At 52.6% G+C, this 266,997-nt stretch overlaps 97 protein-coding genes across 97 annotated transcripts in view; 55 read left to right on the top strand and 42 right to left on the bottom strand.

The window, feature by feature from the left end:
- J4E83_002282 (uncharacterized protein) overlaps positions 1-78 on the top strand; it is a gene marked incomplete at both ends in the record, with an annotated part of 645 nt that extends 567 nt beyond the window's left edge. The window contains one exon of the mRNA XM_049329232.1: positions 1-78. This exon is cut by the window's left edge and continues 285 nt beyond it. Coding sequence (XP_049192204.1) covers positions 1-78 — 78 coding nt within the window.
- A 104-nt stretch (positions 79-182) lies between these two features.
- J4E83_002281 (uncharacterized protein) lies at positions 183-839 on the top strand (the record flags this gene model as incomplete). Its single annotated transcript, XM_049329231.1, has 1 exon — positions 183-839. The coding sequence occupies one exon, from the start codon at positions 183-185 to the stop codon at positions 837-839; it is 657 nt and encodes a 218-aa protein (XP_049192203.1).
- Positions 840-1,271: 432 nt separating this feature from the next.
- On the bottom strand, positions 1,272-2,046 carry J4E83_002280 (uncharacterized protein; the record flags this gene model as incomplete). Its single annotated transcript, XM_049329230.1, has 2 exons — positions 1,272-1,882; positions 1,935-2,046. 2 exons carry the CDS (start codon positions 2,044-2,046, stop codon positions 1,272-1,274), a joined length of 723 nt encoding a protein of 240 aa, XP_049192202.1.
- Positions 2,047-2,276: 230 nt separating this feature from the next.
- On the top strand, positions 2,277-3,689 carry INT6 (eukaryotic translation initiation factor 3 subunit E; the record flags this gene model as incomplete). Its single annotated transcript, XM_049329229.1, has 3 exons — positions 2,277-2,777; positions 2,826-3,421; positions 3,476-3,689. 3 exons carry the CDS (start codon positions 2,277-2,279, stop codon positions 3,687-3,689), a joined length of 1,311 nt encoding a protein of 436 aa, XP_049192201.1.
- A 419-nt stretch (positions 3,690-4,108) lies between these two features.
- J4E83_002278 (uncharacterized protein) lies at positions 4,109-7,547 on the bottom strand (the record flags this gene model as incomplete). The annotated part of the gene is made up of 12 exons (XM_049329228.1): positions 4,109-4,264; positions 4,322-6,138; positions 6,189-6,234; positions 6,283-6,367; positions 6,417-6,452; positions 6,540-6,666; positions 6,714-7,046; positions 7,094-7,190; positions 7,243-7,282; positions 7,332-7,362; positions 7,413-7,458; positions 7,512-7,547. 12 exons carry the CDS (start codon positions 7,545-7,547, stop codon positions 4,109-4,111), a joined length of 2,850 nt encoding a protein of 949 aa, XP_049192200.1.
- A 260-nt stretch (positions 7,548-7,807) lies between these two features.
- Positions 7,808-9,198, top strand: J4E83_002277 (uncharacterized protein; the record flags this gene model as incomplete). The annotated part of the gene is made up of 2 exons (XM_049329227.1): positions 7,808-7,897; positions 7,948-9,198. The coding sequence occupies 2 exons, from the start codon at positions 7,808-7,810 to the stop codon at positions 9,196-9,198; spliced, it is 1,341 nt and encodes a 446-aa protein (XP_049192199.1).
- Positions 9,199-9,410: 212 nt separating this feature from the next.
- Positions 9,411-10,098, bottom strand: J4E83_002276 (uncharacterized protein; the record flags this gene model as incomplete). Its single annotated transcript, XM_049329226.1, has 3 exons — positions 9,411-9,498; positions 9,557-9,712; positions 9,872-10,098. The coding sequence occupies 3 exons, from the start codon at positions 10,096-10,098 to the stop codon at positions 9,411-9,413; spliced, it is 471 nt and encodes a 156-aa protein (XP_049192198.1).
- Positions 10,099-10,591: 493 nt separating this feature from the next.
- Positions 10,592-13,148, top strand: J4E83_002275 (uncharacterized protein; the record flags this gene model as incomplete). Its single annotated transcript, XM_049329225.1, has 5 exons — positions 10,592-11,606; positions 11,656-11,835; positions 11,886-12,309; positions 12,361-12,581; positions 12,631-13,148. 5 exons carry the CDS (start codon positions 10,592-10,594, stop codon positions 13,146-13,148), a joined length of 2,358 nt encoding a protein of 785 aa, XP_049192197.1.
- Positions 13,149-14,445: 1,297 nt separating this feature from the next.
- Positions 14,446-15,426, top strand: J4E83_002274 (uncharacterized protein; the record flags this gene model as incomplete). Its single annotated transcript, XM_049329224.1, has 1 exon — positions 14,446-15,426. The coding sequence occupies one exon, from the start codon at positions 14,446-14,448 to the stop codon at positions 15,424-15,426; it is 981 nt and encodes a 326-aa protein (XP_049192196.1).
- A 2,229-nt stretch (positions 15,427-17,655) lies between these two features.
- J4E83_002273 (uncharacterized protein) lies at positions 17,656-19,316 on the top strand (the record flags this gene model as incomplete). Its single annotated transcript, XM_049329223.1, has 2 exons — positions 17,656-18,854; positions 18,980-19,316. The coding sequence occupies 2 exons, from the start codon at positions 17,656-17,658 to the stop codon at positions 19,314-19,316; spliced, it is 1,536 nt and encodes a 511-aa protein (XP_049192195.1).
- Positions 19,317-20,587: 1,271 nt separating this feature from the next.
- Positions 20,588-21,183, top strand: J4E83_002272 (uncharacterized protein; the record flags this gene model as incomplete). The annotated part of the gene is made up of 2 exons (XM_049329222.1): positions 20,588-20,684; positions 20,765-21,183. 2 exons carry the CDS (start codon positions 20,588-20,590, stop codon positions 21,181-21,183), a joined length of 516 nt encoding a protein of 171 aa, XP_049192194.1.
- Positions 21,184-25,955: 4,772 nt separating this feature from the next.
- J4E83_002271 (uncharacterized protein) lies at positions 25,956-27,683 on the top strand (the record flags this gene model as incomplete). Its single annotated transcript, XM_049329221.1, has 3 exons — positions 25,956-26,490; positions 26,539-26,888; positions 26,937-27,683. The coding sequence occupies 3 exons, from the start codon at positions 25,956-25,958 to the stop codon at positions 27,681-27,683; spliced, it is 1,632 nt and encodes a 543-aa protein (XP_049192193.1).
- Positions 27,684-30,760: 3,077 nt separating this feature from the next.
- Positions 30,761-32,348, bottom strand: J4E83_002270 (uncharacterized protein; the record flags this gene model as incomplete). The annotated part of the gene is made up of 6 exons (XM_049329220.1): positions 30,761-31,483; positions 31,532-31,632; positions 31,696-31,924; positions 31,985-32,103; positions 32,150-32,242; positions 32,297-32,348. The coding sequence occupies 6 exons, from the start codon at positions 32,346-32,348 to the stop codon at positions 30,761-30,763; spliced, it is 1,317 nt and encodes a 438-aa protein (XP_049192192.1).
- A 967-nt stretch (positions 32,349-33,315) lies between these two features.
- J4E83_002269 (uncharacterized protein) lies at positions 33,316-37,484 on the bottom strand (the record flags this gene model as incomplete). The annotated part of the gene is made up of 4 exons (XM_049329219.1): positions 33,316-34,243; positions 34,300-36,093; positions 36,141-37,180; positions 37,254-37,484. 4 exons carry the CDS (start codon positions 37,482-37,484, stop codon positions 33,316-33,318), a joined length of 3,993 nt encoding a protein of 1,330 aa, XP_049192191.1.
- A 239-nt stretch (positions 37,485-37,723) lies between these two features.
- On the top strand, positions 37,724-39,109 carry J4E83_002268 (uncharacterized protein; the record flags this gene model as incomplete). The annotated part of the gene is made up of 1 exon (XM_049329218.1): positions 37,724-39,109. The coding sequence occupies one exon, from the start codon at positions 37,724-37,726 to the stop codon at positions 39,107-39,109; it is 1,386 nt and encodes a 461-aa protein (XP_049192190.1).
- Positions 39,110-39,302: 193 nt separating this feature from the next.
- Positions 39,303-40,617, bottom strand: NUO40 (NADH-ubiquinone oxidoreductase 40 kDa subunit; the record flags this gene model as incomplete). The annotated part of the gene is made up of 4 exons (XM_049329217.1): positions 39,303-40,225; positions 40,279-40,341; positions 40,392-40,441; positions 40,493-40,617. The coding sequence occupies 4 exons, from the start codon at positions 40,615-40,617 to the stop codon at positions 39,303-39,305; spliced, it is 1,161 nt and encodes a 386-aa protein (XP_049192189.1).
- A 242-nt stretch (positions 40,618-40,859) lies between these two features.
- Positions 40,860-42,060, top strand: J4E83_002266 (uncharacterized protein; the record flags this gene model as incomplete). The annotated part of the gene is made up of 2 exons (XM_049329216.1): positions 40,860-41,133; positions 41,183-42,060. The coding sequence occupies 2 exons, from the start codon at positions 40,860-40,862 to the stop codon at positions 42,058-42,060; spliced, it is 1,152 nt and encodes a 383-aa protein (XP_049192188.1).
- A 214-nt stretch (positions 42,061-42,274) lies between these two features.
- On the bottom strand, positions 42,275-44,313 carry J4E83_002265 (uncharacterized protein; the record flags this gene model as incomplete). Its single annotated transcript, XM_049329215.1, has 3 exons — positions 42,275-43,952; positions 44,001-44,250; positions 44,301-44,313. The coding sequence occupies 3 exons, from the start codon at positions 44,311-44,313 to the stop codon at positions 42,275-42,277; spliced, it is 1,941 nt and encodes a 646-aa protein (XP_049192187.1).
- Positions 44,314-44,559: 246 nt separating this feature from the next.
- J4E83_002264 (uncharacterized protein) lies at positions 44,560-45,703 on the top strand (the record flags this gene model as incomplete). The annotated part of the gene is made up of 5 exons (XM_049329214.1): positions 44,560-44,740; positions 44,944-45,081; positions 45,134-45,215; positions 45,267-45,332; positions 45,382-45,703. The coding sequence occupies 5 exons, from the start codon at positions 44,560-44,562 to the stop codon at positions 45,701-45,703; spliced, it is 789 nt and encodes a 262-aa protein (XP_049192186.1).
- Positions 45,704-49,390: 3,687 nt separating this feature from the next.
- Positions 49,391-50,803, top strand: J4E83_002263 (uncharacterized protein; the record flags this gene model as incomplete). Its single annotated transcript, XM_049329213.1, has 4 exons — positions 49,391-49,638; positions 49,691-49,846; positions 49,908-50,005; positions 50,067-50,803. The coding sequence occupies 4 exons, from the start codon at positions 49,391-49,393 to the stop codon at positions 50,801-50,803; spliced, it is 1,239 nt and encodes a 412-aa protein (XP_049192185.1).
- A 1,761-nt stretch (positions 50,804-52,564) lies between these two features.
- Positions 52,565-53,658, top strand: J4E83_002262 (uncharacterized protein; the record flags this gene model as incomplete). The annotated part of the gene is made up of 2 exons (XM_049329212.1): positions 52,565-53,511; positions 53,565-53,658. The coding sequence occupies 2 exons, from the start codon at positions 52,565-52,567 to the stop codon at positions 53,656-53,658; spliced, it is 1,041 nt and encodes a 346-aa protein (XP_049192184.1).
- A 660-nt stretch (positions 53,659-54,318) lies between these two features.
- J4E83_002261 (uncharacterized protein) lies at positions 54,319-55,543 on the bottom strand (the record flags this gene model as incomplete). Its single annotated transcript, XM_049329211.1, has 2 exons — positions 54,319-54,754; positions 54,846-55,543. 2 exons carry the CDS (start codon positions 55,541-55,543, stop codon positions 54,319-54,321), a joined length of 1,134 nt encoding a protein of 377 aa, XP_049192183.1.
- Positions 55,544-56,642: 1,099 nt separating this feature from the next.
- On the top strand, positions 56,643-57,274 carry J4E83_002260 (uncharacterized protein; the record flags this gene model as incomplete). Its single annotated transcript, XM_049329210.1, has 2 exons — positions 56,643-56,873; positions 56,966-57,274. 2 exons carry the CDS (start codon positions 56,643-56,645, stop codon positions 57,272-57,274), a joined length of 540 nt encoding a protein of 179 aa, XP_049192182.1.
- A 623-nt stretch (positions 57,275-57,897) lies between these two features.
- J4E83_002259 (uncharacterized protein) lies at positions 57,898-59,504 on the bottom strand (the record flags this gene model as incomplete). The annotated part of the gene is made up of 4 exons (XM_049329209.1): positions 57,898-58,342; positions 58,395-58,912; positions 58,969-59,176; positions 59,488-59,504. The coding sequence occupies 4 exons, from the start codon at positions 59,502-59,504 to the stop codon at positions 57,898-57,900; spliced, it is 1,188 nt and encodes a 395-aa protein (XP_049192181.1).
- A 2,114-nt stretch (positions 59,505-61,618) lies between these two features.
- J4E83_002258 (uncharacterized protein) lies at positions 61,619-63,325 on the bottom strand (the record flags this gene model as incomplete). The annotated part of the gene is made up of 2 exons (XM_049329208.1): positions 61,619-63,167; positions 63,216-63,325. The coding sequence occupies 2 exons, from the start codon at positions 63,323-63,325 to the stop codon at positions 61,619-61,621; spliced, it is 1,659 nt and encodes a 552-aa protein (XP_049192180.1).
- An 832-nt stretch (positions 63,326-64,157) lies between these two features.
- Positions 64,158-65,668, top strand: J4E83_002257 (uncharacterized protein; the record flags this gene model as incomplete). The annotated part of the gene is made up of 3 exons (XM_049329207.1): positions 64,158-65,124; positions 65,181-65,477; positions 65,526-65,668. The coding sequence occupies 3 exons, from the start codon at positions 64,158-64,160 to the stop codon at positions 65,666-65,668; spliced, it is 1,407 nt and encodes a 468-aa protein (XP_049192179.1).
- A 552-nt stretch (positions 65,669-66,220) lies between these two features.
- On the bottom strand, positions 66,221-67,412 carry J4E83_002256 (uncharacterized protein; the record flags this gene model as incomplete). The annotated part of the gene is made up of 3 exons (XM_049329206.1): positions 66,221-66,820; positions 66,873-67,298; positions 67,389-67,412. 3 exons carry the CDS (start codon positions 67,410-67,412, stop codon positions 66,221-66,223), a joined length of 1,050 nt encoding a protein of 349 aa, XP_049192178.1.
- Positions 67,413-67,743: 331 nt separating this feature from the next.
- On the top strand, positions 67,744-68,208 carry J4E83_002255 (uncharacterized protein; the record flags this gene model as incomplete). The annotated part of the gene is made up of 2 exons (XM_049329205.1): positions 67,744-67,755; positions 67,804-68,208. The coding sequence occupies 2 exons, from the start codon at positions 67,744-67,746 to the stop codon at positions 68,206-68,208; spliced, it is 417 nt and encodes a 138-aa protein (XP_049192177.1).
- A 528-nt stretch (positions 68,209-68,736) lies between these two features.
- Positions 68,737-69,249, top strand: J4E83_002254 (uncharacterized protein; the record flags this gene model as incomplete). Its single annotated transcript, XM_049329204.1, has 1 exon — positions 68,737-69,249. One exon carries the CDS (start codon positions 68,737-68,739, stop codon positions 69,247-69,249), a length of 513 nt encoding a protein of 170 aa, XP_049192176.1.
- Positions 69,250-70,954: 1,705 nt separating this feature from the next.
- On the bottom strand, positions 70,955-73,078 carry J4E83_002253 (uncharacterized protein; the record flags this gene model as incomplete). Its single annotated transcript, XM_049329203.1, has 1 exon — positions 70,955-73,078. One exon carries the CDS (start codon positions 73,076-73,078, stop codon positions 70,955-70,957), a length of 2,124 nt encoding a protein of 707 aa, XP_049192175.1.
- A 368-nt stretch (positions 73,079-73,446) lies between these two features.
- Positions 73,447-75,873, top strand: J4E83_002252 (uncharacterized protein; the record flags this gene model as incomplete). The annotated part of the gene is made up of 1 exon (XM_049329202.1): positions 73,447-75,873. The coding sequence occupies one exon, from the start codon at positions 73,447-73,449 to the stop codon at positions 75,871-75,873; it is 2,427 nt and encodes an 808-aa protein (XP_049192174.1).
- A 97-nt stretch (positions 75,874-75,970) lies between these two features.
- J4E83_002251 (uncharacterized protein) lies at positions 75,971-78,019 on the bottom strand (the record flags this gene model as incomplete). The annotated part of the gene is made up of 1 exon (XM_049329201.1): positions 75,971-78,019. One exon carries the CDS (start codon positions 78,017-78,019, stop codon positions 75,971-75,973), a length of 2,049 nt encoding a protein of 682 aa, XP_049192173.1.
- A 353-nt stretch (positions 78,020-78,372) lies between these two features.
- J4E83_002250 (uncharacterized protein) lies at positions 78,373-79,934 on the top strand (the record flags this gene model as incomplete). Its single annotated transcript, XM_049329200.1, has 3 exons — positions 78,373-78,421; positions 78,476-78,523; positions 78,643-79,934. 3 exons carry the CDS (start codon positions 78,373-78,375, stop codon positions 79,932-79,934), a joined length of 1,389 nt encoding a protein of 462 aa, XP_049192172.1.
- A 66-nt stretch (positions 79,935-80,000) lies between these two features.
- On the bottom strand, positions 80,001-81,345 carry J4E83_002249 (uncharacterized protein; the record flags this gene model as incomplete). The annotated part of the gene is made up of 2 exons (XM_049329199.1): positions 80,001-80,527; positions 80,574-81,345. 2 exons carry the CDS (start codon positions 81,343-81,345, stop codon positions 80,001-80,003), a joined length of 1,299 nt encoding a protein of 432 aa, XP_049192171.1.
- Positions 81,346-82,190: 845 nt separating this feature from the next.
- On the top strand, positions 82,191-83,211 carry J4E83_002248 (uncharacterized protein; the record flags this gene model as incomplete). Its single annotated transcript, XM_049329198.1, has 2 exons — positions 82,191-82,274; positions 82,456-83,211. The coding sequence occupies 2 exons, from the start codon at positions 82,191-82,193 to the stop codon at positions 83,209-83,211; spliced, it is 840 nt and encodes a 279-aa protein (XP_049192170.1).
- A 2,028-nt stretch (positions 83,212-85,239) lies between these two features.
- On the bottom strand, positions 85,240-86,588 carry J4E83_002247 (uncharacterized protein; the record flags this gene model as incomplete). The annotated part of the gene is made up of 4 exons (XM_049329197.1): positions 85,240-85,813; positions 85,863-86,193; positions 86,244-86,334; positions 86,385-86,588. 4 exons carry the CDS (start codon positions 86,586-86,588, stop codon positions 85,240-85,242), a joined length of 1,200 nt encoding a protein of 399 aa, XP_049192169.1.
- Positions 86,589-87,338: 750 nt separating this feature from the next.
- On the bottom strand, positions 87,339-88,999 carry J4E83_002246 (uncharacterized protein; the record flags this gene model as incomplete). Its single annotated transcript, XM_049329196.1, has 3 exons — positions 87,339-87,549; positions 87,599-88,181; positions 88,231-88,999. 3 exons carry the CDS (start codon positions 88,997-88,999, stop codon positions 87,339-87,341), a joined length of 1,563 nt encoding a protein of 520 aa, XP_049192168.1.
- A 455-nt stretch (positions 89,000-89,454) lies between these two features.
- J4E83_002245 (uncharacterized protein) lies at positions 89,455-90,014 on the top strand (the record flags this gene model as incomplete). The annotated part of the gene is made up of 2 exons (XM_049329195.1): positions 89,455-89,908; positions 89,956-90,014. The coding sequence occupies 2 exons, from the start codon at positions 89,455-89,457 to the stop codon at positions 90,012-90,014; spliced, it is 513 nt and encodes a 170-aa protein (XP_049192167.1).
- A 630-nt stretch (positions 90,015-90,644) lies between these two features.
- Positions 90,645-91,197, top strand: J4E83_002244 (uncharacterized protein; the record flags this gene model as incomplete). Its single annotated transcript, XM_049329194.1, has 2 exons — positions 90,645-90,704; positions 90,763-91,197. The coding sequence occupies 2 exons, from the start codon at positions 90,645-90,647 to the stop codon at positions 91,195-91,197; spliced, it is 495 nt and encodes a 164-aa protein (XP_049192166.1).
- Positions 91,198-91,369: 172 nt separating this feature from the next.
- J4E83_002243 (uncharacterized protein) lies at positions 91,370-93,220 on the bottom strand (the record flags this gene model as incomplete). Its single annotated transcript, XM_049329193.1, has 4 exons — positions 91,370-91,788; positions 91,836-92,448; positions 92,501-92,778; positions 92,827-93,220. 4 exons carry the CDS (start codon positions 93,218-93,220, stop codon positions 91,370-91,372), a joined length of 1,704 nt encoding a protein of 567 aa, XP_049192165.1.
- A 1,272-nt stretch (positions 93,221-94,492) lies between these two features.
- J4E83_002242 (uncharacterized protein) lies at positions 94,493-96,430 on the top strand (the record flags this gene model as incomplete). The annotated part of the gene is made up of 2 exons (XM_049329192.1): positions 94,493-96,282; positions 96,331-96,430. The coding sequence occupies 2 exons, from the start codon at positions 94,493-94,495 to the stop codon at positions 96,428-96,430; spliced, it is 1,890 nt and encodes a 629-aa protein (XP_049192164.1).
- An 866-nt stretch (positions 96,431-97,296) lies between these two features.
- J4E83_002241 (uncharacterized protein) lies at positions 97,297-98,617 on the top strand (the record flags this gene model as incomplete). Its single annotated transcript, XM_049329191.1, has 5 exons — positions 97,297-97,477; positions 97,530-97,535; positions 97,590-97,750; positions 97,890-97,966; positions 98,017-98,617. The coding sequence occupies 5 exons, from the start codon at positions 97,297-97,299 to the stop codon at positions 98,615-98,617; spliced, it is 1,026 nt and encodes a 341-aa protein (XP_049192163.1).
- An 859-nt stretch (positions 98,618-99,476) lies between these two features.
- On the top strand, positions 99,477-100,360 carry J4E83_002240 (uncharacterized protein; the record flags this gene model as incomplete). The annotated part of the gene is made up of 2 exons (XM_049329190.1): positions 99,477-99,998; positions 100,352-100,360. 2 exons carry the CDS (start codon positions 99,477-99,479, stop codon positions 100,358-100,360), a joined length of 531 nt encoding a protein of 176 aa, XP_049192162.1.
- Positions 100,361-100,623: 263 nt separating this feature from the next.
- On the bottom strand, positions 100,624-101,882 carry J4E83_002239 (uncharacterized protein; the record flags this gene model as incomplete). Its single annotated transcript, XM_049329189.1, has 3 exons — positions 100,624-101,144; positions 101,190-101,687; positions 101,750-101,882. 3 exons carry the CDS (start codon positions 101,880-101,882, stop codon positions 100,624-100,626), a joined length of 1,152 nt encoding a protein of 383 aa, XP_049192161.1.
- Positions 101,883-102,770: 888 nt separating this feature from the next.
- J4E83_002238 (uncharacterized protein) lies at positions 102,771-103,179 on the top strand (the record flags this gene model as incomplete). Its single annotated transcript, XM_049329188.1, has 2 exons — positions 102,771-102,836; positions 102,889-103,179. 2 exons carry the CDS (start codon positions 102,771-102,773, stop codon positions 103,177-103,179), a joined length of 357 nt encoding a protein of 118 aa, XP_049192160.1.
- Positions 103,180-103,885: 706 nt separating this feature from the next.
- On the top strand, positions 103,886-104,283 carry J4E83_002237 (uncharacterized protein; the record flags this gene model as incomplete). Its single annotated transcript, XM_049329187.1, has 3 exons — positions 103,886-104,021; positions 104,129-104,196; positions 104,245-104,283. The coding sequence occupies 3 exons, from the start codon at positions 103,886-103,888 to the stop codon at positions 104,281-104,283; spliced, it is 243 nt and encodes an 80-aa protein (XP_049192159.1).
- A 1,073-nt stretch (positions 104,284-105,356) lies between these two features.
- J4E83_002236 (uncharacterized protein) lies at positions 105,357-106,484 on the top strand (the record flags this gene model as incomplete). Its single annotated transcript, XM_049329186.1, has 3 exons — positions 105,357-105,605; positions 105,671-106,155; positions 106,211-106,484. 3 exons carry the CDS (start codon positions 105,357-105,359, stop codon positions 106,482-106,484), a joined length of 1,008 nt encoding a protein of 335 aa, XP_049192158.1.
- A 221-nt stretch (positions 106,485-106,705) lies between these two features.
- Positions 106,706-108,456, bottom strand: J4E83_002235 (uncharacterized protein; the record flags this gene model as incomplete). Its single annotated transcript, XM_049329185.1, has 2 exons — positions 106,706-108,352; positions 108,451-108,456. 2 exons carry the CDS (start codon positions 108,454-108,456, stop codon positions 106,706-106,708), a joined length of 1,653 nt encoding a protein of 550 aa, XP_049192157.1.
- Positions 108,457-110,017: 1,561 nt separating this feature from the next.
- Positions 110,018-110,646, top strand: J4E83_002234 (uncharacterized protein; the record flags this gene model as incomplete). The annotated part of the gene is made up of 3 exons (XM_049329184.1): positions 110,018-110,027; positions 110,081-110,120; positions 110,172-110,646. The coding sequence occupies 3 exons, from the start codon at positions 110,018-110,020 to the stop codon at positions 110,644-110,646; spliced, it is 525 nt and encodes a 174-aa protein (XP_049192156.1).
- A 1,024-nt stretch (positions 110,647-111,670) lies between these two features.
- On the top strand, positions 111,671-112,403 carry J4E83_002233 (uncharacterized protein; the record flags this gene model as incomplete). The annotated part of the gene is made up of 2 exons (XM_049329183.1): positions 111,671-112,305; positions 112,367-112,403. The coding sequence occupies 2 exons, from the start codon at positions 111,671-111,673 to the stop codon at positions 112,401-112,403; spliced, it is 672 nt and encodes a 223-aa protein (XP_049192155.1).
- Positions 112,404-113,196: 793 nt separating this feature from the next.
- Positions 113,197-115,732, bottom strand: J4E83_002232 (uncharacterized protein; the record flags this gene model as incomplete). The annotated part of the gene is made up of 2 exons (XM_049329182.1): positions 113,197-115,027; positions 115,080-115,732. 2 exons carry the CDS (start codon positions 115,730-115,732, stop codon positions 113,197-113,199), a joined length of 2,484 nt encoding a protein of 827 aa, XP_049192154.1.
- A 7,251-nt stretch (positions 115,733-122,983) lies between these two features.
- J4E83_002231 (uncharacterized protein) lies at positions 122,984-125,476 on the top strand (the record flags this gene model as incomplete). Its single annotated transcript, XM_049329181.1, has 7 exons — positions 122,984-123,026; positions 123,079-123,205; positions 123,905-124,166; positions 124,217-124,477; positions 124,526-125,011; positions 125,060-125,172; positions 125,224-125,476. The coding sequence occupies 7 exons, from the start codon at positions 122,984-122,986 to the stop codon at positions 125,474-125,476; spliced, it is 1,545 nt and encodes a 514-aa protein (XP_049192153.1).
- A 6,555-nt stretch (positions 125,477-132,031) lies between these two features.
- J4E83_002230 (uncharacterized protein) lies at positions 132,032-133,219 on the bottom strand (the record flags this gene model as incomplete). Its single annotated transcript, XM_049329180.1, has 2 exons — positions 132,032-132,721; positions 132,770-133,219. 2 exons carry the CDS (start codon positions 133,217-133,219, stop codon positions 132,032-132,034), a joined length of 1,140 nt encoding a protein of 379 aa, XP_049192152.1.
- Positions 133,220-138,241: 5,022 nt separating this feature from the next.
- J4E83_002229 (uncharacterized protein) lies at positions 138,242-140,960 on the top strand (the record flags this gene model as incomplete). The annotated part of the gene is made up of 2 exons (XM_049329179.1): positions 138,242-138,407; positions 138,457-140,960. The coding sequence occupies 2 exons, from the start codon at positions 138,242-138,244 to the stop codon at positions 140,958-140,960; spliced, it is 2,670 nt and encodes an 889-aa protein (XP_049192151.1).
- Positions 140,961-141,259: 299 nt separating this feature from the next.
- Positions 141,260-143,765, top strand: J4E83_002228 (uncharacterized protein; the record flags this gene model as incomplete). The annotated part of the gene is made up of 3 exons (XM_049329178.1): positions 141,260-143,149; positions 143,258-143,355; positions 143,414-143,765. 3 exons carry the CDS (start codon positions 141,260-141,262, stop codon positions 143,763-143,765), a joined length of 2,340 nt encoding a protein of 779 aa, XP_049192150.1.
- A 2,644-nt stretch (positions 143,766-146,409) lies between these two features.
- On the bottom strand, positions 146,410-147,471 carry J4E83_002227 (uncharacterized protein; the record flags this gene model as incomplete). The annotated part of the gene is made up of 1 exon (XM_049329177.1): positions 146,410-147,471. One exon carries the CDS (start codon positions 147,469-147,471, stop codon positions 146,410-146,412), a length of 1,062 nt encoding a protein of 353 aa, XP_049192149.1.
- Positions 147,472-148,538: 1,067 nt separating this feature from the next.
- Positions 148,539-150,639, top strand: J4E83_002226 (uncharacterized protein; the record flags this gene model as incomplete). The annotated part of the gene is made up of 3 exons (XM_049329176.1): positions 148,539-148,568; positions 148,620-148,824; positions 148,877-150,639. 3 exons carry the CDS (start codon positions 148,539-148,541, stop codon positions 150,637-150,639), a joined length of 1,998 nt encoding a protein of 665 aa, XP_049192148.1.
- Positions 150,640-151,205: 566 nt separating this feature from the next.
- J4E83_002225 (uncharacterized protein) lies at positions 151,206-151,964 on the top strand (the record flags this gene model as incomplete). The annotated part of the gene is made up of 2 exons (XM_049329175.1): positions 151,206-151,761; positions 151,825-151,964. The coding sequence occupies 2 exons, from the start codon at positions 151,206-151,208 to the stop codon at positions 151,962-151,964; spliced, it is 696 nt and encodes a 231-aa protein (XP_049192147.1).
- A 1,492-nt stretch (positions 151,965-153,456) lies between these two features.
- Positions 153,457-156,387, bottom strand: J4E83_002224 (uncharacterized protein; the record flags this gene model as incomplete). Its single annotated transcript, XM_049329174.1, has 7 exons — positions 153,457-153,618; positions 153,666-153,812; positions 153,862-154,407; positions 154,457-154,931; positions 154,981-155,518; positions 155,565-156,199; positions 156,254-156,387. The coding sequence occupies 7 exons, from the start codon at positions 156,385-156,387 to the stop codon at positions 153,457-153,459; spliced, it is 2,637 nt and encodes an 878-aa protein (XP_049192146.1).
- A 434-nt stretch (positions 156,388-156,821) lies between these two features.
- On the top strand, positions 156,822-157,140 carry J4E83_002223 (uncharacterized protein; the record flags this gene model as incomplete). The annotated part of the gene is made up of 2 exons (XM_049329173.1): positions 156,822-156,827; positions 156,850-157,140. 2 exons carry the CDS (start codon positions 156,822-156,824, stop codon positions 157,138-157,140), a joined length of 297 nt encoding a protein of 98 aa, XP_049192145.1.
- Positions 157,141-157,765: 625 nt separating this feature from the next.
- On the bottom strand, positions 157,766-158,301 carry J4E83_002222 (uncharacterized protein; the record flags this gene model as incomplete). The annotated part of the gene is made up of 2 exons (XM_049329172.1): positions 157,766-158,205; positions 158,259-158,301. The coding sequence occupies 2 exons, from the start codon at positions 158,299-158,301 to the stop codon at positions 157,766-157,768; spliced, it is 483 nt and encodes a 160-aa protein (XP_049192144.1).
- Positions 158,302-160,101: 1,800 nt separating this feature from the next.
- J4E83_002221 (uncharacterized protein) lies at positions 160,102-161,454 on the bottom strand (the record flags this gene model as incomplete). The annotated part of the gene is made up of 5 exons (XM_049329171.1): positions 160,102-160,294; positions 160,350-160,677; positions 160,731-160,909; positions 160,993-161,246; positions 161,449-161,454. 5 exons carry the CDS (start codon positions 161,452-161,454, stop codon positions 160,102-160,104), a joined length of 960 nt encoding a protein of 319 aa, XP_049192143.1.
- Positions 161,455-162,242: 788 nt separating this feature from the next.
- J4E83_002220 (uncharacterized protein) lies at positions 162,243-162,658 on the bottom strand (the record flags this gene model as incomplete). The annotated part of the gene is made up of 2 exons (XM_049329170.1): positions 162,243-162,315; positions 162,399-162,658. The coding sequence occupies 2 exons, from the start codon at positions 162,656-162,658 to the stop codon at positions 162,243-162,245; spliced, it is 333 nt and encodes a 110-aa protein (XP_049192142.1).
- A 3,830-nt stretch (positions 162,659-166,488) lies between these two features.
- J4E83_002219 (uncharacterized protein) lies at positions 166,489-169,275 on the bottom strand (the record flags this gene model as incomplete). Its single annotated transcript, XM_049329169.1, has 3 exons — positions 166,489-166,668; positions 166,724-168,437; positions 168,488-169,275. 3 exons carry the CDS (start codon positions 169,273-169,275, stop codon positions 166,489-166,491), a joined length of 2,682 nt encoding a protein of 893 aa, XP_049192141.1.
- Positions 169,276-169,700: 425 nt separating this feature from the next.
- J4E83_002218 (uncharacterized protein) lies at positions 169,701-170,676 on the bottom strand (the record flags this gene model as incomplete). Its single annotated transcript, XM_049329168.1, has 3 exons — positions 169,701-170,001; positions 170,053-170,455; positions 170,505-170,676. The coding sequence occupies 3 exons, from the start codon at positions 170,674-170,676 to the stop codon at positions 169,701-169,703; spliced, it is 876 nt and encodes a 291-aa protein (XP_049192140.1).
- Positions 170,677-170,963: 287 nt separating this feature from the next.
- Positions 170,964-172,802, bottom strand: J4E83_002217 (uncharacterized protein; the record flags this gene model as incomplete). Its single annotated transcript, XM_049329167.1, has 4 exons — positions 170,964-171,771; positions 171,860-171,953; positions 172,192-172,417; positions 172,500-172,802. The coding sequence occupies 4 exons, from the start codon at positions 172,800-172,802 to the stop codon at positions 170,964-170,966; spliced, it is 1,431 nt and encodes a 476-aa protein (XP_049192139.1).
- Positions 172,803-173,766: 964 nt separating this feature from the next.
- Positions 173,767-175,471, bottom strand: J4E83_002216 (uncharacterized protein; the record flags this gene model as incomplete). Its single annotated transcript, XM_049329166.1, has 5 exons — positions 173,767-174,023; positions 174,076-174,443; positions 174,492-174,752; positions 174,806-175,172; positions 175,225-175,471. The coding sequence occupies 5 exons, from the start codon at positions 175,469-175,471 to the stop codon at positions 173,767-173,769; spliced, it is 1,500 nt and encodes a 499-aa protein (XP_049192138.1).
- Positions 175,472-176,378: 907 nt separating this feature from the next.
- J4E83_002215 (uncharacterized protein) lies at positions 176,379-177,867 on the top strand (the record flags this gene model as incomplete). Its single annotated transcript, XM_049329165.1, has 4 exons — positions 176,379-176,660; positions 176,720-177,142; positions 177,190-177,605; positions 177,663-177,867. 4 exons carry the CDS (start codon positions 176,379-176,381, stop codon positions 177,865-177,867), a joined length of 1,326 nt encoding a protein of 441 aa, XP_049192137.1.
- A 1,436-nt stretch (positions 177,868-179,303) lies between these two features.
- On the bottom strand, positions 179,304-180,699 carry J4E83_002214 (uncharacterized protein; the record flags this gene model as incomplete). Its single annotated transcript, XM_049329164.1, has 3 exons — positions 179,304-179,387; positions 179,438-180,566; positions 180,620-180,699. 3 exons carry the CDS (start codon positions 180,697-180,699, stop codon positions 179,304-179,306), a joined length of 1,293 nt encoding a protein of 430 aa, XP_049192136.1.
- Positions 180,700-181,197: 498 nt separating this feature from the next.
- J4E83_002213 (uncharacterized protein) lies at positions 181,198-182,574 on the top strand (the record flags this gene model as incomplete). The annotated part of the gene is made up of 3 exons (XM_049329163.1): positions 181,198-181,432; positions 181,525-181,986; positions 182,036-182,574. The coding sequence occupies 3 exons, from the start codon at positions 181,198-181,200 to the stop codon at positions 182,572-182,574; spliced, it is 1,236 nt and encodes a 411-aa protein (XP_049192135.1).
- A 227-nt stretch (positions 182,575-182,801) lies between these two features.
- J4E83_002212 (uncharacterized protein) lies at positions 182,802-183,295 on the bottom strand (the record flags this gene model as incomplete). Its single annotated transcript, XM_049329162.1, has 2 exons — positions 182,802-182,830; positions 183,058-183,295. 2 exons carry the CDS (start codon positions 183,293-183,295, stop codon positions 182,802-182,804), a joined length of 267 nt encoding a protein of 88 aa, XP_049192134.1.
- A 4,371-nt stretch (positions 183,296-187,666) lies between these two features.
- On the top strand, positions 187,667-188,669 carry RPS18 (ribosomal 40S subunit protein S18B; the record flags this gene model as incomplete). The annotated part of the gene is made up of 4 exons (XM_049329161.1): positions 187,667-187,670; positions 187,819-187,843; positions 188,180-188,385; positions 188,437-188,669. The coding sequence occupies 4 exons, from the start codon at positions 187,667-187,669 to the stop codon at positions 188,667-188,669; spliced, it is 468 nt and encodes a 155-aa protein (XP_049192133.1).
- Positions 188,670-191,343: 2,674 nt separating this feature from the next.
- J4E83_002210 (uncharacterized protein) lies at positions 191,344-192,293 on the bottom strand (the record flags this gene model as incomplete). The annotated part of the gene is made up of 2 exons (XM_049329160.1): positions 191,344-192,170; positions 192,221-192,293. 2 exons carry the CDS (start codon positions 192,291-192,293, stop codon positions 191,344-191,346), a joined length of 900 nt encoding a protein of 299 aa, XP_049192132.1.
- Positions 192,294-192,905: 612 nt separating this feature from the next.
- On the top strand, positions 192,906-194,594 carry J4E83_002209 (uncharacterized protein; the record flags this gene model as incomplete). The annotated part of the gene is made up of 2 exons (XM_049329159.1): positions 192,906-193,383; positions 193,435-194,594. 2 exons carry the CDS (start codon positions 192,906-192,908, stop codon positions 194,592-194,594), a joined length of 1,638 nt encoding a protein of 545 aa, XP_049192131.1.
- A 662-nt stretch (positions 194,595-195,256) lies between these two features.
- On the top strand, positions 195,257-197,179 carry J4E83_002208 (uncharacterized protein; the record flags this gene model as incomplete). The annotated part of the gene is made up of 1 exon (XM_049329158.1): positions 195,257-197,179. One exon carries the CDS (start codon positions 195,257-195,259, stop codon positions 197,177-197,179), a length of 1,923 nt encoding a protein of 640 aa, XP_049192130.1.
- Positions 197,180-197,398: 219 nt separating this feature from the next.
- Positions 197,399-199,236, bottom strand: J4E83_002207 (uncharacterized protein; the record flags this gene model as incomplete). The annotated part of the gene is made up of 5 exons (XM_049329157.1): positions 197,399-197,935; positions 197,990-198,095; positions 198,150-198,666; positions 198,729-199,137; positions 199,189-199,236. The coding sequence occupies 5 exons, from the start codon at positions 199,234-199,236 to the stop codon at positions 197,399-197,401; spliced, it is 1,617 nt and encodes a 538-aa protein (XP_049192129.1).
- A 2,086-nt stretch (positions 199,237-201,322) lies between these two features.
- J4E83_002206 (uncharacterized protein) lies at positions 201,323-202,379 on the bottom strand (the record flags this gene model as incomplete). The annotated part of the gene is made up of 3 exons (XM_049329156.1): positions 201,323-201,350; positions 201,451-201,743; positions 201,786-202,379. The coding sequence occupies 3 exons, from the start codon at positions 202,377-202,379 to the stop codon at positions 201,323-201,325; spliced, it is 915 nt and encodes a 304-aa protein (XP_049192128.1).
- Positions 202,380-202,856: 477 nt separating this feature from the next.
- On the bottom strand, positions 202,857-203,987 carry J4E83_002205 (uncharacterized protein; the record flags this gene model as incomplete). Its single annotated transcript, XM_049329155.1, has 1 exon — positions 202,857-203,987. One exon carries the CDS (start codon positions 203,985-203,987, stop codon positions 202,857-202,859), a length of 1,131 nt encoding a protein of 376 aa, XP_049192127.1.
- Positions 203,988-206,653: 2,666 nt separating this feature from the next.
- On the top strand, positions 206,654-208,813 carry J4E83_002204 (uncharacterized protein; the record flags this gene model as incomplete). Its single annotated transcript, XM_049329154.1, has 1 exon — positions 206,654-208,813. One exon carries the CDS (start codon positions 206,654-206,656, stop codon positions 208,811-208,813), a length of 2,160 nt encoding a protein of 719 aa, XP_049192126.1.
- An 867-nt stretch (positions 208,814-209,680) lies between these two features.
- Positions 209,681-212,513, bottom strand: J4E83_002203 (uncharacterized protein; the record flags this gene model as incomplete). Its single annotated transcript, XM_049329153.1, has 4 exons — positions 209,681-210,336; positions 210,385-210,938; positions 210,991-212,233; positions 212,405-212,513. 4 exons carry the CDS (start codon positions 212,511-212,513, stop codon positions 209,681-209,683), a joined length of 2,562 nt encoding a protein of 853 aa, XP_049192125.1.
- Positions 212,514-213,450: 937 nt separating this feature from the next.
- Positions 213,451-214,597, top strand: J4E83_002202 (uncharacterized protein; the record flags this gene model as incomplete). Its single annotated transcript, XM_049329152.1, has 2 exons — positions 213,451-213,577; positions 213,627-214,597. 2 exons carry the CDS (start codon positions 213,451-213,453, stop codon positions 214,595-214,597), a joined length of 1,098 nt encoding a protein of 365 aa, XP_049192124.1.
- A 440-nt stretch (positions 214,598-215,037) lies between these two features.
- J4E83_002201 (uncharacterized protein) lies at positions 215,038-219,052 on the top strand (the record flags this gene model as incomplete). Its single annotated transcript, XM_049329151.1, has 5 exons — positions 215,038-215,045; positions 215,136-216,733; positions 216,782-217,791; positions 217,839-218,192; positions 218,240-219,052. 5 exons carry the CDS (start codon positions 215,038-215,040, stop codon positions 219,050-219,052), a joined length of 3,783 nt encoding a protein of 1,260 aa, XP_049192123.1.
- Positions 219,053-219,229: 177 nt separating this feature from the next.
- J4E83_002200 (uncharacterized protein) lies at positions 219,230-222,283 on the bottom strand (the record flags this gene model as incomplete). Its single annotated transcript, XM_049329150.1, has 1 exon — positions 219,230-222,283. One exon carries the CDS (start codon positions 222,281-222,283, stop codon positions 219,230-219,232), a length of 3,054 nt encoding a protein of 1,017 aa, XP_049192122.1.
- Positions 222,284-222,757: 474 nt separating this feature from the next.
- On the top strand, positions 222,758-228,109 carry J4E83_002199 (uncharacterized protein; the record flags this gene model as incomplete). The annotated part of the gene is made up of 2 exons (XM_049329149.1): positions 222,758-227,500; positions 227,552-228,109. 2 exons carry the CDS (start codon positions 222,758-222,760, stop codon positions 228,107-228,109), a joined length of 5,301 nt encoding a protein of 1,766 aa, XP_049192121.1.
- A 393-nt stretch (positions 228,110-228,502) lies between these two features.
- J4E83_002198 (uncharacterized protein) lies at positions 228,503-231,010 on the top strand (the record flags this gene model as incomplete). Its single annotated transcript, XM_049329148.1, has 1 exon — positions 228,503-231,010. The coding sequence occupies one exon, from the start codon at positions 228,503-228,505 to the stop codon at positions 231,008-231,010; it is 2,508 nt and encodes an 835-aa protein (XP_049192120.1).
- A 451-nt stretch (positions 231,011-231,461) lies between these two features.
- J4E83_002197 (uncharacterized protein) lies at positions 231,462-232,464 on the top strand (the record flags this gene model as incomplete). The annotated part of the gene is made up of 3 exons (XM_049329147.1): positions 231,462-231,727; positions 231,779-231,938; positions 232,012-232,464. 3 exons carry the CDS (start codon positions 231,462-231,464, stop codon positions 232,462-232,464), a joined length of 879 nt encoding a protein of 292 aa, XP_049192119.1.
- Positions 232,465-233,434: 970 nt separating this feature from the next.
- Positions 233,435-234,994, bottom strand: GLD1_1 (mitochondrial glycerol dehydrogenase Gld1; the record flags this gene model as incomplete). The annotated part of the gene is made up of 5 exons (XM_049329146.1): positions 233,435-234,281; positions 234,494-234,507; positions 234,603-234,690; positions 234,745-234,792; positions 234,975-234,994. 5 exons carry the CDS (start codon positions 234,992-234,994, stop codon positions 233,435-233,437), a joined length of 1,017 nt encoding a protein of 338 aa, XP_049192118.1.
- Positions 234,995-236,392: 1,398 nt separating this feature from the next.
- On the top strand, positions 236,393-237,378 carry J4E83_002195 (uncharacterized protein; the record flags this gene model as incomplete). The annotated part of the gene is made up of 2 exons (XM_049329145.1): positions 236,393-237,055; positions 237,109-237,378. 2 exons carry the CDS (start codon positions 236,393-236,395, stop codon positions 237,376-237,378), a joined length of 933 nt encoding a protein of 310 aa, XP_049192117.1.
- A 1,434-nt stretch (positions 237,379-238,812) lies between these two features.
- On the top strand, positions 238,813-239,664 carry J4E83_002194 (uncharacterized protein; the record flags this gene model as incomplete). Its single annotated transcript, XM_049329144.1, has 1 exon — positions 238,813-239,664. The coding sequence occupies one exon, from the start codon at positions 238,813-238,815 to the stop codon at positions 239,662-239,664; it is 852 nt and encodes a 283-aa protein (XP_049192116.1).
- A 2,469-nt stretch (positions 239,665-242,133) lies between these two features.
- Positions 242,134-243,393, bottom strand: J4E83_002193 (uncharacterized protein; the record flags this gene model as incomplete). The annotated part of the gene is made up of 2 exons (XM_049329143.1): positions 242,134-242,653; positions 242,927-243,393. 2 exons carry the CDS (start codon positions 243,391-243,393, stop codon positions 242,134-242,136), a joined length of 987 nt encoding a protein of 328 aa, XP_049192115.1.
- A 3,097-nt stretch (positions 243,394-246,490) lies between these two features.
- Positions 246,491-248,249, top strand: J4E83_002192 (uncharacterized protein; the record flags this gene model as incomplete). Its single annotated transcript, XM_049329142.1, has 3 exons — positions 246,491-246,594; positions 246,657-247,252; positions 247,300-248,249. 3 exons carry the CDS (start codon positions 246,491-246,493, stop codon positions 248,247-248,249), a joined length of 1,650 nt encoding a protein of 549 aa, XP_049192114.1.
- Positions 248,250-248,929: 680 nt separating this feature from the next.
- On the top strand, positions 248,930-250,949 carry J4E83_002191 (uncharacterized protein; the record flags this gene model as incomplete). The annotated part of the gene is made up of 3 exons (XM_049329141.1): positions 248,930-249,082; positions 249,139-250,716; positions 250,767-250,949. 3 exons carry the CDS (start codon positions 248,930-248,932, stop codon positions 250,947-250,949), a joined length of 1,914 nt encoding a protein of 637 aa, XP_049192113.1.
- A 496-nt stretch (positions 250,950-251,445) lies between these two features.
- On the top strand, positions 251,446-252,541 carry J4E83_002190 (uncharacterized protein; the record flags this gene model as incomplete). Its single annotated transcript, XM_049329140.1, has 2 exons — positions 251,446-251,956; positions 252,081-252,541. 2 exons carry the CDS (start codon positions 251,446-251,448, stop codon positions 252,539-252,541), a joined length of 972 nt encoding a protein of 323 aa, XP_049192112.1.
- A 13-nt stretch (positions 252,542-252,554) lies between these two features.
- Positions 252,555-253,521, bottom strand: J4E83_002189 (uncharacterized protein; the record flags this gene model as incomplete). Its single annotated transcript, XM_049329139.1, has 3 exons — positions 252,555-252,972; positions 253,025-253,342; positions 253,403-253,521. 3 exons carry the CDS (start codon positions 253,519-253,521, stop codon positions 252,555-252,557), a joined length of 855 nt encoding a protein of 284 aa, XP_049192111.1.
- A 3,892-nt stretch (positions 253,522-257,413) lies between these two features.
- J4E83_002188 (uncharacterized protein) lies at positions 257,414-260,170 on the top strand (the record flags this gene model as incomplete). The annotated part of the gene is made up of 4 exons (XM_049329138.1): positions 257,414-257,758; positions 258,025-258,122; positions 258,175-258,954; positions 259,009-260,170. 4 exons carry the CDS (start codon positions 257,414-257,416, stop codon positions 260,168-260,170), a joined length of 2,385 nt encoding a protein of 794 aa, XP_049192110.1.
- A 1,537-nt stretch (positions 260,171-261,707) lies between these two features.
- J4E83_002187 (uncharacterized protein) lies at positions 261,708-263,792 on the top strand (the record flags this gene model as incomplete). The annotated part of the gene is made up of 10 exons (XM_049329137.1): positions 261,708-261,887; positions 261,938-261,960; positions 262,052-262,133; positions 262,185-262,210; positions 262,263-262,327; positions 262,382-262,479; positions 262,533-262,643; positions 262,709-262,823; positions 262,871-263,420; positions 263,468-263,792. 10 exons carry the CDS (start codon positions 261,708-261,710, stop codon positions 263,790-263,792), a joined length of 1,575 nt encoding a protein of 524 aa, XP_049192109.1.
- Positions 263,793-264,479: 687 nt separating this feature from the next.
- J4E83_002186 (uncharacterized protein) lies at positions 264,480-266,350 on the bottom strand (the record flags this gene model as incomplete). Its single annotated transcript, XM_049329136.1, has 6 exons — positions 264,480-264,780; positions 264,837-265,258; positions 265,321-265,706; positions 265,764-266,038; positions 266,090-266,209; positions 266,256-266,350. 6 exons carry the CDS (start codon positions 266,348-266,350, stop codon positions 264,480-264,482), a joined length of 1,599 nt encoding a protein of 532 aa, XP_049192108.1.
- Between the last annotated feature and the right edge of the window lie 647 nt (positions 266,351-266,997).

Raw genomic sequence — 266,997 nt, 5'->3', positions numbered from 1 at the left:
CCCATACGGTGCAATGATCCCGACGTAAGTCTCTATTCCGGTGCGCTATCTTCTGGATGGCGCGCCAACCTCTCATAGCCGTCTTGATTACGAGAGAAGATAGACTGACAGCCTCATAGTGCAACGTCTGCAGCCGTAGTTGCCACAAGACTCAGCAGGTCGATGCATCAGACCCCGCCACCATGGAGGGTGTCGTTGCCGACATCTCTGCTACTTCCGTGGCTCCAGCGACTAAGCGCGAAGAAGCTGCACAGAAATGCGTCTGGATCTGCTTCCATGTGACGTGCACGCGCCAGTGTACCGACGTCGCTGGGGTAGCTGCCTATGCAGCCAGCGGCGCGATTGTCATCGACGAGACCGAGCTCCATGCCGACACGTCCGTCTCCGTCACTGCAAACCATACACAGCTGGAAAACAACGAGCATGTTGAGAATGCTTTCCTCTACCATTGCGACTTGACCTCTGGCAATTGCTGGACTGAGACCGTTCTTGAGCCAGTAGCTGGGACCGAAACCGCCATCGAGAACATTCCCGACATTCCACACAAGGTCTGCCGCGAGATTTGCAACACGGACAAGTCGCTCTGCGGACTGGTCTGTGACGAAGAAGCGAATAACCAGACTGCGATCAACGACCCCGTTTCAAAGGCTAAGATCAAGTGCCACTGGGAGTGCTATTTCGGTCAGTGCTGGGCGGTCTGCATGCCCGACATGGGCGGCGCCGCTGGCGACTCCAGCGACTCCAGCGACGTATCATCCGCCAACGTAGCAACAAACTTCAAGCCATGCCGCTGGGAGTGCTACTTTGGTCAGTGCTGGACTTGCTGCCCTCCTCCTTGATCGCCTGTCCAGGTTCACTAATCGCGCCGCGCGATTTCCGTGGTAAGATACAAGTCTACCTCCACTTTACAGGATACAACTGACCTCTACTAGAAGCTTGTTCTACACGGTACTTGAGACATGGAATGAATTGCAGGGAAATTACGGAAGCCTTTTGTCTGTATGCTTGGGGTATAGATTAGATCTCGTCCATAGTAGCAATGGAACTCAGGCTTCACACCTCTGACTCGAAAATACAACATGATGGTGATGGGCAAGTCAGCTGGTTTCTGCCTCTTGACGCCGCTGATGCAACGAGATCGTTCATTATACTGACTGAACAAACATAGCCAACGTTACTCGTCTACCCTCTTTCCCATATGGTATAAGTTGTACTACAACAAGATATATACATTCGTTTTTCACGCGACACAATCCCTCTCTTGCCCATGTTTACATGCCCCGCGCCTTCAGGAATGTAGCAATCTCGGCAGTGTGATGTCCCTTGACAATGACATGTTGTGTCACGCTGTTGATCTTGACATCCTCGTTCTTCTTGTTCAAGAAGACTCTCAGCTCGTCCCTCAAAGCAGATAGGTCGCCGGTGACCTTCCGTACCGTCGTCAGATGCAAGTTGCCTCCTCGCTTGTAGTCGGTGTAGATGGGCAGGTTCTTGTTCGCAGATCTCGAGACGGCGTACTTGGGCGGCGGTAGAGATAATTTGGGGGCGCGCGGCGTCTTTGGCTTCTTAGCGACCTTCTTCTGGAGCGTCGATGTTGCGTCGGCTGTGTCTGAGGGCGCGGTCGCGGGCTTGGGCGCGACGTCATCGGCCTTTGCGGGCTTCGCTTGCGAGGGTGTCTGTTCTGGCTTGTTGTCGGACCGGGGGTGCTTGGAGGGCAGTGTCGGCTTCTGCTCGGGCGGTTGCGCGCTGTCGCCTTCGGTGAGAGACTCTGCTGCGGCAAGGTCGGCGGCGCGTTGAGCTTCTTGGGGAGATGTCGGGTGTTGAGAAGAAGCGTTGGGTGGGAGGGATGGCTGAACGATGGGCTTGGAGTCTGGCGGGGGTTCTATGGAGGGTCAATTGGTGTACCTGTTGTACTATCAGAATGCATAGCTTACGCTCAGCCTGCCATCTTGTCGCTGTAGAGAAGCGGAAGTGCTGCCGGCATGCGATGGCTCTTGGGGCGGCCAATGGGCGCAGGAGCGGGACGAGAGACTGCAAGCGAGGCATTGTGATGCAGCGGTGCCGGTGAAAGTATTCTACCACGTGTCGAAGGGTCGAGAGATGTGTCGCGAGGACCGTGGGGTGAATGCTGCGGCCATGGTTTGCGGCTCAACTCCAGAAGTAGCGCCTGGGGTCCCTCGCGCGCACAGTCCGGCTGCTTTTTTCGTTTCCGAGCCCACCCCACCACGCTCGACATCGCCAGAACTCCTCCCATCACAACCAACCAACCACCCACCATGGCGGACTCAGCGGCAACCGGCGCAAATGTCGCCGAGCAGTACTCGCTGCTCCCCAAGCTCATGCCCAACCTCGACCGCCATCTCGTCTACCCGCTCCTCAACTTCTCCAGCGATGAAGACGCCGACCAGACCGTCGAGCAGAAGAAGCTGCTGCTCGAACTGCTCAAGCCCACCAACATGACGGATTTCGTCGGCCAGCTGCACCAGGAGGTCCACGGCCTCGACGACATGTCCGATGAGTTCAAGACCAAGCGCGACGAGGTCCTAAAGAAGCGCGACCAGCTCGAGGAGGCCACCAGCAAGATCAGCGGCCTGCTCGACGACGAGAACGTCGTCACCAACCTGCGCAGCGACAAGCAGCAGAACTTGGCATACCTGAAGGAGAGCCACGGCGTCGACTTGGACATGATCAACCAGCTGCTCGAGTTTGGCCAGTTCCAGTACTCGTGCGGTGTCTACCCACATGCCGCTGAGCTGCTCTACCGCTTCCGCGTTCTGGTACGTTTATATGCAGCCCCACGGCATACTGGTTACTAACGTTAGCAGACCACCGACGGCGACAAGGAGCGCGAGGCCACCTGGGGAAAGCTCGCCTGCGAGATCCTCTCCGTCAACTGGGACTCGGCCATGGAGGAGATCAACAAGCTCAAGGAGATCATCGACACACGCCTCTTCAACAACCCCCTCGCACAGCTCCAGCACCGCACCTGGTTGATCCACTGGTCGCTCTTCCCCCTCTTCAACCACGAATCCTCGCGCGAAACCCTCACCGACATGTTCTTCTCCCCCGCCTACATCAACACCATCCAGACCAACTGCCCGTGGATCCTGCGCTACCTGGCCGCTGCCGTCATCACCGGCCGCAACCGTGGCAGGAACTCGAACCAGTACCAGAAGCAGCTCAAGGATCTCATCAGGATCGTGCGACAAGAAGGCTACGAGTACAACGACCCCGTCACCGACTTCATCAAGGCTCTGTACATCGACTTTGACTTTGAGGAGGCGCAGAAGAAGCTCAGCGAGACGGAGGAGATCTTGAAGAACGACTTCTTCTTGTTGGGCGCCGCAGACTTGTTTGTCGACTCAGCGAGACATCTCATCTCGGAGAGCTACTGCAAGATCCACCAGAGAATCGACATCAAGTGAGTCATTCTACATTTCTCGTCGCTTCCAAAACCGTACTAATTCACGACTAGGGATCTCTCGACCCGCCTCGGCCTTTCACAAGACGAGGGTGAGAAGTGGATCGTCAACCTCATCCGCGACACTCGCGTAGACGCAAAGATCGATTACCAAGCCGGCACAGTCGTCATGAACCACCCACCACAGTCCGTCTACCAACAAGTCATCGAGAGGACAAAGGGAGGCTTCTTCAGGACACAGGTCCTGAGCGCCGCTGTTGCGAAATGAGCGCGACACATTACAATCGGTCGACTCGTTCGTTTCATAATGCGGGGGGAAGCTAACAGCTTCTGGGGAGGCGGGGAGACTATGATGGGGGACACGATGACGATCATGAAAGGGATGAAGGAATGATCGAAAAGTCTGGGTTCGGCATTTGGCGCTTTACGAATCAGGCGTGGGCAAGGCTCGCGCACTGCATGCATGGGTATTGGCGTCCTACCATGGCTCTAAAAAGGGCCGTCTGTGTTCCTGGGCAACAGCGCATAAACGCTGTGCAAGTAGTGAATGCGAAATGAGTAGTATCCAAGAATCAACATCAGCAATGAAACAACACTATATTCACTTTTTCCTCAACCTATCATACACTTTCAGTCTACTCAATAGACTTGCTTCCACTCATGCTCTCCCCTGTCCATCCTCACAGATCAAGCATAGTATCTAGGCTCGTTAAAGACATGATACCTATGCCCCCTGACACCTTGGCCCTTGAACAGCTCCGGGAACCTCAACCCAGCAGGAACCTGCGACTCATGCAGAAGCTCGTTTCCGTTCTCCGGCTCGCCAACGACAAATTTACCGACCTGCATCGCATGATTAGCACACTGGTCTGACGCTAGGAAACCAGAAGGAAAACTTACCTGGAGTTCGGTATCCGTGATGGTATGTCTGGAAACACGGGCATATCCACTCCTCTTCAGGCCCTTGTAGAGAATGTACTCGCACCATCTGTCCCAGTCTGACGCGTCGATATCCTTCATGCCGCTCTTCTCACCCACGTACGTGTTGTAGTTGCCCTCACCGGGTTTGATGACAAGGTACGAGAGGAGGATGGCGGGACGCGGCGTGGCTTTCATGCGTTCAGCCAGGTATTCTGATTGTAAGCGGCGATCCTCGGGGTCCTCTTCCTGGCCCGAGTGGAAGACGAAGATGTCAATCATCTCACCGTAGGCGTCGATAGTAGCTTCGATGGCCGGGGCAAGCTCGCCGACGGGTGAGGGGAGAAGATGATGGGTTGAGTTTACGATGGGGAATTTGGAGAGCAGTGCTGAGCCCCATGTGTGCTTGTTGGGGCCTGGGCCGAAGTCGACGTACATGCCTAGATCTTCGGCGAGGAATTGCGTCGTGTCGCGGTTGCCCATGATGATGCGCTGCAGATCGCTTTCGAGGAGTCCGATGACGTCGACTTCCATTTCCTTGATGAGGTCGCGCATGCGGTACTCTGAAGACCACATGTCGTTGTCAAGGGAGAAGTGGATGGTCCAGATGCCAGCTGTGATGGATTTGGTCTCCGGGTGGTAAGGCTTGTAGTCATAGGACGGGAAGCGTAGGTAGGCGGTGGCAATGGCGATCAACTCTAGAGCACCTAGAACGTAGAGGTAGTAGGATCGTTGCCTAGTGGCAGCTGCCGTGATGACCGCCTTGCCCTTGTAGCTCTTGAGTGCAGGCGGCTGAGCGGAGACACTGAAGATACCGGCACCAATCTGAAGCATCATGGCTGTCATAACCCAGTCTGTGTGCTCGCGAACAAGCGGTCCGCCGGGAACGAACGCGTACGCTACTACCCAGACGTGGAACAGAACCATGAAGTTGTACACCAAGAATCCGAGACCGAATGTGCGGCCTGGTGAGTGGCGCGCCGCATGGGCAATGAGAACAGGTGCTGCTGCCATGGTGTACATGGCGAGGACCAAGGCTCCATAGAAACCAGTCCAGTGGCTGGTGGTTGTCAAAACGGCAGCACCGATAGAGCCTATGCCGTAAAAGGCCCATGACCTTGAGAGGTTGGGCGCAAATAGTCCAATCATGAGACCAAGGCCCATGGCTAGGAGAGTCAGGGTGCCGTGGGGTACAGCCAGTGGACCCCGAACAGGGTAGCCTTCCCATACCCAAGAGATCATCGTGCTCGAATCGGAGAGGAGCGAGTGCATGGCGAACATAACACCCGCGAGGCCAAAGCTCGCAAAGACAGAAGACCCTTTGGTAGGGCCTTGAGCTGGGACATCTGCGCCAGAACTGGCGGTAGATCTGGTCGATATGAGCATCGAGATGAGAGCTACTACGAATCCAGTCCTGTTCCATCCGCCGTTTGCCTCGTGCATGATTGGCCAAATCGGGTTGTTGGTCCAAAAGGCAAACTTCGCAATGCTAGAGGCGATCAGACCAATAGCAAAAGCGGAAATGCGTGCTTCAAGGCGGTGGGGTTGAGACCGTTCGGCATAGAAGGTGGCAGACCATGCGATACATGACATTGACAGACCGAAGCCAACGGCAAAGAGTCGGTTGACGGGTGTCTTGGCAAGAAATGCGAGAAGTCCGGAGAGCGACAGCAGGTGGAAGAACCAGACGTAGCGAGTAGCCAGATAGCGGAGGGGCTTGATGCCGAGGAAGAAGGGAGTGACGGTGCACATGACCAAGGCCTCGTAGCCAGAGATACCCATGTGCCAGAGAGGGAAGTCTAAATATAATCAGCAGATATCACGATTGCACGGGATTATTCCTACATACACCAGACGCAGACACCGAGTGAAGTCAGCATGGACCAGAAGACAAACTGTACAGTATTTAGTCACGTCCAATGACACCGCGCAATGCCACTTACGCCGTTGTACACGTCTGCAGCAGCATAGATGAGTCCGAACCAAGAAAAGGCACCTGAAAAGGTCGCGCTCATTTCCTTGTTTTTTCTGCTCCTGTCAGTGACGCGCAGAGCCTCGGGAAGCAGTAGTGACTTACTCCTGGATACTGTCGGATGTCGACTTGGAGCCCGCACTACAAGACATGTCTTATCAGAAAGTGTCCATAAGAAGTATAGATTCGTGATGCGTGTCTATCTATATTGGAAGACGAGGAACGTACAGGCGAGATACACCTCGAACATCCTTTATGACAACCTCCAAGTGCTGGAACTCGATCATGGTGACGGCATCGAAGCCTACATCGAGCAAGACCAGTGCCCATTCGAAGAAAGCGTAGATGGTATATGCTGTGAAGACGTTAGCGATGGCAAAACAGTGGAATTGTCAAACGTACCTCCAGCCACTCGGTGCACCTTGTGCTGGATGAAGAAGTAGATCAACGGCACCAGAGTTCCGAAGAAGCTGCCAGCAAGGACCTTTCGGTACTTGAGGGCAGTGGGGTTCTTAGGGCTCAGAGCAACACAGCCCAGGGTCCACGGTAGCGTCGCAACAAGGTATGAAATCATGAAAATGTCGTGCCAGTCGTGGTCGTCGGTAGAAGTCACATATGTCCATCCTCCACAGGTCAAGGTCCGAAAGATGCCAACGCCAGCGATGAACTTGGGGAGGGACGAGTTGGGTCGGCGGGTCAAGATGTACCAAAGGCCGACGAGGGCGAATCTTGGGCCTGTAAAGCTTAGCATATGCCTTTGTGCGCTGTGTCTCGTTCCATACCAGAGGTCAGAGCGATGAAGAGCATGAAGACCGAACGCTCCGGGTAGCGGTCGCCGATGGTCGCGGACACGGATGGAAACCATTCATCTGGGTAACCCTGGGCACGTCAATGGTTGGCTCTGGGCCTGGTGTGGTCCTCGGGGACTAACATAAAACTCATTTTGCACAATCTTGTGGTAGTGTAGCCATCTGTGGGTGTTCAGCCGCGTCGTGGGGTAGTAGAGAGTGAGAAGCGTACATTCCGACTATGAGGGCTCCGACAAAGGCACCTTGGGGATTTGTTAGTCCGTTGATATCCGTCAAGCACATAGGAACGTACAGTAGGCCATGGCGGTATGCGAATATGATATCCATTTCCCATTGAACTACATCTGGTGAGCATGCGGAGCTCTCGGGGGTGAGGCCGGACTGCGCGTACCGTAGCGACAGTGTCGCCGTCCTTGTCCTTGACCATGGTAGAGAATTCAGGTAGGTTTTCAGCAGCGCTGGACCATTGAACGAGAAAAAAGCGGCAAAAGAGCGTCGAGAATTGATGATGCGCAGTCCAACACGCGCGTCTCCTGAAGTCCACAGGTTGCAATGGCCAGGGTTCGCGCTTCCGAGGTCCGTAGGCCAAGGCGCTACCCGCGGGAGCAACTTTAGCCTAACTTTTTTCTAGAGAAGTCAACTTTTCTATCCCAACTCTGCCAGCAGCAACACCTCGGACGCGCAAACATGGCCGGACCCAGTGACAAGGCGCGTTTCTACCTCGAGCAGTCGGCGACCGAGCTGAATGAGCTTGAGCGCAAGAAAATCTTCACACGGGTATGCTAGGCCGCCATGCGCGCAACGCCAGCTTCGCTAACATGCCATAGGAAGAAATCAGCTCCATAGCGAAGAAGCGCTCGGATTTCGAGCACATTATCAATGCACGCGGCTCGCACCCCGAAGACTACATGCGATACATTGAGTTCGAGAAGAACGTCGACGCCCTCCGCCGCAAACGAATAAAGCGCCTGGGTGTACGGTACAAGGGCTCTGGTCAGCGCACCATCTACTTCCTCTACAACCGGGCGACGCGCAAGTTCTCTGGCGACCTGGTGCTATGGATGCAGTACATCGACTTTGCGCGCAAGGACAAGGCATACAAGCGGCTAAACGACATCTTCACATCTGTCGCTCGACTCCACCCCACCAAGCCCGACATATGGATCCTCGCGGCCAACTACTTCATGGATACGCAGGCGGACATTACGAATGCACGAAGCTACATGCAGCGAGGACTACGCTTCTGCAAGAACTCCGAGGTTATGTGGCTGGAATACGCAAAGCTGGAGACCATCTACGTTGGCAAGATCGCTGGTCGGCGCAAGATTCTCGGCCTGGACATTGATCGTACAAAGAAGCCAGGCACAGACGAGGACGGCGACGAGGACATGATTGCGCTTCCCGAAGTGACGGCAGAGGATGTAAATCCCAGCCTGAAGCAGGACGATAGTGTGGACGAGGTGGCGCTGCAGAACCTGGCGTCTGCGCCAGTGCTCACTGGTGCTATCCCACTGGCAGTCTTTGACTCCGCCATGAAGCAGTTCCAGGGCAAGCCCAAACTCGCGGAGAAGTTCTTCGACATGTTTGCCGAGTTTAGTCAGCTAGCCTGCATACCACGCATCTTGCAGCACGTGCTAGATTACCTGCAAGAGAACTCTCCCCATGCCGTTGAAACTGCCATCTGCAGGTTCCGCATGCTGCTATTTGGCTGCGACCCAAGCGACCCGGAGATTGCCCTTGCATTGAGCAAGGCCCTGGACTTGATAAGCTCTACCGTTCAGCAACATCCCAAGGAGATTGCCTCCATCTCCGAAGTCGCTGTTCGACAATTGTTATCTCTGCATCGGTTACTCGCGGATGGCGATTCGTCCTTGCAGAAGGCGTCGCGTGCAGCACTGCGCAAGTATGTGCGAGCGATGGAAGACGGTCAAGGATCCGGCGATCAGGTTGCTAGATTGGGCGAATTGCTGCGGAAGCAAGGGAAGAAAGACGAAGCAAAGTTGCTATCTCAGACAGGCATCAAGTACTGGGCTGCGAATGAAACGCTCCAGAAACTTTCTGCCGTCACGGAAACGTGAAGGATCAAGGGACTTGGTCAGCAGACTAATCGTACCGAGCACTCGTGCATCAAGTATTCTTCCTATCTCTTATCGGGGGGCACGCCACACTACACCGCTACAGTCATGCTCGCACTATCGTGAGATGCACTACGATTCAACGGTAGAACCACGTCACCTGCACGTTGCGCTGAGCTATGGTGCTGTGGCAGGCCGCTTCCCCGCAGACCGCTTCACTCGTCACCCCGGCTTCGTCGCGACGTCTTCTTAGCGCTCTGCTGCTTCTTGCTCTTGAGGCGGCGCTCGTTATCTGCCTTCTGTCTGGCGTCTTATCAGCTTTCGGGCCGTCGCCTGGGCTATCGGAAGTGCGACGACATACAGTTGTTTGACACGCTGCACCTGTGCTGCCGACGTCTCGGCGGGCACAGCATCTTGTCCGGCTCGGGCAATGGCCTCGTATATGCGCCTGTAGCAGCTCTGAGCATTGTCGCTCTGCTTTCGACTGTCGTCGGCCTGGACTATTATAGCATTGGATCTAGCAGCAACGTAGCGAGAACGTCTAATTTCGCCATGTAGGGCTGCAGGAATGTGGTGCAGCAACGCGTCGAGAGGCACCTTCAACGTAGCTTTAGAATTGACTCTTGGTGCCTGCTTAGTATAGCGCCGTGTTAAAAAGTGGTGTAGTGTGTCATACTTGTTTACATTTTGGCCGCCCGGTCCTGATGATCTGCTGAAGCTCAATTCGCCAATGCTCTTGAAAGGGATCGTCTCTGCATGGAGCTCCGCGAGCCAGGCGCGTGCAGCCTGGACCTCGTCGCCAGTGGCACTGCCGCTATGCCCTCGACAGTGAATTATCCGGCGCACCGCTGGCAACGGCGCAGGAGGGAAGACTAGCGTGTGAAAAATGAAGCGTCGCAGCATCACGGTTGCGCAAATTGCTCACGTTGGCCTTTGTCAAGATGAGATCATGTCGCAACCGCAATAGCTCGAGCTAGGATCAACATGACCATTTTAACCATAAAACGGACGCTAGAAGCAGACTAAAACGCATCACGTGGACGAAGCTTAGCCAGGCAAGTTCTCGATTCCAGGCTCCTCGGAGTCGATGCGGCGCCGAATCCCAACATCTGCTGCACTACATCTCTCTTCCTGATATTTCCTGACAGCACCACCGTCTCTTGCCACTTTTACGGGGCCCGCTCTCGCTTCTGTGCCTGTGGCTGTCGCGTCTGCCTCATCCATCACATATACCTAGGTAGCATCTAGCCAGCCCCGCCATCCGCTCGTCTTCTCCTAGTGCTCCACCTGCAGCTCTCCAGCCCTTGTCGCGACGGTGCGTTTTCGTAGATGCTTTGAGTTGACTCCCTTCACCACGCCTTGTCTGCCAGCTCTGCGCTCTGGCTCCGCAGTCTACATGAGACCCAACTCGAGTCCGCCGCAACAAGCTGAGCACATACGGCACCAGTCGCTGACGCCCGAGAGCCCGCGCCCGCAAAACGTCCCGTCGCCCGCCAACATCCCCATCCTCGTAGAGCACATGGATGCGAACTATAGTCATGTCTCCCACAGCAACGACTCTGCCGCGCCCGCCCACAGCTCCCACGCGAACGCGAACACGTCGACGCCGTACTTCGCCGACCCATCTTCGACCGCCAGCTTCCAGAGTATAGGCGCACAAGGGGCAGGGCACGATGCGCCGGGGGCGTTCGCGCAGTCGGCTGCGTTTGGCGGCGGCATGGGTACGCAGCCGCATGATACCTCTTCAATGCAGAATTTCACCGCACAGCTCCAGTCGCGCGCTGCGTCGGCCACTGACGCGCCGCCGCCGGCTGCTCAAGGTCTTTCTTCTGCGTACCCATACCCCCATGACCATGCCTATGCTGCTCAGCAAGCGCCCGCCCAGTCTGCCCAAGGCGCTCACTACCAGACTGACGCGCACACTGGCTCCAATGTTGACGTACAAGCCCTCTTGGACTCTCTGACACCTGCTGCCAACAATGCGCCTGCAGCCCAATATGCCTCTGCACAAATGTCCTCCCAGTCGCCGCAGACACAGCACCATGCCTCGTCGTTGCCCTCGGCCACCAATCTCCCTGCTCGACCACCCACCCAAGAACAGCCCGCTACGCACCCCAACTATAACCCCAGCGATGACATCAGATCCTATCATCCACAGAGTCAGCAAGCTCCCATTGCCCAGCAGAGAGGCAATGGCTCCCTTCAGCCCTTGAACGTGCAGAGTCAGGACTTTTCGACGCCCAGTCAGGCTCAGCAGCAGCCGGGTGATCGTAGCGAAACGCCCGACGATGAGGATCAGCGGTGGCCGCCCGAGGTCAACAGGAGATACGAGGAGTTTTTGGATCAGGAGAGGAAGTTTGTGACGGAGGGGCAATGGGACCAGTTTCCGATGGGTTCCCGTCTCTTCATTGGTGAGCTGAGACTGTTTTTGCACCAAGGATGCGCCTAACCGATTCCTAGGAAACCTCCCCACCGAAAAAGTCACCAAGCGAGACATCTTCCATCGTTTCTACCGCCACGGCAGGCTTGCGCAGATATCAATTAAACAGGCATATGGCTTTGTCCAGTTCTTGGACTCGGAATCATGTCGCAGAGCTCTGGATGCCGAGCAAGGCCAGGCAGTGCGCGGCAGGAAGATGCGTATGTCATGTCAATCACTTTGCTGCTGGACAGTGGACTAATTATGACAGACCTTGAGATCTCCAAGCCACAGCGCAACACGAAGAAGATCGAGCCGCCGAACCCAACACCGCGTCGACGTTCACGTTCGCCAGATTACAATCGGGGCGGTACAGGACCAGCACCTAGAGACAATCGTTATGTAGGGCATCCAAACTCCATGTCCCCTAGAGATCGACGTTTCCGTGATCGGGACGATTATCGGCCCATGCGATCGCCATCGCCGCGAGCCCCGTCTCGGGGTGTACGATCACGGGACAGAAGCCGAGACAGGTTTGATACGCGATACCGTAGCCGGTCCAGAACACCACCGCGCAGGCACAGAAGCCCGTCCCCGCGTCGCGACTATACAGAGGATGGATTGGACCTGCGGCGCCGATTGCCCCACGAGGTGCCTGACATCCAGATTCTTGTGCTCAACGAAGGTCTCCCTCGGTAAGTTCGGAACCAACAGCTATTATATCAAGGTCGCTAATTCAGTGGTAGTGACTTCATCCGCTACGTCGAGGATACTTTCCGCTCGCAAAATCTCCGTAGTAATGTCCTGATATTGAGTGGTCGGTTCCCTGAACCAGCTGTAGTTCGAAGACAGATCCTTGAGGGAGTTTTGGCCATTGTGAGGCTTGATACTACTGGCCTTACCAAGGGCAAAGTTAGCGTCCAGATATTCGACCGACGTGGCGGTGCAAACAACGTCCAGTTCAACGGTACGATTGCTTATGATATACATGAGCGATTACTGACTCATGTGCCCAGAATATGCCGATCTTGACCCCACGACCGCTGGCCTCCTCGTCAACAATGCCAAACAAAGCCAATCTCGCCCGGTCCTGCCACCATCATCCTCGTACGGCTTCGCTCAGACCCTACCCCCGCACTTTCCCCAGCCAAACAACCCCTTCCCATCCCTGCCGACCAGTCAGCCGAACATCTCTAACCTCATTGCATCTCTCGACGGTGCGAGCTTGTCTCAGCTCCTCGGCGCAATGTCCGGCAATAATATGCCTCAGAATACGCAACCCGCGCCGAACCAGGGATTGAACGCTGATCTTGCACGCCTGCTAGCTCAAGTGCCTAGCCCGGCGCAAACACCTGGCTTCAGTGCTCAGTCCCAGCCGCATCTCGCACAGCTGGGCAACCAGTTCCCCGCGCTTGCTTCTCTTTTCGCCAACCAGAGCCAGGCTGTCGCTCCACCAGTGCAGACACCTACTCAGGCTGGCCCCGCGCCGGATATGTCTGAGATCATGGCCCAACTCGCTCAATATCAACGCTAAAAGTTCCATTCCATACATCCAGAAGCCTAGACATCAAGCACGGCTGTCTCGAACCTTTCCAACAGATAAACTCGACATTACTACAATAGCCCAAATCCTGTATACCGCTCCCTCCGCACATGTATCGACATGGTGTATATCCAACCGACCAAACCCGACTGCGCCCTTTACCCAGCCCTTGCAAATAGCCATGTATCTTCCACGAGCCAGCTCATCGAACAGACAGTAACCCATTCTGGACCCGTGCTATCTGCTTTGGCCATAACTGGTGAAGCTTCAAGGCCCTCGCATCCTCATTCCACGCAACAACACTATGGAGTACCCTTGCGACAATTCCCTGGCGACTTGATCATTACCCACGTACCCACGCGACTCACACGATTCTAGCGGCTTACCCCCTGGTTGACGTGCGAATTCAAACCTGGATGAGGCCCCGGTCCGATTCTTAACTGCTTTTCATGTTTTTTCCCCTTTTCGTTTTCATTTCTCTGGCCTGCCAATGCCCGGCTCCTGTATCTTCTACGAGTTTCCTTGGTCCTAACGTATGGCGTTTCCTTTCCTTATCTGATCCGATTTAGCGTTCTGCGAGGTGTTATTTGGCGCACAAGATGGATGCTACGCATATGTGCAAGGGGTTTTCATAGGTCATCGAGGGCTGGTTGGCGCTTTGAAACTTTTTTACGTTATTGTAGATATGGGTACAATCAGGCGCAGCCAGTGGTGGAATTGACGAAGGAATGCGGCGTCCATTACGGCATAGACAGGACATTTCAAATCATTCAGACTTCGCTGCATTGCTCAACATCATAGCGACGATTTTAAATGTACATCATGCAATCACGACAGTCATTAGTCTACCAAGTCGAGTTAGTGCAAACACGAGGTGTGATGACATCGTGTCGCGTGGGCGGAGGCGCGCGGACAGGGATCAGCTTGACCCAGTTTTTTCTTTCCCTACGAATGAGAAACGTCACCACTAGAGCCCGCCCTCGCTCAGCGGCTACATGTACTTCAGCATTCGCAGAGTCACGTCCCTAACCACCCGATCAGGAAACCACTGCTGATGTTTTCTACCTTGGTCGTACCGGCGCGATTGAATGGTGTCGTCGCAAACCTACAATGCCGCCGCGGTGTACACATGCGTGCCATTGCGCCGGCATTAGGAAGTCAGACGTGGCATGATGGATCGAGGAATACCACACAGAGGAGGCTTCTTGCAAAACGATGGGAGACACAAAGGAGGGCGTATGCCTCATCCACAGCGGCGCCGGTGAAAACCACAGGATATGGCGGGGCCATGCCACCTTCTCCCGCCAAAGCAACCAAGATGACTACACCCACGAAGACAACTTCTCTCAGAAAGCCTCAGTCCCCCCCTCTCGTTCCCGCGCAAACACCCACCTCGAAAGCCACAACCGTCCCCACACTGCGAGCGAAAGAGAAACTGAACCCACCACCGTTCACATACGCCCCCGATATATCTGTTCCCGCACGAACACCAGACCAGAACGTCGTCAAGTGGCTATATCGCGCCGGTCGCGCATACCTTACTTTCTACAAAACGGGCATATCGCATGTCCGGCAAACATCCAAACTTGCAAAGACGCTGCGCCAAAAGGCCGCTCAAACACCCAACAAAGATATAACCGAGGTTTTGTCAAGGGCGGAATGGCAGATTGTGCAAAGGAGTAGGCTAGACACTTTGAGATTGCCAGCGTTCGGCTTCTTGGTCTTGTTACTTGGAGAGTGGTTACCACTCGTTGTTATGTACATCACGCCCGTCATTCCAGAGGCATGCCGGATACCCCAGCAGGTCCAGCGCGCGTTACGCAAGCGCGAAGACAAGCGACAAGACCGGCTAAGAAGGATTGCTCTAGACGCCATGCGACTGATGAGCAGGGATCGACCACCTATTGGCAGCACATCTTCTGACACGCCTTCTGTAACCCTGCCAAAGAGTGGACAAGTCATGCCAGTCACCACGAAGAACTGGAACGAGATGACACTCTTTGAACTCTCGCTTACCGCCGCACAACTCGACTGCTATCCGGCGCTGTTCGACTGGCTTCCTGTCACAGCCCCCAAGTTCCTGTTGCAGCGCAATGTCAGGAAGAAGTTGGAGTATTTGAAGACGGACGACAAGTTGATTGAACGCGATGGCGGATGGGCAGCTCTCGGGAAGCAAGAGCTCGAGAGAGCTTGTGTAGATAGAGGTCTGCCTGTGCTTGGGAAGAGGGAGGATGAACTGAGGAAGGCGCTGGCGAAACTCAAGGGCTGAGACGGCGCATGAGGGCGACAGCCAATTCGCTTACGACTATAGATTACTATCAAGGCAGTTAGACGATGTTCAGGAGCTGCTATAGACGTGTAGATATATTTGTTTGTCGGCGGTATGAACACGAGAGATACCCAAATATTATGATTCTCATGACCAAGTCGATAAATGCACTTGCCCTTTAAACATGTTTGAAGCATAATCTAGGCACAGGCATACGTGAGAGAAGACTCGCAAAGTACAGAGCTGGCTTCCTCAGTTGTTGCGTACTCTGCTCGGTTTGAAATTGTCTATGCAAATGCATGAATCGAAACAAACTTAAGAGATGCGTTGGCGCGGGATCGCACAACGGCTATCGCGATTTCGACACGCGACAGCTTCCAGTCAAGGCAATCTCAAGGACATTAAATCTGCGACGAAAGCAAAGTGACGGGACGTATGTGCGAAGCAGAAATGGCAAGAAAGCGCCCTTCACTCGCGCAGCGTCGGGAGCGACAGTGTGACGTTACCAGATCGGGCAAGTTGAGCAAAGCGTTGTCGATTACGGCACTATTGGAGGGGCAGAGGGCAGAAGGGCAAACGAGGAAGCAAACGAGGGGCATGGCGGGGTGTCTTGAGGTGGGATGTTGAAGGAGGGGTGGAGGGGCAAACATTTTTTTCTGTTGAGATGGGTGAGGAGTGAGGGGCACGACGCGGATGAGTTTGCTTTCACCAACACTAATTTTCTAAGGACGACGATCTGCTGGGTAAACAACACGAATTGGTATGGTAAGAGGAGGATGGAGATGCGTGGGACTTGCGGAGTTTGTCAACAGGGGGATAGGTAAGACGGGTTTGTGGTATCTGCTACTAACTTTTCTCTGGGTTCTGATAGCAAGCTTTAACGTTATCCGTCAAGACATTCATCATTGCCTTATGCAACTGGTTCGGATCTATAAGACGCTCTGCGTACTTTGGAGCTCATGGTACAATCCAGTGCAAGAGACCAGGCTATTTGCGTTAAATGTCCCCGAAGAGAAATCATTGGATACATGTGCTTCGCATGTCCTATCGCAAACGACCTCACTGTTGGCACCTCTGCGAGTTATGCCAAAACAGCAGTGATCAGGACGGTGTGTTGACCTTACTGACAATACAGTCTTTACAATACTCCATTTCACCTCTTCTGCAACCGGAGATCTGGTGGCATGCCATCATGCTTCGGAGCAACGCGGCTACGCCTCAATATTATTTCCTCCCTCCGAAGATATGATCTCGTCAGTATGAAGCGGGGCTGGAGGTAATGCAAACGTTTGATAGGGATACGGGAATGTAATGGAGGCCCTCCATCGAGGCGCGATCTCCGACGTCCATGATCATCTTTGCATCCGACTCGTAAATCCAAATACATTGGTCGGAGGATTCCACAGAAGTTTTCGCAGTACGCAAAATGAACTGTGAAGTCGTCGTGTAAATAGTGTTTCGTTGCGAAGAAGAAAATGTGATACCGATTCTGCCAGTACCAGATCGCAAAAATGTTCAAGATGAAAGTACGTACAGAGACCCACGGATCGCGTCTCGGAAGATGGCACGATGGCCGATCTAGTGGCAGTGATCAATTGACTAACAGGTTCCAGAGGCGACTAGTATTTGCACAGCCATGTCAAGCTCATCGAGGTCTCGACGTTTACTGTACATTTGTAATCGGAGAATCACTTAACAACTCGGCTAGAAAGAGGTACTTGGGTAACGATACAGTGTTCCTTGGTGCGTTGCATAATGTCGAGAGATGGATGCGTGTGAAGCCTGTGCTGGACAATCGAGCTTCTGGATACGTGACCACAATTTTGGCTGTGATTAGCTGGAGTTGAAAGCACAGTCGGTGGCGTGTCGCATGGACGGAAACTAAGAAACAAAGGTGCAGTTAGAGAGAACAGAGGAAGTGTGGTTGCCGCTGGACTGCCGCGAGAATTCTACAACCAATGGGCGGTGTTGGAGAGGCGATTACATTATGCCTCGGCATCTTCCCCAGACGTTGTCTGCAGGCAGGCGCTCTTGCTCCACACAAAGACGGAGCGCTGCGCGGAGAGGGCTAGCTCATCTCGTAGACCGAGGCCAAACGTCTAGAGACCCATAATGTAGTCGCGTCTGCTGTTCGCTCTCCTTTCGTCCTACGGTCCCTTAAACGTCCTCTTGCCACGCATCAGGTCGTACCTTCCTCCACCCGTCGCCTCCTTCCCACACACCGTCGACATGCCTCACGCCTCCCTCACCCGCGATTCGGTCGCCTCGCACAACACGCCCGAAGACCTCTGGTGCATCATCGACCACAAAGTCTACGACCTCAGCGAGTTCGTCGATGCCCACCCTGGCGGCTCCGTCGTGCTCGAGCAAGTAGCCGGCCAAGATGCGACGACGGCGTTCTACAACCTACACCGACAGGAGGTCCTTGACAAGTATCAGGAGCTATGCATCGGCACCATCGAGGGCGAGAAGTCCGAAGTGATTGTCGGAAAGCCTGGCGACCTGAGCCCAGTGCCATACGCGGAGCCATTGTGGTTGCGACCGCAGTTCAAGAGTCCCTACTTCAAGGAGAGCCATCGCGCGCTGCAGAAGGAGGTCCGCAAGTTCGTCGACACACACGTCACGCCCGAGGCGCAACAAAAGGAGAAGGATGGTACATACATCAGCCAGGAGTTGATCGACAAGATGGCCGCGAACGACATGCTAGCTATGCGCCTAGGACCTGGAAAGCATCTCCACGGCAAGAACCTGATGGGTGTTGTCAAGGGCGAAGAGTTTGACTACCTCCATGACCTTATCCAGGCGCAGGAAGGTGTACGCGCAAACGCGCGTGGCTTCCAAGACGGTAACATGGCAGGCATGACCATCAGCTTGACAGCCGTCTTGCAGTGGATGCCTGAATCTGAGCTGAAGACGCGTGTGGTCAACGAGGTGCTGAGCGGCAAGAAGAAGATGTGCCTAGCCATTACCGAGGCTTTTGCGGGATCAGATGTCGCCGGAATCAGGACCACTGCGACTTTGACGCCAGACGGCAAGCACTACATCGTACGAGGCACAAAGAAGTGGATCACCAACGGAATGTTCAGCGACTACTTCGTCACAGGCTGCAAGACCGACAAGGGCTTCTCTGTCCTGCTCATCGAGCGCGACGAGGCCGTCGAGACCAAGCTGATCAAGACGAGCTACTCCACCACCGCCGGCACCGCATACGTAGAGTTCAATGATGTGAAGGTACCAGTAGACCACCTGTTGGGCAAAGAGCATCAGGGCTTCGTCGTTATCATGTCCAACTTCAATCACGAGAGGTTTATGATGGCATGCGCCGTCATCCGACAATCGCGAACCGTTGTCGAGGAGTGTCTCAAGTGGTGCAACCAGCGGATTGTCTTTGGGAAGAAGCTGATAGAGCAACCCACCATCCGTCAGAAGTGAGTATTGCCTCCAAAGATAGCTTCTTGTCCCACCAGTGCATCCGTCGGATGAGACCTCACTACCTTACCTTGCTTGCACCGCTGAAGCTAAATCCGATTGAACGCTACTGACAATACTCCAGGCTTGCAAAGATGATCTCACATGTCGAGGCCAACCAAGCATGGCTAGAATCTATTGCCTACCAGATGACGCACATGTCGTACGCTCAGCAATCGAAGCTGCTTGGTGGACCTATTGGCCTACTCAAGTCGTTCGCCACTCGCTCTGCACACGAGATTGCAGATGAAGCCGTCAACATCTTCGGAGGTCGCGGAATTACGCAAGGTGGTATGGGCCGGGTGATTGAGCAGTTCCACCGCACGTACAAGTTTGATGCTATTCTTGGAGGTACCGAGGAGATTCTCAGTGACTTGGGCGTACGGCAGGCGATGAAGGACTTCCCCAAGAGCATGTTGTAGGCGGGTGTTGGAAGCGGTGTATACTAGTAGCGTATTGATATTTAGTGTAAGGCGGTAGTTGCCACGCCGAACAAGCCAAGATGCACAAGTACAAACTCTAAAGCGGTGCAGAAGATTGTGAAACGCTTCTAGAAGCAACGGCGATGCTGTGACATGACGGAAATAACGTATGCGCGGGGAAAGCCCATGTTTGGACGTGTTTGACCATGCAGGCGTACAAATCGATGGACGTGTCTCCAGTACCAAGGTTCCGACCGCGCACCGATCCAAGCGGTAGTGGCACAGACGATAGATGATGGGCGGATGATTGCATGACTCCAGATGATCAACGGCAGGGCCGCAGCGAGTCGGAGCATTAGGCCTTGTGCATATGTCGTAACGAAGCATGTCCAATCGACGCAAGGCGGCGATACTCAACACCAAGGATGCGTGTCGTTGTTTTATGACGATAGTCGTGCAGCCTCACACAGCGCATAGCCGTCATGCACGCGCCACGACGAGGGCCAATCGTAAACACTGGCGCAGGCCGGGCTCAGCGCCTCATCCGGCACAGCAGAATGCCAGGCGCTGTCGTCCACGTGTTACACGTCTGAAAGCGGCAACAAGCGAGGGTATGCATGAGACGCGATCTAGATTGCATTTCACAAGTGGCAGACAGACCGGACGCGCGATACGTGTCACATGCAAAAGGCAACTCGGGCGAGGGATGGGGTGCGAGTATATGCACGACCGCATCGGACACGTGAGACGTCGTTGTTCTGGCAAAGGCAAGACTGGCGACAAAAGCAGCGGGTTGATGGGCGAGACTGTGAGAGGTTGGTGATGGTGATGGATATGGAATACCATGGAAGAAGTTCGGCTAGTCGCCGCCGCCCTGCATCGGGGAGGCAAAGACGCGCTGCGAACGCATATCGGCTCGAGTCGTGTGCAGTTTAGCAGTGCCATCGGTCGGACCAAGCTGTGGAGGCACCAGTGACAGCATGGGGCTCCATCTGCCTTTCTTTAAGAAGCGGTCTGCGTCACCTTCACCTGCTTGATCTCCATCTATCACCCACACCTGCTGCTGCTGAACCATTCACTCTTAGTCATACCACGCACCTTGTCGCCTCTCGTACACACTGTTCTCTACCCCGTCGACTATCGCCGTTATCTAGCCGCGCCGCAGCGTCATCACTACTCGCCGAGCACCCCAGCCTCACCCAGGGCTTCCTCACGACTCTCCCTGACCACTCCCTCCACCACCGTCTCTCAACCGTCTCTACACCGTCACCATGCGCCGCTCGTCCAGCATCAGCAGCATCAGCTCGTCCAGCTCGGAAGCCGAGGAGACGATGCAGATCTTCGTCAAGACCGTGTCCGGCAGCAACAGTAAGTCGTCGCCGCCACCGTTCCGAGGCTCGGAACCAGGCGCATCATGAAGTCACGGCAAGGGCTAACACTGTGCACAGCAATTCCCCTCACAATCCCTTCAAATACATCCATAAGCACGCTGCGCTCCCTCCTCGCCCTCCGCACCAACCTCTCCGCTCCCTCGGACCTGCGCATCGTCCACGCCGGCAAGCACCTCTCGTCACCCGACACCACCCTGGCTGATTACGCCATCGGGCCCAATTCCACCCTCCACCTCGCCCTCCCTCTGCGCGGCGGAATGCCCCCCAAGAAGGTCCGCTGCTCCTTCAAGGACTGCAAGGACCGCGCCCAGCCCATCGTCGGCGACTGCGGCTTCTGCGAAGGCCGACACTGCAGCCGTCATCGCATGCTCGAGGACCACAAGTGCGTCGGACTCGAGGATTGCAAGAAGGAGAGCCACGACCGGAATGCGGATAAGCTGAACAGCGAGCGCACCGTTGCGATCAAGGGCGTTTGAGTCGCGGCGCTTGGGACACCCACGGCGTACGCCTGGTCATGACTCTACCTCGAGCGATTTGGTCATCGGCCATCTGCAGCTCTGCCTCCACGCGCCGAACCAATGGCACTGGGGGCTTTGTCTTTTTATTCTTGCTCTTCTTGATTGCAAACATGGCATAGTAATCTTTGATCCCCGGAGCATGGCGTTTTGAGGGTAGCGTCTAGCGAACTGTATTTATAGCTAGAGCAATGACAGCCGTTCTATATGAATACTTCCACTGGCGACGTGATGTCATGTCTTCTAATCTATTGATAAGTATCATATGCTTCTTACGACGGCATCCTGGCTGGTGAAGTGAATGCAACATGGTCTCGCGAATTCTCACTCTACAACCTGATCGTGAAATTCATCTGAAGTATCTCGAATGTAGCAACGTAATGATGAGATAATGACCAAACGTGAAGATAGATACGTCGTTGTAATTGACTGCGTGGCAGGATGGGATTACGCACCTAACCTACATATCCACCAAAGCTCACTCTGTCTTCAGAGCGCACTCTTGGTCGAATCGCGGCTTTTCTGGCCGTTTTGTCAGCGTCTTGTTTTCCTCAAGTAATCATACGCGCGTCGGTCGGCGATGTTTCGGGTCCCCTCAACACCTTTCATTCGACTGCGTGCTTGCACAAAGGCAACTCCGAATGATTCGCGAGGTAGGTGCTGTCCATGTCCACGTGGAACATTCGATAAGACGATAGATGTGGATATCGTGAAGAAGCAGATGGACTCCGATAGTCTCTAGCCTTGTTAGCGGTTTCGCCCGGAGAGAACGGCGACATTGTGAGTTGGCTCGGATTTGCCCGAAGGTGGCGTGAGTGTGTCTGAGTGTGCGAAAACATGACTGCAGGTCGCTATGAGACGAGAAAAACGGACTCGGCGAAGACGTAGGAAAAGACTATTGATTTGAAGGAAAGAGAACACTAGTAACGGATTTGCGACTTCTGATTGCCCTTAAAGGAGCCTCTCTTACCTGGGGTATATTACGATAGACCTCCCAGCAGACATTGCCTGCCTTAGCTGACTTCTAATATAGTCTACGGTGGGATTTTGTTGTTGTCAAATCTGGTGCTGAATGCCGACTAGGTGTTGGTTTTCTGTTGCTGGTCTCGTAGCGACACCATGCTTACCCCCGGGACGTTTGATTGCGCCGCGGACTCACCCACCTGAGGGTACCTGTGATGAACCCAAGATTGAGTTTATTGTGCCCGTATGGATCTCTCGGTATTCTCGGGGACTGCGCTCTGACAGCATAGCCGTGAACGTGCCTGACGCTCCTTGCTTGTTGCCCGCTGCATTGAGCTGCCTTAGGTACCAAGTCTTGGAAGAAAAGCACGACAGCGCCCAACCCAAGGCCTCTGCACACTGCTCAGACATCTTCTGCGCTGACATGTGCGCCCGAGTATTACATGTTTGCGAGTCGTGGATTCGTGCCGCATGAAACCCCTTTTCGCGCGACTCGAAACTCAACGCCACGAGCGGCGCTGGGATTTCCGCTCCGCCTCAACGCCCGCTATGTGTGGCGACTCGACTTGAACTGGTGTTCGACATGGAATGCGGCGGCTGTCGGCCTTGGGTGCCGTCTTGTCGTTTCCAAGACGGAGCAGCTGTCGGAGCTCTAACAACGTGGCGATTCGGCCCTGCCCAGTTGTGCCCAGCAGATGACAAGAATGATCTGAGGCAGGTATCGCAACATCATCTCTTCTTCATTATATCACGTTCCGCTCTCCGCTCCGCCCTGATGGACCTCGCTTCGAATCTGCGACTTTGTGGGTGCGGGATCGCGTCTCGGACTTGGTTCTCCAAGTGGCCTGACGTTGACACACGGAAACTGCATGCCGCCACAAGGATTCGTTCCCTTCGTTCGCCGTGGCGTTCCGCTCGTATTTGCTTGTTTTTTCCACAGCGCTATCGCTGAGCATCCAAAACAGACTTTCAGGGGCTGGATTGTGGGTGGCTCGGAATAATGGAGTGGACAGGAATATTTTCTGGGTGAGTTTTCGTTTCAGTGGAGGGCTTGGCGTCACTATGCACAGTGGAAGTACCGGGAGCCTGACTGCTGGCCCGCACCGAACGAAACATGGACTAATGGATTCCAGATAATAGATTCTGTCGGATTAGAGTATGGACACGAGATTGTCGAGAGCTGATCCCAGCTTATTGAACTGTCGATTGTTGAATGAGGCTCCGGATGGGCGCGCTTCCGCAAAACCATCACCGTGCGGTACCTGGTTAGCGACCCAGCATGTTCGGCCGTCGCTGACAGCACCAGGCGAAGACTGTCGGCAGTCAGAACCTGTTGGAACCCCCGAGTATCTACCCGTGAAGCTGCGATCGAAGCCTAACGCCGCAGCCGCTGTCAAAGCTGCTTATCGGACGAGACGCGGATGCCTTATCCAACCAACCCAGAATGTCAACCAACCCTCAACAGCTGAATCATGACATGGGGACGCTGTGCGGAGAGACTGCGGCACCATGTGGTGACACGGCAGAGTACTACGCATGACGATATCCACTGCTCAACGTCCGGCTCCGGAAGAACTTCGTGAGAACGTTAAAGAAGTCCCCGGTTTTCGAAAGGTCCGCGTCCCCATGGGCCTTTTGTGGAACGCGCCTGACGTAGTTGATGGAGTCCGCGGGAACCCAGCATGGACCTCGCCATCATTACAAGAAACTAGCCGTCACAGCGGAGTGAAGCTACCAATTGACCGCTCCCGTGGCAAAATGCAAATCAGACGTTTAGCAAACCACACGACTAAGAAGTCTGAGACAAGATAACATTGTCTTTTGTCGTTGTTGTTTGCGTAACGTGCAGCACAGCTCTGCGCGGGATGCTTCTTTGATTCTTCTCGGCTCTTGGGCACCTCCCGACAGGGGAGATCTGCACAGACCTAGGAAGATGTCGGGCTTGGATTTGTTTCCAGATCTGATTAGAAATAGTGCCTGGGGCTCGTCTCGACGCTGGATCGGGTCGATGCTGGGCGAGGGTTGCCAGAACGCGTAATTGCCACGGCCGACACCTGGCTTGGCAGAGCAAACTCTCTGGAGGTAGCGTCGCTGATCCCCAGTCCTGACTCCTCCTCCACTTCCTTACCCCAACTCCGTCTATGCTCTTTCCGAACGTTCGAATCCACCCTCCGCGCGTCGCCTGTCAACAAAAAATGCACCCCAGCGGCCATTCGCGCCGACAGTTGCGCGTGGCTGAAACATGTCATCGCAAGGCAGGGTGACGAGTTCGCTGCAGCCACACCCGCACTGTCTGATAACCCTCTCAATATGATACGGCTTCATCGCGGCGGCGGGAAGAAGCAAGCATCGAAGCCAGCGTGGGTGTTGATACTTGGCAAAACGCCCTAGCCGTCGATCTCTAGGCATGCCTCTGAAGCGGTTGTGGCTGTGTTGAAACTCAAGATAACGAAGCAACGAACCGCACCGGCCCGCTGATCTTGTTACACTGCCAACTTTAGCGCGACTTGTCTGTCATGTACTCGACATGTTGCGCCTAACACTCAACCCTCGTCGGCGGTGTCGCCGAGCTTGCAACGCCGATATTCTGCACTGGCTTACGCGCTTTCACTCAGGCCGTCGGCCGTTGCATCCGCTTTCCTGGAGAGACTGCCAGAGTCGCAGCATTCTCGGCGGTGTCACCGCGAGAGTACTCATTCTTGACCCTTGCAATATAACTGGGCCGGCCAAGGCGGAATTCGTACATCACTACTCGAGCACATTCTTGGCATGCCGACCCAATCGAGCCTCATCACTCATCACATCTCGCCCGCTGATACTACGCCAAGGGTCGGGGGCCCGCTCCGCTATTTCACCCAACCTTGTCAGGCGCCTCAACCCCTATAATCGCCTACCAGATGTCTATGCCCACCGGCAACTTCGTTTTGGTGGAACAAGCCAAGAGCGCACAGCCTATGAGCAATCTCGACATCCGCACACGCGGTTGTGGGATAGGGCATGCGGCGTCTACGTACCGTGGTAGTCTTGCCCAGTGCGTTCCAATCCCGTTTGTTGTTACGCACGTTGAGGAAGAAGGGGTGGCGATGCCCAGCTTTGTAACAAATGAGGTCACTAGAGACAAAGCATGCCTCCCTTGGAGCCGGCATGGTTGGCATGTTTTCACGACAACGAGTAAGCGTGGGGAAGTCCAAACGCGAGATGCTCCGGAGAATCCACGACCGCCGATCGCTCTCACACCGGATTAACGCGGCGCACTAAACCTTTGGGCCGCCGGGCATTTGAACCATCTAAAAGAGTAATGAAGTATACCCTGCTGCCGGCGGAGTTCAGACGCCCGTATTGCCTTGGCTTCTCTTGGGCTTGCACCCTTGCGTTGCTTGTGCGTTGCTACTGCCATTGCCCCATTACACGACCCGTTTGACTACCACGTCACTATGGGAGGAGCCAGCCACATTCTACATGGGGGTTACGCGCGTGCTTAACGAAGTGGAGCCGTAAAAGAACCCTCTATCAATCTAAGCCTTGGGCTCGTTCCCCATATCCCATGCCTGCTTCCACATGAGTACCGTACTTATACCCTCATCTCCGCCGCTTTGACAGCTGATCGTTTCCGTACCTTTTCACCAGTGCGTCCATTTGAGCGCTTCCCCTCCAACACGTGCTATCCGTGTTGAGCATCTTATCGCGTCATCGTCAAACACCTTTTCAGATAACTGATTGCTCCTTCCACCTTTACCTCACGGCCCGCACCTTCAGTAAACACCGCCAACATGCCACCTACCAAATCTTCATACAAAGAGAGTCGGCAGTACAGCGAAGGAACGCTGCCACTCTCCGAAGCACCAACTGCGACCAATTCGATGCGAGACGAATCCCGACATGCCAGTGTCGACACACTTGACGAACCCAACTGGCCGCAGTCATGGCGTGCCTACGCCTGTCTGCTGGGCTGCTTCTTTCTCATGTTCAACTCGTGGGGTCTTGTCAACGCCTACGGCACGTGGTCTTCGTACTATGTGGGCCACTCACTGCGAGGTGTTGACCAGCTTGAACTGAACCTGATCGGATCGACTCAGTCCTTCATTGTGCTCCTGCTTTCCAACGTAGTTGGACGCCTCTTGGATGCGGGGCACTCGCGCAAAGTCATCGGCTGTGGCACTTTCCTTGTGCCCTTTGGGCTTTTCATGCTCTCTGTCGCACACCCCAGCGATATTGAGGCCATTGGAAGCTTCGGTCCAATTTGGGCAACTCAAGGCCTAGTGGTAGGCTTGGGCATGGGAACCTTCTTTGTCTCCAGCTCTCAAGGTGAGTGGTAATTGATACCGTGAATTGCCTGTACTGACTCTCTCCCAGTTGCTTCAACATGGTTTCCCAAGCGCAGAGGTCTTGCCGTAGGCTATGTCGCCTGCGGTGCCAGTGTAGCAGGTGTGATCTACCCTAGCATGCTCCGCTTCCTGATTCAATCGGTCGGTTTCAACAATGCAGTACGCTATGTCGCGACTCTCACCTCAGTGACCTGCATCTACTCTTTCATCTTCTGCACCCCAGACCCCGCCCACGAGCACCACGAGCCGAAGAGCTGGGGCAAGCTCAGGACTTGGTTCGACACTGAGGCCTTCAAGAACAAGGCTTGGTGCTGGTTCACTGCAGCCGTCGCCTTTATGTTTTTTGGTTTCTACCCAGTCTTCTTCAATCTCGAAGAGGTCAGTATTCCTACACTGTTCCTCATGCTTGTAGCTAACAATGTCTAGTGGGCATCAGTGCGTGGCTTTGGCACCCGCGACCGTACCGGCTCATCAGTAAGCCCTGCCGACACTACCGACAAACCCCTTCAAACCTTCTGGCTCCTAGTCATCATGAACGGAGCTTCGACTGTCGGACGGATGCTCCTCGCTCACTTCTCGGACAAGGTCGGCGCCCTCAACATGCACATCGGCTCTCAGTTCACCGCATCCATGCTCACACTGGTTCTCTGGACACTAGCTGGATCAGAGACTGATGCGATTGCCTTCTGCGTCGTCTTCGGTATCTTCTCTGGCATGGTCATCGGCCTTCCTCCTGCGTCCATCGGCAACATTCTCAATTGCTCCTACACTGCGCCTGGCACTACTCACTTCGCAAAGAAGAAGCTTGGTCACTGGACGGGTATGATGTACACATTTGCTGCCATCCCAGCTCTCGCCGGTCCCGTCATTGCTGGTCATCTCATCACACAATACAACACCTACATCACCGTCCAGATGTGGTCCGGTGCCAACCTGATGCTCTCATGTATCTGTATGGCCGTATCCCGGTGGTATCTACCATGCGATAACGGCGAACATGCGAAGGAGGCAATCGCGCGCAGACTTAGCAAAGCTGAGACAACCGAGAAGCGCAGGGCCAGTGACCCCAACTCACCTGACCCTCTATCACAGGCCCCTACCCGGGTGCCCAGCAACGCAGGCTCATTGCGTACTTCTTCTGACACCCAAAATGATGCTGGTAGGATGGTTTAGCAGTCTTCCCTATACTCGGTGGCTTGATATCCGTTTTCATTCCTTGTTTGTGTTTTCTGCAAGGCGTCTGGAGCATCACTTAACGAGGTTATGACCGCTTCACATTCGTCTTAGCACGGAGGGGTTCTTGATTTCTTGCTTTGGGCTCTATACATGTTCAGCCGCTTTCGCTACTATTTTCTGCTAGACTTTTTCCACGGAGGACATCGAGGGTTCCCACCGACCAAAACTTTCCGTTTTGAATTACGATTCAAGACAAACGTAGGCGCAGGGAGCTCCCTCGATCAGGGTTGAGCATCAGTTTACGGGCTACAACGCATAGAATCAAAACCATGATCTTCTACTTTGACTCTCATCCTCGATCGTGATACATCGTCTGGACATGTTGCTCTAGAGGAAGCGCGCCCGCCTGCTTCCGAGAACCCAGATGTCGCGCGCGGTTCTTCACCGCTCCACTTGCTCAGGTTTCCACACCATTCCATACCGACACATTTGGGCTGCCACGCTGTAAGCGCCCCACGGACAAGAAAAACCCCTCAAATTACGTGCACACATCACGAGTTCATCACAAACTCCCGTCGCAATGGTTCAAATTGATCACTGTTCCGGCTCGGCAGTTTGAACTTCCGCAAAAGCACGTCCTGTAGATCCCGGTTCTGTGAAGATCGCAATCTGGAACTTGATCGATGTGCAGAAGCTGCGTTTCGCATTTTCGAAGGAGTAAGTTCCGAGGTGCGAAGGTTTAGAAGCGCTCATGTACGACTTCGTTAGTGTTGCTTTGAGGGCAGTGTTAGCGTACAGTGTCTTCTTCCGAAAGGCAGCTGGACCGGTGCCTAATTCTCCTTGATGACATACATGGACGTGTCGCATTCTCGTTGGCGTGGTGTGTCGTGAATGTACTCAGCCACCTTTGGTCTACCACTGCATCGGAATGGCAGCGATCGATCGACAAAGCCCGCGATGCGCTGTAGTAACTTTCAGCATCTATGCGCAAATTCTGGCCAGGCGATCTTGTGTTTCGAGGACAATGGCCGGTTCCTGACGTTTCTGTGGTACCGAACGTTGAGGTGGTGACACATAGCCAAACATCGAACCTTTTCGTTGGCAGCGCTCGAGTTCCGTGGTCGAGACCGGGTCTTGGGACGACGCAAGGCCGCACTTCTTCGTCCTGTTAAGGAATGTGTAGTATCTCAGGTACTCAAAAGACTGGAGACGGTATATTGGCAATGTACACATGCTTACACCCGTGATCGTAGACCACTGATCTCTTGTCTCGGAACAGAACGGAGAGGAATACCGAAGTCGTCAGCCCAAGAATTGAATGCACGCAAGCCCACCCAGAGTGCCAACGCCCAGGTTCAAGGCATTGCTTCGTTGCAGCAAGGGGCAGATGCCTGTGGGGTGCCGGTAAAACCTTGCGCATATGCGCAATATTTACCCATAGCAGTATTCTTCCATCACTTGCATTCCATCTCGCATCAAGGAAGCACTAGTCAGATGCCAGGTGGGAGGCTGAAGACCAGCCTCAATATCTTGGGATGATTAAGACCATCCCTGCATTACCGCACTTATCGCATCCACCTTTGATCTTGCGGTCGAAACGCATGGGCCGAGATTCCGGTATCTTGGCGCTTGGGAACCACGATATTGGATGATTTGGTTCGTAATGGGTATGTTGGGAGGTGTGGTCATCTGTACGCTGCTGCGCTGGTTCCACAGTTGTTTGTGAATCTGGTACGTTCCGCGGACGCGTGCAATGTTACCTGAACAGATAGCCGGAAAACACAGAATTAGTAGAGTCCCAAACGGGATGAGAGAGTTTTTGCTGTGGAACACAAGATGCGTGCCATGGCGGGCGATGTAACGGGGGAAAATTGGGGTAGTTACATGGCTGTGGCGCTTTGAGCGGAAGTCACACTGACCACCAACGCATCTGGAGAAGAGATGAGAGTCATGTTAGCATCTCTGGGGTAGTCTAGTATGCTGCTGATCAACGTCGATGCCATTCCGATGCGGTCGTCTACTTCCAAGGTTCCTTGGCATTTCGGTAGAATGGAAAGCGAACCAGATTCCCAAAGTCATAACAAGTCTAGCACAACTTCCAAGACTTGTCCCAGAAGAGCGGCTCTGAGGGAAATCCACAATGATACACCTGCTGAGCCACCACCGGAGTGCCCAAGCCGAGAAGTACATGCCCCCCCTCGAGGATAAACAACAAGCAAGCCTTAGCCCAAACAAGCGATGCAAAATTCCCTCGTTCCGTCTTGACCTTCCTTCACAGTCTTGGCATTGCACTTGCAGCGGCTGTGGCTCATCTATATAGCGGGAAGCCAAGCAATCCGCTCGTCTTGTCGCGGCAGCTCATCCTGCGGTGAGAGCGGGGCCCAGGGTCTCCATGGTACATGATTAGATTGGCATCGGCGCGAAATCTGTATCCGGTAGGCACTACGCCGTGCGTGGTCGTCGCACCAGAGATATTGGTGCGTGAAGGTGGTTGGTGGCATTTGATGTCTCCTGTTTCGGGAGCAGGTACATGATGTCGATGTACATATACCAAGTAGCGCGGCAAGCTTGGCTGCATTGCGCAATGCTGATCAGTATAGTGAGGACAGATTTATAGTCTAGATCGGATTCGCATTTGGGCTAGAAACAGTCATATGACGGTGAAGCGTCTGGATGCGCATGTACAGTTGAATCGTAAAATCGCTGCTTGGCTATACGGAATCTGTGGCTCAGGACTCCCGACCAAGACTTCAATCTGCTTGTGCAAGCGCTGTGTCAATCACGTAGATGGAGATGACAGCAGTTTGATGACATACATTAGAGACAAGCAAGATCGAAGATAGCGACGCGTCACCCGACGACATCGATGTGATCGCAAAGTGAAACCAGATACATGATCAGTGACAGAACGCTAAACATGCCCAGACTCCGTCCATGCAAGTATGCAAAGGCCCCCACTGATGTGTGGATATCTGTAATCGCTGATAAGGACATTTCCAGACTCCACGTAACCAGTAATGATGACTGCAAGACGCCTGTCGCTTAACAAAGCTCCCGAACATTCTAATGTGTTACTACGCCAACTTCGACATACTCGGCGTTTGTACACCAGGTTGCGCAGTGTGCCCTGCAATCTCCAAGACACTCGTAGAACTTTCGCTGCTACCTTGCACGGTCATGCCCAGCGCTCGTCGCGCGTACTCTTTCTGACCACTCGCCACATGGTCAACTGGAGACTGTGTGGTACTATGACCGTTGGCCGTGCCGTCCCCCGCGGCAGCAGCTGGAGGCTGTAACCAGTGCACACTGGTGCATCGGTTCACAAGTCGCACGGTAGTCTCGTCAACGGGTGCAAAATGGTTGCCGCTGGTGACAAGTAGATGAAGGAGCCGCAGTAGCTCGTCACGCTTATAGTGAGGTGGCTTGCTGATCTGGCTGTGCATAAGAATGGGGTGCAGAACTCGGAGGTAGGTATGTCGTAATGCGTTTGCCGCGGCTGAGTCGTGGGGTAGGTCTATGAGGTTCCGGAGAATGACGTCGACCAAGACATGAAGATCGTTGGTATAAAAGTATTCGGCAGTAGAAGGGTTGCCGAACAGAAGATAAAGCACTTTGAGAATTAGAAGCTGAAGGGACGTCTCCGACTCCCTGTTCAGAAGGAGAATCAGATTGCACCCGAAAGTCTTGTATGTCAAGCCATGCGTCGAGATAGCTTTGATGACCCTGTTCGTTATGCCAGGCCGGCCGTCGGTATGACGGCTAGTGGAGGCCACAAGGTACTGCTCGTTCAAAACCAGCTGTCTCAGTGTTAGCTAATAGTCGATGGTATGTGTATGCAGACGTACCAAAACGCGTATCACAGGATAGTGGTACGGGTCGTCAGCGTCATCAGAGGCACCTTCTATGATCTCCAACAGATAGAGGATGAAAGCGTCATTCACCGCCGCTACACATCTAGGGTCAGCAGTCGCTCTGGTTGAGAGGAAAACCAGTCATGTTGAAGCCATACCGAAGTCGTCCCACGTCAACCGTTGAACTCGTGAAGATTCGTAAAGCAATTGGAGGAGTAGTTGATGCACGGTAGTCTCTTCTTGCACGCTCTGCGTTTGTACCAACTCAACAAGCCTAGCAAATGTGCCCTCCGAGTGCATCATGTCAAAGATGTCGTCGTCTTTGCTATTGCGGCCATCATATAGGAGGAACGCGGCGACTATGTGGAGGGTAGGGTTATCGTCTTCCTATCATGCTCGTCAGCCTCGCTCGACCAGCGGCCATAGACAAGGCATCCGCCAACGTACCTGCAAGAGGCAATATATTATCTGCCGCCGCACATATTCCTTGTTGGAGGCGAAGAGTTCGCCCTCGAGCATGCGAAATATGCATTTGGCAACGCTGAAATCGGTTTGGAGGTATTCGGCTAGTCGTGGTCAACGCTGGTCATGGCAGAGGTCGGAGATGCGTACATCTATAGTTGGTGGTGACATTAAGAAAGGATCGGAGCGAGTTGTCGATGATGTCGTGCTGGTGACAGCGCGTCGAGACTATATCGTCGAGTTCTGTGTAGCGTGTTAGTCGAGGCTGCTGTTGGTGGGGTTGCGAGGCGCGCTCACCATCCCAGAATTGTTGCTCATTCTCGAGATCATACGACACCTCAAATGCCATGTCGTAGTCGCGGGTCTCTTGCCAAAATCATCCTCTCCAGCGATGAAGGCTGCGGAGGGCTGTGCAGAGAGGCGCAAACTGGAGGTTGTTGGAGTGTTGATGCGAACAACTGACCATCCGGAGATTCACCGGCGTTAGCTAGTGCGTCACCGATACTCTTTTGGGTATAGGGTAGTCTGTTGTTACACATGCGCTGGCAGTAACAACCCCAAGTCGTGAGCGCGATGGAGTGCTTCTTCACAATCGATCTCGGGTGATCGTTGCAGCATTTGTGTGAAGTTGAAGACAGAAAAAAATGCGATGCTGAGCTTCACCCTGCATCTGATAGGCTCAACCCTGCTTATCGTGCTGGCATGCCATCGTCCGTACTCTACCAAGTTGACCACTCACGTGCCACTATGTGTGTGAGTATCTTCAACCTATGTGGAGCTACATATCCACGGATTTACAGTTCAGATAGATTGTCTATCACGTGAATTTGGTAATACTATTAGGATGTCAAGTGCGCGCCCTTCCATACCCCTCACCCTCATGCGTGTCACTGCGCCCTTCTCGCCGTCTTCAACAGCTTTTTCCAACATTCCTTTTCAGGAAACATCGTCGAGTAGGATTATGAGACATCTGGCTAGCGTTGTGCTCTTCCACGCCCTTTGCCCATGGTAGCGCAGCCATCGATCCATGTGCCGAAACTTCCCAAGAGGACGAACAAAAATGACTGATAGCAGCAGAGCAGGCAGAATTACATTGTCGAAACCCAGTTTGATTGGACGCTGATTCAACATTCCCATACATACGTAGCCGTGTGAGTGGCTTCCGACGCCTTCAATGCAATGCTCCGCTCGTAAGCCTATCACTTGTCATATAATGTTACAGTATGTGGTTCACCCCAGTACACATCCGTACTGTCCAAATACCCAAATATCTCTGATATATACACCGCCTCGAACAATCCAATCATCTATCATCTTCATTCTTCACTGACTACTTCCTTCTCGCGACATACTACACACCCCCGGCCAACTGCACTCTTGATGACATGAGCATGCGCTACTTTTGCGCCGACACTCCTTGTCCACCTACCACCGATATCCTCGGCATCGGTGGCCAGCTGCTGTTGTAGACCAGCCGCAACACTGGCACTAGCACTTGTCTTGGGTAGTAGGCAAGTGAGGTGGAAGACGTGACCACATGCAAAGCCCACGAGCGTGTCGCGAGACAAGGGCATAGGGCCACCCTCAACAGTGGCGGTCTCTTCTTCGGCAGTAGGAAGCGTGAAAGGACGGTGGCAACCTACACAATGGCCAGGCGGTGCCTCGCCTTGAGGAGCTTCCGCAGGGGCGGGGTCGATGTTCGGTGCGTTAGTTGTGGAAGATGCCGCCGTTGTCTTCTTGTCTGCCTTGGCCGTAGCCTTTGCCGCGGAGACGGGGTCGATGCCTTTAGACTCAATGTCGATCTGTCCTTTTGCATGGCGATGCTTTTTGTGGCCTTCGCCGTCACATGGTATGACTTCGAACTTGACACCCCGTTTCTGACCGGCACGCAACGTGTCCATACCGGCTGCTACCTCGCCCCGGAGGACTCTTGCGACACCTTCTGATATAGAGTGTTGGATTTCATACTCACGCACCATGCGACCAATGCCATCCCTTAGCCCTTCGATTTCCAGGCCTTCAGGGATACGGCGGACGAGCTTGATTGGATCGATTGCTGTTCCGACCTCTTCAAGCAGACCGCGGATGAAGTGAGGCTTATCCATAGAAAAATCCAGCAAGTCGTTCCAAAGATCGGGATCATCTTGCTCTTTAGCGAACGAAATAGCGAAGCTAACGTCGGAGAGCTTCTCAATGATCAGATAAAGAGCACGTTTGGTTTGACCGGTCTTGGAGAGGATGTGCCTACAGTAGGTTAGCAAACGTGGAAAGTGATGTAGCGCGAACAGCCAATGACTTACACAAGTTCTGGAGTGTACTCTCTTCTCTCGCACTCCGCGGTAGCTTTGCTCAAATCAAAACTTTGAGATCTGCGCAGGTACTCCATCAATAGCGGTCGATCGTACTCTGCGAACAATTCCACCATGAGATCCGCGAATTCTTCTGCAACGAGCTTTCCGTCGGCTGCTAGACGATCCTCAGCCACTCTCTCTTTAGCTGTCTTGGCTGTTCGCTCATGCGTTTCTGGCTTCCAGAGTTTTCGTAGGTAGAAGTGTAGGAATGGTCTGAACGACGGGCCTTTCGCTTGCAGTTGGCTTTCGACGTCACTTGCGGGAATGGTGCCCCGGCAGCCCTCCTCTACGAGAACGTCGATGGCTTCCGCTGACGCTTCTTCTAGCTCCTCTAATTTCGTGGACGCAGACTTCATCTGTTCTTTCGAGACGCCCATCATGATGAAGCCCGGGATATCGTCGCGTACGGCTTCTACAAGGTGAAAGTCTCGTATTAGAGTCATTGCTGCTTCCGCATTTTGCAAGCGGATGTAGCAGCGTAGCGCCTCTCTTTGCCTACCACTGGCAAGGAACAATTTCGCAAGACCGTCTTGCAATATCCGCCAGTCTCGACCTTGTATGTCGCCCTCGATAGAATCCTCCGTGACGTCGCCGGCAGAGAGTTTGCTCTTGATTGCCTCAATAACACTGTTGATGTCGAACAGGTCAGGATCCCAATCTTCGAGCAAATGCTTGAAGCGTATGCGATCATGTATGATGTAGTGGCCCAGTATCACTTCGTATACCATTGAAGGTAGTGGAGGTTGTATGGGCTTCTTTGGAACATAAGGTGAGATTTCGTTGAAGTGGTTCGTTTGTGCAAACTTCCACACCCAATGTTCCCATCGTGTGGAGGTGCCGAGTACGCGACCAGCAACTTTGCCTGCCTGTTTCCATTCGCCAGCGCTAACAAGCTGTTGTACCCAGAGGTCCCCAATACGACGCTTCTCTTTTTCGACTGCAGAATTTTGGTTCGCCTTTGTAGCAGACAGCGTCGTTTGAGATTCGCTGTCATCGGCAAAGAACTCGTGTAAGCTTCCCTGCTGCTTTGTTGGGGTACCTGCATCTGAGCCGTCTGACGATGGCTGAGAGACGGACGCGATGATCTCGGGATGGTCCTCCAGAAGCTCCCACGCATCTTTGTAGTTTTCATGCTCGAGTTCCCATTGGAAGTGATCAGACAGCTCTCGTTTTATGGCCAGTACACAGTCATAGGGGCTCTGTATGAAGACCTTCAAACCCGCGGTTGCAGCGTTTGGGTGTGCCTGTTGTTGGCGCTTGCCCGATATTGAGCCAGCAGCATTTCCAGCGCTTGCTGATGACATGGAAGGCGCTCTCGACGGCGGCTTATCAGAACCGATGGGAAGGTTCATCACACTTGCCCCAGAGCTGAATATGCGAGCGGTAGCAGCGCCAACATCCCATATCCCGCCACCAATGGCTTCCAGTGCACTTCTTTGTGCAGGTGTCATCGTCTTGGGGTGTGGCACATACAACGTGCCCAAATGATAGTCCGCAGCAGATAAGCTTTCGAATCGGCTGACGGTCAGAGAGTCAACTTCAACCTCGTCCGAGGTCGCGGCATCAATGAGTTTGAGCTCAGGAGAAAGACCGTTTGTGCGACGGTGTCGCCCCCCTCTGGGAGTTGTGTCGGGCCCAGAGACTGGATTGTCATCGTCGTCGCGTGTCCGGTATGCAAGAACAAGAAGCAAAGAAGGGGTATAGAGCGAAATGCCAGAAACAATACAGTCGTCGAAACGAAGGCTAGATCTAGTTAGCAAGACGTAGGTAGTAGGAGAAAAGGGACGCACAAATGGACCACCTCGGCGCTTCCGACCGATCTCTCACCGACGTTGCGGCCGACGCCAGCTCCACCTGGCTGTATGTGAACGACCCATGCGGCATCCCCCCATCCTATGATGAGCTTTTCGAACTTCTTCGGAGGCTTCGCGTCCTTGGTGGCCTGTGGTGAGCGGTTGTGTGGTAAGGTGGCCTCGGGTTTATCAGCAAGGTGATGTCCGTTCATGCTCAATATCGCATCGTCGTCAGACTCAAGCGATCGATCGTCAATCCACTCTATGCGCGCCTTCCACACACCAGCCATCTCTTGCCATATTCGACGGTTCGGCTTTTCGATGAAACCAATCCTTTTCCAGGCGTATTCGGACTCAGCGCTATCGAGGTGAAGATCGGTGCGCATGATGCGAATGCCGTGCTCATTGGACCAGGCTACAAATTTGCCAGAAAGAGACCATTTGATGGCGGTTATAGTACCTTCTCCTGCATGCAGAACGGTATCTTTTCCACTGTGCCCGCCTAGTCCTATTGCTCCAAGCCATCCTTGAGCTGTCTGCGATGCTGAGCTGGTGTTGGCATTGGAACGCACACCCGTTGGACCTCCGACTGTGTGGATAAGCTCGCCAGCCAAGCCTCCCGATAGGTATGAGCGGTCGTTCTTGTAGTCAGGCGACAGCGCCACCGCCTGTACAGGGCGACCAAAGCTGCGTAGCGTGACATCCTTGGGGTCGATGAGTGAAGACACACATACGTGCCCATCGATAGATGACGAAGCTATGTAGATCTGATTGGAAGGTGTCGATGGCACTTGGGCCTGACGCGGCGTCCGAGGGGAGGATGCATTGCCTGCTGGAGAATCGGTTCGTCTGGTCGATGCATTGGTCTGGTCTGCTGAGCGGAGGTCTGAAGCTGTGGGCACGAAGGGCTGGGAAGCTAGTAGAGGCGATACGGAGAGTGCGGTGACGGAAGCAGCAGGATGCGCGTTGTAGGTTCGCAGGACTTGGAACGAGGGTATGCTCAGCGCATGTATGTTGCCATTGTGGGTTCCTACTATCTACATACAATCTTAGCATTCACTCGGCAGCGTGCGCCTGTCGTGGGCATGAAGCATGGAGCTATGACCGTACCATCTTGTCCCCCGCGACCATGAAGGTAGCTGTCGCGTCGCCATTGCGGTAGACGGGCCCCAAGTCCCTTGTCAGGCGGCTGTACTTGAGCTTGGGCTCTTCCTCGACCTCGTCGTCCTCATCGTCGGAGTCGTGCTCGGCGCTGGCTTTCGCTTCGCTGGCTACCTGGTCGACGGGGTGAGGGTCGCGCGCAGGCGTACGCGGTTCGTCGGGGGTGTTTTCCGCAGCCATGCTGGCGGCATGAGCTGCGGCGGGCGTGGTAGAGACCTGGGGAAGCTCCGGCGCGTGGAGATGGAGGTGTTGTTGCAGTCGATGCCCGCGTCGATCTAGGCCTATGATGCTGGCCAAGCCATTCCCGCGGACTTGCAAGGGTCTAGCTTTCCTCCGCACTGCTCCACCACCTCAAGATCCATCGCCCTGCCTCGCCGCCCGTTGCTGCGAACTATGTCCGAGCCACACTTGCGCCGGTGATGACAGCTATTCAAAAACACGCATTCAATGGCTTGACACGGTGTCTTGCTGCGCGCCGCCCGCTGAATCTTCCCCACGCCCGGTCGTTGTTGCGCACCCCCGCAAACCCACTATTCTCGACGACAAGCAGACGTGAGAAAAAGATAGACTTCACTCAGAAGCAGGACGAGGCGGCCCTGAAGGAAGAGGTCGCAAATGAGACGCAGCAAAAGCCAGATCGCAAGGGCGCGCGGAAAAATGCTGGCAAGACGTCTTTGCGCAGCATCGCAGTCGAGGCGCAGAGATCCCGGGCGTTTGTCAAGTCAAGAGGAAGAACCCGCTTCATAGATCCAGACGCCGAAACCAAGACGGTAACCGCATACTGCGCTGCCGAGACGTACGATACTGCCACCGCCGCTCGACTTGTCAAAGCCCAGGGTTACGAGCTCGATCCCTTCCAGACTGGCCTATACCCACAAGTTATACACGTCCAGACTTCCGATCGGCCGTCAGAGGTCAAGGACTTTCAACAGGGCGACATCTTCATCTTTCCGTCTGGCACCGTGGTGACATGGAATGTCCGAGAGAGAGAAGCGTTGAAGCTGGTTAACCAAGTGCTACCAGCGGCTGCTGAAGGCTCACATCTGGACTTGCTCGAAACAGAAGACTTGGACTATCTCGAAGATCCAAGTAAAGAGACCAGTGAAGTAGTCGGCGACACCATCGTCCTTGGCACAAAAGCAGAGCCAGTATCCGATAGCCCGCCATCGTCTCCTCTGGACGAGCCTCTCAACACGACCGACCAACGGCACGAAGTAGACACTGTTCTAGCAAAGATTGCTTTCTCATCTGGTCTTGCCCGTAGCACCAAGCTGGCCGTCCTGGAAACCCTCTTATCCGCTTACCAGCATTCGACGCGCGAGATCCCCAATATGCTAGCCTCCTCCAAAACCTTCTCCCCTCGGCGCAGCGCTCCATTCACGCGATCCTTCATATTGCGCAAAACGGGCGAACTACTCTCTCTTCGCGCTCAGCTGAATCTCTACTCGGAGCTCACCGACAGCATGCCCGACATCTTCTGGGACTCGCGGCACGAGTTAGGGCTCGGCGAGTACTACGATCAAGTTGGGCGGGCTTTGGATGTCGGAGTACGTATCAAAGTGCTCAACGAGAAGATTGGATTTGCACAAGAGATTGCTAGTGTGCTGAGAGAGCAGTTGAGTGAAAAACATGGATTGAGGCTTGAGTGGGCTATCATCGCACTTATCGCTGTCGAGGTTGTGCTCGAATTCTACCGGCATTGGGACGAGCGCAGGGATAGGGATGATCCGGAGAGTACCGAAGCTTTGCTGAGGCGGTACCTGGAGAGATTGGCGGAAAAGAAGGATGAACCGCGGACTGCATGAACGAGAGTTCTTATGATAGCATTTAGCGCACCTGCATTTGATACCCCACTCTGAAAATACGATCTTCTTTCCACAGGATTGAAGTAACAGGCACAAACGAAAACATGTTGATTCTAACGACCATGTCCGCCCAGCATAGGGGCACAGATATTTACAAGATTTTCCATAACCCTTAAACTATGCTAATACCCGTCTATTGGTCGTCAAGGACGTGCAGGTACTTCTTCTCTTCCCTCTTCTCCTTCTCGCTCATGGGGGGTAGATCATAGTAATTTGAGCTTCGGTAACCCTTGAGGTACTCAAAGGTCAAGCTCTTCAGCTCAACGGGGTCAATGTCCAGGTCCTTGAATGTCTTCGCATCCTTGTCAATAATCTGGTCAATGAATTCGCGCTCAACCTCATCGGCCGAGTGGATAGGCCACCAGAGAAGCTTGTTGGCGTAGTGTGCAATAGGCTTCATGAGGCGCTTGGGAATGTTGACATGGCGGCGCGGCTTCATGGCTTCCTTCTCGACGAGTTCGTTGATCTCGGCCATGGAGTACTCAGTGGGGCCGTACAGCTCGTACGTCTGGGCGGCGGTGGTGTCGTCGTGGAGCATGCGCTCGAGAGCCATGCCAACATCGATGACATGGACGGGGCGGATGCGCTCCTCTAGGTTGTTAGAGGTGACAATGTTTGACGGGTAGGCTAGGCGGTGGAGAAGACGGTCCTCGAAACCGAACATGGGCGCAGGTCGAACAATGGTGGTCTCGGGGTAGATGGAGCGTGCTACTTGCTCTCCCTGAGCCTTGGTGCGGTAGAACTCGGAGGGTGAGTCTAGGCGTGCGCTGTGCGAGGAGACCTGAACAAAGCGGTCAATGTCGTACTTGGCGACGGCATCCACAATGCGCTCTGTTCCATGGACATGTACGTCCTCCAGGTCGAAGTTCTTGGTGGGGTAGTCGCGACCAATGAGGTTGTAGACAATGTCAGAGTGTCGTACGCTCTCTTCAATCGATGCAGTGTTTCGGAGATCCATCTCGATGAAGACAACCCTGCCCAGATCTCCGGCGACCTTGAGGTGACGCTTTGCCATGTCCTCCCGGAAGGGGACCACCACTGTACATCCTGATCGGGCTATTGTCGTCGTTAGCGCAATGTCCCTCCGCTGCCCAATCGCTTCCACGCACCCAGTCGGTTCACAATGTATCGTCCCAAGAATCCAGTGGCTCCGAAGACGGTCGCGGTGTATCCTGTGATGTGTGAGCGTTGGTATAGCACGCCGGCGCGGGTCGCAGCGTACCTCCGAGCGAGGAACGTCCGCCGGAGACAGTCAAGATGGGCTTTCCAGTCCTGTGCTATGGTCAGCGTGTATTTGGCGGCGCGGGGACGAGACTGGCGAACCTAGTTATCCTGACGTCCGAGTTGAGTTGTTGTCGGCGGACGAACGTAGAGAAGTTGGCGACACGCTTCAAGGGCATTTGCGCCGACAGCGCCACTGGCGACCGAGCGCAGCGGAGTGGCAGCATGTTGGCGGCGTTCAATGGCGGCGGATATGTCGAAGAGAGCTGCTGGAGATGCCGCTGGGACGCATCAACGTCCGTGGTTGCTGGTCTTGGCGCTATGCGCTAATCGTAGCTTCCGCCGCAACGCCATCAGAGCAACACGTCCCGCACTCGCCAACAACAGCCCAGCTCCGTGATCACCTCCACCAACTCTACACCCGATACCCGCTCCCTCACCTACCATCGAAACTTCATAATCGGCAATCATGGCCATGGACACGGACACGATCCCGAACCTTCTAGGCGATGCGCGGGACGAGGCACCCGAGGAACTCCAGGAATACTTCATCGCCTTTGAGGACTTTTGGGAGCGAAAGCTATGGCACGAGCTTACCGACAAGCTCATCGAGTTCTTCGACCACCCAGAGAGCGCCAAGCAGCGGATACCCTTCTTCGAGACCTTCATCAAGAGCTTCGCAAACAAGATCAACCAGCTGAAGCTCGTCACCTTGGGACTCAACACAGCCTCACAGTACAAGGGTAGGATGCGCCATGTGGGGTGAAAATACACAGCAGCTGACTCTCACAGACGACAAGGAACGCCTCACCTTTGTCAATGACCTCGCAAAGAGCGTCAACAAGCCCGCCTCACAAGACGCCTACGTATACGCCACAGTCGCCGCCGCCAGCATACAGCTACAATTAAAAGACGAGGAGGGTGCCAAGAAGAAGCTCGACGAGTGCGAGCAGATACTGGACACGTTCGATTCGGTCGAGACCGTCGTGCATGCCTCATTCTACCGCGCAAGCGCAGAGTACTACAAGTCCAAGCACGAGTTCGCCGCATACTACAAGAACGCCCTGCTGTTCCTCGCCTGCGTCGACCTTAACGACCTGGAGCTGCGCGAACGCCAGTCTCGCGCCTACGACCTCAGTATTGCCGCCCTCGTTTCAGATTCCATCTACAACTTCGGAGAGTTGCTGCTGCACCCTATCCTCGACTCGCTCGTCAACACCCCACATGCGTGGCTCCGCGATCTCCTCTTCGCCTTCAACCGCGGCGATTTGATGGCATACGACGTCCTTTCCAACAACATCACCAAGGTTCCGCTCCTCAAAGAGCACCAGACCTTCCTCTACCAGAAGATCTCGCTATCCGCCCTTACAGAGACCGTGTTCCGTCGCCCACCCCACGACCGCGCCATGACCTTCTCCGAAATCTCCCAAGAGACCAAGGTACAACCGAACGAGATTGAGCACCTGATTATGAAGGCGCTGAGCTTGGGACTGCTGAAAGGACAAATTGACCAGGTTGCGGAGATTGCACGCATCAACTGGGTACAGCCCAAGGTTCTAGACATGAAGCAGATTGAGGGCATGAGGTCGAGGTTGAAAGAGTGGGACGCCAGTGTCAACCAATTGGGCAACTGGATCGAGGGTGTCGGCAAGGATGTTTGGGCTGCTTGAACAAGGTGCACGTTCGACTAGACGATGAGGACTCGCCTTCCAGAGGAAGCCATGTCAATGCTTGACGGGTGACATGTATCAGTTGATGCAACACGCGTGCATACGATGTAATCATAGATAGTGGCCATAGATGGTCAACGAACGAAAAGACTCATGACACCCCGTACAACTCTCTTGCTTATACATGACATACGCTACAACCCATTTTTGACCATTATTGCCAGAACCCAGTGGAAACTACCAAAGCTCCCACCAACCACGCAGGGAACCAGACTAACCAAACAACAACCTGCGTCCACATGCCCCAAATGTGCCATCCAATGGCACTCTGCGTGAGCACGTCCATAAGACCCACTCCTAGCAGCTTGGTTGCAGTCTGCACAACAAGGAGGGGATTCGTCATGGCCAAAACCAACATCTGCAGCCCTGTGATGCTATTGTTACCACTCCTGCGTACATAACTCAACGGTACACACAGCACACCGACCAAAATACTCAAACTAAAGTTCAGCGTCGCCAGTGCCGCAAGGAACATGCCTAGTAGCAGCAACGAGAAACACTGGAATAGGCAGAGAGCTTGTGGGGTGAGGACATCGGGAGCAGACCACCAGAAGAGGAAGGTTATGATGAGCGGGGCGAGCGTGGTAACATTGCAGGCTGTGAGGAAGAGGTTGGGAAGGTGGTCGGCGTCCCAGTTACTGAAGAGGTAGAGGGGAATCAGACCGGAGGCGTGGGCGGCGAGGACGAGTATGAGGGGGAAGAGGAGGTGGCGTTCTGTTATCGCTGTGCTGGCTATGGGCACAATGGCCAAGGAGCCGTCTTTTTCGACGAGTTCTGTTGCTGGTTGTTCGGGTTCAGGCTTCTTTTCACCTTCAGATTTCTCCTTGACTTCTGGATCCTTTGCCTTGGTGTCTGCGGGAGATGGCTTCTCGACGGGGGCCTTCTTGGGGTTTGTGGCTGCGGGGTTACCAATGGGCTTCGTAGTACGTCCGCTCTTTACCCACAATGCCATGGCTGCGATGCTGAAGTTGAACGCAATTAGCATGGCAGAGGGAAGGTATGTGCCGATGCTGACGAAACGCTTGTCTTGCAACAACAGGTAGAAGAAGAAACTCTGGTGCAGATGTTCAAGGAGGTTGTTCAAGCTTCGGAAAAGCGACTCAATCGTCTTGCCCAGTGACATCTCGTCGTGCCAGCCATTTCCGACTGTCACCAGTGTAATCGCGTCGACGTGGTATGGAATGAAGGATGAATGGGGTCCGGTTGCATGACCAATGCCTTGCGAGAGCATGCCTCGGAGCATAGTCTGAAGACGCTCCTTGTATGAGTCCTTGTGGTCCCACATCCGTTGAATCACACAGCCGATGCCCATTTGGCTGGAGGCGATCTGGACCGCGGTGTTGAAAAGATCCAGGTTGGGAAGTTGACCGTTTATGCCATCATACACCACATGCAGTTTATCGTATCGGTGACCCCATGGACCAGCAGGATAGTCGACTGCGACCGCTCCTTGTAGTGCCCCGCTCTTGATCTTCAAGCTCTCGACGTAACGTGTATCGTGGGCCTCGTGGTACGCATCGACCCAAGCTTGGGATCCGATTGTGCTGTCGCCGGGAATGAGCAAGATGATGTCCTTGCTCCATAGACTCCAGCGCTTGAAGTAGCGCGCCAGTGTGAGAACCAATGCGACACCAGAGTTGTTGACCTCGTCTGCCATGTTCTTCCAAGCTCCAATTAGCACAATTGCTTCGGTGGCATCCGCGCGAGGTCCCTGGAGGATAGCGTAGACATTTTCGTTTGCGATTGTTTGGTTCGAGACGGTGTAGTTGTAGTGCTGGGTCGCGACTTTGAGGTTCTGTTCGCGGAAGATGGCTTCGAGTCGCTGTGAGCGCCTGTTATCTGGTTAGTCTCTCTTCGTAAATTATGTAGTATATACGCACTCGGCGACAGGCTTTTCTATCAATCCATGGACCTCATGGCGATAGGCGCGGAACACGTTGTGCTCGCTTCCGGTGAAGTAGGTGTGTACCTGTCCAGGCAAGAGCGCGTTCTCAGAGACATATGTCCTGCGCGAGTAGTCGTTTAGCGGAAGAACCAGCAGCCACCCTATTCCAATGATGATGCAGAGCGCGGAGAGGTAAGGCGGTAGCTTGAGCAGGCGTTTGTCTTGCCGGAGCGCCAGTATCGAGGCTTCCCATGTCAGCTGTTCGTCCGTCGCATATCGCCAGAGCAGAACTCACACAAGAGAGCCATGTTGGAACGTCAATGGCACGTCATGTAAGAGGACAGAAAGCGAAAACCGGGTCGTGACCTGCCCTCTGCCCAGCATCCCACATATCCGTCTGGGAAGGTGCTAAGTCGACTCCAGCGGGAGGATCGTCACTAGCGCGGCTCTGGACCCTAGTCCCATCCATGGATAGTAATCTTCGTGTCTGTTCTCTTAGCAACACACGCGCCTGCATAACAACTCTGCCAACGCCCGGCGTGCTCGCTCCGACCATGCCTATGACCTCGATTCCCCAGATCAGCCCTGCCCGTATACGGTCGTATATCCTGCGCCTGCCGTTCTGCACCAAAGTGCTAGTCGCCGCCATTGTAGGACTATGGGTTGCAACAATTCCCTTCCCGTGGATTAGGGACTTTGGCGCCCTGGAGCCGGCCAAGATGGATTTGACGCAGAGTATGTTTGTTTTGTTACTACTAGGGGAACGTGGTCGGCCACAGTGCTTGTGTTCTGGTCTTGCATCGCGGCGTGGGCGCATCATGGGGCGCGGAACCCACGGAGCTGGCATTGAAGACGGAGGAGAACGTAGCAGGGGACATGCTGCACTTGACTTTCGTCTGATCCAATATGAACATAATGCTAATACAATACACTCGTAGTGCACCGACTCAATCTGTTTCCCGTCCTACATTGGAACTTTATCCACATGATCTTCAACCTCGTCGCCGTGACGCCACTCATCGAGCGATTCGAGTCCGAATACGGAACACTCGTTACATTGGCGCTTTTCACTGGGCGTAAGATATCAACTGGGTGATATGTATAGATAATGAGCTGACCAGACGGCAGCTTTTGGAACGATACCCGGGGGCGTGTACACATTATTGGAAAAGTATGTACTGAGGAGTAACACCTCAGTCATGGGCGCGAGGTATGCCAGATGGGTTTCCAGGGCCGTATGAGGTCGTGCTAATAGCAACAGTGTATGGGTGTTCCTCCTTCTGTCTGCAGAAGTAATGAAGACGCACAAGGCGAACCCGTACTTCAGGTACCACCACGCAACCCCTCTTCTCAATCCAACAACTAACTCTCCGCAGCGTCGGACCATACAAAATCCCCACCTGGACGACGCCCCTGATCCTCATTGTCCTGACCAGCATCCTCGTCCCCTACGTCAGTCTAGTCGGCCATCTTTGCGGCGCAGGTCTCGGCTACCTCTGGGCTTCCGGATACATCAAGTTCCTCGTACCGCACGAGAAGATACTGAGATGGGTTGAGACCAAGCTGAACTTGCTTGGAAGATTACCGCACTACGTCAGTGTCGACCAAAAGACGTACGGCCGATACGGTGTACTGCCAACAACGAGCGTGCCGCTGAGTAATAGAACTCCGGATGGAGGGCAACGACTTGGGCCATAGTCTTTGATCGAATGAAGTAATATGGTGTGGGCGGTCGACTTGCTAACGGCGTTTTGGTATTGCTCGGTTCCTACGTCACGACGAGGCGTCACGGTCACGGTGTGTTGTGCTACTCATAATACGGAAGATAGAGTATCCTGTACCGATATGTAGATTTGACGCGATACGGCATAATTCTAATGTTCTCCAAGGTATAGATGATTATGGCTTACCACGGTTCGCCAACCCCGCATTGGATTCTACCCACTCACACTAGTCTGCAGACCTCTGATGCCAACAAATGTTCTCTCTAGCCCCACCAACGAAGTCATCGACCTTTACCCACCTTTGAACACTGGCTATTCCGTGAGTAACGTCAATCTATTTTGTTCGATTTTGAAAATTGCCATCAAATAAGTTATCAGCTTAATAAGCTTCCTTGGGTAAGTCGCAACTCAGCACCGTTCTTAGCAATCAACGCTAATACCCCACAAGTGTAGTCGGTTATCACGTCGGTCTCATATCATAGAGTATGACTATTCTTAGCAATAGAAATCCGAAGGCCACCAGTTGTAAGTATTCACTGCGATGTCCGGGGTTCGAATCAGAGTACTAACTTTCCGGTTTTCAGCGAATCTGGTAGGGAGCAGATTCTTTTTGCTGAGCTCTAGTTATAGGGAAGGTTGTGTTGTGTGTATGTGCAGAAGTGACACTGTTTTTTTTATACATCTTCGCATCAAGGTACAGCAACAATAACCAGCCCAAACCAAGACCAGGCCCTACTCTGAGTTAAGGACGCATTCTTTCTTATTAATACACTACATAGGATAATGATGTTATATTCTCTGCATGTCTGCTGCATCGCATTCCTGAATTTCAAGGTCGCTTACACATCCACATTAAACACGTCTGCTCTTAGCATTTTAATTTGCAGCGCATCTCAGAGCTACTTACACAAATCAACATCTTATTCGCATACAAAATCTGTGTTTGCTGTTTCGCATTGCGTTTACGTACATTGCTGCCGCGCGATGCCCACGCGTTGTCTTTTGAGAGTTCGCGACATACCCAAGACACTTCAGTGCGGATTGATGCTACCAGAAACGGCAATTCCAACAAAGCGTAGATTGTGGCACTATCAGAGGGGCAAAACAATGAGGGGCGAAAGGCGCGAGGGGCACAGCGGGGTGGTCGTGGAGGGGCAACCTGGACTGTGTTAAGAGAGGGGCACACCGGACATCTCGTGGTGTTGCTCACACTTCAGCTAGCACAATAGTTGGAAAGAGGCGACATTACTGTTGTTCTTCTCAATGATCAAGTGGCGCATCTTCACGCCTTGTTATGACTTTTCGTGAGTACTCCGGGGTACTTACGAATGTTCAGCAAGTCTCCATCTCTTTATTTGAACGATACCCCGTCAGGCAGTGCGAAGACCTCGTCCACAAGAGCAGGCAACTTAGGCTTGAACTCGCTGTCAGTTTAAGAAACCACTGCGACAAGCTCGTGATACCGTCCTTGATCCGGGAAATGTCAAAGTTATCAACTGTATATATACATCATGTAGAGCTCATATGTAACCTGGGTCTAACCCCAAGAAGCTGCATCCTTCAGGAAATGAAGTGCGCATTTGATTCACACTGCGGTATAGTCCTGATCCGGGCTAAAGTTGTCCAAAAGAGCGGTTAAGGCTTTGGACACTTGTTAAACAGTTAGACTGTATGCTTGATGCTTTGTCTATAATAACAGGCCGGGAGCTGATAGAAAAACAAATTCTACCATGTAAGATCTGAATCAGAAAACTTTAATGTGCGTGATCTTCACAATGCATCTATTCGCAGGCACCCCAACCTGAGAAGACACTGAACAGGTCTACAGCCTACATCAACATAGAAACATGCATTGTAGGTAACGTAACGTCGACGTAGGCTCTAGACCTATTTAGTCTTTTCTTGTGTGAGGTGCAGGTAAGATGCTGTCCTCATTCGCAGCTGTACAATCCACCCTTCTCATGTGCGCCCTCTATGCGAAAACACCTTCACGATGTTCCCTCCCGGGCCCTCTATCCATGCGCGTGCTATTCTTGGTCGCATTACGATCTCTCACTGTATATGAGTCTGTCATACTGCGCCCCGCGTGCCAGATATAATGCGAGACTTGAGAGCATAATAGCCCTGTAGTCAGGTTTCGTAAATCGTACCAGTAGCTTCATATCAGAGAGCTGGCAGTTTCGAAAAAGCTAGCGGCTACAGATTTCCGCAGGCATAGATAGGCTGCAATGAATGTAACGTTTGTCTCGATCGTGGATAATAACAGTTGTAGGGAATCTTGAGGACGAACGATGAAGTCAGACAGTTGCTGCTGCTAGATACAGTACCACACTCTTTGAACTAATTATTGTCTTTGTCCTAGATAAATGAGCATGCTGTCCAGAGTATCTTCCAACTCAGGCAAAAAGCCTCGGTTCAAGTCTAGGTTGAATGGTTTCAGTCTCATCCTCTAGGCAAGCAGTAGTTAGTTCCGCACAGAAGTTATCTTGCACGCGCATCTGTCAGATTCTAGATACCAGATATTGGTGGCGTCTGGGGGCGAGAACAATTGAGGATGGAGGTTTAGCCACGCGAGGGTAACGTGCGAAGTTTGGGACGCCTAAATCCGATCTTTGGATGGTGGTATTCGCGTAAAAGCCAATTTCGACCACAACAGCCGGCAAGTTCTCACTCTGGTCTTGAACGCCTCAATTCATGGTTGTTCCATTTTTGAATTGCGATCGAATCGTCTCGTGCCAGTCGCGAAACGACCTCGGGACAGCCTGCCCATGCGCTGTTATGTGTCGATCATCTTGTATTTCCCTCAACACGCGGAAGCTATGCACGACTCTGCTCATCGCGTAATACAGCCGTTGTAATCTTGCCTATGCATATTACATGCTTCCGAGGCGCCACAGCTGAGTTTGTGATGGGCGCGCGCCGCCCCTGCTAGTTTTAGCTACCTAGCGCACAACAGGCTGGGAAGACGCGATATTTCCACGGCTCTCGGTCTGTCGTACAAAGTATTCGGAGACATAACGCCGCGACTATTCACTGTTTTTAGATGTTGAAGAAGGTATGGAGGCTAGGTGAAGGTCCGCGGAACTTTAATTGGCAGCGCATGAGAGCACTTGACGTATGTGACGGACCTTGGCGTCAGGCCCTCTGTACTACGGGAATGCGCGAATAGTAGCGAGACACACAACATCCATAGTGCGTGCCGATCGGATCTGTTGCCGATCGAATCAGCCGCTCCTAGTACCAGGTAGTTGGCAGTGGCTGTAACGCCGTCTATACACGGAGTTTGAAAAGTATGAGAGACCTTCCCCAGTTGGACATGCCGGCCTGTTCGGATTCTTCTGGAATGCGAATATCTACTACGCAGAGTAGTAGGCCACCTCGCACACTCACATGTATCCTTGACATGCAGAACCTCGGTGCCCGAGCTCCTCGCCTTCGAGATTTTTACGGGTCCTTGCATGTCGTGTGAATACCTATAAGAAGTGGTCCGAGACGTGCACTTGGCATAGTTAGTAGGCCCGTTGTCCTTCATACGTCTTTTACCGTAGTTGAGCCTCATTTCAAAAGATCGGCGTTAAGTCCTCCAGTCTTGTCATACTTCAACATCGCTTGCTCCCACAGATTGAGCTTGACATAACCTCTCCTTCCCAAGCCACACATCATGCGGGGTGTTCTTCAAGTCGCCCTACTTCTGCCTTTGGCCGTGGGGAATGCGCTTCCCCACGACCGAGCGCAGTTTAAAAAGAGACCCTTCGACCATGTTGACGACATTCTCGCAGGCTTGGGTAGCATCAAGCAGGACCTGATGGCTGGTGGCGCTGCAATCAACCAGCAGCTCTATCAAGCCACTCAAAAGCCCGCGCAGTACGAAAAGTGCAACCCCAGCAACGTCCAAGTGCGGCAGGAATGGTAAGTCTCCGGAACCTAATGCTCCTCGATAACCATGCTGATCGTCTTGAAGGTCTACCTTCTCCAAGGCTGAGAAGAAGGCATACATTAGTGCGGTTCAGTGTCTAACTGAGCTGCCGTCAAAGACACCGAAGGAGATGTGCCCCGGTTGTAGAAATCGCTATGACGATTTCGTGGCCACCCACATGCAGCAGACCTTCAACATCCAGTAGGTCTCCCTTTGGAACACGAATGTGATATACGTACTGACTTTGTCCACCAACGTCTAGCGTTACGGGTAATTTCCTTACATGGCACCGATACTTTACCTGGGCGTATGAGCAGACTTTGCGCAATGAATGCGGCTACAAGGGCACGCAACCTTACTGTAGGTGTCTCTGTACGAACTGCATGTGATGCATACGCTGATTTCGTACACCAATATCTAGACAGCTACTCCAGATGGCACAAAGATCCTACAAAGTCGCCTCTGCTCGACGGCTCTGCGACGTCGATTTCTGGACAGGGCGCTAAAGGATGCAGCAATCAGACATGGACTGGAGTCCCGTCGAACGATCAACCAGTCATCAAGATTCCGCATGGCCAAGGTGGTGGCTGCGTGACCTCAGGACCGTTCACGAACTTCACTGTCAATCTCGGACCGTTGGTTCCTGCATCCAAATGTGTCCGACCGAATCCCGATCCGTCCGGCCTAGGATACAACCCCCGTTGTCTCATGCGCGATATCAACGGCTTCACAGGAGAGGGATGGCTGAAGGACGACGACGTGGTTTCTCTGCTCCAGAGTGACGACTACCAAACGTTTTGGGAGGTTTTGCAAGGTGGGCCAATGGGGAACAGCTTCGCGAACGGTTTCATGGGCGTGCACACGGCCGGTCACTTTATCATTGGCGGCGATCCGGCGGGTGATTTCACGGCATCTCCTGGAGATCCCTACTTCTTCTTCCACCACTCGTCGATTGACAGGCTTTACTGGACTTGGCAGAACCTGAAGCCGAGTGAGCGTACAACTGCCTTGTATGGACCTACCTTCATCGGAACCCCGACCTCGCCCAATGCAACACTCAACGACACCCTGAGCATGGGGGCAGCATATCCTGGGCCCATCACCATAGAAGATGCGTCGAGCACCATGGGCGGACCATTCTGCTACATCTACATTTAGCCTGTAGTGTTTTGGCTTCGTCGTTTTTGGAACAATTTATCCTTTGGATTGGTATTGCACTGTTCCGTTCGTGATACGTGCGCCGAGTTTCGATACTGATCGTCGTTGACACATTGTCGGAAGAGCCGAAGTCGGACCTAGAGTTGCGATGCTAGACATTAGGTGGTACCTGGTTCCGATCAAGCTCTTCTGATCAGCTGTGGTACAAGCTGTTCGGCCTTCCATGTGATTTTAGCATGTGACATCGCGATAGCGATGGTTGTTGGAGGCGATACCCAAGAGCATCGATGCAGGCAATGACCGTGAGAGGCGGTGCGGCACCGATCCACGAACTCTGCCTTCCCCAGCAAGGTTGCGTAGTTGACCGTCGCGTCGCCCGACGGCGCGCAGATTGACGCCCTGGGCGGGTGTTGCCCTTGACACAGCTATGGACAATGGTTTTGTAACGACGAGCCAAGAGCGACAAGTAAGTGCGGGCTAGTGTCATTGTTTGGGTCGTTGTGATGCGTCTGTGATGGAATGGTAGTGACGACTTGTGGCGGCGCTTGGGCAGCCGGAGATAACTGCCCAAGTTCACTATGTCCGGCACTACAAGATTGACCGATTACTGTCACCTCAGTCTCCCAACAAGCAAACCCATGATGTCGACCACTTGAACGCAATCGCACCTATTGATTCTGGAGTTTGGTGTGTCATATCCAATTTCTACACGAGTGCGAAATCTTCACCCAGGAAGTGCTGTCCTGTCGTCTATCATACCTAGGTAGATTTTGATCAAAGTTGATTGGGAATCAGCATCTGGGAGAGGCAGACTCGAGCATGCAGACACTCGAACGGCATCGCTGCAATATGTGATTGTAGTGTCACCCGATCGCTAGTGCATCCCAGCTAGTCTTGTAGATACGAGCTTGATCTAGGGCACTCTCGAGCTGTTATTGAACTCATTTAGCGCAAGTACCAATAGGTGGCACAGTCGAACTGTCGCAATTCTATAAGACTATCCATACTAGAAGAGATAGAGATAGTCTACGGCTAACTTCAGGCCATGAGATATCAGGATAAGTATAATCCGCAACGCTCAAGAGATAGCGAAGACCTAAGAGAACACGCCCCGAAAACCACCAGTCCAAATAATCTACCTGCTCATCGTCTGTGCGATACGTACTCAAAAGGATGCAGGGGGTCAACAACCTAGTCCAGCTGCCGAGATAAGTCCCTGCACCAAGAGGTGGGAAGCCAACCGTGGGGTAATTATAGTCAGGCCAATACTCCTCGTAGGTAGTTTACACTACAATTGTTAGGTCTCAGTCAACAGAAGCTCCAAAGCGCTATTCCGCAGTCAACGGCAGCCTAAGTTGTTTAGGTATTCAGTGATGTACAAAATACTGCACCTGCAACACGAGACTCGAAGAGCGATACCAAGTGATCTTAAACTCAGTACATACTCGCATCTAAATTATCGGCTTTTTGCAAACGTCTTTACATTATGCAAAAGCTGATACAAAAGTAAGACAAGACCGAAAGCATCAGGTAATGATTTGGCGATGCATCTGTGAAGTTCGTCCGCCTCAGTACTGCGGAGTTCCGCAGGACGGGAAGTGGATGAGTCGCGACCCCCCTGAACCCCATAGTCGTGACTGCTGCGTGTTGTACAAAATGAAATCTGCCCCAAAATCGACTAAGGGCCTTCGTGATCTTCTTACCTCTTTCCTCCAAATCTACATTTCCTTCTTTCCATCTCATCTGTAAATAAAACCCAACATGGCGACCGATGTCAATGTCCAATCACTTATCGGTCCCGACCCACCTGCTTCTGTGAAAGGGCAGATGGCAGCGATGCGATGGGCTAAGCAAAACCCGCCTAAAGACCCAAAATCGTCCTTTGTGGGAAAGACAGTGATCATCACTGGATCGAATACTGGGATCGGCTTGCCTGCCGCCACGAAGTTCGCTACCAACGGTGCCTCCAAAGTCATCCTCGCAGTACGCAATCTCTCAAAGGGGGAAGAAGCTAAGCGCGCTATCATCGCAGAGACGGGCTGTAAAGCCGAAGTCATTGATATCCTCGAGCTCGACATGAGTAACTGGACATCTGTCAAAACCTTCGCCAACGATGTCACCAGCAGATACGACGAGATTAATATCGTCGTCTTGAACGCGGGGGTCGCGCCTCCGAGCTATGTCGAGAACGAGAGAACAGGCTACGAGACAGCCCTGCAAGTCAATATCCTATCAACGGCCTATCTCGCCATGCTACTGCTTCCCAGCCTCAAGAGTAACGCGTCCAAGGGTACTCCAGGCCAGCTCACCATAACTGGCAGCTTCGCTAGCAAGTATGTCACGCCTGCAGACGCTGAAGTCAAGAGTGGTCAGACATTGATCGACAAGCTGAATGACCCCACTGCTTTCAACGCCGCGAAGACGTATGGATTGATCAAGCTGGTCACGCAGTACATACGACAAGGCCTCGTCGACGACTTCTCCAAGGACGCCCAAGGAAATATCGACGTCTTCATCAATGTTGCATGCCCGGGCTATTGCACCACAGATCTGGGGAGAGATTTCCCATGGTATCTCGCGATGCCAACAAAATTGATGCAAATGTTTGTGGGACGCACAGCTGAACAAGGAGCGCGCGAGTTGGTCAGTGCCACGCTTCTGGGAAAGATCGGTCACAACCAATTCTGGTCTAATGACATACTGGATGAGTGAGTCCTCTGGACAAGTGTTGCACGCCATAGAAAATACTGACCTCCAGCAGTCCAGGTGAGCTGGTCATTGGGTACCAAGGGAATAAGCTGCAGTCACAGACATGGAATGAGATCCGCCGCATCTGCGAGAAGCAGGGACTGTAAGGTGACAGGGGCGGGCATCGAGCGGACAGGATGTGGGCGTTCACATGGCTTCTGTCTAATTGTTTCCAACAATATTATAGGTTTACGTCGCTCGTTAGGCTTCCCGTCCGCTCAGCCATATACAAGCATTGTACCGGCAGATTAGTACTCGGGGTCGTCTCTGGGTCAACTCTCGGTCATCGCAGCGTCAAACGCTGGAGGAGGATAAACTACATGCTCGCTCCGGAAAATGTAGGGATAAAGCGTGCATTAGCTTATTAACACACATCGCGCAATATCTCCGCATAGCGACATCCTTTATTAGTCTCTCTATCCTTTACTAGGCTATCTATCCTTTACTAAGCCCTCTATCCTTTACTAAGCCCTCTATCCTTTACTAAGCCCTCTATCCTTTACTAGGCCCTCTATCTTCTACTAGGCCCTCTATCCTTCATCAGACTCTCTATCCTTTATCAGGCTCTCCTACGTCATCAGGCTCTCTATTCGTCATTAGGCTCCCCATCCGTCATTAGGCTCTCCATCCTTCATCTGGCTCTCCATCCTGCACTTTAATGACGAAGCCTGGGAAAATGTAAATTGTATTCTCTTCTCAATTACAGGGCAAGGCCGCCATTGCTCTTCAGTTCGCCAATCAAGACTACCGCGCGCGTCTTCCACGTCCTAGTCCTCGTCTTCAGACTCCACAAGCGGTCTCTTACGTCTTGCTCTCTTGCTCGCAGTTCCCATTGCGCTCTCCTCGTTTTCCTGAAGGTTGGCCTTCTCCGCACGAAGAAGATTGTTCTTTGCCTCAGTAAAGACTACCCGGGCAATACGCGGAGTTTTTCCCTTCTTCATCGGCCAATCTTTCAGTATCAAATCACAGGCCGTGTCCAGTTCTGCTCTTGTCGCATCAGCGCTACTAAAGTGTTTGTTCTTGTTCAAAAATACGGCTGCGTAGCTGTTCAACAAAGACTTCTCTCTGTCGGTAAAGTCGATAGGGTAGGTGATTGAGCTCGCAGGTGGCATCGGAAATGTAGACGCCCATCGATGGGAGGCACGGATGGCTTCGTTCCAGACGACACCCCGCTGTTGTATGTTTTTGCCAAAAAGACCGTCTCTTTTGCGTCGACATGCTGTGGGCGCATACTCGTCGATTGCTGTAAACAATGAGCATAGCTGGGAGGAGACCTCAGTCCCTGCGTCGGCACAGTCCTGATCGTAGGGATGAAGGCGCTGCTTTTTGCACGTGGGGTTCGGCGTTCGCGCTGTTCTTTTCAGCTCTCTTGGCAACCTTCCGAGCTGTCCTGTCTGCAGTAGTACTACTACTTGAGCGTCTCCCTGTTGCCATCGCTTGAACTATGCTCTCTATTCTTTTGGGTCTTCCGGCCTTTGTACCTGTCTCTACCTTGAGCAGCGCTGTGTATCGATCGCCCTTGTTCATGCTTTCCCATTGAGCTTCCGCAGCAGGTACCTGAGCAAGCGCAATCTTGAGGTCTTCAGGCACTACGATCGTAGCAGACCCTGCGTACGCACGATCCCATCGCCCGTCTGCTTTCGCAGCATCAACGGCAGCCAGGCCAGCAGGACGCATTCGGCCGGTCTCAATAAGACGTGCCACCGTCCCGACGTTCTTCTGAGACCACATACTGTTCGCTCTCCGTGGTGTGTAGCGTACCGTCCACCAGGTCTCATCGCAGGCGTTGGCGCGACCATCTATCCAGCCATAACATAGCGCTACTTCGACGGCTTCCGCTGCCGTTATTGAGGGTGTGCCAGAATTCTTTTTGGCGAGCTTCACGTAGAGGCCGGGAGCCGTGGCATGTTCGCGCTCGAGAAAGGTTTCGAAATCTGTACACGTAGGAAACGCCTGTACGGGGAATTCGGGCGGTGTTGCCTTGGGCGGCATAGTAGCTAGTGTGGGGTTGCGGAGCAGCGGGAAACGCGATGCGGGTCTTTGCAACTGGACAGTGTCTAGTGAAGAGAGGGACATGCGGTCCTGAAGTTTGGCAGCATGCGCGTACCTATTCACCGTCATTAGAGATGGCGTGTAGTCGTGGAGTCGATGCATGTCCGTCGCAAAGATCGGAGAGGAGGCGCAGCACGTCAGGCGCGCAATCACGTGTGCACGTGTGCACGCGCCAAACCACTCTATCAAGTTGATGAGCAGAGCCGCCACTACACTTTCATCCATCGTTTGTGTCTAGCACTACGTTCGCACTTCAGCAGGCGATTGATATACGCTGTCTGCTCCCATTGCCACGTCTTCCACTGCTCTGCCTCTTCTCTCCTGCAACCCGACTGTGCCTTCCAAAGTTTAGCGAGATCCCGAGATGAGGGGTCCGGGGTAACGACTGTGGGCGCTGGGCGCGTCATCTTCAGGCAACGACCTGACACGCACGTGAAATCCTTGCAATACAAGCGCTACTAGTGCAGTTCAGTCTCAAGTTACGATTTGTCCGCTCTCACATTCGTTGCTACCCAATTGAACGCGCCTTCCATTGCTACAAGTCGCCATCTAGAGCTCAAGTCATTGGGTCTGTTCAACTCTGTTGACTATCAACACGAATGTCCAATACTCCCATCGCAAGAGCCGCTGCCCTGACGCGAGTAATTGGGCAGTCGGGTCGCCGTTACGTTGTCGAACGACTACTTCAAGACCGGCCGGGCAACCATGGACGTGTGTATCTTGCCACGTTAGTTGACACTATCCGAAACAAACAACATGGTATTCGTCTGACGTCTTTTGCAGCTCGGAGGATCGGAAATACGTACTGAAGACAGTCCCTGAGAAAACTTACAAACATTGCAAGACCATGTTTGACACTCTTCGCGGTACGCCTCACGTACGTGTTGCCGAAGACACCGACTCAGAACATTGCACTTTCATACATCCATACCGACGTGACCACCTACTGTCTTTCGTTCAGAAAGACGTTCCGCTTTCCACAACAAAACTCGTCCTTCGAGACGCTCTGCGTGGGCTCGTAGCGCTACACGCCAAAGGGATGGTGCACACCGACATAAAGCCAAACAATATATTGCTGGATTGGAACGATCAAGGAGGGGAGCTAGAAGTCAAAGAAGTGCAGATTGCTGACATGGAAGATATGGTTCGCCTCCCGGATAACCATTACATCAGTGGCAGGCAGTGGGGAAACTGGATGTGGCGCAGTCCAGAGGCGCACGCAGCGGCAGCGATACAAAAGCCGACAGACATGTTCTCCTTCGGTCTGGTTGTAAGTGGCCTACCACTTGCATCGTGCTTCAATGCGTAACTCAATTTCGCAGTGCATATACGCCGTGACAAAGGAAGCAGTTCTCGCTGTAGATCCAAAAAAAGGCTACAGAAGACAATCCAATCGAGGCCATCGTCGTTCGACGTCAGGTCTCATATTTCAGCGACCTAGAAGATATGGAAGGGTTGATCACCTACTTGGAAGATAGCCCCTGGATTGGCTACCTGAACTTCGTGATGGCGAATTTCAGCGAAGACTATCCGCGACGTCCACTCTGCCTGTGGAGCGATCTCGACGAAGATCTGAAGGATCTTTTGATGAAGATGATGAGTATGGACCCGAAACGACGCATCACAGCTTCTGAGGCTTTGGCGCACAAGTGGTTTGCGGACGTTCCTTAATGTATTTTGCAAAGCTCAGCGCTGTCGACTGTCTTTTGGCCCTTTGTACTATTACCCTCATGTAGAACGACCTCACCTCTCTCTATATACTTACCCGCTCAATCAAAATCTCTGCTCTAGGATCTTATCAACTTACAGCGTGCGTGTGTTTATGCATAATTAGGCACACTAGCCTGAGCCGCAAACGAGCGTGCGCCAAACTGCAAGATATAGTGGTAAAGATCAGGGTATAGGTCAAACATGCTGTCCGATCAGCTGCCCAGGTGTGCACCAGAGATCATTCAGGTTCAGTCTAGCCCGTGAAGTAGGATTTGCAGTCAAGACAAATCCTCGTTATAGTCGCAGCTGGGCGTCAAGCGTCAACGTTTAGTACAAGGGTAAATGTGCATGTGAGTGCGGGTTAATGGACCTATATTACTCGCTTGAATCCTATGATGCAGGACAAAGGCGGTCGAAGCCATCTAAAACACGACTGAAAAGGACAAAGCTCCGCCTCAAGTGACTACTGTAAACGTAGATAATAATGCGTGTCTATTGGAACGCTTGAACGCGGGTATCGTAAGCATAAAACCAAGTACTCCAAATGCTCATGCAACGCCTATCCTAACACTTCTTATTCCCGCTCACGGAATAGCTGCAGGATCCTTGGGCCAATTGGCCGCAAAGGCAGTCCATGGTGTACCTCGCATGACCAGATTGCCGTCCTTGTCAGGTACGTACAACTGTGGCTCATATCCCTGTACACTCGCCCATGACCAAAACAGCCGTCTCCAGTAGCAAGTCACTGCCGCTGGTGTCAGATACCTTCTGGTGAAGGTCTCGTAACTGTTCTTTGCAATCTCCTCAGCTTCGTTGTCATGCGCACGGTAGTACTCCATAGCCGATTCGAGGTTTCCAAAGTTCTCGGACGCTTCAATGTAGTTCACGTCGGGACCAGCAAGCCTCATTAGGTGAGTGTGGAACTCTTGCCATTCGAGAGGGTGTGTAACGAGGGCTGAGCGGCAAAGCTGGAGGTACTTAAGGCGGCCGGAGTACGAGGTACCTTCGGTTTGGACGGTGAACTTGTATCTAGAAGACGGTCAGTACGGTTTCATACCCATGTCGCAGCTTTGTCTCTTACCCGCAGAATTGCCTCAGATTCATAACGTCCTTGGTATGCGGGTCGCTGGCGTTGTTGATGACCACAGGCTTGATGTCGCTCCATTCCTTGCCTTCGCTGACTCGGACCAGCTCCTTCCTCAGCTTAGCCATCTTGACCTTGCCCCGCCATACGATCCTAGGGTCCTTCTTCGCCCATGGCAATTCGGTCTCCTTCTGCTCAATTTCTTTCCTGATGCTGTTCCAGCTTGGAGCATGGGTATAGTTCCACGCCCAGTACGCGTAGTTTGGCATCATCCAAATGTCCTTGTACTCCGGACCCTCCTTCCGGGTGTACCCAAAGAATGTTCCCTGTTTCCTGGATCGCCGCGGCAGATCGTCGAGCGAGAGGGAGAATTCGACGTTTGGGATCGAGGGGTCGGATGTTGAGGTGGTGGAGACGGCGCGGTCGATTTGTGCTAGGGTTCCTAGAATGCGTTCTCTCTCGTTTCCGTTCGTGACGTAGCATTCCTCTGGCTTTCCGGCATCGACGACAAACAGCTAGGAGTGGCAGGTTAGTTGTAGCCCGGAAATTGACCAGACGCGTATAGACGTACCTCGCCCTCGTATACCATAACCCGTAGCATGCATCTTCCCTGATCGATTTCGATATCCTGAATATGCACCTTTCTGCCTTGCCTTAGGCTAACCGACTGATCTAAGCTGTGATACAGCTTTGGAAAGGCGGAATCGCATTGGTCATGGCTGAGTGTGTGCACATTGGCATGCAGGTCGGCGTTGAAGTCCCAGTCTCGCTGAAGATTCCTATGGTGTGAAAAAGGAATATAGTTGTGTTTCGATTGCCCCCATATGGACCATAACTGGGTTGCGATCACAAAGGTCGAGATGTAAAAGACGAGGTGCGAAAAAGATAGACGGTACGCCTTTGGCATCATGATTGCATAACGAGTGAACAACGCGCGACTGTATTAACGAATGACTGAGGGTAAGTTGTGAGGTCGAGAGGCGAAGTTGGAGAGAGACAAGAATCCCAAGAAATGGACAAGACTCGAGAGAAAAGCCGCCTTCAGATAGTGCCCCATTTGATACGAGCGTCCATTCTGACAAGCGTCGACTGAGCACAGCTAACCATTAGTAGCGGAGGGTGTCCATGCGAACCCCTGGGCTATCCCCACACCATGACAGACTGGGCAAGTACGAGCTGACAGTTCGATCAAGGCCCTATCAGAGAGCCGCTAGAGCCGGACACGATAAGTGCATGGCCTGGAATACGATCAAAAGGATCTGAAGGTGTCAGGAAAGAGTGGATAGGAGTTGTTCGCCTGGATCGTTCAGGGGTAGAAGCTTCCGTCAGACCCTGGCGCTAAGACGCATCAGCCTCGGCTAGTCGTGTCTTTGGCTAGCTGGCGAGAGCACGCGCACGCAAGCGACTCTGACCGCAAACGCTAACGGGCATCAACAATCACGCCGGCCGCGAACCGCCATATTGGAGTCCAACCCAGTACCATAGAACCAAAAGTGCGCGAAGGAAACGTCTTGGAGCAGTCCCCGATGCATTGACGTCAAGCAACGCCATGCAATGGGAGAACTCTTGTTCGAGGGCCCACGCTGCTTAGCGCGGGAGCTTAACACTCCAGGTGGACTTATCCCCTGGCATCTGCAGCTCTATACCCTCAGCTAACTGTACATGGAGGTGATGGGACGTCGCAAGGCGAGCATCACAATCAGGAAGGTGGGATCCGCAACATCCGACGAGGATCAATGCGCCCCAACCCGTTCGACCCTGCGCCGCATAGAGACCCGAATGCCCCTCTATCTTACTATCAGTGACCTTTTTGGTGTTCGGAGCCATGTCAAGGAGAAACCCAGACCCTGCCACCTATCAACAATCGTCACTCTTGCTCCTGAAACATTGCATACTCGCCGACATAGGAACACAATCGTTCATTTGCCGATACGACACGGGCTGGTGGAACAACGGCTGAGTGCGGCACAGGACATTGACAGAATGCCTGACTGTGAAATGGAATGGCCTAATCCCGGTGGTTGATCATTTATCTGCTCTCACGCATTCGCTCGCATGCTCGACCCGGCACACGGCAATGCCATCAGAACCTTGAGGCATGATTATCTGATGTTCGAGAACCCACACGCCAGAAAAAGGAACTCCTCAACCGTTGGAGACGCTAGTCTTGCCTTGCACGCCTTCTGGTAGCCTTGAATCAAAAGCAACGCGAACATGACTACACAAGTGGCAATGCGAGAGTTCCGTCAGGCGACTACCCGAGATATAATGTGTATAGCGATAGCACTTGCAGGGGCGTAGTGGGGTGTGGAAACGCATATGCACTAACTCCACGGAAGAACTTCCACTTCGCGAACGCACCCATGGCTTGCCAAAGCTTATCGAGCGCTCGGACGCGCTCATACAGACTCTCCTCACGGTATTCTCAACATATGCATCATTTGGGGCATTTTCAAGCAACGAAAACAACTGTTTGTACCAACACGTCGTCGGGCGAAGAGGTCACAGTGCTCGCTACTCTCAACTGTTGTTCTTTTGTCTCTTTGCGCATTTCACTCCTGAAGACCAAAGAACAGCATACTGTCGTAAGCCGACACTCTCGTTGTCCATGTGCTGTTTGACGTCCCACCACACCAACGGCACATTTTTCAGCACTTCTTGTGTAGCCTCGATACCCAACTCATTGGCTTTCCCGCCGATATCGTTGAGTGTGAGTAGACGCTGATATCGTACAAGCTCCTGATCCTGCGACATGACGGGCAGCGTGCGGATGGTTGTTGGCAATTCCCGTGAGAATCGGTCGTGGAAATCAAGAACTTTGAAACACATGTAGCCGTTACTGTGGGTCGTGTGTCTATGTTTGTTTGGGTATGATTGCGCGTCAAACAAAGAGAATGCTCGAGTGAAATCCAGCAGGTTTCCGGGTCTCATCCTGAGGTGGTTTGTAGTAATTAAACCTCCAGGAACATGAACCTAGATATGAGAGGATATGGAATATTTTACTGATGGCAAGTGGTGAATGTATATCAGCGACAGCTTCTGTTCTGAACGTGACTTCTGCGACAGCATATCCAAAGACGCCTTGAAAATGCGAGCGACAACCGCTCAATGCAAGTCTAACAAATCATCTAGCCTCCAGCAAACACCTGCGCTATGCCAAAGCAAACCATACATGAATATCATGTCTCTCATACAAATCGTAATTCGTGCCATCATTTTTACTACCGCTTCTTGTTCTTCTTCCCACCACCCGGTTGCGCGACAGATTTCAGCGCCGCATGTTCGGGATGCTTCTTCAAGTGCTGATGCAGTTGAGTCTTGGACGAGAAACCAGCGCTGCAGCCATTACACTTGTTTTTGATATCGGGCTCTTCGCTCTCAGCCTGTTTTGCAGCCTTCTTCATGCGCTTCAACGCAGCCTTGCCGAGCTTGGGTTCCGGTGGGGCGGTGACTTCTGGTTCTGTGGGATCTTCAGGTTTAAAGTCGAGATCTTCGGTGGGTGCTGTGGAGGGTTCTGTGCTGGCGCCAGCAAGTCGTGCTTCTATTTCGGAGCGCGAACCATATTCGTCGTCAACGTCTGAGCTTGTTTCTGAGTCGACGGGCGATGCAGAAATTGTATTACTAGGTGCCATTCGGTCCACATGGCCTTCTTCCTCGTCTGTAGTGTGGTCGTCTATGTCAAGCTCATTCGTCTTTGTCGCGAGGTTTTTCACGGATGCATCGGAGTCTCCACCACCAGAAACTTCGGGTTCCATCGCAAGCTCATCCTCTACCGGTAGAATCTCATCGCTTTTGAGGGCATCTTCGTCCAAATCCAGATGGGCGTTGTCCTTTTGCATCTTTTTCTTGAGAGCCTGGATTGCTTTCTGATGCTTCTTGCTCTTCTCATGGGCATCGTATTGCCGCTCGCTCTTGAATGTCTTGTTACACGCAACGCATTCGTAGACGTCCTCCTCGACTTCACCTTCGCTTTCCTCTTCAAGTTCATCCGCCGGACGTGCGGTAGCCCAACTTGGCACCGCCTGCTCCTCCTGCTCCATCTTGGCGATCTGCGCAGCTCTTGCTCGTGCAGCCTGCGCTTTCCTAGCATCCCGCTGTGCTTTGGCCTTGTCCTCTGCCGTCTGTGTATTCGGAGTATACCGTGGGTCTCGCTTGCGTACGAACGCAACCAGCGTTCTGACCGCATCATTAAACGCCCTTCTGCCTTCGTCGCGGATCTTTTGGTTCTCCTTCTCAGCTGCCCTTCGATAGCGGCGATCAGGTTGAAGAGAGGGATTGTATTCGTCCAGCCATGCAAAACTTTTCACCGTCGCGAAGCCGTTCCATGCGGAATAAAAGTCGCGCACAACACCTTCGTACTCATCGTCCTTGTGACCAAAGCTAGGGTAATCCGGTACATCGAGGTCGTCATAGTCTGCGGCATACTCCTCTTCGCGCGCAAGTTGCTCAAACGTCTCTCGTACGAAGCCAAAGAAGCCGTTGGGCGAGTCTGAGAAGTCCACATTTCCCCTGAACTTGCCCATCATCTGCGTTATGTCGTCGGCTGTCGTAACCTTCATGTCACCCTGGTAATGGTCGCCGGTCTCCTCGCCAGTGGTACCCCGCAGTATATCCCTCTCGTGTGCATCGTACCATGCGCGCTCCTGGTCATCTGAGAGAACTTCATATGCGGATCGGACTTCGGCGAAGAGGGCAGTGGTACGTTCGACATCGCCGTAGTTTCGGTCGGGGTGCAGCTCAAGCGCTTTCTTGCGGTATGCCTTCTTGAGTCTTGTAGATGTTAGTATTGAATGTCTTATGTTTTTTTTTGTCACGTACTCATCTTGAGTGGCATTGCGCTCCACACCCAGTAGTTCGTAGTAACTTGTCTTGACCTCGCCGGCATTACTGGGCGCGTCGCCGCCACCGGTGGACTGTGATGCACCCATAGTAGCTTTGGCTCGATGCAGCTAGGTGTACGGTTCGGACGAATTCGAGATTTTCGGGTCTCGGACTACCTGCAGTGGCAGTGGCTGGATGCTGCAGTTCAGTTGTGTGGGCGTGTATGGGAGAGTGACAGCATATAAGTTTGTAGTGCAGCTTTCACAGCTTCTCGGTGCGCGTGCTGACAGCCTGCTGTACACCGAGACTACCCCGGCTTTCACATCGTGTTAGTTGGGTGAGTCGCGAAGAGCCATGTTGCGTCACTGCAAGCAAATCGCCTATGACTGTGCGCTTGGCGTTGATTGGTCGCGGACTGCGAAGGCGAAAAGTTTGAGCAGACAGTGATTGAAGAAGAGCGCTATTGGAGCCACCGCAGTCTAGACAGCGCCGAAAGCCGGCACACGCCATGCTTTGATTTGCTTCATAAGAGAGGCGCATCCCCATGTCTTCGTGATGGCCTAAGACGAATCTCCATCGAATTCTGGGGTCTCCATTTAGCGGCATCCTTTCCAGGCACACAGGCGCATGACCCGCGGCGCAAATCGCCCTTGTTGACAAGTCGTAATTCTCTCACCCAACACCATTTCTTCCCCACCACCACACATCTGGGACTCTTTGACACTTCGTTCCCAATAATCCTTCTCTACTACACAGCCGCATCTGCATATTCCAGGGCGGTGATCGCTGGAACGCTTCGTTAGCCCGACCCGGAACTGTGGCCGAACAAGCGTGGAAGGTACCCCGCTAAGGGTCGCAACCACTCAGCTCCCCACGTGCCTCCTCTGCGCCTTCTGATCGGCCAGCCCTACCACGGTACCTCGTCAACCCTGCCCAAACATGAAGTTCGGCCATCTCTTTAAGCAGACTCTCCGGGATGAGGGCTTCCCGCCAGAGTGGGTCGACTCGGCTATCTCATACTCGCAGCTCAAGAAATGCATCAAGAGGCTTACCGACGAGCTGCGGCAAGTGGGCCTTGACCCTGCCACCTTGTCCAAACTACTCAAACATGTCGAAGACTACAATGCTTCTACCAAAGAAGACGATGATCAGGAACGACCTTTCGAGTACATTCTCAACCCCGACAATGCCAAGGATAATGCATCGCCCTCGCGCAAGGCATTCCATCCAAAGCTCCTCTTCTACGTCAACGAGTCGAGCGGAGAGGTACTGAGTGCCCAGCTCGATGATGACACCAGACGCAAGCTTCAGATGCTGGCTGTTGAGACGGGCATGTCTGACATGCGCGTCTTGGACGACTCAAAATCGTCACTCCAATCCATCGACTCCATAGATCCATCCAATTCTATAACTACCACCCCGACCAATGCTTCTCGCAACCGACCAGGGTACCGTACAGTCGAGGTTCCCATCACCTCGGATACGGAGTTCTTCACCAGGCTTACCAGTGAAGTTACAGGACTGGAGAAATTGCAGGAGCGGGAGCAGAAGCGAATGAATGTCCAAATCGAAGCATTAGGGAAGCAAGTTGCAAAATTGACGGATCCAGACCGGAGAGCCAACAGGAAAATGCTCACTGCTTGGCGTCAAATCTTTCAGATATACGTGGAAGAAGGCATCTTCTTTGGAACAACAGAGATGGACCACAAATCGCACGACTCGGAAAAGGCCATGGCGAGACTGGCAGGATTCTCAAATAAGATTGCCAAGGCTGGCTTGGTGGAACAACTGAAGAAGAAGGAGAATCTACAAGCACTGAACACCTTCATGCACATCAACCGGGAGATCCTCCAGGGCCTGCGATTCGGTGAGATCAACCATAATGCCATGATCAAGATCCTTAAGAGTAGGTCCCTCTATTTCTCCAACAAACATGCGAATGGTGAACTAACTTGTTACTAGAATTCGACAAACGCACAGCTCTAGGTGTAAAGTCCACATTCCCGCGCCAGGTAGAATACCCAGAGTTCTCGGAACACCTCGCCAAAGCCGTCTGCGCAGAGGTTAATACACAGATTCTATCTCACGTCCCGCAGATAGACGACTATTCTTGCCCTATGTGCATGGAGATCCAATGGCGGCCCGTCAAGCTTAGCTGCAACCATACCTTCTGCATTCGGTGCTTAATTGTGATGCAAAACAATAAGCAATACAACTGTCCGTTCTGCCGCGAGAAGACAGTCTTCGATGCAAACTCAGGTAAGTTTTCATATGGTGTATGAAAGTCAAACACTAACCACATGATAGACAATCTCGATACCGAACAAGCCGCCTTCCTTAAGAAATGGTTTCCAGAGGAAGTCAAGAACAAGCAGCGGTACAACGAGATGATGGCAGGTGTGGACCAGTACGGAGAAGTGTATGCGACTGAAAAGTGCGTTGTAATGTAACGATCGCAACTTTCACGGGTCGCATGCTAAATCTGTGCCAAAGATTCATGCGCGGCGGTTCCTTGTGGTAAGTCATGTCTGCGATTCATCTCAAGAGATGCTTGCTAACGTGTCATCAGGCACATGATTTGATTTCATCTACGAGACATGAGCGCTTTGTCAAGAGCTGTTTTGAGATTTTTACCCCAAAGATACCCAGCACATGTTGTGCATGTACAATAGCCGATAGACTAATTCAACATATCTCTACCACCGCCATGTGTGATTTCAGCTGAGCATTTGATGACGCTAGAGAATGAACTGCATCAGGACAGGGGAAGTAGCTGAGTGGTGACGGACTTCGTGTGGAAGAAACTCCGGAAGGGGATTTGGATAATAAAGTAATAGATAGGTGTATAAGGAAAATCGTGCGGTAATGTGCTGCTACAACAGCGAAGCGCGTGTCTTTCGATCTGTCTTTAGCCAATAGTAAACGCCGTCCCTAGATGCAACCAAGTAATACGCTATGAAAGGAGAGAAAAGAAGATGCCAGTCTGAGGCTCGTTGAAGAAATTATACACTGCGCTCCGGGCTTTCACCCTCGGCGACAACCGCCACACCCAGCCCCCGGTCGGGAGACTGGAGAACGAGTTGCTCATGCCGCCTCGCACGGATGAAGTCCGATACACTTTTGATCAAGATGAACCAGCCAACAATCATCAGACCGTACGCTATCCAGTCACTGCCTGTAATGGCACTCGCTGCGGGTGTCATATCACTGCCCCCTGTGTTTCCACTGCCGACCTTGTCCGGGTCAAAGTCGTGCGCATTCGGGTCGTTTGGAACGCCACCGTCGAATCCTTGTCCGGGGTTATCGTTGCTACCGTTGTTCGGGGAGAGTACGGCGGAGCGGAATCCGAAACCGAACTGCACGAGCGTGATACCGAGACCAGCGCGGGATCCGTTCTTTGCGGCGTGGGTCGTGTGGAGGAGGTAGGTGAGGAGGAATCCGACGAGTTGGAAGGACATGGAGATCATGGCGTTCCAGAGGAAGCTGAAGAGGGAGCCGACGGGGAGGCCTTCGACAAAGACTTCGTCGCCAAAAGTGCCGGGAGCGAGGATGGTGGTTTCCCAGTAGGGTGGTGTCGCGTCTGCGGCAGCCTGTTCGTATGTCTGATGCATGTTAGCGGTGATTCACGCGACTTATCGATAGTCTGATACGTACTGGAGGCTTCTCCTCGGCATCTTCCCCTCTGGTAGGCTTTGCGCTGAGATTTGCCCACACACCACCGTTTCCTCCACCGTACACCCGTCCTGGAGTGGGCGCTTGTGTGTTGAATACTGGCAGTTCAGTCACTCTCCTTTGGATGCCCGGTGGCGCCGCTTCCTCTTCTGTCCTCGGATTTCCCCGCATCAGCCGCTGCCGATCGTCGCGCCCATCGTTATCGTCGTCGTCATCCGAATCCGAGTCGAAGGTATCGGCGAGTGTGCGGTCTTCTTCGTTCGTTATCGGATCCTCGGATAGGAGATGCCGTGATGTGCCGTTTGGTGATGATGCGCGCGAGTGGAAGGAGGGTGGTGGCGAGGCCGGGGGCCACTGCTGGCCGGGTTGCAGCGTCTGGGGAGAGTCTTCTTCGTCTTGGGCGGCTACCTGGATTAACGCATTAGTGCTGTCGTTGCGAAAGCAATATAGGGGTTTCGCGCAGTCGCATGGTGGTCGGGATGGACCGGGGCAACGCACCCTCTCGTAGCCCTGGCTAGGCATGTTGCGCGGATAACCGGATGCGTGACGTGAAGGGGGCGATGGGATATCTGCTATCGGGTGTCGTCAAGGCGGGAGTCGTAGGAATAGGTAAGGCAGCGAGCGTGGACGAGAGAGACGGCGGTTGTAGGAGGGAGGTGCAGGTGGGTGGAGCGTGTCAGGCGGCAGGTGCAGTGGAGGAGGCGTTTCAAATGCAAGTTGCTCGCTTTTGGGCCATGCGACACGGCTGCTGCGCCACGATCCAATAGCGCCTGGACCCTGGTTACCGAAGCATCATCGACTTTGAGACCCGACAAGGTGAAGAACTTCACTTTTTCTCAATTCACACACAACCATGGCGAATACTGTGAGTACACAGCAGTGCATTGCAAAATAGTCAGCTGACATGGTCCAGATAACAAAGCAATACACCCGTCTCCTCGCTCTCTGGCCAAAAGACGCTCTGCGCCCAAATTTACCCTTCACACGCGCAATCGAGCATCATGGCAAACCATTCGGCGTCCAACCCATAACACCTACCCCCGAAGAGGGCGCAAAGCCCCAAGCGCCCGCACCTACAACACCGGCCGCATCTTCGCCGCCTGCGAATCCCAAGCTCGAGCAAGCCCAAGTGAACGCACTATTCTCGTTACTAGAGAACCGATATAGCACAAAGTATGCGCTATCACCGGGTGTACTGAAGCCAACATCTGCGCCGGAGCACTATACCAGACTGATGGAGGAGATCGAGCGGGCGCCTCAGAAGACATGGTGGGAGGCCAAGCTGGATCAGTGGAAGATGAAGATTCGATGGTCTTGAGGAACGAAGTTACGACCCTGTATTATACTGTGAAGAATGTAAATAAGGATAACATGCCATGGACACCCTAACATGCCCTAACTCGCTCTGTCCCGATACGGCAAGGGCGCTTGTCTTTTTATGGTTCACTTTGTTTGCTGCGCGACACTGCGTTCTCACGACCCATCTTCACCTTCACCGAGCCTAGAGACGCTATGAAAATCTGCTCGAGCCATCCTTATTTATCCTGATCTTCGCTCGACTCCCCCTCCAAGACACTGCGACAAAATTGACCACAGCCTCCGATCGACTATCTTCTGCGGCGATGTCGGGACAGATTGAGGAACCGGCGGTCGATTTCAAGTCAGAATATGGGCGAATCCTGCAGACAGACGCCTTCGAGTGACTTCTCCACTTCTCAGAAAGGATGAAATATTAATAGTGCTTAGCCTTTTGGACCTCATCACAGTGGACGTTGGCAAGGAAGGAAGCAAGTTTCCGGTCCATAAAGCTGTGATCAGGAGAAGCTCAAAGTTCTTCGACAACGCCATGAAGAAAGAGTGGGCAGCATCTCGTCTTGATGCGCGCACCGTCACTCTTGTCGACGAAGACCCCGCTATCTTCAAGATCTACCTCCACTGGCTGTACTTCAAGACATTCCCTACTGCCGCTACAAAGAGTACAGGGAGGTTCGACCGTGAGATCTGCATGCTTAGCAACAGCCTCGTCATGGGAGAAATACTCATGGATACAGCCTTCAAGAACGCCGTCTTGATTGTCTTCCGTGACGCCATGCTCAACCAGCCTTTCTACAAGCGACTACGTCCAGGCCCCAGTATAATCAAGACTATATACGATGGAACTCCGGAGGGGTCCCCTGGCAGGCGTTTCATGGTTGATGTGTGGGTTAGAGAAGCGGACGAGAAATGGGCTATTCACATTGACGACATGCCGCTCGCCTTCACGCTGGACTTGTCAAAAGCGTTTATGGCATGTGCGAGGACACCCAATTCAAAGATGACCTCGTGGACAACAAGCATGAAGGACTTCATGGAGACATAGCTCTAGTCATGGTTGGCGGTCTGTGAGAGGGACTTACAAGCGTGGCGTATCGCACACATCGTCACCGCAAAGGTGAATTGTGGAGTCGGAGCAGCTGATGAAGGGATTGGAGATTGCAGAAGTAGTATGCTTCAGGGTGTTCTAGCATTTGCCCCCAAGTAGATGTAATGACATGCAAGCCCGGCTCGCCTGATCTCGGGGGTCTGTCTAACCAGATCTGCGCTAGCCTGTGTTGAGACAAATCCACCTTCCAAGCAACGTCACCCAACTGACCCTCCTGTCTTCTAATTCACTTCGATCGCATCATGGACATAACCCCTGGACGGCTAATTGAGCATCGAGCCTTACCCGCTTTACCCACCGAACTATGGCTCACCATATTCGAGCATGTGGTCACTTACGACACCCACATTTTCAACCAGTCTCTCAAGTATAGAAGAGAACGAACATGTGATCTACAGAGACTGCAATATGTGTGCAAGTCGTGGAAGGTACAACCAATCCCGAATTAACCCACGTTCTTCTTATCTGACCTCTCGCAGGACTTGGTAGAGCCACTTGTCTACCGCCATCTGTCGATCGACGGCAACAACTATCTAGCATCCAACCGCGTCACAGCTTTGGCCCATCTTCTTGACCATCCTATCGACTCCGATGCGCCGAAAGCTTCTTGGGTGCGCTCATTCTGGATCCAAAGAGATGAGGGCGTAAGCCCTACTGAGCCAGCCTTGATGGCGTTGCAAGCTGCATTGCCCACTCTGCTCTCCCGCATGACGAACTTAAGCGAATTGTTTTGTCGTTTTGATCTCCAGCGTCCGCAAATCGCAGCTATTGTACACTCTCACGGCCCACAACTTACAAAGCTGTATATAATCATTGGACGTCGCCTCATCCGTATTCAGGAAGCGCTTTCTCTTTTAAAACATTGCACAGCCCTCAGAGACCTCCACCTGGGGGTTAGAGGCCGGACGCGCGGCTTGGACGATGTTGAATCATCTGAGTTCCCTCATCTGCGCTTGGTCGAGCTGGATGCAGAGTACGCCACTAATGAGCTAATAGGCTGGCTCACACACTCGGCTATGCCCAAGCTTTCAGCTTTTGCAATCCGGAAGCCGCACGATAGCTGGAGGAAATTGAGTAATCTGCCTGCTTTCATGGCAAAGTACGGTGCCGGCTTGAGAATGCTGCAATTTGACGATAGCCAACTGGCCAACATGTCCGAGGTCTTTGATCACACATCCTCTCTGGAAGTATTTGATACTTTCGATGCCACAGGGCCTCTCTGTGATGTCCCTGTATCAGTCACTCAGATTGTGCTTCGTCGGTTTCCAGAGAATATTGGTTACGGAGTTCAAACTCTAGAGTCATTGCTTCAGGTCGTCGGGTCGTTGCCGCCGGACAGGAAGTTACATGCCATTCGCATGTGTTCAATCAACGACGATCTCGAAAGAAAGCCATTTCTCTGGCGAGAGAAGATGAAAGTGGCGGACACGAGAAGGATGGAAACCTGGAAGAGGTTTAGGTATAATGTGAAGAAAATGCTAGACCTGGGCGTTTCACTTCTAGATCAACAGGGTGTTGCTCTCGCAAACGTCCTCATAGAGATGGGGGAGTTTCCAGAAGCGGATAGTGAAGAGGAAAGGGATGAAGAGAACGACGTTTAGGAATACTCGCGGTGTATGAATGATATGTTTCAGCAATCACCCTACATGGCCCGCGTAAAACCCTCACACTCTACATCCCAGTGCGACGGCCATACTGGCCCTTTATACCCATCCCAGCCACCACACATCATCCCCACCGCAAGCAGTAAGCCCGCTGAGCTCGGAAAATACGGCGTAGGCACTCTTGTTCCCCCCTCTGGCATTCCTACTTCATCAAAAGCATTGTTCACGTCAAGCAACTGACTAACAGCGCGTTCCGCATCTCCTCTCCTAGCTTCAGTGATTGCCAGCAACGGGAAATCCCAGCCGTAAGAAAAGGGAAAGTTCCAGGTCTCATGTACTTTGGTGATGGTGTTGTTGAAGATTGTCATGTTCACGCGAGTGTCTGGGGGCAACCAGCCATATATACCCAGAAGTCCTGGATGATCTTCCGTATATTCGGGGGTAGTCCACATATTTGGTATACCCTCATACGTCACATACGCGTTCTCTTCAATGGGGAAAGGCGCTAGGTTGTCTCGTACGTGTACCCAGGACTCCGGAGTAGATTTGTTTTGCCGCGCTTGCCACTTCGACGCTACGTCGAGACCAAAGCGCCAGTACGCTAGCTCGAACGTCGGATTAATCGTCTCGTTGGGATTAGTATTCTCAGAGACTGGATACATGGGCGGCCCAAGATCGTATTGATTCGTTGTGGAATTCCAGAAGGCATAACTGGCCATGAAGTCCGCCACGCCTGTCAGAACCTCATCCCATTTCTCGAGAGTCTTTTCGGTCGGGAAAGATCGGTATTCCATCTCGGCGAAGTACATGGGATGCGGTTGTTGCCAGATGAGTAGGCTGTTGATCTCGCCTGGCGCAGATCGACCGCTTGGGTCACTCATCTTGCCGAGGCGCGCGCCTTCGTATCCTTGCTTTTCAGCCCGTTCGAAGCTGCTGGGTAGAAAGCGCTCATAGACGCCGATACTGCGATCATAGAGGTCCCATTTCTCCCAGAACATCCAATGGGCTAGATGCCAGAAGACCATTTCCAGGTGAAATTTGCCGTACCATCCATTGTTCACCAAGCCAGACTCTTGTGGGGGATCTTTACCAGCCCCGTTGACCGCGAGAAGATACTGAGAAAGGATTGTGCGACGCTGTAGCTCATTCGCAGAGGCATTGTTGGCCGATGGAAGTGACACGAATGCACCAGTCGACCAGTAGTCTGCCCACCAGCTTTGTGACTTTTGCTTGACTGACTCTGCAGTGTAAGAGACATTGGCCACCCAAGGAGCGTATGTAACAGTGAAAGAGAGCGTCTCAGATCTCTGACTGGCGGCTAGGATGTATTTGTGCTCGTTTCTGTGCAGGCGCGAGAGGCGGGCATAACCTTCCCAAGCGATATCGGCCGTATATGTTGTTGCATCTAGTACATGCGTGATTGTCGCACCTTTGTTCCTGTATTCATCCGTCGTGGAATGGTTGGAAGTAGCGTTGAAGAGACCAACAAATGGTGCGTCGAACTTATTTTTCCCAGTCGCATACGGGAAATCGAAGAAAGCGCCCAGTCCTGCAGTCCTCACTAGGCTGGACGATATGTCTACAGCGATAGTGTCCGTTTCCGGACTTGCAACAGTTGTCACCACAACCTTTTCTCCGTTGATAAAGAAAGTGGATTTGATGACACCTTCCCAGAGCTCCAGCACCTGCTCTTTACCAGCAAGTAGGTCTTCGGTGACGTTCCCTCCTGCGATGCCGCCGAACCACAGTCCAACTCTTCCCAAATTAATACGATGTGGGTTCGCAATCATCCATTGACTGATGTCCTTCTGTTCTGGGTTGGGCTGCGCATAGTTGACGAGGCGATCGTGGGTCCACCAGTCAACACCGGTGTAGTCTGATGGAAGCGTTTGATTTGGTGTCGTTGGCAGAGATTGGTTGTGCCATCCCCAGGATGAAAGAGTATTGTGCGGCAGAAAGGTCTGGAGTCCGGTAATGTCTACACCGAACGCGAAGTTTCCGTTGCCAACCTGAACCGGGCTGTATGGGTTCGATTGGCTGAGCTTGATATTATACTGCTGGACAATCGACTTGCGATCGATTTTGCTCTCCACGACAGGCGATGTGAGAGAGAGTAAATATAGAACTTTGGCCCACTTCCCCAGTCGCAGTGGAAACATCATGGCTTCGTGATTCGTTAGCAACGCTTCTACCCGCTCGTCTTTATATAGCTTATGACGGCATCCTCTCCCGCCCTACTTTGATTAAGTCCCCGGTTGATCGTCCCCAGCGGCGGGGTCAACCTTTGATTGCATAGCGTCGGGATAAATACCACCGAACACGATGAGAAACAATCACGTCCTGCTACACATCAGCAATGCGATGAGTGATCAACCGGTGATGTGCGCAACCGAGAATGTGCCCAGGTGGGGCTGTGGACCACCGGCACGTGCACGCGCGTAGCACGCTAGTAGGCTTATCGATAACGATCTTGGGAAGAGCGGAAAAGTTTTGGCAACGTGAAACGCGGGTTCCAATCGCAACAACGAAGATGTCCAACGGAAAGAGCAGCGAACCAAAAGTTGACAGCGCGAAGGACCTCCCCGTGGAACTGAAGAAAGGCAAGAAGAGAAAGAGAGTTCAGCCAGCGAAAGATGGCTGGAGTGGCAAGAAGGGAGCCGGCGTGTTGATCAAGTTCGACCATTCCGATGATGACACCCCCAGTTCTACTGCAGAGCACCCTAAGCCCGTCGCCGAGCCCAAACGAACGGAAAGTGTTGTCGAAACTCCAGTTGCGCGGCAAGCAGAGGCCCACAAGCGCACGAAATTAGATGCACCTCAACCTATCAAACCTCAACCAAACCCCGGACAACAAGCTCGACCAAAGAACCAACAGGCCGACAGACCTCGTACCTCTCAACAAGACTTAAGAGTGCCGTCGCATGTCATTCAGAAGCGTGATGAGTTGCGGCTTGTCCGCAAGTCTCTTCCAATATGGCCTCAAGCGGACATCATCAGAGCAGCTCTGCAAAGAAACAACGTCCTCGTGCTGACCGGAGAGACTGGTTCCGGAAAATCGACACAAGTGCCGCAATTTTTGGCCAATGAGTCCTGGTGTACCGGGTGTATAGCGATCACGCAACCTCGAAGAGTGGCGGCGATCTCCCTGGCACGACGCGTCGCGGATGAGATGGGTAGCTTACTTGGCGACAAAGGCCCTACTGCCAAGGTTGGATACAGCGTTCGTTTCGACACTGCGGCTGGAAAGCACACCAAAGTCAAGTTTCTGACGGAGGGTATGCTGCTTCAAGAGATGCTCAGAGATCCCAACATGTTGCAGTACAGCGCGGTTGTAGTAGATGAGGTCCACGAAAGAAGTGTAAATGTCGACTTGATTCTTGGGTTCTTACGCAACCTGTTATCCGCTAAAGAAGGTAGCGTGGCGAGGAAGCATCCGCTCAAAGTCGTAGTAATGAGTGCTACGGCAGACGTGGAAAGTCTTGTCAAGTTCTTCGGAGACAGTCAGCCTGTGTCGAACACCGAGAAGGCGATCGCGAAACCTACTACGGAAAGTAAAGGAAACGTTTCGACATGCTTTGTAGAGGGGCGACAATACCCCGTCAAAACAGTATACTTGCCGCAACCAACACAGGACTGGGTCGAAGCAGCTCTCAAGCTCGTCTTCCAAATACATTACAAGGAGCCTCTGCCAGGCGACATACTGGTCTTTCTTACAGGTCAAGATACTATCGAGGGACTCGAAAAGCTCATCAACGACTATGCTGAAAATATGGACGACGACATCCCTAAACTTCTTGCGCTACCTCTTTTCGCCGCCCTTCCACAACACGCCCAACAGCGCATCTTCCAGCCAACGCCCTATCGCACGCGCCGCGTCATCCTCGCAACAAACATCGCCGAAACATCAGTCACTGTCCCTGGCGTCCGCTTTGTGATTGACTGCGGAAAATCGAAGATAAAGCAATTTCGCAGTCGCCTAGGTCTCGAATCGCTGCTTGTGAAGCCAATCTCCAAGTCTGCAGCTATCCAACGCAAAGGTCGAGCTGGTCGTGAAGCACCTGGCCAGTGTTATCGGTTGTATACTGAAAACGGTTACGAAACTATGGAAGAACGTACCACGCCCGAGATTCTGCGTTGCGACCTCAGTCAGGCTATTCTGACAATGAAGGCGCGAGGTGTCGATGACGTACTCGGCTTTCCATTCCTTGATCGGCCACCACGAGAAGCTCTAGAGAAGGCTCTTCTGCAACTACTGCACTTGCAAGCGTTGACAGACACCGGTGAAATCAGCGACATTGGTCTCAAGATTGCCAAGTTCCCGCTCACGCCCACGCTAGGCCGAGTGCTAGTCGAAGCAGCAAAGCCAGAGCGCGACTGCCTACTCGACGTGATCGATATCATATCCGCACTCAGCGTCGAAGAGGTCTTCCTGAATCTTGTCACCGAAGAGCGCAAGGAAGAGGCAGAGGAAGTCCGGCGTGAGCTATATCGTCGAGAAGGCGATCACCTCACACTTCTCATTACTGTTCAGAGATACGCCGCCGAACTGAAGTCACAGCGTCGCGCTTGGTGTGACAAGCACTACGTATCCCACCGCGCAATGGAGAATGTAATGAACATCAGGAAACAACTGAGGGAACAGTGTAGACAGCAGAAGCTGCTTTCGGCTGACGACGAAGAGTCCGATAATGCACCTTCGGAAGCTAGGAGTCAAGCCATATTGGCATGCATGCTGCGCGGCTTCATCTCCAATACAGCGAGATTGATGCCAGATGGTAGCTACAAGACGATGATCGGTAACCAAACGGTAGCGATTCATCCCAGCTCAGTGCTGTTTGGAAAGAAGTTGGAGGCTATCGTGTTTAACGAGTTTGTATTTACTGGCAAGGCGTGGGCGAAGCGTGTCAGTTCAGTCCAGCTAGACTGGGTGTCTGAAGTAGTTGAAGCCATCATGTAAATTAGGCGATAGCGTTTTTATTTCTTCAACTAGACTTTTGTTCTTGAGCAATATATGTACATGCCAAGCTTCAACTTCCGCAAGCTCGTCTCTGGTACTATCTTCTCCTCCCCACTCCAGCGCCTTCCTTATCCGCCAGACTAACGACCTCACCGATGCCCGCTGCCTCCTGTTCATCTTCAAGCGCACGAATCTCCTCCCTGCAATCCCACCACTTCTCCTCTGCCCTCTCGAATGCCATCTTCTTGACTTCTTTCGGACTCTTCTCTGCGGTCTTTCCCTTCCTATCCAACTCTTCCAGGATGATGTTCTGCCACTGCTCTGAAGTGCGCGCGTAAAAGTCGCGCAAGGATTCGAAGGGACGGGGATGTGGAAGCGTGTCGGTGAGCGCGGATATCTCTTCCTGAGGACCAAGGTCTTCGGAGTGAATGGGTGCAACGGCAGGGGATTCTGTGACACTCGTGGGTGCTGTCGATACAGACTTGTCGTCATCCTCACCTTCTTCATCGTCCTCAGAGTCTTCCTCGTCTTCTTCGTCCGAGTCGGCTTCATCCTCACTGCCTTGCCAGTCTTCGAGCTCGCGCTTGAAGATTTCGGTGACACCATCCAGATGGTTGAGATTGACAGACCAGAGTTCGTCAAAGGTAAACTCGCGGTCGCCTTTCTCGTAGGTACCACCGTAGATATAGAGTGTATCAGCTTGAACCGTAAGTGCGGCGTTGAAACGTGGATGTGGGAACTCGAATATCTTCGGCTTCTCTGGACGTGCCTCTTCCTCTTCTTCCTCTTCCTTCGCTTTCTTCGCTTCGTCGTCAGAATCCGCATCTGTAACTACACCGGCTTTCATTTCGAGAACCTTGAGATTAGCTAACAGCTCTTCTTCTGCGGCCTTGCCACGATCCCGTCGGCTGATGTTCGCTTGCTGTGCAGCCTTTTTGTTTGCGTTCAGCTTCGGCCGACGTAGAGTGAGTGGCATATATCGGTTGCGCTCGACATTCCAGATGAACAGCTGATTGAAGAACTCAGAGTCAATGCCCTCTTCACTCTCTTCTACATCATGCACACCACCGAAAAGAACACCGCGACCCTTGTGGTAAGCCATTGTCGCACCTGCACGTGGTGGGTTTGGCGCATTCGCGGGCTTCTTACGCTTCTCCCAAGACACAGTTGGAAGGGTAGTGGATGGTTGATCAGCAGGTGGTGGTGTGATACGTATGAACCAGGTGTCGTCGTGAACCTTAGGCTTTAGCACCATGCGCGATGCCGGACCGCCACTGCTGCTCTTCTTGCCCTTGCCTTGTTGCTGTTGCTTGCCACCAGCTTGCGTCTTGACACGAGAGTAACCGCCATAGATGACTGCGCCTTGCTCGTGCGGCAACAAACTGAAACTCGATCGTGCATCTGGTACTGCGCGAGCTGCTTGCAGTTTTGGCGTGTGCCATGAGAAGTTGACGCAGTCGTAGATCCAAAGATCATTCAAGTATTTGGTAGTCGCAGACGTATCCTGGAAACCTCCAAATAAGATGATGTACTGTTTGAAGCCAACCATGCGATGTCCACTCCGTGCTGGTGGGGCAGCGGTCTTGCTCTTTCCCTCCATGCGCGTCCATTCTCGAGAGACCGGATCGAGCTTCCAGAAGTCGTTGTAGTGATAGAAGGTCCCTTGCTTCGGAGAGCTGAACTCTCCACCAAACAGGTAGATTTCTTTCGTGTTGGCAGCGCGACACCAAGCGTGTCCAGATCGAGGAAGTGGTGAGTTCGGACTTGTGACCTGCTTCCAAGAATCCTGCTTGACGTTGTAAATCATGAGATCGTTGAAGAACTTGGCGGTGGCTCCGTTGAAGTATTCGCCTCCGAACAAGAAGATCTCATTCTCGTTCGCTGGATTGGCGAGGAGGGTGCTCGAAGTTCGGGCAGACGGCGGCTCAGCGGGTATTTCGGTGATAGCATGGTGTTGTTCCTGCTCTTTTGCATATTGGGCTAAGATATCATCCAGGTCAACATCTTCCGCATCAGAGTCGACTTCCTGTGTTTTGGATGCAACCTTTTTGTCTTTCTTGCCTGCCTTCTTCTCTTGCTTAGCAGCCTTTGCAGCCTTAGCTGCTGCTTTGCCTCCCGCTGCCGCCTTCTTCTTATCTTTAGCCATGTTTCAGATTCGAAAACGAGACGACGCAGTTGTGTAGAGGCAGTGTGGTGACTACTCGGTCTGCGGTGGAAAGTTCTCCGCGTTTGCCCCTCAGTTGTAAATTTTCCCAGCGCCGACGTTGATGATACACCACCTTGTTCCTAGTGATGCGAATGACGGGTCGACCAAGGCTAGAGTGTTTGAATCTTAATTATTGTAACGATTAAGCGCAAACTTACGGTTGCGGGTTGTCGCGCGCAGCGCCTTCAATATCGCCAATCCTTCGGAGCAGGCACTACGGAGTTGGGGCCTTATCGATAAGACCGTATACATTCACTCCCCACCTTGCACCCGACACTTGTTCAACTACAAACATGATACAAGCAGCAAAGATCCTCGAGCAGAGAAGTCACTTGGTGCCTGGTAATTACGTTGTTTCTGTTTCATCTACAACGACTCATGGCTAATTACAGATAGGCAAGCTCCGGATAACGGAGCACTTCTTCCAGGTACCCAGAGATTACTGTATGCAGTCCTCTCATTCATTAGACAACAGATGAATCTGAAACTTATGGCCTTGAATAAGGCAACTGATCCGAAAATTGAGCGATGACAAAGATTGTGCTGACAGTTCCATCTCGAAGCGAACCCTTCAGCAGGAACAATCCAACTCTTCGCTCGCTCGGCTCTGAAAGCCGAGAAGCCTGCAGACTACACACCCACTTCACACCTCGATCGCGCGAAAACTCAACTCCCATGGCTCGTCTACTTACAGGGCGGCCCGGGCTTCGAATGTCGTAGTCCCGAGAAGGTATCCTGGACTCAGACCATTCTCGAAAAAGGCTACCAAGTGCTCATGCTGGATCAACGTGGCACTGGACTCTCAACTGCCATCAGCCAGTCAAGTCTACAATTGAGAGGCGATGAGAAGGTACAAGCAGAGTATATGAAGAGTTTCAGGGCTGATAGTATCGTCAAAGACTGTGAGGCTGTAAGGAAAGCCCTGACAGAAGACTATCCTGAAGAGAAGAAGAAATGGAGTATCATGGGTCAGAGCTTCGGCGGCTTCTGCTGCTTGAACTATCTGTCTTTCTTCCCTGAAGGAGTCAAAGAGGCGTTCCTGTTCGGCGGCCTGCCACCTCTCAGAGACGGGCCTGATGAAGTTTACGAGCGGCTTTATGCGCGTGTCAAGAGCAGAAATGAGGGATACTACGCGAAGTATCCTGAAGATGTCGACCGCGTCAAACGCATTGTCAAGCTTCTCTCACGTTTCGGAGATACTACGGTGCGCGTACAAGGCGGCGAAGGCCATCTCTCTGCACGTCGCTTTCTACAACTGGGAATCTACTTTGGCAAGCACGGAGGCTTCGATGACGTCCACGAGTTTGTGCTTCGCGCCGATACCGATTTGACCCAGTTCGGACATCTTACACGACCTACTGTACTCGCATTGGAGGCTGCGCAGAGCTGGGACTCTAACGTCATCTATGCTCTCCTCCATGAACCCATCTACTGTCAAGGCCAGGCCTCGAATTGGTCGGCGGAGCGCCTACTCCCGAAATATCCTGAGTTCTCACTCTCGCGCGTAGATGGAGATGAGCCTGTCTACTTCACAGGCGAGATGATCTACCCTTTCATGTTCGATGTTTACCCGGAGCTCGCTAAGCTCAAGACTGTTGGTAACCTCTTAGCTGAAGAGAAAGATTGGCCGCAACTGTACGACAAAGAGCAGTTGAGAAAGAACGAGATACCGGCCTATGCTGCAGTCTACATGGACGACATGTACGTTGACCTCGACCTGAGTATGGAGACGGCGAATACCATCAAAGGCTGCAAGACTTTCATCACGAACACAATGTATCACAACGGGATTGGTGCCAAGACAGACGAAGTGCTGAAGCAGATCTTTGCTCTGAGAGATGATGTCATCGATTAGACACGAGGCTTTGTCGAGCATCGAGACTTGTCGACGGGAGTATAACCTGGGGAACATGTCTCAATTTCATTGTTTCATAATCTGCTGCGCTTGCTCCAATTGCGCCTCTAAGTCAATGTCCCAGATCCATCGCATTCTATGCTTATAGCTTTCCTCAATTTTGTCAAGGTCGTCCCCGAACAGTTCGAATTCATACATTTGACCAGCTTCGTGGCTTGTTTTCACGATCTTCTGCGTCCTCTCTCGTCTGACTTGATCGAAGGCGCTGAATGCTCGCTGCAAACCATTGACGTCGTTCGCATCCTTGACCAGATTGGCGAGGATGTAAGAGTCTTCTATACACTGGCCGGCACCAGCCCCTTGGTGAGGCGTGGTCGCGTGCGCTGCATCTCCAAGCAAGCAAACGCGGCCCTTGGTGTATGTGTCGCAGGGTGGATGCTCGAACAGCGCCCAGATGTCTGGCTTCTGCATTGCCTTGACAATCTTCGTGACATGTGGGCCCCAGCCTTGGAAGTCGTCTTCCATATCCTGTTTCGATGTGGCCACAACCCACTTCTCGTCTTCCCAGGTATCGCGAGAACTAAATGCAACCACTGTGGCTGTTAGCATGACATCACTTTAGACGATGACTAGTCTTACCGTTCATCGTTTTGCCATGCGCAATTGGAAAGGTGAGCAAGTGGCCATGGTATCCAAGATACATCTGGCTGTTCCGCGCTGCATCATCACCCAGCAGGTCCACAGCTTCATCCATAGGTATCAGCCCTCGATAGGCGTACTTTCCAGAGAATACAGCCTTAGAAGCAGGATTATCTCTCCCAACTAGCCACTTTCGCGTTAAAGACTTGATGCCATCGCATCCAATTATAGCGCTGTGTTGTGCGGTGGAACCGTCAGCGAACGTGAGCACCACATCTCCAGAGCCATCTTGAGCCTCGCCCAGCTCTACAAGTCTCTTATCGAATTTGGCAACACCGTCAGGTACCTCTTTGACAAGTTCGTCAAGGAAGTGAGCTCTGTACACGCCGCCGCGCCCTCCGCCCGAGTGCATAGGCACATCGAACAGGGCATCGCCGACCTTCTTGCCTTCCCTCACATAGCCTTCCTTGTCCTCTTTCCTAGCATCACCCACCCGTATCGTGAACCATGAGTCGGACTTGGAATTGTCCGCATTGCCCGTCTTGCATTTCAAGAAAGCCTGATATATCTTGGGAGACAGGAGCTCCATGGCACGGCCAGCATTAGGTCCGAACGCGACCCCAGCACCAATTTCGCCAAAGTGTGGTGCGGCTTCGTAAATCGTAAGCGGGATATCGTACTGGAGGAGGCCTATTGCGAGGCAGAGGCCGGATATCCCACCGCCTACTACGGCGATCGAGTAAGATTTCGAAGAGGAGCCCGTGGAAGCCATTGCGATGTCCCGAGTGTATAGGCGTGCAGTTGAGGGAACTATCTTTCAGTGTGCTGTTAGCTTGATATCAACGACGCGACTGCATCGTGCAATGGAAAGAGAACTTGACGCTTGCCAATCACCGCTATGCGCACTTACCTTGGTTCTGATCCGAAAGTCACACCGACCTCGGGACGATGAGAGACGACAGCTCACTCAACGTCATTGACTGCGGACTTATGCAATAGCCCTGCAGCACCCAAATAACAAATCATCCACTTGCTAACACGCGACGGCATACGCGTCATATTAGCAAGTGCACTACCCGATACCGAGCGCGTTGCAGAACACCCCATCCGAGAGAGCAAGCCTCTGGTGGCGATAGGCGACGCGCTGCTATGTGGGGTCTGGAAGGTAAACATGTGGGGTAAGCATTCGGGAACAAAGTCGGCGGTTGAGGCATCGCGCGACGGCCTCAGGGATTCTGGCTGGCGCTAGACCATTTGGAAGACCAAGATGCCGCTTCGACCTAACCGAGTGCCGAACACGACCTGGCCACGATGCCTTCTGAAAGCGCGATCTGCAATGGGCGTGCATCCCTGACCCATCTGGAATTTCCGATAATCGTAAGTTGCTGTTCGCGTGTGTGTGAAGCCCTTCCTAGGCAGGTGTAAACGTGACCTTCGTCCTAGCCTCTATGCCGTCATCAGGTCGCTCTTTTGTACATCATCATTACAGGCAATACCCTTCTCGACCCACTGACACAAAAACACCCGCTGCAGGTACTAACGTCGTAATAGTTCATCCTCAACACTGCCTGGTTTATTGCGTTTAGTACCTCTAATTCCCGCTAAGTCCGATCATCGATGCCGCCCACATCCTACGCTGCTCCACAGCCTCCGAGTGAAGAGGGGGAGAAGCCAGTCACAGTCTTAGTTACGGGTTTTGGAGTAAGTTTTAATCTCTTTCCTGTGCCGATAATCAATTCAAGGCCCCCCAATCATGTCTAAGTGAGACCTGGATCAACTTTCTCACATTCCGGTGTTCCAGAGCATGCCTTGATCTGCCTCATCGACATGTTTCCAGCCAGACGGTTGGGTGGATTCAAGAAAATGACTAACGTAAACCTAGCCCTTTCTAGAGAAGTTCCCAAAGAACTCTTCTTGGGAGATTGCGTCTACACTTCCGGCCCTGATACCAAAGTCACCCAAGAACCAAACGCCGATAAACATACACGTTCACTACGAGCCTATACGCGTGGCATACAATAATGTCGTCAATCTCGTTCCCGAGCTCCTTCCACCAGCCAACCCTCTCTACCCTCCTCCAGATGTCGTGCTGCACATCGGCCTAGCAGCTGGACGGAAATACTTCGCCATCGAGCAAGGGTCTCAAGGGCGTGGATATGGGAAGATTCCTGACGTAGATGGCCAACGGTTCGACGATTCTGAAATGGAAAAGCACTTTCCATCTTCAAAGTATCCGCCCAAGCTGAACACTAGCTTTGATACATCCGAGGTCCTTGCACACTGGAAAGCCAATCTGGGGTACACATCTGTTGATGGCACTACGACCGACGAAGGATGCCCCGACGTACGGATTAGTAACGATGCTGGAAACTTCTTGTGTGGCTTCATCTACTACAACAGCCTAGCGCACTACTTCGGTATCAAGCAAGACGAGAGGCCTGTCGTGTTCCTCCACGTACCCGATCTAAGTGATAGTGCGGACAAGCTGAGAGAAGGATGGGAAGCTACAGTCGCACTAATTAAGGCATTGGTCCAAAGTAGACGGAAAGCGGGTGGCAGGGTCGTTGACGGAGATAAGAAGAATGAAAAACGGGAGAATGGCACCGAAGGAACGCACACGGATAACAACTTTGCATAGAAGGATCAGAGAAAGGCGCAAGGAGTGGTGGTTCTCATGCAAGCATGCCACTGCCAACCCGGATTGGTTAGAGCAGAACGCCCTTTTGAGCCCCGCAATATTCTTGGCCGTAAGCATGGGGATTCATCAATTGGTTAGACATCATCTATATCTCGCTTCTAATCGACTGTTACGCCCGTAAGGGGTTCCTCGGGTGGATGGCTATGTGAGTCACAGGAAACTGAGTAATGTTTCCGATAAGCCTTGTCTTGACCAACGCGTGTTGAAGTGATATATACGATACTGAGGATGTTGCAAACATGCTTCCATACCTACACCGACAGCGCTCTCCACAATCTGCCCATCAATACTCCAAAAGACAGCTGTAATCTTAGTTAGCTCACCATGAGACCTGTCAACAATATGTCTTCCGCAACACCATTTACCCAGCCAGCTACACACATCCTGTCCCTTGCAAACTACACAAACCACCATCTCGTTCCCCTCGCTCCCAAACCCCTTACCCCACTTCCGCCCTCCTCTCTCCGCCTCCGTACCAAAATCCTCAGCCTTACAACAAACAACCTCTCCTACGCACGCATAGGTCACCTAATGGGTTGGTACGACACATATCCGCTTCCTTCTACAATACCACCACCGTACAAAGACCCTACCAAATACGGTCGCGTGGCCGCATGGGGCTACGCTGAGATACTAGAAAGCACGGTCGAAGGAATCAGCAAAGGGATGAGCGTATACGGGTATCTACCGAGCAGTACCGAGTGGGAGGACGTGACTGTAGAAAGAGCTAGAGATGCACGAGATGGAAGTGTGATTCAGGATCAGATTGTTGTAGTAGATGCGCATAGACAGCATTTGTGGAAGCTGTATAACCGGTATCGTGTTTGCGGTCCACTTCCACAATCCGCTGGCGAGATGGAGGAAAGAGATCAATTGGGTTGGGTAGCGTTGATGATGGGCCCGTTTACTGTTGGCCACAACCTTTGCCACTATATCTTTGCCTGGCAGGGAGACGAAGAGGAAAGCCAAAAGAGGAGAATGCATCCCACGGGAAACGGGGAGTGGAGCGCTGATGACGCCGATCTGGGAGGTGCTACGGTTGTCTTGTTGAATGCGAGTGGAAAAACAGCTTCTTGCTTTGCGTATGCGCTCCGAAACTGTCGGCCCGTTGATCATCAACCTAATCGCATCATCGGAGTTGGTTCGAAAGCCTCTATCGACGCGATCAAGAAAACGGGGTGGTACGACACCGTCGTTCTCTACGACGACTTCGACGACACGGTCAATCAAATCAAGATTTCTGGTACATCACGTACCCTACTCTTCGACTTCGGCGCTCGCCCCGGAGCAAACGGAAATTGGCGGTCTGCGCTGTCTTCTTTAGCACCCAATATTCCTTTCACGCTGGTGACAGTCGGTGGTGAAGTCGCGCCTCAAGACCCAGAAAAAGCAGCGCAACGCCTCGCCGACAGAGCTTCGTTGAACATAGTCAATGCAAGCTTGTTGCAAGAAAAGGGCATTGAGGTGGCTGTAGAACAATACTTCAAGGATTTGTATACGACTTTTGAGGCATTCTGGGCGCGGGCCAGAGACTTGGGAATGCTAAAGTTGAAGTGGGGTGAGGGGCTGGACGACTGGGATCGAGGCTGGGAGTTGTTGTGTAAGGACGAGGTCAGAGCTGACGTAGGTCTGGTATACAGCATCTAGGTACTCTCCGTCTGTCAACCGAAGGTTTGTTCAAGAGAAAGGCGTAACAGATCATGGCTTTGGGGATCGAAAGTTCGGACGCGAATGCATGCTGTATGTATGTAGACCACGTCGTTGAAGAGTTTGCGTGCTGTTGAATCGGTACCATTGTTTATAATGAGCTGCTCAAAACCAATTCGCAGAGAGAAGGGCTTCAGCGCCAGCCTTCGCTAATGTGAACATGAAATGTGATCGAAAGGAGATTCCGCTGAGGGCCAAATACATCCACTCTAAAACGTGTGCTGAGAAAAGAATTGACGTTGAGATGGTAGATGACGCTCATCATCGCTTACCCCATAGGCCTTGCTGAGTCTCTCTAATCCTCCGCTCTTGCTCCTGTATCATCTCTTCAGTCTGGCCGTGGCCGTTTCCTCTGCTGTCGATCTCCATAGGGTCATCAGGCTCCTCCGCGGGTTGAGGAATGTTGGCATGAGGGGCTCCTCTCCGTGGTTCAGCGGATCGCTGGCCATCCATCATGCCAGCAGCACCACCTGCTCTCAGCTGGTTGATGGCGCGAATCGTGTCGATAGCTGCGTGTAGTGTGCGGCGCGCATTGAAGTTCTTCTTGACAGTGGGCAGTAGATCCTCCTCTCCATCGGCGTTGTTCTTGCCCAGCTCGGTGATCCAAGGATGTGAGAGCGCTTCGTGGGCTGTCATGCGGGCGGCGGGGTCGACGGTCAAGCAACGGCGGATGAACTCGCGGGCAGTAAGGGAGACACCTCTCCAGTATTCCAAGGGTGTGAAGGAGTAGTCTGCGACTAAGATGGCCTGCATCTCTTCGAGGTTGGAGTCGCGGTCGAACGGAGTGTAACCGCAGAGGAGAAAGTAGGTAATAACTCCAATCGCCCAGATGTCACTACCAGCAGAGTCAGCAATGGATCGCAAAGTTGCGCAGTATATCTTACACTGGTTTTCCATGCCCGGTCTTTCTGAAGATCTCAGGTGCCATGTATCCTGGTGTTCCGCAGGTCGTCGTCAGGACATGGAATTGCTCTTCATCCATAATGCGAGACAGTCCGAAGTCGGCAATCAACAAATCAGCGTTGTCTTCTGGAGTTCGGAACAATAGGTTCTCGGGTTTCAAGTCTCGATGTACGATGCCGTGGTCATGGAGGTATGCGACAGCAGAAAGAGTCGCACGGATCAGATCGCCAGCATCGGATTCGTAGTAGTTGCCCTTTCGGCAGATACGGTCGAACAGTTCGCCTCCAAGCGCAAGGTCGGTAACGAGGTACACTATGGTAGAGGTCAGCTGGAGATTCAGCCCAGGCAAGCCTAACACGTACGGTTGTTCATAGTCTCGAAGTAGTCGACAAGCGTCAAAATGTTCCTGTGGCCCATGGATACTCTTTTCAAGACAGCGATTTCGTTCCTGACCTGGTACCTGTCAGTCTCATTGTTCATCAGTTGCTTCAGGCTGAGCTGACCATGTGCTCTCGGCCTGCCATGAGCCGCTTGTTGATGACCTTGGCCGCATAGTATCTTCCCGTGTCGATATGCACGCACTCCTTGACTACAGAGTAGCTGCCTGCGCCCAATGTCTTGCCGGTCTTGTATCTGCAAGGCTGCACTTGCGCCGCAGTCTGCGCGCCCTGCGCTCCAGACGCACCGTTGGAAGTTCTAGTTGCCATTGTTGAGCTCGAGTCGCTTTTCAGAGAGCTGACGTGATGGGGAGTGTTTGCAGTAGGCGTGCCGTGCGCGTGTCGCGATTACGAGGCCTGGGGAGGGCGTGGTCGGGCACCGATGCCTCAGGTTGGGTTTCGAAAACAATGGAACCGACAGGTGAGGTTGTCGGGGAAGCGCGATGTGACTTTATGACAACATGTGTCACAGCGTAGATATCGCGTAGTGATAGCGAAAGTTAATAGCGAGTTGAGGGTAGTCGATGGGCTTATGATCGACGTTGGTGGTCGTGCGTAGAGCTGCTTGATGGCACGCGACGGGATAGTGTTGGCGATGATCAAGATTGGGGCCAGTCTGCCTGTTGAACGGTACAATGAACTGTGTCGCGAACGGTGTGAATATAGAGGATTCAGCTACAAAGCCATGGGAGTGTCGAAAAGAAGGCTATCGCGCCCTGGAGTACGTAAGGAGGGGTCCACACGATTCCCCGCCGGTGACTTTACCCCTGTTGCCAAGCGCATAGCCGCTCAGCCGGGATCAATCATCCTAGCATTGATCGCAACATCCATAAATCCACAGCTGGAAAAAGGGTCTCTGAAAAGCAATGGCTATACGTGTCGCTGCTTATTGAAATTGTTCTATGCATGGTTCTATACATCATAGCTCGTGTCGTCTATATGTGTATGAATCTAACGAGGCAGAATCTCGGGACAAGGCTTCTCAAACCTTCGTCTCACATCTTAATTACAAATGACACTCTATGACTTGACAAGCAAGCTGTGACCGTCCATATCTTCAGGCTGCTGAAGACCCATGGTCGCAAGTAGGGTAGGCGCGACGTCACCGAGTACGCCGTCAGTCTTCTTCAGGCTCCAGCCTTCTGGGGCGTTGGCCATGACGAAAGGCACCTTGTTAGTTGTGTGGGAGGTCTTGGGTGTGCCCTCCTCTGTAAGCATCTCTTCCGCGTTACTTGTAACCTGTTAGCACTGTCTCGGAAGGTGCAGCGATGCGGACTTACCCGTGATCGGCAGTGACAAACATAACGTATCCGCTCTCCTTGCACTGATCGTACACCTTCTTGATAGCCTTGTCGGTCTCTGTGCAGGCCTCGATGGCTGCTTTGTAAACACCTGTGTGGCCTACCATGTCTGGTGGCGCGAAGTTGTTCATGAGGAACTCGAATTTGCCTGTTTGGATGCGCTCGCACAGCTTCTCTGCGACAGCCATGGCACTCATCTTCGGCTCTAGGTCGTACGTGGCTACCCTGGGCGAGGGAACCATCTCGCGTTCCTCGTTCTCGAACTGCTTCTCGACACCACCGTTGAAGAAGAAGGTTACGTGAGCATACTTCTCGGTCTCCGCAACGTGACACTGCTTGACGCCCTGCTTTCCTAGTGTCTCGGCAAGAACATCCGTCATCCTCTGGGGCTCGAAAGCAACGTTGAAAGTGTATTTGGGGTTGTACGAGGTCATGGTGGTGAGGTGGATGTTCTGCGGGTACGGGAAGTCGGGCTTGGGCGAGCGGTCGACATCACCCAACAGCTGAGTGATTTCTCGAACACGGTCGGAACGGTAGTTGAAGAAGAAGACGGTGTCGTTGTCTGGACGAATCAGCAAGAAGACATGCAGGTGCTCAGCGTAGTGTTATACCTTGAATTCTTCGCTCCTTTCCTCCGACAATGATGGGCTTCAGGAACTCGTCGTTCTCGTCTTTTGCGTATCGCTCCTTGATAGTTGCGACGGGGTCGCTGCTCTCCTCGCCCTCTCCAGTAACCAAACCCTTCATACCGAGCTCGACACGGTCCCACCTCTTGTCGCGGTCCATGATGTAGTACCGTCCGACCACTGTCGCGATGTCGCCCAGGCCAATCTCCTTGGTCGCTTTCAGCAAAGTCTCCATGTATCCAACCGCGGACTTGGGGTCGGTATCTCGGCCGTCACCGAAGAAGTGAATGTAGGCCTCCTTGACGCCCTGGTCCTTTGCGACCTTGAGGAGCGCAATGAGATGGTCCATGTGCGAGTGGACACCACCATCGGAAACCAGACCGCAGAAGTGGAGCCTTCCATTACCGTCAATGGCGCGCTGGAATGACTTCTTGATGTTGTCTACATCCTTCAACTTTCCATTCTTAATGGTCTGTCCGATGCGGACGGAGTCCTGCCATACAACGCGTCCGGCGCCGATGTTCAGGTGGCCGACTTCGCTGTTGCCCATCAGGCCTTCGGGCAGGCCGACCGCGAGAGAGGAGGCCTCGAGTTCAGTGTAACCCTGGGCAGTCTTGGAGCCCTCCTTTGCGAATTCGTCCATGGTGGGCGTGTCGGCAGCAAGGATAGCATCGCCATCTTTGCGCGAGTTCTCAGTCGCGACGCCCCAGCCGTCGATGACAATGAGGACCGTCTTCTGGTCGACTTTGGCCATGATTGCGGGCTGATGAGGTCGGTCCAGAGAGAAGGAACGATAGTGCCCAAGAAGTTATCAAGGCAACGAGGTTTGGAGGTTGGTGAGGAAGGAGCAGTGAATGGCTTGTTGACGGAGGGGCAGGGTTGGCGGGGCTAAAACAGTCGACTTCAAAAAAGCATCGCCGGTCAACGTCACAGTCTTTCCGCGAAAAGGCCCACATTCCCCCCACAACCCACGGCCAGAACTTATCTCGAGTGACACCAGCAGCGCGCTATTTGGCGATCGCTTTGACATCTGGAAACGCGTATCAGACAGCCAAAGCGATTATCGCCCACGGAGTAGCCATCCAATCACCACCCTTGCAGCCAGCCTTACCCGTGGAAGGAGCGTCATCCCGTCCACGCGTCGTCGCGACCACAGCTGCAACACCACGCTAGACATTGTTGCGCGCCGACTTGCAAGACGTCGCGACCATGTCCGGAGCCGCAACGCCATATGCGCCTGCCTCAGCGCGAGCCTCAGTTGCGCCCACGGGCTCTGCGACACCCGCGCTGCCCCCACCCCCGACCGCGAGCACCCCGGCCCTCCCTCCGCCCTCGACGTTTGACATCCTGCCGGACCTCCACAAGCTGCTCAAGCGCATACTCGAGGCGCCTGCTCAGCCACCCGCGGCAACACCCACACCCGCACAGCTTGCCGCCGAAGGGCCTCTTGAGATCCAACATGTTGCGACCGCCGCCAACGACATCCGTCTCAAGATACAGAAGGCACGACGCGCAGTAACGGCCTTGCCTGACATGGAACGCACGTGCGAGGACCAGGAAGATGAGATCGACTATCTCGAGGCGCGTATTGCGCGGCTGAAGACTTCCTTGGCGGAGCTCGGTCGGCCAGTCGCGCAGGCAGAGGATGCAGACGGAGACCAGAGTATGACCGGCTGAGACGCCGTCCGGACTACGATTGATCCATTATAGGACGCATGTCTGTCGACTGCATGGACGCACTCGACCTGGCTCTTGCCCAGGGCTCGTGATGCTTCGTCGGTGTACGCCAGCCCTTCACAGGTAGATGAACAGGCGCTGATATTGTAGACAGGCATACAAAGCCCGACCGACGAAGCTTCGACGATGATACATGCCTTCTATAGTTCTTCCAGGAAAGACACAGCATCGGCTCAGATCCCTTCGTATCGCACCACGCGCATACCCAGTAGCGTCATGCAGGTACTCTCTTGGCCTCACATGACCACGCGACAACGCGTCGAACGCGTATGAGAAGAAGGATAGGCGTGTTCGCGTAGGCTCGTATACATCAGTGATCAAGGCTTCATTCATCGGCATTCAGGTGGGCTACTACTCTGGGTTGGTTTCGAGCATATCTAGCGCATACCATAGCACCGCAGCTGTACCAAGCGTCGCTTGACATATTGAGCACATAACAGAATACTACTTGTATTTCACCACTAGCATTATACACCACCTCAGGCCCCGTCAAACTGTCCTTCTATCCAGCCTTTGTACCATCATGTTCCGGTGATCATCTCAGGCCTTGTATGAATGACATCATCGTGAAGCCGTGCCGTCATCAAGCATATATCGTATAACAGCTACTCCATAACCCCTCCGCGTCACCATCGTCACACAGTAAGCCGGGAAACATCACAATGTCAGACACAAAGTATCCGCCCGTCAAGCAGAGCACACCTCAAACCGAGGAGGAGCAGGTAGGTCTTCGTCAAAGCTACCTCTACGTATGAACATGTCATTGACACCTCCCAACAGAAGAATGTCGACACAGTAAAAGAATACATGCGCCTCGCCTACTCACCCAAGGAGAACAAAGGTGCCGAAACCGTTACACATCTCTGCCATGAAAACGCCTACTTCATCGCCCCAACCACCTTCCCCGGCGTCAACTCGCCCCAAGAATACGCCGAGTCGCATTCCAAAGTCATGGCCGCGGTATCCGATCTACACATCGACTCTTACGACGTCATCTTCGCAAAAGGTGGGCATGTGTGCCTGAGGTACAGTGCTAGTGGAAGTCACTGCGGCGAGGCACACAATGGGATCAAGGCGAGTGGGAACAAGGCAGCGTGGCATGCAGCAGCTATGTTCGAGGTGGAAGATGGCAAGATCAAAGGCTGGATCAAAGAATGGGATAAGCTGCATATGTGGAAGCAGCTGGGCTGGATGAAGGGAGACGACTATATGTGAGTGGCTCATAGGGGCAGACCAGGAGTACATGGGGAATTCGATGATGATTTTGGATTGGCATTACTAGTCATCTAATAGCTGTATACTTCATCTAGAAGCAGTGACAATCATAAGGTTACATGGGTTGTGGAACTCCATCGTTCAACGATGAGCTCCCAGTCGTCTCTCATATCTAAGCGCGGAAGGTGGTCCTCTTCGAGCGGCGTCCGATGCCGAGGCTGCTCAAGTCGAGGCCTGCGATGCCACCAGCCTTCTGTTGGCCGGCTCCAGCACCAGCTCCGGCAGCGGCTCCAGCGCCGGCACCTCCAGCACCGCCACCGAGGAGGCTGCTGAGGAGGCCCTCGATACCGCCGGCTCCACCCTGCTGTTGACCCTGCTGTCCACCAGCCTGGAGAGCGGCTTCGGCTTCCTGGAGGAGCTGTCCAACGCCATTGTTGCCGTTGTTCTTGCCGTTGGCCTTGCCCTCTCCCTTTCCTTTGCCCTTGCCGTTGTTCTTGCCCTTGCCCTTGCCCTTGCCGTTGTCGTTGTTCGCCTCGGTACCATTGGCGGCGGCTCCGGCGGCGGCTCCAGCGTCAACGACTCCAGTAGCGTCTGAGATTGTTAGTAGATGAATGGTTTATGGAGAGGATGTCACTTACTTCCAGCTTGAGCGGCTTGGTCAGCGGCAGCTTGATCAGCCGCAGCTTGTTCCATTCCGTTGGCGCCGTTGGCGGCATCTTGTTGCATCTGAGCCTGGTCTGCTGCCATCTGGGCCTGGTCCTTCTCCTTCTGCTGCTGGTCGGCTTGCTGCTGAGCGGCCATCTGCTCGGCGGCGGCCTGCTCGAGCTCCTGCTGTTGCTGCTGTGCCTTGTCCTGCTCGGCGGCTCCCATGGCGCCATCTTGCTGCTGTGCGGCTTGCTCATCGGCTGCGGCTTGCTGATCAGCTGCGGCTTGGTTCATGCCTCCCTTTTGCTGTGCAGCATTCTGGTCGGCTCCCATGGCGCCGTCTTGCTGTTGAGCGGCTTGTTCATCAGCTGCGGCTTGGTCCATGGCGCCCTCCTGTTGAGCGGCCTGCTGGTCGGCTCCCATAGCACCCTCCTGCTGTTGAGCGGCTTGCTGGTCGGCTGCGGCTTGGTCCATGGCATCCTGTTGCTGTTGCTGCTTTCCGTTGCCTTGCTCCGCGGCAGCCTGATCAGCTCCCATGGCAGCCTCTTGCTGGCCAGCTGCGGCTTGATCCATAGCACCCTGGTTCTGCTTGGCATCCTGAGCAGCCTGGTAGAGTCAATAAGTCATTCTGATATGAGATCTGGGTGTTGAAACATACCTGTTGGTCGGCCGCGGCTTGGTCCATACCGTTGGCGGCGCCCTGCTCGGCCTGCTGGTCAGCAGCCGCTTGGTCCGCTGCCTGCTGGTCGTTCGCATTCTCTGCTTGGTCTTGGTTCATGCCCGCAGCAGCATCCTGTTGAGCCTGTTGATCGGCGGCAGCTTGGTCTGCTGCTCCCATCTGCTCGGTTGCATTCTGCGCCTGGCCCTGGTTCATCATCTCGGCCGCGGCAGCATCCTGCTGTGCCTGAGCATCAGCAGCAGCTTGTTGCTCTTTGGCTATCGAGGGTCAGTGAAGTCTTTGGAAAGGATTGTGACAAGACGTACCTGCTTGAGCGGCTTGCTTATCGGCATTCTTGCCCTTGCCCTTGCCATTGCCCTGAGCGGCCTCCTCAGCATCGGCAGCATCCTGTGCAGCCTGGTCCTGAGCGCCATTGTTGCCAGCCGCCGCAGCATCCTCAGCATTGGCACCTTCGGCGTCGGCATTAGCATTATCTTTGCCCATGCCACCGCGTGCTGCCAAGAGCGCACCGCGGAGCTTGAGGGCTTTCTCGCCAAACTTCTGCACAACGTCTTCCTCGCGGCGACCGAAGTTTGTAGAGGGCATGACTACATTCTCGGTGCCAGCGGCGACTACAGGTCCCTGGCCCACGAAAGGCGCTGGAGCTGCTGCCACGAAGGAGGCTGAGAGGAGAGTGAGAAGGGAGATGGAAGTCTTCATTGTGATGGTATGGGGTTGATCTTGAAGGATTGAAACGAGGTGTGTCGAAACTTAAAATGAGCACAGCTCTTGAGAATAGAAATAAACAGATAGTGCTCTGCACGAAAGAATGGTTTGAAGATTGAAGCTGAGCGTGCCGTGATATCCGCCTGAGGAGACTGGTTTATATAAGAGTGTTTTCTTATTTGAGCTCCACGAATGCTTGACTGAGACTCTGTCCAAAATAGACAAGGCCGCGATTGTTGGGACGATCATTTGCTGCTTGCCGTGCATGTCATACATGCGCCGTTGGAGGATGCCTTGAAAAGGCCAGGCTCAAGTGAAGACCGTCGGTCCTCCCCACAATTCTCTCACAGGCACGAAAGCCTTGTCTCGCATGACAGCGGGAGATCGAGTGTGACATGGGATCGGGTCCCTGGCTTGGCTGGAAACGGTCGAATCAAACGCATGAAGCAGAGCGTACGATTACGGAAGAAAGAGGTGACGCAAGCTCCATGCCGGTAGAGTCGTCGTCATGGCGAAGATCCAGGATGGGGGTCGAACGTGTGTAGTTTGAGAACATGTTGCAGACGGGGCAGGGGCGATCTATGCGGAGAGATGCCTTCCTAAACGCATAAGTTTAGTGTACGACTGAGGTTTGCAGGCATACAAGGGCCTGACTCTCTCCCGGTTTCAGGCACGCCGACGCGCTCGGAGGAAAAGCTAAGCGACTGCTTGAATATGAGAAACTGCAGGAGGCTGCTGCCCAAACTTCTGTGATGATTCCAAATTGTCTTCGCAGTTTGCTGGCTCAGCCTTCTTGGTAGGCATGACAGTACTTTGCTCTTCGCGAGTACCCTGATGTTGCTATACCCTCACCACGGCGTCATGTCGAGACATTTGTCAAAGAGACCGAGCCGCGCACTACTGCGCGTGAACATGTTGACATGAGAGTGATTGCACAGAGAGGATGTTCGGATGTGGTGACTTTGACATGTGCGGAGAGAAGGAATGAAGGTGGGCTGAGCCAATGGGGTGCTCGGTATTGCAATCCCGCACTTAGCCTTGTAGCCTCGGCTGCGACTTTTGGATATCGTCATGTCGAGGTTTTGGCGTTGGCTAAGAGCGTACATGTCCAATGCTGCAATTCTGTCGCATCCCGCAGTATTGAGCACTGTCGCTTCTAGTCTGTAGTGCGCCGCCGGTCGGACTCGTAGGAAGCGCAAAAATTTCGTCAACTTGCTTACTTTCGCATACAATACATTTGTTTGCCTCTCCAACACGTCCTGCATCATGGCCACCAGATCAGTCCCCGCATCGGCGAAGCGACAGTTGCTCGCAGCCTCGCGATCCGCGCGCATAGCATCAAGACCACTTGCATGTGCATCACTACCGCGACGAAACGTATCCAGCCTGTACCGTCCCGCAGTACGGATTGCTGGTCAAAGAAGAGCTCTTTCCACAACGCCACGCACACGACTCGCCGCCGTAGACGACACATTCGATCCCAAGTCGATAGAGCGCGAATCGGACGAGGTCGATGTTCTCATCGTGGGTGGTGGACCCGCAGGTCTGTCCGCCGCCATCAAGCTGAAGCAGCTTGCGACAGCGGCCGGCAATGAAGACTTCAGGGTTCTGGTGTTGGAGAAGGCAGGCGAGCTGGGCGATCACATCGTGTCTGGGAACGTCATAGAACCCTCTGCCCTGGACGAGCTCCTGCCTGACTGGAGGTCAGAGGACAACCTGAACCGCTTCGCCGACATCACCCCCGCCAAAGAAGACCATATGTTCTTCATGACCAAGAACAGCGCCATCCCTCTACCCAAGCCTCCGCAGATGAACAACCACGGCAATTACATAATAAGCTTGAACCAGATGGTCAAGTGGCTGGGCGAGCGCGCAGAGGAAGTTGGTGTCGAGGTTTACCCCGGCTTCGCTGCGTCGGAGGTACTGTACAACCACGAGGGTGTCGTACAAGGCGTAGCTACCAACGACCTCGGCATATCGCGTGAAGGCAAGGCCAAAGACTCATTCGAGCGAGGAATGGAGTTCCATGCACGCGTCACATTGCTTGGTGAGGGTTGCCATGGCAGCTTGTCGAAGCAAATCATCAAGAAGTACGATCTGAGGCGAGATAGCCAACATCAGACCTACGGACTTGGCATCAAGGAAGTCTGGGAGGTGCAGCCCGAGAAATTCAAGTCTGGACTGGTGGTTCACTCGATGGGCTACCCGCTGCCGAAGGATACCTATGGCGGTGGCTGGATGTATCACTTTGGCGACAACCTCGTCAGCATTGGTCTCGTTGTTGGGCTCGACTACCCGAACCCCTGGTTGGCTCCCTATGGCGAGTTCCAGAAGATGAAGCACCACCCTTACTACAAGGACGTACTGGAAGGCGGCAAGTGTATATCATATGGCGCGAGAACGCTGATTGAGGGCGGCTTCCAGTCCATACCAAAACTGGCCTTCCCTGGTGGCGCACTGCTTGGAGACGCCGCAGGCTTGCTCAACCTGCCCAAGATCAAGGGCACGCACAATGCAATGAGGTCCGGTATGTTAGCTGCTGAGGCGACTTGGGACGCCCTACAAGCCAATGCAGACGGCGGTACCGTGTTTCTATATGACTACGAGGACAAGATGCGCAAGTCGTCAATTTGGTCGGAACTAAAGACTGTGCGCAACATGCGCCCGTCTTTCCACACACCACTAGGTATTTACGGAGGTATCATGTACTCTGGTCTGGAGGCCTACGTTCTTCGAGGCAAGGCACCGTGGACATTGAAGCATGGCAAGCCCGATCACGCAGCGACCAAGACGGCAGACGAGTGCCCCAAGATAGAATACCCCAAGCCGGACGGTAAGATCAGCTTCGACATATTGACGAGCGTCAGCCGAAGTGGCACGAATCACGAGGAGGACCAGCCCTGCCATCTCCAGGTCAAAGACTACGATGCGCATGCCCAGAAAGAATGGCCCAGGTACAAGGGTGTAGAAAACCGGTTCTGCCCCGCCGGCGTCTACGAGTATGTGGAGGACGACAGCAAAGAGCTGGGCGTCAGGTTCCAAATCAACGCCCAAAAGTAGGTCTAGATATCGCGATTACTCAGAAGACCGCTAACTGTATACAGCTGCGTCCACTGCAAGACTTGCGATATCAAAGTGCCGGACCAGGACATCAACTGGCAAACACCCCAAGGTGGCGAGGGACCAAAGTACGTACTTACTTAATACGGACGCCGAGATAGAGATCATGGCTTAGCTGCCGTCCACGCAATGAGAGGACCTGTATATTAGGGCAAACCGTGTGTGTACATATCAGATTTCAACGTCAGCCCGAGTATGGTTGCTGCCCAAGTGACCTTCCGAGGTTTGTAGGGATCGAGTGATCAGTCGCCTTGTTCGGCGCGCGGTCGAAGCCTGGGAGGGCTTCAACTGCGTTCCCACGATCCTATGAGCAAACAGCATTGAAATATCTGCTTGAAAGAAGTGGCATTTCACTGGGCGCCTTGAAAGGTCGTGCGGTCCCGTACATGGCTCCCGAGGTCGAGGCAAGGCACACGTGATGTCCGTGCCCGAAGCTTGGAACGCTAGGGCGAGTGAGGCGTTGGGCGAACTTCCTTCTCCACCCTTCGTCACCGTCCACCCATCAACCTCGCCGGGGCCTCTTACATCGATAGCTGCTCGGCCCTCATCTGCACTTGCAATTCGTGGTCGCGATACTGGGCTTACTAATTCCGGTGCCCCAGATTCAAGGACGCGCCTTCTGCACTCACCCGGCTTCTTCCTGGTCCTCAAGCTCTCAGGTTCTTCACGGCCACCCTGCTTCCAGCGCCCGACTCTATCTCCAAGGTACGACTAGCCGCCTGTATTGCATGCACTGGAAATTCCTTGCGCGTCTTCCTGGTTCCTGTAGTTGCGCACGCCGCTGGACACTGGCTTTCTGGCGTCGCGTCTTTGATACCGAGTCACCCCGTCACTGGCAGGCACCATGCGCGCTTCCTCGATGGCTTCCCGCTTGCTCATGGATATTTGCTCACGATTCTCTCCAGACTAGGTTATCTTTAGGATAAAGCTCTACCGCAACAGCCGCTACCATGACCGAGGTATCGTCCACGCGCCTCTACCTAGGCAACCTCCCGCGCAATGCCACCAAGGCCGATGTCGAAGGCCACTTCGCGTCGCACGGCACTGGCGAGATCACTGAGATCAAGCTCATGAACGGATTCGGCTTCATCGAGTACAAGGACGCAATGGATGCTCGTGATGTCGTCCCTGGTAAGCTTCAACTACGCGCCGATCGGCTGAACACGTGCTAACTCGTATGCAGCATTCCGTATGTAACTCTTATGTGTATGTGTCCGGACATGCATCTCTAACTGATTCAAAGATGGTACCGATTTCATGGGCGAGCGCCTCATCGTCCAGTTCGCTCGCGGCTCGCGTGCCCGTAACGAGAACTTCACTCCCCATGAGCGCGTTCCCCCGCGTCCTAGGCGCACACCATACCGGATGAGAATAGCAAATCTTCCTGTGGAGACCAGCTGGCAGGTCAGACTCCCCGATTATTGGATTTCCTCAGTTCCCTGTTAGCGCCAGCGCACCGTTCCTGGACCAGAAATGGCTTTGTTCTCGCTTGCTTCCCGTTATACATTCTGGATTTGGGCCTCGCTTAACTTCGAACTTATAGGACCTCAAAGATTTCGCCCGCCAGTCTGGATTGGACGTCGTCTACTCCGAAGTTGGCCGCGAACGGGATGGCTCTGGGTGAGTGGACACGTACTGCAGCTAGGCACACGTACTAAACCATCGCGCAGATTCGTAGAGTACGAGACGGCCGCCGATCTGAAGACCGCAGTGGAGAAGCTGGACCGCCGTGAGTTCAAGGGGCAGGAAGTTACCTGTATCCAGGACGTCTCCGATCCTCCCCCACCTCCACCTTTCAAGCCTCGCGCTCCTTACGGAGGCCCTGGTGGTCCTGATGACCGGGGCCGTGATAGATACCGATCCCGCTCTCCCATGGGCCGTCGCGGTGGCGGATACCCACCCGCGCCATACGACGACTACTACGACCGTCGCGGTCCTCCTCGTGGCTACAGCCCCCGCCGCGATGACTATCGCCGACGCACACCTCCCCGCGAGTTTTATGACAGGCGTGATGGTGGTTATGGACGTTCGCCGCCTCGTGGTCGCATGCCTGATGAGTATGGCCCACCGCGCGCGCGTTACCCTGACGATCCTTATGATGCTAGGGCCCGACCTCCTCCCCGTGGTTACGATGACCCATACATGAACGGTCATGGACGCCCTTACGAAGGCGGACGACCACCGTCCCCACGTGGTGCTCGTCCCCGTAGCCCCGGAGGCCGCCCACCTTACGAAGGTGCAGCGGCTGATTACCCACCCCGCCGCTACTAGGCGCACGAGGTAAGTTGAGTCCATCGCGTATCTGGTTCAAAGCACTTGCTGATGTCGATCAAGTGAGCGTCAACATTCCTGAAGACTGCTCATCTCCTGGAACACGAACCTCCGAGACCATCATGCCCACGGATATGGATTATGCAGTGACGGAGCCGAAAGACGAACGGAGGATTGAGTGTGCGGCATGAACCCACGAGACTGATTATGTGTTTCCTGCTTCCCGGTTTCATTTGGATGTTCCATGTAATTGCTGTTTCTGATGCGATCCCTTCCCGGTCCACTGGCCATTACGAGAGGGCGGTTTCCTTTATGCTGGATTCCTTATTGCCATCTCAAATGCATAAGGTGGCCTAATTTTCCTGTAACATCAAAAAAGTCCTTCCCGTACATATGGACTTCGTATATCTGATTATTTGTGGCTATGGTTTGTCATGTACTCTATGGGCGGCTCTGTTCGCAGACTAGCTGCAGCGAACATGAATCAACGTACCCGAAATCTGCCCCATCCGCTCCAGGTCTCTGTGAAGCCATGAGGAGTCCTGTCATCCATAATCCGATGCACGTCATTTGCAGGACACTTTGGCCATGGTCGTTGGCTTTTTCTGGTTCCATAGTGAAACTATGACCACTAACACGCTACCTATAGAAATGCAAGCCAGATATAAGGACCCGCCATGTGCCCAATAGATCGTTCCGAGATAATAACATGCCAAAGTTTTGCCCTTGACTCATTTTTCGCCTCGCATGAATACTCTGCAATTTCTCATCTCCTTTTCCAAAGTCTTCCAACTTTTCCATCCTCCCATCACAAACCAACGCCACATTAAGACAAGAGCAACTCTACCCTATCGAAGACATGGGTTCTTCAGCCAGCAAGAGCATCGAATCAAGCTCGTCCAGCAGTATCCCACGCTACTCCTCCAAAATCTGCCAACTCTACCTCATCAGCGCAAGCCCAGGCTCCAACACCGCACACTGGAGACTCTTCCTTGACGATGGCACAAACCAGCTGACTGGTACGACATGGGAAGTAAACTACATAAACGAGCGACCAAACCGCGGCGCCTTACTTCTTGACCAAACCTTCCCAAGAAGCGCTTCGCACCAGAACGCCTTCGAGTGCAACCGGAAGAGTTTTGTCAAGATCGGTGATTTGATGGACAAGGGATCAGACGCCACGATAATTCACGGCGCACAATCTTCGTTCAGAAAGATTGAAGCGGCAAAAGAGAGGGTTCTACGAGAGTTCACGTACAAAGTGGCCACTGCCAACTGCCAAAGTTTCGTCATTGACGTCTTGAGCATGCTCCGGCAATGGGATCCAGACCTCGTTAATAAGAAAGCCATCGAAACCGTTCAGCGCTTGTGCTTCCCCACGGTGCGTCTCACAACAAAAAGCAGACAGAAAAAAATCCAGCGCCAGGATGCGAAGCATGGTCAGGCGCAACGACCAAATTTTACCTCGAGCTGTGGAGCTTTTTCTGGTATCGATATCGATGCGCCGAGGAAACATCACGACGCGCAAGGAAGAGCTGTACAGCGGAATGCGATGTCAGAGATGGTGCCGTATTCGAGATGGGAGGCCAGGCCGCAACGGGCTTCTCAGGCAGTGGTGTCGGAGGATAGAGGGAATTACACTACGATCCCTGGGGCATGGTAAAGACTGTGGATTCAGAGACACAACATCATAATATGGAATAAAATGAAACAGATACTACTGCTGTGTCCTAGTACATCTAGTACAAGATTTTTTAATGTTTGGATGCAAAACAATATATTTAATGATTCCTCAAAAGCAGACTCTTGCGCTTATGCGACTTTTCCCTTGCGTGATTCCGTACACGTGAAACGCCAATTCCTAAGCAATTTAAACCCAGCTTGAAACACCATAATGCCAAATCAAATCCAAGATCCATGACTTTGTGAGATACCTATATCCCATCAATAACGCCGTATGCCATCATGACCAGAGCGCCCTCTAGCCACGGGGCGTATCGGCCCTCTTAGATCTGTGTCCACTCTTCATCGCTAGAGTAGTCGGTCCCGGTAGCGGATAGTAGATCAACTACGGGAGTGGGGATCAACTCGGGGCTGGACATCGGTTCGTCGTCGCTGGAGTAGTCGGTGCCAGTCGCGGCTAGTATGTCGACCACCGGACGAGAAGTCAACTCAGGGCTAGACATCGGGTCGTCGAACGTAGTCAGGCTCTGGACTTTGGGTCGGGACACCAACGTGAATCCCTGATCGTCTTCAAGACACTCCTCGTCGGACTCTTGGATCGTAGCTGGCTGTGCAACCTTGGGGCGACGAACAAATGTAAGGATTCCGGAATCGACCATGTTGTCCTGATCGGTCTCTACAGCTGTAAAGTTCTCGCCAGATGGGTAGCATGAAGGGCTGGGTGTTTCCGGAAGAGTATCGCACATCATCTCATCTGGTAGGTCCCTTGACGCAAGGAGAGTCGGACGATCGCAAGGTTGAACCTGGAGAGTGTCGAGACATAACCGCACAATGTCGAATGCACCTATGATAGTTAGCGTAGGATGTGAATCTACTTGTAGTGTCTTACACTCATCCTGGAAATTGCGTTCCATGTTCGTGCGACATAGGTCCTGGCGGAAGTCCGGGATTTCAGCAGCGATCTTGAGAAACTCAACATCCTCTCCTAGCTTGTGGTAGAGGAAATTTGAGATGCAGTAGTTGAGAAGTGACGGAACGAGGTCGTGCTCCCGACGAGCCTGCTGACTGGCATAGTGACGATATACAAAACGAATAGTCTCGACCAAGTCATGGGGCGCGGCGGGTACACAGCAGGCGAATTCGAGCTGGCACGAGAAGTTGCCGTGCGCGAGAAGTTGCAATTCCGGAACATCGAAATCCTCGGCTATCTTGTACGTCTCGGCATGTGGAAGAAACGACACTGGATCATAGTCTGCTCGAGGCGGAAGATAGCTACCAGTGTAGCAGAACCGAAGAAGCGAGACGACAGCATGCTCGGATAGGGCCTCAATACTCGCTTGTAGGCGACTCTGGAAACCGTACTCAAAGGCGTGGTACAGGAGCGGACCTAGTATGTGGGTGTACGAAGTCAGTAGATGTTGGCATGCAACCGTATGGGACATTACTGACATCTGTCCAAGAACTTGAACGGGCAGATGCGATCAGAGATCTGACGGACCTCTCCGCTGGGGAGGACTATCTTCAGCGTCGCATTGCTCTGGCCTCGCTCCATGTGCTCGTCTAGGAAGGAGAGACCGTCCATGTTGAATTTGAACGGGAATGCACAAAGAAGCGAGTTGGAAGTCCCTGCGCTACCCTCAGGAGTGCTATGCGGCTTGATGGTTAATGTGAGGCCTCCGGGTGTAGCAGCAAGGCTGCTGGTGAGGCGTCGCAATCAAATCAAGCTGCCGATGTAAGCGACTGAGAAGTTGTGCGAAGTGTTGGGTAGTTCGGAAGGTATGCCAAAAGTTCAAAGCCTTTGACTCAATGGAGAGATTTCGTGGTTAGTCTGACAAGGCTCAGAAGTTGGGGTGGGTAGGGCCAGGCAACCGTGGGCACGCGGGCAGAGCCAAGCACCCGCCTTTGGAGAGCCTGCTGGTCAGCGTCAGGTACGTCAGGGTAAGCCAGCAGTTTTCAGAAGTGAGTGCAATCCAGCGTGCTAGAATGTGTATGAATAGAGAGTTGTATAACAACAGAGGTGCTTGGGGCTGCCTCCATGGAGGGGTGCCGGTATGGCTGTCATGTCTTATTGGCTTCGCAAAATCGACGCCAAATGGGCATCCAATCAGTGGAAGAACCATTGTACAGCCTCACATATAGGGCTGAGATGTCAGCTGCATCTGATGTTTAGTGGTTGGTGTTGAGGGGGTCTGGTCGGTGATGTGCCGGTGCCGAGCTGGGGAAAGCGGCCGACAGCGCGATCCACTTCGCGGCGGCCGCTGGAGGCGGCTTCATGGCGGCCAATCTCTCCACTAAACTTGAACATCGCACATCTTCGTCACCCGCATTCTGTGTTCTCGGCGACTGAGTGTCATCAGTTAATTGAGACCACTCTGTGCCTCTTTGCCTCTTCGTACCTCTGCGCCTCCAATTGAAGCCCCCTTATCCCTATCTTTGTGCCGTTGGTCTACAGTCTCCGCGACGCCCCGCCATGGGATTCCTTTCTATTCTACCTGCGAACTTGGCTGTGGTCGAGACCTGGATCACGCGCATATTCGTAAGTAATGTTCGGCATTACCAATTGGGGGCTGCCTTCTAATACCGAATAGCTCTTTCTCGGCCTTGTAGCCATCGGCCCATGGGCAGCGCTGCTCGTCTACGACCTTATCCTATACTGCTGTCGCGCTGGCGCATACGAGATACCAGTCATCGGCGGACGCGCTCGCGGAAAAGCGAGACCACGCGCTCCTAGCCTCACAGAGCGCCCGAGTGGCCACCGCCGGAAGTTTAGTATTGCCTCTCGAGGCATCGAAAGGCCGGTTCTGATCACAGGGGGCACCGACCCTCAGGATGCTCGGCATCGTCGTATAACGGAAGAGAAGACGGCAGATGTTTCTTGAGAGCGTAGTTGGAGACAGCCCTACAATTGAATCTCGTTCGGCGGAATGCTGCCACGCTGTTTTCAAGAGCTGGACCTCTGTGCATGCCTTCGGATACCGGTGATCAACATGGCTTTCGGTATCTCAGATGCCGGGACCCCGAATTGGAAGTCCCTCTGCAGAGTGTTAGACTTCTCGGGAGATCGACCACAGTGCGACGTATTTGAGCACCGAGGAAGCCATTGCGCCTTCATAGCACAAGATTGAACTGCGTCGTAGAAGATCCGCATAGTCTTGCGAGCGGTTGACTCCGAACGAAAGTGAGACTATAAAGGCGACAATTTCGCTCATGCCAGCTCATGACTTGCGCAAAGGCAATGTCTCTTTCCGGAGACACAATCATGCGTTCCATGCCGCATACCTTGCTTCTGAAAGAGAGTTGGGGGCGCATATTGCTACATGTTTCAAGTGAACAGCTGCGCCAATCACGCGAGACTATGTTTCTAACGTCGCGCAAATACCCAGGCAGGCTATCGAATCCATGAAGTAGGGTGGTAGGCCAAGTGTAGCTTAGCGCGGTCTGGGTCGCGCCTTCTGTCAATAAACCTACAGTTCACGCTCACCTCTCATCAACACCACAACGACAGCTCTACCTCTGCGACTTACTTCCACCAACTTTCTCCGCTCATAAACTAATACTACCTTCAATCAGTATCTGCTATTCGTCATGGCTGCTACCACTACCAAGACTGCGACACCGAAGCCGGCCAGCACCGCGGGTGTCAAGAAGGCTGGTCCTAAGGGCGGTCGCATCGCCAAGAAGGGCAACGCGAGAAACGCGATGATCAAGATGCAAGCATACTGTAAGTCTGCATCGTTTGACGCGTTTTGACGCGTTATTCGGACGCGTTCCTCCAGGCGCAAGAACAACACCTCATGGGACGACCGATCCGCTAACGAACGATAACAGTCAAGGCCCACCGCGATGAGTACAAGGATCTCTCTTTCAAGGAGCAACAGCAAGAGCTTGGCAAGAAGGTACGTCATCTCCATATAATGATGAGTAACCATGCTAACACTTAACAGTGGAAGGCTTCACCAGAGAACCCCAAGAACAACGTCTAATCTCACATGGAGTTGTTCAGCCGCTTTCACTTTCCTCTATCTACTGTGAGAGCACAGTCGATAAGGATTACTCTTCACTTTCATCAGTTATGCTCTCTTTCCTGGTCTTATCATGGATTGACGGTACGCAGCCGGCGTTTGGGTTGATGGGCGGGAACAATCACGGCGCATAGGTTACTGTCACGATCCGCTTTACAGCAATATGGAAGAAATTGATCCAGCTCGTTCTTAGCATATGCACGTGTATTAACTGTGTTGTTCCTGCACCTTGAGCGACACAAATCCTTTAGGCTAATTGCGAAGCAGTTGTACAGATCGAGACGAATCTCGGTGCCGTGTTCCGGAAGATGACCAGGCCGGTGTCGACGTGATAGCTATTCGAGAACTAGCTGTCGATGAACCTCGGGGCATAGTGAGTGGCACACGAGTGCAGCTAGTAGCTGCTATCATATGAAGAAGCCAAAACTATCATGGCATAACTGGTGTATAGTGAGCCAACAGGCCGCATGTTCAGTCGTTAAAAGCAGATCAATGAGTGAAGAAAGATAGTTGGGGAGCGGAACTGTAGACATGTCAAGCATTTTCATGATGAGGATATGGACTGGCAAAGGAAGGATATTCGTCCGGTAACGCCCGCCACTGCTTGTAAGCTCTTGGTAAGCTGGCGCTGGAAGCTGCCCCGCCCCGCATCCAGGTACCGAGAGCCCCTCCGACATCATCACCTCCACCTCTTGAACTCTTTGCCGGCGCCTGCAACCCTGTCCATCGCAGTTGCGCGACCTATGAGCTTTGCGCTATCGTCAGCGGACGTCTTTTGAGATGGGGCCCGATTCGGCGGCTTTCGCGTCGAGCTTCGCGGTTGCTTTCGTTCGTCAATGTCGCAGCTAGCTTCAAGTGCACTCCTTCCCTTGTTCTAATAGCTTCGCAAGCCTGTTGTGTCCTTTCCTTTGGAAGCCGTGAAGTCATCTTCATCTTCGTGTGCTTGGTTCTACGACCGTGACATCTTTCGTCTGAAGCTTGCCCAATCTCGACTCCAAACCCTCTGCAACGTCCACGTCTCATCAGACGGCACAATGGCATCTAGCAAGGGCGCAGACGCCTCCACGGTTCCTGTCCTCAAAGATCTCACAATCGAAAACATCACCGAGAATGTGCATCGAATAAACTCGCAATGCGCAGACCCGCGCCTCAAGTACGTCATGGAGCGTCTGGTGTCGCATCTACACGACTTCGCACGCGAGACGCGCCTGAGCTTCGATGAGTGGATGGCAGGCATACAGTTCCTTACCCAGGTAGGACAAATATGCACAGACGTGCGACAGGTAAGTTTCCATCTGATCCTCGTGGTACAAGACCAAGACACCCGATCTGTACTAATACGTTGTAGGAATTCATCCTTCTTTCAGACATTGTCGGCCTCTCTCTCCTCGTAGACTCTATCGACCATCCCAAACCGGCCTCCTCCACTGAGGGCACAGTCCTCGGTCCGTTCCACACGCACGACGCACCCTCCGACTCCAACGGCACCTCCATCTCTGCCGATCCCGACGGCGAGTCCCTGCTCGTCCTCTGCACGGTCAAAACCACGAACGGCGAGCCCGTATCAGACGTCAAGATCGACGTGTGGGAAACAGACTCCAAAGGCAAATACGACGTGCAGTATGAGAACAGGGGTGACAAAGCAGATGGCCGTGCGGTTATAAGGAGTGACAAGGATGGCGTATTCTGGTTCAAGGGTATCGTACCCGTACCGTATCCTATTCCAAACGACGGGCCTGTTGGCAAGTTGCTTGAGAAATTGGGTAGGCATTGCTGGAGGCCGAGCCATATGCATTTCATGTTTGAGAAGGAAGGTTTCGATAACTTGGTTACGTGAGTCTCCTCTTCATACCTCTTCGTTTGCATAGCCTACTGACGCCATGTTTAGGGCATTATACGTCCGTGGTTCCGACTACGAGACGTCCGATGCCGTCTTTGGTGTCAAGGAATCTCTCATTGTCAGCTTAGATACCGTAACAGCTGAACAGGCCAAGGAGTATGATGTCAAGGAAGGATCAAAATTGCTCAAATACGATTTCGTGTTGGTAACCGATGAAGAGACCAAGCAATTACGACATGACGAAGCGGTAAAAGCAATGAAGATGTTGGGACGGGAGGGAATGATGATAGTCAATGGTCTGCCCGTACCTGAGGTCGACTAGTCTGCAAAATAAAATGGAATGTTATGAAATTCGGGGTATGATAACTAAAGTCTTGCTAATCTGAAAGAAAACGTATCCGTTTGGATAACCACAAGGCTTCGAGCCAAGGTAAATGCAACCTGGAGAGCAACGCCAGGTACGCTGTATGAACTGCAAATGCCAGAAAAAGAAGAGAATCCTCCACATCGTGGACCAACTCGATGCCACCGAGTCAACTGCATCTAGCTAGTGACCCTCCTCACCCACAGGGCGCTCCCGTTCGAGTTTGGATCATCCCTCTCCCTCTTCTTCCATGCGCGATGCAACTTGAGGCCAACATCATGCTCCTCCCTGCGAATCTCATCCAACTCCTCTTGAAACGCCTTCTTCCTCTCTTCCGCGACCCGAGCCTTCTTAAAGTCGGTAAGCAGCGGGTTAGGCGGCGCAGCATTGTTCAAGTCCTTGAGCAAACGATACACGTTGTTGCGACGGATGCGTAGATCTTCTTGCTGCGATTCCAAGTAGGCGATGTGGTCGATGGCACTGAGTTGGGAAGGAGGTAGCGGAAGCGCCTTTTGTGATTTTTGTGATGAGTTGGAGAAGGTGGAGGAGGCGTAAGGGGATCTCGGGCTGGGGGTGTAGACTTTGGCCATGGGTGCGGGTTCCCTGTCTAAGGGGGGTACGGGGCGGCGACGGTTTAGGATCGAGGAAGCGGCCGATATGGGCTCGGTTACAACGCGCTTTCCTTGCGAGGACGAGAGTCCGTTGGGCGGTGAAGGTGGTGGTGAGTGTTGGTATGTCCCTGCACTGTTGTAGGTAGTCCACGAAAACCGGCTGATGGGTGCGTGCTTGTCCTTCTCTGACGTCTCTTTGGTGTATGGCGGCGTCGCAGTCCGCAAGGTGGGGTACAACGTCTGTTCTACTGGCTCTACGGTGGCCGGGGACTGGTTCAGTTGAGTGCGATTGGTTGGTGTGATGGGGCTCGGGTACGATGTGCTTATACCGAGACCTGCTGAAGGTGAGGTTGGAGAGATGTGACCGCTTCGAAGAGGCGTGTTCTTCCCTACTTTGAGCGGGACAATGGGTTTAATGCCGTCGTTGTAACGCATATCGTTATCGCGTGGATCCTTGGGCGCCATTTCGGTTGTTACAGTTTGAGTGTCAGGCAGCTTGGGTGCGGAATCAATGGCAGCTGCAAGCGCGTTTGACCTCGCTTGGTCCGTGCTTGGTGAAATCGTCTTGCGTGGTATTTGAAGTGGTTTGTCTGCAGGCTGGTATTTGAGCGGAGGAGCGATTTCTGATCGTCCCGTCGCTCGGCTCCACGGCTCCACGGGCGGTGGTGAGCGCTTCGACCCGAAGCGGCCAACGCGCTCCCCAAAACTTGTGTTCTTTTTCTCAGGACCACTGACTGAAACCTGATACCCCATGGGCCTAGGGTCTGATGACGGCACACCTTTCGCATAAGAGCCTGGATCGACTGAAGCGGCCTTCCCTGCACTATTAGGCTCGCCTGAATACTCATCCCACTTCACTTTCGCATTTGGCGCAAGCTTGCCCTCCCAGAACTTCTGCTTAGGTGCTGGTGGAGCGTCACCATTTCGTAGGACAGACGGCGCTCTGCGTAGGACGGGGATCTGGCTGCCCGCGCGGGAATCGTCTTCGAGTTTTCTGCGATCGTCGTCCATGGGTGACACGTCACGCATCGAGCGGAATCTTCGCGGTAGGTTAAAAGAGGAGTACTGTTCCGGTTCCGGAGAGCTGGGAGGCGATATGTCTTCGTATGCGGAGGGCGATCTGCCGGTGGGGTTGTCGTTATTGTAGCAGAGTGTGTCTTGTGAGTAGATGGAGGAGGCCGTGGGTACTTCTGAGGCTCTGTAGTTGGGAGGTTCCTGGGGAGACAATAAACTGCGAGACAATCAGCGGCGAGTAAGCAAACGAAATTGCGATACTTACTGCGATAGTTGAGGGAGCGCATAATTATGGTGACTGCCATTTTGCAGGTCGGTCACTTTGGGATTGCGCTTCAGTTGATCCTCGTCATAGGTGGTTTCAAGAAGTACGGGGTTTCCTATTTGCGCATGCCTCTCCCTATCTCGGACGGCGCCCTGTAATCGTTTCCACATTATGGGCGAATCTGCATGAAACGAATATTAGCCCGGCTCGATATTGGTGCAAGTATACATAAGCATCACGAAGTATGGAAGGCGGTATTCTCAGCGGCCCCGAGCTACTTATTCCAGCAAGCCTCTCCTTTTCGCAGCAACCTTGAGAGCCATTGCACGGATTGCATGATTGTTGGATGCTTTTTGAAACCCATCGACATCGCGAGACTTGGCCTGGTTCTAGATCTGGTGGAGATGGTTGTCGGTGCGGGCGATAGGCGAGAGACATGGACCGTCGATCAGAGATGCGGAGGGCCACTACCAGATGTCTTCACTGTATATGAATGACACAGACACCAGCTCTTTCTGTGCAACCTGGCATTGCGTCCCATCCCAGAACCGGATTGCATGGCAAGCGCATAAACCAACGGGCGATGTCGAGGACGCAAGTACCAAGGCCAAAAGAGCTGGTGAGGGGATAAGGAATATGAGTACGTACCGGTGTAATTATGCGTAAAGGGAGAGGTGTGGAGTTGGTGTTGACTGTTTGTGGTGTTGTTGTTGTGGTGGTTGATGCCAGATCAAACAAAGAAACAGCACGTAAGCTTCAAGCCGTGAATCCTTCGGGCGCTGCAGCAGCACCGAGGGCGTAATTTTGGTAAATGAGGGAGGGCGACCAAGTCGAGGTAGAGTTATCCACGGGTATCAGTGCCGGCCCAGTGCATCTAGGAGAACACCCCACAAACACTCGCGAACTGCGCCTCGACCAAAGCGCCAGCGGCAGGATATCGCACCGGTGCCGCAAGTCTTTGTCTTCACACAGCGGTTCGACAGCAGCGAATTGGTTTGCGACACAATGTTTGGACGGGATAGGGCCGAGGCGCAAGAGGCGGCGTGGGCGAATCAGCGCGTCCCAGGGCAGTGGAAATGAATCGCTGTCGCGCGTTTCAGGCCTGGAGAGGGCCCTGTTTCAGAGGCAGCGCGGCAGGGATGGGCTGGATGCAGCGGCGCGATGCTCAACGTCTGCGCGCAGATGGGCGCGTGCTTGCGGTTGTGCGGTCACGGTGCAAGTGGAGTCGAAGTATCTAAGATTACCATGGCGACTCTCCGGTGAAAGAGCAGCAGCCGTCAGCATCCGTGGTTGTGCAGGCCGGTGGCTATGTCTCACATGCACCGCAGGCAGTGCATCTCAGCTGTGATGGCGCCCCTTTGACGGGCAGATGCAGGCCGAATGCGATTCGATTGTCTGTACAAATGTCTGGATTCGGCCCTTGCATGTCAAGTCGGCGGACGTCCGTGATAGTTTGACATGGATGGCTGGTTAGTGCTGAGAGAGTCTTTGGGGTTGCATCATCGGCTGTCATGTCGACCGAGCTCCCCGCCGACCCTCGACCACGCCAGCACCCTTCACCGTCACCACTCTAGCACAGCTGTAGCACACCACCCGCAGCCATGTCAGATGGTTAGTCTCTACAAGAGCCACCTTCTGGGACAACGTCGCGCTAACCGCAATAGCACTCCCATCACCTCTGCCGGAGCCAGCGGCAACCCACGCGTACGCAACCAGCTCCGCTCCTTCACCAACACGTAGCTCACAGCCCTCCAGCGCCTCCGTCTTCACCCCAATAAACATCATCCTCTTCTCTCTCCTCAACCTGCTCGTCTATCTCCGCCTCAAGCCAGCCGCCCCGCAAACCCTCCCTCGCGCCCCGCCGCCAACCGTCTTCCGCACCTTCACCCCGCCCTCGCTCTTCCCCTACAATGGCTTGAACAACATGCCCGTCTACCTCGCCGTCCGTGGCCGTGTCTTTGACGTTACATCCGGTCGCAACTTCTACGGACCTGGTGGCCCTTATGCAAACTTCGCTGGCCGAGATGCCTCGAGAGGCCTCGCCTGTGGTAGTTTTGACGAGGACATGTTGACCAAGGATTTGGACGGACCGCTGGACACTCTCGAGGGTCTGGATGCCGAGCAGATGGATGCGCTGAGGGGATGGGAGGAGAGATTCGAGGAGAAGTATTTGGTTGTGGGCAAGCTGGTGCCTGTGGGTCATCCCGAGGCCGAAGACACCAAGGCGTAGACCCGACAAGACAGACGTCTAGCAAGAATGCTGTGGAGCCTAAATCTGCCTCATTGAGGCTGAAGGAATGGTATCCGTTCGCCATGTGTCGCCGCGCATGGTCCTGTAACGGTTTGCGATCCGATAAAACCGTCATGCCATATATACTACAAGCCTGTGCCAAAGCAACTGCATGTACACGGATCCAGCCAAAAGGCACGTAGGCAAGGACTGAAGGGGTTTCTCGGTTTCGAAGGGCTCTCTAACGTGAAATCAAGCATCTTCATATTCTTGTAATGGTTTATCGTACGCCTTGACACCTAGCACCGGACCAGTCTTAAGTGAGAGTTGATGAATGCATGGCTTGAACATAGCCTGCCCCTAGTACAACATCTTAGCGTAACCGCCCGAATGCGGGGTTGCTCTGATAGGCAATCAAATCCCACTTACTGCAATACGACTGATAGCAGAGTCACCGCGCTTGTAGCGTCTCTTAGTCCATGCCTCCATCCTCTCTCCGATGTCATAACGACGCCCTATATGCTTGGCGGGCGCTTTAGATATCAAATACATCCAGACCATCTGCTCGACACGTCTTGAAAGATAGTCGAACACAACCATGGATCAACTTAGTCTTGTCGATAAGCCGCTAGCATCGTTATTCCTGCTGGCGGGGGTAATCGTTCTGGCATTGTCCCAGCGACATCGACTACAAAAGGCTATCAATGTACGAAGTCCCCAGTATTGCATCTTCCTTTAGAGACATTGACACCAACCGGAGTTCAGAGACCCTCGCGGGCGCCGACAACATCACCAAACACCAACAAACTCGAGCCTGTTAATCCAGAAGCCATATACAATGCCATTACGCCGCTCCCAAACTTCAACCTCGAAACAGAAGCACCTCTCAAGCTTCGTCCGTTCAAACCGAAGTTTCATATGACCATGGGTAGCGTCTCCATCATGAATCTTGAACATTATGACACGCACTGACGAAGATGCTATAACAGCCCTCGAGAACACTACTCTAAATGATCTCCTAGCAATGGATAATACGTACCGTACACGTCTACAGATCCGAACAAAACTCCTCAAAGCAGAACGCTACGAAGTCCTCGCGTGCAACCCAGAAGCCGTCCCTGCAGTCCAAGAACTCTACGAATGGCTCATAGGAACATACCTGCCCCAACGCTTCCCAAGCCTGTACCGCATCACAGAATCAGGCAAGCATCTGCGGAATCACGTCACAGATACCCTCATCCCACTACACATGCCCAACGGGGAAGAAGCACTAGAGATCCTAGGTGCGAACATCGACACGGAATTCCTTTTACTCACTCCTTCCCCTTCTACATCTTCACCTACTAGTCCGACGAAATACGTACTAACAGCCTTCGTAAACTGCTTTCCAAGCGGCTTCAACACGCGTTCAAAACTTGGTCAACTCCTCGCTGACATCCACGCTCCCGTACCAGGTTACGCAGCAAAGCTAGAGAAGAGCATGGATCGTTTCTTTGCCAATCTACCCGTGGGCAAGATCGTTAAGCGGAGTAATTGGAGCATCAGTACGAATGGGGAGCTGTTCTGCTTGCAGGGTCATCATATGAGTGAAGAGGAGATGCAAAGAAAGCAAGAGGTGGAGGATGTAGAGGATGTTGATCTGAACAAGTCGGTAGTAAGGTGCGAAAGGCAGACGTTGCATCGTTTACCAAATACTGGAGCACTGGTCTTTGCGTTCAAGGTACGTTTGGCTGGATTTGTTAGCTGGATTCGGCTAACGAGAACAAGACCTACCAGTATCCCCTACGTGAATTGCGGGACGAGGGAAGTGGGCAGGTTCTTGCGGAAGCTATCGACGGCTTGGGCCTGGGCAGCGTACCAGCCATGACTATTTACAAGCGTCAGGTCGTTTGGGGTGATAAAGTCAAAGCGTTCTTGAGAGGAGAGATTGACGCTTGAAGTATAGACAAGGTGTATAGCACATTCATTATTCCACCACATGCATCATGTTGACTGTATCTTGAGATACCAGGTGCCCAGTATTATACATGTGAACTAGCTTTCCACCTCATCACCTTTCCGCCACCGAAAATTTCATATAGATCGGGAGTTCTTCTAGGGACGTCCAAGGCCGATTCCACAGGAAGGCCCACCCACAAGCAAGTGCACAGCAGCACTTACTTTTCGATCCGAGTCCACCACACATCTGCTCCATTGATTGTCGTGTAACCGGTAACCGTGAAGTGAACCATGGTCGAAATTTGTAAATGGACAGCGCCGTGAGACTCAAACCCAGTGGTGCCCGACCCCACGGTAAATGTGTCCTACTCACTCGGTAGACCGGTTACCCTTGTCTATGTTCTTCGCAGGCGCCATCTTCGATACTGGAAACCAGTCTGATGGCAGCCTATAAGGTCCTGTGTTAATTGTTCATACTCCATACACCAAAGTCCAAGCCCTTGCCCTAGCCGTTTTCTTCGAAGACGGTCCATATTTTCACGCTCGAAGCAAAGAAGCAGAACAACGCCAAAAGTCAAGAAAATTGCAACGCTGAAATCCATGTTGTAGAGCTTACCGACGAATAGTGGAGGTACCAACTGGATTGCCACGTTTCATCATGGGTGGCTTGACGACAGCAGACTTTGCAGGTGTGGCGGTCTTAGGCGCGGGGTTCTTACTGGCGAAGAATTTGTGCGCGAGAGCTTCCTTTGGCGATAGACGCTTTTCGACGTTCATGTGTAGACTTGCGCTCAACAGATCCGCAAGATCGTTCAGCTCGCCCACGGTAGGTCCTCCAGTGGAGATGCTTCGGGCAGCTTCATGAACTCGCGTCTTCATATCGCGGTTGATCTTCTTCTGCTGTTCAATTTTACGGACAGAGAGCTTTGGCTCGTTAGCTTTACCTCTTAGAGGGACAAAAGCGCTTACCTTGTTGTACTGATCCACCTCCCGACTGATGAACTTCAACGGTGGACCCAACTCAAAGTTATCGAGAATATTGTTGACGAGACCCTTCTTGAGCAGCTTCTCACTTGGCCATCCCAGACAGTCCATAAAAGACTTGATCATCTGGTTGTTAGACCGTCCGGTAAAGAGGATTTTACCAGTCCATAGCTCATACACAGTGCAACCCACAGCCCACATGTCGACAGGATAGCCAACCTCCATACCAAGTATGATCTCGGGTGCGCGGTAGAATCGACTAACGAGGTACTCAGTGCGCTCGATCACGTCTCGCTTGTCGACAGCGGTACCGAAATCGGCGAGCTTGATAGTTTTCTTGTCAGCAGAGACTAGGACGTTGTCTGGCTTCAGATCAAGGTGGATGACCTGACAGTTCTGCAAGTGCTGGAGACCAAGAAACATCTGACGCGCATAGATGCGGACAGCTGGAAGTGTGAGGCCGTGGCCGTTGGTCTCTTCCTTGAGCAGGTCTCGCAAGTTCTTCGACATGTGTTCGAACACGATGCACAGATGGCCCTTGTGGTCGAAAGAACCCAATAAGCGAATAATGTGACGCTTGTCTTGTGGGTCTGCCTCGTTGACTTTGCGCAGGAAGTCCATCTCCTTCTGACTGGCTCTTCTCATTAAGTCGTTCCGGCGAATCATCTTGATGGCGACTATCCTGGGATTTGAATCTCCGGTGTCAGCCCTGACTTCTTCAGCTTGTGCAACGTTGGCAAAGACACCACGACCAAGACCCTTGATCATGCGATAGCGTCCACCATCCACTAGCTCGTTGCTGATCAGCTTGTAGTAACCTTCGGGATCGTCCCAATTGTCGAGCAGCTTCTCGTCAAGCACAGTGCCTTTCGCAACAACAGCCTCCTCAGTTCCGACATCTTCTTCCTCGTCTTCGTCATCAGAAGCGAACATGTCGAACTCTTTCTTTTGTTTCTTGACAGGTGCTACTTTCTCAGCTGGAAGTGTAGAGAGGGCTTTCGGGTCGGTCTCGCGGTACGCATCCGAGGATACTTCGGTGTTCTGGTTCTTCTTGGCAGCGCGATCGCGGTCGTCCAGCATGTCCTGTAGCGGGTCGTAATCCGCCGCGGATGGACTCGCTACCGCAGGACTGTTGCCCTCGCTGATTATGTTCTGTTTGTCGATTACCATAACGTCTGGTGAAGCTGGTACGGAGTCGAGGTCGCCATTACGGGGCGATGCGAACGGAGAGATGGGACTGTCGGCGTGGGCCGCTGGCGATCCGACATTAGGGGTTGCCGCTTCAGATGCATTCGTCAGCACAGCCTGCTGAAGCAGACTGTCTTTCGGCTTCTGTTGCTCAGAAGCAGCGGCGCGAATAGCAGCCCAGCGGCGACGTTTCTCTTCACGCGATTCTTGAGTGGGAACTTTCTCTTCGACAGGGGCCGGGGTGTACTCAGTCGTATCGTCAACGGAGGTCCTATTGCAGAGTCAGTTGTGTAGAGGAATCATTTGGCACTGGGTACACTTACATCTCAACATCTTCTGTCACGCTTGCCTTGTTCGCCTCGGCCTTGGGGCGTTCTGACGGTGCCTGTTGCTTCTGTGGCTGCGACTGACGAGACTTGTCGCGCTGCTGATCTCCGTGACGCGAGTTCTGTGGTCGCTTGTCGGTAGGCAGCGGCTCTCGGAAGTCTGGCACGGGGTTGGGGTTCTCGACTTCGGCGTAGGATATGGGCCTGGCGTGTGATCGGTCTGGTACATCCTTCTGTTCCTTGACAAAGCCTCCCTGGTAAGATCCTGGAGCCCGTCGAGGGTCACCGTGTCTGCTACGATCAGCATGATACCGCTTGTCAGGACGACTGCGCGGCGGAGATGCCTTGCGCTTGTAGCCCCTTGCATCATTCCCAGTGTGGTCGGCTCGGCTTCGTCGATAGGGCGATGGCGATCGGTCGACGGCGCGGTTCCTCCGATAGGGTGACGGAGAGCGTGACGGGGTGCGCTTGCGGCGGTATGGCGAAGGGGAGCGACTCAATGCGCGGTAATTATCATAAGCACCATCCAGTCCAAAGGACCTGCTTGAGCCGTTAATCGCAGGTTCGTCGCGCGAGTTGACTGTGTTTGCCTTGTGTCGGGTATCCAAGACCTCGCCCTCTGAAGCTGAACTTGAGCGAGACGCTGCCATGTTGGCTCTTGCTGTGATGCCGGACCGCGCTATCTTGCTTCAGAAGATAAATTCTGGCGTCAGCTTGCTTCTTGTTGATGAGAAGATTGAGTGTCTCTATCACTGACTGTGTAGCAGAGAAGGAGAGACAAGCGCGACCGCACCGAGATGGTGAGTAGGAACGCGCTGGTGATGGGTGAATTCGTCGTGGTCTCGTCGCGGTTGGCTTCGCGATTCAGCGGGGAAAGTGCAATGAAGTCAGAGCTTTAGGCATTACCTAAGCAGGCACGTGACCCATCTATTAGCAAGACCACGTTTGCTTCTCTAAATCAGCGCTCAAATGTTCTGGATACCATCTCGGCCGATTGGTCAGGTCATTTGATACAACAAGATTCAGTGGACTTTTGAGCCGTTGGGATGTTTCCTAAGCCCGCCCTGGTGGTACCTCACGAAGTGCTCAGGTGCCCAGGTGGACTTCACCCATACATACTCTACTCCGACGTTTATAGAATTACCAACCTTACGAAAGACTTCGTAGCGGCTAGAACAAGACGTCTGCTTTGACCAGACGCCGCTTCCGTTGACGCAAGCAACGGCCAGATGAAATTTACCCAGTTGTATGGTCCTGGACAGCGTCAAAAAGGGTGTGTATGCTGGTAAGGCGTCCAAGGACAGTTCATGATCAACTGACAGCGCACTTGTGCCTCATAGTGCCGTGCTTTCTTGCTCTTCCCGCTTTGCGAGGGGCCAAAGCGGCGATGGTCTGATTCCCGTGATTCATGTCGAAATCCACGACAGCAGTCCATGACTCTTCGCAGGGGAGTTCCACAAAACGACTTCGTGACGGGTTGTAATTGCTGTGTCACTGCCCAATATCAACTGGATCGCCTGTAACAGATAGCATCGGATGCATCCCGCCGAAAGTATCCTCGCCTCGCCTCGACGCCTACCGAGGCTGTGCAGCCTTTGGTGACGGGTCTCATGCGATGGGGCTAAGCACCCGGTGTTGCGCCTCCCTCCGTCTACCTTGGTAGCTTACGCGCACGAAGATCTTCCGCATCTAAGATCCGCGAGCCGATCCATGTAACAGTAACATGCCGGTTGTAGTCCAGTAAGCCAATGTCTCTGGGTAAGGTAGGCGAGTTGTTTTTTTTCGATTCTCGCATGCCGCGGAAATGCTTCAAGCATGATCACCATCAACATTGGGAACGAACGCATGTTATCCTTGCTAAACGACTATCTAAGCGATTAACAATCGCGCAGCAGAATACAAGACACTTCTACGCCTTAGGCGTGTTAGTATAGAAAGTATAGTATATATTACGCTTATAGGTTGTAGTAGTAAACAATAGCTTACATATACTCTACTTAGGTACAAAGAAGAATAGTATCTACTATATAGAAATGTAAACATAGGCTATATATTTAGCTAAAGGCTTAGTGCCTTATGCCTAATTTTGCAGACTCTGTTTAGTAAAAAGATATTAAAAGACGCCTAGCTTCTAGGTTATCTTAAAATAGCTAGAAGATTTTAAGATTTTAAGATATTTAGTATATATTACTATTAGTACTAATACTTATATAGACTATAACTATATATATTTATATACTTCTAAGCTTAGGTAGTAATTAAAAACTATATAATATAGTAGTAATAGAAATACTATAATAGCTTTATAGTATATATTCTCTAATAACTATAATATAATAACTATTCTCTTAAGTCTTAATAAAACTTATAGTAGTCTACTATAGCTACTATTTAATAAATAGTATCTTACTATATAAGATAAGCTATAAATACTATATTTTTATTATTTTAGCTTTTATTACTTTTATAAAGTATTTTAGCTAAAGCGTTTCTTTACTAAAGTATAGTATTCTTAAAAGCTAAAAAGAGCTATAAGCTTAATATTAATTTTACTTTATATACTTAGTTATAGATATAAATAGCGTAAGTAATTAAGTATATTTTAGTAAGATTATAAATAGAATACTCTTTTTATTACTTTAAAAGTAGGCTATATCTACTAAAAAGCTTATATATTTTACTAATAAGCTTTTTAAAAGTAAAGCTAGAAAAAAGAATAATAAAAAGTTTTACACTAGTTATATATATAATAAAAATAATAAAAATAAAAGTAAAAAAAATAAGTATAATAAAAATAAGTATAATAGAAATATTAATAGGCCTAGTATATAGCTCTAAAGTACTAGTAAAGTAGCTCTTTAGAGCGCTTATAATAGCTTTTAGTAAGAAGAGATAGTAAGCGTAATTATAGTAGCTATAAATAGAATAAAAAGTGTAAAAGTAGTAATTATAAGTTAGATAGCTAGAACGTAGTAGAGATTTAGATTAATTTAAGTTATATATTAAACTATAGTAGCTAAAGAGCTAAAAAAGAGCTAATTAAAAGTATAGTTATAAAAGTATAGTAGTAAAAAGCGTACTTTAAAAGAACTTTATTTAGTCTAAGAAAAGTATTATTAAATATATTTTAATAAAGTAAAAAATATATAAGTAAGCTAAAGTATATAAAAGATTTTTATAAAACTATCTAAAAAAGCTAGTAAGTATTATAAGCGTATATATATATATATATAGTTACTAATTATATATAGAAAGATACTAGTTTATATAAGTAGTAGATCTTATAAATCTAAACACTAAAACTATTAAAAGATAAAAAAATATAAGTGTAAACTATAAAAAGTAGTTATATAAGATATTAAATAAAAATATTATTAAGTTATTTAGTAAGTTTATTAAAGACTTTAGTGTATAAAGTATATATATATATATATATATATATATATATAAGATAGTTTATAGCTAATAATATATATATAAAAAGTACTAATATATTTATTAATAAGTAGCTTAAGAAGCTAAAAGACTTAAGAGACTAAGTACTAATTAGAGAAAATAAGAGAAATAAAAAGTTTAAAAAGAATAAAAAGAAGATAAAAAAAGTTTATAAAAATTAAGTAGTAGTAATAAAAGTATAAAATAAATTAAAGCTATACTTATATATTTTATAAGTGCTAAGGCGCGTAGTATAATATATTAGTTAAGTATTATATTAGTATAAGTATTTATATATATATAGTAAAGTAGTAGATAGTAATAGTAATAGTATTATAATATTACTAGTAAAAGTATTTCTATAAGAGTAGCTAAATATAAAGCTATATTTAGTATATTAGTATATATATATAATATAATATAATATATATAGTATATATAAGTAATTAAGTATTATATAGTATATAAAATAGCGCGTAAAATAGATATATAAGTAGATATATAAGTAGGCGTATAAGTAGGCGTATAAGTAGATATATAAGTATATTATAAAAGTACTAGCTAAATAGCTATCTAAAGTAGTAAGCGCTTAAAGCGCTATATAGTTTTAGTAGACTTAAAAGCTATATTAAGTAAGCGTATATAGGTAGATTATTCTAACTTAGACTAGAGAGTCTAGGTTAAGAGTCTAGCCTTTAGTATAGTATAAATAAAGTAGTTTATAATAGCTTTTATAATAGCTTTTAAAATAATAACTTTAAGAGAACTTATAAAAGTAGTAACACGTTTAAGAAAAAAGTAATTAATATAGTAATAATAAAGAAGCTTAATTAAGCTTTAGTAAGTAAGATAATATAACTAGTAATAAAATTAGCTTTAGACTTACTAACGCTAGAAAAACTTATAAAAAGGTATAAGAAAGAATATAGTTAAGAGCTTATTTAGTATACTAGTATAGCTTTAGAGTTAGATTTAAGCTACTATTTACTTTAATAAGTTTTTAAATCTCTAATTTACTATAAGCTATAAAATAAAAATAAAGATAGAGATAGAGATAGAGAATAAAAAGTATATATATAGAAGTATAATTTTACTAGCTAAAAATTTTAGTATTTTATTACTTTATAATTTATAGCTTAGTTAGTTATAAGCTATTAAAGATATATAATTATATTATAATTTTTTTTACTATAGTATAAGTAGACATTAGTATTTATAAAATAGTTACTTTACTACTTTAAATTTTAAAAGTTTTAACTACTACGCTAGAAGTAGTAGTACTAAGAACTTAAGCCTTAGCTTACCTAACGCCTACACTTTTAAACGTAGAATTTTAACTTTTTTAGAAATACGTCTTTTTATATACTAGTAATAGACCTTACTTTTTTTAAACTAGCTTGCTATAGAATTATTAGTTTGCTAATAAATTAGCTAAAGGCTATAACAAAGGTATTAAAAGTTAAAAGTCTCTTCTCTAGAACTGCAGAGTACGACTAAATGTTCTACACTGTACACTGTAGTGTACTTAGGTAAAGGAGAAATCTAGGTGGGATAAACTTTGCGCTACCTAGGTACATTTGAGCAAAGGGTGCATGAAAGTCGTACGATTGACCCTGCAGGAAATGATATTCAACATAGCCGAGCTTCGGTACTCATCATGTTGTTGGACGGAACGGGTGCAATGAATGAGTACGTTACCCGAAGCGTACTTGATCTGATAGCTCTGCTAGCCACGTTTTCAAACACTTCATTTTGTCCGCTATTCACGTATGTCACCGAAGATCTTCGGGGTTTGGATGACCCTGTGGCTAGATTGGACGAAGTTCCGAACCAATCGTGAACGTCGGCGTGGCTTCCGTAGCCACTGACGTGCTGAAGGCACGAAACGGTAGAGACCCTGATATAGCGTGTGCCAGACTACCGGGACAAGATGGAGAACCGACAGCAGGGGACTGAGATGAAGTCAGGTCTGGACCTCGATCGATATCCTCCGTACAATTCTCTTCTACGCCTCTTCGACGCTTGCAAAGTAAGCTTTCTAGTTCTGCCATATGTGCGAGCCATCTGTTCCAAATCAACGTACCAATCCACGGATTTATGTTGCCTAACGTCATTTACCGGCGAAGACCGGCCACACCGGGGAACACCACAGCACACCTAGCCGGCCCTGAACTATGCCCTCAACTTCTATTCTCCAACCAGCCCCCAGTTATCCTCTTGACTTCATGTCTCCTCAGCAGCGATCAAGAACAGATGGAAAAATTTCAGGTCTTGAAAGTACGCAAGTAGAGAATGACCTACCAGTGAGACAATTCTCAAATCTAGAACCCATGATCTAGCTCTAGGATAGATTGAAGCATTACCAAGTTGTGAAGATCCTCGGCCAGGGTCTGGTCACGGTTCAATGGGTGAATGGGCAGCAGTAGAGCCCATAGTAGTCTGAGACGTCTGAGACTCCAAGGCCGCAAAGTCTAGCGCAGGTCCGCAAGAAGCCGTAAACTCTGCGATCCCTGAGTACGTACTCGAGACTTCATAGCCTAAGGTTACAGACGGAGTTCGATGAGCAAATCTCGGTGTGATGGTCTAGGAGTACCTCGCAAAAGGTTGCTGATCGAGCTTGGAAGGCGCGTCAAATTTCCTTTTTGGGAGAGGCAGAATATCTGCCCGGGCAGAATACATCATCCAGACACGATCAACACAGAGAGAGATATTGGTCAAACACGACTAGGGAAAGTGCTTACTTGGGAAACATCATGAGCTTCAGAGTGGAGATGGGCTTCAATAGTCTTTGATACCGCAGCTACACTTCAACAGTGGGTTTGATCGTAGTTTCTGCCCACCGAGATGTGTAGCACGTGGTTGCACACTGCACGGTGGAATGCTCGGTGAGTTGGCGTAAGGCTATAGATGCGATCGGGATACCAATCAGACGTGGTTAGAGCCATGTGTCTAAGGAAGCGACTGCGAAGTCTTCCCCGTACCCGTTCATGGTGTGGAGCTAGTTGAAAAGCCTCGTGCTCCGTCTTAGGGTAAGAATACCCTCTTGGGCTAAGTTTGGGCCGACTTAGAATAATTGCTTGATGACAATTGAAAAAGAGTCAGGAACAGGTTTGAACGTAAGGTACCACTACAATAGCATCGACTTAGACGGCGTCCCGTACAGCTTGACATAGGCAATGTTGTGGAAAGTTTCAGCCTCGACGCCGTATCCCCGCGTAGTCTGTCTATGGCCTACTATGCGTCGAAGTCGAGCATCCAGCTAGTGGAAAGAAGATCCCAGGCATTCTTTCTCGTGCGTATGCCGGCGGGAGGCGCAGTGGAAGAAGCACTATACCCGCCGCTTTGCTTACCTCGCTGCACGGAGGTATGCCATCCGACTTGGATAGAAGAAAGAAGGGCATATGAGCGTGGCGTGGCTTCGTGGTGGCGTTCTGCACTCTAATGCGCGTGCGGGAGAATGTTCCTGCCCAGCTGCCTGACTATTGACCCTGGCAAAAGCTACTTGACCGTGTTGGTCTTAACGTCCGGGCGTCGTGAGGGCACATGAAGCCGACATTCGTAAACTTAAAAACTACGTCACACCCTACCATCCTTGATGGTCTAAGCATACTGCGTTTTTCTCCTGGCGGATCCCGGTTGGGCGCTTCAACGCGGCAGCGCGTCCAGCAAGCTTTGGTGGCTATCGGTCCGACTAGATATTACCACACCGGCTTGGGTCAAGGGCGTCGCGCTGCTTAGATTCTACGTGTTCCTAGCGACATTCCAACAAGCGTCCATGTTAGGTTGAGACCATACGGGATACTAAGCTATGGAGGCCTGGAACTTCGTTGAAAGTTGATTTGAGACGATCTGCCGCACGTCACTGCACCAGTGAGCATGCAAAGTGATGATCGACAGGCGTGATCTAACCGTACCTATGTTTACACCAAGAAAAAGGGTCCGATTCCACATAGCAACCTTGATCGCGCGCATGGCGTACTGAGGCTACTTGCGGTTTACAGATCTCTGTTCAATCAGATGGAGAGCGACTCATACCAGTCGAAAAGTTCATGACATAGCATCATGGGGTCGCATGTCCGCGTTCGGTTTCGCATGCCTTTGCCAGCATCTCGTAGGAGCGGCCGTTCTAGCCTAGTCTAACAGTGCCGTCCGCTAACCCGATTTCCCCGCGGTCGTTGCTGTGTGGTGCGCTAAAACACTAGATCCAGCTGCATCCGAAAGCTGGTGTTTAGATGGGCGACGCTTTTGAAACTTCGTCCCAGTTCTATGTGCGTGTCAGCAGTTCCGCACAGGAGTTCGCCGGGCACTAATGAACCTCAGGCTCAGTGCTCTAGTAGAGGATATACAAAGTTAATGCCCGATATGCATTGCGGATCTTCCATGTGAATTTTGCAGAAGCAAATCCTTCCCTCCACCACCACCTTACTCCGACATAGCTCCTTTTGTTGATAACTCCGCCCTGAGATATGCTCGCATTCATGCCGGCACAATCATCGAATTCGTCTCCTGGTAGGTCGGCATCATGTCCAGCTCTTGATCCCCCCACTAACATATACCGCAGGATTGAACTACTGGTATGGCAGTGGCAGCTTGCCTGACACTTTAGAAGGACTTCCGCAAGGTAGCGCAAATCCTCGCTTGATGCGTCGTGCCTCGGAGGCCGTAGGACAAGCTCAGGGAATCCAAATGTGAGTATGTCAGTCTTAGCAGACTATCCCCACCAGCATACACACGACAGCAATCGACCCCGTCTCTGGACCCGGACCGGACCCATCTTTCGCCCACCTCGCACTCCGTTACCACTCCTCGAAAGGCCGAACCAGTACCTGGAAGGTGGTGGATGGCCTTGCAGTACGATGAGTCGACGACGTCCCTCTGAGCTCGCGGCAGGCTCCAATCCCCATCATCCACCAGAGACACAGAGCACGTTTCGAAGCACCGGTACGATCCGGAGATGCCAAGAAATACCTGGGAATCGTGAGAGATTGCTCGAGCGATTGCTCAAGCGATGATCCCCGGGGAAAGGATCTGCAAGCCGTCTTACGACCGCCCGTGGCTGTGCATATCGGCATGTCGTATTGGCGACGGAGAATATGTGCTCCGTTTAGGGTCTCCTGGCTATCACGACGGTAATTTGATATACCTGCCCGTTGCGGCGTCAGGATGACCCGTGCATTGCTGCGCTTCCAAGGATTTCCTTCGGCACTGGTTTCGGGGCTGTTGAATTCGGGCTGCTGGCGCGGGGTCCAAACCACCATGGACGGCGCGCATATCGATGCGAGTCTACGCAACGATGTGCGCAAGCCAGATGCGCGACCGTCGGGATGCATCGCCAGCTGCTGCTGCCATTTTGACGCGGATTTTGAGTTTTGCTGACACTTCATCAGCCAGGAGCCCTCCGAGTGGGACGAAAGCCAGGTGCCCCTCCACCTCGACACCAACCAAACCAACCTCGTGATTCGCCCGCTGGCAGCGTCCGCCGCTGCAAATCACAAAGCCCCGCTGGCGCCCAAACAGGGACTTGGAGGCGCCCTTGCCAATGCTCGGGGGCAGCATTCGTCTCCCATTGCCGGCACGTATGCGTTGCGGACGCCCCGCGGGAAGATCACATCGATAGCATGTGAAAGCTGCAGGAAGCGCAAGTCCAAGGTACGTACCCGTTCTGCGCGTATGCCACAGGTACACTGACACAAGCGCAGTGCGACGGCGTGAGGCCCAAGTGCAACACCTGCCAATCCAAGAACCTCACATGTGTCTACGATGTCGCCGAAGATGGCAAAACGACAACTCAACTGCGGGCCCATGTCAGGCGGTTAGCCAAGGAGTTGGATGATATGAAGTCCGTCGTGTCGCTGCTGGCAATGGCACCGGATCGTGCATCGGCTGCAAACTGGGCGTCCGAGCTGGAGAAGAATGGTTTCGCACACCATTCAGCTGAGGAGGTCAAGAAAGCGCTTTCGGTACGTTTCGCTTCAACGACTCATGGCCTGTTGCTGACTGAAGAAAAGGAGTCTCTGGGTCCAACACCTGCCCTTGCAGACGCTGATTCGTTTGGAACTCCAAACAGTAGCGAGCCCTTTCCTGGTCACACACACCCCTTGGCCGGCTCATCGTACGGCGGTTCTTCCCGTGAAGAAAGAGAGCAGAGCCAGTCTTCGCTGGCCTATTCCCACGACAATCCCGTCGACGTGACTGTGGCCGCGAACCCCTCTCCACTCAGCCTCGAGGCTGCGGCGAATGCCCTCAACAAATTCGGTTTCGATTGCGCGTTCTATCGGAGGACCAAACGAGATCAGCTCGCGAACGGGTGGAGCGAGCCACAGATATTTGGAAGATCGGAGATCGATGTCGATACGCTTTTGCTGGGCTTCTTGGACCCTCAGGATGCGCAGCCAGTCTCGACGTGGTGTTCTAGAACAGTCAACAGGCTGCTTCCCTCGTCCCCTCTGCCAGTCAGACTTGCGTCTACATGGCTTTTGACTAAATTGATGCGCGTAAGTAATGTTTCGCACGGCGCGAAGTCGGAGCTAATCCTTCTGCAGTTCCTCATATGGCCCACTGTGGAGAACGTGAACGCAAGTCCGGAGTGGTTGATGCCACCCGCAGGAAAGCAGGAGACGTCACCGTACGATATGCTCATTGACCTTGTTCCCTGGTACGTTCGCCGGCTCTTCAAATCATCTGATTCTTACTAACCATCCTACAGGCCTCAAGTACGCCAGTTGCTGTATGCGCATCCCCAGGAATATCCAGTTGTACATCTCGTTGGATTGATCGGTATCACATGGCCATACGCGGACGATGCGTGCCATTACTGGGACATTGAATCCGGCTACACCCGTATGACACCACTTTTTGAGAGTACCATCGCCGACCTGAACAACTGGACTGTCGATCCAAAGATCCTTGAGATTATGCCGCAACTGGAGGGGCATATCCCGATCAAGCCGGTAGCATGATATTCTTGCAGCGTTTTGGGTTGTTCATGTTATTCTTTCGGAGTTTGGTCCATCATCGGGTTCTTGGTGAAGTTCATCTTCGCATCTCTTGGTCGCAATCGGCGTATCCTTCACGTATCTTGGGGCGTTGGTCTCATCGCAGGGCCGCTGTCCGCGAAAAGCCGTCTTTGGGTAATCATGTCTTGTAATCAAATGTCCGGGAGTAAGGCCTGGGGAGTGTAGTAATTGGGAGTCGGAAAGGAACGATACAAACGAAAATGGAACATACTTGAATATAAGCAGCAAGTGCACGATTGCTTGAAAGTATCCGAACCCGGCCCTAGCAGCGCCAGGCCTTCCAAATAACTCTCCTTCGAGTCCGCGGAAAGCAATCTAGCGCCAAACTCCACTATCGGCTTCCAGCCATGTGGCTCTTGTGGCTCTTCTGTACCCACTCTGATCAATGTGATGCCAAGGCTAGACCGGAAGAATCAAACCGGTGTGGCGATCGGTGGAACATCTCGACTCTTTACACGGGCGATCCCGCTAGGAACTTCACTATGGCAAACGGCATTCGTGATCGAGAGTCTACTCGAGTCGGTAGATGATTGTGGTTCGATTCTTACTCATGTCCATGGCTATAGCGCATCCCTCTCGACTGCGGAGATGACTGTTAAAGTATTAGTGAAAATATCGAGAGACGGGCGCAGTGCTCTATACCCAAGAACGGCATATCTACGTGCAGCTTTGCACCTTACTGGTCCCGGCAATTCGAAGGGCACGCGTGGGGAACACGGCTTCTGCCGTGTAAAAGCGACCCACTTGCGATATATGGGTCTTTCGAAGATGTTGGTATTGGGAAGGTATCCCTCACTGAGCGTTAGGAACTCTTATGTTGTCGTGGCTTGGGCAGAGCGGATGCAGCGGGCAAAGAGCGACAGCGCTGGCTTTTGTGAGGCATCCTCTCCGCGGAAGCCGCAATGGCCTAGCCAAGTATATTCCCGTCTCTGTATCCTGAGCGTGCAGCCATTGTCCCACTATGCTCTAGCTTCGACTGACCATTCTGTCGGGATTTAGGATTTTTTGGATGCTTTTGCTGTTTGGGAGGTTTGGGCTACAACTAACATTTTACCCAGGTATTACCGGGTGGAAATGGATCTTTGTGCAGATGGCTAGAACGAGCTGTATTTCATAGGCCCCGTATGCAAACGAACATTCTCATAAACCAGACTCCATTGCGTTCACATGGGGATAATCCTACGAAACATTGTAGGGCATAGCGGATAGCAATTCTCGATACGTATCTCCCCACTTGGGCTAGCGTTCCTTCTCAGATGTTAGACGCTTTTAGCCACAACCAGACTTTGGAAACGTCCCCAATGAGCATGCGACGCCCGACCACCGAGCATCAATCATCAGCAAGTTCGTGGGAAATGCCCATTCAGGCTGAGCGCATGCAGCCATGCACAAGCGACTTTGTACGAGCTTGCCTATAGCATCAACCGGTGGACGTACCGATGGATGACTCTGGAGCTGAACTTCGGTTGCATGGGGATGTCAAGGACTGCAGTATCCCATGCATGTGCTGTCGCCGGCATGCGCAAATCAAATCCCATCTCGCAATACCACCCGCGCATCGCGAGCCGGGCCCACTCTTTCATGGCTGTCAGAAACAGAGTGCTTGCGCAAGGGTTGGCACGATTCCGATTGGCTCCAGGTCAACTCAGGTGCACCATCAGCAACTGCGCGTTCATGATGGTTGTTCGGCCCGAGTCTTTGATCGAGCACACTTCGGCCTTCATTGCCGACATCCCTGTACTCATAATGCTCATCGGTTGGTGAACATGTTTGATCATGATGCATTGCATAAAAGCGCTGCCCACGGGATGCGCTGGCTAAGTCTGCATTAGAAATTATTTGGACTAAGCTGAACACACCGGGTGTTCTAGGACCGAAAAGACATTGCAGCATATCTGCGAACGATTGAGAACAAAGGAGACGATTCGACAGAGGAAACGCGCGACTCAGAAAAGATCCTCAACCCCCACTACATTGCCCCCTCCGCTACCGATAGGATGTCCACAACTTCTTCGACTGCTTTCGGATATATCCTGGTTCTCTTTCCCAGCGTTGCCGACCAAGTCATTCATCCCTGTGATCCATTCAGTTCGCCCCGCCGTTTCATTATCAGCCTTCAGATCGTACGTGATTTTGCTGCCCACGTAGCCGACATGGTTACCAATGACCTTGTTCACTTTGATCTCACCGTCGGGGCTGGACACACATATTGTCATGGCAGCATCCTTCCTTGCGGCAAGAATTCGTGATTGTGCTGCGAGACGCGATCGCATCGGTGTGAGGGCGACATCTGTATGGCTCGGTTCGAAGGTCGGGGAGCCGACTACAGAGTCTACACGTAACGCTGATGTCACCCCATAGATGGACGTTCTGTGTTTAGTTGGAGAATCCGCGACAGGCTCTTCCAACACGATGGAAAATCCGTCCGAAGTGGAGATGCGTGAAGCGGTCGCAATCTTAGACGTATCGGACGGAAGTAGTGCTGTCGCAAGAGGTTTACAAAGCGATTGTATAACCCCTTGAGGGTCGTGAGGCATGCGAACGCGACGTAGCATTGGAAAGCCGTTGGCCTGGATACTTGCTGCAAGCAGAGATGTGGCGTGGCAGCATATCGGTTCAACGTTTGGGAAAGGGAACGGTAGTGATTCTGGTAGCTCCGCAGGTGTGGGCGAAATGAATGAAGGCAACGGGGAGGCCTCGGAGCGTATTTCCCAGTGGATGTATCGGACTGATGGCGAGTCGAACACGGGATCGAAATTTCGCCTCGATAATATCGGCGCTCTGGTTTGGACGAGTGAGAACTCCTTCAAGCTGGCAAGATGTGGAGAAAGAAAGTCCGCTATCGTGAGTATGCTTTCAATTTCCAAGTCCACAAGCGTCAGTTTTTGGATCGAGACGGCCTGCTGTGAGGTAGCAAAGCGCTGAATACCTTTCTCCGTGACGCCGGGGAGGTTTTCAAGACGCAGTGACTGTAAGTTTGGTGGTATAGCGTTCAAAGCTACGTTGGTTAACGAGTGCGCCGCGAGTCCAGAAACCGCCAGATTCTGCAGATGTGGAGAGTTTCTGAAAGTTCCAACCACAGCTCGGAAATTGAGATATGTCAAACACTGGCCCTGCTCTTGATGCAGAATCAGAGTTGATAAATTGGAATGTTGAGAGCTCAGGTTGAGGAAGCGTTCGGTCGGGTCACATTCGGCGATATAGTTGCCTCTTATTGTCTCGTCGTCTTCGTCATCTACCCCGGCGTCTCCATCCGCATTGGTCAACATCCACGCTCTTTCCCTGAGATTTGGTCTTGTAGACAGCGCGTGCGACAATCGGTCAAAGGCTTGTGAGAAGTGAACGTGGAATCCGACTAAGCGTTCCAAACGCGGACAAGCCATAACCAACGAAGCTACAAGATCCACGATCTCTTCTCGCTCAATGGTTGCGTTCTCGTAAAGCGACTGGAAATCAGACATGTGTAATTCCAGTACACGGCGTGATAGTCCAGAATTCTCGCGAAGTGTCCTCCGTAAAAGCTTTAGTCGGCTTGTGCCTTTTGTCTTGAGCTTCGGAAGCCCTTCATGCTCTTCATTGGTGAGGACTAGAACTTTGCTGTACATGACAGCACTCGCAGCCTTGTCCCATGCACGGCTCGTCAATGACAGGCTGTGGAGATCCCCAAGATAACATGAGGCACAAGCTTGGTTGCGGTCCTGATAGATCAGATCTAATTGGGCAAGAATGCAGTCGTACACTTCCCTCGGGAGCTTCTTGAAGATATGCGCCGGGAATTGGTAAATGGGCCTTGAGCGTCTGCGCGAAGAATTCCTCCTGCCTCGTTCGAGCTCCCACGGAGTTTTCGTCAGGCGCGGTACAGCCCAGGCATCATACGCCGCATCTTTATGTATGCTCCGGATGGGAATCTCGGCATCGGTATATCGAGTTGATGAACGTATAGCGGCCTTTGGAACTACAACCGTTCTGGACGTGGTGGAGGATCGGTCTGTCGACACACTAACAGATCTCGGTCGGGACGGCTCATATCTAAAAAAGGTCAGTGAATGAGGTTGAAGGCACTTCGAATACTGAACCACCCGCAGAGTTTGAAACAGGGGCCTGAAAAGACCCTGCGAATCGTGATGGCCATGAACGACCTTGATTCCTTCAGAACGTATGTGTGGCGCGCGGTCGATTCGATCAAACTTACACATCGACCTGGTGCTTCTCCCTCTTATCCTTCCAGGATCTTGATAAACGGAACATGATTATCGCGCGTTCCTGAACAACACTGCGGCTATTGAAGAGAATGACAAAGGAACGAGTGCCAGTCTCGACGATATGGGAACAGATGGCGCATCAATAAGCCCAAGAACAGTGCAACACAAAACCGACGAAGATTTGGACCAGACGCGTGTAAGACGGCGCGCAATGTTCCAGCGCCGCGACCTACCCTGCAACACTCATATATCCCGTACGACGCACCCAGACATGCGCTCCGCACGGGCGGCAACCCAGCATGATGCCGTCACAAACCCACGGACTACCCTGCAATTAGCTCCCAAGAAAGACGCCGAGATGGTAGAGCCCACAGCGGACGAGGTCAGCGGGTCAATCAGAGAAATGCATGTACGCCACGAGTGAATCATGGCGACAGCACTACGATACGACAGGTAGGTTCCTTCGGCTGTTTCTGGAGATTGCAAATCCTCCGTCGGGTTGGCGAGGACTTAGCGCCACCGAAGCCGCGGGTATAGAATTGTGCTCTCGCTCTCGCGGGTAATGACAGATAGTGGGACCAGGAACGAGAAATATTTTCTTGGTCACTGTTGTGCCGTTGTACCTAGGTAGTTATGCGACCATGCAACGGCCCTCCGCAGCGTCCACGTCACGATATCGTACGACGCTCTCGCCGCGCAAGGGCTGGAGATGGGTGTTCTCTGTGATCTGCCGAAGATCATGATGCCCAGGTGCATTCTGCATTTGCGATGTGGAGGCTGGAGAACTGTAAAAGGGTCGAACGGATCTCGGAACGACCGCGGCCCTGGTTTGGCGATCCACTTCTGGGCAATCTGCGGTTCCTTTCGCCAATCGAAAGCTCGGACGCCGCGAGAACCTGCATATTCGTCCGCTTTGTGGAGAGCTGATTATCGCTATCCGTCGCTTTTTCTGGTAAGATATGCACTCACAGCGAGAGAGCTTCGACATCGAGATAACGCGATGTCTTGCGGGGTTTCGCTGGTGATCAGAGTCTTGGTGCATAGGGTTTTCTACGGCGTCCGTGCCAGCAGGATCGATACCACCTCCCTTCGAAATTTCGACAATCCTTCCAATTTGAGCGCTATTTTCCCCCACAGCTGGATGTTCGAAGAGAAGCGTTGTGATTTGAGTTTCTAGAAAACTCCGTGTATATTCCCATGTCTAATACGAGTCAAACACCGGTCCAGACAGGTACCCGGATAGTGACATCGCATGCAGGCACCTGATTTTGCTTCGTTTACGGCAGGCGATATGTTAAGTATACAGCCTGGGAATTGTCTTAGATATGATCGCGACGCACTGGGAATCCGACATTGCCCAGGTGGCATGGCGATAAGAACGCGAAACTGGAGAACACCCCAAAGGTGCCGCCGAAACTACCAGATGCAGTAGCCGTGGAAAGCCGCACTAAAATGTCGTGAAGATTTAGCGTTTGAACCCTTGCCCGAGCGGTTCTTAAGCTCGGAGGATTATGGACACCGAACGTGCCGAAACTGTTTTAATGGGGCAGCCGGTGCGGTGGCTTGAACGCTGGTTTGTGGCACAGTTCGCAACAGACCAAGTGAGCAGGGACGATGCGATGAAGGGGTCTTCCCGTCTTTGCGCGCGAGGCTCTCTGTTAACAAGTTGAAGAAAGCTCTTGCGCAAAGACACGCGTAATTGGGCATTTGCCGTGGTCACCTTGCTTTTCGGTCGGACTGAGGCGTGTTGTGCTTAGTAGCATAGGATTTTGTGCACCAGATGCCATTATCCGTTGTGCGCGATGTATTGTACAACGTCATCATCTCAAATAAGCCGTGCGGGTGGTGTGCCACCGGGTAAGTCTGCCGACCTGAAACGCAGTCACATGGAGCGATTAATCTAGAGCGGACATGATACGGTGACATCGAGCTGTGAGACTCGGACTCAAAAGCCGTCGCACAGTGCTAGAGACCGATGTCTCGGCAGATTCATCGACTATGACGCGAACACCACTTATCGACAACTAAGATCACTAGCCAACGAAGAAGATGTACGCAATCTACGTAGAGTCACCTGCGCGAACACTTGGATATCGGATGCGCGAACTACCATACTTCCGCAATTAGCTACGAAGAGTAAAATGAATCTCGATTTCATGTCTAATAACGTGACTGGATGAGCGAGTAATTCGCTGAGGTATATTACATTACTCCATAAAGATCGTCCCTTACAAGAAACCCCCTATGGATATCATTCACACAACAAGCCCTACACAATTTGCGAACCTGTATACGCTTACAAAAAGTAAACTGCAGCAGCGCCGAGCAGCGCGCTCATGCCAATGGCACCAGTCTGCCTGGGGGCAGCGTTGTCAGTGTTGGAAGGAGTGCTGGTGGGGTCAGCAGCATCGCTAGCGTCTTCGCCGATGCTGGTGGTGGGAGTGGGCTGGCCACTGGTGAAGGGAACATCAGAGACGGGAGTTGCGCCCTCGAATGCTGGCTCTCCCTCGTCAGAGGTGGAGTCGGCAATGGTCGCGTTGGAGGGGTTGAGGACCTCGTCGATGACGTGAACAACACCGTTGGCAATGAGGATGTCGGAAGCGACGACACGAGCGTTGTTCACGAAGATACCGCCCTCACCAATAGTGATGGTGAGTTGCTCGCCGTTGGCAGTGGTGAGATTGGTACCGTTCTCGAGGGTAGAAGAGTAGCCAATGGTGCCGGCGATGACGTGGTAGGTAAGGATGCTGGCAGCGTCCTCAGTGCTTAGGTTACCGAGAGCAGAGCCAATGTTCTGGAAAGCCTCGTTGTTGGGTGCGAAGATGGTGATGTTCGGGGTGTTGTTGACGGTGTCAAACAAGTCGGTCGCGTTGATGGCTCCGCGGAGGGCAACAAGGTCGGCGGCAGAAAGGGTGTCGGCAGTGTTCTCAGGTAGAGTAAGGACACTATCGATAATGTGGATCACACCACCAGTGAAGTTAACATCCTGCGTTTGTTAGCTAAGCAAAAGACAAAGTAAGAAAAGAGCACATACGGCTGTTGTAACAGTTGAGTTGGCGAGCAGACCACTGTAGAACATCACGCTGTCATCCATGGCAATTGCCTCGACGACCTGACCTCCAGTGACATTGGTGAACATGGGGTTGGTCAACGCTGTAGGAACGAAGGTGCTGGTGTTGGTGATGTCGGTCGACCTGAATGTACCGTTGAGCACGTGGTACTGTAGCAGGGCGGTGAGGAGGCCCTCGTTGGAAGTGAGACTGGAAAGTGTCTCATTGTCGATCTTTCCGAAAGCACTGTTGGAGGGTGCGAGAATCGTGATGTTGGTGAGACCAGCCAAAGACTCAAGTACACCTGCGGGAATGACCGACTGGAGGGTGGAGAGCTCGTCGGTGGAGTTCAAGGCGGCAGCGAGATCAGGGACAGTCTCGTTCTGAGCAAGTACGAAGCCCGCAAGGGCGAGGACGGAGAGTTGCTTGAGCATGTTGATGACAGGCCGACCTGATGATACTAGGATATCACGAGAGGAGGTAGTATGAGGTGGATGATTGTCCAGATGGTACACAACAAGAGGGGAAGCTGGACAATAAGTACTATGCCACCCATGCACATAGCCACAGACCAATTGTTCCGCCGGGCCTCAGCAAGGTTGGCATTTGCTCTTCCAAGCACATCTCGAACAAACGCCACCGGCCAGTTCTTTCCGCACCCCATGCTGGCCAATAAGGCCTCCTTTCGTAGCACGGCCTTCCAGGGCGAAGCTTGTAGCTCGCGATGTTGCCCAGTGACAACGGGAAAGAGTTTGCCAAGTCATCGCACAAGTGGAGCTATGACACAGCTGAAGCCGTACATAGATGCGACCAACAAGCGGCTAGCGTTCTCCGCATGCACTTGGGTGGCATGTAATAGCGACGTTGAGGCTGTTGATCACCCGTGTGTATTCACCCTCTACCAGCTCTTGCTCTTTGGAGGTTTTCTGCCAACGACGGTACCCATAGCGGCCGCTCTTTTACAGTAGTGCTTGCGACTTCCTGGTCAAGTTTGGTAGACTGGCTGTCAGAAATCGATTGAGAGAGTCCGCGTTGTTTCTAGACCCAGGGCGCTGGGCTGAGGTGAAGTGCAACAGGCATGCGCCGCTCGATCCGGAAAGTGTGGGGTAAGCATGCACCAGTAGCTTGGCAGACGACACCATGACCCAATCGAGCTCGTCTCGAAGGTCTGGGGCGCGTACCTAACTCCGTTTCTTGGGCATACGATGCAAGCATCGAACATTCCTACAGCAGATCGGGCGGGCACGCCATGTGGCTAAGGAACCATTGCGCGTCTCTTCACACAGCCTTGTTTGTTATTTTCTCAACCCACCACTGGTCAACATGCCGGAGCCGGTGCTGGTGGCACAGTCGCATGCTTTTACAAGCAACACGCGTCGACAGTATGAATTAAACCTCTCGCGCAACCGTGAATGTCATAGCCAAGCATCACTCCAAGGTATCACCAAGATTCAAGCAACGATGCATGACGACATCGATCTCGAGATCTCTCCCTCAACCGTCTTTCTAAGTAATACAAATCCATTTCTAATCAAACCGACATTGGCCCGTATGTTACAACAACAAAGAACATCACGGCAAATTTTCACCGATGACCCTGCACCCTCCTCCAAGCCCGGAGTATCATTTTAACCGAAGATCACGAATAAGACTGCTACGCGCTACCAGGACGCGTCTCACACCAATGTCGTCTCGTTGTTCCAAGCGACTCCGTACTCGTCTATACAGACCCCTGTCCATTTTCCCTGAACATCGAGCCCTAGCGGTGAATTCAGGTACCCATACAAGTTTGTATAGTCAGGACCCTGATCTGAGAGGAGTGGTAGGTTAGCTCGCATAAGCTGACGGCGCGGACCTCCGTACCACTTTTTCTAGGCATCGTGGACTGTGCTGCCGGCAAGTCTTACTTTAGGACAAGGCGACTCTTAGCATTTCTAGCCAGAATTGCAGTACATTACACGATGCGACATGTCCTCCTATTTCGTTGTTCTGCGCCGTATCGACTCATACTCGAGTAGGGCATTGCTCCGTTCGTGCTGCGCCTCGCTTTGATGTACCAAGGAGATATCGAGAAACTCGTCTATCTGGAATCACCCAGATGACAATTATATCCATGCCGATTATTGTCAGCAGCTTGTTTCGAAGTTCGGTCGGTCGGAGGACTAAATGGTCCGTAGCCTCTTGTTTCAAAATTCCACTGCTTGGCTGTGCAGCCTCGTCGGTGGCCTGAGCATTGCACATTGAGCCTCCCCCGAACAACCCCTTCGCAAATCCGAAATGCAGGAACGTCTCCTACTCAGCGGCAGCCAGCCCGAGGGCAATCTCGTCTTCTCGCCTTTGAGTAAACCCATAGGCCGGAAGGCATCCTATCCGGTGCTGTCGTTGGATACCACAACGCATGTTCGTTCTTCCAAGCGTCATGGCGATAACAGAGTTGAGAAAGGCCGTGAAGGTTGTCTCCATTAATCGCTTCGTCATACTAGCCCGGGGAATATGGAATACAGTGATATTCCTTGGAAGAGTACTTCGGGTGCAGGGACTTCAAAGAGTAAATCTTACTTCCACGTCCATCTGCGGGATACAGTCCAGAGATCGGATGAATGCCGCTACATATTATATATGTTCGACATCGAGTGGTGGAAGACAAGACGAGATCGAGGGCGGAAGACTGAGATTTATGGCAGTCTGACAGTGCAACTGGACAGCTGAGTTCAGCTGGCGTCGTAGAAGTTATATTGATCCAGATGTGTCGGCGTGGTGTCCTCGCGAGGGATGAAATTCGAAGACTGCATGGGTGTGTATTCGCTGAACAAGTCGGCCATGCTCGCTTCTGGACCGAAGCCAAGGTTTTGCATGAATTGTGGTTGGGAATTCGACCTAGTTGTGCTATCCAGTGACGCCAATTCGTCGAAAAAGCTCTCCAGATCGCTGGTAGGCTCTGGGCAGCGAGGATCGAATTGAGACGGAGTAGAGCCCGGATGCAGCGTATGTTGAGGGACTGCCACCGGCTGAGCTATAGGACGTGTGTTTGAACACATCGATTGTCCTGGATCCGGAGTTACCATATGGGCATCGTTTATATGCTGTCTGAAAGGCATGACCGAGCTCTCCGGCACTTGCAAATGATTCGGCACGTCAAAATAGGCTATGACCTTTTCCTGCAGTCTTTGTAGCCGCATGTGGTATACGTCATGCAGGACAATGCGAGCTGCATGCCTATTGACAACGTCTATCAGACACCGGATTGCTGGTGGTAGGCATTGAGAGGAAGCATGTTCGAAGCAATGGTCTAGCACATCCAACAGCCGGTGGAGGCTTCTGTCAGACGGAGTGCATGCGAAAGAGGCGCAATGATACGTCGTTAACAGTAAGACGACCGGTGGTGTCAAGATCGCGAAAGTATTGTCGGAACATATGTGAGCTAATTTCATAGGCATCAGCGCTCTCCATCTTTCGAGATGCTCGACCGCATCTTTGTAAAGATACTGTGACGTTGTATCTTCGATGCTAATGAGTACGTCGACAAGGTCGACAAGACTGTTGAAAATGCTGAGAGAGAGTAACGGGGCTCGCCTTCCTGCGTGTGAGGGATCCTGAAAGCCAGACCATGGTTGCCACTCTTCCAGACCGTCTTCATCAATGGTTCCAAGGTGCATGAAGTCGCTTCTTCGGAAATGCGGACGCCGTTTGAGTTGAAGTGCTAGCATGCTATCGAGCAGAAAGCAACCAAAATAAACATGCTTGCCTCTGGGATTACTCATCAGCGTCACCTGGTCTACACTTTCCAGGACCCTTGAGGCAGATCCAACAAGCAACCAGGCATCTCCAGTATGTATTCGCAACATGTTAAAGACAACCAAATTGAGAAGGGCTTTGATGTGGCCAATGTCGAGGCGATCCAGTTCACTGGGTACGAGCGACTTGGCGTGCTCGTATAGTTTCCTGGGCTTTACTGATGAAGAGTCCAACGGATTACACGTCATGGCTGTTCCGTAAAGTGATCCCACCGCCAGCACGCTCCATAGTTCAGCGAACAAGCCAGATCCAGGCTGACCAGATACACTTGGAATGCCCTGAACAGGGAGGTCGTAGGCAGTCTTCAAGATGTCATGCTTCTCGCAGATTGGAAGCCAGGATTGTACGTTGGTGAAGTAGACCTCTATAAGCTTCCAGCTGTCTCCCAATATTGGTTCAGATGACGCTGCCATAAGCTGATCGAGATTTGCATGCTCGACATGCTCCTGTAGGTAGGCGCTGCGATCCTGGGTATGGCTAGCATGTGCAGCTACAGACTCATCTGCTCCGGAGTCGTCATCACTGGTATGAGGTGAAATTCCAGTCGATTGTTCATGACGCGAAGGTTCTCCTCCAGATAGTAGCTTATCCACCTCGGTGTAAAATTTCGCTTTCCGCCATCGTCTGTGCAGCTTGTTTGCCTCTTTCGAGTCACCACGACCCAATAGTAGTGAAGATGCTCCTTCTTGCGCCAGCTTCTCATGGAGAGCTGTCTCATTTTCAGAGTCTCGCTGGAACAAATAGGCAAGTGCTAGCTCAAGAGTGCGAATGTAGCCAGGTTGGATACCTCTTTTCTTGGGATTTGCAGTGTACGAGCATTCTCTCGACGTTCCTGAGCAAGTGGAGCACGTTGGCTGTACTCCGTCGCACTTCTCACGGGCGACACGGCACTGGTCACATGCTCGTGATACTCGGGTTCGTTTGGCAGGCTTCTCCTCCGGCTGGGGTGCGGAACGGCGCTTTGCTTGGGCTTGGGCAGGCATGAGCCTTATTCGGACGAAAAGACAGCAAGTGAGCAGGTGCCGAAACTAATCTCGGGTGACAAAATTGCCAATGACGTCTTCGCATGGTTCGCGGATTTGTTTTCTGCGGTATTATGAGTAAACGCGGCAAAGCTCGGTGGCAGGCGCCGCCAACCCACCGTTTGAACTGTCCACCTGCGCCACGGAGCTCATCAGCTGCAAGGCCGGGGATCTATCATGTGTGAGTAATAATTGACCCGCGGATAGTTTTTTCGTACGCCCTCAAGGCACGTTAAGGGAGTGCAAAGTTGTCGCGTGTCCAGGCGAAGTCGGGAAGGCGCAAAAGAGGGGGAAGATAGCTTATCCGGAACTTGCAATGTGCGAGTGCTCCTCGCACACAAGTAGCCTGCGCCAGTACCCAACCACCATCGCGACATGGCGTCGCGTAAATGTAATCGTTGTCCCTCTTACAACCTCTTCCCCTACTCCCCAGGCTGACTGGGGTTCTTTGTGTGTTTACGGCCTTACCATGCATATACATAGAGGTCGCAAACACACCCGGCTCAGCAATATACAGCGCACCTCACCTTTTGTCCCTGTGATCACCGGAACTACAGCACACTTCCCGAACACCAGATACCGGATCCGGGGGCCAAGGGGTACCTGAAATAAGTCTTGCGCATCCTGGAGGTCTCGACTATGGCTTCTGTGGTGGTTGGGAAACGCGTCTTTGCGTCCTTGGGCGAGGACGATGGAGCCGCCAGTGACTTCTACCGCCGGCACAATAGGCCAATTTCAGGGGAGGCCGCTCCATCCAGGACTGGTGGATCCCGTCAGAGGCGGAAGCTCAGTGTGGGCGACATGTGTAGGAAAATAACCCGTACCTTGATCGGTCGCATACTGACCAGCGACAGCCTCCGCAATGTTCGGTACCCGCTCCACTCCTCTCGCTGCCCCCACCCCCGCCGCTCCTGCGAGTTATCGCCGCCGCACATTCAAGAAGGATGCCTCCATCGTGCTTCTCGGTATGCCAGGAACTGGCAAGTCCACCCTGGCTGTCATTGCCTCGATGGCTTGCCGGAGGCGCGTTGTCGATATTGATGACATGTTCCAAGACACGACGGGCTTTTCTACTGCCAAATACCGCAAGCAATTCGGTGCGGCCAACTATAATTTGCGACAAGAAGAACTGCTTAGGAGTCTTCTTCATGAGCATGACCACGACGCGATACTTGTCTGCAATGGCGTCTCTCTGGAGCGGAATGGGCAAACCTTGATACAAGACTTCGGTCGGACACATCCGGTAGTACATGTACTGCGCGATCTTCCTAGCCTGCATAGCTACCTGGGTCGGCCTGACATGCAGAGACTCAATGACATGTTCGCCTTTACCGCACCTATGCTACGGCGCTGCTCTAATTACGAGTTTTATAACATATCCGAAGCCAAAGCCGGGAACGTTGACACGTCAGATGACCAGACCATGGCTCCAGCATTTCTCACACTGAAGAGGGCGCAGAGGACCTTCCTCAAGTACTTGTCGCTTGTAACGACTCCCGAGCTTCCGGATGAGTCGGTTGGGGCGTCCATTCCACCACTAGAACCTGGTTATCCGCTGTCCGATGTAGCAACCGAGCTTCGGAAATACACTTGTGCCGTGCAGGTATCGCTGCAAGACATACTTGCTCCAGACGCCGACGTTCAAAGCCTAGAAGTTGGCGCTGACGCCTTTGAGATCACCCTTGATTTGAGTCAACAACGTCCCATGGCCACCCTCATGGACGATGTTAGCGCTTGTGTGTCGAAAGTACGCAGAAGCACAGTGGTACCGATCATATACCATGTGCTGCCTACTTCTACCTCGGATGGCAGCCGAACACTCTATCTGGAATACATACATCATGGTTTGCGCCTGGTCCCTGAGTACGCGACTATCGACTTGTCGCTGGACCCTGGCGCGCTTGCGGACGTCATCAACTCTCGTGGTACAACCAAGATGATCGGACATCTACATGCCGACAAGCCATGGGAGGATCATTCTTGGGTGGCACAGTACGAAAAGGCCGTACGTGTTGGGTGTTCCGTCGTTCGATTTACTCGGCCAGCTCATTCCATTGATGACGATGTCTCGGTTCGCAGCTTCAGTCGTCGAATGGCAGCGCAGGATGCCCGGATCCCTTTGATTTGTTATAATACAGGACGAGCTGGTCGACGCTCCGTATGCTTCAACCAACATTTTACGCCTGTTGTTGCGGCCTCGAAAAGGGACGAGGCTGACGATACCGCGTCAATAGCACAGTACCCACGCGATTCTTGGCTTACTGCTAAAGAAGTGACACAAGCCCTCTACAATTCATTCACATTCGACCCCATGCAAATGTACATCATTGGTGTGCGCCTAGGATACAGCGTATCGCCAGCGATGCACAATGCAGCGTACAATGCTTGCGGAATGCCACACGTTTTCAGTCGCATCGAGAGCCCGACTGTGAATCGTCTCCAGGAGCTTGTACGCAAGCCGAACTTCGGTGGGTCCATTGTCATACAGCCCTTCAAGATGGAGGTAATGGCGCTGGTAGACTCACTGAGTCAACATGCCCGAGCGATTGGCGCTGTCAACACGGTTATACCTGTACGTCGGAGAAAGGACGATGGCAGCATCCCAAGCGACCTCGAACTCTTTCATGAGCGCAACCAGTCTGGGCCTGTCCAAGCTCTCTATGGAGACAACACTGAATGGATTGGGATCCGGTCCTGCGTACGACGTGGTCTCTCTCCAGCTAACGCGGTACGGCCGTCAACGTGCGGACTCATTATTGGGGCTGGCGGTATGGCGAGGGCAGCTGTTTACGCGCTGTTGCAATTGGGTGTAATGAACATTGCCATTTTCAACCGAACTTACAAGAGAGCCGAGAGTCTCGTAGAGCACTTCTCGCGGCTCGCCTCGAGCTCAGTGGACCAAGTCAGCTCACGGAAGATGCGGCAGATGCGGCCGAACTTGACGATATTGAAATCGCGCGATGAGTGCTGGCCGGAGCATCTCCGGGAGCCTACTATCATCATTTCGTGCATACCTACGGATCCGATAGATGGGGGCCCAGCAGCGCAGTTTTCGCTACCTCCACAGTGGATGGAAAGTCCGACTGGCGGTGTCGTGATGGAGACGGCATACAAGACGCTCAATACACCACTGTCGCAGCAAGTGCGCGACGCGCCAAAGAAGCTATGGACGTACATGGACGGTCTAGACTTTATCCCCGAGCAGGCATTCGCTCAGTTCGAGCTGTTTACCGGCAAGCGAGCGCCACGGAGGGTGATGCGTGAGGAGGTACTGCGTGCATGGAGGGACGAGCAGGGCAATACTGATTTGGAGATGGTGAAGAAGAGATGCGCAGCCATAGACGACCAGGAGCCGTAGGGCTGCATGATGATACGAAGCATAATGTTATAATGCCTAATGACGAGCGTTGACTACGATATAACTACGTCGAGTCGGCTAAGCATGCTCACCTGGGCAAGATAGACGATAAGATCCCTGCAGCGATCGTTTGGTGCACGTTCCTAGTGAAAGTCGGGACGCGTCGAGTTGACAACAACTGCACAAGCCAATGCGCTTACCGCTGCAGTCCCACCGCAACATAACTTAGCCACGCATAGATTCAGCTTCTGCGCAGCTCAGACTACTATGCACCATCACGACAGGACGGCTGCCCGGAAATGACGACGCGCCAGCCCCTCCAAACCCTTCCCCCGCCGTCGGCCAACGTTATCAACACCCGCTACGCCCACCTCCAACGGCCCGCGAGCACCCAGGAAGACGTGCAGGATGCAGCTTCCGTCGGGTCTGCGCTGAGCGATCTCGAAAACGATGCCGAGGACGAGTTCGAGAAGCGCATGATCCAGAATGCGCGCGACGAGCGGCGGCTGAACCAGGCGCTGGGGAGCAGACCGCAGGCTTTCCGGAAGGCACGCACCCACCCACGCGTCGGGCTGACTCTGGACAACCTGGAGAGGAACAACGCGGTAGCTGGGGCGGATGGCCATGTCAAATTTGAGAGCCCGCCCAGCAGCACCGGGAGCGCGAGGAGCGACCCGGCGATACACGCGCCAGCTACATGGGGGAGGAAGAGCAGGAGCAACCGGAACTGGATGCGTACCATCACGTACGAGGAAGAGCAGCAGCAGACACCCGAGCGAGCCGACGACACAATACACGACCACTACGATGAAGCACATGCAAACGTGCCGCGTCGCTCAGTCGAAGATAGCCCGCTCTCGCACAAGGGCACACCACGCAACGACCAGTCGCAAGAGTGGGACCTTACGTTTGAGCTCAACGAAGCCTCTATGATAGCATCCACGCCTTACATACCACGGAACACGGTGCTAGACGATATACGGCAGAGAGAAATGGAGGCTGTCAAGGAGCAGGCAGCCACTGCCCGGCTGGAGAGAATGCGCCAAGGGTCGCCCGAACAATCGCGCCCGCGGACATCTTCTATACGGACGGTAGACACTGTAGATAGCAGCGCGAGAATAACAGATCAGGTGACACAGCCAGCTCCTTCGCCGAAGCGGAGACTGCGCACGCGGACCCATTCGTGGCAGTCCATTGGGAAGGCGCAGCCGGTCACGGGCATCGGCATGGAAGATCCGCCAGTTGCCATGTACAAGAGTGCCGAGAACATAGCTGCAGTAGATCGCGAAGTAGTCGCCACGGCCCAGCCTGTCCCTCCAAGACGCATACCGAACCGAAGAGAAGACTCGCAGGATCTATTGCGGCGGCTCGCGAGAGTCTCCAATACACCAAGCCCGAGACAGACAGCACCATCCAGACCGGAATCTGCGCCCCCAGCACCGCTCGACAGCGCACCGCAGACTTTGCTGACCGAGACTACGCAATCTGAAAGCAAACCCGCCTCTGTGGAGGAGAGGCCTGTTTCTGCCGAGGTTCCTGATGCAGTAGCAGCGACCTCGACCGTGCGGCAAGAGCACACTGAATCCAAGGAAGCTGCGGCAAGGACCGAGCAGGTGGAAGCTACACCAATGCCGAAAGAGCGACCCGCCCTAAACCCAAAGACGCCAGTGGTGACTGGTGCTTGGGTCGATACACCAGGCCCGCGTACAGTACAAAGACCTGCCGTAGCGTCAAGGTCGCGTTCACTTTCACCCAAGAAAGGCAGTCCGCGCAAGCGAAGACCGTCTGAGAAGGCCAAAGAGCCATCCGAAGCCATGCCCTTAGAGCCTGTTCGCCCTCAGCTTCCAAAGTCTGCATTGCAGGCTCTCGTAGACGAAGCCAAATCTCAAGGCAGACGGCCATCAGCCGACTTCGGCGATTCGACCATCAACTCACTCGAGGATCTCATCGCTCCGTCAGGTGAAAGCCAAATAGACGAAGACACTCTTCAAGGCCTTCAGCTACCGACCGAGACTCCTCGTAACGAGGCAGAGCGCCAGCGACAGCAAGAACTGTTACATCTCCACCGCATGAACGACCGCCTTCGCGCAGCGCGGACCAGCATTCGCGACGCAAGCCGCGGCATGAAGCGCGTCGAAGACCAAGTCGAGCACGTAGAAGAGGGCGAGAATGGCGAAAAAGTCAAAGTGGTGAGTCGTGCATGCCCTTGCGCGATAGACGATCATGTCCAGAACTTTTCCATGTTGAGATGGTGGAAAAGTCTGTTTTGGCAGCAACAATTGAAGACCCTACGCCAGACATCGAACAGTTGGGGGAGAGCGTGGGGCGGGCTCACAGGCTTGAGTATCTTCTTGATAATCCTTTTCACTTGGTGGATAAGTGAAGAGATTGCTTGGTATGTTGCATCTGTTCTGCCGTTTCGCGTACAGGAACGTTACTGACTAGTCTCACAGCGAGATGTACTGCCAGCCGATGTATGCTTACTCGTCGCCCCACCCATTCAGCGTCAACATGAAGGCTCCCAAGTTCCCCTTTGTCATACCCACACTCATCTACCGGACCTTCGTTCAAGGCTGGTGGGTACCAATATCGTCCTTCTTTTCTTGGATTGCCGCCACCATTTGGAGTTTATTCTTTGGTTTCGAAGAGGCGCAGGCCGTTAATTACAGTGCCAGCCAGACTATTAAAGCTGGGAGCACCATGAGGGAAAGCCACTGGATTAGCGACGAGGCGGCTAAACTTATGGAGGAGAAGGGCTGGGATCACAGCATGTTTGAAGACGAGATTCTGCCCGGGGGCAGGTGACGGCAAGGAATTGCTTTTGTCACAGTCATTCATTACTTTCCTTTTGTCGCATTGATTCAGCGAAGGCGTCTTGTCTATTAGGGCCGCATGTTTGAAACAGGAGTTGGATACGCCACGATTGTATTATCATGATAGCGTCTTGGATATCGCGTGTGAGTAGCAAGGGTCGTGTTGGTTTATCGACTGATCCTTGATCATTGCATAAGAAGAAATTTATCACATACCTCAACTTCGGCTTTAAGATGCTTTTGTGATCGAGACGGAATGAAGGACTAAGACATCTGCTTCGCATCTTTTTGGGTAGTTCCGCCTGTGTGGCATCAGCCTCGAGTAGCTCGTTGTCTATTCTGTTCAAGCTTGGCCTGCAGTTCTCGGGCTTCTTCCTCTTCCTTCTCCAATTCCCGGCGTAGCCTTTCTTCACACGCTTTGGCTTCAGCCGTGATGATCAAGCCTGTACTTGTATCTTCGAGCGCGCAGGCGGGGTCTCTCGGCTCCAAACTCAACGTGAAAGGTGGAGCCCAGTGTTTACTCAACAGCGACCTGGTGGTAGCCCTACTTACCTCATCTACGCCAGTGTAGCGCGCGTAGTCGAAGCCTTTGCCTAGCACATCACTCTAAACGACAGGATTACTCCCTTCTTTGAAAGCTGTTCTCGCTGTTGAGCGTCGATAGTTGGAGGACCATCCAGCAACGCGTCTCCATGGTTGATACTGCCGTTACATGGGACTAGAAGTGCTACCTGATCTTGTACATACTGACGCTGTGTAATAGAAGTATGCCGTCATGTAATCGACGATTAGTCGACATAGGTCAGGGCATGAGTGAACACCTGGGCAGCGTCGACAAGGAACAACGGAAATATATTCTGGGGTGGTCGCCAGACAGCAGAGTATAGCATTTTGCGATTGCGATATACTGTAGTGCTCGTTATGCGATACGCAATGCGGCTGTTGTTGAATGTATCAGTGATGCCGAAAGGCTAGCAGCTTGTTGCCCCGCGAGCAGCGGCGCGTCCTCGCGGCACGTGACGTATGGGCTTCCACCTGAGCACTCTCCAAACTCTGCCTGCCCCTCAACTCAAAACCTACGCAAGCCACCATTTGCAGATTGCTCGGCCAGACTCCGATGACGAGCGACCAACGCGAACCGTCGCCTGGGTACTGATACACAATCGCGCCGCTACCCCAGCCCATTGGCGCGCGCTCCTCGCTTCTAGACAAGTTCACATCTGCATCCGGCATGGTGTTGCGGACTTCAAACACCTGCTAACTCAGACACCCTTGCATCACCCCAGCTGAAACATGCTGATTGGTTTCAAGCGCCGCCCATCCAATCCTCCAACCATTAATAGTTTCCCGGTTCTGGGGTGTCGTTCGCAAGGTTTAGGGGCGGAACACCTGGGACGCGTACCTTGTGGGCTCGAAGTGTCTCAGTATGCCGCCCTCTGTGGGGGCTTGACAGGACGTTAAAAGGTGGAGGGATTCGCTGCTGCGCGAGGGAGGTAAAAGCAACGTGAAGCAGGTCTAGCAACTTGCGGACGGTGCGGTGTAACAACATTCTTATCTTTCGAGCGCGGGCCGCACACAGTACATTCTCTTCTTGTTGACGACGCCGTATTTACGCCGTAATTTGGGTTCGGAAGGCTTACGATCGCTCATTCTTTGTCGCCGCCCCTCGTTTCTGTTCGACTTCACTATCTGGCTTGCGCCTACACTACGATCCTTCGGTCATTTCCACGTTCAACGCAAGATCAGTTCTCAAAACGCCAAAATGTTTCTCGCCACAATTAAACTCTTCTCGTTCCTGATCATTCCAGAGTTCTGGGCCAGGACCGGCTTCTTCCTCGGCTACATTATCGCTTTCCTCCTCGTCTTGGAAGTTGTCCGTCTAGTCAGCACAGATGCGAATCGCAAAGAGGTTGAGAAACTTCTAGACGCGTATGCTGCGTCGAGGAGTGACGTGCCTGTGAGAAGACGTCGAGAAGAGGCTGCACCAGTGAAGAAGGTGGTGCAGGTATCCATCGATGAATTGGAAGACATGGAGAGGAGAAGTGTGATTGCCGAGCAGGAAAGACAAACACAAAAACATCAACAACGGGAACAAGAACGGACACGCACTCCTAGCCCTGCAGCGGCGCGGATACCAGAGTCCAGACATACCGAAGAGAAGCGCAGACGCAGAACGACATCTACATCCGTATCTCCACATGCTACTTCTCAGTCCCACTCACACCCGCAAACCACCTCCTCTTCGAGTCCTACCCGCCGTCTTCGGAAACGCAGCGACACGCTCAACTCTTCCAGCAGCGCAGAGGCCAAGGGCACTGCCGTACGGAGGCGCAGGGAAACTTCTCCCATAGAGTCTAAGACACGGGAGTCGAGGCATGCGAGTCCAACACCAAGATCGAGAAGCAAGGAGGCCAAGATACTAGGTGGATCATTGGGCAAGATGCTGAGGAGTAGAGGCTGAAGTTGAGCGGAGAGTCCGAGACGAATTATGTATAACCTTTTATGCTACGTAGGCATGACTTTACGAGTAGATGCACATCTTCGAAATGTACAAAATTGGGTATCTTATCAACGCGTTCACGAACCCCAATCATGCTTCCTTTTTGTCTATCCTGAAACTCGACGTTAGGTCCAGCCTATGCACCTGCCAACCCATCCATACCCCCAATCTCCTTTTCAAATACCTCAAAGTCCACTCCTTCGTCCTCGAACATCTTCTTCACCTTCTCGGCGGCAGCTATCTGTCGCTCTTGCGTGAAGCCACCCGGAGCGTTGCTTTCGTACTGGATGAGCTCGACCCATCTGAAGAACAAGCTCTCCTTGCCCATGGCTGTGAGTCGGTCCTTGAACTGTATGACCTTGTCCCTCGCTTCGGTTTCCGAGCCTTCATCGAGCTTTGCGCATTCCCAGACAGCCCATTGTCCGTTCTCTGCTTCAGGGTCGCCGACGTAGACGAAGACGCATTTGCGGAGGTGGTCGAGTGTGATGTCCTTGCGATCGAGCAGTTGCGTGGCAGCAACCATGCCAAAGAAGTCCAGGTCGAAGTCTGAATCCATCAACAGATATCCCGTCTTCTCCCTCAACCTCGTCTTGTCAACCGCGGGCAGAACTCTGGTCTTGAAGAAGGGATTATCCGCGCCTGCACGCCCACTTCCACCTTCAGCCTCCCCAAGCAGGTCCTTAGCTCCCCATCCTCTGCTGACCCGCACGTATACCTCCTCGTCCCTGAAGCCCAAATTCCACCGCCAGCTCACGGGATTGCCTGGCTGCTCGATGAAGAAGGTGAACGGCCATAGCGCCACGAACCGGAAGAGTAGGAAGTCCAGCATGAACATGGCCATGCGCTTTCCTACCCTCCATAGCAAAGTCGCCCAAGATGTGCCTGCCCAGTATATGGTAGTCTCATTGTGGTTTCCCATGACGGACATGAGGATAGCCCAGTAGTGAGGCCCGATGACGTACAGGCGCCATAGTACGAGCGCGGTTATGGCCGTGTTGAGGAGGACGGGGACGCCGAATATACGCCGCTTGAACCAGGCTGGATGCACATCGACATGTGTTATGTAAACGAGCGAGCGGTCGAAGGTAGACAGGAGCGTCTCGAGTTCAGCCGGGGCTGCGGTGAAGGGCTGTGGGATGGCTTTCTTGGACTTTGTGCCGGCGGGCTTGACCGCGCGTTGTTTAGTCTTGGGCGGCATGGCGAAGGCTACGAAATTGCGGAAACTACGACGGGGTTTGGAGGAAGCATTGGCCGAGATTACGATGTGCTGAACGTTGTGGTTGGACACACGCAACGTCGAGCTCCAGCATCATTCCGATCAGTTTCACCGTTCCGAAAATCTGGGGTAGCTGCCATCCGCCACACCACACCTCGAGATATCCATTCTCAACCTCAACTGCTCCTTTTCCCTAGCTTGACACACGCTCAATTCGCTCCTTTATGCAAGTGCGACACCTTATCTCTCAGCCTCCTCTAGGCTTTCACATGCGACGTCTATTTCGGGGCAAAAGCAGGTCGGCCTTTGTTCTGCAAAACCCCCCGATGGACGCATCATTCAGCACCGTGCCCAAGGCAGTGCCCTGTCCCGGTTTGGGTTCATCTGGGTCGGAGCTCGTTTGACGTTTTCGCCGACCATCCACTCAGGAACTGCGTTCTGCTGATCTCCGGCATCACTGAGGAGACCCGGTACTACCGTCAGCCGTCGATAACGTCAACATGAAGGCACCTTATTGAGGCACAGTTGACTGCGGCGCAATGTAAGCAGTGTTCTTGGTCATGCAAAACGTGTTGTACATTCTTCAAGATGCAAGAACACCTATACACCGCAGAAAGGAGACTGAATGAGAAAAAGCATACTATGCGTTGAGAATAGCAAACGTTAGATCTGCGGAAAGATCGCTCGCGTACCACGGGTGCGGTAGGTATCCACTCACCGCAGAAGCCGGTAGCCCCAATCCAGTGAGGCCTTGTGCTGCCACATCTAGGCACGGCTGCGGATAGGCCGGGCACGTCGTATGGAACGACCGTCCACCCAATTGGATTGGACATGGTATGGTTATTGCATAGTCGTCATCTAGTTTGCTTATCTGGGTCAGCCGCTGCTCTGCTCTAAGCGATGCATACTACCGTTTAGACTGCATCAGTCGCGTGGCAGTAGAACCTGATATACACCACCTCGTTCCCGCCTCCCAGGTAGAGCTTTTTGGTTCTCTCCAACCTCCTCTGCAGCAAACGTTTCATACGTCCAACATCAAACGGGCAAAGATGTCGCAGCAAGGAACCCAAGGACCTCCAGTGAGTGATGTCAATTCCAGCCTCCTTCTACGCGCAACTAACCATGGTCAGTCTGGAGCTTCTGGGCAAGCCAGTCGAGGCCCTCCATATGCGCCCCTCAATGCCGGCCTGGGTGGAACCCCTGCCATTGTGCCTGACGTACCTCTCGCCATTGTCTTTCTCATACTCTACCTGATCTTTGGCGTTATCCACATCAAGATCTTCAAGGGTAACAAGCATCGCGGGCACAAGTTCATCTTCAATGGCGCTATACTCGGTAAGTCCTTCCAGTCCTATTGACTAGTATGCACACGGCTAACACATTGCAGGTCTTTGCAAGATCAGAATCATCACCATGTCCCTGCGGATAGCATGGGCCAACTATCCCAGGAACATCGGACTCGCCATCGCGGCCAATATCTTCGTCTACATCGGTACCATCATCTTGTACGGAGTGAACTGGTTCTTTGTCCAACGTATTGTCCGCTCCCAGCATGCGCGCCTAGGATGGTCAACGCCGTACCGCATCTTTCACCGAGGCGGACTGGTTCTGTTGGTAGCCACTCTACTTATGCTCATCATAAGCCAGATCTGGCAGTTCTTCACACGCGACCAAAGCAAGCTTACTGCTTTCCACGACCTATTCGTCCTCGCTCAGACATATTTTACGATATTCTGCTTTGCGCCAGCTGTCCTAGTAGGCATCTCGCTCCTCGTTCCTAGGACAGAAGTCGAGAAGTTTGGCGCTGGTCGACTGAGGTACAACATCATCATCCTCCTCATCTCGGTGTCTGTTCTCTCCATCGGGCAGATCTTCCGCTGCGTTCTGGCCTGGATTCCAGGAACCCCATTGATTGATGTACAGCGCGACGTCATCAAGCTGCCGTGGTACCTGACCAAGGGAAGCTTCTACTGCTTCAATTTTGTCACTGAGATCCTCGTCATCATCATGTTTGCAGTGGTTCGCGTCGACCTACGTTTCTACGTGCCAAATGGGGCCAGGAAGTCAGGTGATTACTCCAGGAGCCGCGTTGACTTGCACGACGAGAACGAGAAGAATCTTACCGTACCCCCGCCCACTCTGGCTCACCCTATGGCCCACCCCAACGACTCAAGTCAAACGCTACACAGATACCAGTCTTCCGTGTTCGAAGACACCCAGACACTGGCTGATTCACTACAATACCCTCATTCGACTCTAGAAGTAGACAACACAGGTAGCTGGAAGGTCAAGCGTCTCTCGGGCGACTCATCGAGAAGCCGCCACACTACCATTTCTTTCGCAGCCTCATCTAAGACAACACTAAACGACAAGGCTTCGCGCCCCGATATCAATGTGCCGCCAGTTCCAGAACTGCCTGCTGAATGGCCATTGCCAGCTTCCACGCCACCGCCGGGTGCAAGTTCTGTTCTGGAGCATACAAATCCGCCATCGCGTCGGGGCACCCCGCAACAACAGACATACGAGCTTGAACATCATCAATTGAATGAATTCGATGTAGGCGATGCGGTTACCGACGCTTTGGCTAGGCTGGAGTCAAACAGTGACAGACGTAGAGCCAACCCTTCGACCCCACCTCCGAGATCTCATCGCAAAACGCCAGTACCGGTCTACACTCCTACTATGCCGTCTAAAAGTGGAAGTGTTTCGCCATCCCGAAAGACCAGGAAGCGCGTTAGTTTCCCGCAGACAGAGGTCATCCGCAGCCGCGCAAACAGCGCCAATTCTCAGGGTGCAAGAACCCCTGCTATCGAAGAGATCCCCGAACTCCCAATACAGAAGCCCTCCGAGTCATCAAGACCAGCTCACCGAACTGGACCGACAAGAACTCCTAGTCTCGAAATTATCTCCTTGTTGAACCACATGAGTGGCGATTCCACTCGCATCCGAGACGCATCACTCCAGCGAACACGCGCCACCTCAGTCGCGGGATCGGACGAACCTAAGACTCCCGCTTCTTGCGATCTTACTCGACAAACAAGTTCAAAGTACAGTAATGACAATAGCAGCGCAACAAGCTCCGAAGTGCGAGAGAAAGAACTCGCGAGGGAGGAATTCCGTCGCTTCAGCTCAGAGGCACCGCACAGATAGGGCTCGTCTCTTTGAGCAATACCCACGAACTCACGACTTTCCTTAATCTCAATGGCTTGACCATCATACATTCTTGTTTTGACCGGCGTCTGCAGCATCTCGTACCTATGGTACACTACGCGCATATTGGTCCACATATCGTCCCACTCTCTGGACGCTTCCCTTATTGTACATACTTACAATTCAATCCTGAGTATTTCCTATATGATTATCTTAGGCGTTTAGTGCTATTAAATTGAATTTATCATGCTGGTCGCCTAACGGCACGGCGCATCACACATATCCGCTCCGGTTCTTCGTCTCCACCCGATATTTCAGGCAGCAACATTCTTGCAACCACCATTCGTTCGTGACGCTAACTACAGTCCGCAGAAATTTTGAATATCGTACGTATGCAATATCATGTAGGAAGCTGCAGCGGACCGGAGATTGAGAGTTCATCCGATGCGTTCAGATTCCGAAGTGAGTAGATATGTATAAAGTAGCTGGAGGCAGTGAGCAACTTTCCGTACCACCAACCAGCATCACAGTTTCAGTTCCATCTCAACCTTCACAGTTCAGCAACAATGTCCTCCACCCAAACCCCCATCCGCGTCGGCGTCCTATACGAGGGAACGCAAATGACAGACCTCGCCGGCCTCGACCTCCTCGGCAACCTCACGCCCCAAACCATCAACCTGATCATAGCCATGAACCCACAATTTGCCTCTATGGCACCCTATGCCATTCCCATGACCTTCCTCTACATATCCTCTACCATGGAGCCCGCCCACGTCACACCAGACATGTACGTGCGACCCACGCACACCTACGCAACCGCCCCACGTGACCTCGATATCCTGCTCCTCGGTGGCCCAAACCCCGCGACTGTTTACGAAGAGAGTCTGGTGTTCCTGAAAGAGGCGAGCAAGCAGACGAAAGTCATCCTTACTACGTGCACGGGTGGCATGTGGTTGGCGAGGAGTGGGGTGTTGGAGGGGAGGAAGGCTACGACGAATAGGGTCATGTTGGGGATGGCGAAGAAGATGTTTCCTGGGACAGAGTGGGTGGATCGTAGGTGGGTTATTGATGAGGGGTGGTTTGATGGCGCGGAGATCTGGACGGCGGGGGGTGCCGGGTGTGGTAAGTTCATTCCCCTTCGATGCTGGAGTAGCTTGAGATGTACGTTTGCTGACTTCAATGCAGGTATCGACATGTTCATTGAGTATACGTACCAGAACTTTGACAAGAAGATGGTGGAGTTTGGATGTGTGGGGTTGGATTTCGACTTTGAAGGGCGTAGCGAGTTTTACAAGGGAGCGCTGCCTGATATGACCATGGCCTAAGGTTGTGAGCTCTTTAGAAGGGCACTTCAGCTTCATATAAGCTTTTGAATGAATATATGTAGCAGTTTGGGTTCCATCATGCCCCGATTATGAGATCGATGGACGACATCGTAAGCTTCCACGCTCGATTTGAACAGAGAGACTAAATACGTTCCCATGTCTTTGATGGCTGCCTTTTTTTGAGAATAAGAAAGGTTGGAATTGGTGTGAGCAAGAATCAGAAAGCCAGATCCGAATTGATCCATTCCTCGATGCGCTCCACAGCACTATAGCGACACGTCCTTTGTTTTTTTCCACTTCTCATACATGGCGATACAGGTCTCGATCGCCTTTTCTCCCATCTGATCATAATGTCAACATGTATCACTTTTTGTTCCTATTCTCTGTGACAGTTGCATTCCAAACTTCACATCAGAGTTTCACCTTTGGGTTCTGTTGCAAATCAGGTAATACCGAGGTGATTTTGTAGAAGCTACGGGTGTATAAGCTACTGAAATAATGAAGAGCCACAGGAAGGCTCATGTAGCTTGTTGTCGAGAGTTTTGAGAAAGCCTGAAAGCACAGTATCGATCCACTTGAATACCATTTGAGAGGCAGAGGCTAAAGTCCACACGGAGAAGGGAATTCACATTGTTCTGTTTGCTGTGTTTTGGAGGAATACCGGCGGAACACACACGTCGTCATCGAGTAGTTTTTGGTGATGAAGATGAAATGTCAAAGTGTAGAAGACTTCCCAGCCATGAAAGCGGAGATGACGTCTTTTGTACTCCAGCTAAGCCTCCTAGTAGCCCATGAATTATTGTAAGACTATTTTCGGGTAATGTCAGTCCACCGAGATTCCAAATCCATGTCCATGGTTGCTTTCGTTTTTTGAACCACAGCTTCAATCGATGCACACAGCAATTGCGACCACAGCCACCAACATCCGAATTTTCCAAAATCGTTTCAGAATAGTACCTCATGTAAGAATCACGATAGCGACCAACATGAATAGTAGTCGCAGTTTTTTGAGAGAAAAAGCAAAGACAAATGTTCGTCTCCTTGGGTAGCTGTTGATAAAAAAAAAAGAGTAACATTGGGAAGATCAGGCAAAGACATGGGGTCTTTCGCTGGGGTTTTGAGGCAATGATAACACCGGGCAACTCCATGACGTGCTCTCGATACTTTTTTTGAGCTTTTTGGAAAAGAGGCCGAGTAAGCAGAATGATAGAGAGTTAGAGTAGACAGACACAGATATAGTTTATATACCCTCTAGCGCATTGGCGAATATTGTGCATAGTCGTGATGATGGTGGTCATCACCATGTTGCTTGCAAGTGGCCATGAAGACGCTTGGCACATGGGTGCTATGCTACAACATGTTCGGCTTCATTAGCATTCTCCATTTTCCCATACTATGTACTTGGTATACGAGCGTGCAATATCCATGTCCATCTAGTCGTACAAGGACTTCCAACTCAAAAGAGGCGCCGCATCTCCTTTTCCCACTAACATTACTTTGCCGCTGTTACCACACCCTCATATTCTCGACTCGCTATGTAATCCAGGGTGCGCTGGAAGTGTTTCCTTGGGTTCTCGAGCGAAGAAGCGTTTTCGTTGGATTGTAGGTTGGAGTGAATGAGCTCGATGAGACCGTTGAGGTATTTCGTCGTGACCTAGTAATCGTTAGAAAAGCTTCGGAGTTTGCAAGATGGCAACTTACAGCATCGTTTTCTTGGTCGAAGTAGTAGACGTATCTGTTCAAAATCTCGACAAAGAGCTCGACTGAGACCGCGGCATCCATGCATGCGTCGGCCACACGGAGAGCACGTTGTAAGCACTCAAGCACTCGCTTGCCGTCGCGGTACAGCTATACTAGTCAGTACTGGTTTCTTGAAAGTCGGGTTGGGTTCACTCACGTTCTTCGGGTCCTCCTCGCCTAATGCCCTGATCTCAGTCGCCCACCACAGGTGACTTGCGAGGTACACTGCGCGACACTGATCCGGCTTCTTGAGCAGCTTGCTTCCATGTAACGCGCACTTCGTGATCAGGGTATCGTAATTCTCCTTGCCGAAATTCCTCGTTGTGTGTAGGCCACTCGCAATGACACACACAGCCTGGAACTGCGCTCTTGAGTCGCTGATGGCCTCCTCGTATATCGTAAACGCCTGCGCGAAGAACTCGTATGCGACCTCTTCGAAGCCGTTCTGATCTGCGACTTGACCACAGGCGATGAAGAGGCGGAGGGAGAGGTCTGCGGAGCCAGTAACGCGGGTGTAGAGTGTCGACAGTGTACTGTGCATGAACTTGTAGAGAGCGGATGATTGTGATTGCCAGTTGTCTTCGAAGTGTTCGCGCTTCTTGTATTGCCGAGCGAGCTTGAGTGATGCTGTGATGATGGCGGGGGATGTGTACTTGACGCGCTCGTTGCCTTCGGCGAAGGACTTGCGTGCGGCTTGGAGGAGCTTGGGAGTTGTTAGTACATACTATTGTCTGCACGTTGATTGAACTCACCTTGAATTGGGTATCGTTGTCCTTGCCGCGAATGAGGTGTACTATCCGCGCGAGCCATCCCTGCTCTTCTATCGTCTCTTCCGTCTCCTGTGCCCGTCTTTGAATCGGTCCTCCTGGGTATCCCTGCGCCTGCTGGATGCCTTCCCGAATGAGAACCTTCAAGATCTCCAGCACACTCTCGAGGTTCTCCACGGATGCGATGTAGGTCTGATTCCGCATCAGACTTCTTGCGACTTCGCCGGCCACGGCTCTCCGAGTCGGGTATGGTTGTGAATGTAGCAGAGGGATGAAGTTGGGTAATGCGAGCGCGGTAAAGAGAGAGATGTAGGTCTTGATCGGCGAAAGGAGGAGGCTGAGGATCTGGCTTTGAGTTGCTTGCGAGTGCAGGTCGGCGCTGTTCGCGTATTCGGCGACCTTTTGATTCGCAAACGTCAGGACTTGGTCGATGTAGTCGAGCCTTTCGGGGTAAATGTTCCTGTGAATATTAGTATCGTGCCTGGTTTAGGAAGTATGCTGGGACGTACAAGGCAAGATTTGCTAGCGATACCAATAGTCCGATCGTATCTTGTATTGGTAGCCGCTGCATCTTGACCAGCGTCTGCACCTGCTCATGGAAGATCTCGAACAGCTTGACATTGTTCGGTATGCCGCGTCTCTTCTCGATATCGCCATCTGTCTCGGTCGCTGGGGTCTCGTCGTTCTCGGCGGAGGTCTCTGCGGGTTTCGATGCCTCTTCGGAGTCTTCTTCCGTGCTTGGTTGCGTCTCTGAGGGTTCCTCTGCGTCTCCGTTCTGCTGCGCTGGCGCTGATTCGGGTTCGGCGGCCTTTTTTTCCTTCGCTATCCGCATTTGCTCCATGAGTTGTGCTATTGACTCCTCTTCCGTCCTCTTGCGCTGCTCTGGGCTTTCTGACTCGGCTTCTCTCTGCGCGTACGACGACAATCGATCCATGAGGCCGACTACGATGGCTTTGACATTTACGTGTGGATTTAGGCGTGCGACGGCGGAGAGGAACTGGTCGAGCGTGTGTAGGTGGAATTCGTCCGGGAAGACCTGGGTGACAACTGCTGCGTGTTAGTGATATCCTGAGGTCGGCAATCCGATACATACCCTCGAGGAGGTATTCCTGGGCCAAGACATCGCGACATTGCACAATCTGTTCCAGCAGCGGGTTGAGGATCTTCTTGTAGTTGTCCAGGTCGACCAGCTGGCTGAGCCTGACCAAGTTGCTGCCCACGAGGAGCTGCAGTTCCTGGCGCTCCTTGGTCCGCTGCTCGCGCTCCCTGGAATGGCCCTGGTGCTGCAGGCGCACCCACAGCTTGTTCATCTCGACAAAGTTGGTCAGGATGAAGCTGATGGAGTCCTGGAGATTGCCCTCGGGCCCCTCGCTGTCGCCCGACGGGAGGCAGTCGCGAGCCTGGCCGGCCAGATAGTAGCGCAGGAAGAGGCCGCGGATGGGGTGCTGGACGCCGCGACTCATCTCCATCATGTCCTTCATGATCTCCTTGACGGGGGCATCCTCAATGGCCATGTAGACGGTGCCGACGGTGACCATGAGGTACAGGCGCGGGATGATGTTGCCGGCATACTGGACGAGTTCGTAGAGGTCGGCGAGGTGGTTGACGGGGTGGTTCTCGCGCAGGTAGACGGAGAGATGGCGCAGGGCATCGAAGACGGCCATGTACAGCTCGTAGTACTGCTTGGGGCCGAGGCTGCTGGTGCGCAGTTCCGACACGAGGGTCGAGCTATCATGGGGGTCATTAGCATACACACATGTTATACGTAGGGAGTGCGCGTACCTGCACTTGAGCGCATCCATCAGCTTGCCCGGCGTCTCGAGGCAGCGCCGCATGAGCATCGTCTGCTGGCGCACCACGGCCAGGGCATCTTCGAGCAGCCGGGCCTGGTCTTCTACGGGGGGCGGCGACGCCATTGTGAGCGAGAGAGGCGGATCGTCCGGGGGTGTGGAGAGCTCGTCGTGGATACGCACCGCCGCCTTGGGTGTAACCGTTCGCCAAGCACGCAGGGATGCAAGCTCCCCTTCGACCTGCGTCATCACAGCATCCACCACCATCACTCTGCCATGTCAAAACTTGGGCTTGTGCATGCATCTATTATTTAATCTATTGGTACATCGGTATTCGTCTCACAGACGTGTCTAATCTTCATAATATAACTCCTCGCCGTACTAGGCTGGCTTCCGGCCATTATTCGTATATCGTAAAACACAGGGAGAAAGGAACAGGCGGGTCGAGCCAGTCTGCCGCCAAAGCAAAAACACCAAAGAAGCCTGGACCGCAGACATCACGCAGCTAGCTATGGCGCCGGAGTGACAGCTGCAGCGGCTTCGAACGTCTTCACGCGGTAATGCGTGTGCCACATGCCATCATCATAGTACTCCGTGGGGCCATTGTCTGGCGATAGCGTGACCGTGACGAAGATTGGCTTCGGCGTCTCGACTGGCGTTGAGATGCTGCTGGAAGACAAGCTCGAGATCGTCGGTGTTGCAGTTGATGTTGCTGAAGGTACCGATGGGCTAGGAGTTGATGTACTTTTGACGGATGATGTTGATGGTGATGTGGGTGTTGGCGTGGGAATCGACGAAGCCGGTGTAGGTGTTGACGATGACGACGACTTCAAGACGCTGCTTGAGCTGCAGCTAGATGACGACGCGGGCGCCGGTTGAGGCTGGACGACAGTCGCAGTGACCTCTTGGGTGACAGTCTGTGCCGGACCGACGACTTCGACCGTCTTCGTCGTCTTGATCACCGAAGTGGCTGTTGCGACCGGGGTCGAGGCGTCTCCGCCGACATTGACAACCGAATAGCTCTTGTTGCGTGGGACAATCTCGCGGGGCTTTGACGGGTCCAAAGGCCGTCCGGTAGCCAGTGTCGAGAAAAAAGCGGCCAGTGCCAGAGTCTGAGCGTTGAGAAGCATGGTATCGAAAGGATTGGGATGGTTTATTGACTGCGCCGTTGATAGTCGTGTACACGTGTTGAGCACGGCTTCAGTGTGGGTATGCGCTGGCAGAGGACAGTGTGGGAACCACGATGTAGGTATCCGTTTATTAGATCCATAGCTGCTGTCGTGCTGCGCAATTTCTCGAGGGCTGGAAATGTGGTGGTTGGGTGATGGCTGGTCGTGCACGGACCACGGCTCCCGCGACGCGAAGCTGGCAGACGCGACAGGCTGGACTCATCCAAACTCTTGACCGTCAAAAACTTGGAACTTTGCGACCCATGTAGCATGTTGTTATCTGTCGCATCACATGTCAATGTCGGGTAATCGATACAATTATAACGTTAATTAGTTCAACGCTGTCCAAAGGCCCCGTTCCCCGGCATCTCCTGCGGCGACCTCTGGTTCAGCGCCATTTCCTGAGGATCCCGCGTTCCCTGCGCTTCGACCATTGGACCACCCTGGAACTGGTTCCCATACGGATTCGCGTTCATCTCTTGGTAGTGTTGTGACTGGTAATGAGGCTGCTTGTCCTGAGCCTCGACCTCACTCCTGTATGCCATGCCGTCCACTTCCTGGCCCTGCCTCATCCAGGACTGCGGCGGATCCGTCTGTTGCATCCTCGGTTGCATCAGAGCCGATTGTATTTGCGCCTGCTGGTTGATCTGTCGCGAGCGTTTCTTGCTATGTCGTCGGAAAGCCCAAAAACCCAGGCCGGCGAAGAGAAGAAATAGTCCTACTCCGACACCCACACCAATGCCGATCATCCTCTGTTGCGCGTCGACGGCTTTGTCTGATTTGATGTCAGTCAAATTAAACGGCTGCAAACTCGGAGGTCGGACTCACCGAAGGTGTCTTTCATATCATTTCGGCTGGCATCTGGCGTCATATTAGAGACTCAAATGTGTGAGGGAGGCAGGCATACTGACCGAACTCGCTACTTGGATTAGACATACAGACTAAGCTTCCGGATGAGTCTCTTTCGCAATCTGAAATCGATACTGAAGTTGGGAAGGACATGAAGATGGGATGGGTATGATCCCTTGATATGCAATTCTGCTCTGACGTATACTTATTGATCCTGTGTCAAGGAAATGCAGTAAGCACTAACTATGTATGCGAGACGATCTACTCGTTCTACTTATATCACAGCACAGTGATGGCAACACAGGGCTATGTGCATCCATCTCTCGTTGGAGTAGCACTGAACTAGCTACTTCGGGAAAAGCGCATGCGCGCGAGGAACCGCCCCGCCAACCGGTAAGGCTGATTGGCAGACTCACAAGATGCGGAGCACGCTCAGCCTCGTCACATCGGACGCCTTACCTGGCAGGAAGATCTATATCCTCTTTTGGAGTGCGCTACAACAATCGCGTTCAGGATTCTCGCCCAGGACTACGGTAAACTCGGATCCATCCTTACCATATATCACTGCTCACTTCGCGTGTTCCGATGGTCATGCACAGAGGCAACAGCGATGGAGGAGCGACTGGGAAACGTGCTTCATTCAATACTGTTAACAAACTTCTCAGAAAAGACATTCAGACCCCACGGAATTCTGGCAAATCCTCATCTCGCACCCGTACCTGTCGCACATGACCTTCACCTTTAGCCTCTTCCGCCGACGACTCTTGTGGTTCAGTCTCGTTCGAAGTCCTCATTCTCGCACTCTTGCTAAACTTCTTGCTCCACCACCGCGCAATGCCTCGTCGTTCACGCTCCACTGTTGCTGTTTCCTGTCCTTCCGATTCTGCCTTGTATCCACCTATCGGAACATCGCGTTCAGTAACAGCAATGTCGCTCGCGGATGACTGATGAGTAGAGCTGCGTCTTCCAAGTAGGAAGGCGGCGACTGCGATAAGAAGAACCCCAAGTATGGCTCCGATGCTGATGCCGGCGATTGCCCCGCTCGATAAGCCTGTGTTGGGAGAGGTTGAGGCTGGCGCAATGGTGTTTGGTGGTGGAAGTGCGGATGAGGAAGGTGTCACTGAAAATAGTGTAGCTGGGATTGTCGTTGCAACGGATGTTGAAGAGGAAGCATAAGATGAGGAAGAAAACGCAACGGGGGTCGGGAAGGCCCCTGGAGTCGAGCTGAACCTTTGCGTCGTGACAGGCGACACGGGCTCCGCAACAGGCGTTCCGATAGGCGATGTAGCAGACGGCGCACCTACTGGAAGAAGCGTCGTGGGAGACAAGGAGATAAGGAGGGACATATCCGTATAACGTAGGAGTCTGGAGCACGGTTTACCGAAAAGCGCACAGTAAACAAGATACTGACGAGTCTGAAGTCAACTCGTCGATGAAAACAATGAAAACGGACGAGGAGATGAGAAGACTGGCAAAGAGCAAGTCGAGAGGACAGCTATATTTGCCCTAGCCAGCCCCCACACAACTCCAGTCGTTCACTTCAGCCGTAATCTATGAATAGCCTTGTAATTAGAGATTCCGGTCTCATAACAGCGATAGAACCTCAGCCTTTAGAAAGCCAGAGACCGGATCTAGTAATGCCTAGCGAGGTCTCACAAATAAGGGTGCTCTCTCGGATAAGATGTTAGAAGAATTACTCATCGGGGTTGAGCTTAGCAGCCTGATGTCTTCAGCCTTGTGCATCACAGTGTAGTGCTGGTGGGCGGGAGCCATAAAAAATAGATTAGATGCCTCTTTTCTGATAGCAGTCATAAGCCTCTACCTACTCGGCTGGTTTCGCCTGTCCGTTCGCCATACTCGGCTTCGGATTTCCCTCAAAGCTCTTCGCATGTTTCCAGCCCGCTTCCAAAGAACTCGCAAAGAGCCGTGTAGTACCCCAGACATCGAATTGCACTGCGATACCTCGCATACCAGTTTGGATAGCCATGGGTATCTGATCCAGCCCCATCACACCACTAAAGCATCCGTCAGCCGTCTGGTCCAACATGAAGTAACATGCGATATACGTACCCAAAGATAGGCAGGTCATACTTGGCAGCCGCTGCATTGAATGTGCCCATGGCTTCGAAGAATTTCGGATCGGGGTTTCCGTTCATGAATGAATGGATGTCCATGCCAGCGTCAATCATGTAATCGCCAGGACCAAACATGAGACCAGAGATGCCTTCAACGGCGGCAATTTCCTCGCAGGCCTCAAGGCCCTTTAGAGATTCGATCTGGGGTATGAGACAGACGTGATTGTTGGCGGTTTGGACGTTGTAAGGGTCGTTGGGGTAGAGAGACCGAGTTAAACCTGGTGTGAATGTCCACGGGCTGAACGAACGATGGCCTTTACCACCTAGACGTGCTGGGTTAGTATAGATGGCGAGGGTCAAGATGCGGGGGACAAACCGCCAAAGTACATCTCCTTGATGAAGTCGCGGACTTCTTGCGCACTCTCCACATGTGGGATGACGATGCCGGCGCATCCTGCATCGAGGGCGGTAGTGAGACTCAGCTCATCATGCTTGGGTACGCGGCAGATGACCATTGATTTACCCTCGGAATGATGCTGAGCGGCGTGAATGCAACTTTATCGTGAAGGTTAGCGTTGGTTTCTTATACACATTCAAGTTCTCAAAGTCTTGTCGCAATTGGATCGAAGAGAACTTACTCGTGCAACGTCAACCGGTTGTACATGCCGTGCTCAACATCCATCCAGATGAAATCCGGCTTGGTGGAGGCAATCAACTTGGTCACGAAGGTGCTTGGGATACCTTGCGCGATGCCCATGAGGGTCTTGCTCGCATCTGCCTGGGCGTCTTTGAGTGCTTGTTTGAGGTTTGCCGGTTGCGTGAGCATAGCGGCACGGTAGGGTGCTTTGGCGTGGAGCTCGGGCTGCTCGCTGTACGGCTTGAAGTCTGCCATCTTGGATGATGTGTTCAGCGTAGTGAACGTGGGACGTATTGGGAGTGCAGGAAGATCGTGAGAGACTTTAAAAGGTTGAAGCTTGTATGTTCTGGTTCAATTGCTGACTGTGATGTGCAAAGAATACTCAGTCTTTATACCTGCTGAGTATATCTCCACATCTTATCATGCGTGAGTAAGCGGTAGTACCGTGTAGTCGCACCCGCATGTTTCGGAGCAGCCATGACTGCTGCCTTGATAGGGCGAAAAGTCGTCCGGTCTAGATACACAACTGGGCAACGTCGAGGATGACGGTGGCCTCGCCTGGTTAGCGCTTATTACCGAAGACTTCTTGCGCTGACGATGCTATGCGTTAACACAGTGCTAATCCCGCTCCATCATAAGATTGTCGTGAGATGCGCGCTACGGAAAGACCGACGACCTTTCGCACTAGCCTGCACAGGTGCGTACTGCGCAGCGTGTCAACATTGCACGTCTGAACGGATCATAGAGGTTTCGACGAACAATAATGGTCTTCTTTCTTGATGAGTGATTTTGGTTTCTTCATTACTATCGTAAGTGCTGACGCCGAGCAATTGTGGACAGTTGCAATCTACCGTGCTGCATGGAAGCGATCATGCAGGTGTTGTGTAACACATGCAATTCGGCCGAATGATGTCCCGAAACGCAGTGACATAAGTGAACAATCTGCTTTGTATACTACAGAGTGTCCGATAATCGTACTCAAGTAGGATTAGACCGTGGTGTATGGGGCTTTCACGTAGTATCATGACACGCAGCCTTGCGTTACCCAACGGTGATAACAGTTAACTCCGAACATCCATCAAACAGGGTATCGAACTTCCGGCCGTGACGCTCTCGTCTCATCTGAACAATTTTTTTGAAAGGTTATAAGAACATTCCAGGTCTTAACGCCGAAGGTAACCTTGGAATGTAAAATGTCCTCTGACCCGGTCCCACCCGGGCGGTGTAGACGTGTGCGAATGGATAAAGTATTCACAGAAAGGTGTCGTAGAACATTAAATGTAGTGCCGATAAACTCATCTTAACGTTGTGGTATTCGAATAGACTGGCGAGGGATGTACGACTATCGATGGGTGGGCGCATTGACACTCTGGCGACGCTGGCCGAGCAATATATGTGCTTGAATACAAGCTCGGGGATTGAACTGATATCTCTCTTGTCGCTTTCTTGATAGCACCCATTTCCGCGTCGTCAATCTCTACACTCTTCTTCTCCATCTCTTCTGGTGCCATGAGGCCAGTGTTCTTCTTTTGCTTCATACGCTTTGGTATGTCCAAGATGAGAGACGTAACGACAATGAGGGCTAGCAGGCCTGCTACACCACCGACAGCGATGATGGCGACGACACTGGTGGAAAGACCGCCGAGTTTACCTGACGGTCCTGACATTGTGATCGAAAGATGGTGGTTGGCGTTGGCTGAGGTGTGGTTGACCGATGCTGTAGAGGGCTGTGACAGTGATTGGAAGAGGTTTATATGAATGTACGTCAACGTGGTATGTCGTCCAGCTAATTGCGATAGAGAAAAACGAGTGTGAGCGTATTTGTAGCGCCTGGAGGATGCAGTTACACCTCAACACCATCGCGGCGCTCCAGTCTCCTTATACAAACCAGCACACCACCTTGTCATCCATTTCCCCAAGCAAAGAAGCGAGCAAAGTTTCCCATGTCGAGCCATTCTAGCCTTTCAAGAATCCACATTGTGCTGAAACTTCAGCTGGTGGCTTTCTCATCGAACAAATGCAGCAACGCTACAACTTTCCTGAGGCCAGCAACGCAAGCCACGAGACTTGGCATCATGGGCCTGATGTTTTGTCTCGTCAGCGGATGAGCTTCCGTGCGAGTGAGAATAGTCGAATGTCCCAAGCGGCACTCTTCGCCGCGTGGGCTGATTTGCTTAGGGGTGCTAGGGCTGAACGCTAACGCGATGAGGTGTTTTGGGCTTGATGGCTGTATCGAATTCAGAGCGCCTTTATTTTCACCGGATGAGTGCGCTCGAAGCGAGAGATGTGTTGTGCAGCGCATCGGTTAGCGGCACCTCAGACCGGTACCTGACGAGATCCTTCGTGTTTTCTTTTCTAAAAGCTCTTTTGGTCAATCTGGAAGTTGCATGGCGTCCTGTGGTGGCGTGCTGGCCAACGCAGCGCTCAGGTATGTGTAGAACAAGGACCCGAACTCAGATGCAAGCGATGACAGAACAGCATGACTGACCAGTGCGTTGTTTTGTCCACGCGCCGATGTTGTTATGAGAAGTTTGTCGGCGCGGCCGAGATGCCGCTGAAGGATTGATGAGTGACAGCTAGCAGCCACTTAGCGTCGTTAGCGCCTGCCTGACTCCACGTTTTTCGGTTGCAGCCGCGGCAGTGTTCAGCTGGGACATGGGCTTCGCTTCACACAGTCACAACGTGGAGATTTGCACCATCATTACTCGCACGTTGACCCTGCTACCAGATCTACGGGCTCCCGGTACTTTTGAGGTTGCTGCTTTCCTCGCCAGGAAAGCGAGCTCGAGCCCATGAGACAACTTTGGAAACTTTCGGCTTCACCTAGCAAGAGATTGCGCCGATAGAGGTTCATACTACTGACATACTATCTCGAAGCCGCTGTCGCACACCAGGACGCGAGACACAATATGCGCCCCCAAACGTTCGGATGCTACTCGATCGTCGATCGTTGGTATCGTTCTCGGAGCTGGCACCCCCGCCTTGCGATTAAACGAAGCGTCATTGTAGTCAGCTTTCCGGCACGTAAGCGATGGGCATACTTCCTCCAGGCCTAGAATCGTGGGATTTTTTCGAAGCATGCCAATGTACGGTGTAAGCCATGCAAGAGACAGGAAACATGTAGCCGTCTTTTTCCAGGTATCGCTCAGAACCGCCACGCTTTTCTTTTCCCACCTGGCCAGGCATTTTCTACCCCGCAATCTCCCCAGCTTCTGCTTACTCCGCAGATGCAAACAGGTAGGAAATAAGAACAAATGATGGCCATGACTGCGGATTCGACATTCTTTATTGTGTACAGCCAGGTCCACCTACGAACATGTCCTGGTAGAAGCGAGACTTTCAATTGCCGAGCTAGAGGCAACAACATGACTGTCTGCTCTAACTCTTTCGGAGAATTATTTCAATGCGAACTTGACAAGAATGAAGGTGTATCACTCCAGCGGGCGCCTCTTTATACCTTGTTGAATCGTGTAGGGGCTACTTCCGCTCAAATCCAGAAATTGAGCCCAGAGAAAGATGTGAGCAAAGGGGAAAGACATGTCTTCCAATATGGCCTGTTTTGGCAGCTCATGACCCAAATCACGAATTGAATCGAAACATTTGACTCCGTATCTGATCATCCAGTGGCACGCGACTGCCAATTCGATATTGTAGCGACCTCGATATCAAACCATGGGCACTTCTAGGGAAGATTTTGGAAAGAGGATTTGGCCTGCTCCATGCTTATTAAGGCGTTTGATCCAGGGAACGAGCCAGCCTATTCAACGTTGTAGAAAAGACGATCTAGCAAGACGGCGAAGATTTTGTACTCAAGTCCGAAGACCGTCATAGGCACGTGGCAAACGTAGTTCCGCTCAAACATGCCGCTTTAGTTTCAGGTCTTTATACAAAGGCAGTACGATCAAGTCTCTGGATCATCTGCCAGCGTATCTCGCGTTTTGCTCCAGCTCGTCCGCTCGGGTAGTGCACACTAGGCAACAGATGAGGAACGGCTTTCTCCGAACAAAGTACCTGTACTCCCTCAGTCGAAAGAGCGACAGGATCTCTCTCCATTCTTCTATGCTTGCTATGTTTGAGAGACTGCACATGACGTGTTGGTAAAGATATTTAAGCTTTCCTTGAGAGATAGAGTGAGAAGTATTGAAGTTGTGTATCGCATGAACAGTCATGCATCTGCTCGAAACTTGCTTCGATTCCAAAGCTCACATGTAGGGTACGAGGAAAGCTTTTGGAGGCTTGCGGGACAACAACAGAACCATAACTTTACTATAGTCATCTTTAAGAGAAGAAGCGCCATGCTATGTATTGTGGCTTTTTAGAAAAAGATTCCCGAGGAAACAGACATCCACTTGAGCAGGTAGTTTTTTGGATACCCGGAGACGATGAGTATGATGGTATGAGTTGGGTATCGAGCAGGCAAGCGACTTATATATCACTCACACCAAACTCTATTCCTCTTCGGATGTAGTTCGATATCGTCCTTCAGAACTAACTGCCAGCTTTTACATGAAGCATTGAACACTTGTAAACACTGCGACATGCAACGAAGACCATAGACTCAGAAGCTCAGTGTTTTGAAGTCTGCATCACACTTCCCATCGGTTTTTCGAGAATATGCAGAGGCATCCATAAACCGGAGGAGGTATTTCAATTCGCTTTTGAGCAACGGTATGCGATGGGAGATAACCGATGGAGTGTATACGGTATCTGACATTTCAGACCGCGAAGAAGAGCGAGAGGGTAGACATGAGTATCGGGTTGCGCTTTTTTGGAAATGGTAGATGGTGAACTCATCACTCTGTCGCATGTACTTTTGATGCTTTGACACTTTCAAGACCAGCGACACAGTCGGCAGTCATATTAAAATCCGGCATGAACTTCATTCCAATTCAAATAAAAATAAAAATCAGAGAGGCCCGAGTCTATGCACTGGTAGGATTGCAGATCTTTTAGGGAATCACACAACCATCCATGTACGACTGCTTGAAACAAAAGAAGAAGGACATCGGTACGTGGCACTCTGTTTTTTAGGCACGCACAGAAGAACAGACCGACGCCTAGGCCGCCTTTTGAGATATTGAGAGCGTGGATAAGAAGCCATCATATAGAGTACGGTGAATGTTTTTGGAAAGCAGCAGAATTCTCACCGACACCTGGGCATCATCCAAGCGAGTGGCATTTTGTTATGTTCATAAGGATGGCGAAATAAGGGAGGACGATAATTGAAGCAGAAGAGCACAGAGAATAGACTTTATATAGACGTGGACAGAGTCAGGCTAGCACAAGCACGTGAAAAAGTGGCCCAACAAACAGCCTCTTAGCTAGCGATGATGACGAAGGTCACCAAACAGAGATAAATATGACACCCATATGAGAAAGCCGAGGCCCGGCACTAGATACGAGATATATCCCCGACCCAGTAATGTTATGCAGCCAGTCTTTCGCTACGCCCAAACACCGCGGAAATGCAACTTTGCTGTACATATACACACATATCTTAGCCGAGCCGGTCGCTCGCGCGGTTCAATATATCCGCCGTCTTCTTGATGGCTTTGGATGCAGCATCCCAGTCTTTCTTCTCGATTGCTTCACGTGCGAAAGGGAAGACGCTGGCTTCGAGGCCGTTGTTGAGGTCGGGGGCGAATACGACGTGTTTGTATTGATCGCGGTTGGGCAACTGTCTGTGTGTTAGTTACTGATAACCATATTTATGGCGGAGGCGAGAAACTTACACCATGCGGCCCCTTGTCGTCCTTTCCCCTCGCGAGATCAAGCAAGTCTGTTTCGAAACCTGCGATCCTCCCATTGTGGCCTACCCTTTGTATTGTGACACCGCTACTTTCGAAGCCACCAGTGGCATAGACTTGGTTATACCAGCTTTGTTCCCACCGACCGAACGTCTCTGCTTTCTTCTTGAACATGCTCAGACTGTCGACTAGAGGTTGGAACATCTCAATGTCGTACTCGCCACCACCGCTTTTCTTCTCGGTCCAGTCCAACAACTGCTGGCCTTCTTCCTGCAGAGCGCGGGCGTAGTCATCAATCTTCATAGGAATGATGGGCTCTTGAGCGAGCTCGAGGATGAGAAGAACCCAGAGTTGGGCGAGCACGGCGTGGTAAGCGAAACCGGGGTCGATGTATTTGCGCATCCAGGAGAGAGTCTCGTAGCAGCTGCGCGCAATGGGGTTTGATTGACCCTCTTTGCTGGTGAAGCCGAAGTCGAGTGAGGAGGTACCAGCAATGGATTGGAAAGCAACGTAGTCGCTTCCAGCAGCTAGGTTACCAATTTTGGAGTCCGAGGTCTCCCACAGCTCCTTCATAGTCTTGTTCTCCCGGGGGTCGGAAAGTCGGTCGAGCACGCGCGTCCAGGCGTGTTGGAAGATCGGAGAGCCTTTGGCCCACAGCTTGTCACCCGTTACACCTACGTCGACATTCAGGTAGGCGATGGCGCTATCTCGAAGGGCTTGTACGTTGGCTTCAACATGCTCGGTAGAGCCGATTCTGTTGTATTCACCAGCGTCCCAGGACGCAAATTCGATTGTGCGGAGCGGTCGCCATCCTTGCGAGCGCAACTCGCCTAGTACACGTACAACTTCGAGCATGACAGCCGTGCCAGAGCCAGGGTCTGCCGCACCGAAACACCAGGAATCGCGGTGGTTGCCGATTATGATCTTGCTAGCCGGATCTTCGCTGCCCTTGAGAGATCCGAAAACATTGGTGATCCGCTGTTGTTCGACCTCATCCTGGTCGTTTTGCAGGAACACCTTTGGCGAAGTCTTTGGATGACCAGAATACCAGTGCTCACCAACATCCGGTACACCACCAATCCATTCATCTGGCAATTGCTCGCCTGAGCCTTTGAGCGACTTGAGCAGCTTCTGCGCATCCTTCCACGAGAGCGGTAGACTTGGGATTTTTGGCAAGGCCGGGTTCTTGTCTCGGGGCATGCGCTCCACCTTCTTGAAGCTCGGCAGTCCAGGCGTGAGCACATCCCCCATAATCATATTTGTCTGCCCGACGGATCCTCGCTGCACGCTGTCTCCAGGCCGCCACTTGCCATCTGGCCAGGGATTCCCCTTCTTGAAGCCGTCATCTGCTGGGTCCGAGTATACCAAGACTCCCACAACCCCAGCATCTTGCGCAGCCTTGATCTTCATGGATAGATCTGGCTGTGTTCCGTAATATCGGCAGAGCGCAATCGCTCCTTGTACGTCCACCCCGCTATCCCATAATCGCTTGAAGTCTTTCTTGTCGCAGTAGTTGACATATATCAAGGGCCCGGTGGCGTTTCCTGTCGCAGATAGGCCATGGTAGGCGGGCGTTTGCGCTTTGGCAGGATTGAAGACGGACGGCTCTTCGAGTTTGGCCTCCCACTTCTTATCCTGTGGCTCGACGATGGCGACCCTCCGTCCGCCCTTCTTCGCATAGTTCATGTATACGTAGTACCTGCTGAAGTTAGCGTGATCCTTTGTGGCGTCTCACAATGTGTAACGTACTCGTCGTGGGTATATGTGTCCATGTGCGCATCCTTGAACTTGCCCTCGATCCACTGCCCCAGCACATAACTCCCCTCAGTGCCCCCTATGTGGTCGTAGCTTGTAATGTATTCCAGATTCTTCTCAATTCGCCAGCTCTCGACGCTCTCCATAGCCGTCGAACGCACCCACTCGGGGTTGAATGGCGTGCCGAATCCTCCGCCCATGGGCACCACCTCGCTGACGACCAGCAGGTATACCAGGACGATGATCAGTATGAGACCGAACAGTCGCGCGATAATCGACCATCCCGGCTTATATTCTTCCGGTATCGTCGGTATGTGGTCCGTCATGGCGCTGAAATTGGGACGCCAGCTGGGCCAGGGTATTCGCGGCAGATTCCAACTCGATAGGGAATGTCTGATGCTGTAGAAGCGTTTCGAGAACCTGCCTCTTGATCGATTCCGCCTCGAGCGCCCCTCCTCAGCAGACTCTGGATCTAGAATGTCCATCTCCTCCATGGTCTGGCGCAGGTCCTCGTCCTGGCTCTCTCGCACCGGACTCCCGAGATCCGAGTCGCCATCGTCGTCGACCGACTGTACGGAGGGGGCCTGGTAGTATCCATTGCGCCTGCGCGGATCGGCTTGTATGCGCACATCCGGGCTCAGGAGGCCTTGCCGCTCGGCATCGTCGCTGGTCTCGTTGGGTCCGAGGCGCGCAGGGGCGTTGCGCGAGGAAGTTGCCTCGTCGTATGTGGGGATGGGTGGAGGAGAGGGCTCGCGGACGTAGCCATGTTTCTCGTCGCTCATGGCGAGTTAAAACTACGTGAGGGTGTCGTCGTCCACGTGGTGCGCGGTGTCGTGGTAAGGGATGCTCGCTCGCCCGCGGCGAATAGTCCGCAGGAAGCGAATGCTGCGTACGCGTATGCTTTGAATGGTAATTGGGTAGATGGGCTATCGATTGGGCATGTACATGGTGGACGGGTATAAGGAACGACGACAACTATATCAATACAGGCAAGAAGAAGGCGGACGAGGGGCTGCGTCTTGTCGGATGCAGGTGGCTGATGTGCATCCAGCATCTGGGGATGGCGGAGCGGAACATGGGTGCCGAGACCCTGTCCAAGATCTTGGTAGTTGAAACCATAGCTGACGATCTTTGCGACTGCATCACCACGGCATGTGTTTGAGCTTGGAAAGAAGTTTGTCAGGTGTCGCACGAGGCTTGCACTTTTCTACATGCCGCGCCCTCCAGTCACCTTGATCGTCTCTCCGTTTACATAGCTGAACAGCGGACTCGCAACCGCCAGCACGGCACTCGCCGCCTCGGTCGCCGTGCCCGGTCTCCTCAGAGGAATGTCCATGTGCTCCTGGCCCTGCCCTGCGCCTGCCTTTTGCGCCTGTGGTATTCCCAGCGCTACCTTCTCGCCGTCGGGCGTGGTGATAAATGCGCCCGCCTCCTTCGCCGCCGTCAACCGTGTCTGGATGTGTCCAAAGGCTACTGTGTTGGAGCGCACGCCGAATTGAGGACCCCATCTGCAGACACGTTAGAGGGAAATACATTCGAGGGAGAGAGGGAAGACGTACTCTTTCGCAATGGTCTTGGTCATGCCGGTCACACCCGCCTTCGCCAGGGCGTAGTTGATTTGTCCAGCATTGCCGTTCACTCCACTTGTGCTGGAGATGTTGATGATATTCCTCGGCTCGCCGTCCTTGACCCTGAAATATGGCGCCGCAGCCCTCACAATCTTGAAAGGCGCTGTCGCGTGCAGGTCGACAATCGTGTGCCATTGCTTGTCCGTCATTTTGTGGATGACGCCATCCCATGTGTAGCCGGCGTTATTCACGATGATGTGGATTTTGCCGCCTCCGAACTCAGCGGCCTTTGCAATAAGCGTCTTGATGTAGGCGTCGTCGAGCACATCGCCTGCGACAGCCAGGGCGCTGCCACCAGACTCGTTGATTTCCGCAGCTACCGATTCTGCCTTCTCTACAACATCATCAGCCCGTGTTTGCATGCAGCGACTGCATTGACTTACTGGCATCTACATCGGCAACCACAACCTTCGCGCCTTCCTTCGCAAACAGTTTCGCAGCCTCGGCGCCGATTCCCTGTCCTGAACCAGTGATAATGGCGGTTTGGCCAGCTAACATACCCTTGGGGTAGTTGAGATGGCCTGCAATCTGATCGATGCGCTTGGAGTAAGACATTGTACTTAAAATACCGCGTTCACTTGGGAGATAAAACAGAGTTTTTAGTCTTCTAGCTGAGAAGACACCTCAAGGTTTATGGGCGCTCCTTCCTGAAATGCGGAGTAACTCAACCGCAACGGCCGACATCATCACTGGCCATGCCGAGGTTCATGCCGTTAGCGCGTTTTGCCAGACGCGCCTTCCTAGGCACCTAGGTTCGGCTGACTCGACTTAAGACACCACACCAAACAACATGTCGCGAAGAAGGATCGGCTGCTGGAGAGGTCAAATATCATTTGATGGGCCTAAGGCTTCCTGCTGTTCTCCAGCCGCACATATGCTTGCTCGATTTCCTCCGAATAGTCCTGCTCAACAGCCTTCCTCTGGACCAACTGCTTCAAGCTGACCTTGAGCGGCTTCTCTTTCTTCGCAATCATGATCGTTTCCCTGGGAATTCTGATCTCACTCAAATCAGCCTTATTGGTGGCAGCAATAACCCCATCATAAAGCTCATCAAGCAACTGCACCTCGCTCTTTCCGTCCAGCACACCTTCCTTTGCCTGAACGATAACATACGGCGCAGGCCGGGCTTCTCCACCTACCAGCACATTTTCGACGTCTGGATGTTGCAAAATACGCCTTTCAATATCCTGCGCATGAAACTTTGCCAGCCAACTCAGCTTCGTCAAGTCGTCTTTGCGGGCAGAAAACGCCCATCGCGTGCGACCGTCAGAGTCCTTGACGGGCCTGTAGAGCTCCTTCGTTTCGATCCGCTCCAGGAAACGATGTGCTGTGTTCCAGAAGGATGTCTGAAAAGGATTGGTACGCCCATCTCCAACCTGCTCCAATATGAGCTCGTGGAGACCGTCCGAGCCTGCGTCCAAAGGCACCATCCTATGACCATTTTCTGGAACAAAGTCATGGGTATACCAGAGCTTTCTATCGGCTGGTCGTAGGCCAATCTGATCTCCATTTTCCGTGGAGCCAATCATCGGGCTCAATCTCGTATGCTGACAAAGGTCGTCCCCAATCGCTCGATCCAAGGGTGCACCCGTGTACACAATGAAGTCCAGTGACTTCAGCATTTGTCGAGTTTCTGGGTCCGCGTAGAGGCTATTGATAGTGAATGGAGGGCATCTGCAGAGGTAGAGGTACGAAGTCAGTATATGTCTCATATGCACTTCGTACAGTCAGAACTTACCTAATGCCTTCAATTCTGTTCATCGACACGATCTTCTTGAACAGGTTAGGAGTCAGGGAAACTTCGTCCCGGGGCGTCATGACGCAGGGACTGTCTAGGAAGAGCGGGCTCAAAACCATCGCATGTAAGCCGGCTATCCATTGCGGTGGACATGGATTGAGAGACGTCTTCCCGATCCAGCTTTCGTACTCAATGCCGCGGGGCCAATGTCTTCGACTCAGTATCGGCACATTCCCTAATCCGCTCCACATGCCATTTGTGTGAAAGATAGGCTTGGGTTCGCCTAAAGAGAAGTGAGCTTATGAGATAACAGATCATTTCAGACAGCTTACCAGTAGTGCCTGATGTATGGATGATGACGATTTCATCCCATTTGGCCTCTCCAAACGTTTTGTCATACGTGTATCGCTTTTGGCCTCCGTTGTCAAGCATCCATTCAAGCGACGGCAAAGCACATAGCTTCAAGCCTGAATCTGCATCGACCAACGGCCCTACGGCATCGTCTTCTGGATAGAGCCATACTTTGCAACTACTCGCTTTAATCAAGCCCGCAAGCCCCTCTTTGGTCACTCGTCCATCGGGAATCAGCAAATACAGAGGCTGTCAGCCGTGAGGTCACACCGAACGATCTGACACTTACTTTCCGTCCATTCTTTACAACAGCTGGTATCAAGATGGCATACCGTGGATCGTTGGGCCCGAAATAAGCAATCGTCTCGCAATCCACCGCTTTACCAAGCCGCTCGTCAAACCAGAAAGCCATCTTATCGATGGCACTTGCGTATTGCTTCCATGTAATCGTTTTGTAACCGCTGTGCAACCAGTCATCCGGCGCATAACGCATGTACATGTTGTTCGGTATCCATTGCGCTTTCTCCTCGATGGCGTGCACGAAGAGCTTACCCTGGCGGTACTCTAAGTTGTTCTCTGCTGTGATAGTCATCTTGAAATGTGAAAATGAGGGCTTGACAAACAAAGGGACGTAGCAAGGCTGCTGTGATAGCCAATGAAAGTTGACCTCTATTGCTCGCCCAATACTGTCTTTATGTACACTTGTTTTTTAATCGTGTCGGCCAGGTATACATGAATTCTCCCGCTGTACGCACGTAAGGAAGCCGCCAGTCTGGCTCGATTCACTATCTGATACACGTCCAAACACTCGCATACTTCATCGATCGGCCCGTTGCCAACAAAGCTCCATGTCTTTCCCCATTCGGCTAGTGCTTAGCTCATCAGCAACACGCGTCTTAGCATACAACCTTAAGTGCCGGCCTGAAGCTTGTATTCAATGGGATATAGTTGCAAGGGTCATGCCGCTCCACGAGGATATCGAACATGGGCAATGAGGCTAGAAGTCAAGCTCCCTGACGCGCCACTCATGCATTAATGTGTCTGGGTGCAAAGCGTATTCAGCGAAGAGACTGAATCCATCAAAACAACATGAAATCATTTTTAGCTAGTGCAGTGGGTGGTTCTAGTGACGGCAATCCGAAGGGCGACTCGCAGCTTATTAATACATTTCCCTCTTTCACATGCCGCACTATGTGTGGCCACGATCCATGCCGCAATTTATGCGAAGGTTTTTAGACAAAAGCTTGTAATGTCTTAGCGACTGATTAGTTATTTGTCGCGGAGGAAAAAGACTAATCTCTAACCTCTGCGGCTAGATCATATACACACTCCTACATTATTGTTTTCTAATCATATCTGCAGCAAAGCATCACCCAGAGTGTTGCTATCCTATATGCCAGAAATCAACTATGCATATTTAGTTGCAATGTCACACAGCTGGTGCATATGTCAGATGGCAATGTCGAACCCGTCTCTGGCATTGTATACGCTTTATACTACGAGCGCATAGAGAAATCCATTCCAGTCTCATCGAGATATCGTTAATTAAACAGGCCTTAGACCTTGGTTTCGACGTTCACATTACCGATCTTCTTCTCTTCGCGGTACTGCTCTTCCGCAATCACATCAGCGGGGATGCGATCAGGCGTCTGGTTCACCAGTACCAGCATCGGACCTAGCGCAAGTGCCATCAAGCCAAAAGTGACGCAGAAGCCGATGAGAGGGGATGTCTTGATTTGGGTGTTCATTCCGTACGAGATGGCTTGTCCGATGGCCTCGAGACAGCGGAAAGCTGCACCATTACGTACGTTTGCTGTATATCATCAGCGATGGATCAAGAAGACTTGCCGAATGATGAGACATACCTTGAGCGTCTGTTGCGAAAGAAGAGAGTAGCCAGTACATGTAAGATTGCGACAAAGGACCGGTCGTCTGCACAAAGAAGTATGGCAAGAAAGAACGCGCATACAGCGAGTCATCCCAGTCGATCTTGCCTGGGTCATTGCTGTTGAATCTGACTTGCATGACGATGGACCAGATGTAGACACCAAGGTTGAGAAGCACGACGGTAAAGAGACCGATTTGTGCACGACGACGTTGGCTGACACCCTTGAGATCGAGGATGAACCCGAGACCGAAACAACCGACGATACAGAAGAAGGGCGAGACGAGGGAGGAGAGAGCGCGGGCGCGGACGCTGAAGTAGGTTCCAAGATAGGTCGACCACGTCCCACTAATAGCTAATTAGCTGCCGCTCCTTTATGATCGTGTGTTGGCTGACCTGTAGAAGAACGACCATATGGCCCAGAATGCGGAAAGCAAAATAAGCTTCGACGTCATCGTGATCTTGATCTGCTTGAACTCCATAATGGTGCCGATCTTTTCAGAGACAAGGATACGCGTTCCGTCTGAGCGTACGACTCGTTCAAGAGGTGAGATGAGGAAGGCGAATGGCAAGGCCATACATTCGATGATCAAAAAGGCGACATAGGTATCCGGAGTTATGCCGCCGACGATACCTTTCTCGTGGTTCTTTGACAGACTGTGACACAAATTTTAGCTGCTGCGAAGTGGGCTTCAGTCTGTAAAACTCACTTGATAGCACCACCGACAAGCTGCCCTAAGTTTCTAGCAACGATCCAAAGTGCCAGGTACTTTCCACGAGATCCAGCTGGCGCGAGTGACATTATAGTTCCGGATTCTGCAACATACCAAGTGCCCGTCCCCACGCCAGTGAAGAAGCCGCCCAAGATCAAGTACCATTGGTTTCCGAACTTGGAGTTGCAGTAGTAGGAAGAGCCGCGGATTGGAAACGAGCAGGCGCCGATGACCAAAGCCCATTTCGTTCCGAGTTTGTTGACGATGGGTCCTCCGAGAGCACAACAGACAGCAAGCATGGTGTAGTTGACAGCGGTCGCGATGTTCGAAGTCTGGGGAGTAGCGAGACCACCTCCACCAAGGCCTGCAAACTTATCAATTCCAAGTACCGTTTCATGAGCTCAAAGACGACTTACCAGCAATAGCATCAGCCATAGCAGGACCGCAGAAAGCCTGCACACTGAGTAGCAGCATCTGCGTCAAGCTGTGCTGCCATATTCTCTTCCACTTTGGAACTGTTCTAGCATACTCTTCCATATTGATTCTCTCGTCGGCGACATCGTATGTTGGAGGAGCGTTGAGCGGGTCGTTGCCCTTTGTACGGAGCGCATCGTCGTCGCCGCCGGCATGTGTATTGGGAGGAGCAGCGTCGAACTTAGACATCTTGAAGTACTCCTACTGGGAAGACCAAAAACGATACGGAGCAGGTGCGACTGAGCTTCGAGCTGAGGCGAGATCAAAGGCATCGCACGCGACCTTTATATACACCATGTCTCTCCCGCACACATTTACCTTCTACCGTCTGTCCGCGCGACCAGCATCGGCTTATCTGTGGATCCCGGAACTATGTTACCCCAAGCTGGGGTAAACGAGTCGTTCCCGTCCAGCTGATAGGGACTTGTGGAGTCAATCGCTCCGGTGATAGACCGGTTTCCGAGGGGAAGGGCAGTTTAGATGAGAGTGTAGACTAGGCTGGATATGGAAGTGCGAACAGTTTGGAAAAGTGGAGGTTGGAAACTAATGTGATTAAGGGATGGTAAGCTTGCACTAGACATGGTTGCGAGGCTTGGATGTCGGGTCGATGCAAGGCGTGAGTCAGCTGTTCAGGTGCTCCGCGGGTTGAGGGCGACTTTTATAGAAAAGAGCGTTGTTGATATCGCCCTTTGGCTGCATAGACCCAGTTTCGTTATCGCAATGTCAAGCATGGAAGGTCGTGGCCCTGCTCCATGCTCAAACCGGGCAGGAACGGAGCCCCCCCTGCTTGACGCATCGCTGACGTCCGCCAGCCTAACCCCGTTTGGAAGGGGTAACAGTCGGGATCGCCAAGCGAGAACGGCCGCGATCCTTGGGACGGCAGGCCTCAATTACTCAATCAAAACCTCGCGTGCTCGCATCTGGCGCGTGGAGAATGCGTCGCCATCGTGTCACCGTGCTGGTGGCGTGTGCAGCCTCTAGGGATACTTAACCGGCGGGATTACATCGTGGGTCGTTACTGATAACGACTTCCGGCAGCGCCTCCCCATTCCAACACGCGAGCCATTTCAAGCGCGATAGACTTTGATAGTTCAGCATGGCACCGTCGCGAGAGACTACGTCCGTCATCGTTGCTGGTGGTGGCGGGACGATAGGGTCGTCGACAGCCCTACATCTCGTACGCTCAGGATACAAACCTTCAAACATCACAGTGCTAGACACGTACCCAATACCATCGTCACAATCGGCTGGAAATGACTTGAACAAGATCATGGGCATCCGCTTGCGGAACAAAGTGGACTTACAGTTGAGTCTGGAGGCGAGACAGATGTGGAAAGAAGACGATCTGTTCAAAGAATATTTTCACAACACCGGTCGAGTGAGTATTTCAAGCGCAACCTAGCAAGAAATATATTTAGAGACTAATGGTATTTGCAGCTTGACTGCGCCCACAGTGAAAAGGGTCTCAAGGACCTCAAGCAAGCTTACCAGGCTCTTCTCGACGCGGGTGCTGGCCTAGAGACGACAACAGAATGGCTAGATTCGGAGGACGAGATCTTGAAGAAGATCCCACTCCTAGATCGCGAACAGATCAAAGGTTGGAAAGCTGTCTATAGCGATGACGGCGGCTGGCTTGCTGCAGCAAAGGCCATCGATGCCATTGGTGGGTATCTGCGCGATCAAGGCGTCAAATTCGGCTTCGGTGGAGCAGGATCCTTCAAGCAGCCTCTTTTGGCTGAAGGTGTGTGCGTTGGTGTTGAAACGGTGGATGGCACAAGGTATTACGCTGACAAGGTGGTTCTTGCGGCTGGTGCATGGAGTCCCGTGCTTGTCGATCTGCAAGACCAGTGTGTTTCGAAGGTATGTTATTTCAGCTCAGCTAACTACTTCCAAATTAACGTCTTCAGGCATGGGTATATGCCCACATTCAACTCTCTCCCAGCGAAGCCGCAGAGTACAAGAACGTCCCTGTAGTCTACAACGGTGACGTGGGCTTCTTCTTCGAGCCTGACGAACACGGCGTCATCAAAGTCTGCGACGAATTTCCAGGCTTCACACGCTTCAAGCAACATCAGCCTTTTGGCGCATCGGCACCAAAGCGCATCTCGGTACCTAGATCTGCTGCGAAGCATCCCACAGATACCTATCCGGATGCCTCCGAGGTCAGCATCCGCAAAGCTATTGCGACGTTCCTGCCAAAGTTCACAGACAAAGAGTTGTTCAACAGACATCTGTGTTGGTGTACAGACACAGCAGATGCGGCACTTTTGATGTGCGAACATCCTGATTGGAAGAATTTCGTGCTTGCTACCGGAGATAGCGGGTGAGTTTCTTCCTCGTTACGAATGCTGTTTTGCTGAGTTACTGACCTGATATGTAGCCATACCTTCAAGCTACTTCCAAACATTGGTAAGCATGTGGTCGAGTTACTCGAAGGTACACTGGCAGATGACCTCGCGCATGCATGGAGATGGCGTCCTGGTACTGGTGATGCGCTGAAGTCAAGAAGGGCGGCTCGTGCGAAGGACCTCGCGGACATGCCAGGATGGAACCACGATGGTGAGGCGCCTAGGTCGAAATTGTAATGATGTGCAAACGAAGATGGAAGACAGGGCAGTCTAATTCGGAAGGTGGTATGAATCTAGTGCGCATCCTCCTACGTATCTCCACGTCGTGCCTTATCTCCGGAGGTTTTGACTCAGACAAGGCGGTTGAGTCATCTTCAATACTCGCCTTATCTTTATCAGCTTCTGCCTAATAGTACTGGAGTTGAATAAAGGCCCTCACAATCCAACTGGCAATCCAAGAATCTGCAGTCTTCTATTCAACACCTATCGAGCTCAAGATGGCTGCCGAACTCGACGCCGCCTATATTGCTCGTCTTTCCTTGCACGATCCTCGTAACTTCAGCATCCAGCACGCCCAAACCCTCCACCGTATAAGGCTCCTCCAGCAATGGAATATCTCTTATGGCTCGAGGGTGCTCGAATTAGGGTGCGGGCAGGGAGATTGTACGACTGTCCTTGCTTGCGCCGTTGGCGAGCAAGGGAGCGTAGTGGCCGTCGATCCAGCAGACTTGGGTTATGGTAAGTCCTTCCGAACTATTTTTTTTTCTTGCTTTCCTGGTAGGCGTATAGACGTAGTGGGTTTATGACCTTTTAGGTTCTCCGTATACCCTCGGCCAAGCACAAGATCACATCTCACAAGGACCGCTCGGAAAACAAATCACGTGGATTCAACAACCCCCCCTGGAATACCTCTCTTCCCTTCCCATATCGTCTTCTATCTCTTCGGCACTCACCAGCAGCGACAAAGCTTTTGACGCGACAGTGCTCGCCCACTGTCTATGGTACTTCCCCACCCCCTCGCTCATCCTCTCCACCTTCCGTGCCATCAGACAGCACAGCAAGCGTCTTCTCCTTTCTGAATGGTCTTTGATAGCGACACATCCATCTGCTCAGCCTCATGTACTAGCAGCACTTACGCAGGCAGCGCTGGAGTGCCGTAAAGGCAACAGCATCTCGAATGTTCGCACTGTCTTGGGCCCAAAACGACTCATCGAGCTGGCTTTAGCGGCCGGGTGGCAGCTGGAGAACGAGACGCGCGTGCAGAGTGACGAGGGACTGATGGATGGACAATGGGAAGTCTCCGCTTGCCTCTCTCCCTCTTTTGAGAGAGAGATAGAGGTGAATGTGAAGGATGAGAGGGAACGGGGAGTTATTTTTGCGTTGCGAGATGTATGTGAGGCAAGCCTAGAAGGCATCCAGGGGGGCAGAATGGGAGTCAGGGCGATGGATGTCTGGGTTGCCAGCTTTGTTTGATCTAGCAAGTTGAGCACACGGTCGGGGGACCAAGTTAAATCCCATTACCATTTACCGCCTACTCTACATGACGATTCTAGTGATACATGTACCTTCACGCACAAGAAATAGATTAGAGGATACCTGGAAAACACATGAAGCTAGTAACGACGGACAGATGGAGTCAAACTTTGTGTGCGCTGCCAAGACGTGCCTTGTAGTTATACGCTGGCTCTAGCAGACTCAGCGGCCTTGCGAGAATCTCGCATGACAGACTCAAGGTTCTTTCGCATGATTCGCAGTGTCTACGATTGGTATGAGCTTGGTCTCTCGCTGAAAATAATGGACCACTTACCCGTTTGCATCGCTGCCGAAACGGACCCCGCGGCATCTCTTTGATCTCTTTGGCCTTCATCTCCAGCCACTCTTCTGGAGTACCCGCAGTGAGGTAGTAGTTGAGTTGTTCGGAGAATACGTCTGCATCGTAATCTTCGGTTGTGCTGAAGAAGTCGTAGCCTAGAACTTTGACATCCATGTTGGCCTCGCGAATCATCAAGAATACTGGTTTGATGGTTTCGAGAGCCTGGAAGAGGGCCAGATTCCATTGCATATCTGACTCCAGATATATCTCAACACTGAGTTCTTGACGATCTCTCAGCATCAGCAGACTCTTCATGTTGTCGTACAATGCCCTGCATGCTATCCATTTTCCTGAATAGATATTACCATAGTCCTCATCGATCGTGATGACGAGACGTCGTATAGCATCCTTGAACGAGAATGCCATGGAACCAAAGCGGTCGCGTTCAAGGTAGGCGCGGACATAGCGATAGTCAAGCTCAACGTTTGAAAGGTCCTTGAAGTACGTGGTTGCAGCTTCAGATGCGAACTCCTCGCCCACCAACGCGGCGTTTGCGAAACGTGGCACAGGGAGATATTGTACTCCTGTGCCAGCTTCGTCGGCGGAATGATATTTGGGGACAAATGAGATAGCGTCGTTTAGGCTTCTGATGTGCTCTTCTGTCCACTGATAGTTGTATATCTGGTCTCGCAGTTCGCGAGGGAGCTTCTGGAGGATGATTGCCGTGAATGATTGGCATAGCTGCAGATCTGCGCAGGCCGCAGCGACCTGATAGATAGGGCGCTCGACGGCCTCTCTTTCTCTCATGAGATGACATAGCTCGGGATCGCGCTCAAAAAAATACTTGATCTTCTCACGTCTAAGTGCTGCTTCCTGCACGGCAAGGCGCTCTTCTCGCAGTTCAAGCCCATCATATCCTGGTACGTCGGTGTGCATGAACCAATCCCAATCGTCGGTTCCGTTTACAGATCGCATGATGTGGTCCTGCCTCGTTTGGACATTTTTCTGGATTTTGTTGTAGCTTGGAACGAGTTTCTTGCCTTGATCGTAGAGACCAAGAACACGAGAACGATCTCCAGCATTCAGACCCCAGAGCCGATGGTCAATGGCTGGGTCTGATAGCCTAGGAAGTTTTAGCAAGACGAGACGGACGTATAGAGCCGAGCAGCATCGTACGCAGGCGGTTGTCTCGCTGCTGTCGAGTCGGACCGATGTGGCACCAAAGTCGCCTTGAACTCCATCTCGTGGCCAGACATGTCGCTCGCAAGAGTGCTACAGAAAGAGGATGAAATTGAAGGATGAAATTGAAGGATGAGCCTCAGGCACGTCGCATAGCGCATGGATCCCGTCAACGATATCCCATGAAGTATGAACATGTCAGGATCCTCGGTGTTGCGACAGCGGTTTCCTGCTGCATTCCGGCTAGTCCCGAAGGAGGCTTACAGCGCCTACGTCATTCACGAGTTGGAGACAGGCACGACTCCACTAAATCCTCATGCAACCAGCCTCGAGCAGGATTCTTGTGAGCCCGCACCGAAAATGCGCCGTTGCATCCATGAATGGTCTGACCTTGTTCATCCGCGCGCAAAGGGCTGGCCTAACCACCGCGCATCGCACTACACCGTTGACAACGTCCCAACCATCATCGGACGCTACCAAGACGGAACCAGCATAGCTACGCTTGCCTATAGTGGACCTCCCGCAGCCATCGCGTGAGCGCGCCTGCCTTTGCGACAACGACTCTGGACCACGACATGGCGCAACAATTCCTCGCTGACCGCAATGGCTGGCTGTCGTTCCGGAGCAGCACGCCCGTGCTGTACATCACAGCCGAAGACGCCGAGTTCGACATCGAGACTATGAAGGCGTGGCGCGACGAGGGCTTCATTGTCGAATACATCCCTATGGGCAAAGGTGGCAAGCAATACGTGCAGACGCTTCACAAGCTGGGGGACAAGATGGGCATTGGGGAACGCTACGCAATCGTGGGTATACAGCCCTTTCACACTCTGGCGCATGTCACGAGTATACGTGCTCTGCGCCAGCACCCTCCGACTCATGTACTGACCATGGCTCTGTAGCATTCGGTGACGCTGCAGCCGTATGTCTAGACGTCTACTCGGAACCCAAAACCGCCACCTCGAAACTCTGCTCCCTCATCGCCTACTATCCGTCCTCCATTCCCGATACACGTCACCGCTTCACATCGTCCTTTCGCGTGCTCGTACATCTAGCCGAGGGCACATCCGGAAACGACATCACCGTTGGTGTGACGCGTCGCCCCGAAGTTCTTGGCATACAAGGCAAGCGACGGACGGTGCAGAAGCGCGTCACGCACGGTATTGGCGCGGGAGGCTTACAGGACAAGATACTGTATCCGTGCTTCACATACGAGGGCGTTGATGCAGGCTTTGCAGAGCACGATCTAGATGAATACGACGCCGTGGCCGACGCTATCGCATGGAGCAGGAGTTTGAGCACTGTTCGAAAGGGCTTCAGCGCCGAGGTAGATCTGGAGCGGCTATGGGAGGAAAACGAAGAGCGTATGCATGGCGACCAATCGTATCTATTGTAAAAGCTAACACTCAACAGAAAAGTACCGCGGAAAATCGCTCGATAAGATCCTCGAAACCTATACCAAAACCCCGACACCATACGTCAACTTTACTCCGACTATGACCGGGGCAAGCGGCCATCCAGATCTCAAGCGCTTCTACCGCGACTACTTTCTCAAAACGGCCCCACCATCAATGCACATGCGGCTCATCTCGCGCACAATAGGCGTCGATCGAATAGTAGACGAACTTTACATCCAGTTCAAACACACATGCCAGATGCCCTGGATTCTTCCTGGCGTTGCACCAACAAACCAGAAAGTCGAGATAGTCGTGGTGAGCATCGTGGGATTCAGAGCTGGAAAGATATGGTGCGAGAGGTTTTACTGGGACCAGGCTTCTGTGCTTTTCCAGGTCGGCCTCATGGATCCTGAAGAGGTGCCTAAGGAGTTCAAGAAGAAGGATGACAATGAAGATGGTGGGCTCGAGATGCTACCAGTTAGTGGAAGTGAGGCAGCGAGGAAGGTTATGGATGTGGAGAGTGAAGAATTTAATGACATGATTGATGACTGGTGAGAATAACGGACATCGCGGTGTAGTTTTGGTAAGTCAATGTTGGCCGTTCTGGCTTGACCAACTCTACATTATATTTGAATAATAAACAGCATGATCAAGAATGGCTCTCCATGAACTCCCATCAACCTCGTCTTCATTGTAAGGCTACAGACAATGAAACGCGCAGCCGATATATACCCTTGCGTACGCTTTCAAGATTCTGAAAAATTGCATCATCCGATACGGCTTTATTCTCCCTTGCACTCTTCAGCCCTGACTACCCGTTAGCACTCAGCGCTTCACACGACCAAGCTGATCTCACCTTCCACAAGATGGCCCTAGTAGAACTCATAGACAGAATCATACAAGCCGTTAAGCCCTGCGTTTCTAAACCGCTGAGGTATATAGGCATTCGATGGTGGCTCGCGGATCCTATGTACACCGTCACGTATCGAGTATGTAGGCCGGTGTGGTACGTCAAAGTCGTCGTCGTACGCCTCATACGCGTCATCTTGTTCATCGTATGTACGCTGGAGGAGTTGTGCATACTCTCGATCCTGATCCTCTTGGCGTCTCCGATGGGCACGAGAAGGTTGTGCTCGGTCTCGCAGCGCTTGCCAAACGCTACGGGATGAATGGCGGTCTCGTCCGTCCGTAAGCCGTTGCATATCAGTACGGCCGATTGGTTCGCGGGTGGCCTGGTGAGTGTCGCCTCTATCGTTTCCCGTTCGACGTGCTGCATCGGCTATCCTACGGGTATCCTGAGCCTGTGGATGATGTTCTGGGTTTCGCTGCAGGCGCTTCCGAGCACGAGGAGTAGCGGACCGGTCATCTGCACCATTCCGTCGAAGTAGACCTAGCTTGACCCCAGCCTGTCCGGGTAGTCGCAGTAGAGAGGCCACAAGACGTTCTGATCGAGACACTAGCCACCTCATACGCTGACTTACTAGCACATCCCAATCGGATTGACGGGCTATAACGCGCATAACCTCAGAGGGTACTTGCACTGGTCGCTGCTGGGGTGGTTGGACCCGTTGCTCTTGGGGTTCTTGACTCCATAGGACCATGCTGTCTTCTCGAATGAAGTCTGTCGGTACTTGGACCCGTCCTTGCTCGGGTTCTTGGCTCCATCGAACGATGTTGTCTTCTCGAAGGAAATCTGTCCGTACTTGGACCGGTCGCTGCTGGGGTTCTTGGCTCCACCGAACCATGTTGTCCTCTCGAATGAACTCTGCCAGTACTTCCATTGGTAGCTGTGGGATCCCTTGGCTTGTTGGAATTACAGGCTCTTCTCGCACAACGCCTGTAGGTACTTCGATTGGTGGAGATTGAACCTCTTCGCTTGTTGGGACAGTAGTCTCTTCTCCATGTAGAGGCGCGCGGCAATTAGGACACAAACCATTGCCACTTTCGATCCAACGTTTTACGCATTTTTCGCCGAAGATATGATGGCATTCGAGAATTATAGGGGGGTGATTGGCGTCGTATCCTTCCATGCATATGGCACATTCGAGAGACTCGAGGGAAGAGAGGAAGGCCTGTGCATCTGTTGGTTGCGTCATGGTGTTGGTTGAGATGGCACGCAAGAGAAATAAGTGCTGGCTAATCCCACCCAACTGTGGAGGCGAAAGAAATGCTTGGAGAGTCGACTCTAAGTACAGCTGAGTAGCTGGGAGCTGCAGTCTCCCTCGTGCACGACCTCTTTGGCGTAGACTTTCACTCAGCCCTGAATCACATCATGAGCCAAACTATTTTCACTGGGACTGGCGCAAGCAGTACAACCCTTGAAGCAGTCACGATAGATTAAAAGATGAGATGAATGTTGACAAACGGGTCTTCTCGAAGATCGCGAAAGGCAAGCAGAGTGATCTATTTGTATACATTTGTGCTGAAAGAAAACTAAGAAACAGCATATCGTGGGGCGTGATGGTGATTTAAGGAATGCATCCGAGGCTATCTGGCTCGTAAGACCAGGGAAAGCTCGTGCAGCGTTAAAATGAAATGACCTAAGAGACCGTGGTAACTCGCCGTAGCATCGTATACGAAGGTGAAATTGACGAGTGAAGAGCCCCTGAGTTCCGGGTCTTGCGGAGCCTCGCAGACATATCGAGACTTCAACCCTGTGATCTCACATCTGCTTCGGGGCTCGGTGGCGATCCGGTAGGCGAGCTAGCGTGTTCCGGTATATCGCTCCGCTCGGTCTCCATCGCCACTGGCAGCTGAACTCTCGACCCTCCTAGCTCTGTATCGTATAAATAGGACGCCCGATTCATCGAGTTACGAGATAGGCGATTGCTTGCACGCGCCCTCCCCATAGCGATATTTCTGATAGCACCGCCAGTCGCTGCCGAGTCTATCGATAGTCGAACCTCCGCCCTGTTCCGAGCATACTGCTGCCATTCGTGCACAATACTGTACATCGAAAGAGGGCGCGAAGACTCAGATCCGCGGCGATCTCGATGTAAGGTATCGATCAGTAATTGGTGTGTGGTAGGAGCGATACTGATTCGTTCAACAACGGTTTCGGCGTCTGATAAATTCGCTTCGCTCATGCTCAGTGGACGATTATGGAAAGTCTGCGTACTTCCCCGAAAGACGTCCCAGTAGTCGTGAGTGCCAAAAGTGTTTCCAACGAAAGCCAAGGCAGAATGACGTCTGGTAAGTGGACGATGAGACAACAGCGAATCTTCCGAAAGGTTTGCCTGCGTTCCACTATTGATCATGACTGGGTCACTGATCGGAACAGTGGACACGGCATACTGTGTTCTGAAGTCTGTTAGTTGCCTGCGGCCCCATTCCCAACGCTCTTGTGGAGATAAAGCATGGATCGCCTCAAGGTCGAGATCTTGGAGCGAAACCAGCGCATTCGTTGCGGCAGCTGACCGGTCGCGGACATTAGGAGACTCCTGAGTTGATTCGCCTTGGAGGTCGACGTGAGTCTCTGTAGACTCAGCCAGGGATTCCGAGTTTTCCACGATGGGCGCTATACCAGCCGGTAAAGATCCCCCGACTTGGCGATGGCGATCTTGGTCGGAGCTACTCTCAGGGAACCTTGTAACTGGGGGACTGGGCTTTGATTTGCGTAGTCGTGCTGTAAGCCTCATACTGAGGCGAGAGAAGGCCTGCCGACCTTTGGACCAAGCGTTTTGGCGGAATGTCGCATACCTCTGGCCACCCGAGCGGATATGGCTGAGACCTGAAGCTTGTTCCCCATTACTGGATTCAACAGACACTGGCCCTGGGTGACTGCCGATGGATGCTGGGTGTTGCTGGGTGTCTCTCTGAGCGGTTGACCGTACAGATGTCTCCCGGGATGGACCGGCCGGTGTGCTTTCCGGTATGACGGTAAGAGTGGGAGATAGTGTGGCGATAGGAGTGGCAGACTGTATAGCCCGAACCAGAGTTTTGCGGAAATCAGCCTCAGCTGCAAGCGTCTCCGGCTCTAGACTCTTTGTAGAGAGAAGAGACAGGCGCGTGCCATTGAGTTTTCCGAAGGCCAACCACAATTTCTGGCATTTGTGGCAATACACATCACCGAATTCAGTAGAGTCGCCCGAAACCTGAACATGCACCTGTACAGATCTGTGGTGATGATGGCAGGTCGAACAGTTTCCACTGAGGTTCAGTGCCCAACGGCCTTCGGATAATCGTGGGACACTTTCGACGGAGGAGATCGTGTCATGTCTGGTAAGCTCGACGACGGGTGCGGTTCCAGTAGTAAGTTCATCATTGGTGAACGATCCGTCTGTAATAATGTGGGCCCGAGAATCCATCTTTGGAAGAAATGTCCGGGTCGTTGTCAGGGCTAAGCGATGAACCGGCTTCCACGACTGTGTTGCCCAGAAGAGTTCTTCGCCTGATGCATAGGATGATCCGGTCAGACAAATACAGTGACCGAATTGAGTAGAGTCAGTATAGTGTGAGAGTGTATCCGTGGCTCAAGGTCGAATCAGTCTAGGGTAGGCTGTATGGATAAGTTGGATGAGGCTGTGAAGTGCTGTCTTTACAAATACACACGGGTGTAGCGGAGCTTTTAACAGCCAGGCATACATGTGGCTGCAAGGCAGCTACAGCCACAGATACTGTGTGCCTACTTCCAGGCACCATACATCCTGGCAAATGACTTGACGATGTGGGAAAAGTGTTGAGGTCGAACGGTGGCGCAGCACGCTTAGAGATGCTTCGCCTCATAACGAACCTATGGAGGTCGATAGAGTTGGGGCGGGAACTGCAAACTGTGACGTAGGAAACGTGTGAAATTCACCGAGAGAATACGGTGAGGTAGTCCCCATGATAGACAAAGAGCTTGCTAAAAGTGCTTCCAAAGGCCGTCCTGGATAAAATAAGCATCGAGACGATACCGAGCGCGACCTCTGGTACACGCGAAGTACGACACGAAGACGTACTACGCGGAGGACTGGATGCGATTGAACGTGCTAGCCTTGAATCACAGGCAGCATTCGTGATCGAGACATAGCTATCGTGCCTTCACTGTTAGGTCATGTCGTTGCTTTTTCCTGTTGTTCCGTAAGCATGCCCAAATGCGTGCGAAAGAGACGTGTGCATTGCCAGGCAGCGCGTCGCCTGCTCGCGCACACAGCCCCAAACTGTCCGCACTGGGACTGCATGGGTGACGACGGGAGAACTATGGCGGCAGGAGCGGTGAAGGAAGACGTCACACGCGAGTGCATTGACCGATAGTTTGCGAGATGAATTATATCGCGCGCGAGCGATGGGCGGCACGCAAAGCACACAAATTGCAAGAGCACAGCTCATGCGAGGAAGGGACTGAGTCGGTGTGAGCAGGTCGTCGTCTACTCTGCAGCCTCAAGCCCCATGGAATCCAGACGCACATGAACTCCAACAGCAAAATAGAATCCCAGGATGTCTCCCTCTGCTCACAATGCAGTTGGCGCCTCACTCTTCCCACATGGCCCCGGGGGGTAGACAGAGGAGCGGAGTGGTTTTGCCAGCGGAGGCCCGAAGCGGTTAGAACGCTCGCACGTGCCATTTCCCTTGGCAAGCCAACACTCGCAAGCGAGAACGATCGAAATTCCTCCCACTGTAAGAGCATCGACAACACCACATCGACGACGTACGACAAGCCGCCATCATGTGTGAGTATACCCGGATTCTATCGACTCATATCAGTTGTTGCGACCCTGGCTTTGATCGCGCCGAGTGTGCCTCACCCAGCGCGTGGAGTGGGGTCGCAATAATTGATGTTCAGACACTCGTAATAGAGGCATGCTGACAACTTTCCAGCGCTCGTCTCCGGAGAGAAGTCTAAGTACGTTCATACAAGAGCCTGCGATTCCCCGTTCAGCCCTCGGCTTCCTTCGCATCGAACCGCCTAGTCCTATGAGTCCACACGACCTCGCAGCCGCCTTCCAGTCCGACAGCACTCAGAAGCCAATGGGAGGGAATAGAGTAGACAATCGTACGCACCAGGCGTTGCAGAAAGATGAAGGGAACTATCTGTGCAAGGGGAAGCTTTGTTGTGCTGTTCGGGCTGGAGTGGCCAATTGCGATGGCTGATGGTTTTCGGATTGCGGAGGTCTACGCATAGAGGCGGCGCACAAACGCAGGCACATTCGCACAATGAGAGCAGTGCTGACTTTACCAGCTTCCAATACATCATCCGTTTGTTGAACACGAACGTCGATGGCAAGCAGAAGGTCATGTACGCCTTGACCAAGATCACGGGTGTCGGTCGCCGATACTCCAACTTGGTCTGCAAGAAGGCCGATGTCGATCTGTCCAAGCGCGCTGGTGACCTCACCTCCGAAGAGCTTGAGCGTATCGTTACCATCATCCAGAACCCCCTCCAGTGTACGCCACGACCATCTCTCTAACATGGATAATGACGCTGACACCCTGCAGACAAGATCCCCGCCTGGTTCCTCAACAGGCAGCGCGATATTGTCGATGGCAAGAACAGCCAGGTCCTCGCCAACGGTGTCGCCTCCAAGCTCCGTGATGATCTCGAGCGCTTGAAGAAGATCCGCGCTCACCGTGGTCTCCGTCACTACTGGGGCCTCCGTGTCCGTGGTCAGCACTCAAAGACCACCGGTCGTCGCGGCCGAACCGTCGGTGTCTCCAAGAAGAAGGGTTAAAGGTTTTCGCATGCGCTGGGCAGCTGGGGCTGGAACATGCCTTTACGAAATGGGTGGTGCACTTACGGTGTTTATCAAACGGCTTTCATTGGCTTTCACACTTACACTTCATGCGGCAATGCACGATATGAGGTGAGGTGATGCGGCACGGTTAGGGTTGGCCGAATACAGCCTGTACCAAAATCACACATTCAAATTTCGACTTGTTCCATCATGATGCGTATTCGCTCTCGACAGTCAAGGGTTCCGCATCAGTCATGTGAGGGAGCTTATTGTGTGGCGCCTAGAATAGGCTAGTGATTGGCGACGAGGACTAACATCGCTTTGCGCCCACACTCCGCTCACGAGGCACCACGTCACACAACGACCACGCTTCGGCGCACTAGAGTGTTCTGAGTGCTGGTTCTTGTACTGAGTGGACATTGTCATCGGCACGATCCGCTAACGGCGTCTAGGCTGGTCACACCTGCTTTCCAAAGGGCACATTGGACAAACCCACGAATCATGATCCCCATCGAAGCTGCGGCACCTGGCGAATCTTGGGTGCGAGACAGGCCTTCCTATCCTCCATACTCTCCCAATCAATTATCCCAGTCCAAAGCAACCTATTCTACTCGATTTATCAAGCGCCAAGTGTGGAGTGCGTTGTGTCCCGCACATGCTGCAACATTTCAACCTCGCGATCGTCGGCATCTGCAGTGCCAGTGCGTCCTGCTCGATGGTACGCCTTCCCCGCTATTTACGCCTCTCTCACAGGACGTGACTCGGAAGGCCCGTAAAGTCTTCCTTACGGCGCCGAAGTCGTGGCATGGTTGCATATTTCACCTGCAGGGCCAGTGAAAGGGCCGCATGGCTGAGGTGAGTACTGTGGATATAACCCTTCCTGAAAGCGCGGGCTTTCGCTAGGCCGTCGGAAGGTCTCTTCTTTGCGTTTCCTCTTTTCGTATTGAGTTTCTTGTCCGGTCGCAGTCAGCGCTCGATTATGACGACACTTATCCGGACTCCTTCGCCCAAGTTGCGCATACGATCGTTGTCCTTCGACTCGCCCTCTTCGCGTATCACTGACACGCCCCTTGACGATGGGCCTCTGTCAAAATCAACGGGCTCGCTCATTACACTCTCAAGCTACGATGCCATCAAAGCCGCCGCACAGGAAGCGTTACGCTCCGTCAGAATGCTACTACCCCTGAATACCAAACTGAGCGATGATTCAATGTTTTCCGACGCATCCAGCCCCGCCTCCTCAGCAGCAAGTTCTCCCAGCTCGGCTGGAGGCGGTATAGAACTGTCCACCCCACCACTGTCCTCGTCCCGTCGTCAACGCCCACGTCCTCACCCTCTACAATTCGCACAACCGACGAGCCATGAGAATGCAGTCGTCCCGGGACCAACCTCACCATTTCTCTACCAAGATACAAGTTATGCAATGTACTCGCCGTGGCTGGTTCGTGTAGTACTAGACATGTACGACGTCAGGGGACTGGACTGGATGGCCATTGCGGATCCAATTGAGCGGGTATGGGGCGTACAAACTAGTAGCGCTGATGTCCTTGGGATCCTGAGTGACAATGGGCGTGTGCTCAATCGGCGCTGGTGGGACTGAGCAAGCGACTGAAAACGTTGCTGCAGGGATGAGGAGACGCACTGAGCGCGCTCGATGTCATCTGAGATGAACCGCAGTGTACGGCGGGGATGCGAGCGCTTTCATTGCCTCTCGGTCTTTACTTTCGCTATTTCTTACTTGTTGTGTACCGGCGCTCCGTTCTCAACGCATGTTTCAGGTACGGCATTTGCATGGTAACGATTACGACTCACGACTCTTATTCACGAACGCACTGCGAAAACGAGTGCGTCGTTCAGATGATAACGAGGAAGCACGAAGCACAACTTAACGATGACATATTTACGAACTCACGATTAGCATACATGAAATGTAAAACTACAATCATGAAGCAAAACTGTTCCGCATATTCGCAATTAGTTCTTCTTAGTGATACAAAAGGTGATAAAACTAGATCTTACCAAGTATCCGGTCGGTATACTGTGAAGGGATCTAATTAACCTGCTCAGGTTCATGAGGCCCGGTACCCGGGCTTGACTGCCCCACGCAAATTTGCATGCGGGAGGATGCAAGATCATGCAGCTCTCGAACAGCTGTCCCGCAGCGAGTGGCTCAGCGACGATGCATCGGGACCATTGCAGATAGCAGTCTGAAGAGGGGAAGTTTGGGAAGACATGACGACACAGCGAATGAGAAGCGAAGTCGTGGTGCGTCTTGTGAGGCTTACGATTTGCATGGAATAGGTACTGGGATAACAGTCGTATGCATTGGAAACCACAAGCCGCTACCCATGAACTTGCTCTACTACATATCATAGTGCAGTGCCTACGGCGAGATCTATGATGATTTGCATTCGTCTCTGACTCTGACGCTCCGGCGGATGGAAGCGTATAGCGCATTTCCCCTGGTGGTGTAGCCCGAAGCGGCATTTCGTGGACTTGGAAAGACGTGCAGGAGGACTGCAGTCGCCCTGTTCCTTGCAGTCCATAGAACAGAGTGCTTACCCCTCGCGGGTGTATGGAAGCGCCTTTTGCACAGGCGTTCCTGTCCTTATACAACAGCACGTGAGGACGAGCATGCTGCGCGACGCGTGCTGGCAAGACGTGTCACCACTCAGTCGTCGGCACCAACAGCCATTTCGAGAACCTCGACATTGCCCCTTCCTTTTGTTTGGCCCTCAATCAACTCGTTCAAACCCTTGAAGGCTCCAGGCTCAACGAGACCCACTGCCTCCCACTCGGCGCCTATTGTGTCTTGACTCTCGATCTTCTCCATGAAGGCCAATATCGCATCCTTAACAGTACCGGTAGTTCCCTTCTCTTCAGTGCCCGCTGGCGCCTTGGGCGCAGTCTTTATGGATTGCTTGAGGACGGACGTGGGACAGGTGACGCGCAGTTTCATCTGCATGCGGGCGACAGGTATCGGCTGGTGGGCGATGAGTGCCTTCATGGCGAATAACGCCTGCGACTTGGCTGACTTGTTCGTAACGATGCCGGTCCACTTGGGCAGTTCCTTCGCTTTGGCTTTGTCCTCACCATCTTCCTTGCTCTCGCCCTTGTCTCCCTGTTGCGTCGCCGCTGCCGAGCTCAGTTGATCCAGCGCCTTCTCGATCATGCCTGTGGTGTAGACGCGCTTCGTCTTGGGGTCCACAAGTTTTCCCGCCACGATATCGATGACTTCATTTCTTGTTCTCTCCAACTCGGCATTGCGCTCCTTCTCGCCAACTTGCAACTCTCCATGGTCTAATATGTCGGTGATGATTTCTTCGAGCGACTTCTTGGGGAAGGCTTTCTCGAGATCGGCTTTGGGCGCGACTTGGCCTTTGGATACGTTGAGGAAGACGTTCTCGATTTGCAGGACGTTGGAGATATCCTTCTCGATTTTATTGCGCCATTCGAGGACCTTGTTCTTGTAGCATGCGATTTCGAAGCGCTTCTTGCCTGCGGGTCGTTAGTGTACAGAGACGTAGACATGGGTGGGGTTTGCGCACCCTTCTTCATGCGCACCAGCGAGACGTTGGTGAGTCTGATCTGGTTTGACGGCTGGAACACTCCGACAGGCATTTTGGCGGATTATGGGGGTCGATATGGGTATAGTGTTGACTGAAGTGCAGGTGTTTGGCGCAAGTTGCAAAAGTTGCATTCCATTTTGGTGGGGTCTGCCGCCGATGACATGCGCAGGTTCACTCACTACGATCCCACGCGCGCTAAACCCAATACAGACCACATGCATGCAGGTCCGGCTCTAGCTTCCCGGTCCGCAGAGAGAGCCCGGAAGCAGCATCTCGCCACGGCTTCCATCTCAAGGTGCCTGAAATGAGGCGACTGGCGTAATGATGTCTATGATCCAAGTCCCCGGCCGTCTGGTGTCCTGCCACAGGCGCCGATCAACGCTATCGTGAAACGCTAAGCCGGGCATGTGATGCTGGCCCCGGGGAGCTTGGACTCCAGCCACTCTGATAAGCTGTCGGGATGCGTCATGCTCCGTTGCCTGGACAAGCCGCGCCTCCTCCACACGAGCTATCCATAGCTCGACTTAACTCCACCCATCCCATCTCTCCTCCATCCATCCTTCCTCCCCCATCACTCATCGCCTGCTTCTTCATTAAAACGTAGAGGCACGCTTCTTATCTACTTCATTTACCGCTAGAGCTCCGGAAGCTCAGCACCGCCATCATGAAGGTCGCTGCCTCGGCGCTCCTCGTTGGAGCTGCTTCGGCCGCTGTTGGAACCCAGCAGCAACAAGTCCTGAAGTTCCCCGACTCGTTCAGCGAGCTCAAGGAGTCCTCATGGACCAAGCCTCTCCAGAACCTCGAGGAGAGCCTCAAGTCGCTCACCGGCGAGGCTCGCGCCGTCTGGGACGAGGTCGCCATGATGTTCCCCGAGAGCTTTGAGAAGGCTGCCTTCTTCTCTGAGCCCAAGCCGCACACGCGCAAGGCCGACAGCGAGTGGGACCACATCGTCAAGGGCGCCGACATCCAGAGCGTCTGGGTCGAGAACGAGAACGGCGAGAAGGAGCGCGAGATCGACGGCAAGCTCGAGCAGTACAGCTTGAGGGCCAAGAAGGTCGACCCCAGCGTCCTCGGCGTCGACAAGGTCAAGCAGTACTCTGGTTACCTTGATGACGACGAGGAGGACAAGCACCTCTTCTACTGTGAGTACCTGCATGACCACCACAAACACACCTGTGTCTAACGTATCCCAGGGTTCTTCGAGTCGCGCAACGACCCCAAGAACGACCCCGTAGTGCTCTGGCTCAATGGCGGACCTGGCTGCTCCTCGCTGACTGGTCTGTTCATGGAGCTCGGCCCTGCTTCCATCACCAAGGACCAGAAGGTCAAGCACAACCCCTACTCGTGGAACGCCAACGCCTCCGTCATCTTCCTTGACCAGCCCGTTAACGTCGGATACTCATACTCGAGCGGCTCAGTCAGCAACACTGTCGCTGCAGGCAAGGACATCTACGCCCTGCTCACCCTCTTCTTCAAGCAGTTCCCCGAGTACTCTCACCAGAGCTTCCACATCTCGGGAGAGTCGTACGCCGGTCACTACATCCCCGTCTTCGCCTCCGAGATCCTGTCCCACAAGAACCGCAACATCAACCTCCAGTCTGTCCTCATCGGTAACGGTCTGACTGATGGCCTTACTCAGTACGAGTACTACCGCCCCATGGCCTGCGGTGAGGGTGGCTGGCCCGCTGTCCTTGATGAGTCTCAGTGCCAGTCCATGGACAACGCCTACCCCCGTTGCGCCAGCCTCATTGAGAACTGCTACAACTCCGAGTCCGTCTGGTCCTGCGTGCCTGCCTCGATCTACTGTAACAACGCTATGATCGGTCCTTACCAACGCACCGGTCAAAATGTCTACGATGTCCGCAAGCCTTGCGGCAGCAACTCTCTCTGCTACGACGAGCTTGACTGGATACAGGGCTACCTCAACAAGAAGGAGGTCATGAAGGCCGTCGGCGCTGAGGTCTCCAACTACGAGTCTTGCAACTTCGACATCAACCGCAACTTCCTCCTCCAGGGTGACTGGATGAAGCCCTTCCACCGCGTCGTTCCCGGCATCCTCGAGAAGATTCCCGTCCTCATCTACGCTGGTGACGCCGACTACATCTGCAACTGGCTAGGTAACAAGGCTTGGACTGAGGCGCTTGAGTGGCCCGGTGCCAAGGGCTTCAAGAAGGCCGAGATGGAGGACTTCAAGATCGACGGCGACGGCAAGACTGTTGGCCAGGTCAAGTCCAGTGGCAACTTCACCTTCATGAAGCTCCACGCTGGTGGCCACATGGTTCCTTACGACCAGCCTGAGGCGTCGCTTGAGATGCTCAACAGGTGGTTGTCTGGTGACTTCTGGGAGTCGTAGATACTTTCCATGTAGATTAGCTTGGTTGAGATTGTCATGTAGGAAACCGATTCGTTATGATTGGAAGGATTCCCGTTCGTTGCTTGTATCATACGGGCTTTATTTGCTTCGTGTTATCAGGAACCAATATAAATAAATGATCACATCCAACTATCATCCGCCGTGCTCATCTCATCAGTGTCTTTTTTATATAAATCCAACATTTTCAAGTGCGCATTGCCGCTACCCACGATTATATTCAACTTCGTCAACTGTGGCCTTTCAATATTGCAAATGATAGTAGCACTGGTGGCATAGGAGTGAAAGTAGAAAGGATATTGGTACGCGATGAAATTTTCGGTTCACTTGTTCCGCTCTGACGTAATTCCCAGGTACCCTTCACATGCGTCCTTATCGATGTCATGTCCAAACCTTTCACTTGGTAAGGGCATCCGAGAATCGCCATTACCAAGGCACTCATCACTCACCTTCTCCACGCTTCGAGCAGTCGTAGTTGTCTACGTCCAATTAATACTTCACTCTTCCCCCAATGCCCATAAAAATATACTTCCTTAGTACCATAGCACTCACCTGAATACTTCAACCTACAAGGATTCTTCTCAACTCACATTTGCCACCAACCTTACTACCGAAAGACCAAATTTTCAAAGCCTACCACCAACATGACATCAAAACGCAAGGCCTCCGACTTGACGAATGACGTTATTGCTTCTGATTCAAAGCGTCCCAAAGTCGCAAGAGTAGCAGCGACGAAGGAGCCGCGAAGACAACCTACCAACATCGCCGGTAATACGGATGCTAAAACCACGAGTGCTCCCTCTGTCCTACAGACACGGCCCTGGCTCACGCGCGATCAACCGATATCCGAACAAGATCTCTTCATCCTGCACTGCCGCGACAATCTGATTCCCGGCGCGACTGGGCCAAAAGACTGGCATGTCCTGGCCGAAGAGTTTAACGCACGATTCGACCACGAGTTGAAGAAGCCACTGGCCTATAACACGTTGAGTAAGCGATGTGGAGCCGCGAGGAAGTTGTTTTTGAAGAACAACCCGGAGTATGTCGGGGTGTGCATTTACCCAGTTCCTCGAGTAGAAACTGGGGCAGAGGAAAAGTCTCAAGGCTCAGACATGGTCAACTCTGAAGGAGATGACGATGAAAGCGATACAGAGGAGGAGGATGCGCATGCCATGCCAAGCGGCGAGACCGCGGAACCGCAAGGAGAATCTGCCACTCAACATCTGGAAACCCACGTCGCGACACTACCAGCTCACAAGCTCCCGACGCCTGTATCATCCAGCCCGCCGACCCGTCGTGAACATTCCTCTACTTCCAAAATTACCACTCTCCCGCCAGGTTTCTTCAACCCCTCTACCGTGGAAGAAAATTACATCCTGCCTAATACCCGCGCGAAATTCCACCTCCAGCAGCGCACAGACGAAAGAGTCACATTTCGCTTCTCCGACCCAGACGAAGGGAGCCCAGCAACTGAGGATGCACAATACGTCGATGCAAACACTCTGATTTCCATTTCTCCGTTCTACGCTCGAACAGCAGCAGGAGATCCCAGAAATACCGTCATCACCGTACCAGATTACATCACTATACGAACAGTGAACATCTTCATCCAGCTCATCTCGCCGGAACGCGCAAATGAGCTGCCCACACACTATCTCTGGTCAGAGAGGAAATCTGTTTCAGGCGTGTACGATCGCTATGGCGCGATACGTGTGGAGAAGATCATCTGGACTGTAGACGCACTCCTTGATCTTTTGCTTTTCGCGCAGTGGATGGAAGTGTACTGGATCGTTGATATGGTGGTTGATCGACTGCACTTCCTGTTTGCTGAGGAAGCTAGGTGTGAAGACATCTTTGCAGACATGGGTAAGCCTGTCGATGGCTACGTCAATATTGCTGGGCGGCAGGTGTTCGTTGGAAGTAGACTGCCACCCGTGGACAATACGCTGGCTCGCGTGACGGCTAAGGACTTCGAGAGAGACTTCATGGTACTGCTAGCCGAGATGTCAGCAAGCACGCCGGTATGGAGATTTCTCGCAGACTTGCTCTACGCATTGGGCGAAGAGGTGAAAAGTGCCGAATGGTTTCCGGCTCTGTCAAAAGACGTACAGCGTATACTGTCTAAACCGGAAGAAAACCATCTTGACGCAACGACTGCGCGAGACGAGTTTTGCAGGCGATATCACCATCATGCAGCAAGCTCGGAAACTTGCTACACCGCCCATCGCGTCCATTCAGCTACCCATAACATCGATGCTCTATATGCTTCATCGTCCCCAAAAGCGCTGATCCGTCTTTCCAAGGGACTTGACTCAACAAGCAGTCTGACTAGCATCATGTATTCCAGCACCGGCAATGCCAGTAAATTGAAGCATGACAACTCGACACAATCTATGCTAGACACAGAGAAGATGGTATTGGACATGGAAGGTCGTCTATACGAGGCGAAGATGGCGATGCAGAAGGCGCGAGAAGCTAGGGAAGATGAGAAGAAGGCTGCCACGGATGAAGCGAGTAAGATCGCGCGGTCGATGTACAGTCACGAGCCGTCCGCAAAGGGACAGTGAAAGTCTTTCACATAAAGGTGTTCCAGCTGTTCATTTTGATGCGTTCTGCTATAGATCGTTATGCTTATTCACAAAGCTTCTGAAGATGAGCAATTTCGCAGAGAGTGGTAGATACATCAATCTGATTAATAAACATTGCAAATTTAACTACTAGAGCAGTAACAACATGTGCATGTACACTGGAGAGCGCGACATGTACACCATTTGCTGATGAGAAGCTTACAGCTTCTCGACCTCAAGAACGTTGCCTTGCGCGTCGGTGGCGAGCCTCTTCTTGATAAGAGAAGCGTTCCTCGGGTTGGGCGCGTTGAAGATGTCATCAATCTCCTCGAGCGTGCGGTTTTTGGTCTCCGGAATGAAGAGCCAGACGACGAAAGCCTGAACCGGGCACCAACAGGCGAAGACGATATACAGCTTCCAGCCAATCTTCTCCAGAGCAATAGGATAGGCGAATTGGTTGATCAACATGGCTGTGGTAAGCGCCAAGTTGGAAAAGGCCATACCCTTGGCGCGCATCTCGAATGAGAGCACCTCGACGGGGTAGAGGGCCTGGAGCGGAGTAATACCGAAGGCAAAGACGGCGTTGAAGAGAAAGACCAATGCTACGAAGGCATTACCGGCAGGGATGCTTCCGGTCTTGTTCTGGTAAGAAACAGCGCCGATGGCTCCGGCCCAAATGACTGTCACGGTCGAAAAAGTACCGATCAGCATGGGTCGTCGACCCAGTTTGTCGACGCAGAGAGCTCCCACGACAGCCTAGGCGCCAGCAATCAGTAATCTTACATGTATCGTTTTTGTGAAAAGACTTACGAATGCAAGCTGCATACAGCTCTTTCCCAAGTTGATGTTCATCTTCTTGATCTCGTCCGTGACGCCTGCAGATTCGAGAACACCAGAGATGAAGTAGTCGACAGCACTGTTTGACACATGATTAGTGACTTCGTTTTTTGTACTAGTCCAGCAGACTTACCCATTGCCTGCCCATTGACCGAAGATCGCGACTATGCAATTGCAAGCGAGGCGGTAGCGCGCAGGACGAGTCTTGAAGAGAGAGCCGTAGTCCCACCAGCGCTTGTCTCCTCCGTCCATGTTTAGGTATTCCTCGTATTCGCGAATCTGCATGGAAACCCAGATGCTGTCCTCATTGCCGCAACCATGGTACTTGGCGAGAGTCTTCTTAGCCTGGGTATGTTTGCCGCGGGTGTACAGCCAGCGAGGGCTCTCTGGAAGAAGAAGAGGCAGTATAACGAGTAAGGCTGGGAAGAGCATCTGAAGCCAGACGGGAATCCTCCAAGATTGGTTGCCGGCGAGATTGGCGGACCCACGTGTGACACCGGCAGCGAGAAGTGATCCGACGAACCAGAAGGTATTGTAAAGACCAGTGATGATACCACGGTGAGCTGGGTGCGCAGTCTCGATGACATGAAGCGGACCAGCGGTTGTCATGATTGGGACTGCGAAGCCGAGGAGGAAACGACCACCCATGACTAAGGAGGAACGCGAAATCAGCATAAATCTCATCGAGACGTCTTACGTGGGCGTTGCTTACATTGGCCGACAGGGTTGGACGCAGGAGCAGTTGACTGGATGATGACACCAGTGCAGCCAAGAACTCCGCCAATCATCATACCAATGCGACGACCCCAAGTGTCGCAGGCTGGGCCGATAAAGGGAAGGGCAACAACACCACCGATCTGGTACATGGAAGTAACGATACCAGCCCAGGCTCCGGTACTCTCGACGTTGTAGTACTCCTTGAAGGTGTTGTTGGTGAGGAGCGAGTTGAACATGGATCCGTCGAACCCGTTGCATGTCGAGCAAAAGAATCCCACAAATGCACAGACGTAAAGCAGCATAGCAGAGCTGGAGAAACGTTGAACAGGCTCCTTCAGCTTGGCTTCTGCTATGGCTTCGGAGCCAGAGATGATGGCGATGTCAGCCACAGCACCTTTGTGGTCCTGGTAGGTGTAAGTACAGTCAACGGCTCGTAGTTTGAACAAGATACTTACGCCATTCTCTGAGGTCGTCGTAGCATAAGACTCTTTGATGTCCGACATTGCTTTGGTGGAGACACTCCAGATGAGCTGTGTGGAATACGTCTGGGAAACGGGTGGACTATTAAACAAAATCGGATATGTACAAGGGAAGGACCTCAAAGACCAGACTGCCGGGCTATGGCCCGCAATGTCCGGCTAATGCTGCATCCCAGCGGCGTGCTGTCGGACTCGCAGTTCTGGAAATATGTTCCCGAGCTAAATGGGCGCGGAAGGCTCTGGCCCGCATCCTAATCGGGAAGCGGCTCCAGCATCTCGAACAAGCCTCAACCGTCCCGTTCAAGCGCATACGCCACATACTTGGAAGAAGTGTAGTATCGAGAGGCATAACTATCGGAATCGTGGACCGTGGGCAATCGTGCTGGCTGCTGCACGACAGCTGCCACTAGGCCAAGACGATCCCAGTACGCCGACCAGGTCCCTGATAGCGAAACAGTAGAACGCGGGGAATCTCCTGGTACTTACAAACCCGGGACACATCCTTGTCATATGAAGGTATCCCATTTCGCCGGTCTCGACAGGGCTACTCCAACTCGCAACAGTATTGGGGACAGATCGCCTATCCCCGCGTATGCTTTTGGTCTAGAAAATAGAAGGGCAATCCTTCAAAATCAGCAGACAATGGCCAACACTAGCTGGAATGTAGATCGCCCGTGCCGACGGCGGCGCTGGGCGAGCTCAGCACAAAGCTATCAGCAGGATCATGCTGGATGAGGCATTGGAGACTGACGCAGGAGGTGACCCCAGGTGATAGAAAGGCTTGTCTTGATAGTAGCGGTTTTATCCGCGAATGAGCTCCGATGTCGAGGATTGGCGCGAGCGCAAGCGCATGGCACAGCACATGGCCTAGGGCGGTTGCTGACGCTTGATTCTGCATGACAGTCGGCTGGAAGCGCCTCGTTGCATGCCAGGGGTCTCAAGCAAAATTCGATTAGATGGGAGCTAGGTGTATGCACATTGGCGCGTTGTGGACGAGTGATGGGGTGAGGATGTCGTGGTGCAACGGAGGAGCCCCCATCACTCGGTTGCCCAGCCGTAAGCGACGGCGCTACTGTGGCGTTCCCGAGGTTACGACCAATGCGGACAGGCGCTACGGAGAGCCTGTCTCCGTGCCAGCTTCGGTCAGGTCAACAACACCTTAAACCAACGGTTTCACGAAAGCTCTACTACGGTAAGAGGCATACGCTCTGTGTGTGGAGAGGCTAATATTATGAACTCCGGGACTACTTTGGTTAGCATGCCAGCAAAAGAAGAAGAGTACGTTACGAAGGCTTGGCTATTCTAGCTTGAGTTGCAGTCTGCCTTGAGATGAATTTCAACTGCTGGGTTAGGGTGCGGCGTGTGGCGTGCGGTGGGTGAGTATTGATCCTACCTAGGTACAAAAAGGGGAGGTCTAATCATCAGATTGTGGCCATCGGTAATGCGGGCCGTTTCTCTCCTCGTCGATTGCTAATACTAATCACAGCGCTTGACGTTTGTCTTTAGATCCTTACGAAATCTTTGGACTTTGCTCCGAACACATCTTGTTCAGGTCACCGGGCGGATTTCTGAGTCAAGCCCAAAAACACTGCGTCAAAATGGACATGTTTAGCGCGACGAAAAACGAGATGACGCATTAGATCCGGTATCATCGAGGACTGGAATCAAGCGTTATAGGACTACAACAAAGCGATTAAGACTAACAATTGATGGTAACATATCTAGGGTGCATCGAACTACATCGACTATTCCAAGATTATGTATCGACCTGTGAATAGGTCGGATCGTCTTTAGCGGTCTCGTCCTGTATTCAATCCTAACCCCTCAGGTTTAGAGAGGTATCGTCGTTGTGGCGACATGCCGGCCCAGAAGGCTCATCAAACTCAATCAGATACCTCTGGTTCTCTGCTTTGGGTTGCAGCAATCAATTCCGCATTGCAGACGCCCATGTTAACAAGTTCAGGAGCTATTCCCGCTCTATGGGCGATACCAACCCAAAATCCGCGGGCTGGATCCTCATAGCGAGTGGTTTCGAAGAGCAAGTTCATGTTCTCGACACTTAAATCCATCTCGGCGTTCTTTTCTGCAAGAGTGCGCCACCGCGCCAATATCAGCCGACACATATGGTCATCTTGAAGCTGTGCAGCCAAGCAGTACAGGTCCATCAGTGAGCCGTTTCCGCGATGGAAACCTGCCGGCGCTTTTGTCAAACATCCGGCTGAGCTGCATTGTACGTACCACTGAACGACCTCTATAGATGAGCATTCAACCTGTACTGTCGTTTCGCTGTCGGCAGCCATTAATTGCTGAAGCACCACGGAGCTGCTACCAAGGTCTTCGAGGTCGCCGATGACAACTTCAGATGGTGAGTCATGTGCGTCATGTACCTCTAGTACAACCTTTTCGACGTGTGCCGACATCAGGTCGTCTATGTAGTTATGTACGTCTGCTCGATTTCGAATGGCATCTGGAGGCATCCATCCAGCGATGCGTTCATTGGAGATGGAACCTTCGGCCTTATCCGCACGCATCTGCGGTCTGTCAGTATGAGAGACCTCATTAGGACCACGAACCTTTTGGTTGTTGGTGTAGGCTTGCACGCAAGGAGCGTGAGCGTGTAGGGTGGCAACCTTCGAGCGCCGAGCGGCTTGTGCTTTTGGTTTCTTTGCGTACACTATTTTGAGGGGATAACCTGGATGTTTGGCTAACCAAGCAGGTCGATGTTGTCGCGCGCGCTTTTCCATCGCCGCTGGACCGACAGACATATCATACTTTTTGTTGTATGCTTCGGCGACCCCCGGCCACGGCAGTGGGCCGTATGTTTCTGACGACTCGCCATAGGTATCTGGCTTGTTGTTGTCGCGTTTTATGATGATGAACCCGACCTGCTCGTCTGCATGGCGTTGCTTCCCCTCTCTTTCCATGGTAAGCATGGCGCGCTGAGTGACACGGTGAGCATTTTTCAATGTAACTAATTTTGTTTCGTCTGCTTGATCTTGTTCCGACTCTTGTTGACCCGGCTGATACTCATCTTCGCTGTCATCTGTCTCGCCTTTAACAAGTGAGTCGGACGAAGGATGAACTGTTCCAGGACCTGCAGTGGCCTTCAACCTCTCCAGAGCACGCAACAAAGCGCTTTCGGACGTTGCAACAGCATCGAGAACCATAGTTGAGTAAAGCTGAGGTGATCTTAAGATAGAAGAGATCTACAACGCTAAATGTACCTGCCTGTTGTAGACATTCACTAGACGGTATGTACTCACACGTGTGAGTTTCGGGCGCGCATTGTCGATGTACCTAGCTACTACTCAGCGGGACGGGATGACTACTTACAACCTCGATACTCATAGCGCGTCCCATCTAGATGATTCTAGTCAAGGCATGTTCTTGCGATGTTCGCAAGGTGTTGAGCTTGCATCTTCCAAGATCATAACTTCACATGCTGTAGGTGCACAATGCCTGCCGTCATAATTTCGGGAATCAGAGAAGGCCAAGACCGGTTTAATTGATCTTGAAAAGGGCAAAAAGTGATACTGATACTTGTTGTAGTTGTGCGCACGATGGTAAAGGGAGTGGAATACATGAAATGACTACGAAATCGCCCAAAGTTCACTAGGTGACGTTAAACGTGCGTCTATAGAGCCTTAGCCCATGGAAAACCACTTTCCTATCCCCTTCTTCTTACTAGACCCACCAGATTTCGCCCTCATAGCCACCCAACTGCCTGGCTCTTTCTTCAGACGAGTCAAAAACATTGCTACGTCAGCTTTGATGGAATTGAAGCTTTGCATCATCTCGTTCGCGCTTTTCGAAATACCATTGAGATGTGTACGAGCTCGCTCTCCAGCAAGACCATGGTCCTCGCACATCGTCCGATGCACCTGCTCGTAGACATACAAGTCCTGGCTGGCTCCTTCCATGAGCGGATCTAGCTCAAGGGGCAAACTTGAAGTGCTGGAGTGGGCTGGATCGGAAAGCGACCGGAAAAGAATTTGGTAGATGTTCAATATCCTGAATGCGCGAGAGAAGAACCGATCTAAAGGTGCTGCCTCACTAACGATGGCGTTATACAGCGTCTCTGTTTTCTGTACCAGAGCAGCCTTATCGTTAAGGGAGGCGGAAGCAGATAAAACCTCAGACTCTAAGTCGTGAATGAGCGTAGTGAACGTTTCGCTAAATTGCTCGCTTTCATTCTCGACTTCAGACGTATGAGACAGTATCTTTGCAAATTTAGCTTCGTTGGCTGCTATGATCGCTGCGTCGTGTGCGCGAAGGTTGGTGAAAGTTTCAGCTGCCCGTTCGTTCTCGGCCTGTAGTTGCACAATGGTGCACTGAAGTTGTTCTAGCTCTTTTTGCAAACGGTCAGCTCTGGCGATAATTTCATCGGAGGCAGCTTGGTCCGTGACAGCGAGAGCAAGCTCGCGCTCGTAACGTCGTGCACGCCGTTGCGAATCTTCAGCAAGCTCACGGTAGTATTCGATCTGCCGGTGCGCCTGTTGGAGATCGACTTTGAGCGCCTTGAACTCTGCTGGTTGGTCGTCAACCTCTGCTTCCTTTTCCTTGATTTTCGCTCGCAATGTATTGTTATGAGTTTGCAGGTCTTGCTCACGATCTTGAATCTCCCTAATGTACTCTCGCGCTGCTTTGAGTTCGCTCAACTCCTTGAATTGATCGCGTAAGACGTCCGGGATGGCGTCCTCTATCTGATAGCCTTTCGTTTTGACATTGGCTACAATATCGGACAACTGCTTCCTCATATCCCCGAGAGTAGCCATGAATGCGGTGGCGATGTTGCGTTGCTTCTCGACGGTTGTTGGGATTTTAAACTTGAGCCCGTGGAATGTACCGTCAGGAGTCTAAGAACGAGATTGATGTCGAACATGGTGTTGACATGGTTTCCTGACAGCGTGCATTTTAGGTGTGATGACGTCGATGGCGACGGTAAACCGCATCGTGCCCTTACAATGAAATCATCTGAGCAGTCGGGAATTCGTGACCGAAAAGGGTACTACGTGAGTACCACAGGCATAATTGGCCAGAATATGCCCGCATATCTTTAAGCTGTAATGCACAAGTGGCCGCAAGCTTTGCGCACTATGTGTATCGAGCAGGGAGGTATGACAGCATCGCTCTTAACCGGACAGGTAGTGAGTCGGAATGAATCTAGTATGGCCACTTTCAACCCGCTTTTCCAGACGAGTAGCTGTTTGGTCGAACTTATCGAGCTCGTTCCTAATTGGATCGCACCTTGCTTCATCAGTGGTAGAGACGAGGAGGCCATACTTTACTGGATCTTTCGGTGGGTAGGTCTGCCAGTACGATTGCCTGTTGCTGCTGATGACGGGCTTGGAAGAACGCCGCCAGGTTCGCGACACGTTCCATGCAGAGACTTGTACTTCGGGTCCCGCAAACCGGGGGATGACGTCGAGCAGCTCCGGTATTTGGAACACTTGATGTCCCCGGTGAGTACACTGTCAAGATTGTGTTGTTCCTGATGGTGTCGGTATGGTGCGCCGCGCGGGTCAATGATGCATACCGTCAAGAGCTTCTGCATTACGCGAAAAGGACGCGTCGGAATCGGAACGCGTCGCAGGCATCGGAACAGGTATGCGCAAGAACGAACGGAATTTGGATCCAAGGCAGCCGTGTGGCAATTTAAATCTTTAAGATCGCGTTTCAGGCGGCGTCATTTTTGGTTGCGCTGTGAGCGTGTAGCCCATAGATTTCAGCGACATTGTTTTGCTGATGACAATGGTGATTTTGCGTGTGACGTCACATGCGACGCCCCTGAACGCCGGCTTTGTCTGCCTACCCCACTGCCATTCGGGCACCTTTCCAAGGCTCAAACCTCAATCCTTTTGAACCCGACTCGGATGGCGACTACTCGGCGCGACGCGTTCCAGGACAAGAACGACAGTACTGTATTGTGAAGCAAAGGAGACGGCTTGTGGCGTCCGATTAAGGCTGCGCCCTCTGGACAAGCTGACCGGTCGCGCGACATGCACTAATTAAATGGTTATGCGCAGTTGCGATACGCCGCTGCGCGCTGCGGGACTGCGCGCTCAAACGTATGAAATGATGACCAGGCATCACTCCAGAGTCTCCTCGCGGGTGTGGTGTCTTTTTGTCTTCTCTGTCTGCATTCTACGCGTGTAGGATCGCTACTCACATCACAAACTGCTTTCAACCTGCATCGGAAATGGAACCTCACCACTCCGCAAGCAATGATGCGGACTCCATAGGCGCCAGCTGTGGAGGTATGTTTATGTTGTCCAGTATGAGGTGCTCTTACTAACACTGGAAACCAGGTACCCCGATTTTGTCCTAGTAAGCCCGGCTTTGATCATGTCTGGCAGTGTCAGCTGTGTCTATCCGATTGTCAGTCGCGCCGGATGTTTCACTCCTTCTTCAAGCCAGCAGCAAGCCGCAAGACCCAACGAAAAAATCCACTGTTCCCGGAAACGTAGCTTCTTGACTCAGACTATTCTCATCATCGCCAATCCATTACGCCGCCATTCCCGACGCGTAGACTAGCCCCGATCGATTCATCGAACACATGCTAGTTTGTGTTGATATAGACTCCAAGGGTCAAGCGGTGGAGGTACTAACTCGCGGCAAATTGCACAAGCAAGGCTCTGAGTTAGGGTAATGTCTGGGATGCGAGAGGTCGCGTTCGCCCAACGGAGCCCAGTTGTCGAATACCATGTAGGATTGAGCCCGTAGGCATGTACAAGATCTTGAAGGCGGCCGAGGCGATAAAGATGGAAGAAGAAGCTGGTACGAACACAAGCTTATAAGGAGATCTTATTCTGATTGACCGCTGAGGTGCAAACGCTGTTGTCTGACAGATTCGAGGACATGTTGCCCTAGGTGATCTCTGACTAACGGGGGTTCCGCTATCTGTATGCCTAGCATTCCACGGAAGCGCAGACTACAGCGTTTGTTATAAGAATAAAAGAAGAGAAGTGGTTGTAGAAGAGAAAGGGAACTGTGGTCAGAGCGAGGCAATAGATACTGGTTCTGCTGCCAAGGCACTAGGCCTCCACGTACCACATCACGTGGCTCGTAGATGATGTAATCGTAGGTGAAGGTGAAGGTGAAGATGAAGACGATGATGGAATTGCACCTGGAAAGGTAGCTCGGATGTGACTTGAATGCTGTCAGTTGTCGCTAGCAGGTTATCCTGTGTCGAGGCACTGCCTGTATGTTGTTTCCTACAGCGATCGCAGTGAGCCATATCCCAAGGGCAAGTCTCAAAGTAGACGCGGTCTGTAGTCGACCAATCAGCAGGCTTCGAGGAAGGACAGCGCTCAGTCACCGCCGTTCGACTCTCCACGTGCTCGAAGAGCAAACGGAGGCCACCAAGCTCGCCCAAATTTCTACCTTCTATACAATCCTGCCAGGTCTTTTCTCCGCGACTCGACCTTACTCACAACTCAACATGGACGAACTCGCGCGCGACTCCAAGCGCAAATACGTCGCTGATGAGTCGCCTGTATTCCATTTCACTGCCTCTGAGCCCGCCTCCAAGAAGCCAAAATACTCTCAGCAACTGTCCCGCCTCGCCGAGGCGCGATTTTGGCGTCTTCCGGTAGAGCTGAAGGACATGATTACCGCCAACGTAAGTTCACTGCGCTTCTTTCATACAACACGAGCTAACGTTATCCAGCTCACCAAATGTGACCTAATGGAGCGCTTCGTGTGCGCATCCGTTCTCAAGCAGCGTGATGGTATCCCCGCTGGTACACATGATATGGCGGACTACTTCCTCAGTGCTCTCTACCACGAGATGGAATTCTGCCTTGACCCCGAGAGTCTACCCCAGTTGAAATACCTCATCGAAGGCTCTACCGTACACAACTTCAGCCTCATCAAAAGCGTACTCTTCGACACCTTCGCGACTACATCGAAGGTTGGGCTTGAGCCAATACTCCACAAGTTTCCACGAACCGATGCTAATTTACGCATCGCATCGTTCACAATGGAGTCCACTATCGGCTTGGAGGCCCTGCCAGCTCTCAAGCAATTCTTCAGTTCCAGTTCTCCCTCGCTAGAAGTCATCGTTGTTCCAACATGGTACGACGGCGACATCACCAACATCTCGAAAATGCACGATAACGCAGCAGCAACCGAAAACCTAACGAGCCCCTGGACTCTACTGAAGCCCAAGACCGCGAAACAGCTGGAGCACATCAACTACCACAACAAGATCGCTACCCCCGACGGTTTAGCACTCGATGACAAGTACCACGAGGCACATATACTCCAGCAAACAGGCCCGTTCAACATGCATGTCGCTCTGAAGAGGAAGCGGATTGCGCCTATCAACGCTCCAGGCCATCACTCGGAAAGGCTGGATGTGCTGAGTCACTGGAATGCCCCTGTCGGCCTCTGGCGCTCCTTAGTCGCGGAAACCAACGGATATAAAGTACATGGCTTTAGTATCTTTGCTGAGCCTCCTATTGCGCCTCGTCCCGCACTGCCGCTTGGACCCATTGTTGCCGGTATGGGTTGGTCGAGGACTATTGCCTTACAGGAGCTACGTTTAAGCTACATCGACTGCACCACATACGGCAAAGGATTGCTCTCTTCGGAGCCAGATGATGTACCCGCGACGTTCTCATTCAGTTCCCTTAAGCTTCTTAAGATCAACGGATGTATGGGCAACGCCGAGTTCTTGCACGGTCTACGCAAGCAATCCGCCGACGTGGAGACCTTCCTCTTCTCTGTTCACGACCAGCACATCACTACCGACGAGGAAGAAGCCATTGTACAGCTTGTTCGCTCTTCCAGCAACTTGCGTAGTCTGTCACTCGGGTATACAACTCCACCAGTCGTCAAGGTCTCAAGTCCGTATGCAGGCCTACCTGGCATCCTCAACGACTATTTGGACGATCCCAAAGATGACTTTGCCGACGACAAGTCTGCGCCAAACGCCCGTCAGGACGAAGTGGTGGCAGTGAGCAACGTACAACCTCCTCAAGGCCAGTCTTCCGTCTGGGTCACAGAGTATGGTCGGTTTCCGCTGGCTCGCCTTTTCGGTCCCGTCAACTATACCATTCGTAGCTTGGCGCTGACGCAAAGCCTCCGCTCTGAGATGAGCCACGACGATCTGTCATACATCGGAATAGTTTGCCCTTACCTCACGGACCTCGCCATCGCATGCCCTCTCATCGAGATTGCCGTGATAGATAACAACCTCGACGCCCACATGAAGGCACAACTGAAGGGCCTCGCGAATGTTCTTCGAGCCTACCCCCACCTCAAGTATCTCCAACTCGTCGCCAGGGGTGATGAACGATATTTGTATTACGATGTCTCGCCGCTCGAGAGCATCACGCGCCAAGTCATCAAGCACCTCTCCGAATGTGGTCTGAGCATTGACTTCTTCACCGTTGCTTTGAGGAGTCTGGAACACAAGGATGACATGGGCGCGGAGACTTGCCACCTTCGCGTCCGGAGCAACCCCGAGTTGCATGAGACGATAAGTGACAAGGCGCTGAAGCGCGACATGGAGACGTTCGGCGATGTCATCTCGTGTTCTTTCGAACACTTTGTGCCCACCAAAACGGGTTTCGTATACGATTACTTCGAGAGATGAGGGTGGGGCGTGGGGTACCTCAACTGTTTTCATAGCCATACCTGTACGTAGATGCCATAGCGAAGAGGCATTCAATGATAAAACTCTTCTCATTCTCGATGTCTTTACGGTACTCTGTGCTATTCAGTGCCTTCGCGACTATCACTCTGTAGATACTATGAGCACTGAATACCTCCCGGCCTCCATATTAGCCAGCTATCTCCAAGGTGTAGCGCGTTTGTATCTCCCTGGGTATGCCGTGTATTTGGATGTTTTAGTATGTATGTATACACTATCGCTGCTGATTAAGCCATCCGAAAGCGCACCAGAACATTGCCGTCAATCAAGAATACCTGTTCATGCCTCCAACTACCGTCCCAAAGTACACTAGAGCGCCATCAACTCACTAAGATACGTCTAAGTGTCTGTGACCCAATCATCCGAATGCACAACAGAGCACTATGTCTAGTCAACATCCCCCTTCCATATCAAGTTTTTCACGTGACCGCGGGGTTATACAAGTATACCCCAGTCTCAGAACATGACCTTGTTGAGGTACCGTGATGTGCTTTGATACCTCAGCCAGATGCGCGTGCACTCGGGAAACACAGCGAATACCTCCAGCCTCATATATCACCGTAAAGAAAGACGTCTGCGAACCTCAAGTAGTTGCCAGGGTAAGGTGAGTAACCAACAGCAGCACAGCCAAGACATAGCATATTGACAAGGTAATTGACTTTCATCTCAACTCATATAGTATATAAAGTGGCAAAATGGTATCATACGCCATCCAATCCACTCCATGATGAGACAACCAAAACCCCACCTTGGGAAAAGCAAACTCCACACGCAGTAGTCTAGTATACATATGTGACAGCGTCGAGGGTATCAACCGGTGTTGTGATCTCCGGGCGCGCCATCTGCTCCAAAGCCATTGTTTCCGAAGGTGCCGTCGCCAAAGTAAAGCATATCATGGGGTAGGTACTCCAAGTCCCAAGGCATCATGTCGGCGCCTAGTAGTGACATGTCGACGTCCTGTGTGTCGATGACCATGTCGCCGAATGTGTTGTCTGAAGGTGTGTTGAAATTTCCGAATGTAGGTGAAAACTCGGTTTGAGGTGTAGGTTGTAGCTGATTGTGTTGGGCAGATGAGCGGGTATATGAAGTCGGATTTTGTAATGGCGTTCTTATGGCTGTTGGCGAGCCGCCTGAGAACGGAGAATGCAGATTCAGAAGCAGGTCAGCATCTGAAACCAATACTGGATCTGGTGTGGGCATGTGGTTGAAGGTTGGGTTTGAGGGCGGCGGAGGCATGGATGCCGAGCTGAATTGCGAGAAACCCGATGGTGATGCTATAGATTGGCGTGGCTCGAATTTGATGGGAGGATCGGATATCAATGATGCGATAGAAGACTGAGTACTTGCTGGGAGTGTTTTGGAAGGTGGCGGCCTCGTACTCCGGTTTTCGCCATTCTCGGAAGTGTACATGACAGCGACGTTGGTTGATGGAGAGTTCATGGTACCAGTAAGTGACCATCCGATTGCTATGAACTGTTAGTGAGATTTCGAGAACATGGGCATTGATAACATACCTTGACTGGGGTGTACCATGGGCGAGCCAGGCATATTCGGCGTTCTCGCGCCCTTCCGAATGGCGGCTGCCATCTTTGCGACGTCCGCGTCAGAGTTTTGTGCAGTCAGATAAGTTCCCCAGCTCAGTTTCCTCCTCCAACCAGGGCTAGTGAAAGATGGCTCGGGTCGAGGGGCTTCTAATGCACTTTCCATCTCCTCGGCAGTGTACAGCAAGGGGTCGCCAACACCCTTTGCCTTTTGGTCTAGCACAGTCATGATGTACTTGACACCCGCCCAGTAGGTTTCCAAGGCCTTGAGGGCACGATAACAGCGTTGATAGTTTTGGTTAGCAGCGGAAGCGAGCAATGTGTGCTTAGCGGCGGTCTGCTTTTGTTCCAGATCTCTGGTAGAGCTGTTGTTTGGATTCAGACGGTCAAGAGATTGATGGTTGGCAGCTTTTTGCCAATTCTCCCCGTGCCGGCCAGGGCTTGCAGGGCGAGACTGAGGCTGCGACGAAGCTGAGTGCAGCGCGGTCTCTTTGAGGAAAGCACATGCGGCGATGTATATTGGTTGACTAAGAACAGTCAGTATGCGAGTTTTGCATCGGGAACCTAACCTTATCCTACCTGGTAAAAGGATTGCCGATGCCAGTCTTCAGATCAATGAGCTCGGTAAAGGCCAGGATGTCGGCAACAGTCTTTGCAGAAGACATGGAAAGCTCCCTGCTATTGGTGGACAGTGATTGCGGTGTTCCCTCAAACGTCCTGAGCAACGTTGGCTGATGCAGAAGAACGATCAAGGTATGGAACCAGCAATGGAGGAGGAGAAAGTTAGTGCCCTGGTGGAGCTTGACGTATTGCTGAAAGTTGACCGCATTGAAGTGCAGCTTGGGCGACAGGTTCTGATAGATGCCCGTCAGCCTATCTTCCCAAGCTCCGAGTTGCTTCTGTAGGTCAGCAGTAATATCAGCGGCACTTCGTATCCGGTTAAGGAGATCAGTAACACGGCCGTATAGATGGATGATGCGGATCAGCGCAGGAAAGGGCAATGGCCAACCGGAAGAGTCCACTTCATCCAGAGAGGGAAACGAGATCTCGATGTCGCGATCGCGAAGGGTCACCGGCCGTCCTGTTCCAGAAGATATAACGCGGTCGAGGAAGAAGATGGACCAGAAAGTGTCCAGCCTCTCTCGCTCGGCAGCTCTCTGCTCTTGCTCCTCTGCGCTAGCCCCCTGATTGTCTAAAACTGTGGATTGCTCCGAATGCCGTCCACCATCCGGGTCGCTCTTGACAGAATTTGGGGTTGGGCCTTTTCGTCCCTCATACTTCAGGCCTCCCACAGACTGCATGCCCAGATCCTGCGCCATTCGTATGGCAATCCCCAGATACATCCAGAGTCCACTGTCGCGACTCGCACCGAATTCATCATATGCAAGAAGCAGCGCCGCCTGTACCACTGCTACACTGGGACACGGAAAAGCGTCGGGAATAGCTGACTTGGCTCGCTGCGCAAACGCTTGGCCATGCTCAGAAGGCGGGATCGTGGAGGGTTCTGCATCGCCTTCCTTCTGCACGTCGCTCTTGCCTGTCAGCATAGGATGTGTCGAAAATCGGGCCGCTAACGCACAGACGGCATCTACGAGGATTGCGTCTACCTGCTTCTCCTCCAAGTCACGCATGAAGCGCTCTCGTTGTAGGAATGGGAAGGAGCAGCCGAGATGCACAAAGAACAGCTTGCAGAGGTGGGTAATGAGTGGACTTGGAGACATTGACGAGGCGTCGTATACGGGTATCTCGGCGGGTGTACGGGCTTCTGGCACTGGTGGTGAGCCTACTGATGGTTGCGCGGGTGAGGACTCGATTGCGTGTTCTGGACTTGTTAGCTACATGATACGGAGTTACAGCAGAGCAGTAAGAGCCGGATGCGCCGGCCTTTGTACAAGCACAACCTCATGGGCTGGTTGCTTGGCTTCTGAGACACAGGTGCTCTCCGGTAACAGCATCACGAGCTGCATATCCATGGTGCGCGGGATGAACGTACGATCTGATGTAGTCTGAGCACTACCATGCTGCTTTCCTCGCACTTTGACCACCATCTGTCGCAAACCGGGCAGAATGGCTGTAGGCCCAAAGTATCTGAAATATGGCATTCTGTTCCGCGTGCTCAGGCTTAAGCCTCCGCTGCTTCCGGTCGACTCAACCTTGGGCGAGGCATGGACGCTTGATTCGGAAGTTTGCGACGTCGTATGGGGAAGGTGCGGCCGTGTGAGCAGCGGGTCGATGGGAGGCTCTTGTTTTCGGGAAGGCGCGCTGTTCGAGACAGAGCTCTCTCTTCTTGCAGCCTTTTTGCCTTCTTTTTGGTGTTCGCTCGTGCCATTATCGTCTCCGTACCCGGCGCATTCGTGCTTGTTCTGGACACAGGTTCCACACACAGGTCGCTCACCTACTCCACCGTCAGCAAATGATAGACAGACTTGCCAAACTCCGTACCAGAACACCGCGTCTTCTTCTTCCTGCATGTCAGGCACGCGGAATTGATGCGCCGCCTCTTCGCATAGGGACCATCATGGTTCGTCACAAAACGGATAGGCTTGGGCTGGGGCGCGGCAGCATTCGCAGAGGCCGTCTGAGGGGCTCCTTGATTCATTAAAAGCAGAGTGTGGTCTCAGCGGCAAACGGGAATGACCGCATCAAAGGCCGTGTTGGATGCTGCAGGGAAGGTAGATTTGAGTGGGGTAGCAACAGCTGCCAGATGCGCGTCAACGGTCGATCACGAGCCAGACCAGACAGTGGAGAAGCTGCGAAGAGACGAGAAGCTGTGGAGAAGCCAGCGCATATTCAGCAAGGCTGGCACAGGGCGATCGGCAAACGCTACGACGTGACTCTGCTACCCGACGGGCGTGTGTTGACGACGAGTGGTGGTCTGGGTTGCGGAGCGGAGAACCCCAGATTAGTCGTCGACGCTACCCGGGCCATGCATCAATTCATGTCCGAGCGCGTCTGGCGTGCTGGGAAAAAGTCGCCGCGGCGGTCCCACCTGGGCTGGGAGCAGCGTGCACGCCATCTGCACCCTCGCCCAGCACCGCCATGGAGTCAATCCGCCCAGCCCTCGCCAGCATCCGGCTGTCGGCGCCCAAGAGAGCCTACAGGCCCCTCTACCAATGTCTGCACACATCAGCGGCGCGGGGCGCCACGCCGCTGCCTCATCCATCGGGTACGAGACACGACGTAGCCAAGATGGCTCAGCAATTAACGTCTGACAGTACCCGGACCACCGCCTGCGACGCCCGAGCCACAGCCATCAGATGCATCTGAACGGGTTGCAAGAAAGAGGCGGCAGGCCGACATGATGAAGCAGGCGCGCGAGATGCGCGACGTCTACGCCCCCACCAACAAGCCCAAGAACATGCTGGCCAAGCGCTTCTGGAAAGACGTCTCGATCAAGGAGGACGGGGGCGGCCTTCAGGTCTTTCTCGACCACCGACCTGTGCGAATGCCCAACAAGCAGATCCTCACGGTGCCCGCATCGAAGCCCCAGCTGGCGACTGCCATTGCCCTCGAGTGGGATCTTCTCATGAGCGCGCAGCAGGCCCTCAAGAACGACTACATCCCCATGACCTCGCTCGCCGCTCGTGCAATCGATATCGAGGCGGCGGACAAAGAGGGGAGGGAGAACATCAGGAACGACATCCTCAGCTATTTCATGCGCGTGCTGGACACAGACACCCTGCTCTGCTGGGCGCCCGCAAAGGTCATGAACGAGACGCTCCAGAACGGGAAGACACTGCGCGAGCTTCAGGAGGAAGTGGCTACAGGCATCATTGCCTACCTTCAGACACACGTGTGGCCTGGTGTAGAGATCAAGCCCACGCTCGACCCCGAGACCATCATCCCCACCGAGCAGCCAGAGATGACAAAGCAAGTGATCCGGGGTTGGTGTGCAGGTCTCCCAGCCTACGAACTCGCTGGACTGGAACGCGCGGTGCTGGCGTCCAAGAGCCTGCTAGTCAGCGTGCGGTTGATCCACGAATGGGGCGAAGCATTTGCGCAATCGCGAAAGGTGACCGATGCGCCGCGCTTCGGCATCAAGGAAGCCACCGAGGCGTCGAGTCTCGAGGTTACGTGGCAGACGAAGCAGTGGGGTGAGGTAGAGGACACGCACGATGTCCAGAAGGAAGATCTACGGAGGCAGCTTGGTAGTGCTATCATCCTCGTGGGCGGCGACTCAGCCTGAGCACGTGAAGATGCTATGTAGACAATGTACAACATGAACATTTCCAATGCACGTGTCAGGACGTAGTGCCGTACCTAGGCAGAGCCAAAGCTTAGGCTCACCAAGCTGGAGTTCGCCCAATGCACGCATTCACTAGGCGAATCCGCCATGACATATGCCCGAGCAGGATGTTGGGATAATCGCTCGGTAGCCCAGCCTAGCGGAGCAATAGTCGTGATTCGCTGAAGCAGCGGCCTGGATGGTGCGCCCCTGACGAAAGCCCCCAAAACTGTCACGAAGCCCCGCCGCGTCAGTGGTGAAATCCTACAAAGTCGCAACAGCTGCACACAATCTATAGAATACAGGACTCGGTGCTGACACACATCCAACCGAACCCCTCCTCCCTCTGCCCGCCGCCTACAGGCCCGCATATCCTTGGCCCGTCGGCCAATCACACAAGCATGGAAGGGTAGGTGCTCCAAGCCCGCTGGCGTCATGGCGGGGGACATGTGGAGGAGGACGGTGATAGCCCAGAAGCACGTCTGACAGCGTATTGCAGGCACAAGCGCTCCAAGTCGTCGAGCGTCAAGAACCTCCTGTCGCGTGTCACTTCCAAGCCCGACGGAGCTGCCGCGACCACAGACAGCAGCGACACTTCTCCGCCCAGCACAGCCGTCTCGGCCAACTCGCAGCCCGCGCAAGCTAGACCAACAACATCGGGCCACAGTCGCAGTCTGTCCAAGAAGCACAACCCACACCTCTCGACCAGCATGTCGAATACAGGCGCCGGGCAGGACAGCCTGAGCCCCGTCTCGCCCAGCGTCCAGCAAGCGCCCAGCTCGCCCACGGGCAAGTCAACTTCGATAGAGCAGTCGGTGAAGCTGTTCCGAGTATTCGAGTCGCTCCGCAATGGCGACACCGCAGCCATATCGAGGGCCATCAGGGACCAGGCGGGGTCAACGGACGGCGAAGAGGGCAGGTCGTCGCTGCAACTGCCCAGCGCGCGCACGGAAGGAACCTCCATCCTGCACCTGGCCATACAGTGCGCCGAGGTGCCCGTCATCGAGTTCGTGCTATCCAACGCGACGGCCACGCCAGACTCGCCCATCGACATCAATGGCCGCGACCGCGATGGCAACACCCCGCTCCACCTCGCAGCCACACTGGGCCGCGCCCCCGTCGTGCGAATGCTGCTCGACCAGCCCGGTATCAACGACTCCGTCACCAACTACAACGGCCAGACGCCCTTGGATCTCGCCCGCACGCCGGACATCTTCCAGCAGCTACAGCTCTCGCGATCCATCTTCATCGACACCAACGTCAGAAAGATACAGCACATGGTTTCCGCTGGGGACATGGACTCACTAGAGAAGATACTCCAGGATGCTAGGATAAGGAGCACGCTGGACGTTAACGGCGGAGAGCTGGCGACTGACCCGGTCGTAATGGATGCGGGCGGTACCCTGCTGCACGAGGCAGCCAAGAAGAAGGACATCAAGCTGGCCCAGCTTTTGCTGCTCAATGGAGCTGACCCGTTCCGTCGCGACCGCAAAGGCAAGCTTCCTCAAGACTACACCAAAGACGACCGCACGCGCGCCATCCTGAAGCGATCACCCGCCGCAGCCGCAGCCCAGAGGGGCATTCAAGAAAAGACCATACTCGCAGGTGGACCCCCGGGCCAAACCGCGACAGAGAGCGGAATGGGCGCAAGAGAGTCGCGTGAGATGAAGGGCTACCTCAAGAAATGGACCAACTACACAACCGGATACAAGTTGCGGTGGTTCGTGCTTGAGGACGGCGTTCTCAGCTACTACAAGCACCAGGACGATATTGGGTCTGCATGCCGCGGTGCCATCAACATGCGCATAGCGAAACTGTACATGGATCCCCAAGACAAGCAGCGATTTGAAATCCAGGGCAAGTCGTCGGTCAAGTACCACCTCAAGGCAAACCACCAGGTCGAGGCTAAGCGATGGTACTGGGCTCTGAACAACTCAATCCAGTGGGCCAAGGACGAGGCCCGCGAAGAGGAGAAGCGGGCCAACCAGGATCAGGAGATGCTGAAGCAAGCCAAGATTGAGCAGATCAAGGGCGAAGGCGACACTTCCAGTATCGGCAGCTCCAAGGTAGCACCAAGTTCGCGAAACTTGACTGCTGGTAAGTGTCACCAACTTCTGACCATGTATGACACACTAACACGTCCAGCATCCACTCTCGGCGTCCCTCACCCAAGCCTGGACAACACATCCTCACGAACTGCGGTCAGCGTGACAGAGGACCCTGGAAGTGCCTACGAGCCTAGCATGAACGGCCAAGGTCTGGACAGAATGGTCAGCCACATGGGTACCGCTATCATAGCTGGCGACGACGAAGACGAAGACGACTATGGCGACGATACGAGCAGCCATGAGATGAAGCCCCAAAGCAAAGACGCATTCAACATCACAGCGCAATCGGCTAAGCTACAACTCGATCTCCTGACATCCGTGTCGTCGGCACTCCAGACAGAGAGGAGCAGAACACCCGACCTGAAGATTTCTGACCCAATGATGCTACAAGCATTTGCTTCGTACGAATCCGCTATTGGGAACTTGAAGGGGCTAATCGGCGATCTGCTTCGCATATCCAGAGATCGTGATGCCTATTGGCAGTACCGCCTAGACCGCGAGGCCAATGTGAGGCGCATGTGGGAGGAGAGCATGGCCAAGGTGGCAAAAGAGCAGGAAGAGCTCGAGAACCGGATAGGCGAGTCTGAGGAAAAGCGACGGAAGCAGAAGAAAGCTCTGCGGGAAGCCTTGGAAGATTACGAGACGACTGGCCCCAAGCCGGATGCCAAGGACGACGAGGACGACTTCGCCGACGCGCCAGAAGATGCCCAGCAACAGAAGGATATGCCTTCACACGTGGGACTTCCTGCTAAGAGCCAAAAGGTTAGGAGGAAGGCTACATTTGCAGATATTGCTGCCGATATCTCAGACTCCGATTCGGAAGATGACGAAGAGTTCTTCGATGCTGTCGGTGCTGGAGAGGTCGAGGTTGTTGAAATGCCTGCGGCTGCCCCCAAGGAGCCTACACAAGTAGACATTCCGGCCTCGTCAGACGACCCCTTCGAGAGGAAGCACATGGAGATTGCCACAGCGTGGGCAGGCTACGAAGACGGTCCGCGGAAGAGGCTCGCAATGGATGCCGACGACAGGCCTAAGATATCGCTATGGGTAAGTCTGATGGCGCAATTACTTGTGCAGATGCTAACATTGTTTAGGGTATCCTCAAGTCCATGATTGGCAAAGACATGACCAAGATGACACTCCCTGTCTCTTTCAACGAACCCACTTCACTGCTTCAACGTGTCGCTGAAGACATGGAGTACACAGATCTTCTTGATACCGCTGCCGAACGCGATGACTCTACCGAGCGACTACTTTACGTGGCTGCCTTTGCTGCGTCAGAGTATGCTTCGACCATTGGACGCGTCGCTAAACCTTTTAATCCACTTCTCGCCGAGACTTACGAGTATGCCCGACCAGACAAAGGTTACCGTTTCTTCATCGAGCAGGTCAGCCATCACCCACCGATTGGTGCCGCCTATGCGGAATCTAAGAAGTGGGACTACTACGTAAGTACTGGAAGTATGTTCTCTTTACCATTTCTAACAATGTCCAGGGTGAATCTGCTGTGAAGTCGAAGTTCTATGGAAAATCTTTCGACATCAACCCTCTCGGAACTTGGTTCCTTCGTCTTCGCCCTACCGTCAACGGTGGGAAAGAGGAGCTCTACACCTGGAAGAAAGTCACCTCCTCGGTAATCGGCATTATAACTGGTAACCCCGTTGTCGACAATTACGGCACTATGGAAATCACCAACTGGACGACGGGTGAGAAATGTCTGATCGAGTTCAAGCCTCGTGGTTGGAAGGCTTCGTCAGCTTACCAAGTGGTTGGTAAGGTTTTCGATAAAGAGAACCGGGTCCGCTGGAGTATCGGTGGACGATGGAACGACAAGATCTACGCGCGCTTTACGCCGGGCTTTGAAGATGCAGACGTTGAGAAGAGCGGGAAGAGTTCAAAGCACGACGACAACAAGGCTTTCCTGGTCTGGCAAGCTCACGAGCGTCCAACGGGCATTCCCTTCAACCTCACCCCCTTCGTGGTAACTCTCAACGATATTCCCGACAAGCTTCGCCCGGTCGTCGCACCAACGGACACGCGTCTCCGTCCCGACCAGCGCGCCATGGAGGACGGCGAGTACGACTTTGCGGCCGTGGAAAAGAACAGGGTCGAAGAGAAGCAGAGAGCGACTCGCAGACAGCGAGAGGCTGAAGGCAAAGAGTTTGTACCCAGGTGGTTCCACAAGGGCAGGTGTGAGACTACTGGCGAGGAGTACTGGGTGTTCAACCATGAGTACTGGAAGGTGCGAGACCGTGTCGCGAAGGGAGAGACGACATGGCAGGATGCCGGCGCGGAAGATATCTTCTAGACTTCCGTCCAATCTTGTTTATGGAGCTCGCTAGTAGGATAGCTACAGGCGATTAATGTACATGGTTATATATCTTCTTCAAAAAAGCCTCTCTGTACAGGAGGGCCATTACACGCTTCTTCTTTGACGCTCGTGCTAATTTTGTGGCTATCCAATGTACCGCACCCGCCGTTTCATCTACATATCCCTGTCATCCAACTCAACATAAAGCCTCAATTCCTTCTCCAACATAACCCTATACAACCTCCCCTTATCCTCCTCCCCAAACACATCCCTCGCTTCCGTAAAAGCAAGCATGATGTATTCCTTACACCAAGGCAGATTCCTCAACCCAGCGTAAAACGTATCCTTGACCCGTTGCTCCGCCTCCTCAACGCGTACCTCCCATCTACTCTTCTTGCCATCCCTACGCGGTCTTTTATTCGCCCGCTGTCTCGCCGACTCATCACGTAAACAGCGTAGTTCAAACTCCACATACGCTTTCCACAGCGCGGGACACCGGGATCCAGTGGTAGACTCCGTCGCTCGTTTGTACAGTGCACGAATGGAATGCGTTGTCGAGCCTGCGATTTCTCCCTTAAGAGTTTCGTAGTGTATCGCGAATGCCCAGCCTGCTATACTCCTTTCTTCGGAGTGTTGCAAAGCGTTCTGGTGCATGATACCACGCACGCGATCGTCGATGGAGAAACGGGCTTCGTTGGCGGCGTAGAGAGCGAGGAGGATCGTGTTGGTTGGGAAGCGGGATATGAGGGGTTCGAGAGTCGTGCGGATGAGAGAGGGTTTGACGATGGGGGCGTGTGTGGTGTGGTGGGTGAGTAGATGGGCGATGGATTGGGCATGGAGTTCTGCGACGGCAGAGGTGGAAAGGTGGTGCGATGTGAGCCATGAGGTGAGGTTGGCGTGGAGTTCGAGGGCATGTGAGGCGGAGTTGTTATGCGTGAGGTAAGTTAGGAGGGCGAGGAGAGAGGTGCTTGTTATTGCTGTGGTGTATTCGTGATGGAGGAGGGCGTGTTCGCTCTTTTCGCTGAGGGTTAGACGTCCCATCTCTAGGAGAGTGTTACCAGGATGCGAGTCCTTGGCTGCGCCGGCTGAGAGGTTTCCCTTTGGTGAGACAAGCCGCCATAGAGCTTCGCTGTGTTCGCCTCTTCGGAGCGCTTCCCACACCCAATTGCTGAAGATTTCCAAACTCCAAGGTGCCGATAGCACGCTAACCCCCTTTTGCATAGATAGCGCCATGCTGAAGACTTGATCTGCTTTTGCTGAGTTACCTAGACGCGATTCGACTAGCCCATAGGCGTTGTATAAGCGCAGGCTTGACGGACGTGCCTCGAGTAATCGCTTTGCTGACTTGAAAGCTTCAGATGGGAAGTGTCTCGATTCGAAAGCCAGCAGATACTCTCCTATGATATCATCGCTCGAAGGATCTGAGGCTAGAAGCTTGAGCAAGCGCCTGATGAAGTCTGCATCAAGCCTGATGCCATCTAGTGAGAAGCTTTGCTCGAACAAGAGTTCTGTAGTCATCTCGAAGTGCTTTGCTGAGTAATCTGAAAAGCGTTTGGTGGCTTTAGCGAGTTCCGTAGAATCGTCGGTGTCTGGAGACACAGAGTGCCAGTAGCGCTGCAAGAACGGATCAGACGACCATGAACGTTGTTGTGGTATGCGATGTGGTAGATCTGGCAAGCCGCAGAAACACAAGAAAGCCTCAATCATCAACGTTGCCGGTATATCGGGCGATATGATGGTCAGGTATGGCTCGACATCAGAGAAGAAGATTGTGTGAAACGCATCATCCTCTGCTACATCGTCCGACGTGCGACCAGGGAGTCGTAACACCGACGTAGCCTCCACTTCGCGCTTTCGGAAATCTTCAAAGACTGTGTCCAGTGCTTCTTTCTCGAGCAGTGACGAAGGTCCTGGGGGTGGCGCATTATCTATGTTGCTGTTCCTCCATCCCTTTGCTCCGGACTCGCCGATACGTGCTACTTCGCTTTCCCAGAACTGTTCGAAAGCCTGTTGGTCTGCGTCTACTTCTGGTCGTAGCAAATGATGTTCGAGTAAAGCTTGCCACTCTGCGAGAGCGAGTTCCTGGTATCCTGCATCGTGTGTCATGGATGGCAAACGTAGCAATATGTGCAAGGTCTGTTCCGGTGACATTTCGCTTTTGTTTGTACGAAGCGACTCGATGCATTTAAAGAAGGTCGCCCGACACTCCTCAAATTTGAAACTTGTGAATCGTGATTGCACAAAGTCAAGATACTTCATCCACAGCTCCACACTCTGAGGATGCTTCGCAAGCACGTCCTTCCATTTGCTAGCCAGTCTGGCGCCGTCCCAAGCCCTTTCTGCTTCTTCCAGCAGTCCTTTGTGCAGCTCCAGCTTGCTGTCTTGATCCGCGCCAATCTTTTTCAAGGCCTCCTCGTATGTGGAGATACGTATATCAGCAAGATGTGCTCTATCAGATGCAGTCAGCTCAGCAGATGGCCTTTCGAGCTTCAGCATGGCTTCTTGGTGTTTGATCAAATCCAACCAATTTTGGATATCTTCAGGATGCTGTTTCGTCTGCCGTGCGAGCTGCGAGTTCTTGCGAGTGACTTCAGTGTCGATTATGACATCAGGGTCCGACTCATATTGCGTGTCTGGATCCACAGGCTCTGTTGACTTTGGCCCTTCGAGGGCGCGGTAGTCTGTCTCAGGCTCCATTTCGGCATCTTCGTCTTCACTGTAATCGCGCTTCCTCTTGGTATTTGCAGACAACGACAGAAAGTCCTGAGCGTGGTCCACATCGGGGGCCTCGGTCTTCAGCAGCCGTAAAGCGCGCTCACCCGACTTGTTCGCACGCTTGCTCGTCAGCAGTCGCTCTTGCCGTCTTCGTGTCGCTGGTGTCACGAGTATTTTCCGATCCGTTGAGTACTCTCTATCGATCTTTTGGTTTACAGAAAGTCCGAGTATGAAGCCATGACCGAAGCGACGATAGGGTGGGATGTCGTAACGGTTCATTGATCCATACCGCAGTACGTCAGGGTCTCCGCGTCGGTCGCTGAAGTAGGGCCTGTCTTTGCTCGAATGGCGCTCGCGAATAACTCGCTTTGGCGATGGTGATCTCCCCTTGGTAGAACGTTTTTCTTTCGACGATCGTTCGGCTTTCTCATGGTGTTGGGGTTCCTTGGGTGACTCTGGGGCGGCCTTGGGCTTTGGCCGGAAGCTCGCAAACTTGGGGATGTTCGACGCCATTGCGCAAGGTGCAACTCCAGCAATCCTCTATTTGTGGATGGAGCTTCAGACCAGCATCATAGTTGTGGTCGCTGCTTTCAGTACAGGAATCTACGCGACGCGCGTAGTCATGAGTCAAAAGACAGATTTCGCATTGAGGATTCAGACATGCTCCTCACAGAAACAGGGCTGGCAGGCGTATGTCTTCTACTGTGAAGACAAAAAGGATGGGAGACCAGAGGTAAGACGTTCGGAGAGATGAAAGGCGCATGGCACGTGCTCGGGAGTCCGGCGGCGTGTCTGGCTCGAGCGGCCCGCCGTAAAAACCATTAGCGTGAAATCTTGGCTTCCCGAAATTTTGTATGCGCATCGCCAGCTTCAAGCTTTCAACCAATCCGCCACGACAAACTCTACGCTGTCCCGCTGCGTCTCATGGCTCATCGCATTACCCGGATAATACACTAGAGCCTGTCGTAATAACGAAAACTTCCGAAAATGGCGACGGCGCTCCAGAAACAGCTCGCGACCATCGCGGCGTCGAGCACCCATCAGCTAGACCTGCGCGCGCAGAAGTCGGCGCATGGAAAATCGCTCCTCTTCGATTCCAAAGTCGCCGCGTCGCAATCCTTCGAGACCGTCTACCTCATCTGCTACGATGGCTACAAGGACCTTTGCGCATTGGACTCGCGGTTCCTGCGCTTCTCCAAGAATCTCTTCAGCGAGCAGAGCAAGGCCGAGGACCGCACCCAGATGACCAAGGATGAGAACGCCAAGCTGAACACGGTGCTCGAGGCATTCATCACGCTGGTCGGGCCAAGACTGCTGTTGAAGCCGGCAGAGAAGGCTCTCGAGTGGCTGGTGCGAAGATTCCGCATCCACGAGTACAACACCGAGACTCTCGTCTTTACTTACCTGCCCTACCACAACACCCCACAGTTCCTTGCGCTGCTCTCCATCCTGCCCCCACAGCCACCGCACGCCATCCGATTCCTCTTCCCGTACATCCAGGCCCCGACCAACGTACCGCAGCGAACCATCGCCTACACCGCCATCAACACCCCACAATTCTTCAAGGCATACCAATCATACGTCGCGAAGGTGGTAGAGGCGGGGCACCAGGCTTCGCATATGCTGTCCTTCTGGTCGGGAATCACGGTTGAAGCTATATACGGAATAGTGAGCAATGCAAGCACTGGAAGGAAGGATATTAAGGCTCAAGGAACCGAAAAGCTAGTCCTGGAACTGCTCCCGGTTCTCAATACTTGCATGCGAGCCAAGCACGGCGCTGACACGGTTCTGGCTTGCTACGCCATTGTCATCATGATGGTGAGCCAGGCAAAAGTCGGCGACAAGGTTCTGGATGGGCTGATGGAGGCTGTCATCGTAGCATACGACGAAGCTTCCCTTCAATCGTGCCTTGGCTGTCTGGCCATCATCGCCATGGAGCGCTCCAAAGCGCAGGTTCCAGCCAAAGTATCGAGGAGATTACTCAAGGTTCCCCATCTTGTGCAGAAGTTGACGACAGTGTCAAAACAATGCCAGGTTCAACGACTTGTTCTAGGCTGTGCCCTTGGCGCACTCAGCGATACTTCCGACAACAACTGCAGGGTTTTCCATGAGCTAATCGCCTCAGGCCTCCTCGGCACATCGCACATTCAGATAGTGCTATCGGCATTGGTCCAACTCCTCCGCGACAGTCCACCGGGCTCCGAAGAGCATGGAGAATTACTTCAAGTCGCTACTAGGATGGCTGAATCGAAAGACCTACAAGCAACGTTACAAGAAACGGCGAAGCAGCACAATGTCAATCTGGAGTCTCTGGGACTTACCGTTGGCCAAACCTTCGAAATTGAAGATATTCCGGGCGAGGACTCTGACGAGGAAATGCTTGATGCGGACGAGGACACACCCGAGAAGCCTGTCATAAAGCTCCCAGAGATCACTGTAAAGAGCTTCCTCGACGCTGAATCAGCCACCGAATTTTCAGAAGCGGCCAACGTTTTCGAGCAGGCTGTGACGACTAAGCAAACGCGGCGATTCCTCGCCTCGGACGCATTGCACCAAGAATCCGCTCTCAAGCAGCCACTCTACCTATCGTTCCTCGCTCGCGTCTGGAGTAGCGCTCGGCCTGTCGCCATTCGCGTTGCCGCCCTCCGTGCAGCCGCATCATCGTTCGAAAAGCTCGAGGCTGCACACGTCTTGCAGAACATCCTACCATACCTCGTACACGCCCTTTCAGATGCATCGCCACTTATCCGACGTTCAGCGGCTGCATGCGTTGGCTCTCTGGCACGAAAGGCTTCCGCCAAGTCGAAAACCCCAACTTGGGGCAAGGCCGATCTGTATGGGAAAGAGTCGAAGAATCTTGCAGAACTCAAGCCTGAAGATGTCCTGGTGTTTATTTCCTCGATGCTACAGCCGATTCTCGAAGAATGCGTCATGGACTCAAAGTTTGCCATTCCCGCTATTCGCGATGTCCTGGAAGGGACACAGCTGAAGAACCATCCGAAGAATACGTTCAAGATGCAGACGAGGACTTCAATCCTTGCATTTTTCGCCAGCCACGCGAGGTTTACACCGGTATTGAGTGTCCGCCTCGGCCTATTGCCGATGCTAAACATCCGCGGAAAGGTCTCCGACTCCGTTCGTACCAACTCCGTGATCCCCTTGTTGACCGAATGGGCAACCTTACCGACAACTTCCGTGAACACCATTTGCGAAAGCGAAGAGCTCTCGCTTGATGAAGTGGAGCGGGCTCACATTGCCGCAACTATGCCCAGGGAGGCGATGAGCGCGAAACTGCTCGAGGACATCATCTCTGGAACCCTCAACACGGAGCGTGAAGCTTTAGTGATGGCCGCCTTTGATCGTATGCAAACCTCATGGTCGTCCTTCAGATCTGAAGCTCGTCACGCGTTGGCTCAGTGCATGCTCAGCCTATCTACCAGTGAAAGTGACAACTCTTTCGATAAGCTTCGTAGAGAGCGATCCATTGAGATTTTGCGCAACGTTGACCTTGATTCCGCCATTCTGGTTACCTTCTTGGAAAGCATTCCATCTCCTACCGCCATGCCCGAAGGACCGCCTTCAGCGAAAAGGCGAAGGACAAGCAAGAGTGAGATGGCTCGAGTAGAGCTTTCATCACAAGACGATGTTCAGCGACTGCTCCGAAAGCTCACGTTGGTACTTGAGTTGGTTGAAGGGTCAAACCCTGGACAGCACCCAACACTGTTCAAGAACCTTTTCGGCATCTTTGCAGAACTACAGCCACTCAAGCAACAGTCTGGGTCGGAGCTAGTGTATCTTCAGAGTATTATTCTGGGATCACTAAGCCCGATCGTAAACACATTGAAAGAGCAAGCCGACACCGCCGACTACCAATCGGCAGTACGAGCGGACCTACTCATCGACTGCATTCGACACTCCAGCAGCCCACAGGTTCAAAACAGCGCGCTACTTCTCATTTCCAATCTTGCCTCATGGGTTCCTGATCTCATTCTTCACAATCTCATGCCCATCTTCACCTTCATCGGATCTACTCTGCTTCGCCAGCATGACGACTATTCCGCTCAGGTCGTTGATAAGACTATTTCTCGGGTCGTGCCTCAATTGGCTGCCTCTCTCCGCTCAAAACACAGAGACTTCATCGCCGGCGTGTCTGACTTGCTGCTCAGTTTCACTGCCGCCTTTGAACACATTCCCCTGCACAGAAGGATGAAGCTATTCACAGAGCTTGCTCGTACGCTAGGCCCCGAGGATTCGCTCCCGGCTATCGTGGCACTTCTTGCCGATCGCTACCACAGCAAGGAGCAACGAAGGTTCTGTGCGGACTTGCTACTTCACTTCGAACCTGTCCACACCCTCGTTACCTTCAAGGGATATGTTGATCTCCTCACTGATGCCGTGGGACCGAAACCCCAGGTCGCGGAAACACTTTTCAGCCTCAAGGAAAAGACAAAAGACAACAAATTCGACCTGTCAATTCAGAGTATGCTGTCTTGTTTGACAGATCTCGCGCTTGACGATAAGGTGAAGGCACACGTTACTCGAGCGTACAGAAAGAAGGATGACCCTGAACGACCACGCAAGATCTTTGCAAACATCGTCGAGACTTCTATTCAACTGTCAAAGAAGCTTGCAACAAACCCCAAGACCTACGCCGGATGTAGTCGTGTTCTCGCCAGCTGCCTAGACCTCCTGCCAACGACCGACCTTATCAAATCAGCACAGCTACTTCTTGTGAGCACAGACTCTCACGTCCAGGTAGCTGCCGTCAAGTCGGTTGAGCTGCGCGCGGGCACCGCCAAGCAGAACGACCGCAAATCTGTAGAGGCCCTGATCTCTTTCTTGCCTAGCGTTCAGGATCTACTGGAACAATCACCTGACATGGATGCCAAGATGGTCTCTGTCAGCTGCATTGATCGCATCGTCGACCGCTTCGGGAAGAAGGACGTATCTGCTGTTGTATCAGTAGCTCAAGTTGTGTCCGGTCCCCAATCGCTTTCCAGCAGCGATGATCGCCTTCGCATCCTCTCCCTCCTCTGCCTCACATCTGTCGTTGACGTTCTCGAAGATGAGGCCATCTCGCTCCTCCCTACCGTGTTGCCAACAGCATTCCAATATCTATCGGATGCGATCGAAGAGGAAAAGACTGGTCTTCACAACGCTGTGTTTACCGTGCTTTCGAACATTGTCGAGCGCTTGGGCTACATGTTCTCGCGCGACTACTTGGACACCGCTCTTCGACTATGCCAGCGCTCTGCCGCTGCCGATCTGGAACAGTCCTGCGACGAAAGCCGCAGCAGTTTCTTCCAGAGTGTATCTGAGCATCTCGGTGCTCAGGAAGTGTTCGCTGCTATCAAGTCAACGTGGCCACATGCCGCCTCTCAAGGCTTCGATGCGTCACTTGAGCAGCTTGAGCTTTTGCGCGCGACTGTCAACAATCAGACCAAGGCTAAGCTTGTCAAAGCCAGTCCGCCCCTCTTCACTCTACTTCTGCAAACTTTCCGACTACGTGAGACGGTCCAATCTACTACCGTCGAAGTTGATGAGGAGGAGCTGGAGCAGCTGGAGCTTACGCTTATTGACTCCGTCATCTCTATGGTACTGAAGCTCAGCGATGCTACATTCCGACCGTTCTTCGTTCAGCTTGTGGACCAGGAGGGCCCACTGTCGAGCAAGCCTCAACAGGCTGTCACCTTCTACAAGTTCCTCGGCGCCTTCTTCGACAAGTTCAAGGTACGTCTTGCTCTTTTATTCCCCATCAAAATGTCACTAACACACAACTAGTCTCTTGTAACAAGCTATTCGAGCTACATCATCGAGCATGCCGCGAAGCTGCTGACTGAACTTGCTAAAGAAGACTCTGATGTTACCACACGCAGGGCTGTGCTTGACGCTCTCCAGAAGACATTCCAGCACGATCAAGACGGCTTCTGGCAAGCGCCATCTCACTTTGGCACCATTATGCCGCCCCTGCTGTCTTTGCTCAGCCTACCATCCGCATCGACATCTACACCAGAGGACAACACCAACAATGTCATTCCTACCATCACCGAACTTGCTGTTGCATCTGCATCATCCATGGAGAACCATCGCGAGATGAACAGCATATTGCTGAAGAACATGAGGAGCGACGACAGAAACACTAGGTTAGCGACAGTGCTGTGTGAGCAGAGCTTGACGAGGAGATTAGGAGAAGAGTGGCTGGGTCTACTTCCTGAGATGCTGCCTTTCATCAGTGAGCTCATGGAAGACGACGATGAGATGGTCGAGAGGGAGTGCCAGAGGTGGAAGAATGGTATGGAGGAGATTTTGGGAGAGAGTTTGGAAGGCATGCTACAGTAGTTTGTTGCTGCATGTGTTTGGTATAGATTAGCAGCTCGATATATGTGGGCGAATACATGCATTTATTTGCTTGTCACTATGAACCGCTCCCCATCGCTCGTCTCATATTGCGCTATATCATCCATCACATGTCAATCTTAGCATTCACCACCATTCACAAATGCTTTCACTCGTATATCGGGCAGATGTCACCAGTTTGCCCCAGAAGACCGCTGACGAGGTCAGTGCGGCTACCATGTGCTCTTCGCTGGGGCCTGGATAGCGGGCACTCCCCTTCCGCATATAAATGACGGGTCCATCTCCCTATACTGCACCTGATTTCACGTTACCTTGCATACCGCGTATCACACTCGCGGGAATACTCCATTGACTTCCGGCAACGTTGACATCAATATGCCTACCATCTCCCTTGCATCTCAAGCCAGATCGACAGCGGCTATGAAACCCGCTTCAGTAATGTCGCAGTCATTTAGCAAGAAGCGCAAGGCCGAAGAAGCGAACCCGATCTCCAAGAGCGGCTCTGATATGGCGCAGCGCAGCGATCCATCCTTGACAACTCCTACCAGCGACTATCTCCTTCCGAACGGGCACACAGATGTCCAGAAGACTCCAGCAAAGCGCCTAAAGACCACCCATCCGAAGCGCAATGTAAGTCCAGGTCCTGCCGCGAGCACCACGAATCGCACTATAGCCTCTAGTCGTGTATCGGCTACTGGCGCAGTGCAAGTCGCAATGAACGATACGCCTACACAAAGCTCCATGACACCGTCGACAAAATTGAGGGCCGCGAAGACCAAGGTTCACAACAGCGCTGTGTCAAGTGCTGAAGACGTGTACATCATGGAGACGGAAGACGACACTGCTTCAGAGGAAGAGCCTTCTACTTCGGAGGAAGGGTCTTATGCTTCAGGGGAAGAGGAGGATGGTGTAGAGGAAGAAGACGGCGCCGCAGTAATTACGGAACAACTGCGCGCTCGAGCGACCGGTATGAAACTCCCTGGTCCTTGCCATGGGCGTTTCCAGCTGACAAACACAGTTTTCAATCCACCACCTCGTCCAGCGATTACACCGTGGGACTACGATTTCCCAGCGCCAACGCCCCCCTATCACGACCAATCCAGTTGTCCAGTCGATTGGAGTAAAGTCGTCATCGATTCCAAAGTTTCCAAAAGATGCGAAAAGGCCTATGAGCTACGTAGGCCATGGCAACAAGAGCCAGTCGCTTGGGACAAGATGGCAGAACTGGGCAATGTCAGTGCAGAGGGCGTACGTAAGCGTTTCGCGTCAGCAAATAAGGCAGTCTTTGAGCTCACGGGAGTTTACTTCGCCACGAGCCCCCTTGGGCTTGCCGAGCATGACATCCCCTTGTACGCAGAGCTGAAGAACTTCCTTCCAGATACAAGCGAAGCGTCTCCGGTTCTGAGCAAAGAACCTATCACCAACCCATTGTTCTACGACGGTGAGGCTGTTCAGCTTGTGGTCTTTCCGCCTGGACAAGATGGTGGCGTCAATCGCTTCGTACCGCAAGAGGTCATGGACCGGCTACCGATCGACGACCAACACTTTCTTGAGTACTCCCTCGATAATTTCGATCGGTGGTACACTTCGGTTTTTCTAGGTCGCCGTCACACTTTCCCGAGACGCGTATACCGCCTGGAGCCATACGATGACACAAGCTTCATTCACCGCGATAACGGCACACCGTCCATCGCGATGAGCGATTTGTTCGAGACATACCGGCTCTCCCAAGCGATGGGGACTACGGAGGTCTGCGATATGATCCTTGACGAAATTGTCTTGTCTTTCAAGCAAGAAATCGAGCTTGTCAAAGAGCATGAAGAGGGGAAAGTTACCATGCAGGATTGCGACAACACCATCCAGTTCATGAGCCTCAGAATTGACGACGTCAACTTACTTTGGGAGCACACCAAGGCCAATGATAAGATCCGTATGGTAGTGCTCGAGTCATTGTTTGACCAAGTTGAGCTGTTACGAGCTAAAGTGGAAAAGCAAAAGCGTCATCTGAACAGGGCTTTCGTGATAGACTGGTGCTTCCACACCATTCTCTTAATGATGGCCGGGCCTTGCGACATTGTCCAGAGGTTCAGACGGGGCGAGGGAAATCTCCAAGATTTCTGCGCCCGGTACCACGACCATGGGAACTCTAAGTCTGAGTGTTTCCGCGCCAAACCTGAGTCCTCCAAACTCATTCCCGAGGAGACTGACGAACCCAGGATCATCAAAGTTCGCTTCGGTACTGTGGATCTGGAGATCGAGGATCGCGCTAGCTATGCCGGGGTCATCTTCCGCTTTGAGCGTCTAGTAGAGGACAAATCGGAGTGGGACTGGCTGCGCATACGCTCCATCGCCACGTTCGTTGAAGGCCCTCTAGTTCCTGATGCTCGCCGCAGGAAGTGGCACCTGGAGCCGATCTATTATGAGCTGGATACCATCGATGCCCATGGCCGATACCCTTGCCATCCAGGTTATCAGAACCAGGATTGGACACATCCGGTTGGAGAGCCAGATGTCTACGACGAGCCATGGGGGAAGGTCATCAGGCGCGAAGTCCCCGCGGGCGCGACCAAGTACCGCGAGACCAAGATACCCGCTGGCAAGGACGAGCATGGGAAGATAATTTTCAAGGTGACAGAAGTCTTCTTTGAGATTGAAGACCCGCGTTGGTACCCTCCTAATGACTGGAATGCGGACATGGACCCTTGCGATTTTTGGCCCCAGGAGCTCAGGGAGTATCGGAGGTGGCTCTGGGTTGAAGAAGGAGGGACGATCCCGCGGATTGAGGTTCAGCGGTTTCGACCTTATGAAGACGACACTCGTCATTGGAAAGAGCCTTTTGTGGATCGGATGAACAAGTTGAGCGTTTTTGACATCCTTAATTGATGTCTCGCCTGCCATTTCGTCAATATCCTGTATTGCTCGACATAATGGTAACCCAAATCAGTGTCAGCTTGTCCAAACCAATGGAACGGAATGTTGCTCTGTGCCAGTAGGAGATGAATACAACATTGACTGTAGTTGAGTGCCTCGTCACTAGTTGGACTATCAGAAGCCTGTGATGTTATCGTGCGGTAGATGCATGATTGGGTAGACCCTGGTCGCTCAATATGCGAGTGCACTGTACACCACTCCCTCGAATGGCCCAACGTCCCAGAATCCACTGTACTGGAACCTTTAGAAGGGAGTTGTCTTGGACGAGACTGCTTGGGTCCCGGCACTTGTGCGCCCCACATAGATGACTGCACAGGTCTCTCCATAGATATTCATCTGGTCTGAACGACGGTCGTCCTGTTGACTGGTCTGCAAAAGAAATCTGCTCCGCCGTCTAATCATCATGAAGAACTCGATCCTCGTAGCGGCCACGCTCATCAGTGCGGCGCTAGGTCAAAATGTCAGTCGCGGCGCTGCGATGATGCGCTTCGCATGTTCTCAACTCACCGTCGAGCGGCTAGACCCCTTGGTCAACCCTGGAGTCGTTGGAAGTCCGCATACGCACCAAATCGTCGGAGGGAACAGCTTTCAGGCTGAAATGAAGCCTGTGGAGTATGATCTGGTCGAGAAGAGTACTTGTACTACGTGTACTTTCAGCGAAGACTTCAGGTATGCCATGAGGCGCCTAGCTGTAGCGGAGTCATAGCTGACGGAACTTAGCAACTACTGGACTGCAGCGTTGTACTACCGCGCCTCTCAAAATGGCACCTACAAACGTGTCCAACAGTTCCCCAATCTTGGGCTAAACCAGAGAGGCGGTATGACAGTGTACTACATACCTCCATATGATGGCTTCAGCAACGTGACTGCGTTCAGACCCGTCCGTCCTCCACTCTTGAGGGCGAGAGACTTCGCTTTCCTTCCAATGAGCGGTGTTGCTGACTTCTCATTAGGGTTTTCGCATGCTCGCTGGTAACCCAATTCTTCGCAATACCACTGGCGAGTCCCGCGGTATCTGCCATCGCTGCATTTACAAGGACTCACAGCCCTTTGGTGGCGCTCCGTGTACAGGAGAAGATACAACGTTCCTCCCCAACCGCATGTGCGAAGGTGGCATTCGTACCCAAGTCACCTTCCCTACATGCTGGGACGGCGTCAACCTCGACTCGCCAGATCACCAGAGCCACGTCGCATATGCAGAGATCCCGTATGAGCCATACTTCCCGCCCATGGCTACATTTCCGTATACACCCGAGCAGCAGAGGGGCAAGTGTCCAGAGGGCTATCCCGTGCAGCTTCCGCAAATCATGTATGAGGTCATGTTCGACACGACCCCATTCAATACTCCTGAGCTGTGGGGCGAGGAGGGGACACAGCCATTTGTGTTCAGTATGGGCGATGCGTGAGACCCCCTCTTCCCGTTGGAACGCGTGAAGGACCGTAATCATGCTAACGACTGATTGTAGGACCGGCCATGGTAACCATGGTGATTATATGTTCGGTTGGAAGGGCGATGCGCTGCAACGAGCGCTGGACGCACGGTGCAGTAACGATCAATGTAGCGAGTTGGCTAGGCAGAGCGACGAAGACGCGATGAAGTGCAGTATTCCGCAGACGGTGGTTGAGGATGTCGACGGGTCTGAGACTTGTAAGCGCAATACTAGACACTCAAGGCACGATGCTAACTTACTGAGCAGGGTTGAAGAGCTTACCTGGTGGAGTGCAGATCAACGATGGCATGTAGAGGTCCTGTTGGCATTGAGCCAGGTGGTGTGGTAGGTGTCGAGATTCCAGTGGCACATGGAGCGACTATGTAGGCTGGCCACTGATGTGGCTACGCTCCTTCAGCTCCTTGACTGATGACAAAATAAATCCTTCTTCCTCAAGATACCAGACGAGCCAGAGTCCTCGATGAAGATACGTTGTTCGCGTTGCTGGCGTCGTGAAGAGCGCTGAACAGCATGATCGGTTTAACGATGGCTGCAAGGCCTGGGCGAGGAAGACAGAGGAGGTATCGTGTGTGACAAAACACAGAGAGGATATAGCATTATTGAAGCCGTGGGCAGCCGAGTAACGCGACGCGACGTATATCCATGGATGACGCAGGTACGCGATTTGACCTAACCGAAAAGATGTTAGCTCGCGTGCCGGCTCAGTCTTCCAAATCTACGCGTCGCACCTCAACCTCCCGAGGTCCTTACCCAGGAGCCTCTAACGAATTGGCGTTGTAATACTCAACTCCTCAAAGATCAAATACATAATCTGGCTTTACGCAGTAAGTCACTTGCAACAATCACACTCCCCCAAACGCGCAGTTGTTCGAGAAGCTCAAGTAAACATTGATGGTATTGCGGCTTATGTGCAGGCTCAAGCTATCTACAAGACGACCTTGTTGGGCGCTTCCTGCTCCTCTGGCTCATCAAAGATGTTGATGCTCCATCTAGGCTTGTTCGCCGTGTAGGGAACATTGTACCTTCTCCTTCCCTGGTGCTCATCCGAGAATTTGGTAATAGCCTTGATGTCTTCGTCGTCCAGCTCGATCTCCTTGAAGTTCTCAGCAATGCGCGACGGAGTAACAGACTTGGGAATGACAGAGTGGCCGCCGACTTGAGACCATGCCAGGATGACCTGTGCGGGTGTGGCGCCCTTCTTCTCCGCAATTGCTTTGATCTCAGGGCGGTGGATGAGCAATGGGATGTCGAAGAAGTTGTTGCCAAAGGCGGAGTACGCGGTGATGTGGATGTTCTTCTCCTTGGCGTAAGCGACGAGCTCCTTGCTGGGGAGGATGGGGTGACGCTCGATTTGGTTGACGGCAGGCACGAGGCCAGTCTTCTCAACCAAAGCCTTCAAGGTTTGGTATGTGAAGTTGGAGACGCCGACCGAGCGGACTTTGCTCTTTGGCAGCTTGTTCATGGCCTTCCATGTCTCGCTGTTAGGGACGGAGTTGTCGATGTTAACCTCATTGGGGTCAGAAGTCATGGGGAACAGATCCGAGTGAGGGTTCTTTCCAGGCCCGAAGTTGACAGGCCAGTGAATGAGGTACAGGTCGAGATACTCCAGCTCAAGTTCAGCGAGAGTGTCATCGAGAGCTGCCTCTACAGTGGCAGGATCATGCTGAGAGTTCCACAGTTTTCCCGTGATGAAGATGTCCTCACGCTTCAGACCTGGGATGTCCTTGTATGCGCGCTTGATGCCCTGCGCAACTTCCTTTTGGTTCTCGTAGCTGTGATTGGTGGAATATCTCGTCAGCTTGTGTTCTCAGGAATGCTAGTGGGGTATGGTCATAGCTTCCTAAGCTTCCATCTCCACTGAGGGGCATTGCAGTTGGACTTCCACCAACGCTGACGAAAAATTGTCCCACGTCAGGTGGGAGCAAGCCCGAAGTGAGATGGGTCAAAACGGGATTGTGAGTGTGAGCTGTGATGGTGGACATACATCTTTGCAAGATCCTAATTTGATCGAGTCAGCCGTTGAAATTGAACACAATCGTCGTTCAAAAGATGGAGTAAACGGTTCCAGGGTCTTCAGGGTCTCGGAGACTTACCAAGTGACGGTATCCGATCTTTAGTGCCTCGTAGACACCGTTGCCGACCTCACCTGGAGCGGCTTGCCATGTACCGTATCCCAATTGACTAAAGCGACGTCAGAACAACGAATCATCATAAGCACAGGCTGGAACAACATACGGGATCTTGTAGCCAGAGCTAAGGGTGACGGTCTTGCCTGAAGACATCCTGAATGATACTTGAAGTTTGAATGCTGGGAATGAATAACGTGGGGTGGGTGATTTGATCAAGGAAGGCAGAATTGCCCTCTTTAAATATCGCATCTCGAGCGCTCTCGGCCATCGTGTCGGCCGGGAGGGTTTATGTATGTCTTGCAGAAATTACTCCAGGACGTGGGATGTCGGACGTACACAGCAAGGCACAGCACCATGTTGGCTGGGCTGGCGGGAGAATTACTTGCTCTCGCGACGAAGATGCACCCCGCTATCGTGATTTGGGAGGACTACCTTGCAGCTGCGCATTGGTGGGGCGGACCTTTCGGTTGTAATGCCACCGAGACGTCGATGGCTGACGAGATGCTCCGCGTCTCATATCTTGGCTGCGAGAAAACGAAGTAACACGTCTCTTTCCGGCGAATCCTGAGATGACAGTCGATGTCGGCATAGGCGTATGTTCATGCAATGACCGCTTCCCCATATTGTTACAACGTCCCAGATAGACAATGTTTCAAGCGGACCTACCTTTCTTTCCTACTAAGTGCATTTGAATGAACTGAGTTACACGACATCCTTCAGTTCTGAGGTCACCTGGATGGATTCCGCGTCCGCTCGAAGAACGACGTATTGTGGGGTGTTATCCAGAATTGGCCCCAACGCTGCCATGTGCATGAGATGCCTAGGTAGTGAGCAGTATTCCAGGTGCCGGTATGACGGTTGAGAGCTGAAGGTAGACGGCATCTGATCCCCGTTCGTGATGCTGCGGACGAATGATCGCCAGCGAGGAGAAGCGAAGTTCTTGTGTTAACGATACTTCTCTTTTTCAAAAGGACCTAATTAGATAAATACATGTACATTTTAGAAGTTGTAAGTTGCTTATCTACGTTGCGTCCCTGTAGTACTATAAGACAAAGAGTAAAAACTAAAGTATTATACTACATACTTAGATGTAAGTTAGAAGACAGGGATATAAGATAGTTGCACTGCTGCGTCTTTGTTGCTTGCTCAACTCGAGAAGAAGCGAAGCGACAAAGCGTGGCTGAGCTGATTGCAGCACAGAGTAAGCTCTTCGATCTCCCTCATATTGGCAAGCATAGTCTCGAATGCCATCGGCGCTGCTCGCCGTTTGATAGTCATCGAAGTGGCAGCATAAACAAAGGGCTCATCCTGTTCAGTAGAAGAACCAAACGCGTTGCCTTGAGACTCTTATCATATAATTTGGTGGCCTCGACGCAAACGTAAATGCCGGAACCCTTACCTTCTAACCTGTTCATGCTGTCGGCTGCAAGGTTCGGTTCATTTTCTTCGTCGTGTGAGATGGTTGGATAGTCGTCGATGTGGCAGCGGCGTGGAGAAAGGGCCGGTGATAAGTTGGCGGGCGACTAGGGCGGCACCCCGCAGCGCATCTTGAGCTCGACTGGACCGTTATCGCACTCTTCTCCACTCGACGCGCCCTTTGAGGCGATAACATCGGCCTGATCGCGGTCGTCTGAAGTATAACAACGGCGCATCCAAGAGCTCCGACTCAAGGCCATCTTTGATCCATTGCAACTTACACTGCCTACTTACACACAGCTAGACCCCATCGCATCGCATCGCATCGCATTCCAAACATGGCACCCTCCGCTATCCAGGTCGAGCCAGCGCCAGTCGCGCAACCCAAGCAGCTTGTCCCACGATCCAAAGATGACGCGACCAAGGAGTTGACGCCGTTGCAAGCCATCTCGCAGGGCGTCTGCCTCCCCGGCATCCCCCTCTTCTCCTCGTACGACAAGCATCGCGCATGGATACTATCGCACATGGCGGGTGCTTTCCGCGTCTTCGCAAGGCACGGCCTGACCGAAGGCATGTCGGGTCACATCTCGGTGAGAGACCCAGAGCACCCGCACAACTTCTGGACGAACCCGCTCGGAAAGCACTTCGGTCTCCTGAAGGCATCCGATATGGTCCTTGTTGATTACGATGGCAAGGTGGTGGGAGGAAACCAGAGCAGACCTGCAAACGCAGCTGGCTTCCTTATCCACTCGGCAATACACAAGGCGCGGCCAGACGTCAACGCGGCATGCCATTGCCATGGAAAGGCAGGCAAAGCGTGGAGCGCCTTCGCGAAGCCATTGGAGATGCTGAACCAAGACGTATGCTACTTCTACGGCGATGCGCAAGCCGTCTATGATGACTTTGGCGGCGTTGTCCTCGATGAGGCAGAAGGCAAGAGGCTGGCAGCGGCATTGGGACCGAAGGGAAAAGGGATGGTGCTGCGAAACCATGGCCTCTTGGTACGTCCCCCAGTGCGCGATCCCGCGACCGGCATTCAGCTAATACCACACAGACGGTAGGAGGTACTGTCGACGAAGCCGCCTTCTTGTACACCCTCATGGAACGCTCTTGCGATGTCCAGTTGAAGATTGAAGCGGCAGCGGCCAACGGCGTCCCAAAGGTCTACGTCGACGACGATGCAGCGGCATATACATACAAAATGGGGGCCGATGCTGAGAGCCTATACTGGGAGTTTCAACCTGATCTGGAGTACGAGTACGAGATGAGCAATGGAGCTTTTAAGCATCCCGAATGCGACGAGGTAGTGTGGCCTGGATACTGAAGAAACCGAGTAACTGTGCTGCGGTCCACATTAGTTCGCAAACAAAACGTGACACAACCCTAAGGCAATGTAGACTCCTAGGTCATCCATGTTATGTGGGTGTTCACTTGTTTCATGGATTAATTGTTAAAGTTAGGCATTGTCGTCGATGCGGAGGAGCCGGATGCCATGTTCTCACACCACCCGGTCTCCTCTCGATATACTCAGCATCGTGCCGTCATGCATCAAGTCATTTCTCTCGACTGCGCGTCCCGCCTCATGTCTAGTACGTACTGAATCCAAGCAGCTCGCTCCCTTGGCAAGTTTGGACACTATACGCGCCAAGGCTGTAGCAGAAACAGCTTGATGACTGAACAGAGAGCTTTCGTCGGCCCGCTTCTGTTTCGTCGACGTATCCGGGTCGACAGCGGAGATTTTCACAGATCCAGCAATGCGCCGCTTTGGCGGTCGTGTTTCCCTGATTGTGGCACGCCTTCGATGAGTAGCGGCGGCGCTGCACGGCGGTATCGATCTGCGTGCAAGCTAACGATGGGTGATGTTGTACAACGTAATGGAAGGGTCTAGGTCTGGGTATTTAGGCGGATCTGTGGGACCTGCAGGAACTACTCCCACGTTCTTTGATCTACACAATCGAACGTTATGTTCGACTTTGGGGTCTGTGGCTTCCTGGTCGTCGCATCATGCTTATGCCACGCGTCAAGAGCTCTTAAGCAGCGGAAAGGTTTTGCTTTGACGTTCCCGCGACGGGCCGACTGCTACATCCGTGCTGCGTGTCATCATTTAAGCAACTCGACCTCTCCCGGCCGTTCTTGTCCGCTGAGCTTATTACAGTATACGGTAGTCATGGTTCTCCACGCCAAGTCTCATCTTGTCGAAATCCCCAGTATCAATGCATTGGGTAGAAGCCACGCGACCGTTTCCCGCCAAGATCGCCGGGTTAACTCGAGATAGCAAAGAGCGATCTCGCCCCTGCGCTATCGCCTTTGGTCAACAAGCGTTTCTTGTCGAAAACAGGGTTCATGCTTGGCGTCCGAACTGCTACGAGGAATGGGCTGGATGTTTGGTTTCCAACATACAAGCGCGTGCCGTCTCCCAAGGAAACCAAGTGCATTTCCTAATGGTACTGACTGCGCAAGCAAAGAGGCTGCGCAACGGTAGTGAAAAGATAGGGCACTTGGCGATGGGAGACCTTCCATGGCGCACGAAAAGGGCATGTGTGAAGACTGCTTGGCGGAATTGAAGGACATGGCTGAGACCTTTGCTTGAAGGACTAGGGTAGTCGTTGTGAAGGCGGAGGAACATTCCATAATCCGGCCGCTGGACTATATATAAGATATCCTCGCACGACGAGCAAGTTTCTCATCACAGCAGCCAATTCAGTCTTTCTACCAAGTCATCCGACACTCATATCACACAAAGACCAGCACCGTCACCATGTTGTTCCAATCCATCTTCCTCGCCGCCGCCACTCTAGCACCCACAGCACTCAGCTGTCCCCAACACACCAACGCCAAACGCAATGTACACCTCACTACAAGACAACAAGTGCCTCCAGGCACCAACGTAACCCAGAACGACTGGGCCTACGAAGCATCTTTCAACTGGGGAAAGATCAACCCCGACTACGAGCTCTGCCAGACTGGAACTCAGCAGTCTCCCATTGCACTCTCACTAGGCAACGGACTGGCTTTGAACCACGTGCCGACCTTCAAGTACAACGGCAGCATTGCCGGCAACTTCTACAACTGGGGTTACGGTCCCGCATTCACCGTTGCACACGACGAGAAGGCAGCAGAGGAAGACATTGACTGGACCAGCCACCCAAGCTTCACCTACGACAACGAGACCGTTTACCTCAAGGGCTGGCACATCCACGCTCCAGCCGACCATTCCGTCGGTGGCGACCGCAGCAAAGCCGAGCTCCATCTCGTCCACGTCGACGCTGAGGGTCACGAAGCCGCCGTCATGGCTATCCGCCTCGACCCTGGTAACTCCAACTCGACTTTCTTCGAGCAACTACCCGCCATGATTGGTTACACCGAGATGGGAGTTGAGGAGCCTACTACTGTGGACTTTGCTCCTCTGCTTGAGAGCGTCCTGTACTTCAACGAGTTCTGGACGTACCAGGGTAGCTTGACAAGCCCCCCTTGCACTGAGGGTATCCGTTGGTTCGTTGCTAGGCAAATCCTCTTCACGGGAGTTGATCAGATGAGGGCTATTCTTGGTGCTAGCACTTACTCTGCGAGAGCGGAGCAGGAAGTCTGGCAGCACAGAATCAACGAGTAGAGGGTCCGAGAAGATTATTGTCTCTGACGCATGATGAGGAACCTGGAGTTGGTGGTAGGGAAAGACATTGCATTGTATAAAAGGGCGATTACGAATGAGCGAGGCGTTGGTGCTGGGGCAGTTGATGGCCCACATTTGGCGGTTATCTTCTACAATTCTTCTTGTATATACATATACCTTTATCTCTTTCGGACGCATGAATCAACGAGTACATCTCTTCCGTCGAATTCTACCACGCGCAGTGCCCTGCATCGACCCTCAAGTCCTACACGTGACATGTTAGCCTCGCAACCCCGTCTTTTTTGATACTAGTCAAAGAATATCAGCTTACAGAACCAGTGACATAACTGCTTCCCTCACTCAGCAAGAACAGCACCGGCGCTCGAAACTCTTCGGGCACCGAAATTCGCCCCAGCATATTCTGTTTCGCCCACTCGTCCGTCAACCCCCTCTTCCGCGCTTCCGCGCTCAGAGGCGTGTCAATGTGACCGGGGCTGATGGTATTCACTCGGATCGGCGGATAAGCTTTTCGTGGCTCTTGGCTGGGATTTGGGTTTGTTGCCGTGACCGTGCTACCGGGAAAAGTGTTCTGTGGGTGACCCCATTCGGCGGCAAGCGATCGAGCAAGTTGATGCACTGCCGCTTTCGAAGCATTGTACGCGGCAGTGTTGATTCCGTGGTTAGAAATGTGACCCGATATCGAGGCGAATAGGACGATGCTTCCCGATTGCTTGGCGTTGTGCAATTCGTTCGCTACGGCACGGGCGATGAGGAAGGTGCCGGAGATATTAATATCGAGGATTGTACGAAACGTGTCGATGGGGTACGAACAAGCATCGCTTTCGCCGGAGATGGCGGCGCAGGAGACGAGCCCCCGGATCGGATGACGAAGCTTAGCACGGATGGTGTTGAAGGCTGATGTGATGCTGGGTTCATCCTGGACGTCGAGGCGTTGGAATAGCGCATGGGTGTGATTACCTCGCGCAACTTCCTGAATCCGATCTGGTCACAGTTATACAGGAGATCAAATTGGGAAGATTACAGGCATTGTGTACCCCAGCTTTCGGGAGTGGGGTCGGAGACATCGACAAATACGACCTCTGCGCCACTCTCTAGGATCGCTACACCTACGGCCGTACCTACTGCACCGGCACCTCCGGAAACTAGAAGACTGTGTCAGCTCCAGTCCATACGTCGATTGGTAAGCCGTACCTATGATAGTCCGGTCATTCAGCCTAAAAAGATCTTTCGTCGCCATATGAGTAGGTGGAGGATGTGTCATGGCAAGGTACAGAGTTAAGGATTATGTTGATGAGAAGATGGAATGGTTTGACAGCGCAATTCGAATGCGTCGAGCAGTTGCTATAGTGTGAAGCGGGGTTATGACGTATGTAAAGCTGCAGGATAGGTTGTGCAAGATTCAACGTTGCTGACCATTAGGCCCGTGTCGCGCTTCCCATTGTATACAGACTTCTGTAGTTATGGAATATCAAGATCGATGGGTTTAAAAAGGAAATGAGCAGTGTATGATTCGTCTAGCTCTGGATGGGTTCGTCCCATGGATTATATTGTGGTACCGGAAGCACCCTTCCATAACAAAGACACCATGTCATGTTCTATCGCCGTCATCTTTCGGACGCGGAAGGAGCCAGGCTACGTGAGAGCTGGCAAGGTTCCAAATCTTACTCCTAGAACGCGTACCATGGTGTGGCCTTGCAAGCCAACGTCTGTAACATCTCGTGTGAATCGTATCATCGTGCTCGTAGAAGGGCCAACGAGGTTTCGAACTCATTTTGGTGATGTGTGAAAGGAACTTTGCCACGTTGCTGGAGTCCATTTTGTCCAGGCTTCCTCCGAAGGCGGGGCCGACAGCTCTTGCGAAGCGCAAATTGGGTCAAAGGGCGAACACTGAGACTGCGTTGGCTCGCATCTGACATCAGTCACACATGCACCCTCATCTACGTTCGGTGGTACTTCTGGATCGTCTCTGTTTTTGAGCTCGTACTCCCACTCAAGGTGGGTGCCCATAGTTGTCTCGGCGCGATTCGAGAGAGTACTCTTTGTCGCGACGTCTTTCAGGCCACTGAATGGGCGATGTATGAGGCGAAGTAAGTCAAAAACTGCTGTGTGAAGCTCAGATGAACCACGGTCAAAGAAGAAGAGGCTGTCACTCGCCAGAGAAGTCGGGGGCGTCGCGAACTCTTCACCATCCCTTGTCTGAGATCTGTAATCTTGCAGCTTCCCCATGTGAGCTGCAAGAATGTTACGAAACCTGCCAGCAAGCGTGTCTTTGATCGCACAGTACTCGAGAACACTAATGCATTTTTCCAGCAGTTTCACGTCGTCAGTGTATGGCTCGTTGTTCAGAGCCCTCTGCGATGCCTGGTAAGCGATCATGACTCCCGCCGTGTAGGCTGTGTAACTGGAATTCTGGGTTAGCATCCTTCGCCACCGTGGCATGCGCCTGACTCACATGCAGAGCCAGCAAACTTGTACTACCTTCCCTTCCTGTAGCATTAGATTCATGACAGACGCGTTTGTTTCCGCAGCTTGGTATCCTTCCTCGATAGCCCTTCGTGCTTCTGGTGGAAGAACTACGATGCCAACTGCATCGAGCGGGATGTATGCAATTATTAGCCGCCGAGCAAGCAGCATCATAGCCGAAAGGTAAAAGAGATGAACATAGAATATTACTGGACGGAATGTGGCCATCAGCGGGCTGCTGTCGCCGCGTAACAGCGCAGCAACTGACATCCAGTCGGGGAGTTGCGCATGGAATCTCGATAATTGCGCGCGAAACTCTAGCGTGACATTTTCCGGTACGGGCGCCTTGCTTGGTAGACGGTGAAGTAAGCTTGCCTTGATGATGGAAACTTTAACGCATTCGCGTCGAATCATGTCCTGGGGCGGCGCGTCTAGTCCATTGAGAGATGAGTGGACGTCGAAGGTTAACGAATCAGAGTTGTAGTCAAGAGATGCGCTCAGCCAGCTATCGAAGTAGTCAGTGATATATCACACATAACTAAAGGCATGCCAAACTGACCATTGCAAGTGGACAAGAGTCATATGCGTGCGACGAATGTCGTCGTAGTAGCTTGGGGACCAGTCTGGCGGACATGTTTCGAGAGATATGTTGCGGTTGCGAGGAAGGCTCAGACCAAGTTCTGAAAGTCATTAGTGGCGTATTTCTCGTGGGTATACCCAAGTGTGACTCGTACCAATATAAGCCAGAGCAACTGTCGCTTTGACGACGATGTTATACATGCCAAGCAGCGCGCAAACATTCATGGCTCGAAGCGGATCGTGAAGAATCGCAGAGTCCAGGCCATGTTTGGCGACTGCGTAGAAGTAATCGGCAAGCTCGGGAGGCGGTGCCTTTGTGGGGTCGGCTAGCTGTGAATGTATAACACCGATAGAGGCCATACCCGCAATTTCTGCGGCATAAGTACGAAGTTCGATTGTACTTCCGTTGCTGAACATGTGTCCGAGTGGCATGTTCTCGTTTCCGGAGGCTTTGATTGCTTCGATGCATGCTTGGACGTCGTTCCTATTCATAATGTAAAAGAGTGCTCCCACACAGTTAAAGAACATCTCTAATGGGCCGTGGACGTTGGAAACACTTGCGTTTTCGTGGTTTGGAGCAAGCAGAGTGATGCCCGTGACTTCGGTCTGGCCCTTTCGAACAGTAGAAAATCGGGGATGATCCATTATCTCAGGGACGGAAAGCATTGTCGATGAGGGAGAATCCGTAAATGTCGGTGGTGAATCGTTCTTACCAACTTTGGTCTCAGATGCAGGCCCAGACTCGGAAGAATTGCGACGGCCCATTTCGAAGTTCTTGAAGATGACTCCCAGATCGTCACCCTGGGTCGCCCGCAGGTGCTGCAGCAAGGCCGTGGCTTTGTCAGGTGAAGCCGTCTGTAGATACCACAAAACCTCATACATTGAACTTTTATCGTCCTCCAGTTCTTCAATCTTTCTTTTTTGCGCCTGAATGAGCGGTGGGTCGTATCCGCATTGTGAATTTCTCTCCGAGCAAGAGCGACATGTCGGTCTGCCACCGTCACACTGTCGTGTGTCAGCTTTGACTTCACGGAATTGCTGTCGTTACTAGCAAAGAATTCGGTGAAAGACCTTGGTGCGTCGGCCACGGCAGGGCAGACATGCGACTGTCACGCGTGACGGCCTGCGACTGGTAGGAGTTGCTCTACTAACAGCGGCGGCAGCAGCCAAGTCTTGTGGACGCGGCGCGATATCTCTGAGAGAAGACGATGACATTCCTAACAACCGGGAGTGCGAGAGCTTGGATCAAAGTACAAGCTAAAGGTGCGGTCTGCTCCTTATTGGCGGATAGGCCAATGTGCTATAAGTGATGAAGCAACCAGCTTTGGATGCCTCGAGTGGTCGGCGGATGCAGCGGCATGGCCAGTGCACTCTGTGCGTGGCAGGTACGTTAGCCATGACGTCAGACCTTATGCAAACGCTGACTCCATGCATTGAATTCGACGCAATTTCTATGCATAGGTGTCTGAATGGAGTTCATTGCAGTCTGATGGCTTCGTGATTATCCAGTCTGGTGGGTCTTGCCGAGAAAAAGGCCGACTGCACGTTTTGTATCCACTGCCCGCGCAACTCACGCACGCACCATCACCGGCAATTGTCACACATCCGTAATTCGCAGTCGCCATACGGGCAAGACTCGATATCTGACGACTTTTGAACTGCCCATGGGCATCTCTGTGATATTATGATCACTATGAGGCCTTGTTCAGCAGGGCCTTCTGAACAGTGATTGTTGATTAGTGAGCACGGCTTGCGATCTGCTCAGGTTGGCACCAGAAGCATCTTGAAGGCATACGTTCGACAAGACTTCCACGCATTATGGACGTCAGATTTTAAGGGAAAACATGCGACTTCGCAAGTTATACGCTTAGAGCTCCAAGGATATGTTCCTAATGAGGATCAGCATAGCCACGTCGAACGCCATACAGTCCGACTGGTATTTGTCTAACTCAAAGAAATCTCCACTATCGTGCAACCTTTTCCCACGCAATCACGCGGAGAGAGCGTAAGCTTTCCCCAGACAAAGGGACGCAATTTCTCCGTTTGTACAAATGTTGGCAGAAGGATCGTTAGGGAATCCCCGCAATGGCTGTTCACAAAACCGGTGACATCATAGCTGCATGCGTAGGACTGCTCGGTAGCTACAGCATTGTTAGCATACCTGATACTGACCAAGTCGACACCAGAGATCGTGGCATCTTACCTACATATATGATCACAGAAGCCTTGGATTAGCGAGGAATTGTAGCCCTGGGAGGCTGCGCCGCGATGATACTGCACACCGAGATACGTTGGAGTTCAACTGAGTCAACGAACGCCCTTCACATATCTAGTAACGAGTGGTAGGTGCAAACGCTGCTCAGACACATCAGGCCCAAGCAGTTCAGGTGTTTGACTCCACGTATTCTTCTTACACAACTGTTGCCTGTATTCGACACCACAACCAATGGCATCTGTATCTTGATAATGATATACCTGTTTGGACAACAACTCCAGCGCTGGAGTCGCGACACATTGAAGCTACCAATATGGCCAAGGACGCAGTACGCTCACCCAATACCACTTCACCGGCTTCCAACGCCTGCCCAACACTCCACGATAAGAAAGAAGCCCAGCCATATTGGCCTAAAATCGGAACCAAAGACGACATTCCGACATGGCTCCAAGATAACGGCTTCATTATCACGGGACATCCAATGCCGACTCATTCGTACAAACGATCCTTTCGGCTCTGGCGTTGCCTTCATATGGAAACGATGAATATCTGGACCCACCTTCTTGGGAGTACAGCGTTCGTTGGGACTGGCATCGGGTTACACACACTTGCTATCTCGACCAAGCTTGACCTGAGCACAGGCGACAAATTCGCCTTCAGTATTTCCTTAAGCGCAGCAGCTCTCTGCTTTGGGCTCAGCACAACGTTCCACACACTTCGGAGTCACTCCTACAATATTCACCATCTCTGGGGCCGTTTCGACATCTTCGGCATCTGTCTCTTAGCTATGGGCGGTGGATCATCGGCCAGCTATTATGCCGTTCGCTGTGATCCAGTGGCTCAACGGGTATATTGGTGTCTCAATGGCGGCGCCGCTATCGCTGCTGCTGCCATGCTGTTCAATAGTGGCGGCGGTGGAGACAAGATGAGAACGCTTCGTGGCAGTATCTTCAGTGCGCTCGCTCTTACAGCAATGCTCCCAATATTCCATGGCGTCGGCAAGCTTGGATGGAGTCGTGCGTGTGCTGAGATCGGCGCTCAGTATTATCTTTGCGAGATCTTGGTCCTTGTGCTCGGGGTTTCATGTTTCGTCGATAGGTTTCCAGAGAGACTGAGCCCAGGCTCATTTGATATTTGGGGCCATTCTCACCAGATTCATCATGTCTGCGCTGTAGTTGGCCAGGCTTTTCATATAGCCGCTCTTGTCGCCGGCTACAAGTTCCGTAACGCACATCCAACTTGTTGAGCGAAGGAAGCTGTTGGTGCCGGCGCAATGAGTAATGCAATGGCGGATAGCACTATAGTTGAATGCAACAGGAGATTCCCATGAACGACGTGGAGCAATTGCAGCAACTGTACGATAGAGTAAGGAATATCAACCGACGGTAGGTGGGTATCGAAAAGATGTTTCCCATGTGCAGTGACGAGTATGGCCGGAGAAGGGGCGACGGGCAGGAGTAAGCGAAGCGTTCCTGGGACGCGGCGCATCACCGACTGCCGCCTGCGCAGCAGCAGCAGCAGTCAACCTTCGCCCAATTCCCATCCAATATGTCGGCCTCGACCGAATCGAGCGCAAGCAATGTAGATTCTCACAGCGAAGACGCGCCCCGCGTTGAAGCGCTCTTCCTCATCAAGTTCGACAAGAAAGTTGGGTACGTCATGCGACGCTGGACAGCCGGAGTACCTCAGGGAGCTATGCGCTGATCACTCACAGCTATACAATCGCCTGGAAGCGCACAACGACACCGGATATTACCCTCGATAACGCCGTTGAATACAAATCGCTACCCTCAGGTCTGCACTCAGTGCAGAATGACCTCGTCTACTTTACCCACGATGGCTATGCCGGGCTCAGCGCCTTCGCAAAGGGCGACGCGAGCGCAGAGGATCGCAATGCCACGTTCGTTTCCGTGGGTATCCTAATTCAGAAGGAGGGCAGATTTGGGAGGCTAGGAAGGAGCTGGCTACTGGCCGGCCGCTTGGAGAAATTGGCTGCAGCTCTGGCGGACGACCCGGAAGCTGTGACGCCGCTGGACGAGTTCTGGCAGGAGCAGGTCTCGAGACATGGCAAAGGCGACACCACCTCAGAAGCCGGAGAGGCGAAAGGTCACAGCAGAGCGCGCGCCATCTCCACCGTGAGCGCTGTCATCAAAGACGAGGAGAGCCTGCCGGACTACCACCCGGCCTTATCTATACAACGCTTCCTCGACGTATTCGGGCCATTGGTCTTCCGCCTGCTTCAAGCGGCCCTGCTGAGGAAACGCATCCTCTTCGTGGGCGTCCCGCCGGTCAGGACTGCCTGCGAGTTTGGTACGTCTGGGATCTTGTCATTGGTTATCTTCCAGCTAACATGCCAGTCTACAATCTGTCTGTCCTGTCTAGCATATCGCCTCGCGACACCGAACGTTTGCCTCCAGAGACGGAAAACCTCCTCCGCCTACCCACCCTCTTCTCCGTCGGCGTACACGACATACCTCTCCTCGACGACCTTCGCAAGCCCAAACACGGCGGACACACACCGGGCCTCGAGCCATCAGAGGGCTGGGCGGCGTGCACAACGGACGAAATCATTGTCACAAAGACGCAGCTCTACGACATCATCGTCGAATTACCACCCAGTTACGATGCGCCCCCACAAGAACGCCGCTGGCCGCGGATACGAACGAGCGATGGCAGTTTGATCAAGGCTAGCCAGCGGGATGTTGCGCGCTACAAGCTTTTGCACAAGGAGCTTTTCAAGCAGCGCACGAGATCGGAAACATCGCCCGAGCCGTATACGGACGACGAGAACGACGACACTGCTCCCCTGCTGTCACGCGACGAGGTCGATACCAAACGCGCCGACGACGACTTCAACGAAGCATACGACGACACGGTGGTAGAACCAACAACGTGGTCGAGGCTTGCATATATGGGCTACATGTGGTGGGCTTCGGCTGGCGAGAGAGATGCATACACGACAGCCGAGCGGGAGACGGACCGCGAGCTGATTGGCGACCTCTCCGCCTACTCACAGTCGTTGGAGACAGCGATAATTGCCTACTTCCACCGACAGTCTTCGCTGCTCATACGAACGCTATCGCAGATCATCGAGGCGGATACACAAGGCGAAAGAGGAGACGACGACGATAATGACAGCGATGCATTGATTGTTGACAGAGACGACCTGTCGCGAATGGGGCTGGACACCTGGTCAGAGGCTGATCGCGCCTTTGTGCAGGAATTTGGTAGTCTGTACTTTGGACGTACTGTTGGGGTCAAGGGCAGTGAAGTGGAGTGCTGTGGTTTGCGGGTGCCAATCTTCTAGCTGGGCTGGGAGCGTTTAGCTAGCCACAAACCGGCAGGTTCCCGGTTGTGTGGAGGGCTTCAACGGTGAACACAGACTGTTGTGGTGTAGGTTAATGACAGTCTACTTGTTGCGGGCAACGTTGGAATCCGCTCCATCGCATTAGTGGCGCTAAAATGTTGGGATCGTGTACCTGGAATACCCGCTTTCAGTCACAGGCTGAATGGCGTACAAACAACATGTTTGCGGCTGTATACACGTCCGTATAGCTATGCACACCTCGGTCATCATGCTTTGGGTTTCCGCGTGAAGCCTCGGAGGTCCGTACACAATCAAATCCGCGTAGCATGATTTGTCGGTTTGGTAGAGCTCAGGCAGCCCGAAGTCGGACCCCGCAATTGAATGCACAGGGCGCGCGCAAGCGAATTCTGCGCCCCGCATCGTCATATGCCATTCCCAGTGGCCGGCTCAAGGCCTTAGTATCACCGACCAAAGTTTTCTTTTGCTGTGAATCATACCTCTCGCTGTACTAATAGTCTGCCTGTGCGCACGTCTCCTGCGTCTTTCCATATCCCAAGTGTGTTTACTTTGCTCGAATTCACCCGAGATACATTTTTGGCCCTCCATTGTTGTTGCTGGGCCATCAAGAGACTGTTCTCAAAGTAGCGCCTCAAGATACCTGCTGCATTAATCACACCAAGATGCCTATGCTCAAAGAGCCCTGGAAGAAGTACCATCCCTTCAAGCCATTGAACCTGCCGGACAGGACATGGCCTAACAAGACCATCGAGAAGCCACCACGCTGGCTGTCGACCGACCTCAGAGATGGTAACCAGAGTTTAGTAGATCCCATGGTAAGTACCAATCCACCCAGAAGCCGCTGCGAACCAGCATCTGACACGGACCGCAGGATGGCGCGCAAAAATGGGACTACTTCAATATGCTAGTCAAGCTCGGCTACAAGGAAATCGAAGTCTCCTTCCCCTCCGCGTCGCAAACCGACTTCGACTTCACGCAACGCCTAATCCAAACACCCGGCATAGTACCTGACGATGTCTGGATCCAGGTCCTCTCGCCATGCCGGAAAGAGCTCATCCGCCGCACCGTCGACTCCCTCAAGGGCGCGCGCAAGGCCATCCTCCATCTGTACCTCGCGACCAGCCCGTGTTTCCAGCAGATCGTCTTCAACATGAACGACGATGAGACAATCGCCCTCGCAGTCGAATGCACAAAGTACGCGCGCTCGATAACCAAGGACGACCCCGCGCAAGCCGGCACAGAGTGGGCATACGAGTTCTCGCCCGAGACTTTCTCAGATTCGTCCCCAGAGTTCGTCATCAAGGTCTGCGAGGCTGTCAAGGCAGCGTGGGAACCAAGTGTAGAGAACCCGCTGATCTTCAACCTGCCAGCCACCGTGGAAATGTCGACACCCAACGTCTACGCCGATCAGATCGAGTACTTCTGCAAGAACATCTCCGAGAGGGAGAAGATCTGCGTCTCTCTACACCCACACAACGACCGAGGATGCGCAGTAGCGGCGGCAGAACTGGCACAAATGGCGGGTGCAGACCGAGTAGAAGGCACGCTCTTCGGCAACGGAGAGCGCACAGGAAACGTTGACCTCGTCACCCTGGGCCTCAACCTGTACACCCAGGGCATACATCCAAAGATCGACTTCTCTGATCTGAAGTCAATTATCGATATGGTGGAGAGCTGCAACAAGATCCCGATACATCCGCGCGCACCATACGGAGGCCAGCTTGTTGTATGCGCCTTCAGCGGCTCACATCAAGACGCAATCAAGAAGGGATTCCAGATGCGCAAGAAGAACGGCGCGGACAACGAGAGCCGGTGGCAGATCCCATACCTTCCCCTCGACCCCCAAGACATCGGCCGCACGTACGAAGCCATCATCCGCGTCAACTCACAAAGTGGAAAGGGAGGAATCGCCTGGATCATCCAGCGCCAGCTCGAACTCGACCTGCCTCGTGGTCTGCAAATCGCCTTCTCCAAGATTGTGCAGAAGGAGACCGACATGCTCGGCCGCGAACTCCTGCCAACCGAGATCACGAACCTCTTCGAAGAAGCCTACCATCTCAAACGCAACCCTCGCTTCTCCCTTGTCGATTACGAAATCAAGGCCGACCGATCAGAGACACCTCTGCCACCGCAAGACGGCCGAACAGTCAGCAGCCGCAACCTGCGCCGTATCTTCAACGGTGTCATTGAGATTGACGGCCAGGAACACAAGATCCAGGGTTCGGGCACCGGTGCGCTGTCATCGCTGGCCGATGCACTGAGGAGTCTGGGTATCGACCTGGACGTTGTAGACTACAACGAGCACACGATTGGTACAAGCAAAGACGCAAAGGCCGCGACCTACATTGGTTGCACAGCCGCGCAGAGCAGTCAGAAGGTCTGGGGTGTTGGTATCCATCAGGATGTGGTTCAAGCGTCTCTCATCGCTATGTTGAGCGCAGCTTCTTCAGTAGGTCTTCGCTCATGATAATAAGCAGCACTTTGGCTAACACATCACAGTTCCTATCATCGAGACCTACCACACCCATTCCTTTCCGCCCCAAGCGATCGAACACCCTCGAGATCCCCAGCCCAGACTCAAGTCCTACACGAAACGGCAAACAAAATGGAAGCACAATAGTGGATAAGCTGGAGGCTGCCGTTAACGGCAGTCAGGCGGACGTCAAGAGTGCGGGGGTGTAGCGGCATGAAGTCTTATCAACGCTTCACAGTTCAGTTTCTCCGTTCACACATATCGCATACAGCATTTGGGATGTAAAAGGTCGGGGCATTGGAGTTTTAAAAGTGCTGTCTCAACGGAATGAGAATATCTAAACAAGGTATCAATAGCTGTACTCAAATCACACATGTAGAACCTTACAATATCCGCGTTCTGTGTTCTTGTCCGCTTGCCTACCAGACGTTTTCATCGGCACAGCTCCCACAGCAATCGCTCTTGTTCTTGCCATGCCCAGGGCGTATCCGACATCGGCACATGCATCCTACACAACGCTTATCGCCGGCTCATGGACCCGTAGATGTGGATACCGGTTGGTGTGAAGTAATGCCTGACATATGGATGACATACCGGCCCAAACTCTATCTACAACTCCGATCCGTGTCACCATATCCATACAAGATCACGATCATAACCCTGCCCACCCCCAGCGCATTCTCTCTACCAACAAGGACAACCAACATGGCAGAAAACGACCGGAACAGCATCCCCCCAGCCCCAGCCTACTTCCCCACATCCGCCGACTCCCCCCTCCACCCCCCAACCGCCCTCTACACCACCCTCCGCACCCTCCCCTCCACCTCCCTAGTAAAAACCCAGGATTTCACCATCCCACCCCGCAGCGGAAAAGCTTGGACCGTACCCGCAGGCGCACTATTCCGTCTCTCCACGCCCGAAGGCCCCCAAGTCGGCGATTTAAACGTGTGGAACCAGCATGATCCCCGAGAGCGCTTCTGGGCGTCTAGGACGAGGCAGTTGCAGGGGAGTCATGTGGTGCAGGGGGATAGGCTGTGGAGCTGCCTCCCGTTTATGAGGCCGATGTGTGGGCTTGTGGAGGATGGATGTGAGATTAGGGATTCCGAGGATAAGGGCATGGGGAAGGGGAGGGAGAGCAGCAGGGATGAGAGGGGTGGGGTTACGCGGTGGGGTGGACGGTGTAATGATTTGTTGGGGACGAGGTGTGATCCTTATGGTATGTCTGAATGCGCGGGTCTGGGGTTTGGTTTGGGATGGGCTGTACCGCTGGACTCTTCTTGTTCTTTTAGATTCTTCCGTTCAAATAGAGTATGCGGAAGTTATGCTAACGATTAACGCAGTTTCTAACATGCTGACATCCTCATCCTACGATTACCACTGCCACTCCAACCTCGTCCGTTCCATCTTGCCATATGGTCTGACGGAATTCGATGTTCACGACGTACTCAACGTATTCCAGGTCACGGGTCTAGATTCCCAAGGCCGCTACTTCATGGAAGCTAGTCCTGCGACCAAGGATAGCTTTCTCACCTTCTTCGCCGAGTTGGACTTGTTATGTGCGCTGAGTACATGCCCAGGTGGTGACCTAAGCCGGTGGGGCTGGACGCAGGCGGAAGAGGGAAAAGAGAAGAAAGAGGGAGATGATGATGAGGGGATGAAGAGTACGTGCCGACCTATTCGGGTAGAGGTCTATGAGATCAAGGAGGAAGTCAAAGGGGAGGTGTTGAAGGGGTGGAAGAAGCCGGAGAAGAGTGGATATAGGGGAATGCATGGGATGCGTATTCCTGAGGGCGAGGCCTAGTCTTTCCTAAATTCTACAACTTGTTACTTCCATGAATTTTGCCGCCATCGAGCACAATTGTGTCTCCGTTGACATGTCCGCCAGCCCTACTGCTCAGATATACAACTGCAGCTGCGATGTCCTCTGGCTTTCCTACCCTTCCATTCGGGTTAGTCTTTCCCAACGCCTCCTCACCACCAGCCTTCTCCATCAGTACACCTGCCATCTTGCTCATGAAGAATCCTGGCGCAATACCGTTGACAAGAATGTGTCTGGGCCCTAGTTCAACAGCAAGGTTGCGCGCAAGATGCAGGACTGCGGCCTTGGATGCGGAGTACGACCAAGAGCCTGTCTCACCGAGAGATCCCACGCCAATCCCTGCTACGCTGCCTGTTACGATGACGCGCGAGGGGTCTTGGACTGTTGCAGCTTTGGTGAGGAGGGGTGTGAGTCTGCGCCTATATCAGCGCTATTATCAGATAGTAAAAGAAACGAAAGACTTACTTCTGGATTGTAAAGAAGACACCCTTGACGTTCAAGTCCATGACCTTATCCCATCCATTCTTCTCATCCGCCTCTTCAAACTTGCTGCCCCAGGTAGCTCCTGCATTGGCAAAGAGAATGTCCACGTGATCGGTATGCTTGCTGACTTCCTGCACAAGACGGTCGATCTCGGAGACCTTGGAGCTATCCGCGGGAATGGAAATAGCTACTGCACCAGGCGACTTGTTGGGGAGCGCATTTAGGGCTGCGACGGCGGCATCGCAGGCTGAAGCTTTACGGGAGGTGATGAAGATCTTGGAGCAGCCAGCTTGCATCAGGCTGGTCTTGTGTTAGGCAGGTGCGCTGGAATGATGGATGGAAGCAGATGGATTCATTTACCCTGATGCTGCATGGAGACCTAATCCTCGAGATCCGCCGCTCACGACTGCGACTTTGCCTTTCAAGCTAAAGATGTTGGTGAAGTCGTGCAGCTGCACATCTTGTTCCGCGGATGCCATGATGATTGTATGTATTGAGTATTATGTATATGGCGACAATGGAACGTTATTTGCACACCAACAATACGTTACTATGTGGGAGTGTTGATTAGTCGTGATTCACGACTGCTCATGTAACGACCTCGGTGCTGACGGTGCCCAGCCATCCGAAGTTGTATCAATGCATACGTGATGTACCGAGGCTGTAAGTCGCGCTAGTCTACTGCGTGGGGTAGCGTGTTATCCAGTGCACATGCTCTTTCTCAGGTTGTGACGAGAACTTTCAATGAGAGTCGTTGATTCGTTGTTCATAAGTCGAGGTGGGAATATACACGATAGATTGCGACCAGGCGGATGCGTGACATCGAGTCGGAGAATAATTCGCTCCAAAGCTTGCCTATCTCCTCCACGCATAGTTCCGGAGAGTACCAGGGTGCTTTTATCTGCGCCGTGCGCTGCGCTACAAGAAAAAGCATTATCTCGAGTGTTGGCTAGAGGTGCAGTTAAGGTTGTCGGATCTAGGTGTGCGGCAATCTCGGAGCATCGTACAAGGACATAATGGGGACGCTGGTGTGAGACATGGCTGGACTCGAGGGCCACAACGTCGAGACTCAACGTGAATCGTATTGCTCAAGTGAGATGTCGACGATGGCTACGGCACGAGAGCGAAGGTCCAATGCCCAGGTAGTGCGCGCGCTCCAGTGCGCCCGCCTCGAGTATCGGAAGTAAACACCGGCTTCCTAGTCGGCGGGAGGCATGGAAGGCGCGAAGAACTTGGCGCATTCCGACGACACCACGCGCACCCACCATGAAGAGCGTAGCGGATATTGCAGGAGCATCAACGTGCATCCTTCAACGGCTTTGCTGTCGATACATACTGTTCTCGCTCTCCTCGCCGACCTGGAGAAACTGCCGCGAACAGGACGACGCGTTATCACATCGCCACTCTACCCCAACACGACTCCGAATTTCGCAGATCTCCATCCGCCCGCCAGAGACAAGCTTCTCCCTTTCTCCAAGCGTCTAAGAGATTTTCTGCATGACCTCCTATTCGGGACTGACATGTGCTGATCGCCCCGGTTGGAAACCGCCAGGCGAAAGATCACCGGCGAAATTTTAGCCTGCCTCCAACGGCGTCTTATCGGAGGGCCGATCGCACGTCAAACTCGGGTTGCAGAACTCAACTTCGGGTCCGCCAAGACACATTCGGTCCATTCTCGCAGATGAGCGGCTCACAGCACGCTACTCTTCCTGTCATCCCAGTCTGTTTTCTCGAAACCCCATCGGCTGCCTTCCTTGGACGGAAGCTACCGACCCGCCAGGGGGCCGCGCAATCATAGATGATCAACGAGCGATCACAACTGTAGATCTTTTCACTTCTGTTTACTACTCAGAGTACGTACGGGCCTCGTCGACACACAACTATGCGGCCGGAGGGGACGGCATCAAATCGATACTTGAGCAGACGTCGGGTGTCACATTCCATACCTTCCGCTCCACGCGACATGTGCAACGGCGCACAGGATATAAAAAGATCAAAACTCCGACTTGCAGACACAAATCGTACCGTAGAAGCATTTTGCGGGCCTCTGGTATGCACGTCCTGATCGACACGCTCAACAGATGCTACAGACCATTGAGATTGGTGCTCGCTCTTGCGGATACCGCAATGTACCCTGCCGTGTATCAGAAACATAGCACCGTTCTTGAGACGCCCGTCAAAAGCCTCGTAAGGCACCTATCCGGGCTTGCTATCCGGCAGCTGTCAGTTTCAGGTGGCGAGGGGCCGCGGCGCGGTCTAGACGAGCGGTTCGGCAGTTGGCAGTAAATTTCCACCCGCCTTGACCTGGTTTCTGGTCACCTCGGCTTCGCATTGCTCTTCATGTTGCATCTGACTGGCCGAGCCGCTGTCGACGCCAAGCTCGAAATCAACAGAAGGACAGACTAGCCATACATTGGCCTTGCCTGTGGGGCTTCCGCGACGGGCGCGGGCACGCGCTGCAACGTGGGGAACCACGTTTTTGCAAGCGGTGCCACGCCTGATGACGGGCGCCGCAAGGTCAGGGATCTTCTCCGGCGACGCGCGCAGAACAATTCTCGGAACACTGTCCTGAATGAGGTAGTGTTAATTCAACGCTTAGTGTACTTACCCACGAAGATGTACGAAGAATCTTGTTCATAGTGACATCAGTGTGAGCATTACGTAGGTTCAAGGTCTGCCAACAAATCGGAAGCCACACGGCAATTGATGTGGCTGTGGCGTACCGTGCACGGCGATTCCACCGCTCAACGTGCTGTGGCTGGGGAGGCCTGGCTACAGTCTCCGCGAATCCCACTAGGGCATGTCGGGACAGATCGCTAGTGAACCACCATGACGGTGTTCCCTATCTTCTTGGGGACCGAAAACTGATCCTTCGGCGCCTTTTTCGCCATCGTCTTTCAAAGTCCAGAGCGCTTCATCCGAGGAATCCTCGTGCTTGCAGATTCGAAATCCCGTGTGCTTTTGCCATGGCTGCAGGCGTTAGCGAAGTGCCTTTCTCCAATGCCGCATGCAGGTACACCCCTGTATGAATCTCGCCGAAAAGGTATGCCTTGGACGTTTTGGGTGAAGCCATGTGGACCGTCTGGCATTTAGGCACGAACCGATCATCTTCTGGAACATGAGGCTTCATCAGAGCCGGACAAGCTGTCAGGTAAGACTAGCCATCCGGATCTACGTCCGAGCCTGCTAACGGAGCTGCCAGCCCGTGTAGAATTTGAACTAGAACACTCGCTTCGTCTCATTCTAGTCGAAGCAGCACCAGCTGTATGCCGTGTGCGGAGCCATTGGGCAGTACTCACGAGACACAAAAACATAGGTTTGCACGACGACTTCTATCGGTCCACTCGTTGACGGGAGCCAAACCACATATCTGGGCATTCGTGGTACTATCAACCCGCAATAAACTTTGCTCCTCCCGTATACCGGTACGTCGAATGCACAGGAGGCCTCTGCTTCGTGGTGTTGTTGAACAAGGCTTGCTAAAGTCCCCTACTTTCCCAGGATACGGAGCTTTGTACAGGGTCCCCGAAGCTCCTTTCCATTTCAGCGCGTCGCCAAGTCGACACGTGCTTTAAACGAAGCACCTTCACCAATCCCCTGTGTCGCTCAGAGCATCCATCCGAGATCGAAAGGTGGCGACCTGACAGGGTCCTTCTACCGCCTTACCACAAGGTTGCTAGACGAACTTCACTGCAACTGGGAATTGAGCTGATCATTGCAGCATTTTGACTAGCATACTAGCCCCATACGACGCCCCGAAATACCCAGTATTTCCTTCATCGGATCTTTGCCGAGATTTAACATCGTTCCCACGAACCTTGCCGTCTGCCGAAGCGTCTCTTGTCTCCTCACGGCCGTGAAAGTTCAATCATCACACACCACCTCGCAGTTCACCCTAACCAGTCTAGCCACTGACCCTAACCTAAAGCTGTGGCATCTCGGCCACTCAGCCGAGCGGCTGGCTGACAGCACTTACTCAGGCGACACAGACCCGACTATCGCGCTCCAGCCTTCTGTATGCCCGAGTCACTCAATCTGCCCAACCTACCGCTCGCTTGCACGGTTTCTCCACTTGGAGCGAAGACCTGTCACTTATCTTGTTCATCCACAAGTTTCCATCTTCCGCATCTTGCATCACGCCAAGGCAGCATGAGGTGTTGACGGTTGGCTTCCATTGGTTCAACACGTCTACCTGGTCCCACAAGCTACTAATATCGTTGGCCCGTTCTGAGTAGCGCTGTGTTCGGCTTCTACCGAGACCACTTACTCTTTCTCCATAGCGACATCATCTCGACTAGAACTTGTTACCTACCAAGCGAATTTCGATACCCACACCCGGCCTGTCTTCGAGCGCTTGGGCTATCTCTCACAATGCGCAAATCTCCGCCAGGTTCCAGTGGGCAGTCGCCACGGACCATGATACCACCACCAAGTCCGTTCACGATGTCGCATCCGGTTGCTCGCACGACTACTCTGGCGGCGCCTACTGGCCCACAGCTTGGCTCCCGTTCACCTGGGTATTCTTCGAACTCTTATAGCCATTCCACTTCACCAAGTACGGCATCTGGAAGCCTGCCGGACCACAACCACGATGGCGCGAGCCTGATGATATCCCCTACTCAGATATCTTCCGCGAACTTGAACGCGCAAAAACGCGCATACAGACAGAGACGTAAGGATCCCTCGTGCGATGCTTGTCGAGAACGCAAAGTCAAGGTGAGTAAAGAAAATAGAAGGTTCATACGTACATGAAAAGCAAGTGTTTTGGTGGCATTCCAGCAATGCCATCAGAGGCGGACAAGCGAGGTTGGGGATGGATGATCAGGTACTGGCCACCTAGACGACCATCTTCCCTTTCAGTCGCGTCGAGCGCATGCGTATCCAGTTGCGCATGAGCTTTGCTGAGATTGACATGCTTCCATGAGCAATGTCAGGGCATTGAATTGGAGACCATGTGAGGATGTTACTGACCACTATTTTAGTGCGATGCAACCGAGACATCGGCTTGTTCGGAATGCTCGAGCCGTAACCACAGGTGTCAATTCACCAAGGAGACCAACCGGCGAATGTCATCCATCAAGTACGTGTTATGACTTAGCCCACTTGGACGAACATTTGCTTACGTTGCATAGACAGGTCCAGGATCTCCAGAGTCAGATTGCCGAGTTGACTCATGTCAACTCTCAGCTGCGCACCAAGGTCTCCGATGGTGAGCCTTTAGATCCCGAACGGACAGACACGAAGCGCAGGCTTTCTGAAGCTCAGATTGGCGCCATACCGGGACCACGTCCGATCACAATGCCAGCCTTGAACAACTTCGACCAGGTCCGCAGCAACATCCGAACACATGCCCAAGGCATATTTTCTACACCCCATCACGATCCAAAGGGCGCTGGATTGACAAATTGGCGGTCACCCGAGATACCAATACGCGCAGACTTTGCGTATCTCGCTCGCTCATACATGGAGACGATACACGAGTCGTATCCTGCTGTTCACTGGCCCACCTTTCAGCGGGAAGTGGACGAAGTGTACACTTCGAAAACATTCGAGGGTTGCTCTCGTGAATGGGTTGGATTATTCTTTGCGGTATTGGCTTGTGGTGCTTTGCAAGCTGAACCGGGGCACACCAACTCTCCTACCTCAGTGTCAAAGGGCCAGGCAATGTATGAGACCGCGACTGCTGTTCTCCAGTCCTGGCCGCACGATGTCTCAGTTACATATGCTCAAGCAGCACTTCTGTTGAGCATTTACGCTACTGAGTGCAACTTGGGCCCTGCGGGCTCTATGTGGCTCGCCTCTGCCGCAAGAATGGCCCAGGAATTGCAAATATGCCCTGAAGTTGACGTCTGGCCTCTTGTCGACGGCGAGATCCGACGTAGGCTCTGGTGGTCCATCTACGTTCGCGATAGGTATGGAAGCTGTTTCACATCTCTTTTTGCCAACTGCAGCTGACTTTGAAATAGGATCATGTCGCTTGAGACAGGCAAGCCTATGATCATCAACGAAATCGACTGCGAAATATCTCTGCCATCCGCCGTGGACGACCGCTACATCCAACCGAACAGTTCCTTCCGCTCGTTAGCGAAGCCAACTCACTACACTGGTTTCATGGCGAACATACACATCACACGCCTATATGCGCCACTGCGGCAAATTCTCAAATCAAGCGTAGTTCTCCCACAGAGCCTACAAAGCTTTGATGAAGAGCTTCGACTTAAGTTGCTGCTCCTTCCTGAAGCCTACCAGCCTGATTCCAATACACTGTTCGACATGTCGGCACTGCCCACAATCTTTTGCTTGTTGTCCGCTCGCTTTAGTGTGTACCGGCGCAATCTGACTCCAGTAGCCGGTCTCGCGGAGCGAGTGAGTGCTCTAAAGCGGTGCTTTTCCGTTTCTCAAGACACGGCAACGTATGTGTCAAGGGCCTTGCACAATCCTCCCAAACAGGATTCTGGAAAAACATGGGAAGAGCTAGTAGCTTCGATAGCGAGCAATGCCGTATGTTTGCACTTGTGGAGATGTATACTTGTGCTATGCTTCCGTGGCGAGTACAAGGCTGCACTCGTTTGCTTGCATCTCTCTAGGGCTATTGGCAATCGACGGAAGGTCAACACGGCGTGCGGAAAGCACGTGGTATTCTTCCTCGAAAGGATGTTCGACAGAGTGCGTACCGGGCGCGCAAGCAGTCATCAGCTCGAGCAGGATGAGGAGATGATCGCGTACGTCAGTGCGGACGCTCAAAGCAGCCTTGAGCATTCTTGGGTTTGGGCGGGTGATAATTTGATCTCTTCGAGCATGAAGCCAGACCCGACCCCCATCGCTACAAGATCGCCGAGCGGCGATGAACCGATGCGGGACGCACTACCATTGCGCACGTCATCTGGTTCACCGATGAACACTACAACTGAACCGGATGAGTGGAGCAAGGTTGAGCAAATGGTCAAGCAGCTGATGGATGAGCTCCTTCATCGATCCACGCAATCGCCTGCCTACTATCCTCCACCCCATAATCCTGTTAAGCGCGTGCAGTTGGCACCGGAAGCACCACCACCACCAAAGATGGCGCCAAACCCAAGTCCGACACCGTCAGGCACAAGTCGCATCAGCATTGCGAACATTATATGAAGCAAAAGGCTCCCTACAGACTATAGATAGCTCATCGCCGGCCTGTACGGATATTCGTTGAGACAAGCACTCCGGCCAGCATTCAACTGGAGTAGTCCTTTGGACTCGAATACCTGCATTGGGTACTACGACCACCGCATGTAAACTATTCGGAGCAACACATTCGCTAACTCCAAAGCGCTGTACATTCGTTGTGCACATTCAAACCCCCGGGTCGTCCTGCCGCCCGCAAATTGAAGCCGAAGCAAGTACACCTCCCGAGCCAGTTTTGGACATTTGCTCGAGCATAACAAGCATTGCTCTCTTGGCCAAGACGGGTTGACGCTGCTATGGTTCCACGCTTGCGCTTGTAATTCAGCTCTCATTCGGTGCGTACATGATTCGCTTCAGCAACCACGCATGGTCAAGGCGTTGAGATGTCTTGGCTATTTGATACCGATTGTCGCAATGCTCTGCGTATAAAACGATATTCAAATATACTTCCATGCTTGCAGTCCAACGCTGCTTGCCTCCGTAATATATGTTGCACTGCAGTCCCCAATGCCGTGACAGTGCTCAATTGACTCAGCACTAGTGGAAATACTCACCTATTGGAACGCTTGGGAATCTCACTTGCGCACGCACACCTAGGTTCGCGCCGCGACTTACCCGCAGCCTTGTCTTTCAGCGGCACATAAGAGCCATCCAATCAGTACCTAGCCATATACTCGGACGCTACCAGTGTTAAGGTTGGAAGCGAACCTGCGACCGAACTCTGCTGACACCGTGCCTGTTGTGCGACGACCTTGCTGCAATAACGTTCTCGTCAGCTACGCATAAACCGCCATGGCTTAGCTGATACCTACCACCCGCGCATATCTTCTCAGCCCCGAAGGTTGTGAAATGTCATTGCGGAGCAGAACCCGACACTCGCCCGGGCAGATCGTACCTGGCACTACCCCGCCGATAGTCCATCTCGAAAGGCGTTAGCTCGTCGCCGAAAGCAGGAAGGCATGTGCAGGGCGGTGTGAGGAAACAGGGCCACTAGCCAGACAAGCTTCACGGGCCAAATGCTTAGCGAACGGCCTGTACCCCGCTATGACATGTTGCCTCTCTCGAATGAGCACCTTGGGCGCGACATCGTGCGTCTGTTTACTTGGATTATTCCCAGTTCAAACGCCTCATGTAGAGTAAATGGCTACGGAGACGCGCTAGGCGGTCTGGATGATGAATCGACGTACGCGTCGTGTAGCGTCGGCCTGCAGCAGGTGGCCCCCAACGTATGTCGTATGCAAATCGTGGTGGGGTAGCAGAGTGAGCTGGAACGCGGGCGGCGTGTTGATGCTGCATGATAGGCGCGACAGGAGCTGGTGAGCGATATAAGCTGCTGATTCTGCGGCAGCTCCGGTTGTTCTTAGGCTGCCTTGTTTACTTCCTTGCCGTGGCTTCCTGCTTCTCTTCTTCCTCCATCTTTCCTCGCACCTGCACCTCGATCATAGAAGGCAGGCACGATTGGCTCTTCCAGACCCCCCCACAAACACACCCTACGACCGCCAACATGGTGCATATCAACCGTGTAGCAACTCACAAGGAAGTCTCCGAGGAGCAGAGCCAGTTCGAGGCCATTGATGCCACCACTACCATCAATCTGACACCAGACGATGAAGCCGACGACTACACTGCTACCGTCTACGGTTCCAAATATGCTGCTGAAGATCTGCCGAGACACGAGATGCCGGTGAGCCCAGCCCTTTTTGAGTAGCTATACCCGGAATTGACACGATCTAGGACCGAGAAATGCCTCCTCATGTGTACGTGCTTTGCTACATGCACTATTAGCCTCGAACACACCAAACCATTTGCCGCACCACAACTGCGACAGCATCGCTGACGATATGCTAGTGCATACCGCATGATCAAGGACGATCTCACGCTCGACGGCACCCCGACGCTGAACTTGGCTTCATTCGTTACAACGTACATGGTAAGCTCTAATGATCATTCATCGGATGGGCAAGGACTGACACATGAGCAGGAAGAAGAGGCCGAGAAGCTTATGGTGTATGTCGGACAAGCTCGCGTTTAGTAACCTCCCAATAACCCTTTACCTCAGCGACGCGTTCTCGAAGAACTTCATCGATTACGAAGAGTACCCCGTCAGCGCCGATATCCAAAACCGTTCGTACATACACTACAAAATGGGCTGAGGAATGTTTGCTGAGTTGTGACCAGGATGTGTGTCGATGATCGCCAGGCTGTTCAATGCGCCGGCAGATCCAGAGGCGAACACAATCGGCACCTCTACCATTGGGTCTTCTGAAGCCATCATGGTCAGTAAATACAGTGGTATGAAGCTGGAAGCCTTTGAGCTGACACATCATAGTTGGGTGTACTGGCCCAGAAAAAGCTTTGGCAAAACAAGCGCAAGGCTGAGGGCAAGCCCTACGACAAGCCAAACATGATCATGAACTCGGCTGTACAGGTCTGCTGGGAGGTATGTAGCCTATTGTCGAGTCATTTCGGGCAAATAAGAGGGAGAAGCATACTGATTGTATGCAGAAAGCATGCCGATACTTTGATATCGAAGAGCGATATGTATACTGTACTACTGAGCGCTATGTGATGGACCCCAAGGAATGCATTGATCTCATCGATGAGAACACCATTGGAATTTGTACGTATTACAGCATCTATAAGAGGACAATGAGCTAATTCGAATAGGCGCGATCCTGGGAACGACCTACACTGGCGAATACGAAGATATCAAAGCCATCAACGACCTTCTCGTCGAGAAGGATATCGATGTTGATATTCACGTCGACGCCGCGTCCGGTGGTTTCGTCGCTCCGTTCGTCAACCCCGGTTTATTATGGGATTTCCGCCTACCAAAGGTCACCACCATCAACGTCTCTGGCCACAAGTACGGACTTGTCTACCCCGGTGTCGGCTGGGTTGTGTGGCGCGACCCCAAGTACCTTCCCCAGGAGCTCGTCTTCAACATCAACTACCTCGGTGCTGACCAGGCGTCTTTCACGCTGAACTTCTCGCGCGGAGCTTCGCAGATCATCGGACAGTACTACCAGCTCATTCGTCTTGGCAAGCGAGGATACAGGAAGATCATGCTGAACCTGACGCGTACGGCCGACTATCTCGCCGCGAACCTTGAGGCATTGGGCTTTATCATCATGAGTCAAAGGGGAGGCGCTGGACTTCCTCTCGTTGCTTGCCGCATTGATGAAGATCTTGGCAAGCAGTACGATGAGTTTGCCATGTAAGTGTGCACCCCATTTTTTCTGCAACTGCAACTAACGAGAGCAGTGCTCATCAACTACGCGAGCGCGGATGGGTCGTTCCCGCATACACGATGGCCCCTCACTCCGAGAAGATGAAGATGCTGCGTGTGGTTGTGCGCGAGGACTTCACCAAGTCTCGTTGTGACGCACTGCTTGCCGACTTCAAGCTTGCGCTGTCGACGCTGGACAAGCTCGACGCGAAGAAGATCGAGGAGCACAGGCAGCATGCATTCGAAATGCGTCGTCGTTCGACCATTATCAGCCCCATCTTTAAGAAGAAGGCGACAGATCACTTCGACGAGGACCACAGTCTACAGGCAAAGACTGGAAAGACACATGCAGTCTGCTAAGCGTGAGCAATGCGCCGCTTATTTAGCTGTCGAGGTGAAGGAGTATATGGGTTTTATATACATAGATACCACCAATGAACAAGTCGCTATCATTGTTCTAAACAACGTGCGCATGTTGTGATGCTCGGGAGCATGAATGTCACCCATCACGCAAACAGCATCTCTCCTGCTTCAAAGAGTTCTGTTCACCAGCCGGGGCCACTTGCGCGTCTCGCGAACCGTTCCCAATCGACGCATGAATGCAAAAGATAGGGGTCGAACCAGAGCACATGCCGAACTGAGCTGCAGTGGATAAGATACCGAGCAAAACGCTGCAGATGGGATGAACGTGAACGAGGAACGAAAGGCGGGCGGAAGTCGCGACGCGTCGCGCTAGCCTAGTTGGACACACGCGTCAGGCGGACGATGTTCGGCGAAAAGGATTGGGGGGATCAGCACTGCAGACGGTATGTCTGGTCGTATATCGAGTAACTGTTGTGAACTACCGAGATATACATGTCGACAGATACCGTATCAACAGGGTCGGATGTTACAATGCGCTGCAATCTACATCACCAAGGAATGGAACAATCATGACAAAATGTGTTCGTTGGTACCTTTGCGATTAAAACAATGCAGTGGCCGTTACTCTTTTCATCATGTCCAATGCCAGACATTCCCCATCAATCATTACCTCCTAAATAGAGCTTAAGCCTTGGTCTCGGCGTTCTCAACCCTAACGGGGCTGTGCTCAAGACCCTTCTCGTTATCAAGCTCACCGCGCTCAGCACGGCGTGTATTGCTGTATTCGACCCTAGTCTTCCAAGCGGGAACTCCAGCCATGAACATCTCCTCAACGTCTTCAAGCGTCTTTCCAGCCGTCTCGGGGAACAGGAAGAACGTGTGGATAGCCATGGCGAGGCAGAAGACACCGAAGATGATGTAGACGCGCCATTGGATGTTGACGAAAGCGGGTGGGACGAAGTAGGAGAGGGCGAAGTTGAAGATCCTGGAGCGGAGTTAGTACGTGATGATTTCAAGCATCATAAGCAGGTTTGTACATACCAGTTGGATGAGGTAGCGACGGCAACAGCCTTTCCGCGAATGCGGAGAGGGAAGATCTCTGGTGGGTAGACCCAAGAAGCGGGGCCCCAGGTTGGCGCGTAAGAAGCGACGAACAGGTATGTGCAAGCAATGACAGCCTTTGCAGGCGCGCCCGTAATCTCCCAGGATTGCTCGGCAATACCACCAAGACCGCCTTCAGGAGCTGGGTTGCCGTAGCTTGCCATGAGACCGGCGTTGGCGAACATCCAGATCATCATAAGGACTGCGCCGATGACGAACATAGGACGGCGACCCCAGCGGTCCATGAAGAGAAGAGCAGGAACTGTCATCAAGACGTTGATGACGTACTGGATGGAACTGGCAACGAGGTTGATGTTACCGGTAAGACCTGCCATGCCGAAGACGTATGTGATGTAGTACATCTGCAGAGGTAGAGGCATAAAGTCAGTATATGTTTCACACGCCTGGTACAGTCAGAACTTACCATGACGTTCATGCCAGTCAACTGAGACCAGACTTGAGTGAAGATACCAATGTGAACGCGGTTGATCATGTTGGGCTTGAAGAGCTCCATGAAGGAAACGTCAGCGTTCTGGCGTTCGAACTCGATCATCTGACGAATCTCATCAAGCTCAAGCTTCACGAAGGGACTGTTGGGGTCACCCTTGCCGTGAACCAGGGTAAGAACGGCCTGTGTCTCCTCCCATCTGTCGTGACGGGCGAGCCAACGAGGAGATTCCGGTAGGAACAGAAGTCCAATACCAAGGATAACAGCAGGAATCATCTGCAGACCCCATGGAACACGGAAAGCCTTGGTGCCTTCCATGAAGCTGCAGCCGTAGGAGATGTAGTACATAATTAGAATTCCCCCTGAGAAGCGCTTATTAGCTTTTGTCTCACCAGGAGTTTTGTCGAGTGGGTACTTACAAGTGATCGCCCATTGCTGGGATCCTACAACACGACCGCGGCGGGAGGGAGGAGCGAGTTCAGAGACGTAGACAGGGACTTGAGCGGAGCAGATACCGACAGAGAGACCGTTGATGAAGCGACCGACGATGAGCATGCCGATGTTTTGAGCGGCGCAGGAGATGATGGAACCAATGATCCAGATGGCACAACCGATTTGAATAGCCCTGCGACGACCGAGCTTATCCGTAAGGTAACCAGAGACGAGAGCACCGACGAAAGAACCACCAGGCATACTGTACTGAGTCAGTTGCTGAAGATGCAATACATGGTGAGAGCCGACTCACGCTGCAGTGATGCCTCCTTGGACATCGGCGGTAGGACCAGAGCAATCGTCCTCGGGGCCTGTGAAGGGAGGACCCTTAGGCCCCTGGTTGAAGTAGCATCGGTATTGTTGAGTTGGCAAACTATGAATGTTAGCATCAGTCTCAGATCGCCACGGCGAGTACGTACATAGCGCTCATGGAACTGATATCGAAACCAAACAGTCCACCGCCGATGACCGCAATGGCGGTGATGCCGTAGATGTTGCCGATCTGGTAACCCATGGTGGTATCTTGTCTTGCCAATCACCCTGCAATGGATGTATAAAAGAAACCCGGAGGTTGGCAGGCGTGGTTACAGGAGAACAAGCCTGGCGTTCGGAGTGCGAAAAGGGTTTATATGCCACGCTTCCCTCGGCTTGATACCATACGCCCAGGTTGGGTCAGGGGAGCCAGGAACAACGTGGGAGCCCCGCAGCGGACCTTTCACGGTTCCAGGTAACGGTCATCCCTTCGTCGGTCGGAAAACACTCTGATGTGCTTCCTGGCTTGGTATAGTCTCCGAAGAACGACGCGTTGATTGGTGGGAGCATGATGTGGAACCTTGCAGCGGAGTGAAGAAATGACAAGCCTGACACGATCCGTCGGCTTAGTGCTTGTGTGTTGAGTCGCAATCTTGGGACAATTGATGCCGAGACAACGGGAACGGGTTGGCAACGAGGCGGATGAAGCTTTCTGCCTTCCATGGCGCCACCTGCCACGGAACTCGGAGTTGCGATCATCGATATGCTCGCCTTTCCTGGTTTGGCTGTACCACAAAGGATGCTGATGGTTGCATCCATCTCATCGACCCGGAGATGCGAGCCCTCCGCACTCCGCACAATGTCTCTCCATTTTTCCTCCAGACTCCAGACACCCACAATTTCGCACCC

The sequence above is a fragment of the Alternaria metachromatica genome (assembly GCF_023757995.1).
Source record: "Alternaria metachromatica strain BMP 0045 chromosome Unknown scaffold_3, whole genome shotgun sequence".
In the NCBI taxonomy this organism is placed as follows: domain Eukaryota; kingdom Fungi; phylum Ascomycota; class Dothideomycetes; order Pleosporales; family Pleosporaceae; genus Alternaria; species Alternaria metachromatica.
This window is presented reverse-complemented; position numbering and strand designations above follow the sequence as displayed.